Source organism: Vombatus ursinus, unplaced genomic scaffold, assembly GCF_900497805.2.
Source record: "Vombatus ursinus unplaced genomic scaffold, bare-nosed wombat genome assembly UNPS02014772.1, whole genome shotgun sequence".
Taxonomy (NCBI): Eukaryota; Metazoa; Chordata; class Mammalia; order Diprotodontia; family Vombatidae; genus Vombatus; species Vombatus ursinus.
Genome location: NW_020954550.1, coordinates 13,016,918 through 13,305,275, shown reverse-complemented (window position 1 = coordinate 13,305,275; position 288,358 = coordinate 13,016,918).

Sequence of the window (288,358 nt, the reverse complement as noted above, 5' to 3'; positions counted from 1 at the left end):
ATCATTTCTTGTAACACAATAGTATTCTATTGCATTCATATATTACAACTTGTTCAGTCATTGCCCAGTTGATGGGCATCCCCTCAATTTCCAATTCTTGGCCACCACAAAAAGAGCTGCTACAAATATTTTTGTACATGTGGGTGCTTTTCCCATTTTTATGATCTCTTTGGGATACAGACCTAGAACTGGTATTGCTGGGTCAAAGGGTATTATTCACAATTTTATAACCCTTTGGGCATAGTTCCAAATTGCTCTCCAGAATGGTTGGATGAGTTCACAACTCCACCAACAATGCATTAGTGTTCCAATTTCCCCACATCTTCTCCAACATTTATCATTTTCCTGTTTTGTCATGTCAGTCAATCTGATAGGTGTGATGTGGTACCTCAGAGTCATTTTGATTTGCATTTCTCTAATCAATAGTGATTTAGAACATTTTTTCATATGACTATAGATGGCTTTAGTTTCTTCCTCTGAAAACTGCTTGTTCATATCCTTTGACCATTTATCAATTGGGGAATGACTTGTATTCTTATAAATTTGACTCAGTTCTCTCTATATTTTAGAAATGAGGCCTTTATCAGAGACACTGGTTATAAAAATTCTTTCCCAATTTTCTGCTTCCCTCCTAATCTTGGATGCATTGGCTTTCTGCAAAAATTTTTCAATGTGATGTAATCAGCATTAACTCTTAATCATGAAACATTTACTAAGCAGAATGTAAAGCAAGAATAATCATAACATAATAGGATATAAACAAACCATTGATGCACACTGTGTCTGTGGGGAAGAGTGAGCACAAATTTGTATATTTAGCAGGGAAGCCCATGCGTAGGGAAATCCAGGTGCCCATGGTAATTTACAACTGTGAACGGCATGCCTTGATGTTCTTGTTTTTTAGGGAACAGTCTGCAATACTAGTTCCATGCTGGGTGGAGTTGCTTCTCTATTGACTACTGCACTGAACCTTTCCTTTGTAGGGCTCTAACAGTGTTACACTCTTTTAGCAAAAGTCTGGATTCTACAGAGCTACTCTAGTTGGTTCCCTTGGTCAAAGCCCTAGGTAGCAGCAAAGAAGAAGGCAGATAGAGCTCTCCTTTTCCCTACCAACTCCATTAGGCAACAGAGGATTCTTCCAATCAGCTCCCAGCAGCATCACTTTTCCTCCAATCAGCTCAGTTCCTGGGGCGGATGAAAAAAATCTGTCTTCCTCTAGTCAGCTCAGCAGGAGTGAAAAGAAATACTTTAAGCTCTTCTCTCAGTTCTCACTTAAATTCTCTCTTTTAAAAAGTGAACCATCTGCTCAGCTGGGCTTGACCGAGCTTGGCTTTCTTCAGACAGCAGGAGGTAATCTTAGCCGCTTCTCCTCTGCTCTACACTCTGTTTTCTGCAGTCTCTGATGGCCTTTTCTCCTTTCTGCTTCTTTCTCTGTTTTGTTACTTTAGTTGCTTACTAACCCCTGCCTCAAAGTTCCTGATCAACTCTTACCTCGAAGCAGACTCTTCTTGTGTGATGTGACTTGCCTCTACTTTACAGTGAGAAACTAAATTTTACATTTGTCATATATGACATAAATAGGCAATATATAATTAATCTATAGTTTTAGTTATCAGGGTTTCCTAGCTATCGTCTCTTCAAAATCCTCCTAGTGCGCGCTCTCTCTCTTACTCTTTCTGTCTCTGTCTCTTTCCTTCTCCTCACTCCCTCCTTTTTTCCCTCCCTCTTCCCTCTGTTCCTCTCTCCCTCTTTCCCCTTTCCTTCTTCTCTCTCTCTTTATCCCTTTTTCCTTCTCCCTCCTTCTTTATCTCTCTCCTTTCCTCTCTCCCTTATTTCTTCTCCCTCTTTCTCTTTTTCTCTCCCTTTCTCCTTCTCCCTCCCTTCCTTTCTCTCCCCTTTCCTCTCCTCTCTCTTCCTCCCTTTCTTTCTCCCCTTCAGTTCCACCTTTCCTCTCTTTCCCCCTTTTCTTTCCCTCACTTCCTCTTTCCTTCTCTCTCTCCCTCCCTTCTTCTCCCTCTCCCCTCTCTCTTTTCTTCTTTCTTCCCCCTCTCTCCCCCTCTCTTTCCATTCTCTCTCTCTCTCTCTCTCTCTCTCTCTCTCTCTCTCTCTCTCTCCTTCCCTCTCCTTATCTCCCTGTTTCTCCTTTTTGTGCTCTCTCTCTCTCCCTGTCCCTCTTCCCCCTCTCCCCTTCCCCCCACATCTCTCCCTCTTTCCATAAGAGGTGAAAAGACAGAAAGGTTCTTAACATTACTATATTGTGGTTGATCAGGCACTTGGTCAAGGACAGAAATATCAACTGGATCTAACCACAAGAGGGCAGCTACAGGGAGGGACCTATATGAAAAGTGGGACCCTGAGAGCCTAGTTATAAACAATTGGAACTTCACTTTAGTGGAAAGCCTTCACATTACGGCTCAGATGGGATAGACCAAGCTGTCAGCTACTTGTCAGAACCCAGTCTGATCTCAGAAGCTTGGTCAAGGACATAAAGGTCTGCTGTGACTGCTGAGCAGCTAACTTAATCAACTTGCTTTTGAAAAGCAATTTTATCTTGTTGAATGTGTTAGGCAATATGTTACTCATAATAATAAGAGCTCTTATCTGAGTTTTATGTGTTCCTTTAAGGTTTGTGAAGCACTTTCCATACATTATGTCATTTGATCCTCACAACAAGCTGGTGAGGTAGGTATTATTCTTAGAAATGATCTTTTTAGTTTTTGTTATTACCTTAATTCACTTTTTTGTAATTCCTCTGACACCGAGATGTATGAGAGCATCTCCTCTTCCTCTTCCTTCTCTCATTCATCCTTCCCCATCTCTTCACCCCTTGCACAGTTTGAAATATATTCTCCCAGTATCTAAGAGGAGATCTAGTTGTAAATGAAAAATAAGGTACAGAAGTCGCTTAATTAATTGACTCTTTCAGGTCATGAAGATCCTGCTTTGCACAATGAAGCAAGTAACTTCCTGAATGGTACCCCGACAGATTGAAACCAGTCAATCAACAAGCATTTATTAAGCATCTACTATGTGCTCGGCACAGTGTTAAGCACAGAACGGGTTAATTCACCATCCGCTGGTAACTTTTATTCTCAAGGAGAAATTCAGACACTGGAAGGCTGAGTCATCTTGCCTAATTCTTCTGTTTTTGAAAGATTGAGTCCTGGGAATGGGGAAAGCTCCAGACATCTCATATCAGCTGCTTTTCTTTGCTTGCTTGTCCCTACAGAGATAATGTGCCCTGCTTCCTACTTAATCATGTACGTACCTTAAACAGGTGGCTGCTGTCTGTCACCCATCAGCCCACGAGCCAGCAGAACCACGACTTTCAAGGAATCCAGGGCTCTCTTTAGAGATAGTGAAAAGTTATGAGAAATTCTGGCCACAGCATTACTTTGCTGGAGGGATAGTGGGAGCTTCCCAGGCTGAGAGTCTATTCTACCATGCTCCTACTCCCCTGGCTAGAACTCTGGGCTCCCTTTATCTCACCACCCAGCTCTTGGTACAAGAGTCTAGGAAACTTAAAGGGAATTTCTCACTTGAGGAAAGTACAAAACAAACTTTCCCCCTTCTGTTTTCTTTCCTTTTATCAAATATGCTTGTTGAAATGTCTGTGTTCATAGTGATAGGTGCCACTGGAATACATGACAGAGAAGCAAGATTTAAAATGAGAATCACCAATACAAGAGAAATTAGAAAGAAAAAGAGGAAGTAGAAATAAGACTCATAGTATTCCTGCCAAAGCACTAGCTGAACCTTGGAAGGTGGGGTGGGGAGGGGAGGGGGGGATGGAAACAGAAATCCATTTGGTAGCCGAATGTATATTTGGGAGGCAATTTTAAAAAGCAAAATTTCACAAGTGAATTGGCAAAAATTACTTTTCCTTAGTGAGGTTTTTTTTTGTTTTTTTTGTTTTTTGCAAAATGAGGCTCATCAACCTCGAGGAAACAAGCATATTAATATAATAAATCAACTTCTGTCAGAAACACATGGGGATGATGAGAATTGTGGTATCAAAACTATGACTTTTGGACTGAGCTCACTCATGATCTGATGATTTGATGGTTCCAGCCTCTTGGTCTGCTACCCTTTCCCTCACATCTCTAAGAATTTATTTCTGTTCCTAAGAACCTGAGTCACCTTTTATCTCAGTGTGTTGGTTTCACGTAGGCTGAGCTATAACATAGATGACTATAGTGAGGATTGAGAGCTCCTTGTAAGCAACTTGGCCTTGTAAGTGTGACTATATCGTCTGCTCTCTTGACTCTTAGAGCTGGTCATCTGATCCATGGGCTTATACACTTGGCTGGCTTTATAAGGGAAGCAGTTAAGGTGGTGCAGTGGACAGTGCCCTGGGCTGGGAGTCAGGAAAACCTAGTTCAAATCTGGTCTTAGACACTTATTAGCTGGGTGACCCTAGGCAAGTCACTTCACCTATCTTTTCCTCAGTTTCCTTGTATATAAAATGGGGATAATCATAGAATCTACCTCACAAGGTTATTGTGAGGATAAAATGAGATAATATTTATGAAACAGCACAGTATCTGGCACATAGTAGGCACTTAATAAATGCTTGCTGTTTTAAAAAGGTACTTAAGTGAGTTACTTTTTCCAATGCCACAAAACCCAGATTATGGAAGAGCAAGACATTGAGTGATCAACTTTTGGTTTTAGAGTTGAATATGGTTTTTAAAAATTGTTGAAGAAACTGAGGAAAAAAGATATCATTATGGATTATGCTAGTGCTGTGAATAGAAGCAGAAGTTTGAGAAATAGATGAATAATGTAAACATTTGTCATTTTTAAGTCAATATAATGAATGAATTTGAAAATTTAATAAATTTAAAATTAAATACAATTTCTAAAAAGTGAGCATTATTGCTGCTTTTTGCTGATGATGACTATGAATTCTGTTTTTTATCTTTGTTTGGGGAAATCACCTAGGCTAATCAGGGCCTGGGACTGGCTGACCATTTTGAAGGCCAATTATTTTCTATCTTCTCTACATTAAGCAGTATTTTAATGGCGCATAACTGATATCCTGCTCCTTATCTGTAAGTGTTCTTCAAGGCTCTGTCCTTGGTCCCTTTCTCTCTACTTTTTATTAGTGATCTCATCAGCAACTATGTGTTTAATTATCATTTCTATGCAAATGATGTGAGATTTATATATTCAAGCCAAATCTATTTCCTGAGCTTCAGTCCTGAATCACTAATTGTCTATTGGACATTTTGAACTAGATGTCCCATAGGTTTTTAATATTGAACGTTTCCAATGTTTAACTCATTACTTTTCCAACCAAAACTCACTGCGCTTCTGAACTTCTTTACTTCTCTGGTGGGCACCACCATCTTTCCAGACACCCAGGTTTGCAATTTGGAATTACCTTTGACTCACTGCTCTCCCTTACCCCACATATTCAATTAAGTGCCTAGTCTTATCAATTCTGCCTCCCCTTGCATCCATCCCCTTCTATCTACTCATCTAGCTAACACCCTAGTTCAGGCATTTTTTTTAGAGATTTATTTTTAATTCAGTTTTACTTTTATTTTCAGTTATAAATTCTCTCTTGCTCACGTTCCCTCCCTCATCCACTGAAAAAGTAAGAGAAATGAAACCTGTTACAAACATGTTTAGTCAGACAAAACAAATTCCTGCATTAGCCAGGTCACAAAATATATGCTTCAATCTGCACTTTGAGTCTATTATCTTTCTGTGTGGAGAACGATAGCATGTTCCAATATTAGTACTAAATTCAGGCCTTTTTTGAGGTTATTGCAATAGTCTTCTAATGAATAACCCTGCCTTGAATTTCTCCCTTCTTCAATCCATCCTTCATATAGTTACCAAAATGATTTTTCTAAACAGGTCTGACCACTTGTCTCCTCTGCTCAATAAACTCCAATGGTTTTTTTTTTTGTCTGTAGAATCAAGTACAGTCTGTTGGACCTTTAAAGCCCTTTGTGATCTATCTCCAACATTGTTTTCTAGCCTTCTTATATATTGGTCCTCTTTATACACTTTATGGCCCAGTTAAACTAGCCTCACCACTGCTCCTCACACATGGCATTCTAGTTCCTATCTCAGGATTTTTGCACTAATTATGTCCTATACCTGCAACTCTCTCTGTCCCTCACTAGAATACTCAGTTTCCTTCACAGCTCAGGTCAAATGCCCTCCCTTCCATGAGGCCTTTTCTGATATCCTCAGCTGCTAGAACTTCCCCTTCAAATGACCATGTCTTCATTTTGTATAGATTTAATGCACTTACATATGTCCATGTTATCTCACCTAATAGAATACAAGCTCTTTGAGTCCGGAACTGTTTTCTGATTGTCTTTGTAGCTCCATTGCCTGGTGCATAGTAAGTGTTTAATAAATGCTTGATGATTGATTCAGTTTTTAATATATTCACCTCAAAATAGGACTGTGACTGTGACTAGCTAATGTACTAATAATATAGCATGGACTTTGCCTTCTAGAATAGTGTTTGGAAATACTGGGTATGTCTGCTAGAGGTTGGCATATGAAGTCAGCCCTCCTGGGATGTGGTTGTCACCTTGGGAATACCATATGTTTGCTTTCATTTTTATTGCTTTTAGTCCCTAATATGAATGCTCCATGACAAGTCTCATCTGTGCCTGATAGGGATTCAATCTGGTGGGCATTTCTCAGATGTGATTTCTATTTTTGTTGGGACCTTGCAGAGAGAGTGAAAGTACATTGTTGGGATAATGAGAGGAGAGGTGGAATTTAGAATGTTTCTTGTTTAAATGACTATTTTAATCCCTTCTCCTGCTTGAAAAATATAACAGTGTTGGATTCCCTTTCCATCTCACATGCCATATGGATCTCCTGACCTTCTGCTCACCCTTGCCTAAATTGTACTCTTTTCCTTTTCAAGAGGAAGTGGATAGAAATGGTATTCAAGAAAGGAAAGGGTACTAGAATTGGAGTCAGGAGATCTGGGTTCTTACCCATGGTCAAGTTGTTTAATTTCTCTGAGTCTCATTTTCCCCATCTGTAAAATAAGGTTGGGTTAGTATGACTCTCAAGGAACAAGAGTACAACCTAATCCATCTCTCATCTAACTACAGAGTTTATTAATAGGTTATAGAACACCTTTGGAACACATTCACAAGAAAAGGACACAAGAAAAAAGTATTTTTGCTTGGTCACCACCCTTGAGTCCTAGTCTGTTCTGGTTCTGGGAAATTAAATTGCAGGTGTAGCCATGATTCAACAAATTGACTCCATCTAGAACAATTAAACAATTTGGAGTAGCTTGAAGCCTTAGCCTGTCCAGTATTATACTGAGATAGATGAAGAGATCTGGAGCCATTTAAAAATGCACTAATTCCAGGTAAGCAGGCCCTTGGTATCTTTGAATCCATCAGTCTTGAGTAGGCTAGATAAGGATAAACAGGGGTTAGTAAATTTCTCTGGTGTCAGGGTCTTACACTTAGGGAGTTTCTCTATTGCCCACCATCTTTTGAATAGCCTGGCTGGTGGCCAATTAGACCAGAGAGGATGCCCAGAAGTGATGAGTTTTAACCCTTTCATTGGCAAAATTTCTACCCTGGGGCTCCAATGACTTATTTGATGACTGTTACTTTGTTCACTATTTCAGTCAGGGTTAAGCCATACTTCAAATCTCTCCTGACTCCCTGACCATCTTCTCTACAATCTGAATCATCTTCCTTCCCAACATTTCTCTCTCCAGTTGGGGAACCATTGACTCTGTCATAGTTCCTTCAACAGATGTGTCAATGTATTCCCTTATGGCCCCATTCACTGTCCCAAGAATTTTCTTCAAAGTATTCCTACCTAGTCACCACTACGTTATTTGGGTCACCTCTCTCTATTAGAATGTAAGCTCCTTGAAAATAGGGACTGTATTTGCTTTTTTTTTTTTTTTTTAGTAACCTTAGGATTTAGTCCAGTGCTTGGCAAATAATAAATACTTAATAGATGCATTTTCATTCATTCATTCATTCACTCGTTCACTCACTCATTCATTCATTCATTCCTCAGTCACTTTAGCTGTTTCTGTCTCCTCTTTTCCATAGAGGGAGGGAGAGAAGGGGCCCAACCTATAATAAGAGAAGCTGTATGGGCAGTGTAAAAAATACTGAATTTGGAGTTATAAGACCTCCATTTTCATCTCAGTTTTGCTACTTAACACCTGAATGAATTTAACTAGGCCTCAGTTTTCTTCATCTGTAAAATGAGGAGATTGACTAGATAATCTCTAAGGTCTCTTCCAGCTTTATCTCTATGATCCTAAGGGATGATAACACTTGAGCTACTTAACTTTCAGGGATGTTGTGTGGAAAGTACAAAATAAACATGTTATTGCATGGTTCAGGTGTACAAATTTTATTAGTTTTGGTGAATACTATGGGCATTTGTAATTTCTAGGGCAAAGGTGTGTGTTGTTTATGGAAAATGAATATATTCACATGAGGCAACTAAATGTATAGACAATTGACTTGAAGGGAGGGAGGAATGGAAAGATATCTCTAGAATCTTGCTCATCCCTCTCCAAGGGGGACTATTATGATTCTACCTTGAGGGGAGTAGGAAAAGAAACCACAAGGCTGGCCACACAGAAAGACAGAGAGTGAGAGACAGAGAGACAAGGAGGGAGAAAGACAGAGACAGAGAGGGAGAGAGACAGAGACAGAAAGAGAGAGAGACATACACACATACATACAGAAAGACAAAGAGAGAGAGAGAGAGAGAGAGAGAGAGAGAGAGAGAGAGAGAGAGAGAGGAAGAGAGACAGAGACAGAGACACACATAGAGAGATACCAAATTAGAATTATATTTATTTGATCCTCTAAATATTTTTGATTGAGTGGCACAATTTTTAGGTTCAAAATGTTGCTTTCCTGGCCACTATCTTTTCAAAGGGGAAGGTATTCCAAGCTAATAGCTGCCATCTTGATTGGTCCATTCTCACCAAATGCTAGTTACTCAAAAGAGTATGATGAAAGTAAATATATTTTTCCAAGCAGAAAAAACTCTTTCCTTCCTGGAGATGAATGGTGACCTTTTCTAGCCTAGGTTGAACTCTTTGTTTCCTTTTCCTCTCTTTCCCTATTGGTTCCTCTTTGTCTTTTTCCAGATTCAGTCTTTACTTGATTGGATTTTAAATCAGCAGAAGAGAAAAACAACAACCATGCTATATTCTTACCCTGTCCCACTGCACTGTCAGCAATCTCTTAGGCTCTTTGTGTTGACAGTGTGGCTAAGCAGTGTGTGTGGGCACTACTGGTAGGCTGTAGGCATGGGCCAGAGTGAACATAGATAGGGTCCTGGAGAAGTGAGAGAGAGAAAGAGGGAAAACAGTATACAGGCATACCTTGGAGATATTGGGAGTTCAATCCCAGATCACTGCAATAAAGTGAGTCACACAAATTTTTTGGTTTCCTATTGTATATAAAAAGTTATGTTTACTATTAAATGTGCAATAGTATTGTGTGTAAAAGACCAATGTACATACCTTGACTAAAAATTCTTTATTGCTAAAAAAAATGCTAACCATTATCTGAGCCTTCAATGAGTTGTAATCTTTTTGCTAGTGGAGGGTCTTGCCTCGATATTGATGACTGCTGACTGATTAGGGTGGTGGTTACTGAAGGCTGGGATGGTTGTAGTAATCTCTTAAAATAAGAAAGCAGTGAAGTTTGTTGCATCAATTAACTCTTCCTTTCACTTGAACACTTAGAGGTCATTGTAGAGTTGTTCATTGGCTTAATTTCAATATTATGTCTCAGGGAATAGGAGAGGAGGCCTGAGGAGAGGGAGAGAGGGGAAAACTGGCGGGTGGATCAGTCAGAACACACACATTTCCCATTTTAGTTCTCTCTTTTATATGGTTGTGGTTTGTGGTCTCTCAAAACAATTATAATAGCAACATCAAAGATCATTGATCACAGATCACCACAACAGACATAATAATAATGAAAAAATTTGAAACATTGCAAGAATTATGAAAATGTGACAAAGAGACACAATGTGAGCAAATGTTGTTAGAAAAATGGCACTGATAGTCTTACTTGATGCAGGGCTCCCACAAACCTTCAATTTGTAAAAAAAAAATGTAGCATCTGTTAAGCACAATAAAGTGAAGTGTCATAAAATGAGGTATGACTCGTTTGAGTATTAGAGGATTGCTTATCTGTCTATTGCCCTACCTCAAAGGTTCCTCACTTTTTATGTGTCATGGACCCCTCTGGTAGTCTGATGCAGCCTATGGACCCCTTCTGAGAACTGTGTTTTTAAATGTACAAAATAAAATATATAGGATTGCAAAAGAAACCAACTACATTGAAATAGAGTTTATATATATACATATATGTTATACACATGCAGTATATATATATGTTATACACACACTATATATATACATACACATATGTGTGTATCTATCTATATGTATGTATGTGTGTGTATGCAAGTTCACAAACTCTAGCTAAAGAATCCCTTTGGCCTACATCAACTACATTCTCCTAGAGCCTATGGGAAAAAGGTCAGAAATGCCCCTTCCCTCAAAGTTAGCTGTACTTATCACTAATTATCTTCTCTACCTGTAAAGCCGGCTGAAAGGAGCCCCTTAAAAGGACTATACTTTGAGATTGCAGACAGGGCTCCTCTGATCCTATGTTTTAGGTCTGAGTGGGCTGAGCATTATTACCTTTCTAGAAAAAGATGAGTTTTCCCCTTGAGTAAAATTTGACATTTGAAAGCCAAGGTTTGGATGAAGTGGAAAAAATAAAGGGAGAGCTGTTGTGAAAGGCAATAACAACAATACAAACATTTCTTCTCCTTTTTGAGAAGGCAGCCTGCCCTTGCTCTGTCCCCTAGAACTTTCTGCTAAAATCCACTTACAGCTGTGAGCCAGTCCTTTAGAAGCCCTAAGGGCCAAACACTACCACAAAAAGGCACTATATATATACCTGGACCCTCAGATAATTTCCCCCTAATCTCCCTTTGCCCCACTCCCCTAGGACATGCTACTAGTGTTAGACGTAAGATTATGCCAAGGAATCGGAAGTGCTAAACTATCAGAAGCCCTGAAACACACATGATCCAAGCTATGGAAACGCCCGACTCTGTGTCTTGTCTGCTAATGCTCCTATTTATTCTGCCAACAAAATATTCTTGGAAAGCGTACTCCAGGATTGGTGCATATGTAGCCATCTGGGAAATGGGGGAGAGGAATGTCAGAATGTGTCTCTGCATCTTGCTATAGGATCAGCTTTCTGTCTTATATAGTGAGGTAAAAGGTAGGAGAGACAGGGGAAATTTTAGTTAAAAGATCATAAATATAGTGATGGAAGGTAGCATAAATGTAATTTTATTTGACCCCCCCAATCTCACAGATAAACATCTGAAGCCTAGAGCAGTAAAGTAATTGCCCAAGGTCACACAGGTAATAAATAAATGCCACAGCCAGGATTTGAACTCAGGTTCTTTGATCCTGAATTCCGTTTGACTGTATTCGATCAAAGACCCAGGTTTGTTTGTACTTTCGGGTCAGCTCTGTAGGTGGGAAACCCTTAAATTGTTGGAGCTGGAAGAGACCTTATTCCAATTCCTTCATTTTATAAGGAAGTCAACGGAGGAACAGAGAGGTCATACCGCTAGTTTAAAGCTGAGTTAGCACCATGACCTAGGCCTCCTGACTTGGGTCCTGTTCTAGGACTCTTGGACTTGCACCATGTTTCATTATATGTGGAGTACAAAAAAAATGGAGGGTAGAGTCTGATGAAAAAAATATGCTTATTTTTAATATGAATAATAAAAAGGGTGTCCTTTAAGAAGTCAGCATCATAAATTGCTATTTCTAAATTGTAGCAGGAGGTATATAGTTATTTGGCAAGTGTGGTGTAGAAGAACCCAGAACTGGAACTCAGTGGCAGAACCAGGTCTAGAACCTGGGTCTCCTAAGTGGCTGTGTAATTTGGGGCAAGTCAGGTCACTTCTGGGCTTCATGTTCCTCTCTGTCCACCTTGTAGCCCTTTCTGGAGAATCAAATAAGATCAAAGAGGTAGGAACCCCTTGTAAAAGCACCAAATGGTGAATTATCAAACTCAGCTAGTCCTGCTTGCTGTGAGACTGGGAACTTGGCTGACTAAATTGTAGGCTGAAAAGTGTTGGGCTTCAATGGAGGTTTTTGGTTTTTTTTTGTTTTTTTTTTTTAAAGACAAGTAAACCAGGCAATGGCTGTGGAGCACTACTCTATCCTAGAGATTAAAAAAAAAAAAAAGAAGTATAAACTGTTCCCTGCCTTCAAAAAGCTTGCAGTTTAGTGGGGGAAGAATGGTGGTCTCATGTGCTGCCTTATGTTGCTATGCGCCTTTGCATATGTGTACTTGCAAAGTGAGTTGTACAATAATATAGTGCTTACTATATGCCAGGCACTGTGCTAAGAATTTTACAGTTATTATCTTATTTGATATTAACAACAACCCTGAGAGGTAGGTGCTATTATTATCCCCAGTTTACAGATGGAGAAATTGAGGCAAACAGAAGTTAAATGACTTGCCCAGGTCACACAGCTAGTACATTTCAAGTTGGATTTGAAGTCAGTTCTTGATTTCCCAGCTGGTACTCTGTCTAGTGAACCACCCATCTGCCTGGATGTTATAGATAGAAAGTGCTGGGGAAATTTAGAATGAGGCTGGGCCATGAAGGGTGGGGAAGAAGTTGATAGTATTGTCATTCTATTTTGGAAGGACAGAATGAACAAAATCATGGAAGCCAGCTTAGCCTGTTGTTTTTTTCAGCAAACTGGGTAGGGGATGGATTGTCACCCAACATTGCTAACTTTGTAAGAACCAACTGATGCCATCTGCTTGGAGGTGAGGAGAACTTCAAGGAGAGTGACAGAGGAGAGGTGATGGGTGGCCACAGCCCTATCTGCCATCTTCTGGGAGTTGTGGAGAAGTTCGTGCCAGTGGACAACCAATGTTGCACTGGTGCCAGAAGAACCAAAGGGCACAACACCAATGAGGAGGTGCCTTGAGAAAGAACCTCAGGAAGTCAGTAGGTACTGGTAAGCTTACTCAGGGTATAATATAAGTGACTGGGACTCCTAGAGTGCTTCTGGGAAAGGTGTACCCATGAGCTCAGCATTAAACCTGGCTATTTTTGTTTACCTCTAAACAAATCCATTTGTTCTTCCTGCCTTAATGGAGGCAATGTTCCTTAATGGAAAGACTGTTGGGTTTGGTACCACAAGATCTGGGTTTAAATCCCTCTTTAGATTCCTTCAGTAAGTCACTTGATTTGACTTCAATCTCCTCATTGGTAAAATGAGGGGAGTTTGAACTAGTTGGTACCAAAGTATCCTCAAGCTCTGAAGCTCTGATCCTATGACATGTATGACAACTAGTTTCTGGTGGTAGAGATTTTGCTCACCACTAATTTCCTTCTTTTTGATAGCAGCCATGGTTTTTTTGGTAAGAAGACAAAAGAAGACAACTTTGATATTTCCAGGGCCACTCCTGGTTTCCTGGGGAATGCATCCAAACACATTCTTTAATGTTTGTTTTAGGGAACACTCACTTCTGTGCACTGATATTTACCATCTTCCCTCCTTTATTAACTTCTTGAAGTTAATAAACTGATGCATTGTCTTGCCAGAGAAGTTGTGAATGCCATTGTAATGGGAGCTTTAATGGAAGGGCTGCCAGTGCTCCTGAGGAGTGATTCTCAATTAGCATACAATCCAAGTTCCCTCCAAATGGTTCTTGATGTGGGGGAAAAATTAATATTTTAGTGGCCCAATAATATGAGTAAACATACTTGCAAAACTTTAGGACATTTGTTTTCAAATCATTGTATTCACTCTTGATTACTTCTTGAGGAAAAATTTCTTGATGCTAGAGGTGCCTAGTTCCTAAGTATGTACTTACTGTGATTTAGACAAGTTTCAAGCAGAGATAATTGTCTGTTTTTTCCCTCTCACAAATTGTTAAAATTGTATCAAAAAGAATACTCAGTGAATGTGAAATATTGTCTGTGTTCAATTCAGGGACTTGAACCAGATCCAAAATTGAATTTTGAAAAATGGAACAAATAACATTAATTGGTCAAAACTTGAACAGGATCCAAATAATGTTTTTTTTTAAACTTTGTCATGAAATAAACCAAACCTAGTGAATCATCTCAAACATATCTGAATCTAGGGTTTAGAGGGTTTTAGAAAAAAATTGAGAAGTTTTCTAAAGCTATTGAGCAGAATGAAACCAGAATGTTAAAATACTCTTTGAAAAGAATTTACATTTCAGTTGGTGGGGGGGCAGGTTGTGGGAACCTCTGATCGATTGAGTCCCTCTTCTCCTGTTTTTGGGTAAGAATTAGGGAGTGGAAAGTTGGTGATCAGAGTGTTAAGTATCTGGTTTGGTGAATGGGAAGAGGAAATATGTTGCCCACTTCCCTTCAGAAGATGCAGGAGTGGTGCAGAAAGAAGTGTATCCTTCAAGATTCAGAGTATCATTAGTGGACCTGGCAGGTTATATGGCTTGTGATGAACTTTGACTATTAGGAGTGAACCAACAGCAGTGACTTTTAACTCTGGAAAAGTTTTACTAAAAAAAAAGAAAATGGATCAGAATCCTTGGCCTCAGCAAAGTGAAATTGCTTTTAGAATGGACAATGCGGGGCAGCTAAGTGGCATTGTGGATAGAGCACCCTGAAGTCAGGAGGACCTGAGTTCAAATCCGACCTCAGACATTTGCCACTAGCTGTGTGACCCTGGGAAAGTTAGTTAACCCTGACTGCCTATAAATGAATAAACAAACAAACAAGTAAATAAATAAATTAAATGGACAATGCATCAAAACAACATAGATCTTAATCTTTGAAAGATAAGTGATGTTTACCTCTGGGTATATATATGGCTATCATCAGGGTAGCAAGAACCAAGCTAACCTTTTCAATCCTCATCCCCCTTACAATCAAATGTCTTGTTGAATTAGTTTAGGCAAAATAAGTGACTCAATTTTTGTGGGTGTGGTTCATTTGATTGCTTAGCAGGGCTGACCTTTAGAAACACTATGGCCTGGGGGAAGTTTTTCTTTCCTGTGTTTTTCCCCTCTTCCCCTCTTTTGCCCAAGGTTGCAAAGGCAGTGAGTGGCCGAAGTGCTTTATAAATGTCTCCAATGCACTGGACCTTCACGAGGACACTTGGAGATGGGGAGTGAAACTCTTGCTATCCCTATTTTATAGGGGAGGAAACTGAAGTTTGGAGAATATAGTAATTTGCCTATGGTAACAATGGCTAATAAGTGACAAAGTTAAGGTCCAGGTCTTTCAAATCCTACTCCAGTGTTCTTCTCTTAACACTCTGAGAAGCAGAACCTTTCCCCAGTTTTCTCTAGTGCTTGAAATTCCACCATTGGAGTCACTCCTCTGGGTTAAAGCCTCTGTTAAAGTGCAAGTTTTATATACAAACAAAATATATATGCACACACAGAACACATACACATACACACATGTATTAACATATGTATAATACAAGGCATCTAATGCCATGTATACATTTACACATGTGCAAATGCACACACCTTTAATATACACATGCAAAATATGTCAATATAATATGTAATATACAACATGTGTACATACACACATGCACAATACCATATGTTAAACAATACAATATGTATAGATCCAAATACATTTTGCAGGATGGAAAATATTCACTTAGGACCTAAAAACTGACTCATGCAAAAAGTTATCATCATGAAACCAAAGTTCTGGTTGTGTGATGGGAGTTGCTACTGATAGTTCTTATCTTGAATCAATGAAGACTCAGCCCCATCTTCCATACTTCCAACTTTGGTGCCCAACACAGAAAACATGGATTTCATTTCAAATTTTATGCAATAAATTGACCAAAAAGTGGGCACCCTAAGGTCACGTCCTTAGGACTGAGCCAGAACTAGATGAGTCCATAAGGATGGAGAAAGATAGAAGGAAGTTCAGTTCGAATGTCTGTTTATCTCAATGTACCTTCCCCCAGGGGAGCAACTAGGTGGTGCAGTGGATAGAATGCCAAGCCTAGAATCAAGAAGGCTCATCTTCCTGAGTTCAGATCTGGCTTCAGACACTTACTAGCTGTGTATCCCTTGGCAAATGCTGTTTCCTCATCTATTAAATGAGGTGCCAAAAAAATGGCATACCCTTTCAGTATCTTTGTTAAGAAAATCCCGAATGGTGTTATGAAGAGTTGGATATAACTGAAAAGAGCTGAACAACAACAATCTTCTCCCAAGACATCTTAAACCAATGATTATAGTTATCATAATAAATTATATGAGGTTAGTATATTCTTTTCACTGTACTATAGCCTCATGGTGTCTGGGGGTCTCTTACCATGGGTATGGTGTCCTGTTCTCCATTCTATTGTTGATTTGAATTCACATTCAATACCACTTGTCCAAGTGCCACAATTGCTAGTGACTTTGGTGCCCAAAGATCTACTCAAAAGCCCAAAGGGCTACCAGTGTAAGGACCTTTATATCTTGAATCTTTTGCTCCCTTATCCTTTCACTGATCACACCTTGCAAACCCCTGATTACTCCTATCATCCACCTCCTTTGGGCTTATTCTTATGTGACTGAATGGTACTGGAGGAAATCATGAAACCATGGTGATTAGGTCTACTACAAATTTATGTATACAAATCTTGAGTGGTCTTACTGCACCAAGGCAAACATTCTATTTTTCCCTAATCACTGTGCCTTCGAATTGGCTGTCTCCTAGGCCTGGAATACTTTGTCTCCTCACTTCTGCCTTTGACTTTTCCTGTCTTCTTTTCAGACTTAGCTCAAGTCCCTCCTTCTTCAGGAGGTGTTTCCTGGTCCTCCCAGATCCTTTCTCCTTTCAGATTACCTTCCATTTATCTTGTATATATCTTTTTGTACCTAGTTATTTATTTACATGTTGCTTGCCCCATTAGAATGTAAGTTTCTCTGGGCAGGGACTATTCTTGTCTTTCTAGTTGTATCACTCTGGACAAGTCACTTAACCTTTCTCTGCCTCAGTTTCCTCATCTGTAAAATGAGGATAATAATAGAACCCACCTCTCTGAGCTAACATTTAAAAAGAGCTTTGTAAACCTTAAAGTGTTATATAAATACTAGTTCTTATTATTGTTAATGATTATTATTATTTCTTTGTATCCATAGTGCTTATATAGTGCATGGAACTTAGTGATCATACTTGTTAACTGACCATGCTAATTTATTAATGGATAGTAAGGGGTGAGTATATACTAGTTTTCATGCTGTATTAAATATGTGCATGTCTATACACATAATTTTATACATATATGTATATACACAAATGTGTATACATACACATGTATAGATGCACAAACGTACAGACACATATGTGTACGTGTTTTTTTTTTTCATTTTAACAGAGGCTTAAACCTAGGAGAATAAGTGGTGGCATTTCAGGCATCAGGGAAGACTGGGTATATGTTTTGCATCTCAGAATCTAGAGAGAAGAAGAGCACTGGATAGAAATTTAAAAGACTTAGATCTTGGCTTTGCCACGTGCTAGTCACGGTAAAGTAAATCACTATTTAGCTAAAACTTGAGTTTTCTCCCTGGCAAAATGGGCATAATAAAAGTTTTATTCTTCATCTCCCAGTATTGTTCTGAGATTCAAATACAATAATAAATGTGAAAACACTTGTAAACTATAAAGTGCTAAATAGATGTAAGCTATTGTTGGTGTTATTGATATGGGACGATGGGGCAAGGTGTAATAAGATAAATGATCATTAAAATGAAAGTTCCTCCTCCCTTCCTCCATCCTTGAGAGCTGACTTTGCTCTGGCTCAGCCCCAGGGATGTGATTATCTGGAACCCACTTTTTAGCTTTTTCATTGTGTGAAATTTGAAGAGAAGGCAGGTCTCCTGAAGCAAGCAGGGAGATTGAGATCATGGAGCATCCTCATTGTCCTGAAACAAAAGCTATCATTGCTAAATCCTCTCACACAAATAGAACTTGGTTTAATGACAAGAGTCTTTTATGATTTGTCAGTTTTTTGGGAACTGAGTGAATGAAAAAAATCTAATCACAATTCTTAATTATCCCTTTTTATAATCAAACTCCAAACTGGGACTCTTAAAAAGTCTTATTGACACAAATTAACACACAAATTAACCTTTATTTTTCAGTCCTTTAAGTGTTCATAGCATGACATTTCCTATTAGTCATAGATATTAGAGTGACTCATCATCTAGGTTGCAGTGCATGTTGAAGATGCAAAAAAAGATTTCATACGGGACTCTTGTCTCTCTTTTATCTTCAGTACCCGTCTCTCATAAATCTGATGAATGGGATGAGGGCATGTGTAGTTTTCAAATAGGCAGGCTGAGGAAGAAATTTTATTTTTTAAAGTGGCTTTAAAAACAGTACCATTGGGAAGATTTGTATGAACTCATGCAGAATGAAATAAGCAAAAAAAAAAAGAAAATTATACATAGTAGTTACAATAATGTAAATAAGAACATTAAAAAAAGCAGAACCCATTATTTGAAAAAATTAAGAACTGGTCCCTAAAAAAAGACAATGAAGCAAATATATCTCCTTTTTCCTAGGACACAGGTGGGGGACCACAGGTGCAAAACATTGTAAGTATCACCATAGTTATTTTATTGGTTGATTTTTACTGAACTATTTTTCTTTGTTACAAACGTAGGTTTAGTTTGAGACAGCTAGGTGGTGCAGTGAATAGAGCACTGAGCTGGGAATCAAGAAGACTTATCTTCCTGAATTCAGATCTGGCCTCAGACATTTACTAGCTGTGTGACCCTGGGTAAGTCACTTAGCCCTGTTTGCCTCAGTTTCCTGATCTGTCAAATGAGCTGGAGAAGGAAATGGCAAACCACTCCAGTATCTTTCCCAAGAAAACCCCAAATAGGGTTACAAAGAGTTAGACATGCCTGAAACAACTGAACAATAAGGTTTAGTTCAATTCTACTGATGGCAGGACAGGGTGGTGGTGGTGAGAAGTGATACCTATAAAAACAAAAGGAATAATACATGTGGCAAAGGAGTTACAACTCCTCATACTCTATGACTTGAAAGTCCTTTTTTGAGTCTCTAGCTTGTATTCTTCTCTGGTATGAGGCAGTGGCTTGGGTGATGACTTTTGGGTGACTAACTTTCTGTTTGTCCTTCGTAAATCACTACTGCTCTTTAGATGTATTGTCACCTATTGGTCCCAGTCCCTCTGATCCCAGCTGGACATGCTCTCTGCCACTGTTCCTGTCTCTCTGGTCACATGGGTAATGGGGGACTGGAGAAGAGGGAGATAGAGAAAAAGAAATAGAGACAGAGACAGAGAGACAGAGAAAGACAGATACAGAGAGAGACAAATACAGAATGCTCCTCTTTCTTCACCCTAAGATTTACTTTTTTCTCCTGGGCCCGACTCCAATTCTGGAATCCTCAACCTCTGAACACAGGCCTAATGGTGTGTCTCATTCTTTCAGCTAATCTCAAGATGTTTCCTATGAGGGATCATCTGCATTTATTTAATGGCCCAAACCCTACAATGTGGTGGGTTTGAAAGGAAATTCCTTAACACCTAGTTTATTATTGATTGATTATTTCAATTGAGTTACCTGGATCTTTTGTTAGTACATTAATTGAAGTGAGGTATAACTCCTACCCTTGCAGAAGTCATATTGTTTTTTAAAAATCTGCAGGGCAAGAGTTTACAGTTTCCCTGAAAAATTCAATTACCTGTTTAAGAAATTTCTAAGCTAAATTCTTATTGTCATTTCTTCTTCTTTTGATTTTATTTCAGGGCTTCTATAAATCAAGTCTTAGTTGCTGGGATCTGAATGACTGTTTTTTTAATCTGATGGAGAATTTGTAATAATGTAAGGTGAAACCTCATCTTCTGCATTCTTCTCTATATACTCTATCTTTCCAAGTTTATTGAGATGAGGAATATTAAAGAAAAAGCGTTTAGAAATCATGATGTACTCTGCTGATATTATCTCTGCCATATATATTTACCCTTAGGGTCTTTGCTTAGATTTTATGAAAACAAAAATGAGAAGGCACTAACTGTATTAGTATCTTACTAGAGCCAGGCAAGTACCTATATAAAGGCAGAGATGGAAAACTTTTGGTTATGATGATATTCTGCTCAAAGCTTTATTTGCTTCTTAATTTTTTATAATCATGAGAGCCCTAATGCTTTATATGAAAAATAGCATTTGGTCTCATAAAAGCACCTTTCTGCTAGTTAACTTATTGACTCCCTGGCACTCACATAATTCTGTAAAACTCAAAACTACCTTTTCCTCTAGAAGCAAAAGTTCTTCTAGCTTTCAGGGTATCTCATGGACCATAGGGGTTCTTGCATCTTTTTAGTTTTTTTGACCCAAATCACTCTGAAAGATGCATGGAATTTGAGCTTTAATGAAGAAGGTTAGTAAAAAATTATTTAGTATAAAGAGCTATAGGAGTACACAAGAATAGTAAAATACAGGGCCCTTGCTCTCAAGGAACTTAGAATCTTGGGAGAATAAAATGTAGAGAAATGAGAAGACATGAGTAATTCTAAACAGGACTGTCTGCAAAAATTGTATGTTAGATGATGTTTTGTCTTTTGTACCACATTTCCCACAAGCACCCACTGACTCTAACTTTCCTTGTCTCTTGTTCAAGCTGCCAGAACTCCACAGAACGGCACTTCCTCTGTGTGAGCAATGATTCATGCCTTGGCTCTTCCCTCCACAGCCATCACAATTTTACCTGGTAGGTAGAGTTTGTCCTGTTTCCTCATGGGTTCTGCACTCTGCAAGTGAAGTTAAGCTATAAATGACTAATAATGATTTAATGTGTTACTTCTCATAGATAATATCTCTACTGTGATAGCTTCCTCCAATCCTATCACCCAAAGAAAAATGGTAATTTCAGATCTTTTGTAATGGCTTGTATGATAGACTTTTCTGAAAAGGAACATTTCCTGGCATCCCTCAAATCACATCAAGTGGGAGGCTTCCTATTCCAACAATTTATAAGACCAACTTTGATCATAGAAAAAGAACTAGCAAATGGCAACAGACAAATTGGAAAACCTAAGCAACAATTTTGCAAAAAAAGAAAAAAAGATTGTTTTTACCCTATATGAAGTTGGGAAGGAGAAGAAAGTGGGATAACCAGGATGATGATGGAACAGTAGCTAGCTGAAATTAGCAGCACTGAAAGGGAAGAATTTGTGCTAAGAAGCCATAGTGAACTGGAGGTCCAAGATGACCTCAGATTTTCAGCTCCCTTGAAGACTGTGATCCTTAGTTTGGGAACCAAAAAGAGTATCAGATTCTTTGCAATGCACTATTATCCATGTACTGAGGACTCTGGAAGAATGTTTGTGATACCTAGGGATTTTCTAATATATGAGTCTCATCTCTTACTGACAGGGTATGATGAAGCCAGAGAAGTTAAATGATTTACATGAGGCAATACAATGAACCAGGAGAAAAAACAAAAACACAAACCTGGATCCACAGAGATGTAATTCTATTTCCTCCTTTCTCAATACTCCTCTCTCTGCCTCCCGAGCCAAGATAACCCATTTCAAAACTTAGTGAATTTTAAATGCAGCCTCTTAAATGAATGACTCTCCACCTGAAATACAAACACAAATGTGCTGAAGAATAAATCTCTGGAATTTAATGAATTTTAGGATAAGGCACTTTGCTTTGTTTCTCCATTGGTAGTTAATCCAAAGGTCTAAAATTAAGATCCTTTGTGCTGTACCAGACCCCAAAAATCTGGCTTAAACTGAGTTTATCCAAGTCAGGTTATAATTAGGAATTCTTGGAATTTGGGACAAATTTGGTTGGGGTAGGGGAGGGGGCTGTGATAGCACAGAGGATAATATAATGACAGATGAATTTCCAGTGGGAGAGGGATTGTCCACCTTGAGTCTATCCTTACCTCTTTGGTGATTTTGAGGGAAAGGTGGCCTAGAAGAGGGTTGTCATGGTGACAGGACCATGGGGGTAGTGACCTGCTGGTGGTTGTGCCACATAGTGGCCCAAGTTAGCAGAAATGAGGCATGGAAATGGCCATGAGGAAGAAATGCATCCTCTGTCATCCATCCCAGGATGGTAGCGCCCTGGGGCAAAGCCCTATTCACCTATGGCTAAAATTGACGCTGCTCTAAATATATCTTGCTGAATTCAGTATGCCTATTTTGTGAAGCTTCCTCTTGGAGTAACTGCTAATTAAGTATCTGTTTTTTTCTGACCCTGATGATCACTTATGGAAAGCCTTTAAAAAAAGATTTGAATGTTCCTTTCTTAAAACAAAAAATAATTAGGTTTGTTGGCCAAGTCATTTATAGAAGAGTTGACAGCCGGTGTTGAAGGGTTCATTCTGCAAGCATTAGGGTAATGGGAGGTATGTTGTTCCTGTTCTTCTGAGTCCACTTGCTTCTCTTGACTCCCACTCAGATATGAGATGCATCAAATGGGGCCCACAGTTGCCACATTATAGATATTCCCTAACACAGCCTTATCAGATCCATCCAGTCTAGTCTCATTAATTACATCACTCATTTTTATTTATGCCTCCCACTTCCAGCAGGTGATAATCCTTTGCAAGAAATCAGAGCTAGTTAATGAGACAACCTGGGCAGGGAAATAATACTTTCTCCAATCTAGCACAGTCAAAATCTCTAACATTCACTAATTAAACTTTGCAGCCAATCAGTTATATGTGGGATGGTGCAATGCATTAGGTACCAATAAGGGTTCAAAATATAGGAGCTCTCATGCAGAAGCTTCTGCTTTTTACAAAATCCAACCCCTACCCTCATCTCAAATTCCCAGAAGGTAAAAAAGGTTCAGAAGAAGACCTGGAAGCAAACAGAATATTCCTGTTATTATCTTGTTAAAATTAATATACATCTTTCTCGACAAACAATAAATAATGGTGCTTCTGGTTTTGTGTAGTTGGATGTTTTTGTGGGTTAATAAGTTTGGAATAAATTAAAACATTTTTGTAAAAATCTTTGAGTCCTTGTTTTTCTTGGACGTAAAAAAATAGTAGGAACATCCAAGATGATCTGTTATAATCTCCTCTGGGGAACATTGGCAACACTTGGGCAGAGATCTGGAGGGGACAAAGTGAGACAGTTGACAATGTGAGCTCATATTTAATGGATTATTGGGGTCAGGGTTGATTCTAGGCAAGGTACTGAAAAAAATCTTCATGGAAGGGGAAGGGAACAGGTATTTATTAAGTGCCTCCTATGTGCCAGGCACTGTGTACTAAGTGCTTTACCAATGTCTCATTTGATCCTTACAACAACCATGGGAGGTAGGTGATATTACTATCCACATTTTATAGTTGAGGAAACTAAGGCAGACAGATGTTAAGTGATTTGCCCAGGGTCACACAGCTAGAAAGTATGCAACTCTGGATTTGACCTCAGGTCTCTTTGACTCCAGGACTAGTGCTCTGTCTGCTGTACTGCTAAAGTTCCATCAAGTAACTACTTTCATCTACAGTCCTTGGGCAGGTAGTACATACCCTTGATCTTTAAGCAATTTGTTTTTCTCATGAAATCTTATCTTTCCTGTACACATTCTCTCAGGCCCCTGTTTCCACACTCTAACTAGGGTGAGGTAACCAGGGTTTTGCCCTAAGGAACTTATGGAGAGTGCTGAAAAGGACTTGAAATCCTTTTTGAGTGGTAGGGAATGTTTAACTGTGATCTTTGTGCCTAGTTCAATGCCTGGCAAATATTAGGCCCTTAGTAAATGACTGTTGGTTTGTTTTATTGATTGATTCTTCTGCATAGTAACATCTAGTTAACATCTAGTTTAGTTAGTAAGGATGATTAATTAAAATAAGAAGGAACCAGTTGGCAGTCTGGGGTCAGCCCAGCCCCCCCAACCTTGCTCCTGACTTGGTAACATTCCTAGCAATGAGTAACTTCACTGGTGTGGCAAGGTCGCTCGTCTTTCCTTCATGAGGCATCTTCCCTCCAACTTTGGTCACCTGAAGTGAGCTTCATTCTGCTTGACCTAGGTACAGTCTGTAGTAGTTATTCTGAGATATAAAAAGTATAAAAGCTAGTTCTAACTCTACCCTCACAAGCTGCTTAATGAGGTAAACAAATGTATTTATGTGCTAGTGAGTAAAAGCATTAACTCTTCCAAGTAAAATGTTTATAGCTTCACAGAGATCTTCTGAAGACAACAACTTAAACTAGGAGAATAACTGGAATTTCAGGCCAACAGAGGAGGTATTTGGAGGCAAGTGTGCCTTTTGATATTTCTTGGATCATTCCACTTTGGTTATAGCAGATGAATATGACTAGACTTAGTTTGGATGGTCTGGCCCATATCTTAGCATCATTGACCCCAACAGGAATTGATGAAGCCTTCACCCAAGCTCAGATATTCACAAGGATGTGGTTAGTGGTTAGTGGCCATACATCCATCAGCCCTCCTTCTATAGATGAATTGTGTGTTTATTCCCCTGGAAATTGGAAAACCTACCAAGTAATGTTTGATTAATGAAGCCTTAGTGGCATAGTTGGCTTTCACCTTGATTGTATTGATGAATATTTCCATTAGCTGCTTTTTTTCTTTGGAACTATTATAGTCTTTAGGTAATGAAAAAGGTCTAACAATGAAATTAGGATCAAATTTTTATATGGGAAGCAGGGACAGGAAAATAAAATCACTTGCCATTCCTTCATTCCAGCGACATCACAGAAAGCTTAAAACAGTCAATGCTCATGTTTAAACTCACAGTTTCAGCTTTCAGGCCTGTCAAAACCCCCCCCCCCCCCATTCAGAGACTTCATTGCCTATAGTGACTCAGCACTAGCCGTCCTCCTTCTTGGCAGCTTTAAATATAACCCTGGGATTACTTATTCTTCGTGTTTCTCCTGAAATTCAGTTCTGCATTATCAGCTTCATCTGTTGGGCATCTCTGACTGGATGTCTCATTGGCATCTCAAACTCTGTACTAAAGGCAGAATGGCAAGAATGCTGGGCTTAGAGTTGCAGGACCCAAATTACAGAGCTAGATCTTTTCCTTACTATCCGAAATCTTGAGCAAGTCACTCAGCCACTCTGAACCTCAGTTTCTTCATCTATAAAATTAGGAGACTGAAATAGACGATCTTAAAGGTACCTCCCGGCTCTCAGACTATGACCCTATTATCCTATGTCCAAAATGAAACTCATTATTTTGTCTCCTAAATAATGCCCTTCTTCCAAGCTTACCTGTCTCTGTCAGGGAATCCCCATTCTTCCAGTTATCTAGCTTCAAAACCTCACAGTCATCACGTCACAGTTATCCTCAACCCTATCCTCTCTCTTCCCTTCTACCCAATCCAATCAGTTGCTTAGTGATGTAGATTCAACTTCCACTATAGAACTGGCATCCATTTCTTTTCTCCACTCACACAGCCACCACCCTAATTCAGACCCTCATCTTCTATTGTCTGGATTATTGCAACAGCGTCCTAATTGGTTTCCCTGATTCTAATCTTTTACTTCTCCAATTCACCCTCTGGACATTTGACAAATTTTCCTAAAATAGAAGTCTGACTATATTACATTATATATTGCTGCTCAGTCTCCTGACTACATCTAGGATTAAATACATACTCATCAGAGACCCTCTACCATCTGGCTCCAGCCTATCTTTCCAGGCTCATTTCACACAGCTCCCTTTCATGGACTCTAAATTCCAGCCAAATTGTAAGTGTTGTACCCCTGAATCAGCATTCCATTTCTTACCTGTGTCTTTGCACAGGCTGTGTCCCCCACTCCCAGAATGTACTCTCTCCTCACCTCTACCTCTTAGAATCAATCTCTACCAAATCCCAAACTCCAGTTTATATTCTATCTCCAATGAGAAATCTTTGCTGATATCACTAGTTGTTAGCTCTCCTTCCCTCCTCCCCAAATTATTGTGTACATGTTTACTTGTTCACATGTGGGAATTCACCAGTAGAATATGATCTCATTTTCATTCTGTCTTTGTATCTCCAGTGCTTACTACTGTGCCTTACACATATTAGGCATTTGCATACTTGTTGAATTAGATTGGATGCACTTTATATGAGGTTTCAGCTACAGTTAAAGAACAGGTGGAAGGAAAAACCTCTGTTTGGTCTTTAAAGGGCTTTATAATCTGTCCTTTCCTACTTTTCCAGTATTCCTACACTTTACTGTCCTTTACATACACTACAATTCAGCAACAATGGCCACTAGCTGCTCCTCCTGCATAAGACTATGCCTTTGTACTGGCTGTCCCCCATGCCAGGAAAGCTCTCCCTCCTCACCTTCACCCCTGGCCTCCCTGATTCCCTTCATGACTCAACTCAGATCCTACCTTCTGCAAGAGGGCTTTTTCACCCCCCTGACCTCCCCCACTAAGCACCACTCAAAGGTATCTGTAGGACCGATGACTCAAAGTTGTTGTTCATTTGATTCAGTCCTGTCCAACTCTTCATGACCCCTTTTGGGGTTTTCTTGGCAAAGACACTGGAGTGCTTTCCCATTTTCTTCTCCAGCTCATTTTATAGATGAGGAAACTGAGACAAACAGGGTTAAGTGAAACAGATTAATTATAGCACAGTGGAAAGAATTCTGAATTTAAAGTCAGAAAACTTGGGTTTGAACTGAGGCATTCTGACCACAAGAGTTTATCTAATCCATTGATGGCACTTTAAGCAGCAGTGTGTTGAGGTCAGTAGATACCTAGGCTCACCTGAATGAAGAGGTTAAAGAGCCAGCACAAAGAAGAGTCTTGGAAAGATTTATTGTGTGAGGAACTTGTGACATTTTCCACCCTTTTTTTTCCTGCCCTCCATGGTTCTTTCCTGACTTTACTCTTTGCAGATCTTTCTCTCTCTCTTCCTCACCCTCACTTTGCTCTTAGACTCATGTCATGTCAAACCTCTTGGATTAGTGGTTCCTGTGGATTCTTGGCTTTTGACTTTAATCAGGTTTTCTATTCTACCTAAGCTTGGACCTGGGATTAGACTATTTGCTTCTCTCTTGTACCTCCCATCTCCTTCTAGTGTTCCTTGGCTCCAATAGTGGTCTATGGCTCATCCCCACTACCTTGCTTCCCTCATTCTCCCTTTCTGCCACACACTACATCTGAAACATCTCAGCAGGATGAGATGGCAATCCATTTTTTCCTTAAATGTCTCCAAGGGAGGAGATTCCGCAACATTTCTCTTAGCTATATATTTATGCTATAAGAATGTGAGCTCCTTGAGGGCAGGAACTGACTCATTTTTGTATTTGCATGACAATTGTGAGAGGCATAATGGATAGGAGAGCTGACCTAGAGCCAGGAAGACTTGGTTTCGAGTTTTGCATGTGAAACATGGCTGTGACCCTGGGTAAATCACTTAACTCCTCTATGTTTTGGGCAGTTTTCTAAATCTATAAGTTGCAGAGAAGGTGCTGACTTGCATTAGTAGAGGAAATTTCTTCATTTGGGAGTCACCGCTATCAATGACATTATAGGTCTAATCCTTATCCAGTACTTAGCGTAGGGCCTGGCACATAAGAGATGCTTAATAAATACTTGTTGACTGATTATCTTCGGTGCTTAGCACAATGCTCAGCAAATTGCACTTGGTAAATGTTTTTTCATTCATTGACTTATTATTTCAAAACTCTTCTAGCCTAAATAAAATCCAAGAAGTTCAGTTTTATAATTAAAATTTGTTTCAGTCATGTCAGACTCACAGGTTGTAAAGTGAAAGCGAAGCAGATGGAATGCCAGCTATTTACATCCCTAGCACAGCCAGTGTGAGGCTGATGGTGTGGTCAGTTTGGGAAATTTGCTGTTGGCTCTTTCAATTATGGAGACGGAGAAGAGAGAGGATGAAACTTAGGAACACCTTTAAGCTTTATATCTGAAGTTAACAAGGGTTGTCTTCCAGTAAACACTGAGGCATTACCTAATATTTGATGTTTATCTCCCCTCACTCCGTAGTACCCTCTTTTACTGATGCCCCTAGTATTAAAATAGCATCTTTTTTCCTGGTGAACCTTCCTCAGTTCCAGAAACTTGAAATTCCTATGAAGTCATTATAATTTGGTCTCTTGGCAGATCATAATAATTTCCATAGCAACTGGTTGTTATATCAAAAATGGAGATGATGATTTCAGGTAAAGAATAAACAGCAAGAGAAGATGCTCTCTCAGGGACCAGAAGCCTGAGCATAATGCAAATATTTGTGGCAATGAAATCTGCCATGAAATCTCAGTGTTCTAACAGAGCAGAACTGAGACTAACTAAAATATTTCCATTTGTTTTCATAAGTGATCAATGGATTTTAAAATAAAGTCTCTGATTTTGGGCATAAATGCTGCTGAAATTGACATAGTTTCTTTGACAAAAATGTAATAGAAATAGTTCATGGCAAGAACTATTTACCAATTTATGATATTTTTCATAAGTGTTAGAGACAGGTGACCAATGCAATATCTTGATAACATCTAGTTATTTCCTGGTCATTCTGGTAAAATAGATGAATGTCAGTTTGGAGAAATGTTGAGTCTCTGTTTCCCTCTATTCTGCTACACACCTCTCAAATACCACTTAGAATCAGAGTAGTCAATTTGAAGTGTTTGAATCCATATCTTGCATAATACCAACTGGAGGCAGTTTGCTATAGCAGAAAGAACATTAAATTTGAGTCAGGAACTCTGGGTTTTAGTTTTTGCTCTTCCACTAACTGTGTAACCTTGGATTAGTCAATATCAAAAGGTCTCAGTTTCCCTTTCTTCAAAAGGAAGAGGCTGAGTCTTCCAGCAAGATGGCTGAGTGAGAGATTTTGTGTAAGTACATCTGTTCCTCATCACCTCAAGACAGATAAAACTACATCAAATAATGTACATAAAGAACAATAACAACTGAGAGGGAAGAAAATGAGAAAAAAATTCTCATTAGTAAATTACCACAAAAAAACCAGAAGGGAAATTGAGGTAATAAGCAAGTAAAGAACTAAGAATAATGAAAAGTTTCTGTGGGATGAAAGAATGCTGGGAGAAATTTCTAGAACAGAACAATTTTGGCAATAACTAGAATCTCATAAAACAGAATATGATGGTTGCAAGAACACCAAGAAGGATAGGCAGAGCTAATTAAAGAATTTAAAGAAGAGATAGGGAATAAAATGAAATCTCTACATGAAAAACTTGAAAGATGAATTAATGGATTAGAACAAAAACTGGAAAATCTTAACCAAGCTGTTGATGCACTGGAAAAAGAATGGAAGAGAAAGGACTAAAAAAAAATCTAATGATTCCATTAGAAATATAAGAAAAAATTCTTAAGAGCAAAATTTAAAGAAAATGTGAGAACTTTACAAAAAAAAATTTTTTTGGCAATAACCAGAATGCTTGAAAACAGAAAGATGGCTGCAAGAATACCAACGGGGAGGTAGGGGTTGGGGAGGGGCAGCTAGGTGGCGTGGTGGACTCTGACCTTGGAGTCAGGAGGACTGAGTTCAAAATTGGCCTCAGCCACTTCACACTTACTGGCTGTGTGACCTTGGGCAAGTCATTTAACCCCTATTGCTTCACCAAAAAAAAAAAAAAGAAAAGAAAAGAAAAGAAAAAAAAAAGAATACTAACAGGGATGGGCAGAACTAACTAAATAATTTAAAGAAGAGATAGAGAGTGAAGTGAAACCTCTACATGAAAAACTTGATAAGAGATAGGTTAGGATAGGATAGGATACAACAAAAACTAGAAAATCAGTTGACTTGAAAGACAAGGCATGAAGAGTTCATCTAAGAATCACTAGCCTTGTAGAAAAACAAAGTCCCATGGATCTAAGCAAAGAGGAATCCTAGCTTTAACTAAATGAGAAATATAGGTTGCTCAGTTTCAGAATTCCAAGATCAAGGAAAAAGTATTCAGTGGTAATTTCAATTCAACACACATTTATCAGGGAAAAATACCCCAAACAACCAAACATTAATGTGTGACAGAACATTTTTCAAGGAATTCCAGTCAGAATCCCTCAAGATGAGAAAAGAAAGGAAAAAAGATATTGGAGTATGATATATGGCAAATCAAAGGAAACAAGGTTGTACCCAAGGATAATTTATCAGGAAAAGATGAACATGATCCTGGAAGTGGGGTTTGGGGAATAGCCTTTTAACCAAAGTGATTACTTACAAGCATTCTTTTTGAGAAAATAAGAATTGGGCAGTCTTGTAAATGGACCAAAAAGCAGATAAAACAAATTTAAGAAAGGTAAACAACTTTAATAATTTGAAAAGATTCAATGTTGCCTTATTTACACACTGAAAAAGAAATGACTGTTGTCCCTTGGGAGTCTAATTTTGTGTGAAGGTAATTGAAGAAACCAAAAAGGCAAGTGTTCAAAAACAAGTACTCTAAAGGAGAGAATAAGGTCTCCTTTCCAGTCTGCTGGCTATCCACCATCCTGGTAACATTTTGCCTCCTCACTTTAGCCTCCTGGAAATTCCTTCTAGTCTTTGAAATTCCTCTCAAGTGATACTTGCTACATGCCACCTTTCTTGATCCCCACCAGCTGTTAGTGCCCTCCCTCCCCAAACTTCTACTTCTTGTTGTTCAGTTGTTTAGTTGTGTCCAACTCTTTGTGAACCCATTTGGGGTTTTCTTGGCGAAGATGCTGGAATGGTTTGCCATTTCCTTCTCCAGCACATTTTACAAATGAGGAAACTGAGGCAAACAGGGTTGAGTGACTTGCCCAAAGTCACAAAGCTAGTCTTTGTGACTAGATTTGAACTCAGATTTTCCTGATTCCAGTCTTGGTACTCTATCTGCTGTGTCACCTAGTGCCCACTTATTTTGTATAGATTTCATATTTACTTATGCATGTGCATGCTGCCTCCCCTTTTAGAATATAAGTCCCTTGAGAGGAAGGACTTTTTCACTTTTGTCTTTGTGGCCCTGGTACTTAGCACAGTCCCTGACACATAGTAAGCACTTATTAAATGTGTGTGGATGGATTAATTAATTTAGTATTTTTGAAATTGGTGTGCTACAGGTGAATGCCATTCAAATGTAGGAGTTGGGGTGGGTAGGAGAGAAAGAAAACATCATGAACCACACTTTTAACCTGGCCATCCTTTCCAAAACTGACTGTACCTTTACTCATTCCCCTTGGCTCACTGGTTGAGGTAAGGAAGTTAGAATATACCTTGCTCTTCATTGTCACTTCCAGGTTTTTCCCCTTCCTTCACCACTCAGTACTTCACTTCCTTTGAGGTTCATACTATTCATATCTACCACCCAATCAAAATCTTGGTAGCTATTATCTACAGACCCCCTCCTCCTTGCCCCAGATCACTCCCCTTCCTTCCTCAATGAGTTCAATACCTGGCCTACAATTTTTCTCTCCTCTCCAACTCTTGTTCTCATACTAGGGGACTTCAACATATATATTGATTCTTCCTCAAATAACCTAGGCACTCTTTTCCTCAATCTATACACCTTCCATGAGCTACTCTTCCACTTTACCCTAGCCACACACAAAGATGGTCATACCCTTCATCTTGCCATCACACCCAAATGTACCCATGTTTAAGAATTCTGAAATCCCCTTATCTACCATTGTCTATTGACTTTTCACCTGTCCCTCTGCCTTCCCTGACATCACCTTACTCTTCATCTGTACCATGACCTTCAGTCCTTTGACCCCTCAATTCTATTCCAGGTCATCTCCCCTGCACTAGTCACCCTCTTCTCTCCATCTTGACTCTTTGGTGAACCAATTCAATTCTACACTGTTATCTCTTGAATCTTTAACTCCCTTATCATATTGCCAATTATGCCAAGCCTCAGCCTTGGATCATTACCACCATTTGTTGCCTTCCTGCCTCCACACATCCTACAGAATGAAGAAAGAAAAAAAAATTATGCAACTGTTCTGATTGTGTCCGCTATAAATTTATGATACATAACCGCACCTGGGTCCTCACTGCTGCTAGGCAATCCTACTATATCTCCCTCTTCTCTTCCCCTCTCTTTACTACTTCTCCCTCTATACTTGGTGATCTTATCAGCCCCCATAGATTTAATTACTATTTCTATGCTGATGATTCTCAAATCTACCTTACCTGCCCCAGTCTCTCTGCTGACTTCCAATCTCACATCTCTGACTGCCTTTCTGACATCGCAAATTGGAAGTCCAGTAGACATCTTAAACTCATTATGTCAAATAGAGAACTCATTGTATTTTCTCCTAAATGCTTCCCCTCTACCTTCCCTATTATTGTAGAGGGTAACACCATCCTCTCATTCCCTCAGACTTGAAATCTAGGAGTCATACTGGACTTTTCATTATCTCTCACTCCCCACCTGCCCCACCCCCCACCCCATATCCAAGCTATTGCCAAGACTTGTGAATTTCACATTTGCAGCATCTCTAGAATATCCCCCCTTTTCTTCTCTGACACTGCTACTACTCCAGGTCAGACCCTCATTGCCTCATGCTTTGATTACTGCAATAGCCTGCTGATGGGTTTGCCTAGTCTCTCCCTAGTCCAATTCAATCTCCATTCAGCCACTGAAATTATTTTTCTAGAACATAGGTCTGATCACCCTTCTCCCCCATCTTCCCTCATCAATAAACTCCAGTGATTTTCTATTGCCTCCAGGAGCAAATACAAAATGCTCTGCTTGTGCTTCAAAACCCTTCATAACCTAACCCTCTCCTACCTTTCCAGTCATTGTATATCTCATGCCCCAATATGTACTCTTCGATTGAGTGACATTGGCCTCCTGGCTGTTCCACAAATAAGATACTTTATCTCTTGACTCCTGGCATTTTTTTCTGGCTGTTCTCCATGCTTGAAATGCTCATCCTCCTCCATTCCAACTACTGACCTCCCTGGCATTCTTTAATTCCCAAGTAAAAATCCCACCTTCTACTGGAAGCCTTCCCTAACCTCTCTTAATTCCAGTGCTTTCCCTCTTTTAATTATTTTCTATTTATCCTGTATATAACTTGCTTAGCATATATTTGTTTGTGTGTTGTTTTCCCAATTAGGTTGTATGCTTCTTGAAGGCAGGGACTCTTTTTGTATCCCAGTGTTTAGCACAGTGCCTTGCACATAGTAGATGCTTAATAAATGTTTATTGATCAATTGGTTAATTTCACTTATGCTCTCTTCATTCTGCATCAGTTGATAAAGATCTTCTTTTGTTTCTTCACTAAAATCAGGTTAGGTTTCTCCTATGAATTTCAATTAGACTTAATCTAATTACATGTATATTTATTAAACACTTACCATGTAATGAATGTGAGACAGATAAAGAGTGGGTCTTGGGGTATGGAAATCCTGGGTAGAGGATGGAATGAAGTGGAGAGAGACTTGAGTCAGAGACCAATTATGGAAATTGTCCAAACCAGGTAAGCAACAATGAATACCTAAAGTAGGTTGTTGGTGGTGTCAGTGGAGAGAAAGGGACTGATGTGAGATGTACTGTGGAGAGAGAATTGGCAATACTTGGCAACTGATTGGCTATAAAGATTAGAGATTAAAAATAGCCCAGAATGACTTCATTCAACATCAGGAATAATACATATACAAATAATTATATTAATAATAAAAATAATAAAAAATTTGAGTCTATCAATAAATGCAGAAAAAAGCTTTTGACAAATTCAGTACATAACTTATTTACATTAAAATGCTATAAAACATAGGACTAAAAACAAAGGTATGCATAACTATACTTTATTCATATCTCTTACTAAAAGTATCTCATTTACAAATATCTCATTTGATGGGAGGTAGCTGCTATTTTTATCCCCATTTCACAGTTGCAGAAAGTGAGGTTAAGTGATCTGCCCAGGGTTACATGGCTAGTAAATGTCTGAGGCCATATTTGAGCTCAGGTCATCATGACTCTAGGCCTACTGTTTTATCTACTTGTGCCATCAGCTACCTCTAAAAGTACCTTTCCTTAAGATGATCAAAAGCATTTATTTAAAACCAAGAACTAGCTCCATTATTTGTAATGGAGAAATACTGGAAACTTTCTGAATATATTGTTTACACCATTCTTTGACATTGTACTAGAAATGCTAGCTATAGCAATAAAGACAAAGAAAAGAAATTGAGAGAATAAGCATAGGCAAAGAAGAGACATAATTATTTCTGCAGATTACATGATAGTTTTCTTGGAGAATCCACAAAATAATCAATATAGATGATAGTTTTATTAAAGTGGTAGGATAAAAAAAATAAACCCACAAGAGTTATTAGCTTTTTTATATGTTACTAATAAAACTAAGGGAGAAGAGATAGGAAATGAAATTTCATTTAAGATAATAATGTGTTAACTATCTGGGAATTAATCTATCAAGCTGTGTGAAGGGTTTATACAAATAATTTAGAGCTGCATTGAGCTATGAATTGATTCAGCCATTCTGAAAAGCAATATTTTGATTATTTCTTTTACCTTTAGTTGAACAAATTTTATTCACATTCCTGTTGCCATCATATTTTGAGTAAAGGTTACGATTATTCATGCTTCTGCCTTATATTATTTAAAGATCATAATAATTCTGGCTTTGAATAAGTAAATTAATTTCAGTAGAACTGCCATTTTTATTATATTGGCTCAGCCTATCCAAGAGCAATTAATATTTTGGAGAAAGGAGAAAATGTTATACTTTTTCAGTGACATGAACTTGCCCTAAGCCAGAGAACCACTAAGCTCCTAAGGTCTGTACTAGTGTTCTGAGGAATTTCTCTTTCTTGTGCTGCAGATAACAATAGGACTACATACCTTTTTGCCAGCCAGATTTTCAAGTAGCAAGGGATTGTTTTGTCCAATCAGATCTCGGTAGCCAAGCTTCTTACAGCAAAGCAGAGGTCAGCCCTATCTTTCCTTCTTTGTTTCACCCTCTGCAACCAGAGACGACAACACAGGTACTCCTGAATAGTTTAACTTCTCTCAGTCTATAGATGGTGCTAGGGAGCAAGAGCTCAGATAGCTCTTCACAACAGCAGGATTTAGCTTTCTTCTAATGAACTTCCAGCAGCTGCAAAGCCTATTTAGAGTCACTTAGGTCTTTCTCTGCAAGTTTGTTATATTCTGTCTTCTGTAAGAAACTTTCATAGGGTAAGCTAGGTGATGTAGAAGATAGAGCTCCTGCCTTGGAATCAAGAGGACCTGAGCTCAAATCCAGCCTCAGACACTTGACACTTACTAGCTGTGTTGCCCTGGGCAAGTCATTTAACCCCAATTGCCTCACAATAAACAAACAAAAAAAGTTTCTAGTCCCCTCCTGTTCCTTCTGTCTCTGACACCACATGTGTTCACCTCCCTTTTCTTCTGCTCTTCTTCTTCTTCTGCCTTCCTTCTATAGCTTCCTCTCTGGAGTCTAATGCCTCAAATTAATGTCTCCTCCTTAGCAGTGACCCATCTCTAACTTATGATGCAAAACTCAACAAATCCACCTTTCTTTCAGGCATGGCCCCAATGGTCCTTTTATAATTTCCCCATAATTTCCAAACAGTTACTTAAATTGCTATTTCTCAGTTATAATCTTTAAAACTCAGAAAATATTACTATGCAAATGAGGTGATAGGCTACAATGTCCTGAAGTCATCATTACCGGAGTGATTGCTTTGCCTTTAAACAGGTCCTTTCAGTACATTCATCCAAGGGGTCATTCTCTATCTGATCTTTAGGACAGTTTATTTCTTTCCTCAAAATTTTTTCCAAGAGACATCTTCTCACATTTATTTGATAAATTTTCCTTGTGTAAATGTTATTTTTCTTTCCCTTTCAACAACTAAAATGCTTCTGCATAAAAGGGGCTGCATATTACGTGAAGATGTAACAAATATTAGTCAAATAAACCAGTCAACCTTAGTATCATGCCACCATTGTGAAAAGGCATACCACTTCCTGTTAATAACTGAGAAATTATATGTTCTGTAGAAGAAAATACTTTGAAGGATTTGGGGGTTATTTCTATGCTTGCCCTTTTTAGTGTTAATTTCTAAGGTTCATATCATATAGTCAATCCTAGATTCTGTTGGGAATAAATACTATCCAAATTAATTAGTCTCTAATTTCTCTCCCTTCTTAATTCTCCCCATCTTGGGTCATTGGTTCTGTAGAAAGACTTATCAGCAAGCCTCTGACCACCTCAAATGAGCCTTTGACTGATCCCATGGGCTGTAATATACTTTTATTTCCTTGACAATTGCAGATATTTTACTTGTAGTAGTCCATTAGGTCCCCAAACTGGAATTATTATTGGTAATATTTGCTTATAGGCAGATAGATGGCTCAATGAATACAGCACTGGGCCTGGAATCAGGAAAACCTGAGTTTAGATTTGGGTTCAGACACTTACTAGCTGTGTGACCATGCACAAGTCACTTCACCTCTGTTCGCCTTAATCCACTGGAGAAGGGAATGGCAAACCACTTCAGCATCTTTGCCAAGAAAACTCCAAGAACAGTGTGGCCCTTGGACTCAGTAAGAGTCTTGTTTAGAAGCTCCAACTTTCTAGAGAATTGTTCTCTGTAGCCCCTTATTGGCAAGGAGGTTGGTGGGAAGTGTAGTAGTTTTTCCCAACTGGAAGAAGGGATTGAAGAATTGTGGGAGGAAGAAGTCACATGAGACAGGGGAAGCCTGGGAACTTTTGAAGTCCATTAAGAGGAAAAGGAATGGGGGAAATCGTGGGTATGTAGCAGCAGAGAGCTGACTGCAGATGAAGGTTGCTGCTACTCTGAACTGAACTGAATATGCCTGATTTGACTCAATGACCAGATGAAGGTCACTATCTCACTGGGGGATTGTTTCTCAACTTAGTTACCTCCTTTTATTGTGCTGGGTTGAGAGAGCAGGACTGGAGGGTAAGGGATAAAGAATAGTGCCTGTGCATGGAAGCAATGTTAGAAGTGAGAATGGGGAACTGGAGGTGGGAATATGTTAAGAAGACAGAGTTCGCAAAAGTAGAAGCTATGGAGCTTCCCTTTGGTACCTCAGGTCTTGTGTTTGCCCTTCTGTTTTCTGTGCTGTGCCTGGGGAACTTCAACAGTATTACCTGCCTCTGATCAGTGAACATCTGTCTCTCTGTATCTGAGATGGCATAAAATGGATCAGTGAGATTGTGATTTCTCATAGCTGTCCCATCCTAATAATGAATATAATTGTGGCTGGTTCCCCACTCCTGGTTTAACTTCATTTCCCCTTGCAACCTAGAACTTTTAGGATCATCTTCCATCACCCTCCTTCTTGGAGAGGTATACTTAGGAATGCAAATACAACTTGATAACAGTCTAAACAAAACAGAATTAGAAAGAGAAATTTGCCACTGGGGCTGTCAAAACCCCAAATCATAGAATGCCCTCTAAAGCTACTCTTTGGATTATTCATCTCACTTCTCCCATTAGCATGAATAATCAAGAGCCGATTGTATATACAAACTGACAGGCACATTAAAAGTGCCTGCATGGTTTGAGTTTTAAATAAGTTGATTGCCTTGACTATAAGTGGTGACAGACAGGCCCATCAGGATTCATCGGTTCAGCTCTGCTTTAGCCTTTGATGTGACCTTGGATGGGTTTGGCTCTGCTTCTGACTTTCTAGACCTTGCCACCATGCTTCCACTGCTGTCTCACCCTGGAACTTCCTTCAGTGGAGGTTCCTTCAGTGAGGACCTCCTCACCTTGGAACGTTCATCTAATCCTGTAGCCTGACACATCTCTCTACCATGTTGTCCCCCTTGTCCCATTAGTGAATCCTTTTTAGGGCTTCCATTTTTGGGAGGTGCCCAGGCTAGCTGACCTTCATCCCCCTTCTGGCTCTGCTTTTGACTTTGTAGACTTTGACACCAAGACCCCAGAAGGTACCTTCCCTTTTTCATCTTTCTTTTGCATGTGGTCTTCCCCCATTAGAATGTAAACTCGTTGAGGGCAAGGACTATTCTTCTTTTCCTTGTAGCTGTTTACCCAGCCCTTAGTACAGTACCTTGTTCCTTTGCATTGGATCTGTTGTCCATCTCTCAAGGCTAGCCACTTCTCTCTTTGGGGGAAACTGGAAGCTGTACAAAAATGAGATTGAGATGGGAAGGTAAAGAGAAGGAAAACAAGCTAGTATGAGCCTTATAATAATAAATAATAGTAACAACGATAGTGATAACTGATATTTGTAGAGGACTCGAAGTTTTACAAAGCTCATTAAGTATGTCACCTCATCTGATCTTGTAGAGCAAGGGTTCTTAACTTTGTTTCTTGGTCCACTTTGGCCATCTGGTGAAGCCTATGGACCTTTTCTCAGAATCATATTCTTAAATGCATAAAATATAAAAGAAATCAATTATAATGGATACAGTTATCAGAAAACCAAATCAAACCAAAGTAAATTCATGGACCTCAGATTAAAAACCTCTGCTGTAGAGATATGCTCACGTGTCTGAAGTCATGGTTTCCCATGAAAATAGAAGTTTGGTACTGGGATTGGCAATGATTGATGCTGATAGCCTCAATATAGCCTCCCCCTTTTCACATAGATTACCCCTCAAGACCCAAGAAAGCCACTGCATCGGCACATTCATTCATAAGGTAGTTTTTGAAGGGCTCTATTGTGGCCTTATAAACAGTTACTAACCACAAGTTCTGCCTACGGTGATCTTACTTTCCTGTGACCTTCCCAGGGATTTGGTTTTGGAAAAGGATTTTAAATTGCAATTTAAAAATTGCAAGGCAATTATAATTGAATTATAAGACTATTCTCTCTTTCTATGGCAAATTCAATCAATTCTTCTTTACCTTTAAGATCATTACTGCTTTTTGAGTGATAGTGATTGCTATAATTAGCTTGTAGGTGGGCCCAGGTTGGCCAATTAGGAGACATTATTAAATGTGAAACAGGTGGTCTGGATTGTACCCTTTTACCTAGATATCCACAGGCCTCCCACAAACTCTCGGCTGCTCTACTAGGGAAGAAGGGATAAATTATAGCCCAGGTGACAGGTTATTACATTCAGAGATCACAGCTAACTTAAGTATGTGAAGTAATATCCTTCTATAGGAGATATCAGGTAAAGACAGAAATATTTGTGTCAAATAGAATACCCATTGCCACCCACACAGCATATATATGTATATATATACTTATACATATATTTTGACATTTTTGCTTCCTTGTTAAATGGTTTTAAATAACATATGTATGTAGAAGCAAAAGTGTCACTATGCATATATAATTTAATATAAATATTTAACAAGCAAGAAAAAGTGTTAAACTATTAGCATACATTATATATATAAAATTTGTGGGGGTGTGGGTAACTTAGCACAAACATTATCTTTACTTGAGATTTCTTACATAAGAATATTGCTCTTACAGTTACTTCACATATGTAAGTCAGCTGTGAGTTCTGAACATCATAGCCAATCAGTCATCTAGGTTCTAACTGGCAGCCATAAGGTCATGGAAGGGTTCTGGATACCTGGGCTGAAAGGGGACAATCCAGATAACCTATTTGACATTTAATGATAACTCCTATCTGACCAATGAGCACCCATTAGAATGATCACCATCACCAAAATAACAATAATAGTCATGAAGAAAGATAGCAATTGCTCGATCTTTTGCCTTTGATATACAAATATACATGCGCAGTTCAGTGCAGAGTTTGGCAGAGGCCCAAATTTCTACATCCTGTTTTTGTACAGCTTGCCTGAACAAAGAATGGTTTTAAATTTTTAAATAAAGTTTTATTGTAATTAAAAATATAAAAACCATTCTTGGCTCTAGGTTGGCCCTCAGGCCCTGGTATGTGGTGGACGAGCAGCTGTCCTCCACCTCAGGAAGACTTCGTTTCAAATCCTGCTTCTATCATATATTGGCTTTGTGACCAACCTCTCAATGCCCAAGGCAAATTCTAAACGTACAAGCTGCAGAGAAGGTACATTAATAGAGGAAGGCCTTCAATAGACATTCCCTTTACTAATGAAATCAATCAATAAACACTTATTTAGTAACTACTATGTGCTAGTTGGTACAGTGGATCAAGTGCTAGGACTGGAGTCAGTAAGACTCATCTTCCTGAGTTCAAATCTGGCATCAGACATTTACTAGCTGTGTGACTCTGGGCAATTCACTTAACCCACTTTGCTTCAGCTACACATAGGGATGGTCACATTTTTGATCTTACCTATAAGTGTTCCACTTCCATGGTCAAGAACTCTAAAATTCCTTCCTCTGACCACAATCTCCCATCATCCCACAAATCCTTATGCCTTACTCTTTCTAAACCCATTTTTAGCCTTGCTTTGACTTCCAGTTCTTCCACCCCTTAGTACTTACCTAGGTCATCACCCCTCCTCTGGCTACCCTCTTCTCCCTTTATTATCTCTACCCCTTAGTGATCTAGTCCAATCCTGTACTTTCCTTTCTTTTTGTACATCTTATGTATGTCCATGCCTTTCCAAACTCCATCCTTGGATTGCTCTCTCCATCTGCCTCCTATGCTTTTATCTATGTATAGAGCTTCAGGAAGTCATAATGCCTTGCTGACTAGGTTTATTACAAATTTGTTATTTAAATTCAACTTGGCTCTCCCCTCACCAAGACAATTCTTTTGTTTTTCTCAAATTGATTATCTACTTCACCCACCATAGAGGCTGCTCTAAACCTTTTCTCTTCAAGCCTTCCACAGTACACAGGTCACCACCTCCCCATACCCAATTGAGAATCTTACCTCATTCTTAATGTAGAAAATCAAGGCCACTAACCGTAACTTCCTTATTCTTCATCCTCTCCCTCCTTTATCTCAAAATCCTTCATTTCTATGTGCTTCATCCTTTATTCCATAGCTGATTAAGAACTGAATTTTCTCACCAAGGCTAATCCAATAAACATGTATCCCCTTCTCTCCCATCTTCTCCATCATATTTTCCCCAATATCATCCCTCTCACTCTCTAATCTTCATTTTCTCTTTACTGATTACTTCCCTGAAGCTTATGAATGTGCCCAAGTTTCTGCCATACTTAAATGATCCCCACCAGATCCTTCCACCCCCTCTACCTTCTTTCTATATCTGTCCACATTTTCTCAGCCAAACTCTTTGCAAAAGCTGTCAACTCATTGCCTCTATCACCTCTCCTGTTATTTTCTTCTAAACCTGCTACAATATGACTTCTAACTTCACTGCCAAAATGAAACTTCACTCTCTACTGTTACAAATGGTCTATTAATGGCTAAATCAAATAACCTTTTCTCAATCTTCATACTTTTTTATCTTTCTTCAACACATGACATTGTTGATCACATTCTCCTCCCTGTGTGTTTTGTGTGTGTGTGTGTGTGTGTGTGTGTGTATGTGTGTGTTTATGTGGTGACATTGCTCTCTCTTGGTTTTCTTCTTACCCGTCTGACTATTCTTTCTCAATCTCCCTTGCTAGATTCATATCACACCCACTAACTTTGGGCATACTTCTGACACCTCTTTCTCTATTCTCTCACTTGTTACCATATCATCTCCTATGGTTTCAGTTATTGAAGATGACTGGATATGGATATGGATTCAGTTATTTCATGTCCAGTCCTAGTCTCTATATAAAAGGAGGGTGTAGAACTATATGATCTCTTAGTTTCCTTAGGACCTCACCCCCAATTTCTGTTGTATATTTTGAAGTATCTTAAAGGTAGGCACATTAGAAGTTGTGAACTGGTCCAACCATTCTGGAGAGCAATTTAGAACTATGCCCAAAAGGCTATAAAGCTGTGCATACCCTTTGACCTAGCAATAGCACTTCTAGGGCTATATCCCAAAGAGATCATACAAATGGGAAAAGGACCCACATGTACAAAAATATTTATAGCAGCTCTTTCTGTGGTGGCCAAGAATTGGAAATTGAGGGGATGCCCATCAACTGGGCAATGACTGAACAAGTTGTGATATATGAATGCAATAGAATACTATTGTGTTATAAGAAATGATGAGCAGGCTGACTTCAGAAAAACCTGGAAAGACTTTTATGAACTGATTCTGAGTGAAGTGAGCAGAACCAGGAGAACGTTGTACACAGTAACAGTCACAATGTGCTATGATTAGCTTTGATAGATGTATCTCTTCTTAGCAATGCAAGGATCCAAGAGAGCTCCAAAAGACTCATGATGGAAAATGCTGTCCACATCCAAAAAAAACTATGGAGTCTGAATGCAGATTGAAGCATATTATTTGTTCTCTCTCTTTTTCTTTCTTTCTTTCTTTTTTTTTGTTTCTTCTTTCTGGTGGTTTCACCCATTGGTTCTAATTCTTCTTTACAACATAACTAATGGAAATATAGGTTCAATATGTATGTATATATATGTATTTATACATATATACATACATACATACATACATATATATATATATATGTATAGAGCCTGTATCAAATTGCAAACTGTCTTGGGGTGGGGTGAGGGGAGTGATGGGAAGAAAATTTGGAACTCAAAATCTTATGGAAATAAATGTTGAAAACTAAAAATAAATTAATTAATTAAAAAAGGTAGGCATCTTAAACTCAATCTGTATAAAACAGAACTCATTATTTTCCTCCTCCTCCCCCACAAAAAACTCACTCATTTTCTGAACTTCCCTATTACTATTGAATGTACCACCATCTTCAAGTCGCAACCTCGGTGTCATCCTTGATTTCCCACTCTCACCACTCCATATATTCAATCGGTTGCCAAATCTTGTCATTTCTTTCTCCACATCTCTTGCAACCCTCCCTTTCTTTTCACTTACATGGCTACTACTCTAGTTCAGGCCCTTGTCACCTCTTGCCTGGGCTATTGCAACAACTTCCTCGTTGGTTTTCCCCTTTCAGGTTTCTTCTCCTCTCCAGTCCATCCTCTACACAGCCACCAATGTAATTAAGTTTGAGCCTGACCAAGTAACTCCACTCCTCAATCAATTCCATAATTCTCTATTCCTTCAAGCATCAGATGTAAACTTCTTTGTTTTGCATTTAAAGCTACTCACAAACCTGTCCCCAACTTATCTTTTCAACTTTCTTATACAGCATTCCCCTCCATGACCTCCCAAATTCAGCCCACTTTGCTATTCTCCATACATGACATTTTGTCTCCTGTCTCCTTCCCTGGGTCTTCTTGGCTTTGTACTGTCTTTCCCCCATGCCTGGAAGTACTCCCTTCTAATTCTCAGAGTCCCTGATTTCTTTCAAGACTCATCAATCCCGCCAATGGCTAATGCCTTCTCCTCTAAAGTTACCTTGTACTGCATTTAACTGTAGCTTTTTGGAGTGGGAGTGAGTAGAGGAAGGAGTAAAAAAAGAACAAAGTAAAAAGTACACAGCAGAGAACAAAAGAAAACTTACAAGGTAGCAAAGAAAAGATGTATGTTGACCATGGAACAAAGGGTCCCTTACCTTCCAACACAAACTCAAATACATAAATGCCACATTCTCTCAACATAACATGTAGGCAGCTAGGTGGCGCAGTGGATAGAGTACCGGCCCTGAAGTCAGCAGGACCTGAGTTCAAATTCGGCCTCAGACCAAACATTTGACACTTACTAGCTGTGTGACCCTGGGCAAGTCACTTAACCCCAATTGCCTAAAGAAAAAAAAAACAAAAAAACATAACATGTAGTAGTTATCATACAGGCTTTCTTGAAGTGAAAATTTATCGCTACATATTTTGAATCCTCTTATGTTCTGTTATACACATGGCATGCTTTTTTCTCTCTTTTTTAACTTTGTATTTAAGGTTCAATATTTAAATTTATGATATTTTCCCCTCTTTTCTCTATTATGTATTTGTGCTCTGGTGTTTGAGTCTAAAATAAAAAATAGTTACCTTGTATCTGCTTTGTATGTGTTTTGTATAACCTACATAGGCGCCTGTACCCTATTAGAACGTAAGCTCCTTAAGGGCAGGGATTGTCTGGATTTTTCTTTGTATCCCTAGTGTCTAGCACAGAGTACATGCTTAATAAATGATTGTTATTTCTTGATTAAATCTATTAATATTTGTTGCTCACAGATAGTAAGTTTAAAAAGGGAATATTTGTTTATTGTCTAGAAAAAAAGGTGAAGACATTTAGCATTTCAAAAAGTGAAGGTTCTGGGGGTAGCTAGTGGCAGAGTAGATAGAGCACCGGCCCTGGAGTCAGGAGGACCTGAATTCAGCTCTGGCCTATTAGTCGCACATTGGCTGTGCGACTCTGGGCAAGTCACTTAAAAGAAGGTTCTAAACTCAGTTTTAGAAGAGCCCTAGCCTGTAGCCCCTAGAATGAGATATGCAAGTATTCTTTGAGGGTTATGTTAATTTAAATAAATTCTTGGCAAGTGAAATTTGGCCTGTCTCTTCCTCTACTCCTTTTCTCCCTTTTTGCCACCTTCCTCCCTTCATACAGATGAGTTTAAGTATTTGCATCCATTTATGACAAACACATGTACCAATCTATCTTAATAATTAATACAGGGGAGGAAACTCTACAGATATAGGAGAGATTAAGTCGGGTCTTATCATATTCACTGAAACCACTCCTCAGGTCTTTTGGATTTTTTGCTCATTTTAAGGATCAAGTTATTTCCTGCAGTGAGAAACAAAAGGAAAACAAATTTGGGAGGTAAAATTCCAAATGTATGAATTCAAGCTCCAAGCAACCTACTGAATTTCTTGTAAATTTTGAAGCTATTTGTTGCTTGGAACTTTTTTTAGAGAAGTTGATATGAAATAACAATGTCCACTCTATCCAGATTGCAAGACCCAGGCTCTGAATTTTTCAGAGGAATCTATAAAGACCTGACATCTTTTTCTCACCTGTTTTTCGGGTGGAAACACACACAAAAATGTTTGGAAACACTAAAAAATTTTCTCTAGGAAATAAGAGAATGTGGCATTTATGTATTTGAGTTTGTGTTGGAAGGTAAGGGACCCTTTGTTCCATGGTCAAGATTCTCAAGGGTGTGTATTTTAAAGGGTTATAAGAAGAGTCCATTGCTTCGCCAATGGAGTGAGGTTAGACTAAGGAAGCTCAAATATATGTTTTATTTTTGCTTCACTATACAGTTGCTAAGTTATGTTGTACACACCTTTTATTTTCCCCAAACTTTTTTTTCACTCTTTTCTCAGTGGCTCAGAACTGTGAAGACCATAATTGTATGTTTTAAAAAAATCTCCAGGTGAAAGTTGTAACTGGAAGTATTTTTCTGAAAACCCAGACATACCTTTCAGAATGACAGGATTAAAATGAAGCATTTTATGATGTTGGTTTTTCTTTCCTATGACCACTGCATGGAAATATACTTAGTGAAGATTGTAACTAGAAAAAGTTGTTTGTCAGATATTTATGGCCAGGCTTTTTTCTTGTACATTGGCTTCTATGGTCTGAAGTGATTTTGTATTTATGCTTACAACTGGTTACTTAATGTTTGTTGAGCTGATTTTCCCTTTCTGTTTTCTAAATATTGATAAATATCATTAAGTACCTGTTTTCAACTGGCAAATATTAATATTTGTACTGAATATGAAATTATGTTAATGGAAATTGTGACAGACCATGCATTTATAGTGCCTTTATATTGAACTTTTGCAAGGACTGACATTGACCCTGGATCTGAGGGCATTTGCTAGTTCTTGTCCCGTGAGTATTCACCTGCTGAGAACTTGTATGAGGGGCATGTGGCCTAGCAGAAAGAGTGCTAGATGTGTCTCTGATATTTACAGTCTGTAGGACCCTAGACAATGAAACTTCTGAGTCTCAGGCTTTTGTCTCGAATGAGGGTGAAGAATCTGTGGATTTGAGGCCACATGTGGCCCTCTAGGTCCTCAAGTGCAGCTCTTTGACTGAATCCAAACTTCACAGAACAAATCCCCTTATAAAAGGATTTGTTCTGTAAAACTTGAACTTGGTCAAAAAGCCACACTCAAGGATGTAGAAGGCCACGGATTCTTCACCCCTGGTCTAGGACTACTGAGCCTGTTTCTTTCCTTTTAGCACAATACTTCAATGATAAAAGCCATTTGAGAGAACATGGGGGTTGAGACAAGATGGCAGAGTGAAGAGTCACAACTGACAAACTTCCCCCAAAACCTCTCCTACAAAATGCCACAGAAAATACCATATTAAATCCTCATGGTAAAGCCAACAAAGAGTTCCAGCGAGTTATTTTCCCCCCTGCAACAGGGCAGTTTAGGAAGACAGAAAGACAGGTTTGTGGACCCTGGGATGGGGCCAGGAGTGCTATAAGCAGCAGGACTGGCTTTGGGTCTTGGAGGTGGCAGCTGCAGTAGCAACAATATCATAGGGATAGGAAGGCGACTGAATATTTGGTCAGAAAGAGATTCCAACGGACCCCTGTGCTAGCTCTGGATGCAGGATTGGGCATCGTTTGGCACCTCAGTTCCTGGTCACAGTTATAGGGCAGAGAAGAGTGACTGAGGTCAGGAGGGAACAGGGGCCCTAGCTGGGTGAGGACCAGATTTCAGACCAGGATGGCAGTAATGAGAGCTGTATAATACCACCTTGGAAGCAATGAAAATCTATAGGCCTCCTGTTGAGCTATAGAAGCTCAGGGCAGGCATCCCTCCCAGAGGCCAAATCTAACATAAAGTCCAAGGTCAAGAAATAGGTTAGTAAAATTAACAAACAACACAAAAAAGAGTCTGACCATAAAAAAATCTTCTTTGGTGACAAAAAAGCTCAAACATAAACTCAGAAGACTAGAAAACATCTACAAGCAAAGCCTCAAAGGGAAAAAAAATACAGATAGACACAAGCCCAACAAGAATGAATAGAACTAAAGGAAGGGGTAACAAAGAGCAAAAAAAAAGATTTAAAAAATTCAATTAGAATTTTAAAGGAAAAATTGGAAAGGAAATGAGAACTATGCAAGAAAATTATGAAAAAAAAGCATTAGCAGCTCAGTAAGAGAGGCACAAAAAATACTGAAGAAAATAACTCCTTGAAATTCAGAATTGGCCAAATGATAAAAGAGGTATAGGAAAATTCTCTCTTTTTTTCTTTTTTGTAGGCAATGGGGTTAAGTGACTTGCCCAAGGTCACACAGTAAGTGTCAAGTGTCTGAGGCCAGATTTGAACTCAGATCCGCCTGACTCCAGGGTTGGTGCTCTATCCACTGCACCACCTAGTATAGGAAAATTCTAAGCAAAATAAAAGCCATTTGATGTCATCTCCCTCTTCTTCCCTACTTTATCTCTTAAAATCCTGTGGCATCTTCTCCGTGTCCTTTACTGTAGTCTCTAATGAAGTAGCCTTTCTTCCCAAAGCAGCCCCTGGACACGTACCCTGGAATCTGTCTTTTCCTATCTTTTCCATTAGTTGGCTCCTCACACTTATTTTCTCTTTCTTTATTATACTCAATCTCTCTCTATCTACTTGCTTTCCCCTTTTGTCCATAAACAAATCAGGTTTTCCCCAGGCTTAATAAATCCTCACTTGAATTTAGCATTTCCTCAAACTCTATTGTCCTATATTTCTCCTCCCTTTTGCATTCAGAACCTAGACAACTCAGTGATCTGGAGTGGTTGCTGCTGTTTCTCCTCTCACTCAATTTTCCACCCCTTGTGATCTGACTTCCAACCTTATCACTCAACTGAAAACACTTTAGTTACCAGTAATCTCTAAATGGCCAAATCTGATAGCTTGTTCTTAGTTTTCATCCTTCTTGATCTGTCTGCTTCTTTTGACACTGTTAACTACCCTATCCTCCTACATACACTTTCTTCTCTGGGTTTTTATGACGCTGGTTAGTTTTCATTCTCTTCCTCCTATCTTTCTGACCTCTCCTTTCAAGTCTCCTTTGTTGCATCATCATCATCCATATCTTATCCCCTAATGTGTTCTGCAAAGTTCTGTCTTGGGTCATCTTCTTTATATTTTCTCAGTTGATGACCTCATTAGCTTTTGTAGGATCAAGTCAACAAGCATTTATTAGGCACCTACTGTGTATCAGGTAAAATGATACATGCTGGGAATACAAATACAAACTAAAAGAAAGACAGTCCTTTGTTGGAGAAAGTCCAGAGAGTCTAGGATGGATACTAGAGAAGAATGAAGACATGGCTGGCCTGGGTACTTTTCTTAAAATGGAGGTCCTGGGAGGAAATGTCCAATCAGGAGAAGGGTCTATAAGGGATAATTGAACTTCCAGGATGAGAAGGTCAAAGATGATGTGAACATTCAGGGTGAGGAAGTAGCTGTGGCATGATGGAGAAAGTACAGAGAGTCAGGAGTGAAATGACTCATAATAATAATAGCTAAAATTTATACAGGACTTTAAGATTTGCAAATCACTTTAATCATTTTATGTATTTGATCTTCACAACAACTCTGTGTGATGGGCACTCATTAGCTTCTTTTTACAATGAGGATACTGAGACTGAGAGAGATTAAATCAGCTCCCAGGGTCACATAATTAGTGTCTGAGGTGGCATTTGAATGAAAGGCTTCCAGGCTCCAAAGTCAGCGTTCTATTTACTGCTCCATAATGCCTCCCAATCATCAAGCTACAGCTTGAAGGAACCTCAGAGAACACATAGGAGATTTCCCTCATGTTACAGATGATGAAAGTGAGGCCCAGGGAGATTGGTTTTGCTCAAAATCACACAGGTAGCAAGTGCCAGGACTCCCATGAGTTCAGTGATTATAACTATTCATACGGCTTTCAGATCTAGTTATAGTCTTACTTCTGAACTCCAGGCCCACGACCTTATCTATCGGACATTTCTGCTTTAGAATTTGTTTAGAGTCATTTTTTTTACAGGTATTTGAAGGAGTTTGGGGGAGAGCTCAAGCAAGTCACTGCTTTTACTATCGGGCATTTCTAACTGGGTGTCTTGTAGGACTCTCAACTTCAGCATGTTCAAAACAGAACTCATTTTATTTTCTCCTCCTGCCCCCAGATGGTTTTTTTTCTTAACTTTCCTAATTTTTTCCTAAGAGGCTCAGTCTTCTTTTCATCTCCCAGGTTTGCAGCCTCAGAGTCATCCTTGATTTTTCATTCTACTTCACTGTACATATACAAGTACTTAATTAATCAATCAACCAACATTTATTAAGTACCTACTATGAGCTATGGGTTGCAAAAAGAGGCAAAATACAGTCCCTACCCTCAAGAGTATGCAGTATAGTTGCAAATAAATATATGCAAAGCAAACTATTTACAAGATAAACAAGAAATAATTAAAAGGGAAAGCAATGGAATTAAGAGTGGTTAGGAAAGACTTCCTGTAGAAGGTGAGATTTTGGTTGGGACTCAAAGGAAGCCAGGGATGTCAGTAGTTGGAATGGAAGAGGGAGATCATCCCAGGCATGGAGTACAGCCAGAAAAATACAGGGAACCAAAAGATAGAGCATCTTATTTGTGGAACAGCCAGGAGGCCAATGTCACTGGATCAAAGAGTCCATGTTGGGACATGAGATGGAAGAACACTGGAAAGGTAATGCAGGATGACAAACAAAGCATTTTGTATTTGCTCCTAGAGGCAATAGGAAGCCACTGGAGTTTATTGAATGGTGTGTGTGTGTGTGTATATGTGTGTGTGTGTGTGTGTGTGTGTGTGTATGAGTGACATGATCAGATCTGTGTTTTAGAAAAATCATTTTTGGGGTTGAATGGAGAATGAATTGGAGTGGAAAGAGACTAGAGGCAGGCAGACCCACCAGCAGCCTATTTTAATAATCAAGGCCTGCACTAGAGAGGTGGCAGTATCAGAAAAGAGAAGGGAGTATATTTAAGAGATATTGCAAAGATGAAATCAGCAGGCCTTGGCCACAGTTTGCATATGGTGGGTGAGAGATAGTGAAGAATCCAGGATGACTCCTAGGTTGAGCCAGAGGGATGGGAGGATGATGTTGCCCTCTGTATTAATAGGGAAGGAAGGGGTGGAGAGAGGTTTAGAGGAAAAGATAATGCATTCTCTTTTTGACATGTTGAATTTAAGATGTCTACTGGACATCCATTTTGAGATGTCTGAAATGCACTTGGAGATATGAGATTGGAAATCAGTAGATAGATTGGGGAAGGAAAGGTTGATTTGAGAATCATCAGCACAGAGATGGTAATTAAATCCAAAAGAGCTGCTGAGATCACCAAGTGAAATGGTATAAAGGGAGAAGAGGGCCCAGGAAAGAAATCTGAAGGAGGCCTTTGGTTAGAGGAGGGTGATCTGGAGGAGGATCCAGCAAAGGATGAAGTGGTCAGGTAGGTAGGAGGGACAGAGATAGGAGAGAATGGTGTCCTGAAAACCTAGACAGAAGAGTGTATAAGGACAAGAGAGTGATCAACAGTGTCAAAGGCTGCCGGGGGCTCAAGGAGATTGAGAATATAGAAAAGGCCATTGGATTTGGCAACTAAGACATCATTAGTAACTTTGGAGAGATCAGTTTTGGTGGAATGATAAAGTAGAATGATAAAGAAGCCAGATTGTAAAAGGTTAAGAAGAGAGTGGGAGGAGAGAAAGTGGAGGCACCTATTGTAAACGGCCTTTTTGAGGAATTTAGTTTCAAAGGGCAGAAGAGATGTAGGAGGGAAAAAAGGATCAAATGAAGTTTTTCTTCAGGATGAGGGAGACATGGGCATATTTGTCAGGGGTAGGAAATGAGTCAGTAGACAGACTGAAAATAGGTGAGAGTGGAGGGGCAATGTGTTGGAGGAGACAGGATGGAATGGGATCATCTGAACAATTAGCAGAGGGATTGGCCTTGTTAACCTGTGCCTCATGGAATCAACATCTTACTTCAAAGCCCATCTCATGTGGCTCTTCCTCCAGAGGCCTTTCTTGATTCCTGCTCTTCTGTTTGCATTACTAGTGACTCCTCCCTTGAAACTATCTGTTATTGGCTTTATATATTCTGTATTAGTGATATGTATATTTTCCCAGAAGAATATGTTTCTTTAGAGTAGGGAGCGTTTGTAAACCAAAGCGCTTGACACATTGCAGATGTTTAATGAATATTTGTGGATTGGTTGATTAAAATGAGGATTAATAATCCCTCTGGAGAGACAGCATGGATTAGTAAATAGAGAGTCAGACTGGGATGGAGGAAGATTTGGGTTCAAGTCCTGACTCTGATGCATACTGGCTGTGTGATCATGGGCAAGTCACTTAACCTGTCTGTGCTCTAGGTAACTCACTAAGACAATAAATTGCAGATACTATACTGACCTGCTTTGGTAAAGAAGGAGGGGAGGGATAAAGCATTTATTAAGCACCTCCTATGTGTAGAAGGGCAGCTAGGTAGTGCAGTGGATAGAGGGCTATGCCTGGAGTCAGGAAGACCTGAGTTCAAATATGACCTCAGATACTTACTAGCTGTGTGACTCTAGGCAAGTCACTTAACCCTGTTTGCTTCAGTTTCCTCATCTGTAAAATGAACTGGAGAAGGAAATGGCAAACCACTCCAGTATCTTTTTGAGAAGAAAACCATTCAACAAAAAGGGTCATGAAGAGTTGGACATGACTGAAACAGCTGAACAACAACTACAATGTGTTAGGCATTGCGCTAAGTATTTTCTAAATATATCATTTGATCCTCACAACAACACTGGGTGCTATTAGCCTCATTTTATAGTTGAGGAAACTGAAGCAGACAGAGGTTAAAAGACTTGCCCACAGAGCTAATAAGTGTCTGAGGCTAGTTTTGAACCCAGGTAGAGAGTTTTCTCCTCTAGGGTCTCCTCTACCAGTTAAATCACAGATCCATCCCCATTGCTAATGACCCCTATTACACTTTTCTTACTGGAATCTCCAGTGAGACAATGTATGTCAAATATTTTGTATATCTTAAAGAGCTATATAAATGTCAGCTATTAGCATTATGTGGTTGTATTTCCCCCTCATTGTAGCAATATAATCCATTTTGTTTTCAGCAAGGCTTAGATTCATCCATCTCTTCCCTCTAATCCACCAAACTTGTCACCCTGTCTTAAGAGAAAATCAGATTAATTTGACAGAATATATTCTTAATGGAGTCATGTTGGTTATTACCCAGTACCTTGTTTTCTTCAAGGTGATGGAAATTGGATTTTTCTTAGTCTAGCCCTCCTGTATATCTTATATTTCTCCTTTCTCTATCTCTGGTGGAGGGAGTTTCAAGTCCATTATAGGAAATGAGATTCTTCTCCGAGGAGGGTGTTATGTGGGTTTGGCAGTGACAGAGCCCTCAGCTCACTGCATTGTGAAGGCAGGGAATTCATTCACTTCTGTTCTTATACTTAGATCAGACATAACAATAACAAAAATCTCCTCCTCCCTTGACTCCTCATTATTTAAAAGATGCTGACTCTAAGTATGATGCAACAGGTTTTGGTATATGGGTAAAAAAACCCAGGCAAGATAATTTTAACAGTCCCTCGTGGAAGGAACACTTTTAAACACATCCTACCAAAATCCGTCTTTTACATGTTGACTTAAAAATGTGTCTTGGAACTTAATCACTAATACTGTTCACAGACTATGCGGCAGAGATCTTGGCAGTCAAAAAAAATGTTTGTTACTGTTAAATGTTAAGAATAGGGATGGGAAGACTTCATTTTGAACTGGTTGGAACAGATATGAATTGGGTAAGTTTGTAGACTTCTAAAAACCTGGAAATTGGTTACACTTCAAATCTATCCCTTTGAAGCAGAGCTGGGATGAAGGGTAGGTGAGGTGGCTGTTCACTTAGAATGCCACAACCAGAGGGAAAAAAAACTGCTTATGATCATAGATTTAGAGATAAAAGGGACGGAAAAGGCCAGCTAGAGCAACTCCTTCATTTTGCCTAAGAAATCTCAGGCTTGGTGAAGGGAGAGGAAGGGAATAAATATTTATAAAGCACCTACTAAGTGCCAGCCACTGCACTAAGCATTTAACAAACATTCTTTCATTTGATTCCTCACAACTCTAAAAAGTAGGTGCTAATATCAGTTCCATTTTATAGCTGAGGACACTGAGTTAGTTATCTGCCTCAATCCAGTGACTTGCCCAGGGTCACACAACTAGTAATGCCTGAGGCTGGATTAGAAACCAGGTCTTTCTGACTCTAGGCCCAGTGTTCTATCCATTGCCCCACATACTCCTTGTAGTAAGGAGTAAGGTGTGAATTTAATTCAAGCCTCTGACTCTTAAGTCCAATGTTCTTTCCACTGTACCATCACTTAAATTTTAACTTCAAAAAATGCCGTTTTCAATGACAGAAAAAGTCAAAGGAATTCCCGAATGGGATATAAGTAAAAATCATAAAAATATAAGCAGCAATCTCTTAGTCTCTGTGATAACAGGAGGGAAGGGACTGCATTAGAAAAGATTAGCTACCGGGCTAAAAAGATCATGTCATTCAATAGACCTTAGAAGGAGTGATTTTGCCCTCTTGGGTGCTTTCTCCCTGTCTGCTGAGCATGTCAGTACTCTTAGGGTGGCTTTTTTGTAGACTTTCCAGGATAGAGGACTGGCCCTTCTCCCTCCTTCATCCTGCACTCCTCCTTCTCTTCACCCCCAGCTTGGTAATTGCTGATAGCACCAAGATAGGAGTGCTACCTCGATGAGCCTGACTCTGCACCTTAGGCCACTGAATGTCTCTTCTGTTTGTGTTTCTTTTCCTGAGCATAGGGAAATAAACAGCACCCCTAAGGTGGTTGCTTCTGGCTTTGGAAGAAAACGGGTGAGTTTGACAGGTCAGGATGTCTTGGGTCCCTCAGTGGGAAGTGGCTGGTAGTGAGAGAAGTTTTCTGCAACTATACCCTTCTTGGAGAAGATAACCACTGACGGGAGAATGAACCCAAGCCATGCCTTGACTTGTCAGAAAATTTAAGCTTTGACTGAGTTGTGGAAACAGTGCACAACTGAGCTGGAGGTGAAATGATCTTTCAGCAGTCTTACAAAAACGTTTTGTATTTTGATGTTTTAAATATTAACCTCCTAAGAGGGTATAATAGGAAATATGGGTTGTTATATGCCCTAATTATTTATCAAGGTGTGATTATGAGTTTTTGGTATATTAAGCATTTTTTGGTATGTTTTTCATATGTTTGTGAGCCCTCCAAGACTGAACCCAGTTTGACAGAGAGTCAAGAGCTGGGCATCTTCAGCTTCCTGGGCCAGCACAATGTGTTTCTTCTCCTGTAAGCCTCATTTATTAACTTTACTTCATAGAACAGCTTCAAATCTCTACTCGTGTTGCTGTCTACATTTGGCTCTTCCTGCTCCCCCAAGTTACTCCTGCCCTACTCCCTGAAATTACTTTGCATATATTTCATATATGCTCACACTGAGGTCAGAAGATGTGGTACAAGAATCCTCTCAAGGTCTCTCTGAAGAACTTTAGTATCAAATTGTAAGACTTGGGAGATGCTGGCACAGGACCACCCAGCAATGGCATGCCTGCATCAAAGAAGGCGCTGTGCTCTGTGAGCAAAGCAGAGTCGCAGTAGCATGAAGGAAATGTGAGATGTGCAAATTCAGACACCTCTCCATCCCAAAATGGACTATTGGTGCCCAACCTGGGAGAGAGTCTTCTGAGCTTGTATTGGACTGATCAGCCACAGTAGAACACACTGTACCCTGACCCCAATATCATGATGTCATTCATCTTCTTTGAGTACAAAGGATAAACAATTAGAAATCAAGTACTTACTTGTCTATACGTGTTTCCTTTGATTAGAGTGTAAGTTGTTTGAGGGCAGGGACTATTTTAGCTTTGCTTTTTTATCCCCAGTGCCTACCACAGTGCCTGGCATATAGTAGATGCTTAATAAAATTTTGTCGAATGAATGAATGCATGTGAATACTTCTTATTAATTTCCATATCTATGAAACAGAGATTATGACATCTATTCTCTGTCTCAGAAAGATAGGCAATATTTCAAATTTGTTGTAAAAAGAACATTAAGGGCACCACCATCTTCCCAGGCTCTCAGACTTAAAAACTAGTTGTTAACCTCAACTCCTCGATCACTCTCAACCATCCCCCACCATGTTCATTCAGTTGCCAATTCTATTGATTAATTCTGCCTTTGTAACATCTCTTGTATATCCTTCTCCCCTCTTCTATCTGCTGATACTGCCATTTCCCTGGTGGGGGCCCTAATCATCTCATGCCTAGACTATTTCACTAGCCTGCTGGTTGGTTTTCCTCCCCCTAGTCACCTCACTCCAGTCTACCCTCTACTCAGCTTCAAAGTGGTCTTCCTAAAGTGAAGGACTGACCATGTCACACTGTCACACCTTTTCCTCTCCAACTCCATTCAATAAACTCCAATGGATTCCTATTACCACCAGCATTAAGTATAAAATCCTTTGGTTTTAAAAATCTGGTCCCTTCTCATCATTGCAATCTTCTTACATCTTAGTATTCTCCATGTATTCTACAATCCAGTGACATTGGCTTCCTTGCTGCTTCTCAAACAAGACAATCTATCTCGACCTCCTGACTTGCCTGGCTTTTTCAAATCTTAGCTAAAACCCTACCCTCTACAAGAAATCTTTCTTGGTCCCACTTACTGATAGTGCCTTTCCTCTGAGATTATTTCTTATTTACACCAAACACACACACACACAGTTGTTTGCATGTTTTCTTCCCTATTAAACTGTGAGCTCCTTGAGAGCAGGGATTGTTTTTGCCTTTCTTTATATCCATTGTACTTATCCCAGCACCCAGCACTGTTACAGGCTGTACTCCTTTGGACTTTTTCATCAGCCCCAGGAACATCTTCTTTCTGTAAGATCACGTGAATCTTGGTACTCACACCTCATTAGTACCCTCTGCTCCTGGGACCCCTCAGTATAGAAATTGGAATGGAGAACTCTTCCTAAAACCCACATTTAAATAGGGTGCCCAGGCCAGCCATTTCTTTATTCTTTTCCATCTCTCCGTACTCCTTTGTCCCCAAGCCAGGTACCTTCTCTTTCAACCCTTTCCTTTTCAACTTCCTTTTGCGTGTTGTCTCCTCCTATTAGATTATAAACTTCTTGAGGGCAGGGACTGTCTTTTGTTTTTTTCTTTTTGTATTTGTATCCCCAGTACTTAGCATGGTATCTAGTATGTTGTAGGCACTCAATAAGTGTTTATTGACTGGCTGATTATTGACTTGATTTGACTAAGTGTATATGAAACACACAGAATAATTACAAAGTGATTTGGGGGGTAGGGCCCATATACAATTGAGATTAGGAAAAGTCACCTTTTGGTGGTGTTACCTGAGCTGTCCTTTGAAGGAAATTAGAGATTCCAAGAGACAGAGCCCATTCTAATTCTTTGATTTTCTGCCTCTATGACTATATCTAGGGAAGATGGTTAGAAGCATGTGTGGAGGAGGCAGGATTGCCAGAACATGAGTTGGGGAGTAGTTGGCAAGAGCTCTTCAGATAGAGCCATATTTTGAAGGCTCATGGCAGAGTTTGAAAGCTGTGAACTTTTACCATGATAGTCTTTGAATTTTCTTCACTACCATTAGTTCCTGAGTCCCATAATGCTAGAGCAGAACCTTCATTCAAGATGCCATTCAAATCATTCTCTCTATGCTTTCTCTTTTGGTGTTTTCATCAGTTTCTATGGGCTCAGTTATCATTTCTATGCAGAACAACCTAGCAATCAATCAACCAGTATCTATCGAGTACTTACTCTGTGCCACACGCTGGCATGCCAAGAAAAATGAATATAGTCCCTGCCTCAAGGAATTTGCTCTCTAATGGAGGACATGTATACAACTGGGTACAAACAGGATACTTATAGAGTAGATGCTTGGTAAACTTAGAAAGCAAGGCAAAAATAGTTGGCAGGACCAGAAAGAGTTTCCTTCTGTAGTTGGTATTTGAGCTGAAGCTTGAAGAAGCCAGTGACTTGAAGAGGCAGAGGTGAGGAGGGACAGCATTCCTGACATGTGGTATAGCCAGTGCAAAGGCAGGAAAAGGGAACACGGTATGTTGTGTGTAAGGAACCAAAATTAGGTTCATAATTCTGGACGGAACAATGTGTGAAGAGAATAACAGTTAAAATGCCAGGTACCCCCGGTGTCCTATTCCATCCCTTTCCTGCCTCCTTTTGTGTGTTGTCACCCCTTTTAAAGTCTAGGTTCCCTGAGGGCAGGAACTGTCTTTCTTTCTATTAATGGCATTTCCAGTGTTTAGCACAGTACTCCATAAATGTTTATTGGATTGGATTATGGTGTAATAGAGTAGGGCTTGTAGGTGTTGATTTCTAGTCCAAACTCTGTCCTTTATTTGGAACATAGTGCTTAAAAAATGTCTCTCCTTCATTCATTTACCATGTAGCCTTGAGCAACTCACTTAATTTCTCTGAACCTCAGTTTTTTCATCTGTAAAAAGGAGATGAGAATACTTGTACTGCCTAACATATAGGATTGTTTTGAGGAAAGTCCTTTGTAGACCATCATATGCTATAGATATATAAGATATTATTGTTCCTGCTTATTCTTGAGTAACAGAGCAGTGTGTTAGAGTGAGTACAGAGCCAGTCTTGGCCTCAAGAAGACTTGGGTTCAAGTCCTATCCCGAATACTGGCTGTGTGACACTGACTGACCCAGACCCTAATCTCTTAGTGTCCCATGCAATTCCATAAGACTATAATTTTTTTATTAATTTATTTTGATTTATCAACAATCACTTCCATAAGCTTTTGAGTTTTAAATTTTTCTCCACCTCTCTCTCGCCCTCCCTCCCCAAGAAAGTTCACAATCTGATATAGGCTCTACATATACATTCTTATTAAATATATTTTCACATTAGTGATGTTGTAAGGAAGCATTAGAACCAATAGGAGGAACCACAAGAAAGAGAAAACAAAACAATACAGAAGAAAAAAATAGCAAATAGTATGCTTCAATCTGCATTCAAACTCCATAGTTCTTTCTTTGGATGTGGACAGCATTTTCCATCATGAGACCTTTGGAGATGTCTTAGATCCTTGCATTGTTGAGAAGGGCTAAGTCTATCAACGTTAGTCATCGAGCAACCGTGTACAAAGTTTTCTTGGTTCTGCTCACTTCACAAGGTATCAGTCCATACAAGCATAAGATTATAATTTACAGAAGAGTTGCCAATCTGCATTAGTGGAGAGAATTTTTACACAGGTAGGTTACTGAACCAATGATATCACAGGTCTGGACCCAAAATGAAATTTTAAAAAAAATTAAGCAAAGAAGTACCCACTCAGTCTACAGTACAATGGACTAACTTTTATTTCCAAATTTGCTAAAAGTTTTCTATGCCATCCAGGAACTAAAGGGTTGAATGGTTTATTAGGGCACTTGGTAAACCTGACCTTATTATGGGAATAAGGCATCCCGAGGGGAGTGCAAAATGGGACGAGTCTTCAGGACCGTCACATTAGAGAGTTCTCTAGCTGCAGGTGGAAGGAGCTGCTAGGATACACAAGGCAAAAGAGACAGATGTGGCTGTCCCAACTACTGTCTTTACAAAAAGGCAGAGGGGCTGATATATAATCAGCATATAAAGTCCATTTCCCCTGTTTGCTTCTCTACCCACCTCTCAGAGATAGCATGGAAAGCAGCTCCTTCCTTTTTCACTTTAAATGTTTGCTTTTGATATTCATTTTTAGTAGATTTCATTTCTATAAAAGAAAGAAACCAAAAGTAGGAATTTTTTGCACAGCTATATGCAGGGAATAGAGGTAGCTATGGTACAGCAGAATGGCAGGCACAATCATGGTGGAAGGGGTGGGTTGTCAGACAACCCCAGCTCTTTCAGCTCTTTCCCCCAAAGAAGTTGGTGGGGAGGAGGGGCCCAGGAGGGAGGTGCCATGCTCAGAGTCCTGTTGCTGTAGTGTCTGTCTCTCAGAGCCTCCATATCTTTTCTGGGGACAGAGCTTGATTGCCCCTTCTTCTGGTGTGACAGCACCCACGTTTAGCCTTGGGAGCAATTAGAACACTCAGTAATCTGGGCAGATGGAGGACTTTGGGGGCAAGTTGAAAGTCAGGGATAATAATTGCTATTAGAAGGAAGAATCTCCTTCCATATTGGCATCCTAGAGCAAAGGTCTGGTCATTGCATACTAGTGATTTTAAAAAAGTGTGTTAGGTATGGACAGAACTGATCAAGTATTATTTACCTTGGGTTCTACAGGTCCCTCTAGGGATGAGACTGAGCACTGGGCAAGAAATAGGATGCAAGGGATGTACTGAAACCCACATTCCAAGTAGGACACCCATTTCCCCCATCTTCCATTATCCAAACTTCCAGGTCAAAATTTATCAACAGGGGCAGCTAGGTGTGGTGCAGTGCATAGAGCACCAGTGTTGAAGTTAGGAAGACCTGAATTCAAATCAGGTCTCAGACACTTGACTCTTACTAGCTGTGTGACCCTTAACCCCATTGCCTAAGAAAAGAAAAGAAAACAAAACAAACTCATAATGATCAACATAGTTTAAAAAATACTTCTGCCTTTTTATTGGAGGGTTTCACAGTAACCATTTATTACCTTTTAGTAAGACATTCAATAATTAATTTCTACTTTTCTATGCAATTTCCAAAGCAAGTTCTTCCATCTTGATCAATATATTGGGTGCTGCTGCCTTACAGGGGCAATTAATTATTTCGATTAATTTCTTTGCTGATTCTCTGGGGCTAAGTAAACCATCATGTCATCTATAAACAGGGATCATTTTGTCTCCTCTTTGCTAGTATTTATGGCTTTAATTTCATCCTTCTTTTTTATTGGTATCACTGGTATTTTTAGAACTATGTCTAAGAGTAGAGGGGAGAGGGGGTATCTTTGCTTTATTCTTGTGTAACTGGGCTTTGCCTTGCTTTGCACATGCCCAGACCACACAAAATGAAAACACCCTGCTTCTGGGAGAAGGCATTTTGAATTACCAGCATGGTAACATACTGGTGGGAGTAACCTCTTTCTATTGGTGGCATAGCCAGAGTAAGCTATATCTTTAAAAACTACTGGAGTGGGGCACTCTTTTTTTATTTCCCCATGTCCAGAAAGGGTGAAAGTCATGTTCACTCACAGAATACAGCATGAACTGACTGGGGAGCCAAGGGTGGTATGGAGCCACTTTTGCATCCTACTTCCTTTTAACCTCTAGCCCCAAGAAATGGTCTTGGGGTTGGAGTTTTGTCTTTGGTTTGTTCTGTTCATTTGTCCTTTTCAAATCTAGATGAAGGTGGTGGAATGTCTACTGGAACCAGGACCTCGAGCCACGAGACCTTGGAGGCAGGATTCTAGTCAGGATGTGTAGCCAGACAACCCTAGGAGGGAAGCCCTGAGGAGCTAGGTACCCTAGATTTGAGCCTAAGGGAGTCTTTGGCCATGGAACTTGGGACTGTGTTTTATAGGAAACAAGCTAAGATATGAATCTAACTCTCTTGCCCTATTTAGAGTATGAGTGATGGGGAAGGGAAAGGGAAGCAGGGATTATGCCCCCAGGTATTAGTAGGAATGTTTGTATGGTAGTTTCTACATCTTTGAAGTAAATATTCCTTTATAAAAATTAATCTGTTAAATATTAAATGGAACCGGGGTGAAGGGGACCCCTATAATTGGACAACACCATTGATAGGACCTAGAGCCAATGGCAGGAAGACTAGACATTTCCCCACTTTCCTTAAGGATACCGGAGAACTCTGGGGAAAGGGTAAAATGTAACCCATCTGGCCTTCAGGCAGTGGGTCCAGGTTAGTCACTGTTATACTTGCATTTATTAGAGGGAGAACTTTGTCTTTCTAAATAATGGTAGCTTTTGGAGAAAGTGGAGGATGTGTTGTGGCAGTGCCCACCTCAGACCAAATTTGGAAGTTGGTGACGTTCATCTTTGGTGACTTGGCAATCATTCCTCTTCTTCCTCCCATTGGCACAGCCTCCTTGAGGTACACATTGTCTGCAGGCTATTCATAAAAAAGAAAAAAAAGTCTAAATTGGGCTTGGCCTTCCAGGGTGGCACCATTAAACTAATGTATGCCCCTTATACCCTGTGGGTCTTCTATGAAATAGCAAGCCAGTTCAGACCTGGAATGTTTGGCAGTTTAGAGGAGAGAATAGTGCAAGTCAAGCCCCTGAGAGGAAATTGTTTGGGAGGGAGAAGAGAGAACTCTTGTCTCCCTTCTTCCAACATTGACCAGAATAGGACCTTGTGAATTTCAGAAAGTTGGAAGATTGAAACTTCTCATTATTCTTCGAAACATCTGTTGGGATACTGTTCTCCTCAGGACAGTGATGGCTGGCAAGGATGTCTCTGTCTAGAGCTGAGAACAAGCTAAACACTGAGGAAACGTAGCCTTAAGACTATACAAGGAGCCAGGCAGAAAGCTATACCATAACTAAGGAGAATACTTTGAGGACTCCAGCAACTAAACTTCTAATAGTTGTAAGTCACTCCCTTCACCACAGGTGCCCTGTGCTTGAGCCAACTTTCCCTGGATCCCATATACACTTGTGGGACAGTATGCCACAGACTTATAGGGGAATGTTTTGTACCAACTATCCTTAGTAAATACCCTTTCTAAAAACTAATTAAATCTTCTTGACTAATTGATATCTACTAACAATTAATGGGGGAGCATACTAGTGGGGGCTTTGTGAGTTATAGTACTAGAAATCCATTCCTAAATTCTTAGGGTCCCCCATAATTCTGAGAGCTGCTCTCTGGGGAACCAAACCTGCCAAGGCAAGTGGGAATGAAGATATTTTATTCTACACTGTCATGACATTTTAGGTATCCCACATCCATACACCCCTTTCCACATCTTGCCCCATGGTCAGTAATCAGATCAATACTACCATTTCTGGAAAGGGCATGTCAATTGATTGCATAATAACTCTACATATCTGTGACTTCTCAGATCAAAACACTCCCTCCCTCATTTATGTTATCTTCTCTTATTAGAATGTAAGTTTCTTGAGGGTTGAGACAGTGTTGCCCTTTATATTTGTATCCCTAGTGCTTAGTAGGATGCTTGGTACTGTTAAGAAAAGACCCCCAGACTCATAAAAGGACCTGAAATGAATCAGAGTCTGATACACCAATTAAAAGCATTTAAAGACTTGTAGGTGACAGAAGATCCTACAAGGGAAGAGAAAGAGAGAGAGAGAGCTCTCAGCTGCTCAAAGAGGGGTTGAAAAAGGGTAAGATATTATAGTTTCTAGAGTCTTTCAGGTGGGGATCAAGGGTTAAGGAAGAGGACATCTGTAAACATAATAAGTCAGGCAGCAGGATATTTAGAAAGGTCTGAGCAGGGTCTTGAGTCCGTAACTTCTGCTCAAGGTTGCCTTTGAGCTGATCAAGGCTGGTCCTGTAGTTTCTGGCAGCTCCAGGCATCTCCAGATTCAGATAGAGTTCACTCACAAAGGATTACTGGTATGTCAAGCAGCTCGGAGCCTCAGACATCCTTCTAATTGGCTGGTTGTTATGTAACTCCATTGTCCTGCTCCCCTGTGAAGAAGGAAAGTTCTAACATACACTTCAGTCATTACAGAGTCCATGTTAACAGTACATAGTAAGAACTTAATAAATACTTCAAATTAACTAATTAATGAGTTACCTATATTGATGAAATCATAGGTCTTGACCAAAAAATCCCTACCCAAGACAAATTTGTATAGCACCTTATAGTTACAAAGCGCTTTCACACATGTTTTTATTTGATCCTCATGAAAAAATCTTGAGAGTTAGGTATAGTGGATATTGTTGTTCCCATTGTATAGATGATAAAACTGAAGGGCAGACAGTTTATGACTTGTCTGGGATTACACTGGTGATCACAGTTCATCACTAAATTTCATCTTCTTCCCTCCTTTCCTCAGGTCCTATGAAACTTAGTTTTGGCCCCATCTTTCCCAGCCAGCTATCCTATTGAAAGGCAATGTGTTAAACTAATTTCTTATAGCAATGCATAATGGCTTAGTAGAACAATCCACCAATTTTGCTTACATTTTAGAAGAATTTTCTAGAGATTCAAAGCTTTAATACCAAGATCATAAAATGAGGAAATGTAGTCATCAGGAAGGCTTGTGTGGGGGCCACGACTGCTCCTTGATGCCCCTGTCTACTGCATCCATCCATATCTAAGACTAGCCCTAGGTGGTTCACATCTTGTCTAGGGAGGCAATCTGAGGTGATAATTAAGAAAAATAAGGGACATGTGAATGCCTTACTTAATTCAAAATGTGACTCATCATTGAGTCACATTATAGTCATTATATTAACTTGTGAGGTACAAATCTGCAGAGATTTTTTTTTCATGAGAATTTAATAGCTCTTAAGCAGTGAATATACTGTGTACATAAGGCTTGATTTGTAGCATACTGGAAATCCAAATCTCTGTTCTTGGATGAGCAATATCCTCTCATTCGTTGGCTTTGCAAGGAAGGAGAATTTCATGTCATTATAACTTGAAAGCCAACCAAGTTCACTGAAAACCATTTCTGGGGAAGTCAGGCCTAGGTAAGAATAGTTGAAACATCAAGAATCTTGTGGGCTTATTTTTTCCTACTTAAGAAACAAAAATGTTTAGCTACTCGGCCATGCCTACTTGACTGCTTCAATGCAATCTTTTCCATCTAAGGTCCCATCTAAAATCCCACTCTGGATTTGAGCACAAGGGCTATCCTGATGAAGAAACAGATGGACTCTGGAGTTTGAACATTTACTGTTGTCAGTTAATATTGTCAGGCTTAAATCTTTGTGTTGACAATAATCTCTTCATTATGCCAGTATGTTCCCTGTCAAAAGAGCCAGCCTGGCATATAGATGGCTGAAGTTCTGGAAAGCCTCTGAATGAGTGTTTATCTGTCTTACAAGATGCTTTGTGACCTTCAAGAATTCACAGTCAGATATCAGAATCTGTTGAAAATTGTAGACAGTTTCGCAAATAATGGCATCTTTTTTTTTAAATGTCAGAACAAAGCCTCTCTTTTTCTGAAATTTGTTTACCCTTATTTACCACTCAGCCCTTCAATGAAGACATTCAAGAAGCATTCATTAAGTACTTATTCAAAGGGCACAAGTTTAAGCATTGGGGATTTAACTTAATTGGCTTAATTTAGGCAGGTAGGTGGTGCAGTGGATAGAGTGCCAGGCCTCTATCAGGAAGACTCATCTTCCTGGGTTCAAATTTGGTTTTGGATACTTACTAACTGTGTGACCCTGGTTAAGTCACTTAACCCTGTTTGTTTTAATCCAATGGAGAAGGAAATGGCAAACCACTCCAGTATCTTTGTCAAGAAAATTCCATAGACAGTTTTGGCATGCTATAGTGCATAGGGTCATGAAGAGTCAGACACAACAGAATAACAAAAATGTACTTTAAGGCAGGGACCTTGTAAAGTCTGACAATGGATTGGTCCTTGAGATGAAATCAAAGGAAGAGAATATTTTGTGTTCAATTAGTCACTGGGCAATCTTGTGTCATCATTGATCCCAGGGACCATCATCCTTTTCCTAATTTGTCTTCTGTCTACAAAATAACATGTTCAAACCAAGTGACCTAGGAGGAGCTATTTGCTTTATAATGAAAATTGCCTCATCATCTGCTTCCGTGTCACACACAATGAGGGGAGAGCTGCTGAGCCTCTGTGCAGACGCTTCCTGGCTGTGCTTGATCATCTGTTGTTTCCCAAGCATTTGCATGTGGTGAAGCTGGGGAGGGCTCTTTGAGGACTCACTGCATTTTAAGACCTGTGTGGCTCTTAAAGGGTCCATACACTGTAGCAGTGAAGAACATCGTCCCAATGGTGGCCACTTTGCTGCTTTCTGAGCCACCCTGACAGAGCTATTCTGCAGTTAAGCTGCTTCTCACCCCAGCGTCAGAACAATCAATGAGCATTAGTAAGCACCTACCACATTCTAAGTACTCTGCTAGGTTCTGGGGCTTACAAAGACTACAGTGAAACAACTTTTGCTCTCAGGGAGTTTACATTCAGAGTTGAGGGGAGAGGAGACAACATATACACAAAGAAGTATATGTTAAGTTAGAAAAGATAATTTTGGGGAGGAAGGCACTAATAGCTGGAGTGTTAGGAGCATATTCCTGTGGAACAGAGATTCTTAGTCTGGAGTCTGTGAGTCTGTTTTAAAAAAATATGTATTTTTATTACTGTACTTCAATGTAGTTGGTTTCCTTTGCAATCCTATGTATTTTATTCTATGCAATTAAAAATATTATCCTAAGAAGGGGTCCACAGGCTTCATCGGACTGCCCAAGGGGGCCATGACGCACAAAAAGATTAAGAAATCCTGATTTAGAAGATTGCACTTGGATTAAGCCCTGAAGGAAACTAGGGATTTCAAGAGGCAGGAGTGAGGGGGAAGTACATTACAGGATTTGGGGAAAGCCGATGCAGAGGTACAGGGATGAGATATTGAATGGTATGTGTAAGGAACAGCCAAAAGGCCAGTCTGGCTGGATTGTAGCATCCAACAAAGGGAGGAATGTATAATAAGTTTGGAAAGGTTGGTCAATCTCAGATTGTGACAAGTTTTAAAAGCCACATGGAGGATTTTCTATTTGATCCTAGAGGTAATAGGAAGCCAATGAGTTTCTTGAGCAGGGAAGTGATAGGTCAGGCTGGTGCTTTAGGAAAATCACTGAGGTAGTTGGGTGGAGAATGGACAGGGGAGATGAGAGATTTAGAAGCTTCCTGCAATACTCCAGATGAGAGATGATGAGGGACAGATTTGAGAGATGCTGCAGAGACAGAAATGACAAAGTTTGGCAACTCACTAGATATATGAAAAGATTGGGCTTCTTGGACTCCCAAACAAATTGGGAGCCTCTAGGGTCTCTAGCATCCTCTGAGAATGATCAATGCACTAGGTGGATCTGGGGAGAACTCAGGAGGCCCCAGTTTTTGATTAAACTCGAAGGGATTCCCATTCAAGTTTACATACTCCCAGACTGTTCCAGTGCCTACCAGAATCCTGGATCTCACTTATCATCTAGAAAGCTCCCCATACTTGTTGGAATTATTTTCTAGAATTCAAGTGAAATGTTTAGAGTACCTGAGGGCCTTTCTTCTAAGACAGAGAGCCTGAAAGCAGTCAGCACATTGTCACAAGAAATCTGGGAAGGTTTAATATTACTTGTTAAACTCTAATTTGCATATACTCTCATCTGTTTCCCTTGGAGGTCCTCTTCAAGTTTTGCTCTCCTGTGTCCTGGGAAGATGGTGGCTGCCAGCAGCTCACTTCTTTCTCTCTGGTAAGGAACTGAGACCTTTGTAATTAAGAAGATAATTATTTGGGGGTTGAAAGCCTTTATTTAATGATGCTAAGCTCACACTGTTATTTCACTTAAGATGCCAGCAATGTCTTTTCACAGGGTTCCTTATTTCTTCAGGTGGTAATCATTTGCAAAAAAACTTTTCTTTAGTGGAGGAAATATTTCAGAGGTAATTGAGCTATGAACTTCTAGGTAAGTTATTGGCAAGGTAAACATATTATGTTTCTTCTGACAGTTTTAAATATATACAGGGGAAACATAGTAAGTCATTGTGTTTTGTATAGGCAGATTTGACAGTCTTTTTTATATTTACTTGGCTTGGGAGATAAGAGCATTATTGGAAAATGAGTTTCTATTATAGCTTTGACATAGATAAGGCATTTCTATTATAACAGATGTGGATAAGACTCTTTTATTAAACTTATTCTTGTTTCTCAGTGTTCCAAACTGCTTTAAGTTTAACTTCTTATTTTAGAGAGTGGGGTGAGGAGACAGCTTGAGAACTAGAGAAGAGGGTTTTATGTGTGTAATCTTCATTGCTATTAGCTGAGTTATTAAACTTTCCCAAAATAACTATGGAATCTCTTTGGCACAGATACCTGATGTCATAATGGAACCAAGATGAATATCAACCATAAATAAAAGGTTATTTGGCCATGGAATAGACTGACAGCAGAGGTAAGCAGATTGACTTCTGTAGAAGGGAGAAAGGAACAAGCATTTATTAAATGCCTGCTGTGTGCCAGGTGCTGTATTAAGCACTTTACAAATATTATCTTATTTGGTCCTCACAACAACCCTGGGAGTTGTGATAATACCTCTAATTTTATCTCATTTTATAGATAAGAAAACTGAGACAAACAGAAGTTAAGTAACTTGTCCAGGATCAAACATCAAACAGTGTCTGAGGCCCAATTTGAACTCAGGTCTTCTTGATTCTAGGTCTAGCTTGCTATCCATTATGCCATCTAGCTGCCTCTAGAAAAGACTATCCTGTGACCTCTGACATATACAGGCCCAAAAGAACAGGGAGGAGCTGAAAATTAACAGTAGTTAGTTGTCCGTCTCACCACCACCACCACCAACCCCCGCACCCCCGGCGCAGACACACTTGTTTTCACTCAGTAGAATGTAAGTTGCTTGAGAGCAGGGACTGTTTCATTTTTTTGTATTCAGAGTTCAATCCCTAGTACATAATTGATTGGTTGGTGTCCTTCAGTCTCCAAGAGGACCCAAACTACATCACTATGTTGGGGTTAAGGTACAGTGTGTCTGACTGTGGCTGATTAGAGCAATATGAGCTCAGAAGGCTTTACCACAGGTTGGGCACAAATAGTCCCTATGAACATTCAGAGTGGAGATGTCTATAAATTTGTGCATCTCATATTTCTTTTGAGCTTCTGCAATTCTTCTCTGCTCAAACAGCACAGCACCTTTTTTGATTCAGGTATGCCATTCTGGGCAATACTGTGCTGGTGCCCCCCATGTTTCACAATCAATTTTAAAGTTCTTCAGCGAGACCTTGAGAGTGTCCTTGTATTGCTTTTTCTGACCTCCATGTGAGTGCCTGCCTTGTGTGAGTTCTCCATAAAATAGTTTTTTAGGCAAACCTACATTTGGCATTCTAACAACACGGCCAGCCTATCAGAGTTTCATTCTCTGCAGTAGTGTTTGAATGCTTGGCAGTTTAGCTCAAGAAAGGACCTCGGTGTCCAATACCTTATCGTGCCAGGTGATCTTCAGAATCTTCCTAAGACAATTCAAATGGAAGTGATTCAGTTTTCTGGTATGGCACTGGTAGACTGTCCAGGTTTCATAATCACGTCAGCACAATGGCCTAGTACATGATAGGCACTTAATAAAGGTTTATTAAGTTGAATTGAAGTCATCAAGAACACAAGCTATAACTGACCTTGTAACATTGTCACAGTTGCCTCAATTTTCTGTGCCCAAGGCCTCAGGCCATGGTTATAACAAGTACAGGGTAAATAGATTTTGCCCCAGGACACTCACATGAGGGCATACTTCCTTATATACTACCGTCTCCAGGGCCCTCTACCAGTCCCAGAGTTCCATTGCTTGAGCCACTACACAGAATGGTTACCATCCCCAGAGCTCCATCACTGTGGTACTCCTCTCCAAGGACTCTCTCTCCCTTAATTCACCAAGAGGACAAGGGCCAGATTGCCCCTTCTTCCGGTCCTATTGATCAGTCTTCTGTGCCTCAACTGCTTTTGGCCCAGTTGAAAACAAATCTCATTGTCTTTCTGTCTTTGGTATCTTCCAAAACAAAACTTCCCTAAAGCCACATACAGGGAAACATAAACACAGACCCATAGGAAAAAACCACCCAGTAACACCATACTGCCAAAAACAACACTGCTTTCCCATAACAAGCTTTCCCCAGAATCTTACTCTTTCTTCTGTTGCGGTAGTTAGCTCTGTTGAGGAATTATAAGAGCTAGTTTGGGAACACCCATTCAGAGAGTTGGGCTATATTTGCTTTTATATGTTGTTTTTAGGCAACTTCAACATAAAAGAGAGACTGATGCCCTTGGTAAGGTCATTAGAAACAGCTACTGCCCTCTTGTTCCCATAGGTTAACTGCCTTGCCTCTCTGATTATAGGAAGTACTACTTAGATACAAGTATTTGGCAATGGTTTAAAGGTGGTACTATTTAGAGGCAGGGGACTGGATTATTTCTGTGATTCTATAATCTTGCCATAAATGAATTTTTAACTGAAGTACAAACTCAACATGTGCATGAAAAGATCTTGATGTGTGACGACTATAACTGAAAAAAGGATATGAGATACTGCATCTCTGCTAAGTGGCACAAGAGATAAAAAAGCACTGGAACTGGAGTCAGGTAGACCTGAGTTTAAATACAGCCTCAGATGCTTAATACTTATGTGACTCCAGGCAAGGCACTATCTGCCTCATTTCTTCATCTTTAAAATGGGGATAATACAGGTACCTACCTTTCAGGGTTGTTGCAAGGATCAAATGAGATAATATTTGTAAAGAGTTTTTGTAAATTATAAAGCACTATAAAAAATTCTAGCTAAAAAATCCAAAAACCAAAAGAAGAAAAATAAATATGACTCAAGGGCAGTTGGATGGTACAGTGGATAGAGTGCTGGGCCTGGAGTCAGGAAGACTCATCTTCTTGAGTTCAAAGCTGGCCTCAGACATTTGCTAACTGTGTGGCCCTGGGGAAGTCACTTAACCCCATTTGCCTCAGTTTCTCAGCTGTAAGATGAGCTGGAGAAAGAAATGGCAAACCACTCCAGTATCCTTGGCAAGAAAACCCCAAATAGGGTCACAGAGTTGGACACAACTGAAACCACTAAACAAAACAAAATATGATCCAAACTGAATAGGATCTCATAAGCTATGGACTACGATTCTAGTTTCAAAGGAACTAGAAGGCACTAATAAATTTAAATCAGAGTACTTAGATGACAGTTTAGCCTAATTCAATCAATTTCTTTAAATTCAACAAATATTTATTAAATGCTGACTATATCTAAGGTGTTTCACTGAAGTCCTACTGGGATGCTCAACAATCATCATAGTGTGGAGGTGGTACCCAAAGGCTCTGCTGAGCTCTGGTTGGTTCTATCAAAGGGCAAAAGGTCTTTGACTTTGTTCCCAGTGAGTCAATCAATCAATCAATCAATCAATAAACATTTATTAAAATCATACTATATGCCAGGTGCTGTGCTGAAGATACAAAGGCAAAATGGAGCAGTTCCTGCCTTGAAGGAGTTTGCAATCTCTTGGAAAGACATATATTCATATAAGATATAAAAGAATAAAAGGCAATTAACTTTTTGGGAGGGAAGGTACTAGCAGCTGGAGAGAAACATGAAAGGCTTCATGTAGAAGGTAGCACTTGAGTAGGATTTTGAAGGAAAGCAGGGATTCTCAGAAGTGGAGGTGAGGATGCCATTATGCCAGTGCAAAGGCCTAGAGCCAGACATGGAATGTTCTCTTTAGGGAACAGCAAGGACAATTTGGATGAATTACAAAGCATGTGGAGGGGAGAAATGTCTGAGGCTGTAAAGGTAGGTTGGGAATAGGTGAAGAGTCTTAAATGCCAAGCAGAGGAGTTTATAGTCGATCTTCAGAGGAAGAAGGCATTTCTGGAGCATACAAATGAAATGACTGGACCCATGCTTTAGGAAAATAACTTCAGTGGTTGTGTTGAGGATGGAATGGAGAGAGGACAGACTTGAGGAAAGAAGTCTAGCACTGCTGCAATAGTCTTGGTGAGAGGTGGTAAGGGCCTGAACCAAGGTGGTGGCAATTTGAGTACACAGAGGTGACAGATACAGAAGATGCTGTGAAGGGATAAATGGCAAGATTTAACAACTTGATGTATTGGGTGAATGGGAGTGAGTAGTTGAGGATGACACTGAAGGTATGCATCTGGGTGGCCGAAAGAATGGTGGTAGCCTCGAAAGAAACTTGGAAGTTCTGAGGAGGGAGTGTTTGGGGAAAGATAATGGCTTCTGTCTGGATATGTGCAGTTGAAATGTGCATGAGATGTGCAGTTTGCATTGTCTAAAAGGTAGTTAGTGATGGGAGGCTGGAGCTCTAGAGCTAGCTAATAGCTAACATTTATAATCCTTACTATGTACCAGACACTGTGCTAAGTGCTTTACAAATTATTATCTCATTTGATCCTCACAACAACCCTGGGAAGTGGGTGCTGTTATCCCCATTTTACAGATGAGGAAACTGAAACAAACAGAAGTCAATTGACTTGCCCAGAGTCATACAGCCTAAGGTCGCATTTGAACTCAGGTTTTTCTGATTCCAGGCCCAGAGCTCTATCTACTGTGACCTCTAGTTATTTCTGACTAGGGCTCCCTATATTGATCTGAGAATCATTTATGTAGAGATGATAATTAAATTTATGATAGCCGATGAGGTTACCAAGTGAGAGAATATAGAGAAAAGAAGACAAGAGGATCCTGGAAGGAGTCTTTGGGTACCCCTAGAGTTAGGGGATTTGATATGGTTAATGAGCTGGCAAAGTCTGAGGGCAAACCTAGCCATGTTTGGAGAAGCTCATTACAAGGATGGCCGGAGGTAGAGTAGGGTGGAGTGAATTTTTTAGCTATAATAACTCTTGAAGACAATCTACGAAATTGCGGAGGGGCTGGAACGTGTGTGCATCTAAACCATACCCAGATCATGGAACCAGTGAAGGTAGTGGAGAATGTGTAAGGCCCAGGGCTCACTCGATACAAAGATAGAGAATGACACAGCTCCTGCCTTTGAACAAGTGATGAATTTTAGAGTTTCAACTCAGAAAGGTACATCTAGTCCAACTCTTTCAATTTACAAACTGGGACCTAAAAAGGTGAAATGATTTACCCTAGGCCATTACTTAACAAGTAATAAGTAAAGAGCAGAGCTGGAATTTGGAAACATCTTTGGAATCCAAGTTCATCTCTTTTTCCACTACTCCAGATTTTATAATCTAAATATGGTCCTAGAGAAGCAAAGAGCTATTTCCATATATCAGAGGAATTCCAGAGTTTCTATTGAATGTTTTATAAACACCCTATCCATTCAATGCATATCGAGCACCTACTGTGTACCCAGTGCCAAACCAGATAAAAAAAGTTGCATAGTACGGCAAGTTTAAAAATTATTTCACTCACAACCACTTTCATAGCATTTAATGTCTCTTATTTTTCTCTTCTTGCAGGTAAACACCCTTCCCTGATCAGGATGTATATGGGAATGCAATCAAGGATGAAAATCAGCTTCAGTAACTTGAAGGAGTATTTCCAGATCACACCCTGAAATCTTAGAGTTTTCTATAGTAATTACAGGCTTTAAAAATGGTTATTAAGAAAAAGAACCTATATGTTCTAAAATGTTTATAGTTTGTGGTGGCAAAGAACTGGAAATTGCAAGGATGCCCATCAATTGGGGAATGGTTGAACAAGTTGTGGTATATGATTGTGATGGACCACCACTGTACTGTAAGAAATGATGAGCTCAATGATCTTAAAAAAATGGAAAGACTTGCATGAAATAATGAAGAGTTAAATGAGCAGAACTAAGAGAACATTGTATATGGTAACAGCAATATTGTTTTAAAAATGACTTTGAGTTAAAAAATTATTTTGACTATTATAAATACCCAAATTAACTACAAAGGACATATGAAGAAAGGTGCTATCTGTATACAGAGAAAGAACTTATAAATAGAAGTACATAAAGAATAATTTTATATATACCTATTTGTATATAATATTAGTTATCTCTAGGGTGTGGGAGGGAGGGAAGAAAAAAGAAAAAAAGAAATTTATTATATATAAATTTATAATATATGTAAATGGAATAGTAAGTTTTACATAATAGGTTTTCAGTTTCACATGTAATCTTTTTTATTATACTATGTTATAGAAATTCTTGTTTTATGCCATAAATTAAAAATAAAATAAAATAATGGTTATTCAGTTTTTGGAATAATACATTAGTGGAACTAATGAAATGTCCATTAGTTGAATCACTTACAAGTGCTTTCAGTTTAAATGGAAATGTTAGTAAATGCAATGATTTAGTGCCTAGCTTGTGGTTTTCTGGTTATCAGTGGCTGTAGACTTTATTATGCTTTTCCTTCCTTTTCTGTCCTTTCCATCCCACCCCAAATATGAGTAGTTGAGTTTTTCCCTCTCACTAGTTCTTTTTTCCCTCTTCTACTTTTTTTAATAGTCCCATTTTGCAATAATGTCATTTGCTATCTGTTCTGTATTTTTTTCATCTTTTCCCCATTTATCCTTATGTTTCTAGCCTTGCTTAAAGTGTTAATGATTTGCTTCAGAACATCTAGTATTTAGTACTATGGGAAGGGTAGATATCCTGAAGACTGAGGCCAGGACAGTTCTTGGCAGGCAGGAGAATGGTTGAATGCTTACCTCTAGGTCATACTATGAAATGTCAATTAATCTCTAAGTCTGTGTTGAGTTCCCAAGAATTAATGTTATACTAGAAGATCATGGTAGTGACCACTTGTAAAAGAATGTTTTGTTTGGCCTCTAAAAGCCAGCTTCATTCTTTAAAATCAATAATTATAGACAGATCATTAAATCTTATGAGCTATGAATATGTTATTAGCACAATATAATAATAATAATAAACCCATGGAGTCTTACTTTTAACCAAGGTTATGCATACATTTCTTTTTTTAAAATTCCATTTAATAGTATTTTATTTTTTTCCAATTATATGTAAAGATAGTTTCCAACATTCACTTTTATAAGATTTTGAATTTAAGTTTTTTTTTCTCCCTTCCTCCCTCACCTCCCCTCTCTCCAAGATGGCATGCAATTTGATATAGGATACAATCATATTAAACATATTTCCCCATTGGTCATATTGTGAAAGAAGACTCAGAACAAAAGGGAAAAGCCATGAGAAAGAAAAAAAACCCAAAAAGAGAAAAATAGTATGCTTTGATCTGCATTCAGACTTCATAGTTATTTCTCTGGATGTGGATAACATTTTCCATCATTAGTCTGTTGGAATTGTCTTTGATCATTGTATTGCTGAGAAGAGCTAAGTCTATCAAAGTTGGTCATTGCACAATATTGCTGTTACTGTGTAAATGTTCTCCTAGTTCTGCTCACTTCACTGAGCGTTAGTTTATGGAAGTCTTTCCAGGTTTTTATGAAATCTGCCTGCTCATCATTTCTTATTGCACAATAGTATTTCATCACACTCATATAGCACAACTTGTTTAGCCATTTCCCAATCGATAGGCATCCCCTCGATTTACAGTTCTTTGCCACTACAAAAGAGCTGCTTGTACATGTGGGTCTTTTCCCCTTTTTTATATATCTTTGGGATTCAGACCTAACAGTGGTATTTAAGCATGCATTTCTAACAGAGCTAGCTGTGTGAAAGATGGTTATTTTAACAAAATGATTGGTCCAACAGTTCTTTTATGAGTTTCAGATGATATTTGACTGCCCACATTGAAAAAAAAATATTTTGAGCTAAGAACCTGACCCAAATCACCTACTTTATAGGACAAGGGCTATGAAAAAAATGGTAGTAACCAATTTTTACTTTAGTGAATAACTTAAAAATAAACAAGCAAAACATCTGTATTGTGTCTATAGTATTTTTCAAAGAGAGTCTATAAAATCCACTTACCCCCATGATTCTCATGTTTCATGTACTCTACCACTAAAATGCTGGCGCTGTATTTAGAATAGGAAATTTTCAGAGTTGTATAAAATGCAAAGGATCATGGGATCATAGATCTAGAACTAGAAGGAATCTCAGAAGCCATGTAACATAACCCTCTCTTTTTACAGATGAGGAGACTGAGGCCAAAGGAGATTGAATAGTTTATTCAAGGTCACAGAGTTAGTAATCATCAGAGATGGGATTTGAACCCAGATTCTCTTACTCCAAAGCCAGTGCTCTTCCCATTATATACCATACTGTAACTGTTATTTTATTTTTTCTTGAAGCAGTTCCCTTTAGTTTTATTGATTTTTAAAAAAAATCACAGCCAATTCTTCATAGAATAATAATTTCTAACTTTTATCTAGCTCTTTAGGGTTTGCAAAGTGTTTTAGAATATTATCTCCTTGTCAGGTAGGAGGTCCTTTTAACTCCATTTACAGAAGAGAAAACTGAGGTTCAGAGAGGTGAAGGGACTTATTGAGGGTTGTTATTCAGTTGTTTCAGTTATGTCTGACTCTTCATGACCCCATTTGGGGTTTTCTTGAAAAGATACTGGAGTGGTTTGTCATTTTCTTCTCCAGCTCATTTTACGATGAGGAAACTAAAGCAACAGGGTTAAGTGACTTACCCAGGGCCACATAGCTACTAACTATCTGAGGTGGGATTTGCACTCAAAATCCCTTAGAGTCTTCCTGACTCTAAGTCAAACATACTAGCTGTCTCCCTTATAACTAAGAAAGACAGTTAAGCGAATCTAGCTGACAGGGCAACCATGTCTGATTCATTCTAAATAGATAATCCATCACTGTTATAATGATTTTCATTGACAAATATTTAGCACCCCAGTGTGTGTGTGTGTGTGTGTGTGTGTGTGTGTGTGTGTGTGTGTGTATGAGAAAGAGAGAGAGAGAGAGAGAGAGAGAGAGAGAGAGAGAGAGAGAGAGAGGATGAGTATGCCTAGGTACTAGACAAGTTAGTATTTAACATCTATATAACAAATCTAATAAAATACTTCAGCAGCTTTCATGAGAAAGACAAGGTCTGGGCCCGAAAACCCTCATGAAGATTAATATCACTGAGGAGAAGACACCCTGAGGCTTTTCAAAGAAGTGGTCCTCTTTTCCTCTAGTTCAGGGGTGGGGAACCTGAGGCCTCAAGTTTTCCACCCCTGCTCTAGCTCCTTGCTCTTCTCTTTCAGAGGCGCTCCCTCCTACCCCCTATCATGCTTGGAAAGATTCAGAATGTCCAAATAAAGGTAAACACTTTCTTAGTAACTTTGGAGCGATTAACAATCTATTTACTTCATGGGAAATGCCTTCTTGGGCAAATGAATTGTTTGAGTGAACTTGGGGCCCTGAAGAGTCTCACAGTCCTCACAGTCTCCTTGTCTGCCTTTTCCTTTGCATTTCTTGACTGAAGAAGCAGTTCAGCTACACATCCTCAAAAACTTCACTTGGCCTGAAAAGTGTTTTTTTTGGCTGAGTAAATCCTGGATCTCTTTTCTCCAGGCTTGGGGAACCTATTCAGAACTTAGAGGATGTGCTGAAACAAATATTTGATGCTTGATTGATCTTTGTGGTTTGAAAAATGCTATCAGATAGCCAGGTGTAGCTGTCATTTTAAAATGGGGAGGGGAATATGGCGAGGGGGGGGGGAATGAAAACAAGTCTTGATTCCCAGAGCTTTGAAAGCTTAATTTGAATGTTCGGTTCTCACCAAATCCCAAATTTGGTTATTTGCTACAAAAGTGACAGTTTTAACAGAGTATGAAATCCTGCTTCCATAATAGTCTGTAACCACTTCAGTAACAAGTCTTAACTTCATATTAGCATCCATCTGACAGTGGGAGACCATTACTGGATTGTGGGCTCACCTTCCATCTAAGTTATCTCCTAATTAGCTTGACAGATTCTTTACCAGGGGCCTGCTGCTGCTTACATGGTACACCGAAGGACCATAGTGTTCCTTACTCAGGTGGAATAATGAACTGATTTGTTATTTCCAAATGTAAACTGTGTTTCTGTCTATATGAAGCCAAAACCAAATATCACTATATTTGATGATAGACTGGGGGAAAAAGTAGCTCCATTGAAAACAGTAGTTTGTTAGAATCCATTTATTTAAAAAACAGTAACAAATGGAAGTTAGGCAAACCAGTATATTGATATACACTGGTGCATTAATATATAGTCCAAGAGCAGTACACATGTACCTTGCTTCATTATGAGTTATGGTTTTGAAAAATTGAGTATAAATTGATTCCCATCTTATGTTGTAGGAGTTTTTTTATTTTAAAGGAATCAATTTAATTCAATTTAATAAGCACTGAGTAAGTTCCTATTATGTGCAAAGTACTGTGCTAGGTGGTAAATATGCAAAGAGAAGAATGAAGAACCAATGGTGCATCTTTTGTGATATGAATCTTTTTGTGAGATGCATAATCTCTCTCTAATTTATCTTGTATACAAGTCTTGATGCTGACTTCTCAAACAACATGGTGACGAAATACAAAGGTACTCATGACTTCTCTGATGTTTTCTATTTACCAGAAAGTAAACACATATGAACCAGTTTGGGACTTGAGGCAATTATAAGGTTAATTAAGGGTCCCAGAACTTTTTTATTTGAAATATGTTGATTTGTAGTGAAAACACTGTCTCCTTTCTCTAATTTAGGGAGGCAGTATGTTACAGAGGAATGAGTGCCAGATCTGAAAGTCAAATTACAGCTCTGCTACCTGCTGTCAGTGTGACCTTGGGCAAGGCAATCAGTCTCACTGGTTTCCTCAGCTGTAAACTGAGGGGTGTGCACTAGATGACCTTTAAATCTAGGATCCCAGAATTCTTTTGTTTCAATTTTTCTCCCTTCACCACAACTATACCTAAGACTCTTTTGTGGTCTGGACTATGTTTTTCGATTTTTTTTGCATTGTCTGACACCTTTAAGAAATACTGTCTGAATACTCACAGTAACATTTTTAATATGATTTGAAAATATTCTTACCACTAATAGTACTAAACGACATGTTTTAAGACTTCATTACTTTAAGGAATCGTGATTTCATCTATGTGGTAGTCCTTCTGCAGATGCAAATTGCAACCTCCTCCATATCTTAGTGCACATTCTTTTTTTTAAAAAAAATATATATTTTTCTTCAATTCACAGCATTTATCTCCTCTTCCTCCCTCCTTAATGCACATCCTCAATGAATTATTATGTGCCCCCTAAAATCATCAATTGACAGTCAACCAGATGATGAGCCTCTTCACACTTAACCAAACTGGTCTTTGGAAAATAGATGCGCAATTTGTTTCTTGGTTCATACTTGAAACTTATCCAGCTTTTAGGGACTGCCAGACTGTGTACTCTGCCAGCACAGCCTTCAAGAGCCTTTACTCTATCTGGAGGGGTGTGGGGTAGGTAATACTAGAGATGCAAAAATAAATGTCAATAAAGAAAAAGCACAGAGAAAACAAAAACAAATAAAAAGGGGAAAACAAATAGATTGGTTTAGTTACTGGTTTGTTAAATTATCTATTATCTATCTATCATCTACCTACCTACCTACCTACCTATCTATCTATCTATCCTATTTCTTAAAAAGCAAACTCTATAACCAAAACTCATATTTTCTTATGTAGTCCTCTCTTGTTCTTTTTATATTGAAATGCTTGTTGATGATTGTTAAATTCAAAATAAAAAAATATTAAAAAATATATCATTCATAGCATGATGAGGCATCAAAAGGAGACTTTGGGGAGAGACCAGAGATGATTGCTATTCAGTACAATTTGTTTTAATTTAAGTGAATTCAATAATCACTTATTAAGTGGCTACTATGTAGCTTGGGCTAAGCTGGGCACTCAGCGGGGACAAAGGACTTACATATGTTGTTGTTTTTGTTGTTGTTGAGTCATTTCAGTCGTGATCAACTCTTCGTAACCCCATTTTGGATTTTCTTGGCGAAGATACTGGAGTGATTTGCCATTTACTTCTCTAGCTTATTTTACAGATGAGGAAACTGAGGCAAATGGGGTTAAGTGACTCGCCTAGAATCACACAGCTAACAACTGTCTGAGGCTGGATCCTTGGTGCTCTATCCACTGTACCACTTAGCTGCCACATATATTAGTAAATGCAAAACATATATAAGCATATACAAAATAATTTCAGGATGTTGGCATGGTAGAGAGCTAACATTTAGGTAGATTAGTAAAGACTCTGAAGGAGGGGGCAAACTAAACCCAGGGGAGCTGATGAAGTCACTGAGAGAGAGAATATATAGGAAAAAAGAGGGAGCCTTGGGGGAGAGGGTGACACTCATGTATATGGTTGGTATGAAGATGGTGATTAGCCAGCAAAGGAGAGTGAGGAGGAATAGTCAGACCGTGGTGTAGTCTGACAGAGCAATGTCACAAAAGCCCAGGGAGGATAACGAAGCGATGGGAAGTGAGTAGGATGAGAAAAAATAGATTCAATGAATGTAGAGAGCTTTTTTCTTGGAATTCAGCTGTCAACAAAACAATTCTAGACCATGTTAAGTATAAGAGATGCTTTGACCAGCTTGTGAAAAAGGACAAGCATCAGAGGGATGAAAGTTCTTCATTATTTTCAAATTTTTGCTTTTCATTTAAAAACCGTTGAGTAGACCCTGAAAAAAATGTTTCCATTTCCACTCAGACACTTACATGGGGCCAGTGAAGAGAAGGCCAGGGATGCAGAGTGAAATGTGACATTTTCCCCCTATGTCAGTGTGGAATCAAAAGGGAGAAGAAACCAATTCATTTACCTTTCTGGTCCACTGTAAGAGGAGACTGACAGCAACTAAAAATACACATAGGAGGGTCCAGAGACTTCCTTCCAGATTCCCTTAAACAGACCCAGTGGTCTGTGATCATATTTTCCAAACCTCCAAGCAGCTTGGATGGTCCCAATTTCTAATCGCTGGTTCCATTTACAAATCAGAAAGGAAAAAAAAATTAGATAATTGGTCTGTATTTGAGGTTCTGGTGTGATTACCCTTCCCTAATCCATTCAATCAAAGATAGAACTAACCTTGGCAAATAGGATGCTGGGTGATCTGGAGAAAGAAGGGGAATTGTAAAGGCTAGATATTTAATTCTTAACATCGTCACATTTGCAAAGGCTTCGTGATTGATGCTTAAAGGGAGTGACAAATCACCTTGCATTGGTCCTGGTTCTAAACACATTTTGTGGGGATTACACTATCCTTTTAGTCATAGAGAATGTAGGTGATTTGCCCTTTGGGCAAAATTTAACCATGGTCCTAATTTCAATAGATCTGAATTAAGCACAAGGGTAGCATTTACAATATTCAATGTTACTAGCTTTAATGTAGATCTAGTAACTAGCTCCCCTAGTAGGGGAGAAATTAATCAACTCTTAACTTATGAATAGAATACTACTAAATACAGAGAATTCAAAACAGTTAGCTATGGTAAATACTTCAAGGAAAATCGTCTGTATTTAAATATAACAAAACAATGTTCAAATGAAACACATAATTCAATAACCTATTTGCTGTTCTCTGAGCTCAGCATCCTATTTCTTTTCTTTCTTTCTTTCTTTCTTTTCTATCCCTTGGTACAGGTTGGTGATACTTATACCTGGAATGCAATCCCTCTTCACCTCTGTCTCATTAAAAAACAATTTCAGTGTGAATCCTTTTATTTTTTAGCTGAACAAAGGAAGGATATAGAGGCAATTTTTTTAAAAAGCAGTTTCTATGTTATGTTGTATTTTATATATTTTGTTAAACATTTTCCAGTTACATTAATTTTTTTATCTTCCATTCCAAATTCTCTTCCTTTCTCGGTCTCTTCCTTACCTCTTGAGAAAGCAAGAGATGTGATACGTGTGAACTCATACAAAACATATTTCTATATTACTCATGTTGCAAAAAAGCAAGAAAAATAAAGAGAAAAAGATGCTTTATTCTGCATTCTGAGTCCACTAATCTCTATCTAGGGGTGGATAGTATTTTTCATCATGAATCCATGGGAATTGTCAAGAATCATTTGATTATCAGAGTTGCTAACTCTTTCACAGCTTATTGTCATTACAATATTGTGGTTACTGTGTAAATGTTTCTGGTTTTGCTCTCTTCACTTTGCATCAGTTCATGTAAGTCTTCCCAGGTTTTGTTGAAACCATCCCCTTCATCATTTCTTACACAATAGCATTCCATCATATTCATATACCATAACTTACACAGTCATTTCTCACTTGGAGGGCATTCTCTCAGTCTCTTTGTTTTTGCCACCACAAAACTGCTGCTATAAACATTTTTGTACATATGGATTCTTTTTCTCCTTGTTTATAGACCTAATAGCAGTAATGCTGGATCAGAGCATTTGTATAGTTTTACAACTCACCTCTGCCTCTTAGGATTCCTAGATCAAGCTCAGCTTATGTGTTATCTCCTACAGAAAACCCTTCTTGATTACCCTAGTTGATAATGGTTTCTCTCTCCCTTTCTTCACATTATTATATATATATATATATATATATATATACACACACACACACACACACACATATATATGCATACATACACACACATGCACACACACACACACACACACACACACATATATATGATAATGTGAGGGAAAATATGTATCGATCCACATGGATATACTTGTAAATGTTTAAAAATTAGCTCTTGGAGGGGGATGTATGCAAGACACACTTTTAAAATTATTTATTTTTAATTTATGAAATAAAACAAACATTTCCATAACATAGTAGAATAAAAAATAGATGATTGCACATGAAACTACAAACTTATTATGTGCAATTTGCTATTTCTTTTAAATGTATAATAAAGTTATCTAACTTTTTTCCCTTTTTTTTCTTCCTTCATCCCACCCTAGAGATGGCTACCATTCGACACAAATATGTGTGTATGTAAAATCATTCTATGCACAAATTTATCAGTTCTTTATCTGGATGCAGATAGGATCTTCTTTCATAGGTCCTTTGTAGTTAATTTGGGTTTTTATAATAGTCAAAATGACCTAAATGCTTAAAGTTGTTCTTAAAAAATACTGCTGTTACTGTATACAATGTTCTCTTGGTCCTGCTCATTTCACTCTTCATTATTTCATGCAAGTCTATCCACGTTTTTCTAAAACAATGAGCTCATCATTTCTTATAGCATACTAGTATTCCATCACAATTATATACCACAACTTGTTCAGCCATTTCCCAATTGACGGGCATCCAAGCAATTTTCAGTTCTTTGCCACCACAAAGTGAGCTGCTATAAATATTTTATGACATATAGATTCTTTTTCTTTTTCCCTAATCATCTTTATAAATAGATCTAGTAAAGGCATTACTAGGTCAAAGGGTATAGGCAATTTAATAACTCTTTGGGCATAATTCCAGATTGCCTTCAAAATGGTTAGATCAGTTTGCAGTTCTACCAACAATGAATTAGTGTTCCAATTTTTCCACATTCCCTCCAACATTTGTCACTTTCTCCTTCAATCATTTTAGCTAATCTGATAGATGTAAAATGATATCTCAAGGTTGTTTTAATTTGCATTTCTCTGATCAATAATGATTTAGAGTGTTTTTTCATATGACTATAAATTGTTTTGATTTCTTCATCAGAAAACTGCCTGTTCATATCCTTTGACCATTTATCAATTGGGGAATGATTTGTACCCTTATAGATTTGACAAAGTTCTTTGAGACCTTTACCTAAGAAAGTATCTATAAAAAATTTCCCCCAGTTTTCTACTTTCCTTCTAATCTTGGATATGTTTGTTATATTTGTGTGAAACCTTTTTAATTTAATGTAATTGTGATTATCCATTTTATACCTCACACTGCTATCTCATTTGTTCATAAATTATTCACCTATCCATAAATCTGAAAGATAATATGTCCCATGTTCTTCAAATTTGCTTGTAATGTCTCTCTTTATATCTAGGTGATGTATCCACTTTGATCTTATCCAGTAAATGGTGTGAGATATGGATTGATGCCCAATTTTTGCCATACTACTTTCCAGTTTTCCCAACAATTTATGAGTTCCCAACAAATAATGAATCCTTATCCCAAAAACTTAAGTCTTTACACTTATCAAATACAAGGTTACTATATTTATTTGCTGCTGTAAATTGTATATCTCCTCTATTCCATTGATCTACTTTTCTATTTCTTAGCCAGTACCAGATAGTTTTGATAATCACTGCCTTATAATGTAGTTTAAGATCTGGTACTGCTAACCCTCCTTCCGTTTTTTTTGCCATTGATTTCCTTTGATATTCTTGACTTTTTGTTCTTCCAAATGAATTTTGTTATCATTTGTGTAATTCAGCAAAATAATTTTGGTAATTAATTGGGGTGTCATCAGCTATATAAATTAGTTTAGGCAAATTTTTCATTTTTATTTTATTTTATTTTATTTTTATTTTAGCAAGATATACTTTTAAACTTAACCTGCATTATTAACATTTTCTCCACCACTTTCTTAAGCCTTGATAATCAATAAAACAATGCCAAGCACTGATTTTTAACATTTACTGGTTTCTGAGGTGTAAACATTCACACTGAAAATTTAACCATCATCTTTCTTGATTGTATCTCTGTAACTGTAAGTTACTTGAGGGCAAGAGTTGCTTTTCCTTTTGCATTTCTATTGCCAGTACTCAGCACACAGTAGGCATGCAAGAAAACTTTATTTGGGTTAGATTGGGTTGATGTAAATCATCTATTGGAACAGGATTCAACACATATACTGACATGGGCCAGTTGTACAAAATGACTTGGTCTGTATGATACAAAGATTTCTTTTTGGTCTGGATCTGTGATTTTATTGGTGTAGAGAATTCAGATCAGTCAATGCTCTACAATTTAGAGTCTTGGAAAAGTACATGGGGCATTGATAAATAGGTAGTTTAACTCAAGGTTAAATAAAGCACAGGCAGCAAATCAAGAGAATGGACTTGAATCTAGGGCTGGATTCCTGATTCTAGGGCTGGATGTCTCTGTGTCCACCATATTAAACTGCCTCTCATACAAAGATATAATTGAGATTATTTATGATAGACACTGGATATATGTTCATTATATTACCTTATCCAATCCAATAAATATTTATGAAGCAGTTGCTCTGTGCAAAGAGGGAGTCATGAAGCTATCTATAGCCATATGAAAAAAAAATGTTCTGAATCACTATTGATTGGAGAAATGCACATTAAAACACTTCTGAGGCACAACCTCACACCTGTTAGATTGGCTAATAGGACAGAAAGGGAAAATGACAAATTTTGGAGGGGATATTGGAAAACTGAGACACTAATGCACTGTTGGTGGAGTTGTGAACTGATTCAACCATTATATAGAACAATTTAGAACTATGCCCAAAGGACCATAAAACTACATATACTCTTTGGCCAATCAATACCACTATTAGGTCTGTATCCCAAAGACATAAAAAACAAAAAGGAAAATGACCTATATATAAAAAAATATTTATAGCAGCTCTTTTCTGGTGGCAAAAAATTAGAAATTGAGGGGGTACTCACCAGTTGGAGAATGGCTGAACAAGTTGTGGTATATGATTGTGATGAAATACTTTTGTGTTATAAAAAATGATGAGGAAATTGCTCTCAGAAAAACCTGGAAAGATTTACAGGAACTGATGCAAAATGAACTGAGCAGAACCAGGAGAGCATTGTAACAGTAACAGCAATATTATACGATAATCAACTGTGAATGACTTACCTATTCTCAGCAATACAATGATCCAAGACAACTCGGAAGCACTTATAATGAAAAATGCTCTTCATCTCCAGAAATGATAGAGTCTGAATATAGACCAAAGCATACTTTTTTAAACTTCCTTTATTTTTTTTTTTTGGTCTGTGTTTTCTTTTACAAATGACTAATACAGAAATACGTTTTGCATCAAATTGCTTGCCTTCTCAAGGAAGGGAGTGGGGAGGAAGGGAGAGAATTTGGAATTCAAAATTTTAAAAATGAATGTTGACAATTTTTTAAAAATGTAATTGGGGGAAAATAAAATACTAAATAAATAATGGTAACTCCTAAAAAAAGGAATGGATCATGGATTTAGTGGTGGCAGCAACCTTATAGAACAACAATTACTGCCTTTTCATATTTGAGGGTAAGTGGCTTACCTAAGATTGCACAAAGTAGTAAGTAGGAGAGCCTGGCATGTGACCCCAGGTCCTCTGACAAAAATAATTTGCTACAACTTGTCTTCCTCTGCTTTTAAAGTACATGAGTATCCTTTTCACAGATAATGGCTACAAGAGCAATATTAGGTCCGTTCTTGATGGTTTGCACATACTCAGGAGGCCATCAGGCAGCATTCATGGCTTACCCGGTTAAAGTAGACACAACAGGACTAAGGCATCTTTTGCTGGCTCTAGTATTAGTATCTAGTATTTCAGGTTCTCTCTCCCTCTCTCTCTCCCTCTCTCTCTCCCTCTCTCTCTCCCTATGTCCTTCTCTCTCTCTGTCTCTGTCTCTGTCTCTCTCTCTCTTTGTCTCTCTGTCCTCTCATTCCTTGGCTCCCCCTCCCCCTTCCATCCCCTTGCCAATGCCTGATGGCATTTGTATTTCAGGCTTTGAAATCATGTTTTATTAAGGTAGTCAGATATGAGGCACTTTGTCAATGTCACCTCACTTTTGTATTCTGGCTTGTGGCTCCAGGAGGAATAGGTCTAATTGGCTCCCTTTCCCTTTGGAAAGCTTTCCTGGAAATTCATTTGTGTGCATATATTTTATGGGTGCAATCAGATACACACAGCGCTTAATGTAGTTTTAGATGAGATGCCACTCTTATTGGTTATTTATCTATTCTCCAAAACCTTTGCTAACCCTCTTCAGTATACCAGTATGTTCGATAAAGCTATGGGGAAGAAAGAAAAGGATCATTGGGTTAAACTGGAAGCTCTTTAAGGGCAGATATTGTTTATCTTTCTGTCTTCCCCAGTACTTTGTACATAGCAGTGCTTAATTAACGTTTGTTGAATGAATAATTGAAAGTATTTTAACAAACATTTTTCTTTTCCTAACGTCATAGTCATGGCTGTGACAGTCCTTTGTTTGGATCCATACAGTCTCATCCTCACATTATACTGCCAGCATGGCATTAAAATGCATCCTTACTTGATGCTTGAATTTTGTTTTCAGACCTGTTTTAGTTACCCTTAGGTCCTGGTCATGTGGTTTGTACTTATTTGATAGATAGATAAAGCATTTATTAAAACTTACTATGGGTCTAGTACTATGCTACATGCTGGAGATACAAATACAAACAAACAAGGCAGAAATTACACTCAGAGAGCTTACATTCTAATGGAGGAAGACAACACATAAAGGAAAGGTGGAAATTGGGGTGGGACAGGTGGAGAAAGGCAAGGCCTCCCTATAGGGGTGACATGGCAGGTAAGGATGACATACATTCTAGAGAGAGTACAGGCAATATTGAAGTGAAGCTTGACCTGGGTCCTTCCTTAAATGGTGATCAGGTCAAGGCAACAAACATTTATTAATGAGCCAGGCACTGTGCTAAGCCCTAGGGTGGCCATCACCGATTAGGAAAGGAGGGCAACAGGGTGTATATATCTCAGATACTTTTTGAATAAATGGTTCAGGGGTAGGGAACCTGTGGCCTCCAGGTCTCTAAGCCTCTAGGACCTGTAGGTCATCAGGTGCAGCCCTTTGACTGAATCCAAACTTCACAGAATGAGGGGATTTGTTCTGTGAAGTTTGGATTCAGTCAAAGGGCCCTGCTTGAGGACCTAAAGGACCATACATACCTCGAGGCTACAAGTTCCTTACCCCTGAATTGGCTTTGTTTAGAAAGGGAAGACAAAATAGGATAAGGTAATTTTTTTTCCCTGTAAATTTCTTTTCTTAACCTCATTCTGGTGTGGGGTTGCCTTGGGTTCTCAATGGCTATAGCAATGGAACATTAATTCTGGCTAACTCTACTCAGCTGGAAAGGCTGGTACTGTGCCTTTTGCTGCTTATTCCAACCTACCCTTATTATTATTATATACTACCGTCTTTCACAAATTATAGTCCAGTCAAATGGACCTTGCTATTACTTAAACTCTATTCTTCATTCCCCATTTCCATGCTTTTGCATTGGGTATACTCCATGCCTGCAATGTACTCTATCACCTTTCCCTCTGTGATGGGTGAACTCTTAAATAACTGAGGAAACAAAGGTTCAAGCTTCTGAGCATATCAATTTATTATGTAATGCATTCCCATTGGAGCATAATACATGCATAACAAATTGGAACCAGGCCTCTTCAGCTTGGCACTGGACCCTGAATACAGGGGGAGATAGACTTTTATGCATTAAAGGAAAATAATTAACAGAACATAAACAGGATATAAGATTAAATAATCTCATTTCTAATTGGAGGAAAGGTGATGGATTTTCCAAGGGGGGGGTGGAGAGTGAGTTTCTTTCAAGTTGGGAGGGGGCAAGTGGGTTTTAAGGTCTTCCTTTCTCAGAATTGGGCAATGCTGATTAATTCAATTCACCTGCATTTTATAAAACAATAGGTGGCTTATGCCATCTATTTTCCCAGGAATGATTTGCAGAAAAACAACTGATTAGTTTAAGATTGGAAAAGGAGTACTACAAAGCTGTATGTTTTCACTTTATTTATTTAACTTACATGCAGAATACATCATGCAAAATGCCAGAGTAGATGGATCAAAAGCTGGAATTAAGGTTGCCAGGAGAAATATCAGCAATTTCAGATATGCAGCTGATACCACTCTGATGACAGAAAGTGAAGAAGAATTAAGAAACCTCTTGATGAGGGTGAAAGAGGAGAGTGTAAAAGCTGGCTTGAAACTTAACATAAAAAAATTAAGATCCTGGGCAACTGGAAGGAGAAATGGAAGCATTGTTAGATTTTATGTTCTTGGGCTCAAAGATCTCTAAAGATGGCAACTACAGCCATGAAATTAAAAGACACTTGCTCCTTGGAAGGAAAGCTATGGTAAATCTGGATAGGGTACTAAAAAAGCAGAGATATCATAAAGGTCCAGATAGTCAAAGCTATGATTTTTCTAGTAGCAATGTATGTCTGGGAGAGTTGGACTATAAAGAAAGCTGAGAACTGCTGCATCAATGCTTTCAAATTGGAGTGCTGGAGAAGAGTTTTGAGATTCCCTTGGACAGCAAGGAGATAAAATCAAATTAAAGAAATTTAATTCAAGTTATTCACTGGAAGGTCAAATACTGAAGCTGAAGTTTAAATACTCTGGCCATATAATAAGAAGATGGAAAAGATCATTGCATAGCCCTTTGGAAAAGACCCTAATGTTGGGAAAGATTAAAGGCAAAAGGAAAGGGGGATAGCAGAGGATGAGATGGATAAACAGTGTCATGTAAACAATGAACATGAACTTGGACAGACTTCAGGAGATAGTGGAGGAAAAAAGGGTCTGGCATGCTATGGTCAATGGAGTCATGAAGATTCAGATACAACTGAACAACAACAACAAAACAAGATAGAGGAGAATACATATGGCAGCATAAGATGGAGTCAGTGTTCATGAGATGGAATCTGATTGTTTCTCTCAATTCTCACACTAAATCAACTCAATTTTATGCATTTAAAATGTCATTCTGCAAAGAGGTCCATAGGTGCCACCAAACTGCCAAAGGGGACCATGATACAAAAGAGGTTAAGCACTCCTCCTCTGGTTGATGAATTTTTCATTTTCTGAAGCTCACAAAATCATCTACTAAGAAATAAATGGAGGGTTGTGCTCCACACCAGTGGAGCTAGCTCTCACAGCAATATGTTGTCTTCTGGAGGCATGTTACAGGACCTTCTGAAATTTGTCAAGCCTGATGACCACCACCCACTTTTGGTGATTCATATTGGGATATATGATGCCACCAGAAGAAATCTGGGAAGCGTTATTAGGATTTGCAAAGTCTTGAGAAAGGAAGTAAAGTCCTTATGAGTGCAGGTGGCCTTTTCATCATTGCTGCCAATTGAAGAAAGGGGCTTCAGAAGACAGTAGAATCTGGGAAGTGAACAGCTGATTGAGAAGGTACTGTCTGAGAAGAGGATTTAGACTTTTGGATCATGACTGAAAATTTAGGAATGATGGCTGTTTAAAATTGTGAACTAATTGTGAGCTAAACAACCATAAACAGATACAAACATTTCAAGACACAAAGAACAGGATAGAGGATAGTATAAGAAACTGTGAACTTTGGCAATGTAAGAAATTTCTTAAAAAAGATAACAGGATGGGGCAGTTAAGTGCAGTGGATAGAGCACCAGCCCAGGAGTCAGGAGGACCTGAGTTCAAGTCTGTCTCAGACATTTGACACTTAGGGGCAAGTCACTCTACCCTGATTGCCTCACACACACACAAAAAAGACAACAAGATAAGAAAATTTTCCTATTTGTACCTCCTCTTTTTACTTTTTTGTTTTAAATGTTTAATGTGTGCCCTCTCAATCTCTCTCTCTGTCTCTCTCTCCCTCACTATCTCTCTTTTGAAGAGAAGTTATTCCCTCCCTTGCAACAAATAATGTATAGTCAAGCAAACCAAAGCAACACAGAGGCTGTGCCTGAGAATGCATATCTGATTTTGCACTTTGAGTACACCACTTGTCTGCCAATAGGTGGGAGGGATGTTTCATCATCAGTTTTTTGGAAGCGACATGGGTGTTACTTTTGTCAGAGCATTGAGGTCTTTTGAAGTTGTTTTCTCTCACTTTATTATAGGGGTCATCATGTAGATAGCTTCTTTTGTTTTACTCCTTTAACTTTATCAGTTTATATAAATCTTTCAATGTTTCTCTGAATCTATACTCGCTGTTTTTAAATGTACAATGAAATTCTTTTGCATCCATATATCGTAATTTGTGGACACACATTTCTTAATTGATGAGCACTTGTTTTTAACATTTTAAAGAATGGTCCATTTATTATTATGCATTCTAGTATTTTTAACAGAAATGAAGGACCATTGCCAGTCACCCTGACCTCTATCTTGCCACTGGACTCTGATGACTCTGGAGGAGAGAGAGAGGCTGATGATTTGGCAGAGCTCTGCCTCACCTAAGTCCAATTCACTTGAAAGTCAAGACATCACCCTTGTGATGTCATTGGTCCTCTTCAAAATTAAAGGATGAACAACAATCTGTGCATGTCCCCTGGGGACCTAACTGGCCAGTTTCAGCTGGGCAACAATGCTATTTCTCTTCCTCTTCCTCGTCCTCTTCCTTCTCCTTGTGCTCTGTCCAAAGGAATATAATTTTTGATCACTTATATGTCTTAAGGTTTGGAGTCTAGATTTTCTCCCCATTTATTTTATCATTAAGTTTTTTTTTTTTTCAAAAAGCTGGGACAATTAACTCTTTGCCTCATGTAGTTTTCATTTATGATTTCTTGAAATACAGCTCTGAAAAAAAAAACCAGGTTTTGAAAAAGCCCATTGTGATTCAAATGGAGCTACCTAACTATCTCTTTAAACTCAAATCACTCTGGCTTACATTGATTGGCCAATAAAAGGTCTCAGCTAAGCCTCATTGTTTGGGTTTTGATGGCCCAGAGTGAGTGTAAGTAGCAATTGTTTTCTGCTCTGGCCAGAAACTGAGGGTCTTCCCTTCCCAGATTGATTCTTTTGTGAAGGCAACCTGAGGTCCTCTTTCGTGTCAATTCTTACCTAGCCCCTACTTAATGAAAGGACGTTGCCTCAGACAAACTGAGATCTGGGAAAAACCTTAACTTAAAAAGGTCAAGGTTTCCCATAACATCCTGGGCCACCCCCAGTCTTCTTGACTTATGTGTTGCTACTGGACTCCAATGACTCTAGAAGAGACAGTGAGGCTGATGACTGTTCAGCTTTGCCTCACTTATATCTAATTTACTTTGCAAGTCAGGACATCACCCATGTGAAGTCATTGGTCCTGTTGAGAATGAGGGATGAACAACAACAATAGAAATGAGTATTATATTTTGTCATAAACTATTTCTGCATCTGTTGATGTAGACATTTTTTGAGAGGGGTTAAATATTAAAAAAGTAAACTTTTATTCATGTCCTTTGTTCTCACATTGCCTAAATTTCCCCCTGTGTCCCTCCCACTCACAGAGAACCATCCTTTATAACAAAAAAAATTTTAAAAATGAAAAAAAATCAGCAAAACAATCTGTTATTATATAAAATATTTCTTATTTGTGGACTGCAAACATTGTGAAGGAGCATGGGAGTGGAGGTCAGGACTGATTTTTCATATCTCTTATTAGAGGTCAACCTTGTTCTTTATAATTTCACAACATTCTTTTCAATTGTTTTGTGGTGATTATTCTGTCCATTTACATTATTGTAGTCGTTGTGTATATATTTTTTGGCTCTGCATACTACATTTTGCGTCAGATCACATTTTCCATCTCTTACATCATACTTTAGTTATTCTATTATATTAATGTACCACAATTTGTTTAGGCATTCCCTAATGGATGTGCTTCTATTTTCCCCCCAGTTATTTGCAACCACAAAAAATGTTGCTTAAAATATTTTAGTATAAATGAAGCCTTTCTTTAAGTTAATGGTTTCTTTGGAGAAGGAGGATATGCCTGCCTAGCAGTGGAATCTCTGGGTAAAGGAATGTGAACATTTTGGTAATTTTATTTGCTTAATTCCAAATTGCTTTTAAGAATTATACTATTTCACAGCTCTGCCAACAATGCATTAGAATGCTTATCTTATCACAATTCCTTTAACACTTGCTGTTCCTGTCTTCTGTCATCTTTGCTAATTCGCTAGGTGTGAGTTGAAATCTCAGGATTGTTTTGATTTGTTTTTCTCTTCCTAGTGATTTAGAAATATTTTTTCATAAGGTTGTTAATAGTTTGCAATTTCTCTTTTGAGAACCATTGGTTCATATCTTTTGACTGCTTATCTACTAGGGAACGTATTTTGGTCTTAAATATTTTTCCTAGTTGTTTATATATTTCAGATATCAAACTCTTATTATGGATCTTCAATACAAAAATTCTTTTTCCTATTAGGCCATTTCCTCTTTTGTACTAAATGCATTATTTTTTTTGTGTGGGAAAAAGCTTTTCAATTTCATGTGATCAAAATTATGTATTTTGTCTTTTATAATTACCTTTTCCTTTGCTTGGTTAAGATTTCATCTCTTATTCATAACCTCGAAAAGTATGTAGTTTCTTTTTTATGGTATGATTTAATGTTCTGGTCATACATCCATTTGAATTTATCATGGAATGTGGTGTAACATGCTAATCTGAGCTTAATTTTTGCTAGACAGTGATACATACACATATTGCTTTTGCTTTTACTATGACCTATTGTGTTCATAAATTTCTTAATGCTGAACTAGCCCTGAATTCGTGGTATAAATCCAACCTGATCAAAGTGCATAATCTTTTGACAACATTGCTATAGCCACTTTCCTATTATTTTATTCAAACATTTTGTATCAATTTTCATTAGATAGCTTGATCTAGATTTCTTTCTCTGTTTTACCTCTCCCCAGTTTATGTATCAGGACCATATTTGTTTCTTAGAGGGAATTTGGTAGGATGCTTTATTTTCCTATTTTTGTAATTTTTTTTTTAGTAGTGGAGATTTTTACTCTTTGAATGTTTGATAGAATTTCATGTCTAAGTCCATTTGAGTAGGGTTTTCCTCCTTTGGGTGTCCATTTATGGTTGATTTCTTTTTTCTAAGATTAGAGTATTCATACTATTTCTTGTTATGTTAAATTGGGAATTTTGTAGTTTTATAAATATTCATCTATTTCTTTTACAGCTTTTTTGGCATGTAAATAGTTTCCAAAATAGTTTCCAAGAATTTCTTTTCTCTATTTCCTCTTTATATCTTGTGATTTCTCCTTTTTTTTATTTTGGTCATTTGTATTTTCTATTAAAAACTATCAAATCAGGAAATGGTTCATCTATTTCAGTAGTCTTTGAAAAAAGACAAAAAACAAAAAAACCCCAAAAACCAAAAAACAAAAAAATGACCCATGTTCACATAGATAGTATAAGGCTAAGGTAGGATTTGAACCCAGGTTCTCTGATTCAAAGTCAAATGCTCTTTTCAGAAGGTCACAATACCTTGCTAAGAATAGGTGTACAAGTCTACAAACAAATATAGATATTTCCTAGTACACCATGAACCTGGCTGTTTCAGAGGTACTTTTTACTTTAGTATTTAATATTTGGCAGTTTGAGTGTGAAATTCTCCTCTCTGAAGTTTAATATGGAGTCTTTAAAGAACCTGTCAGCATGAACTACCTTTGATTTTGCTTCTTTAACAATCACAGCTGGGTAATTGTATCATGTCAATCAAACTTTTTTTAAAGCTCATTTTCATGCTGATAAACTAGAAACCCATCAGTGGAATGTGGTATGAAAGCACTGGGAGAGGCAGCTTGGCATAGCAAGGTCTCTGAAGTCAGAAAGATCTGGGCTGAATCCCCATTTCTAACACAACCCTGGACAGTTCATGAGTTGTAGGAATCAAATAGGTTAAGGAATGAAAAGTGCTTTGCAAACCTTAAAGCTGTCATAAATGTCAGGTATGATTATTTATTGTTAAGTACCTATACCTATGCTTAAATAAATGTTTTGTGTGAGACATTGGGGAAGACACAACATTTAGACTAGATATGACACTGTCCCCTGCCCTCATGAATTTATAGTCTGGTAGGGGTGCAAATAGGGGCAACTAGGTGGTGCAGTAGATAGACAGCTGAGCCTGGAGTCAAGAAGACTTCCTGGCCTCAGACACTTACAAGCTGTGTGATCTTGGGCAAGTCACTTAACCCTGTTTGCTTCAGTTTCCTCATCTGTAAAATGAGCTAGAGAAGGAAATGGCAAACCACTCTAGTATCTTTGCCAAGAAAACCCAAACCCCAAATGAAGTCATGAAGAGTCAGACGCAAATGAAGAAGGACTGAACAACAACAAAAGGGATATAAGTAGAAAAAAAGGGAGGTACTTTTGGAGAGGAGTGGGGATTGGGATTTGGAGATTCTTGGAGGGGTGGGTGAAGTGAGGGGTGGGAGGGCTAGAGGAGAAGATAAGGTAACAGGGATAGGGTAAAAAGAAAGGCTGAGAAAGAAGAGAGTGAATAAAAATAAGATAGAGGGAAATTCACAAATAGCAATTATCACTTCAAATGTGAATGATATATTTATAACAGTTCTCTTTGTGGTGGCAAAGAACTGGAAATTGCAGAGATCTCCATCAATTGGGGAATGTCTGAACAGGGGGTGGTGTATGGTTGTGATGAAATACTACTGTGCTATAAGAAATGATGAGCTCAGTGATCTCAGAAGGACACAGAAAGACTTACATGAAATGATGAAGAGCGAAATTAGCAGAACCAGGAGAACATTGTATGCAGTAATAGCAATGTTGTTTTAAGAATGACTTTGAGGGACTAAGTCATTTTCACTATTATAAATACACAAACTAAAAATAAAGGACATACAAAGAGATGCTATCTGCATGCAAATAGAAATATGTATAGAATAGTTTTACACACACACATATGTATACACATACCTATTTGTGTCTAATGGTAGCCAACTCTAAGGGCTGAGGGGAGGGAAGAAAAAAAAGGAAAGAAAAAGAAATTTACATGAAAACTTTGTTGTATATTTGGAGGGAATAGCAAGTTACACATGGTAGATTTGCAGTTTAATGTGCAATCATCTTTTTTATTGTACTATGTCATGGAAATGCTTTTTTTGTTCCATAAATTCAAAATACAATAAATCTTTTAAAAAGAAAAAGAAAAAAATCCTTGATAATTATAATATATGAGACTCTGTAAGTTCATTAGTGAGTTGTTAAAGGAAGAACTCCATGTGGCTCCAGAGGTACTATTATTACCTACTAGGAAATCAAAGAAGATTTCATGGAGAAGTGGCATTTGATTTGGTCTTTAAAAGACAGGTAAGAATTCAACAGGTGAAAAAGGAAAAGGACTCCATTCCAGGCCTGGGGCAGGAGGGCATATGACTCATTTGAAGGACAAAGAGTAGACTAGTGGTGATGGAACTTGGGGTTTGTAAAACGGTAGTTATATGAAATAAACTTGGAAAGGTATGGTTGGAGCCAGGCTGTGGAGGTTCTAGAATGTCAGACTAAAGGTTTATTAAGGGAGTCTCTGAAGATTTTTGGGGAAAAGAATGACATTCATTAATTCATTTATTCAATCAGCCAAGACCAGATCTAGGAATAAGAATAATTATTCTAGTAGCATCACAATTCATAGAAATGCATAGCATCTCTGAGAGGGAGAACACCAGCCTTAAAGGGATGATGGTCTCCTGTGACAGCATTCCCTAATATGAGGCATAAGGGAAAGTGTTATTCTCCACTGGGGTGGGGAAGAGGCTTTTCTCAGAACAGAGTGCATGGAGATTGTGGTTTTGGGTACTGATTAACCAGAACTCAGCATTTCCTGCTTAACTGAGAAGTTTCCACCCATTGCCACCTCTGTTTCTTCTGTCCTTGTGTGGTTTTTCTTCCCTGTTCTTAAGTGAATGGTTCTGGAGACAGAACAGATCAATACAGACCAGATTAAAAACTCTGTGAACTTTAAATTGTTGGAGGAACTACCAGAGGTCAGCAACAAGTCCATAGCAGAGCTGACTGATAGATGCTGCAGTCCTGCTTTGTAAGGAGACAGTCCTAAGGAGAAAATTGCTGCACCTAGCCTAGCAATGAATTGATCTTTCTTCAGAGACACTATGTCCTGCAAACCAGGGAACAACTTGCCCAAAAATTATATGTCTCCTGGAAGTGAGCTCAGTGAGGCTATGTTTTGTATCAAACCACTTTAAATTTGAACTTACTCTCCCTAAGCACCCAGGGGATGTGTAGAGAAGAGAGCGTGCCTCAGTTTGGGGGTGGGGATTTAAAAAATTGTTCTTTCCTTGTTATAATTTCTTAGCAAATATCCCTTTGTACAGGCTAATTAGTGCTAACTGGTTAATTAATATTGGTGAGATATTGACAGGTTAACTGGTATCGGGGAGATTGCTAGTAAGGAAATACAGTACTAATGGAGTCTCACAAGCTATAGTTCTAGAGAAAACTGCCCCTCCCTCCTGACCCAGCCTTGCTCTGGGGACCTGCCAGTACAAGTATGGTTTGGAAGAGTAAGTCCAGAAACTATCTATGTGCTGCATGTGTAAGCAAGGGTAATAACTTAATGTCTCAGCACTCTAGGCAACTCACCTAGACTATAATTGACAGATAAGTTGCTGAATGCTTAAAGCTTCCATACCATGAGTTCCAGACACTGAAGACAGTAGTCAAACTTTTTCCTCTTTTTTTAAAAATCAAATAGTTTCACTCACTTTTTCATTCAGGTTGCCCAAACTTTTCAAAATAATAACAAGCAAAAAAGTTGGAAGGGGAAATTTATCCAGAGGGAAGGATATCTCTCTCTCTCTCTCTCTATCTACATATTTATTATGTATCTATCATCTATCATTTATCCATCTACCAATTCATATACCTATATGCTTATCTATCTGTCTCATTTTTTTCCAGGGGAGAAAAATATATAAGTAAAATTAGTATTTATCTACTTTATATGCTATAAATGTCATTTTAGCTGCTAGTCCTTTTTGTTTTTTCAAACATGTAAGGAATTCACATAAACACAATGTTCTTTTCCATCTGCAAATGGAATGTTTCATTTTGCTATCAAATACAGCTTTTGTTTTATACTCCAGTAATTGAAAAATGGGATCATGGGCAGTAATTTTAATTATATTTAGGCCTAACATTACATAGACATTTTAAAATGAATTTTTTCCAGAAAGTTCAATAAAAGTTAATTACTTTCCTCTTTCATTTTGCAAAGAAAAAAATAACGTCATATGTGAGGTCTTGGCTAAGTTAAAGATTTAATTTTTTTTATAGCTGTTAGTGCTTTTAAAATATGGATTCAATTCAGTTCAACAAATATTTATTAAGCCCTTCAAAGCAAACATTTATGACAGGCAGAAAGATAGAAAGGCAAAAATAAAATACCCCTTGTCCTCAAGAAACTTCTATTCTATGTGACTGCTACCAGGGGTAGAGGGGAATAGGGAGAGGAATAGGAGTGGTGAGGATCCTAGAAGCATTGGATCTAGCATTGGGAAGTACCTTAGAAATTACTTGGTTCCATATGCCCATTTTTTTTTTCAGGCAAAAAAACTATGGCCCAGAGGAAAATGGTGACTCATCCTAAGTACTTAAATATGAATAGGAAATTTTATATACACACACACATACAGACATATACATATGTATATATGTGTATATGTACATGTGTATATATGTATGCATGTACATACATACACACATACATACTTATATATGTAACCATATTACATGAATACTGGTTCCACTGTCAGGCATAGGCCTGTTACTTCTCTACCTTTTCAGCTACCCTGAGTTGTTTGGGGGAGGTGTCTCTTTCCTTTGCTACTGGCCATGTTTTCTTATTTTAGAGGTCCAGGGAGTAACACTTCAGTTCCATTTAACCACACAACATTGGATTAGCTTTTACAAAGAAATATTTATTGCAAAGAGATAGACAGAACAAAGCACAAGCATTTGCCTTCAACATTTTAGGGGCATAATCTCCTCTTTATACTTTAGACTCTTTGAGGGGTATGGTAGGGTAGAGAATAAGCTCACAATTCAACTTAGTTCCTGTGTAGCAATGGTCCCTCCAGATTCATGTCCAAAGCCAGAATATTCTGGGCTGGAATCCTGGATTCTTCCCTCTCAGGGAATTGGGATGAGTTGATTGCCAATGCCCAGTCTGAATTCTTAGGTTCCTAGATCCTTGAATCCAGACAGGAGACTCTATTCTCTGCACCTAAAAAGGGAAAGAAAAAAACAAACAAAAACAAAACAAAACAAAACAAAAGACCTAGGCTGGCTTGAGAGTTGGAAGGGACTTCGGCAACCCTTTAGTCCAATCCATAAATGAAAAAGGACCCTTCCCCACCATATCCTCAATAAATGATTATTCAGCTTTTGCTTGAAGACCTACAATGAAGAGGTAACCAGGTACCTCTTGAGACAGTCCATTCCTCTTTTGGACAGGTCTAATTGTTAGGAAGTATTTGCTAGCATAAAGGAATTTGCCTCCTTGAGGCTTCCACTCATCACTTCTAATTCTACACTCTGGAATTAACAAGAACAAGCTGAATCTTACTTCCCTAGTCATAGTTCTTAAAATACTTGAAGATGGCTATTATATCCCCCGCCAAACTCCTATTAGAAGAATCTCTTCTTTTCATGAAATATCCTTTGTCCCCTCAAGTGATCCTCATGTGGTGGAGGTCCTTCACCATACATATTACCTTTGGACTTTTTCAACTTGTCAATGGCCTTCCTAGAATTTGGTGCCCAGAACTGACTATGGTAGAGTACAGTGGAAGTCTCATTTCTTGGAAAATGTGTCTCTCTTAATGCACCTCAAGAATGGATTAACATTTCTGACTCTCTGAGATTTCCATCCATTTTCTTTGTATATATATTGTATGTACAAAATTTGCATGTTGTCTCCTACATTAGAGCATGAACAGGGACAGTTTTTGCCATTCTTTGTCCCTCTAGTGCTTAGACTATTATGCTTGACACATAATAAGTTAATAAATGTATATTGACTAACTGGTTTCCATGTTCTGTTATTGACTTATATTAAGCTTAGAGTTTACTAAAACCCCTAAATCTTTTCCAGATGTGCTAATTCACATCTAGCTACACCAACCCCAATGTTATACTTGTGAAGTCGCTTTTGAACCCAAACTTTTTTTTTAAACAATTCTTCCCTTCCCTTCCATTTTGCTCTTTTCAATTCCAGGCCCCTCCTAAATGGCCAGTCATTGAGCAAATGTCTGAGTTGATAAAATAGTGGAAAGTTAGCTTTGTCTTCTTATTGTGCTTTTTAAATCATGCTCTTCTCAGCACGATGGCCTTAACTATCTATAAATATAGACACCCCAGTGGCATAATGCCACTGTAGAGCACTGGACTTGGAGTCTGGAGGACCTGATTTCACAACTGGCCTCAGACGCTTACTCTGCAACTATGGGAAAGTCATTTAATATCTGTCTGCTGCAGTTTCCTCATCTGTAAAATGAGAATAATAATAGCATCTATCTCCTAAGGAAATTGTAAGGATAAAATGAGATAATATCTATAAATTGGTTTGTAAACCTTAAAGTGTGATATAAATATTTATTATTTTTATTGTTGTTATTATCATTATCTTTGTCCTCTTACTCCAAAGAGACATAATATCATTCTGAAAATAAAGGAGAGACTGGTGCAATGACAAACTGATGTGGGGGAGGTATTTTTGGCCTGTGAGAACTTGCGGTATTTCTTGAATATCTTTCTGTAAGAGACCTTCTATTTTGCTTACTGGTAATTTGGTGTAGTAGGGTGAGCTCTCAAGTAAGCATCAGAAAGCTAGGGTTTTAGGTCCTAATTTTGGAGTTTATTAGCAGTGTGACTGTGGCCAAATCACTCAATCTCTCTAAGCCTTACGTTCCAAATTTATGCAACAACACAATAATACTGATATGGTACCCACTTCATGGGGTTGTTATGGGAATCAAATGAGTTTATAAACATGAGCTATTATTATTATAATTATTTCACTTGCCTCATGGAATATTAACAGAACAAACTTGATCTCACTAGTGAGTAAAATGTTTGCTGACTGAAAAGTTCATAACTCAGTCAGGCCAATAGAATATCCCTTAGAAACCTAGGATGAATTGATGAAGTCAGGTTGGCTCTTTGTCATTATCATTTGCCTTTCTAGATGTTCACTGACTATCTCTTTAAAGATACATTCTACAATTTTCCCCAGGAATTGAGTTTGACTTCAATACACTGGAAAATTCTAAATGGATAGAAGTTGCAAAGGAGGCAAATTTAAGCTTGAGGTCAGGAAACATTTCCTAATAATTAGGGCTGTCCCAAAGTGGAATGGGCTGCTTGAGAGGGGAAGGGTTCCTCCTCCTTAGTGGCTGGCTGCCCATATATCAGATAGGTTTTAGTGAGGATTCCTTTGCTGTATGGGTTGGACTAGATGGTTGCTGAGAGCCTCTCTAACTCTAAAATTTGATGATTATATAAATAATGTGTTAAATGAACACTTAAAAGAAGTAATTTTTCCTTTCCAGAAAGCTATATGGTCCCTATTCAGTCAGGCCAATATTTCCCCCATGTTCTAAATTCTTTGTAGAAGAGGAGCTATATAAATAAAAATCTAATTCTGAAGCAAAATTCTGACCATGTCTCTTCCCTGCTCATCAACTTTCAATGACTTCTTCTGGCCTCTAGGAGAAAATGCAATCTCCTTCTTTTAGCATTTAAAGACCTTCACCATCTGGCTCCAGCTAACCTTCCCAGTATTATTTCACCTTGTTCCACTTCTCCCACTCTTCATTCTTGGCAAAATGGCCTGCATGCTGTTCCCTAAACTCTACATTCTATTACCCTCTAAAGCCTCTAGATGGCCCCATGCTTAGATTGCTTTCACACCCCATCTCTGCCTCTTAGAAACTCTGACTTCCCTCCAGGCTCAACTCATGTACCATCTCCTACAGAAAACCTGGTCTTAATATTTCTGGTTGTTAGCATTCTCGCCCTTCTCAAATTACTGTGCATTTGCTTATGTGTAGCCAAACCCTCATCACATGTGAAATTGCCATAGTCCTCAGTAGGATGAAAGCTCCTTATGGGCAGAGACTTTTTCTCCTTTTATCTTTGTATCCGCATTGCCCAGAATAGCACCTTATACATATTAGACTCTGAACAAAAGCTTGTTAGATGAAATAATTACTTGACCGCTTTTTTTATTTTGAAATCATAAGACCTACAAAAGTAACTTATTCCTACTGACTGCTGGCAAGCATGGAGAAGGCTCCACCAAGCCAAGAGCATTGCAGAGATGAATACAAAAGATCACAAATGACATGCAGTGTGTTGGGAGACCAGCAGAATTTGCATAGACTCTTGTATGGTATGAGGCAGATTTGCTCTTTTTTACAATCGAGAGAGAGACTCATCTGCAAAGGAAAATTTTGATCAAGTTTGGTGGAAGGCTCTGTAATTATCCCTGTGTTGGCAGAGTGTCATTTCAAAGGTAAGTGATAAAAATTCCTGCCATCTGGAGAACTGATTCACACTACTGTGTGTGTGCACCACATGTGCACATGTGTATGTCGTGTATGTGAGTGGGTAGATATGCACATGTGTATGTGTGTATGTAGCCATATATGTATGCATGTATATGTGTGCTTATGGTGAGAGAGGCATCTTCTGCTATCATGAACATGAGGGAATATAGTATATACAAGGAATCATCATACCCAATTCAGTGCAGAGTGGTTTATGAAGACGCATCTGGGCACATCAAAGGCAGAAAGAGAAATATTCTAGAAAATGGAGATGTCAGGTAAGAGAAGGAAGGATGTTTCCTTGGAACTGACTTCCCTCGCTGGTTGTGGCCTTCTCACCTTGGAGCATCTTTCTGCCCCTGCAGCCCCCTTCTCCTATTGGTAAGTCCCTCCCCAGTCTTCCATTTTGGGGAGAGGCCTTGATTCCTTTCTTGGCTTTCTGCTTCTGACTTTCCTGCCCTCACCACCAAGGGGAACTTCCACCAAAGATATAAAAAAGAGGCAAAAGACAGTCCCTAATCTCAAGGAGTTTATAGTCTAATGGAGGAGATAACATGTAAACACTTATACACAAACCAAGCTATTTACAGGATAAATAGGAAGTAATTAACAGAGGGAAGACATTGGAATTAAGAGTTTTGGGGGAAGGCTTTCTGTAGAAGGTGGGGTTTCAGTTAGGACTTAAAGGAAACTAGGGAGGTTAATAGTTGGAGTAGAGGAGATCAATCAAGATCAGGTTCAATCAAGAAATGGTGGACAACCAGAAAAAATGATTGGAGCTGAGAGATGGAGTGTCGTGTTTGTAGAACAGCCAGGAGGCTGGTGTCACTGGATTGAAGAGTATGTGATTGGGGGGTAAAGTATAAGAAGACTGGAAAAGTGGGAGGGGGTGGGTTATAGAGGGCTTTGAATGCCAAACAGGGCATTTCATATTTGATCCTGGAGGTGACAGGGAACTGCTGGAGTTTATTTTCTAGGTCAGTTTCCTTAACTGTAGAATGAGAGGTATGGACAAAATGGCAACTGTGTTCCCTTCTGGCTCTAAATCCAGAATTTATGATTTAGTCTACACACAGTTTTCTGCATGAAGCAGACACTTAATGTCTTTGGATTTGGATTGGATTGAATGGAAAGGATAGGACAGGTGAGGAAATTGAAGCCCAGAGAGATTAAATGATTCATCTAAGGTCAGCTGGGTTAATAAGCAGAAAAATCAGGATTTAAACTTAGATCCTCTGACTTCAAATCTACTGCTTTTTCCTCTATATCTTTCTGCTTTCCACACTAGGTTCTTTTTCATAACTCATCACTCAGGTATTCTCAGAAATTTTTTTTTGTTTTTTGTCTAGAGTCCTATTATTATAGTTTCGTAATATTAAAACTGTTCCAGACATTCAGTAATAATAACCGAGTGTTTCTACCAACAGTAAGAGAAGGGTCATCCTGTCACACCCAATTAAACTTCAAACCCAGGTTTTCATCAACAGGTGACACAACAGGAACAACAACAGCATGGTGGGTAGAGCCCCCGGCCTGGAATCAGGAAGACTCCTCTTCCTGAGTTCAAATCTGGCCTCAGACACTTATGAGCTATGTGACCCTGGCCAAGTCATTTAACCTTGTTTGCCTCAGTTTCCTCATCTACAAAGGAAGAGAAGAAAATGGCAAACCACTCCAGTATCTTTGCCAAGAAAATCCCAAATGGGATCTTGAAGAGTCAGACATGACTGAAAAGTGACTGAACAACAACAACAACAACAAATATTGATCTTAGAGGAAGGAAAACCATTAAGAGTATGGACATTTTGGGGAGTGAGGGAGAGAAGGCAGGAGAAGTGTAAGAGTGTTGAGGTGAGTAGTCAACATGAGGCAGAGGCAAGAGGGGTGACATAAAAATCAGGAGGAGGAAGTCTGTTTTATAATTCAGCCAATAGCCGGGATGGTCATCGTCTCTTTAGGGGCAGGCCTCTTTTTGTGGTCAGACACTATCCTGTTTGGAGGTGGTGAGGCATTTGACAGATTAAACATAGCCATTCATGATGCTTACAGCAAGGTACTTTTCCTCCAATCCTCTGAAGAAGGGCTAGATGGCCCTGTTACTGCTAATCAATGGATTACCATGCTCTTGCACACACTGAGGACTCTCTTCCTTGAGCCAATTAAAGTAAAAAACAGACAGAGCTGTGAGTTTAGTTCTGCCCCAGATTGAGTAATCAACCCTTTTCTCCAACCCTATACATCTTTACATCTTGGAAGTGTGCCTGTGACTAACTTGGGCTAAAAGGCCTCAAAATAGAAAGAAAATCACTTGGGCTCAAAAAGGAGTTACTGGAAAATTCCTATGGGTGCAAGGAACAGAAACCTTAACTGAGACTGCCTAAGGAGGGCATGAATCAATGTAACCCAGCAGGGTCAAACCCATACTGCTTTGCTAGTGCAAGGTGGAAAGTGTCACTTTCTGTTGATGGAGGTTAGAGATAGCATAGCATGGTGGAGAAAGTGTTTGAGTTGGAGTTGGAAAGACCTTGGTTCAAATCCTACCTTGGACTGTGTGACCCAGAGGAAGTCACTTAACTTCTCTGTGCCTTAGTTTCCTCTTCCGAAATTGAAGTTGTCTGCTTTGATGAACTTTTAATCTCTTCCAGCTTTAAATGTACGACCCTAGGAAATCATGGAGGGTAGTTGTGATGTACATAAAGAGAAGAGGATAGATGGGAGCGATGTTGAGGAGGGGGAATTAATACAACTTGGCAACTGTTTGGATATGTGGGGTGACGGAGAATGAAGAGTTGAAGATGACTTCTAGCTTACAAATCTTACTGGTACCTTTGACAGAAAAAGAAGTTAGGAGGATATCTGGGTTTGGGAGAAAAAATAATGGACTTTGTTGGGTTTCAAATGCCTGTGGCAGATCCAAGTAGGTGATGTAGGACTGGAGGTAAGGAGAAGGGGCCTGGATGTGCACGTCTATGTCAAAGAAGAGAGCATAGAGGGAATGAAAAAGGCCAGAGACACTGAGCAATGCCTATATTAAGAACGTGAGAAGAGGAAGAGGAAAAAATCAGTGAAGTAAAAAGAGGAGTAATATCTATAATCCTATCCTAATGTCAACAACAATAATAATACCCAACATTTATATAGTGCCTACTATGTGCCAAGCATTGTGCTAAGCACTTTACAAATATTCTTTCATTTCATCTTTACAATAATCCTGGGAAGTAGGTACTATTATTATAACTACTTAACAGTCAAGGAAACTGAGGCAAACAGATTAACTGACTTGTCCAAGGTCAAATAGTGTCTGAAGCTGGATTTGAACTCAGGTCTTTCTGACCCTAGGACTAGTGCTGTACCCATTGTGCCACCTAGCTGCCTATTTTCTAGTATATAAATGGTTTTTACAAGAAAAGATAAACCAAGCTAGAGAATTCACTTAGTGCTAAAAGCAACAGGCCCTTTTATTTGGCACATTTAACACACAAGGGAAAATTATCTAGCTTACATGGAGATAATCCAAGTGTGTGAGGCTGGGGGAAGAGAAACAACCAGAATCCAGGGTTTGGTCATAGTCATCAGCGGGTCAGAGATACCAAAGGGGCAGATGCAAACTAGGTAAGCTGGGTGGCACAGTGGATAGAGCAAGAGGCCTGGAATTAGGAAGACCTGAGTCCAGATCTGTCCTCTGACACTTACTAGCTATGTGATCCTGGGCAAGTCACTTAACCTATCTTTGCCTCAGTTTCTTTAACTGTAAAATGGGGATAATAATAGCACGTACCTACCTATCAGGGTTCCTGTGAGGATCAAATCAGATAATATTTGTAAAATGCTTAGCATATAACAGTGCCTGGCATATAATAATGATAAGGACTATTTTCATTGTTATCATTAATCATATGTAATATACAATGATTAGCTCAACAATAACAATTGTTATTGTTGTTGTTATTATTGTTACTAGTATCATTAACCAGACACAGATATAGTTGCTGGTGGGACAAAGTTACCACCAGAATTGGAAAAGGTCTTCATGCCCAGACAAGAAGATGAAGTCTGTGATACTCTTGTGAGAGGCTATCCCTAGACTTACATCTAACTAATTTGCATCAGATATTTGTAATCCCGGAGTACAATTTTTTTTAAGAGTTCAGAATAAAAGCTACTTTCTTTGGTTGCTCTAAAGGGAAGAGTAACAGCTTACCCATGTCCAGCTTACCTCTCTCCCACCAAACCTTGGTTTCATGCAAAAGGCAATCTTGGGTAGCATGCAATCATATTTGTCAGAGCAAGCAGTGAGATAGAAATTGGAGGAGTTATGCAGATTAGTGTAGAAAATAGAATCCAGAATAAGTTGGCTCTTCAACTCAAGAACCAAGTTAAATCTCAGTTCATGCATGGAGACAACTATTTCACCAGGGAAGTCCCCTCTTATCTGTCTCTGGAGTTGCAGGTATTGAGAGTCATGGGAGATCCTTGGGGTGACCTCTTTTACATGACTGGGGTTCTGGGAAAAATCTCCCGTATGACATTCTAAAGTTTACATCTTTTCTCTTGTTCCTCTATTTCAAACTCTGCTTGTTTCTCTCCTTCCTGGAAGTCTCTTTACCAATATGAAGTCATATTTCATTCATGTACACATAGCTTCACATGGCTGTCCTTTAGTGAACCACCCAAACTGACTGGGGTGGGAAGAAGGTTACATAAAGATGAGAAAACTGCAGTCCATTGCTTTGTGACTTGCTGCTGGACTTCCAGGTAGTAAGCATCTAAGCCAGGACTTAAGCCCAGGCCCTCTGACTCTGATCCAGCACCCTTTCCAAGGCATCACATTGCCCCCTCAATATCTTTAACCTAGTTAAGATAAATGATGATTAATTAGGTTTAAGAGAGTCATTGCATTTCCATCAAAGACATTGCAGGTCTGTCAGATTCCCATCAAGGAAAAAGAGAGAGGAAATCATCGATGGAATCGTGACTAGTGGCAGATTTAAGGATAATTCTGAAGGGCACTTTAATATAAGCACGGGAAGAATAAAATACTAAGATGCCTGTTGTTGTTGTGTGCATTGTCTTGTCTCGTGGCAAAATGTGCTCCAGAAAATATTTCTTTTTGACCAGAATGTATGTTTTATCAGTTCACTTTTAATTTATTTAGTATTGCTCGTTTTTATACGTGGCTGAGGCTTTGGAAATAGATAGATTTCTGTTTACAAACTAAAAGCAGCCGGTGACTGATTTTAATTCTAATTCTATTATCTTAGGAAATGGATTTAATTCAAATTTCCCCAGTGTCTGAGCTGCTCTGTCACAGATGGTAAGACTCCTGGCCTTGCAATCACCTGGTAGCAGCCTGATGAAATAATTATCCCAAGTGGGGACTGAACTGAGATTTCAAATCAGTGATTTCAGAGGAGATCTATGCTTTATTGATACTAAAATCCAACTGCAAAGTCCAACTCAACCACACTAAAAGCACTGAGAAGTAAAGTTTCTTCTGTCAAAAAAATATAGTGTCCATGTGGACAAAGAATGGTTTAAAGAACTAGAGCAATCTAATCTGAACAAGAAAAATTTGTTGGAGGTAGGTCTTTTAAATCATATTCAAGTATTTGAAAGGCACTAACTTGGAAAAGAAAGTCAGTGTTCCCTGTGCCTCCAAAGAGGAGGGATAGTTCCAATGGGAGGAAAAAGATATCAGGAATTAGATTTTGCTCAACTTAATGTAGAATATCCTAATGATGACACCCATCCAAAAATTTAATAAGAGGTTTTTTTGATGCAGTGAGCTCCTTGTCACTGGCAGCTCAAGCACAGTCTAGTTCATTATTTGTTAGTAATATTATAGAGGTGTATTCCACCGAAACATGAAGTTGGTATTGATGACTTTCGTGATTGCTCTGCCAATTTTTATGATTTGAGGATTTGAAATGTTCCACACCTTGTGGTTTGGAGGTTATTCTATGTTCTTGAAAGCTGTGCTAACTCTTCAAAAGAATTAAAGGAAGAAATAAGAATAGGAATTAGAACAGGAACTAGAGCTCTCAGAGAAGAATTTAAAAAGACAAACAAGAAGGACTATTTTAGAACAAATAGTGAGAAACCTCTGTAAAGGAGCAGGTTATTAAAAGGGAATAGAAGATTCAGAACTCAAAAATATAGTGATGAGAGAAGGAATATTAGAGAAAAATGAAAAATTACTTAAGATTTCTAAAAGATAAATTAATTAAATATGAAGACAGCATTTGTTGTCACCCAGAAGAAAAATAACGAAAAAGCCTGAAAATCGTATCTCAGGATATTATGTAAAAAATTTCCTGGAAGTAGTAGAAAAGAAGGCAAAGTACAAATCAGCATTCTATAGAATACTGGCATATTGGTTACCCAATATAAATCTACCAAGAAATGTAGTCACCAAACACTAGAGCTACAACATAAAACAAAGGATCTTGCAAGTAGTCAAAAGTGGGTCACTCATATATAAAAGGAAAATAGTCTGAATCATATGAGAATAGTCCTTGACTATGGGAAGTGAAAAGGTACAATTTTATAATTACCAAAAGCAAGGGAAACTGGTTTGCATCATAAGATAACATATCCTATAAAGCTTTACTTAACCATAAATAAAAATATGATTTTTTCAGCAAAAGAGGGAAATTTAAATAGTTGCTATAGAATAAATTAGAGATAAGCAGGGTATTTTATATGTAAACTTATTAAAATGAATTTAAGAAAAGTAAACACGTCAATTAATGTGAAAAGAACAATCAGATAAAGTAATTTCAAATATTACAAGAGAGCCAAAGCTAATATCTTTTGGACATCTTGCCCCATCTGACAGTCATTGAATATTTGAGAAAAGAATCAAATTAATATTTATTCAAATGGAACAGCACACATGAAGGTCATAGGATGACAGATTTAGAGCTAGGAGAGAACTTAGAGGCCATTGTCTCTCATTGCACAGGGGAAAATGAGACCAGAGAAATTAAGTCACTTGCCAAGGTCATATAAATAGTTAAGTAGCAGAGCCTCATTTTGAATCCAGGTCCTCTTACTTTAAATACAGCACTTTTCCCACCATGTCATACTACTTCCAGGTTATTCAGACAATAAGTTGGGGAGATGAGTAGGGATAAGATGACCTTAAACTTCACTCGTATTTGGGCTGGGCAAAAGATTAGACAAAGATAATGTTTTTTTTAGTAACCACACCTCATCAGAGTCATTAAAGAAAAGAATATTTGTGGTTGAAGCCCATGAAGGAAGATTATGGAATGTTCTAAAATGAGAAAAAATGAACAAGATAATAGATGTGGAGAGGAGAGGGAAATTAGTATCCTTGCACCAATTCCTCTTATTTTGTGGGTATATATTAAATAGAATTGTATGTATGTACTTAGAGAAAAAGCTAATTGAAATGAAAAAAAATGGCTTCATAGTAAGATAATCATAATAGGTGGCTAACATTCCTCTTTCAGAATGTGATATATCAAACAGGAAAATTATAAGCAGAAAATTATAAATTTGAACAGAATATTAGGAAAAAATATTTACGAGACCTATCACAATAACTGAATGGGAATATTTATAAGTATGCATATTTTTCAGCTTCACTCAGTGCCTCTAAAATTTATCTTATGCAAGGACATAAGAAATGTGAATAAATGTAGAGAGATAGAAATATTAAACACAACTTTTATACATCATAATTCAATAAAGATAGCAGTCAGTATAGGAAACATAAACAAAAGATGTGGATCTCAAAGGAATGATATCCTAAATTATGAGTGGGGCAAAGAACTAATCATAGAAACAATAAATGATTGTGCCAAAGAAAGTGATAATAGTGAGACAAACTAGAATAGATGGTACATAGCTAAAACATTTTTCCCCCATCCACAAAACATTTTATTTACAAAATATATATACACACACACTGTATAATATAAACAAAGCCTTCCCTACTGACAGGATTCTGCTATAAATACCTCCCTAGGAAACCATAACCCAGCACCTGACAATAGCAAGGGCAAAGTTGAGAATGCTGGGACATCCCTGGGGAGGGGTGAAAGGGGAGGAGTGCAACACATGTCCAGGTGATTCCTACCCCCTTCCATCCGTTTTAGGATTTACTAAAAGATGCTTAGGGCAAGTGCCCAGAGGAAGAAAAAAGCAAGATATAGACGGGGTTCTAGACCCTTGGGGGTGGGGGAACCCCTGTCAAGATGGAAAAAGACAGCTGTCCCAACCAGCAGGTCAATTAAGGAATGACTATTTTGTGTCCTATTTCTGGGCAAGGTTGGGGACAGGGAGGCTCCTCAGTGGGAGACAGCAGAAATGAGCAATTCTGGGCTCTTGTAACAGGTAAAAAGGTCTCCCTTCCAGTGGGACCAGGGCTTGGTGAGGGTCTGATTCCTTAGTTTATGTATTCACATCCATAAGGGTCACCAGTTGGTTACCTGGGATCCCCCACCTCATATAGAAACTTCTGCTCAGCTTCATGCAGCTCTTCTATTGAGTCATAGCTGTACAAGGACAGTAGGTGGTGCAAGAGCCTGTCCACCCATTTCTTCTCCTGGATGTACTTCATCACAGCCACCCCCAGCCCTATGGAGGTGATGAGGAAGAAGGGGCCAAGCACATAGCCCACCATGGAGTTGCTGGCAGCTGTGGGGGCACTGGGTGCTATTGTGTTACTCATCATACCAGCAGCCAGGGAAGGGACAGGAATAGCAGAGAGGGCTTGGGGCCATCAGCATGGAGCACTTTGGGAGGGATACCTCCACTTGGGTCCCTCCTGTGGTTGTGGCTCCAGCTTACATGACCTCCGCAAGACTACATTTTTTTTGGGGGGGGGAGGCAGTTGGTGTTAAGTAACTTGTCCAGGGTCACATGGCTCATAGGTATCCGAGGCCACATCTGAACTCAGGTCCTCCTGATTCCAGGGCTGGTGCTCTATCCACCATGCCACCTACCTGCATCTAAAATACACTTAAAGGATTTTTTTTAATCACTGAAAACATGTGTAATGTGGTAGGGGATGTTGAATAGAACACCTTCAATTAATTATTTCTCTCTTGGCACAAATGAATAAAATCACAAAAGATAAGAGCAGGCATAGAAAATGAAGGGTTAAGGTCTTAAATGAAGTGTAAGGAAGGGTTTACTCCTGTTTTACAAAGTGTGAAGAAACACTATAAAACTGATGGAATTAGAAGGAGGTCAATCATTGGCTGACCAAGGTAGGCCGCATCCCTCCTTTAGTAAGACACACTCATGGATTCAGAGATGAAAAAGGCAACTATGAAGAATGAACTTTCTGCTACAGAAAAGAAAAAGAGCTATCGAAGAACTTAGCCTTTGAAAAGGAAAAGTTCATCATTAATTTCCTGGGTGGTGGTGGTGGTGGTGATGGGAAAATTTCTTTCTCCTTTACCTCCCTCTCATCCCCATCTTGCAGTGGAGCTACTTAACTTGTAAGAGATAATTAATAAAGTGAAGAGCAGGCCCAGGGAGCTCAGAAGAGGATCATGCTTAGAAGAGATGCTACATTAAGAGGGGAGGATCATAACTATCCTACAAGAAGAGAAAAGACAATGAGGTCTTATAGTACCAAATGTGTGAGTTACTTTGGTTCTGTGTATTCCCTAGCTAGATGCCTCTTTGTTAGTGTACTCTAATTGTATTTCTACTCTTCCTAGGGATTGTGTATAGTTGTGGGAAAGTGAGTATTAGGTTTATGGGGGCAGTGATTTGTTACTATTATTTGTTAAGTTTTTTTTAAAGTTCTGAACAAATACCACATAGAATAAACATTTTATAGACAAAGTAAATTATATGTGTATAAATATATGAAGCTGCAAATCTCTTCCAGAGTTTCCTTTTGTGTATATAATAAATTCAATATGTAACTTTCAAAATTGTCTTGATTGCCTTTGTTTCCTTTTGCTTTTCCATCTGTTCTCCTCATTATTATTGGTCTTAAGATGCCATCTCTTTAAACTCTTTCATTTTGAACTAATTGTGTCCTCTGATTGACTCTTAGAGGTAAAGGCACAGTGGAGCATTGTGAGCTATAGCTTTAATGGTCTAGATTCATAGACTATTGTGAAGCTAGGGATGAAGTTGCCCTCCTGAGGACTGACTTATGAGTTTGAGTTGAGTGGGTAGGCAAGCAAAAGAGCCACGTTATTAATCAACAAAAGAGAAAAAGAAGCAAATAATAGATTGAACATAAGATTGAAAAAACTAGAAACAAATTGACAATCCCAAAATAAGTATTAAAAAAAGACATTTTGAAAATCAAAGGAAAAATTAATAAAATTGATGACACCATTGAACTGAGAAACAGATCACAATTATTAAATACTAACAACATTGATAAGCTATCAGCTAATTTGGTTAAAGAAAAGAATAGCCAAATTGCTAAAATAAAAAAAAGTGAGAATGATGAATTCACAGTAAATAGAGAGATAAAGACAATTAACTAGAAAAACTAGTATCCTATTATATATCAGCCAAACTAAAACATGAAGAAACTAGTTGAGATCTTAATACAAAAGAGAAATTGACTAAGTTATAAATGGACTCCCAAAGATAAAAAAATCCTGGACCAGATTTACAAATGAATTCTATTAAACTTTTCAAAAGCAATAAACACCTTTATTTAATCAATTATTCTAAAATTATAAGAAAAATAATACTACTAGACTCATTTTATGAGGCAAGTGTTATCCTGATAACCCACCTGGGAGGGATAAGATGGAGAAAGAGAACTATAGTCTAATATAACTAATAGGTATTGATGCAAAATTTCATATCATTAGATTGGAGCTTCTGAGCATAGAAACCATATCTTTGCATACAGTAGATCTTTAATAATTTTTGTTGAATGAATAATTTTCTAACTACATCTTTTTAATTGGCTTGTGAATATGAAGGTTTTATTTTTTTGTATAGTTTATTAGTTAGGAGTGTGCGTGTGTGTGTGTGGACTTTAAAATTGGGATTCCTTCCAGTGAATAGTACTGACAAATAGTATATCATCACAGAGGTGTATCAATGATGAATTCTTAGGCAAGTGCTGGCAGGGACATGTCTGAAACTCAAGTCTTATTAAAATACATTTAATCTTTTATAAAAAGATAACTTTTCAAGGGAAGAGAGCTATCTTAGAAGGCACAGTATGTTTCAGATAATAATTCAGATTTTTGAGATGCTTTAGGGTTTATAAAGTATTTTTCTTTCCCACTACCACCTTGTGAAGTAGCTAGATAGTTTAAGCATTATTACTCCCATTTTCAGAAAAACAAAACAGAATTCTAAAGAAGAGAGAGGCATCTAAAAGGGTTAAGTGGTTTTTCACATGATTATGCAGCTAAAAAGTTTCTACCTGAATGCAGGTCTTTTGACCCCAAATCTAATGTATTTCCACTCTGTCAGTGGTACTCAAACTTTTTGATCTCAGAATCCCTTTACATTTAAAAAAATTATTGAGGATCCCCCAAAAGCACTTTTATTTATATAGGTTATATCAAACAATATTTACCATGCTAGAAATTAAAATGCCTTAGTATTATTATGAAAATATTTTTGTCATCATGGACTTCCTGAGCACCTCCCCTCCCCTCCTCCTACACTTTGAGAACCAACTGTACTATATTATTTCTCTCTCTCCCACTTATGTCTGAGGGAATTATTCATTTCAATTTATAAACGTTTATTACACTTATTACTAGGTGTAAGGCACTGAAAATTTTTATTTTTTGGGGGGAGAGAAGGAATGCAGACTTATGGTTTCCCTGGTTTAGGGGACTCTCCTCACCAATGCCTATTGGCACCTGTTCTACAATGTATAGTCTTGGAGAGTTGTCTGGGCATCAAGGGGTTTATTGACTTTCCCATGGTCAAACAGCCTATTTGTGTCAGAGACCTGACTTGAGCCTAGGACTTCCTGACCCCTAGGTCAGCTGTCTATCTATCACTCCATGATATCTTTCTCTCGGTATGCAAATACAAAAGTGATACAGCCCTTGTTGAGGGGCACAACATGTATTCTTTCTCCATTATTGGCCTTTGATTCCTATCCTACATATTTTTTCTCATAATCTATGTTGGTCAATGAGTCCTCATGTATCCACAGCAATCTCTTTAGACAATGCCCCCTATTTTTCCTCAGCTGAATCATTTGTATTTATGTGTCAGAATTTTTCTCTTGAAATCTTCCTATCCTTTCTGCTATTGATTTCTCCATGGAATTTTCAGGCTGTGTCATCCTTCCTATCTGTTCTCTTAACTTTTTGAAATATAGTATCCCAGAATCTTGAGTGTATAGGAGACTAGAGTTTGCTTTCTATGACGAATGTTAAGATAGAGCACTCACTTATTTTACTTTACTTTACTTTAGTAACCAGATGTTCCTCGTTGGTCAGGATAAGCTCTGAAATAGCATTTCTTCTTGATGATTCCTCCACCTTTGGAATATAAGTCAAGAATTTATTGGCTGCTCTGCTTTTGACAAAATGGAACTCTGATGGGTGCCTGGATAGTTAAAGTCTTTGATCTTTATTTCATGCCTCAATGCCAGATTTGTGCTCTGTTTCCCAAACTCTTCGTCTATTTCTTCCTTCTGACTGTTTGGTCTGTTGTAGCTCTCCTAGGTTATTATTACTAAAAGGTTGTACATTAGTTAATAGACACGTCTATGTCTGGCCAGTCCTTCTTAAAAATTACTAATAGTTTTTTCAAGGACCCCAAATTGATTTTCTCTCATTCCTATCACCCCTCCCATTAAAAATAAAAGAAAAAACCCTTGTTAACAAATATTATTGCTGCTATTCTCCACTAATATTCTTCTTCCCATTTTATCCCTGCAACTTTCTATTCTATTGTATTGCTAGATAAGGGTGAGCAATTCTTCTCCCCCCTGACCACATCTCCTCCATTTTCAATTTGAAGTTCTTTTATTTTTTTTATTGTAATTGTTTATTTATTTTTTTGTTTTCAACATTTACTTCCACAAGATTCTGAGTTCCAAATTTTCACCCCATCTCACCCCTCCCCCACCCCAAGATGGCATGCATTCTAAATACCCCTTCCCCTAGTCTGCCTTCCCTTCTATCTCTCCCCCTCCCTTCTCTTATCCCCTTCCCCTTCAATTTTCCTGTAGGGCAGGATGGATTTCTGTACCCCATTTCCTGTATTTCTTATTTCCCAGTTGCATGTGAAAACATTTTTTTTAAACGTGTTTTTAAAACTTTGGGTTCCAAATTTTCTCCTTTCCTCCCTCCCCACCCACCCTCATTGATAAGGCAAGCAACTAAATATAGGTTATATATGTGCAGTTATGCAAAACACTTCCATAGTAGACATGCTGTGAAAAACTAACTCTATTTCCCTTAATCCTATCCCACCCACCCATTTATTCTATTCTTTCTTTTGACCCTGTCCCTCCTCAGAAGTATTTGCTTCTGATTACTCCCCTTCCCAATCTGCCCTCCTCTCTATCATTCCCCTACTCTGTTGTCCCCTTCCCCCTCTATTTTCTTGTAGGGTAAGACAGATTTCCACACCCAATTGAGTGTGTATGTTATTCCCTCCTTAAGTCAAATCCTATGAGAGTAAGATTCACTCATTCCCTCTCACCTTCCCCCTTTTGCCCTCCACTGTAAGAGCCTTTTCTTTTCTGTTTTTTTTTTGTAGGATAATTTACCCCATTCTACCTCTCCCTTTCTCCTTCTCCTAGTATATTCCTCTTTCACCCCTTAATTTTATTCTCCGGACATGACCCTTTCATCTTCAACTCACCCTGTGCCCTTGATCTATCTATCTATATATACATATAATTCTTTCCCTCCAACTACCCTAATACTGACAGAGGTCTCATGAGTTACAAATGTCATCTTTCCATGCAGAAATGTAAACAGTTCAACCTTAATAAGTCTCTTATAATTTTCTCTTTCCTGTTTACCTCTTCATGTTCCACTCGAGTTTTGTATTTGAAAATCAAATTTTCTATTCAACTCTGGTCTTTTCATCAAGAATGCTTGAAAGTCCTCTATTTCACTGAATGACCATTTCTTCCTCTACAGGATTATACTCAGTTTTGCTGGGTAGGTGATTCTTGGTTGTAATCCTATCTCCTTTGCTCTCTGGAATATTATATTCCAGGCCCTGCAGTCCCTTAATGTAGCAGCAGCTAAATCTTGTGTTATCCTGATTGTGTTTCCACAATACTTGAATTGTTTCTTTCTGGCTGCTTGTAATATTTTCTCCTTGACCTGGGAACTCTGGAATTTGACTACAATATTCCTAGGAGTTTTCCTTTGTGGATCTCTTTCAGGAGGAGATCGGTGGATTCTTTCAATTTCTATTCTGCCCTCTGGTTCTAAAATATCAGGACAGTTTTTCTTGATAATTTTCTTGAAAGATGATGTCTAGGCTCTTTTTTTGATCATGGCTTTCAGATAGTCCAATAATTTTTAAATTCTCTCTCCTGGATCTATTTTCCAGGTCAGTTGTTTTTCCAATGAGATATTTCACATTGTTTTCTAATTTTTCATTCTTTTGGATTTGTTTTACAGTGTCTTGATTTCTCATAAAGTTACTAGCTTCCAATTGCTCTATTCTAATTTTTAAGGAAGTATTTTCTTCAGTAATCTTTTGGACTTCCTTTTCCATTTGGCCAATTTTGCTTTTTAGGACATTCTTCTCCTCATTGGCTTTTTGGATCTCTTTTGCCATTTGGGTTAGGCTATTTTTTAAGGTAGTATTTTCTTCAGTATTTTTTTGGGTCTCCTTTAGCAAACTGTTGACTTGGTTTTCATGATTTTCTTGCATCACTCTCAGTTTTTCCTCTACTTCTCTTACTTGCTTCTCAAAATCCCTTTTGAGCTCTTCCAAGGCCTGGGACTGATTCATATTTTTCTTGGAGGCTTGGGATGTAGGAGCTTTGACTTTGTTGTCTTCTTCTGGTTGTATGTTTTGATCTTCTTTGTCACCAAAGTAAGATAAAATAGTCTGACTCTTTTTGTCAGACTGCTTACTCATGATCCTGGCTAATTACTTGAGTTTTAAACTCTTTGTTAAGGCAAAAGTCTGCTTCCAATGTGAAGATTGTACTGTCCCAAGCTTTGGGGGTTTGTACAGCTGTTTTCAGAGGTACTTCTAGGGACCTGTAAATTTTCAGTTCTTCCAAGGTGCTATGATAAGGGGCGAGGTGTTTCCTCTCCACAGCCACAACAATCTCCACCTCACCAGTGTTCCTCCTAGCCCTAGGACCACCCCTCAGAACTGTGACCCAGATCCAAGCACTTGTAAAGCAAGAGATTCCTGCCTCAGCACTGGCAAAGAGATCCCTGCAATCCCCCTCTGATCAGCCACTGGATTCCCTCTCAGTCTGTGGGCGGGAAACAGTCGCTGCCCGGAGGGCACGCTCAGGACTTGCGGCTGAGACCTAGCTCCTCTCTTATCGCTGGCATAGACTTTTCCCACTGACCTTCCATGTTGTCTTTGGCGTTCCTGGGTTGAGAAGTTTGGAAACCGCCACAGCTGCCCATGATTCAGCCCTCTGAGGCCTGCTCCAGGGTTGCTGCGGCCTGCTCACCTACGCCCTATGCCGCACTGCGCTCCTCTCCCAGCCTGGCGCGATATACCTTTCCGATCAACCATTCAGGCTGTCTTTGGCTGGAAATTTGTTTCACTCTGCCTTTTTGTGGGTTCTGCTGCTTTAGAATTTGTTTAGAGCCGATTTTTTAGGTATTTGGAGGGGTTTGGGAGAGAGCTCAAGACAGTCACTGCTTTCCCTCCACCATCTTGGCTCTGCCCCTCTGCTCCGAAGTTCTTTTATTTTTAAAATTTATTTTAAACTTAAATATAAAATAAGAAAAGAAAAAAATTGCCAAAAGAGAGGATTCAATATAAAGCAATAAATTTCCATTTCAAGTAAATCTATATAATAAATGCTACACATTAATTTCAAAGCTGTCCATCTTTTCTTTGCTTTCTTGTAGATTTTCTTTTGTCCTCTGCTGTGCTACAGTTAAGTGAGGATACACACACACACACACACACACACACACACACACACACACAGATATCCACAAACATACACATATATACCCAAATGCCTATATGTAAGACCATATTATGCTTATTTACTCTTGTTATCTGTTTCTCTGAAGGTGGATAGCATCTTTCTTCATAAATTCAAGTCTTTCCATATTTTTTTAAATCTACCAGCTCTTCATTTCCTACACTACAACAATATTCCAATCCAATCAATTCTATCTGAGAGATTGTCTATGAGAGTTTTCCCCCGCCATTTTTTGCATTCCCTCAATTCTTGGCTACATAAGTTTTATTTATACAGGAAAATTTTAATTTAAAATAATCAAAATTATTCATTTTTACATTTCAACACTGCTCTTACCTTATAATGTAGTTTAAGGTCCAATACTACTAAATCTAGTTCCTTTACATCTTTTCCCCCTAGTTTTTTTTTTTTTTGGGTGAGGCAATTGGGGTTAAGTGACTTGCTCAGAGTCACATAGCTAGTGAGCGTTATGTGTCTGAGGCCTGATTTGAACTCAGGTCCTCCTGACTTTAAGGCTGGTGCTCTATTCATTGTGCCACCTAACTGCCCCTCCCTAGTTATTTTAAAGTTCCTGACCCTCTGCTCTTCCAAACGAACCCTGTTATTATTTTTTTCTGGCTCAGTAAGATAATTTTTAGTAATTTGATAGGGATAGTGTTACATAAATAGATTAGTTAGGCAAAATTGTCATTTTTAATATTATTATCTTTACCTACCCATGCGCAGTAAATACTACTTCAATTATTTAGATCTAATTTTGTATAAAATGTGTTTTGTGTTTATATTCATATAGTTCCTGTGCCTGTTTTGGCAGATATTTTCTCATTCTTTTTATACTGTCTAATTTTTTATATGGTCTCAAACTATTGATTAATATGGCTGACATATAGTATAGTTTCCCTATTTTTCTCTTTTGATCAAATCTATTTTAGCTTTAACTTTGTCTGAGATCATGATTACTATTTCTGCTTTTTTACATAATAAATTCTGCTCCTGACTTTTATTTTATATTTGTGTATATCTCTCATTTTATAGCATTTCCTGAAAATAACATAGTGTTGAATTCAAATTTGTAATCTGTTTTCAGTTTCCATTTTATGGGTAAATTCATCCCATTCACATTCTAATTGCTCGTATATTTTCCTCTTTCCTATTTTCCTCACTATCCTTCTTATCCTATTCCTTTCCCTCCTCGCTCCCCTACTTTACTTCTACCTACTACCTTGCCCTCCTTGCCCTCCTCCCCCAAGAATCCCTCTCTTTTTCTCTCCCTTCATCCTATTCCCTTACCATCTTATTTCTTTCTGAATTTAGAAGACTTTTATAACCTTCTAGATATGTTTGTATTGTTCCTTCTTTAACCTATTCCTGATGAGAGTAGGGTTCCAGAACTACCAGCTATCCTCCCCATCTAATTCCTCTGTATCAATTCTTCCTCTTGCACCTCCTTTGTATGAGATAATTACTCTTCTTACCTTTTCCTATGTCATTTTGCTTTTTAGAATCACATGATACTCCAATACACTCCACTCTTTCTTTATTATTAATTATAATTTTAGACATATACTTTACATTTCCATAAAAAAGTATAAAAAGTAAACAATTTGTCTTTATTGAATCCCTTGTAATTAGTCTTTGAGTTTACCTTAAATTTCTCTTAGATCTTTTATGTCAAATTTTCTATTAAGTTCTGGTGTTTTTGCAACAAAAACCTGAAAGTCTGCCAATTCATTGAATGTCAATTTTTTTTCTTTCAGGATCATAATTAACTTTGTTGGGTATGATATTTTTGACCATAACCCCAGTTCTTTTGCTCTTCAAATATAGTGCTCCAAGACTTGTGGTTTTTTATTGTTGCCACTGCTAGGTCTTGTGGCTCTGCCATATTTGAATTTTTTTTCCTTGTTGCTTGTAATATTTTCTCTTTAACCTGGGGGTTTCAGAATTTGGCTATAACATTCCTGTAGGTTTTCCTCCAAGTATCTCTTTCAGGCAGTGATCAGTGGATTTTTTTTTATTTCTACTTTCTCCTCTTGTTCTAACACTTCAGGACAATTTTCTTTAATTATTTTTTGTATTATTGTATCAAGATTCTTTTTTTGATAGTAGCTTTCAGGTAGTCTGATTATTCTTGTTTTCTCTTGATCTGTTATCTAGATCAGTTGTTTTCTTATAAGAGGTTTCACATTCTCTTCCATTTTTTTATTCTTTATCTTGTTTTATTATTTCTTGGTCTATTATAATTTTGCTGGTTTCCCCTTGCCCAATTCTAATCTGCAAAGAGTCATTTTCTTCCTTAAGATTCTGAATCTCCTTTTCCAGTTGGTTCACTTTCTTTTTATAATTTTCTTGTTTTTCTTGTATTTTCTCACTTTTTTTTTTAGTTTTTCCTCAATCTCTTTTATTTGATTTTTGAAGTCTTTTTTGAGTTCTTCTATGAATTCTTTTTGGGCAAGTGACAATTTGACATTACTCTTTGGGGTAGGAGAGGCTTTTTTTTTTGTTTCAATATCCTCCTCTGAAGATGGACCTTGGGCCTCTCTATGGTTGAGTTCTTGCTCCTTTGCCTGCTAATTAAAAAAATAATAGCAGCTTGTTATTATAATCACCTCTAATCTTGGGCTGTGGGGGATAGTGCCTCTGACCATAGGTCCTTCTTACTGTTGTTTTTTGAACTTTGCCCAGGGCCCAACCTCTGCACTCCTTTCCCTCTCCAGGCACAATTAGGATTCCCTGGCATACTATGCTGGAAGTGCTCTTGCTTCCTGAGAGCCCTCCAGTGTTTATGACCTTTAGTTCTCTCCTCTGGCCTGAAAGCGGGACCAAGAACTCAGCTCTCCTGTGAGTGCTCACAGCCAGTAACGTCACTAGGCATGTGCTGGTTCCTTCTTGCCCAGGGCCATGTGTCAGCAGCACAGCTGGGCCTGGCATACCTTGTCAGCAGAGGCTCCCTTAATCTTCCCCTACTCAGATGCCCAATTACCCACACTTGTCTAGGAGGTGAAAAATCCTGTGTGAGGTCCAGGCTACCTCCCAACCCAGCTGCCCCCAGGGCTCATGGCTTGCAGGGTCAGCAGAGCTAAGCTGGAGGTGTTTACACTTCACCTAGGCCAAACATCCATCCTAGGATCTTTGTTCAGATCCTCTTTGATTGTCCCAGGAGGATCACTGTTCTGCCCCAACTCTTGTTTATTTTTGCCACTCTATGTTCACCCTGAGATACTATTTCATCTTGTTTGTGGAGAAAATCTGGAAAGCTTGGAATTTTCTGACCTGCTCTGAAATCTTCCCAGAATCTTCCTTTAAAGTTCTTTTAAACATTTTTGCAAGTTTCTAGGTAAATATAATTTTCCTGGTTCTATTAAATCCATTACATCTCTGTACAATAGCTAATCATTTGTAGATTTTAAATTGTGGTTGTTGTTCAGTTGTTTTTTGATTGTGTCTGACTCTTTGTGACCCCATTTGGGGCTTTCTTGGAAAGGACATGGGAGTTGTTTGCCATTTCCTTCTCCAGCTTATTTTACAGATGAGAACACTGAGGCAAACTGTGAAGTGACTTACCCAGGGTCACACAGCTAGCAAATGTCTGAGGCCAGATTTGAACTCAAGAAGACTCATCTTCCTGACTCCAGGCCTGACACTCTATTTACTATGCCACCTAGCTGCCCTAAACTGTGGTTACATAATTCCAAATATTCTTACACATTTCTAATCAGCTATTTGCTTTTAAAAATGCTTAAAAAGATGATATAAACACTGTGTCTTGTTGAACATCACAAACTGTGTATGAATGCTTTATTTAAGGGTTTACCAGTTTTGTCACTGGGTTCTTAAAACAATACCCTGATTAGGGATAGGTTTTTTTCCTTACTGTGTGAAAATCTTATTATTCCTACATTGCTAGCCTATTTTTCCGTGCTCTGAATTGGCTTTCTGTTTTGTGCTCCTGCCTTATTGATATTTTGGAGGGCATTCTATCAATTAACCATTTGCTCTGTAAAATCTACCTCTTGCTTTGGGTCCACCATGTTATCACTGCAAACTTATCCCCTGCAATGAAATTGGCCCATTGGCACAGCAGCCAATACCTTGGAAAGCTCTTTAATTCAGACTCTGGCAGATCTGACTCTGGACCTGCCTCTGGGACTAGAAGGAAATAGTGTACTTAAGGACATAAGAATCTCCATAGTGAATTAATCAATTAATCAATAGGCGTTTATTAAGCACCTACTATATGTTAAGTACTATGCCTGGCATTTAGGGGACACAAAGACCAAAATCAAAGAATTTCTGCCCTTAAGGAGCTTACATTCTAAAAGAGGCCTATATATGTGTATACATATATTGTGTATGTATGTATATATATGTGTATGCATGTGTTGTTATGTTTATGCAAAACACATGCAAAATAAACTCAAAGTAGTTTTGGAAGGGAGGACACTTGCAAATGGGGATGGAAAGGAGAATAAGGAAAATGTTTCATATAGGTATCTGTTGAGCCAAGCCTTGAAGGAAACACAGGATCCCAAGAGGTGGAGGTGGAGAAAGAATGATGGACAGAGAAATGAAGTGTTATGTGTGAGGAGTAGCAAGTAAGCCAGTATGGCTGAACTGTAGTATGTAGAGGAGGGTACTGTGCAAGAAGACTGGAAAGGTAGGAAGGAGATATATTGTGAAGGACTTTAAATGCCAAACAGGAAAATTTATATTTATTCCTAGAGGTGTTGAAGAGCTGTTGTAGTTAACTGAATAGAGCAAGGAGTGGGGTGGCATGATCAGACCTAAGCTTTAGGAAATTAACTTTGCATGAGACTTTAGGAGGGGAGACCAAATAAAAGGCTGTAGAACAGGAAAGAGGTGATGAGGGCCTGAACTGGGGTGGTGGCTGTGGGAGTGGAGAGAAGAGATGTCATGGAGATAGGAATGACAAGATTTGGAAACTGATTGGATATGTTGAGTGAATAAAAGTAAGGAGTCAAGGATGACATTGAGGCTCCAAACCTGAGTGCGTGGAATGATTGTGGAACAGTAATAGGAGGTTTGGAAAAGGTGTGAGGTTTGGGGGCAAGACTATGATAATAAAACAGAATGACTTCTGTTTTGGATGTTGAATCTTAGATTTGAAGTTGGAAGGGACTTTTGAGGTCAACACCCTTATTTTACAGATGAGGTAATTGAAGCAGAGAGAGATTATATGACTTGCCCAGGTCACATAGCTAGTAAGTGACTGAGGTGGGATTTCAACTCAGGTTTTCCTAATTCCAAGTCGAATGGCCCAACCACCACACCATGCTGCCTCTTATGTTGAGTCTGATACCTATGCGCTATCCATTTTTTCTTTTTGTGAGTCAATTGAGATAAAGTGATTTGCCCAGGGTCACACAGCTAGTAAGTGTCAAGTGTCTGAGGCTTGATTTGAACTCAGGTACTCCTAACTCCAGGGCTAGTGCTCTATCCATTGCGTCACTTAGCTGCCTCATGATATCCATTTCAAAATGTGATATGAACCTGGAGATCAACAGAGAGAATGGTCCCCATAGTCACGTCTTTCCACTTTGATAGTGTGATCAAATGACGTAACTATCCCTCTTGACATCAACTTACATACCCCCAAAAATCCCAGTCCTCCTTAGTCCATTACAGAGCCATTTATGAATTTATCTAAACATTTTTAAAGTAGAGTATTTCCATCACTATGGGTCCCAGATTCAATGTGCTTAATTTTCTTTTTTTTGCCTGTCACAATCATTGGATACATTTTGAGAGGCCACAAGCTCACAAATTCAGAGCTGAAAAAGATGTTAGGATTCACCTGGTTCAACCCCTTCATTTTACAAATGAAGAAATTTAGCCTTCTAATTCATCTTCAGGCAGAGCAGCACATGCTTAACAACTGACCTTCGGAAAATGATTCACAGTTGTCTTTGAAAACTGATTCCAGGAGCAGCTAAGTGGCACAGTGGATAGAGTACCAGCCCTGAAGCCAGGAGGACCTGAGTTCAAATCTGGCCTCAGACCAAACACTTGACACTTACTAGCTGTGTGACCCTGGGCAAGTCACTTAACCCCAATTGCCTAAAGAAAAACAAACAAAAAACTGATTCCAGTGTTTTACAACCTTCATTCTAGTGATGTCTGTCCTAATATTCCTTTATAATTTTCAATTTAATACTATACTGTGACAATTATAACATTCATTATAAATTAGTTATCATTATACTGCTATAATAGTATAGTTATAATAGGATTATACCATAACAGTTATGTATTCTAATGTAACTATCATATCTTTAGGTGTCATTCAGCTTTTATTATATCAAACGTAGATATTACCTAACTTTCAACACCATCCTTGATCTAGTGAATCCCACCTTCCTAAATGTATTCTCTACCACTTCCATCATTCATTTTTTTCTCTGGCAAATACTGGTCTCCCTATGATCTCACTGACAGATGTCCCAAAAATCTTAGTGTGGTTTAAAGCTTTAATACTTTAATACTTTAACTACACTAAGACTTGTTAGGACATTCTGTATCTATATTCATATAGTATATGTATATACATACATACATTTATAAAATAATCATGTATGTATGTATGTATCCACTCACATATATTATATATTTAATATAGTTAGTATTTATATAGCACTTTGCATATATTATCTTTTTAAAAAATAATTAATTTTTAGTTTTCGACACTCACTTTTATTAGATTTTGTGTTCTAAATTTACCTCCTCCCTTCTCTCCCCCATCCCCAAGATGGCATGCAATCTGATATAGGCTATACATGTATGATCACATTAAACATATTTCCACATTAGTTATCTCTGTGATAAGAGGGAAAAATGTCATTTTTGAAGTTTATCCATATGGAGCTATCCAGCAACCGTCTAACAAACCTGATTAGGGGCAGACTAAGACTAAGACTTCTACCTTAAGGAGAACCAGCCATTGTGAGGGAAACCTTGGAACATTTTAGCTAAGGTCAGATATATGCTTTACACATTGCTTTACTCAAAGCAGAAGATGAATACAAAACCAATATTTCCTCTTTTTCCTCTCCATTTTACACCCTTGCTTTCTTCATGCTTCATTGTCATGCCAGAGCATGGGTGGCAGCAGGTCTTGAATGCAGGGCAAGCAACTGGGACCAAAGAAATTGAAGTGAGATTTGAAGGATGAGGAGCAGGTGTTAAAACAATTTTTAAGTCAGAATAAAAAACAATCAGAAACAAAGTCAGAGCAAATGCATGTGGGTAAGATCAGAACAAAGAGAGGGTCAGAAGTCAGGAGGTCAACAGAGGGAAGAGCAATGCAGAAGAGCTAAAGTCTGGACAAAGCTGAAGGAGTTGTGGCTCTTGGACCCTCAGGATTAAATCTAGCTCTTCTAGGTTGCTAAGAACCGCACAATTTCACTGTGTCCAGCAGAGGGTAGCCTTGGGCTGGATGCACTGCATAAGGAGCTACCTATTCAGTGCTGAGAAGCTCCAGACAATTCATGAATACAAGTGATGTATTGAGGGACTTGTAAAAAAAATGGGAGTGTGGACACTGAAGAACTGGATAAATATCATGGATGAGAATTAGCTGGGACAAAAGTTGGGAGTTAAAGAACTGGGTAGGGTAAATACAGAATTAACAAAGGCCACTGGGTAATTTTTAGGGTTTTAGATAAATCTTACTGAAATATTTTGTTTTTAAAGCAGTTTCATTTCTAAATCTATCCCTCTTCCTGCCATTCAGAGAGTCAAACTTCATAATAAAAAATGATAAATAAAGAGAGTAAAAAAGCAGTTTTGTAAATAAGCCAACACATAGAATCTGACAGAATATTCAATATTCCACACCCATGGTCCCCCATCTCTACAAAGAAGATGTGTGTGGGGGGGAGGGGGTGGAAAGAGGTATTTTCTCATCTCCATTCTGGGGCCAAGATTGGTCAGTATAATTAGACAACATTCAGTTCCTGCTTTTTTTTCTCTTTGTTTCTGTTTTTCCCATTTCCATTGCTATAATCATTGTGTATATTGTTTTCTTGGTTCTGTTTATTTCACTTTTCATCAGTTTATAGCAGTCTTACCATGCTTTTCTATATTCTTCATAGTCATTGTTTCTTATGGTGTAATTATATCCCATTCCATTTATGTGCCCAATTTGTTTAGCCATTCCCCAGTTGATGGAAATTGACTTTGTTTCTAGGCCTTTACTTTTACAATTAATGTTGCTATAAATATTTTGGAGTGTACGGGAGCTTTTTTTAAAAAATCATTGACTGTTTAGAGTATATGCATAGCAGTGGGATCTCTGTGTCAAAGGACATGGACATTTTAGTCACTTTTCTTATCATACTTCCTAATTTCTTGCCAGAATGCTTAGATCATTTCAAAGTGTCATATGCCTGCCTTTTCACAACCTTTTCAATATTGTGTATCCTTATCTTTTGTCATCTCTGACAATTTGCTGTGTGTAAAGCAAAACATCAAAGTTGTTTTGATTTGCATTTCTCCTATTAATCCTTAGGTTCTTAAAGAGTCAAACTCCCATTGGCCTTAGGATGTCGTAGGTGGGGTAGGGCACAGCAAGTAGGTATGCCAATTCTGGACTGTAGTAACAAAATGGACCCTAACGTCCAGGCAACATTTTACTTTAGCTTGGGAACTTTTATATGCTTCCTCTTTGGACAGTCCCCAGATGTGGTTATCTGGAATCTTTAAGGTGGCACTAAGGGAAAACAGCTAATTAAAGTGGTAATGAGGAGGTGGAGACTAGGGCAGTTGTCCATAGCAGACGCTGTCACTCATTGCTTCTTTTTGCCTTTCTTTTCCCTTCATGCCCCTTCTTGCATCTTCCTACCCCTTTTAAGTCTAAGACCCTTACACCAGCACTGGCTTGCCACGGCCACACAGTTGGAAAGGGATGTTTGCTATACCAAGTTGCGCAGAGGTAAAGGGACATGGCAATGGGATGTCTTTGTACCTTAGCCTTTTAAAGAAAACTTTCTAGGGCATTGTGTCCCATTATACACTTGAAATTATTGCATGGAACCAGTCATCACTTTTGTGTAGCCCAGATGGATGAGGAGTCAGACAGAACAGGAAAAATCTGCTGCAGACTGGAGTTGGTACATTTCATTAATCCATACCATTTATTAATTCTGGTTTTAGGAATGGCTACTGACTTTTGCTTCTCTTAAATCATAGATCATAGAATGTTACAGCTGAAAGGACCTTAAAGATCATTGCATCTACACCTTTATTTTGCAAACTCAGTAGATTTAATAAATCACATTCTTTCTACCTCAGCAGAGTCTTCATTAATTTCTCATTTTTAAAATACACTGGTATACTGTTGATGGAGCTATAAAGTAGTCTAACCATTTTAGATTTCAATTTGAAATTATGCAAGAATAGTAACTAAACTATTCATTCCTATTGTCCAGGCGTCCCCCTTGGGGCATATAACTCAAAGAAGTCGAAGAAAGAAGCAAAGGTTCAATAAATACCCAATTCATAGGAGTCCTTTGTGGCAACAAGGAGCTAGGAATAAAGTAGGTGTTCATCTTTTGGCAAATGGCTGGAAAAACTAGTGCATGAAAATAATGGAATATTATTGTATTATTGTGCAGTGAGAAATGAAGACTAGGAGGAATTCAGAGTGACAGGGAAGCTTTGTATGAATTGATGCAAGTTGATGTACACAGAACCAAGAGAACAATGTATAGAGACTATTACCATGTAAATGTAAAGATTACTCAAAGGAGGTCAAACTCCTTGTAAATGAAAAAACAACAAAGCTTCCAAAGAACAGATAACATAACTTATCTTCTTGATCATGGCAGAGAAATGGAGGACTATCAGGAAAGAATATTTTATACATTGTCTAATGGAAGCATGGTACCCTTCCTTCTTCTTTCTAGATCTTTTTCTCTGTGCCATGGCTCACTCACCTCAACCTGTATTTGCATATGGGAAGTTTGGGAAGAGGTCTAAAAGGGGAATTATATTGATACTATCTTAGGGTTCTAGTAGTAATCCTTGTGGAGGGGCATATACTCCTATTATACCGTACAATGTAGTCTCTGAACCTCTCCTGGAGTGCTATTCATTTAACAAATGAGTTAATATGAACTCCATTAACTCTCAGTCAGAAACATTTACTAAATACAAGCCAAAGCAATAATAATAATAGTATTACATTCCATCTACAACCTGGAGACACACTCTCACCAGTGCACACAGCGTGGCACAAACTTACAGAGCTATACAGAGTGGCATACACATAAGGAGCACATATGCAACTTGGAACTCTGGACTACACACCTTGATGTCCTTTGTCTCCCTCAAATAGTCTGAACATCAGTTCACTGATGGATGGGGTTGCTTGCCCATTGGCTACTCTGCTTGAATTGCTCTTCTGGTCTACTGAAGTAGTGTTATACCTCTTCAGTGAAAACAGAAACCTTAAACAAGGGATCTGTGGGGCTTCTCCATGTTGGCTCCCTTGGTTTGGCTCTGAGAGGATTCCATTTAGCTGACAATAGATGGCCGTACAGAGGAAAACAGAGCCAAAATGTTTTCTTCATCTAGCTAGCTCCTCTAAGCAGCAAATGCAAAGCCTAGCTTCCTCTAGTCAACTCTTTCAAGCAGGAAATTGTGGCGCAAGCTTGAAGTCTCCTGACGAGACTGGACAAGAAGTCTCTACTTCCCGCCAAGTTCTATAACTGGTTTCTTCAGCAATGAACCATCCTTTTGGTTGTGTAAAACTATTCAACAATAGTGTCCCCCTCCTCTAAACTCCTGGTAAATGGAAATTCTGTCCTGTAGATAGACAATTGATTCTTCCTGATTTTTAAGCAGTGAATCTTTAGTCTGAATGTCAAGTCCTGCCCTCAAATACTTCTTATGAACTGTATGAGAACCAGGAGAGCTTACATGTCCACAGTTTACCATGGAGGAAATAGCATTAGCATAACACTTAACTCAGCACGTGTCAGTTCATTTTGTGGCATTTTTATAATTGTAGGAGATAAGAGCTCCTGCCGGTTAAGATTTGGATTGGACATTTCTTCCAGGGATTTTAATTGCTTTAGCAAAATCAGAAATACAGTTTACTTATCAGTGTTTCTCAGCTACCTTCAGGAGTAATTTTTAGAGGTGGTTATCTGCCTTGGAGTGTTTAACCACCCAGAAGAAAGCTAAATAGTCCAAGTTCAATTAGGTTAATCTTTTAAACAAACAGAACAGAGACCACAGGCTTGAAGCAATCTATTTTTTGGACAAGGACATTCATTCACATCACAATGAAAATGAATTTTGATTTCCTGGCTCAAGAACTTTTGCCAGGTAGGAGACTGCGTTCCCATAGCACAGTTAAGGCAGATGCAGGCCCTAATGGTGGGAATTTGTCATCTATGCTTCAGTGCTAAAAAAAGAAGTTGATTTAGATTAGTGGCTTGTTGGTATGATCTGGGGAATTAGCCACTTCTTCTAAATATAGAAGTCTAATGATGTTTAGTTCCCCTACTCAGAAATCTTGGTTGGTTCTATAACTTCACTAGAATATAATACAAACTCCTTTCTATTTTAGGCATTTAAAGCCCTTTACAGTCTGGCTACCTTTTAAGGCTTGCTTCACAAAAACTCCCCCATCATATACTCTCCATTCTAGTCAAACTGGCCTTTTTGCTGTTCTCAAGACACAACATTCCATTTCTTACCTTTGCACAGTCTGTTGTCCAAGTCTGGAATTATCTTCCCCCTTACTTCCATCCCTCACTGTAGAATTCCTAGCTACTTCTAAAGTTTAGCTCAGCTGTTGTCTCCTATCCAAGGCCCTTCTTAATTTCTTCCAATTTTTAGGCCCTTCGGCCAGTTACTTTGATTTACTTAATAATAATAGCTAATGTTTATACAGCACTTAGTATATGCCAGGAACCCTGCTAAGTACTTTACAATTATTATCTCATTTGATCCTCACAACATCCCTGGGAGGTAGACATTATTATTATCCCTATTTTACAAATAAGGAAACTGAGGCAAACAGAGGTTAAGTGACTTGTCCCATGTCACACAACTAGGAAATCTCTGAGGTCAGATTTGAACTCAGGTCTTCATATCTCTAGGCCTGGTGCTCTCCTCGCTGCACTACCTAGCTGCCTCTACTTGTATATGCTTCATATTTACTTATCTTTGTACATATATATTTTGTCTCCTAGGTAGAAGGTAAACACTTTGAGGGCAGGGTCTGTTTCATTTTTGTTTTTGAGTCCCTACTCATAGCATAGTGCCTGCCTTAATCAATATTTGTCGTACTTAATGGAATGGTAACTTAAAAGAAAACAATAAGATCCATCTTTTCGTTGGGCTGAAAATTTAAACAGTATAGAAAAAATTCTCAGTTTCAGCTAGATCTTGTCTACTGGGCCACAGAGAATATTATTGTCAAGAGTGAGCATTCTCAGTCAGTATGTGACTGGATTCCATAGTGACTGCAGAGTATTGTGGACAAATTCACTACTGCTTTAGGTAAAGTAAGAACAGTTTCTTTGTTTGTTGCAGTTTAGTTTGGGTTTTTAAAGCATTCTACACAAAATGGATAGGATATAATTCCAGCTGTTGGCAAATGAGTGGGGATTAGGGTGAGAGAGACAGAGACCACCATTGCGTTTTGTAAGAGGTCAAATGTGATCTGTCCCCTCCCCCCAACTAAGTTGATGTAGTGAAAGGATTTCATCAGAGATGATGAGATTTTAATGTGGTAATAAAGTTTTAAACTAACATAAATTGTGGCCATACTCAGTGATCTCTTTATGAAGTATGAAGCCCTTTCCATGACAGAATTAAAAGGAGAAACCTTCTCGGACTAGCAAAAATCTCAGATTTGTAGGATTTTAAATAGGTAAACCCTGGATGCATTTGGAAGTTTTGGAAGAAATGCAGTGAGGAGCTGCCTGTGAAAGATATCCTTGGTAAGGGTGGAGAGGAGGGAATTTCTCTTTCCCTCCCCATCTTTTATGAACTGTGAAATTCTGATGAAATTAAAGGGAACTATCTCAATAGAAGGAAAATTTGGAAGACGTTTTACAGAGCTTTAGATCGCTCAGCCCTGGCTGGGTTTTGAGGGAAGCACAAGTCAAGAGCAACCTGTAGAAGAGACACCTGTGGGAGAAGAATGGAAGAGGGAACTTCTCCTCTCCCCTCCCCTTTGGCCATAGAGATAAAAAGGAACCACTTGTTCTGTAGGAGACCCTGCAGAAGGGAGCAGAGACACTCCAGATAGACACTAATACAGTGTCACCTAAAGGTCAGTCACCTAAAGGAGTACTTGAAGGAGCAGGATCTTTGTCAGCAAAAAAGCTGCTTCTTCTCTGAAATGAGCATTTCTCGGTTTCAAGTCTGTCTGGAGTGAGTGTCTCTGCTCCCTTCTGTATATAATGTCTCCTGCTGGGTGAGCAGCTTCCTTTTCTAGTGACATAGTCAACAATCCCTTTTATAATCCCTGTGAGGAAAGTTGGAGGGGGGTGGAAATCCTCTCTCCTCCCTTCTCTCTATAGGCAGCTCTTGTCTTTTTGTATTGTTTTCCTCCAAAACTCCAGAGCTCTTCCAGAGCTTACCTACTTAAAGCCCTTCCAGCATAGATCCATTTTTATCTGTCCAGTGAGAGAGTTCACCTTAATATTATCAGAGCAAGGGCTTCACACTTTATAAAGAGATCACTGGGTGTGGTTATACTTTTAAGAGTTAGTTCATCCCACATTAAAACTTCATCATCAACTGTGACTAAATCCTGTTGAGTATATCAACTGAATTGGGGAAGGCATGGGGATTACATTCACTCTCCCTTAGAATATACAGGATTGTTGGGTAATTCTCTTGACTTCTCGTGAGATTCATGGGCTGTCTCTCTCTCTCTCTCTCCCTCTCTTCCTTTCTCTGTCTGTCTGTCTCTCTCTTGATTTCTTGATTTTGGATCAAAGATTGTGGGTCAAATTGAAAGTAAAGAGATTTACTAACATACTAAGAAATCTTGTCAATAGGAAATTCCCATTCCTGGGGTACAGATATGGTTTTTATAACCTTCCATTCCCACTTAGAGCACACTGCCAATCAGCAGAATTCTGTGACAACTTAGGATAAAAAAGCAAAATATTTCACAGGAGCAGAAGAAAAAGGGGGATTAGTCAAAGGAGAAAAGGAAAGTATTTAGAATGCAAATGGCAAGAATTATTATCAGAATAAGAAAATATTCCCTGTATAAGGAGACAAGGGAAAGCAGTCCTTTTAGATGAAATTGCAGAGTCTCTTATCCAAGGACAGCAAGTAGTTGTTGAAACAACAGAGGATGAGACCAACCACTTTACAGTTGTCCTTACATGGGGCTTAGACTTTCTGACATTGAGTCATGTGGTGGTCTGGGGAATTCTATGTTGTTAGTCCATCAAGATATGGAAAAATAATTATGGTTCCTAATTCTCTTTCACAGGATCAGTCAGTCAGTCCCTCCCTCCCTCCTTCATTCCTTCTTTCCCCTCTCTCTCCTCCTCCAACCTTCCATCTTTCCCTTCTCTCTTCTTCCTTCTACCTTTTTCTCCCTCTCCTCTCTCTTCCTCCCTTTCTTTCTCTTCACCCTTCATCCTTCCTTTTTCCCTTTCTTCATCCCTTTCTCCCTCCTCTCCCTTTTTTCCTCCATCCCTTCCTTTCCCCTTCCCTCTTTCTTCCTCCCTCCTCTTTATTCCTCCTTTCTTTCCTCCCTCCCTCCCTTCTTTCTCTCTTTCATTCCTTCATTGCCTCCTTCCTTCCTTTCTTCCTTCCCATAAAGAGGAACAAAACCCAGCATTTTGCTCTCCATTTTTATTTTGCATTCCTAGGACAATGTGGGTTTGATCAGAAGAGAGTTACTTCTCTAGCAATACTAAATTAATTTCTTTCTAAGAGGATTACATGCCTTTAGAGTTGTCATCAGGTTGGAGGCCTGCATAGGTCTTTGAGGTATAGATGAGACTCATCAGAATGTCAGGGGCTCCCTTTGGTAGGAAACTCAAACTCATTTTCCTTCTGAAGGGAGTCTAAACCACAGGGTAATGCTATAGGTGTGGAGGACTGTATAGCTTTTTATATAAAAAAAACACTACCATACCTGATATGCATTGTTACCTTGAGTATGTGCCTGATCATAATGTAGGAAAAACTGAGGCAGCTAGGGTGATACAGTGGAAAGAACACTGGGCCTGGAATCAAGAAGTCCTGAGTTTAAATCCAGCCTTAGACTAGCTGTGCGAGCTTGGGCAAGTCACTTAACCCTGTTTGCCTTAAGTTTCCTCATATGTAAAATGAGCTGGAGAAGGAAAAGGCAAACCACCCCAGTATCTTTGTCAAGAAAATCCCCAAAGGGATCACAAAGTCAGACATGACTATATGATTAAAAACAAGCAGCACTACATGCTAAGTTCTGTGGATACAAATACAAAAGTGAGACAGTGCCTGGTCTCAAGGAACTTTCATTATATTTGGAGAAGAACATTAATTCAGAGACAAAACCATTCTATTCATTAAGTTTGCCATGAAACCTTCCAAAAAAGAAGTCATGAAGAGTCAGACATTACCGAAAGCAACTAAATAACAATAATGTAGGAAAAACAAAACCACATTCTGAGGCTTCCCACAAGAGACATTAAGTGAAGGTACAAAACAAATCAAAGACATGTGTTTTGGGGTGAAGACCCCCTAAGACTGAACCAATTTTATGTAAGCCCAGAGTTTTTGGTGCTGTATGCCAGGTTATACAAGGAAATACCAGACACTATATTTAACCTGAGTTTTGTTGCCATTTCATGTGGTCTTCATTTAGAGTTGTAGTTAGTGTGCATATTCTTTCAGTTCTCTTTTCTTTATTCTATAACACTAAGTTTTCCCATATTTCTTTGATTTGACATAGTATCACAAATATACTTATAATTCCTTCCACTGCAATGATATTCCTTTGGACTCATATAGCATAATTTATTCTGCCATTCCCTGATCATTGAGTACAGAATTTGCATCCAACTTTTTGCTATTGCAGATAATGCTGCTATAAATATTTGTAATAATATCTGTATAAATTATATATATACAATATCTATATAAATAAAATCTATATAAATACAGATAAGTCCCTTTTCCCTTTCCATAATCTCTCCTGGGCACAAAGTTAATAGTGAGATTGTTGGATCAAAGCGTTATGAACAATTTTGTGACTTTTATTTCATATAGCTTTCCAAAAAGGTCAAAATAATTCATAGCTCCACTAGTAGTGAATTGCAATGTCTACATTTCCATAACCCTGTCAACATGAACAATTTTCACCTTTCACATTTTTTTTCGTCAATTTAATGGGAATAAGGAGATACTTCAGAATATTTTAATTTGCATTTCTCTTATGAGCAACTTTGAACACTTTCCCCAGATGGCTGTTGGTACTGTTTCTTCATTTGAAACTGTCTATTCATGTTCCTTGGTCATATATTTATTGGGGAATTGCTATTAATCTTACATATTTTTGTCAGTTGCTTATAGATTTTGGATGTCAGACTTCTATCAGATGTTTAATGTGAATCTTTCCTCCCCTGATCTGTATCTTTTCTTCTTATTCTAGCAGTATTTTCTTTGTACCAAACCTTTTATTTTTATATGATCAATATAATTTATTTTGTCTTTTATGATTTTTTCTATATTATGGTAGTTCAGACTTCCTCCTCTTTACAAATTGTGAAAAATACAGTCTTTATCCTCTAATTCTATGACAATTTTTATATTTACATTATTTATCTATGTGATATAAGATTCTGGTCTAATTCTGGTTTATTATGACATTGCCCTCTGGTTTTTCTAGACCTTTTTCTGAAAAATTATTCCTCACCTAGAAATTTGAGTTCCTTATTTTATAGAACACAAGACTTCTGTGTGCATTAATTCTAAGTTTTCATTTTTGAGTCTTTCCACTGAACTATTTTTTCTATTTTTTATCTACTACCAGATAGCTTTGATAATGAGTGCTTTAATTTGAGATTCTTCTTCCTTACTTTTTTCTTTGATTAACTTGATATTTTTAGTTCTTCTATATGAATTTTGTTACTTTTTGTTCAATTTATCCCAGCAATATAGAGTTAAATCTACATATTCACTTGGGTAGGATGGCTATCCTTATTATACTAACATTGCTTAGCCATGAACAATGAATACTTATGTAATTGTTTAGATATTCCTTTATTTCCATAAAAAAGGTTTCATATTTTTACTTACATAAATCAGTTCAGTGTCTTGGTGGGTGGACTGCTAGATATATAACATTTCTTGTTATTTTAAGGGCTTTTTCATTTGCTATTCATTTTTTTCCTTGTTTGCATTACGTAGAAATGTTATTGATTTTATGGGTATATTTTGAATCCTGCTACTTTGGCAATGTCATATAGTATACCAATTACATTTCAAAATAATTCTGAATTTTCTAAGACTTAAAAATCGGAAGATTTAAGTTCAAATCATGCCTCTGTAACTATGGTTAAATCACTTCCCCCGTTCTCCCGGGCCTCAATTTCCTCATCTGCAAAATAAGGAAATTGGACTATAAGTCCCCTAAGATTCTTCCCACCTCTAAACCTCTGATCCTAAGAGCCTCCAATCCCAAACAATCATATTATCTGATTTATCTTCAAACTTAATAAAACTCCATGAGGAGAAACTCATTACCTCCTAAGGCAGCCCATTCTACTCTGGGATAACTCTAATTGTTAGAAAGTTTTTCCTCATATTCGGCTGAAATCTGCTTCTGAGACCCTTTCACCAATTGCTCCTAGTTATGCCCTCTGTGACCAAATAGAGTAAGTCTAATTCCTTTTCCGTGTGATAGGTCTTCAGATTCCTGAAGATAGCTATCACAGTCCTCCTAAGTCTTTTATTAATCAGCATAAACATCTCCAAGTTTTTCAACCTATCCTCATAAGACCTTCTCCTACTCTTCCTGCCTTTGTACTTGTCCTGTCATCATGTTCTTGACCAGGCATCTAAAACTGACATATATGAACTTGTTTCTTTTAAAACAATTTTGGTAATTGTATCTCAGTGTATTTAGTTTGTTTTTTTAATCCTATGTATTTTATTATATACATTTAAAAGTGTTATTCTTAGAAGCTTATTATTCACCAGATTGCACAAAAAGACTAAGAATTCCAGCTCTCAATTGTTTATGTCCTTCCCAATATGTAGTACTCAGAACTGAACTCAGCATTCCAGATACAGTTTGACTAGGGCAGAGTATGGTGGAACAATTACCTTCTCATTCTAGAAACTGTGTAGTCTATAAAAAGACTAGCTTTTCTGGCTGCCTTGACAAACTGTTGGCTCATGTGGAGCTTTCAATCCTATGCTATCTAAAGGCTGCTTGATGGGACAATAGGTAGCATGTAGGACCTGGAGTCAGAAGGAACTAATTTCAAATCCAGACTAGGACACTTACTAGCTGTGTGCTTCTGGGCAAGACACTTGATCTCTGCTTGCCTCAATATCCTCATACTTTAAATTGGGGATATTAATAGTACCTATTTCTCAGGTTTGTTTTGAAGATAAAATGAAAAAATATCCATAAAGTGCTTTGCAAATCTTTAAGTGCTATATAAATGCTAGCTAGATTATGAAATCTTCAGATACATTTCACAGGAACTATTTTTCTGATTAGGTCTACCTAACCTATCATGCATTTGTAAAGCTAATTTTTGGAATCCAAATGTAGAACTTGGTATCTATTCTCTATTACATTTTATTTTCTTAGATTTGGCCCAAAGTCTTACCTATCTTTTAGAATCCTGACACTGTCATACAGTGTGTTAGCTATCCCTCCAAGCTTTGTGTCATATGCAAATTTGATAAGCATGCCATTTATTCCCTTTAAGGCCTGAAAAAAAAGTGAACAATTCAGGACCAAGGACAGACACCTGGAGGCACTTTCCTGAAGATCTTCCAAGGTGATAACAACTCAGTAATGACTATTCTTTGAGTCTGGTAATTAAACGAATTCCAAATTCACCTAACTCAATTATCTAACCCATATTTGCCTATCATATTCACAATCATAGCATGAGAAAGTTTGTCAAATGTGTTGTTGAAATCTGGGCATGATTATTTTCCTTTTTCTTTTCTTTCTTTTCTTTTTCTTTTCCTTTTTTTTTTTTTGTCTAGGCAATGGGGTTAAGTGACTTGCCCAGGTCACACAGTCAATAAGTGTTATGTGTCTGAGGTCAGATTTGAACTCAGGTCCTCCTAAATCCAGGGCTGGTGCTCTATCCGCTGTATCACTAGCTGCCCCCAGCGTGCTTATTTTCATCATTCACCTGATCTACTAGTGAGAAGGTGGGGCACAAGGATCAGAATTAGGGACTGAAAAAAGTGAGGTGACTTATTTTTTATTTTCTTTGCTACTCTAGGTACTCTCTAGGTCACTGCTCTCCAAAGCCTCTCTCTCTCTCTCTCACACACACACACACACACACACACACATACACACACACACACACAAAACTGAACTATGGGATATGGGAAGAGCCTGAGACAAATAGTGACCATAAAAATACAAGGGTGAAGTGATAGAAAGCCTTTTTTGTCCATCTTGGGACCCTATTAATATTAATGTGTCTTATTTTTTGTCTCTGTTTTTCTAGCACCTTGTAGAGTGCTTGGTGTATAGAAAGATATATGTTTGTTCATTGAATGAATGAATGAAGAGATGAAAAGAAATTTACATTACTTTATTATCTATTTAAAAGGAATAGCAAGTTGTACATAATAAATTTGAAGTTTCATGTGCAATCATTGTTTTTATTATACTATATTATGTAAATGCTTGTTTTTTCCCCTTAAATTAAAAATCAAATAAATTTTAAAAAATAAATAAATACAAAGAAATTTCCTGGGGTGGGGGAAGAGGAGGTGAAAGAGAAGGTGAATGCTTTGTTTTCCTTCCCTGTCTAATTTTTGGAGTTTGAGACCAGACCCTGGGAAAAGAAAGTCAGTGCAATATCAGCAGATGGCTCAGTCCAAAGTAACATTACATTCTAGTTGAGCTTCAGTCTGATGGTGGGCTGGGGCTAATAATCATCTTACAAAAAAGAAAAATGAGCTTCACCAGAGCTAATCTTGCCCCACTAGTGAATTCATAAATGAATTTTACAATTACAACTGAGAGAGAGGGACCCCATAAAGGCCATGTTTATATATGCATATGTATATTTGGCAAAGCCTGAAAGGCTCAGAATGTCTCTAGCTTGGATCAGCCCATTTAAAAATTGTGCCTATGAAAACACAGGGATAATGGAACAACACTTGATCTATATTTGAAGAGAACTGAAGTCTTTTCAAATTTTCACACAAGACTTGACTTCATGAATAGGCCCTTGGCATGTGATTAGTTCCTTTCTTAGCCATTAATTCTAAACCATTGATTACAGAATTATTTGTTCTCAACTCCAAGAAATCCATGCTAAGGTACACGTTGTACCCATTCCTGACGTAGGTAGGAATGAGGGAGTGACCAGAATTAAAAACTTTGGCTTCATATGGAACTCCAAAAATGAGTCATTTGTTTTAAAAGTTTTTTTTCTGCCTTCATACACATGAGAGAATTAAACCCTCTCTGAATCATGGTGTTTGTTTGTGACAGCAAGAATAAAAAGGGTTTTGAGAGGAAAAAAAATCCTTACACTTAAGACTGACACTATTGAGGAAACCCAAATGGAAATTAGGTCAGATATTGAAGGCTAGTTACATCTAGTCTCAGGCAGCCTCAATTGTTTATAGTCAGTGTGACTGCCTTGGGGACAAGTAATCGAATGCTAGGCACCTATGAATAAATGATGAAATGATGAAATACTTCTTCTGTCCCCAAGTCCGGCCAAGGTGGATGAACTGATTCTTCCACAATATTCTTAGACACTGATTCCATACCTACACCATACCTATACTTATTCTTTGAGGTCCATGTAATAATAGTAATAGCTCATAATAACAATAATGTCTCCTGACAATAACCCTGTGAGGTTAAAATAGAAATTTAAGAGAAGAACTCATTCTTGATAAAATGTCCTAGGACACATTGTTTCATGGGCAAGAAGTCAGAAGGATGATTATGAATTAACTGTATGGGAGGAGGTAAAGGGTGGAGGAGAGGGAATTGGGTTAGCAGTCCTTTGATCATGGCTATAGTTCCATATTTTGAAAATGACAAAATTGGCTCCTTCCCCCCTTTGAAAATAGTTGTTATTATTTTACTTAACATTTTCTTATTCATATTTCCATATTTTTATGTAGGCCATATACTTGTTATTTTTTAAAATACCTATAGATTCTTCTATCACATTAATATGCCACCCTCAATATACCATTGTAGAGTTGTTCCAGCATTGTAGGGTACTTTGGTTGCTTCCAATTTTTTGTTTTTGTAAATTGTACTTCTTTAATGAACATCTTTGGTCAATAAACCTTTTCTCTTTTTAGGGGATAATTTTCTTATTATATGTTTCCTAAAATGAATCTAATGGGTTAAAGATTGAAAAGTAGTTTTTTACTTTGTGTTCTATGTGAATACATTGTTTTAAGAAACACTGAACCAATTTGCGAGACCACTATCAGTATACTTTCTTTATCCACAGTCCCTCCAATATTGCTGGGCTCTTTAGTTTAAATACTTTGGGAGTGAAGTGTGTCAGTGTGTGGTGTAATGGAAAAATGGCTGTCCAGTCAGGAGAACACTATCCTCTCACTATTAGCTGTGTGACCACAGGCTGGCCACTCAGCCATCGGCATCTCACAAGGCCATCATGAGAAAAGTGCCCAACAAACCCCACTACACTACCTAAACAAGTGTTATTAAGAGTATTATTCCCTTACTATAGATCTACTAGTATCTAGCCAAGCAAGATTTTGGCCTTAACTATCAGGAACAAATAGATATCCAAATATGTACCACTTCCAAGAAGGTATAATTAGGGGATTGGCACATTTGAGATTGAACGTGGGGATGGAGAAAAAAACAAAAAACAAACAAAAAACTTCCACCTTTAAAGAAGCATCATTCAAGGCTTGAGTTCTACTAAGTATCTCTTCTTTCTAGGGTGAAAAATAGCATAGAAATCACCTCTTGAATGAAAGTACAAGAGATGCTTTCCTTTATTCTGGGGTACCAGAAGTCAATATCTCAAAAACTGTGATGCTCTAGGTTTCTTAAGCATTATCTTTCATAGATTCTCAGACTGCCTTTGGTTTATATTTCATTCAGCAATTTAAAAAATAATTTTTGCAGTATTTTTTCACCTTTTTTTTGGATGTCTAGAATGGCAAGAAGATGTAGGATCTCTTGTCAACAGCGACAATGAAAGTTAACAGGGAAACACAATTTGCTTTGCAGCAAACACATCTGTTCTTTAAAGCAAGAGATACTTGTAGAACTTGCAAAGTGTATGTGGTTGCAAAACTAACTGACTCATTCTCCTCTTCCTTGCTATCATCATATTATTGAATACGGCTGTGGACAATGAGGTAAAATCAGCAACGATGAGCATCTTGTACATAGAACTGATTCAATGCCATCTGGATTTGATGATTTGTTAGGCAATTATTTGAGTTGCTCAAGTACAAAATTGCCAGAGTATTGAAGTTGAGAAGCGTTCCATGTTTGTTTTTTTTTTTAAGTGAAAAAGGGACTAATGAAGAAATGAAAGACAAATTTGAGACTCTAAGCAATGACTATAGGATAAGCAGTTGAATAAAATGAAGTTCTCCTCAGAAACAAACATTTCACTCCTTTACTTCTACACAGCACTACCTCACAAATCCTTTTCCTGCAGCTAATTTAAAAGGGACTTTATCTACACTAATACTTTAAAAATCCAATTAATTTAGGATGATCACACAGTAACCCCCAATACATAGCTTCTATGTATTTTGAACATTGTACTTTCTTGCACAGGTGATTTCAAAACATTAGCTCCTTCTGAATTTGTACTCCCCCCCCCTCCTTTTTTCTCTCTCAGTACCTAATACTATAGTATTGAAGCTTTTCTGTGTGTCTGGAGGATAGTTTTATAATTATGTCAAATAAAACAAACTGGGAAGAATGAAGAGAATCATCACAACACAACTGCATTTTCCAACATCTGCCTGGTACCAGACTTCTGTAAGTAAACAAATGATAATGATGATAATAATGATGATAGCAACAACTATTATTATTATTATTATTATTTCCCCTCCTAGCTCTGCTCCTGAATTTCTGGGCATCAAAATCATGACTCATCTGCTGTCCCATCCTGGAACTTCCCTCAGAGATGAGAGCCTCTTTGCCCTGGAATATCCAACTACTCTGCAATATTATTATTTTTAGTACACAATGATTTTATTTCCACCCCTTTACATACTCAACTATATAATACATAAGAATTCTCAACGACAGAATAAGTATAAAAATGGTACTTCAAGATAACATGATTCTGGATAATGTGCATAAGTCAACACTTCAGTTAAGATTTTATTATATCTAGTAATATACACTCCAAGCACCTTTTTGAATTAAAAAATAACAGAGTTTTATTTGACATGTTACACCTTAACTTTTTAAAAAAATCATGCTCAAATTCATCTGGAAGAACAAAAGCTCAAAAATATTTACAGAATCCATGAAAAAAAAGTGAAAGAAGGTGGTCTAGCCTTACCAGATCTCAAACCATATTATAAAGCAGTAATTATCAAAACAGTCTGGTACTGGCTAAGAAATAGAGTGGTGGATCAATGGAATAGATTAGGTACATAATACATTATAGTAAATGACCATAGTAATTTTATATATGATAAACCCAAAGATTCAAGCTTTTGGAACAAAACCTCATCATTTGATGAAACTCCTAGGAAAACTGGAAAACAATATGGTAGAAATTAGTAATAAGCCCAACATCTCACACTGTATACCAAGATAAGGTCAAAATGGGTAAATGATTTATGCATAAAGGGGATTACCATAAGAAAATTAGGAGAACATGGAATAGTTTACCTGTCAGATTTATGGGTAAAGGAAGAATTTAGGACCAAACAAGACATAGAGAGCATTACAAAATGTAAAACAGATTATTTTGATTACATAAAATTAAAAAAAGTTTTTAAACAAACAAAACCAATGCAACCAAAATTAGAAGGAAAGCAGAAAACTGGAATTTTTTTTTTTGCAACAAGTATCTCTAATAAAGGCCTTATTTCTCAAATATATGGAGAACTGAGACAAGTTTATAAGCATCCAAATCCTTCCCCAATTGACAAGTGTTCAAAGGATATGAACAGGCAGTTTTCTGATAAATCAAAGCTATCTATAGTCATATGAAAAAATACTCTCAATCACTATTGATTACACAAATGCAAATTAAAATAACTTTGAGCTATTCTCTCACATCTCATACTTGTCACATTGGCTGATATGACAAAAAAGGAAAATGATGGGAAATGGGAAAACTGAGACACTGATGCATTGTTGATGATCACAACTAATGATCAGTTGTGAACTGATCCAACCATTCTGGACAGAAACTTGGAATTATGCCCAAAGGGCTAGAAAACTGTGTATACCCTTTGATCCAGCAATACCATGCTATGTCTGTAACCCAAAAAGATCACAAAAAGGGAAAAGAACCCACGTGTACAAAAATATTTATGACAACTTTTTGTGGTGGCTAAGAATTAGAAATCTAGGGGATGCCCACCATTTGGGGAATGACTGAACAAGTTGTGGTATATGATTGTAATGGAATATTATTGTGCTGTAAGAAATGACAAGCAGGATAATTTCAGAAAAACCTGGAAAGACTTACATGAATTGATGCAAAATGAAGTGAGCAGAACCAGGAGAACATTAAACACAGCAACAGCAAAATTGTATGATGAAGAATTGTGAATGACTTAGCTATTCTCAGTGATACAATTATCCAAGACAATCTCAAAGGACTCACAATGAAACATGCTATCCATATCCAGAAAAAGAACTGAGTTGTCTGAATACAGACTGAAGCATACTATTTTCACTTTTTTTTTGTTTAAGTCTTCTTTTACAAAATGAATAATATGCAAATGTTTTACATGATTGCTCATGTATAACCTATATCAGATTGCATACCATCTCAGGGAGGGAGGAGGAGAAAGAAGGAGTGGGAGAAATAGAATTTGCATCTCAAGACTTTTAAAAAATATTAAAATTGTTCTAATGCAATTGAAGAAAAAATAAAATATTATCTTAACTAAAAAATAAAAATATCATGGTCTAGTTAAATATTTGAAGGACAACACTATATACAAATAAAATATTACACAAAATATATTTAAGAAAATGTTTTGGTCAATTTGAACAACAAACAAAAACACAGACATTTCTACATGTAGACACAGGAATCAGTTACTAATCGGAATAATTATTTTATACAAGAAATGTAGAAAATGTGGCAAGAAAAGAATTCCAGAGTTCATTCATGAAATGGTCACCACCTTCAAGTTGTTACCTGAAGTATCAAGAATTACCCTCAAGGCCCACAGGACCATTTAGTAGTTCGAATCAAACAGTCTTAAGTAGGGACAGATTCAATCATTCAATCACAACTACCCATTAGCAGATCATAATTATCCCTTGCCAATATGAGAGTGGGGACTACTTTTTAAATGTGATCAGTAAGAGACAACTTTTCATGTCCAGCTAAGATATAAAACTAATATGTAGTATCCTGATAATGCTGCCTACCATCCTCAAACTAAGAAAATTTGTGACCCCCACCTCACTGCTATGATGGGTTACTCTGCAATATTCTTACCCTGAAAAATCCCTTTGTGAGGCCAGCTCCTTTTTCTCAATGGTGAATTCCTCCTGGAGCCTCCATTTTGGAAAGGGGACCAGGATAGCCAATCTTCATTTCCCTCATGGCTCTGCTTCTGACTTTTCAGACTTCAAATCCATGTCTCCAGGCAGGTATCTTCATTTTCCCCTCCTCCAACTCCTTTTTGATCCCTTTTTTGCATTGTCTTCCCTCATTACAATATGAGCTCCTTCAGGGCAGGGACTGTCTTTTTGCTTGTGTTTGTGTCCTGGATGCTTAGCACAGTGCAAAATAAGCAATTCATAAATGCTTGCCTAATTAATAACAACTTGCCTAATAGTAACTCTTTTATAGTTGAATTTATATTTAGAATTTGTGAGACACTTTCCTCATAACAATGCTGTAAGAAATATAGTAAAAGTATTATGATCTCCATTTCACAGAGGAGAAAACTGAGGTTCAAATGGGTAACATGGTTTGCCCTTGGTCACACCACCATGAGTGTCAGAACAAATGTTCATATCCAAGTTTTCTGATTCAGGAAATATTACTGTTTCACTGGCCTATGCCCTCTCTTAGTTTCTCCTTAAAAATGATTTATATAGTTCTTTTTGTCACAAAGATAGGTTCCCAATCATCATGTCCTCCATTGTACTTTCTCTTTTACAAAAAGTTAAGCAAAATCATCAGTATAGTGATTGTGTTTGACGGAGTAGTTTGCCGTTTCTTAGTAGAAAGAAAAAAAAGCATGTTTGAACATGGGCCATCTGGAAACAACTTCAGCAACTGTCATGCACCCCTTGTAATCTTGCTTCATAATTATGAAATAATTATACTTATTGTTGCTAAAAGAATGGGGAGGAAATGTGGTCTCAGTCAGTCAAAACAATCAATTAACAAATATTTATCAAGTACTTACTATATGATGAGGTGGTACAGGGGATAGATTGCCAAAACCGGAATCCGGAAGACTTGAGTTCAAATCAGGCCTCAGACACTTGCTAGCTGTGTGAACCTGGGCAAGTCACTTAACCCTGTTTGCTTCAGTTTCCTCATCTGTCAAATGACTGGAAGAGGACATGGCAAACCTATCCAGTATCTTTGCCAAGAAAATCCCAAAAGGGGTCACAAAGAGTCAGACATGACTGAAAATGACTAAAAATAAACAACACTATGTGCTAAGTGTTGTGGATACAAATGCAGAATTGAGATAGTCCATGGTCTCAAAGACCTTTCATTCTGTTTGGGGAAGAACACTGACATGGAGCCAAAAGACATAGCTTTTAGCCCTGGCTATGCCACTTACTCACTTTATGAACCTAAATTTAATCTTTCTGAGCCTCAGTTTCTCCACCTATGAAATGGAGTAAATACTATTTGCACTACCTACATTATAGAATTATTATAGGAAAAATACTCTTTAAACCTTAAAGAACTATAGAAATGTGTTGCTATACCCAAATGGCTAGAAAACTGTGCAAACCCTTTGATCCAGCAATACCAATGCTAGGTCTGTATCCCAAAGAGATCATAAAAAAGGGAAAAGGACCCACATGTACAAAAATATTTATAGCAGCTCTATATGTGGTGGCAAAGAATTGGAAATGGAGGGGATGCCCATCATTTGGGGAATGGCTGAACAATCTGTGGTATATGAGTGTGATGGAATACCATTGTGCTATAAGAAATGACAAGCAGGATGATTTCAGAAAAACCTGGAAAGACTTACATGAATTGATGCATTTCTGTCATGTCTGACTCTCTGTGACCCCATTTGGGGTTTTCTTGGCAAAGATACTGGATTGGTTTGCCATTATCTTTTCCAACTCATTTTACAGATGAGTAAACTTAGTCAAATAGGGTTATGTCATTTGCTCAGGGTCACACAGCTACTAAGTGTTTGAGGCCAGATTTGAACTCAGGTCTTCCTGATTCTAGGCCTGTCATTCTATTCACTGCACCACCTAGTTGCCATAGAATGTGAGTTATTATTAAATACCAACTCCATTTGAAAAAGGCAATGAAGAGTAGCAGCTTTAATATTTATTTTGTTATTTAAGTTTATCCCTCAAAATAATGAACAACACTGATCTGACTAGGTTAGATAAGTGAGAATTTATTCCTGTGTTTGGATCCTAGCCAGAAATTGCTGAGGATATATTTTTTATCTTCAAAAGAGCTCAAGAAATTCTTTACTCTAGATTAGTCACTTATTTTATGCTGACAAGGGGGAACACCGGGTACAGTGGAGAGTGATAATTTGGAGATGGAGGACCTGAGTTCCAATCTTAGTTTGGAAACTTATTAGTTGTGTAGCCTTGGACAAGTAACAACCTTTCTTAGCTTCAGTTTCCTCATCTGTGAAATGAGGGGTTGAATTAGATTTTCTTTAATGTTATTTCCAGCTCTAAATCTATGATCCTAAGATACATTAAACCTCTGTTCACATGCCAGCACAAGACTGATTGACCAACCTTGAAAGTCCTGGTGCTGCTGCAAATCGAAATACATTGTAGTAGTGCATCCTGCTCAGATCACTTCTCTCCTTCCACAAGGAAGGAAAATAAAAGGAAATCAGTTGCGTTATTCTATCTCTTAGTCTTACCTGTCCTACTTTATGCTTTTCAAACGAAAAGTTCCCACAGAGCCACCAAACCTATTTACGCCATAACAAATTACACGTTGTACTTCAAAATCATTATGTTAATATTTTGGGAAGCCAGCAGGATTTTTTTTTTAGTATATATAGAAGAGGTTGGAAATCTAAATTCCAAATTCTATTATTGGCATCAAGAATAGTGAACTCTTCAAGACCGATCTCAGAATCATAGAATTTTGGAGACTGAAGGGACTTTAACAGTCATCTACTTCAAATCATATCCTAAAAAAGAATCTCCACTAAGCCTTAGGGGTTTGTCTGAGATATATAGAGTTTTAGTGACCTTCCCAGAACCATATAGTTAGTAAGTGGCAGAAACTAGACTTGAACCCATGTTTTCTTGACTTCATGACCAAAACTCAATATTATGGTATACCATCTCTACCTACACAGTAGAGTAAGGAAAACAATAGAATATTTGGAGAAAATGCTAATATGTCAAATCTGACCAGTGATTATATGGGGAATACAAGATTTTACTGTGCTTATTATTTGTTGATTATCAAAGCATTTGCTTTGGTAGGGCAAAGCACTGCCTTAAAAATTTTCTTCCAACAGAATTCCGCCATCTACACATCCAAAGCATTAAAGATTCCTTGAAAGACACGACAAAACAAATATGACTCAGGTGAGACAGGCTGCATCAGACTCCAAAGCACTGCAGACCTTATAGCAAGAGATCTGTAACCACTTGAAAGAGTTTAGCCTGACCCTCTATATAGGAATGACGAAGTGAACAAAGAATTTCTATTGCTCAAATTAGGGCTGACAGTGGGATGGACTATGTATAGAGCCTGTCCATCAGTGTGCATGTCTGGGACAGGCAGTGAGTTAAGCTGAGAACTAAAAAGGAAGAAGAGAACAGGGAATAGGCTGGATTGCGTTAAAAAATTGCTGTGCTTCTCTAATGATTTGAAACTTTTTCTATAAAGAAAGTACCATAGTTTTAATAGCAATCTTCTACCAGCATTGTATGGCTGTGAAATGTAGAATAAATCAATCTCTGAAGCATTGAAAGTAGATATCATCCAAAAAACAATAGAGAGATATATGATTGATGCGAGTATCCTATAACATACGACAAGTGGGGAACATCAAGAAAGAGCAGGAATAAAAGATGTCACGGGGGAAATATATGAACAGAAAAGAAAATAGCCTGGTCATGTGGTAAATGCAGGGGATTACAGGTAGAAAGGCCAAGCTGTTCATTGCTATTCTCTCAATTTTGGGAATGAGGAAGTTCTTCAGCATGTTGGGTGGACTCCCTATGGTGAATTTCTAGATAAGAGTTACACAAAATGGGCAGGCATGGATGGGTTACAACCTGCATTGTTGGAGGAAATATAAAATTTAATGGTCTCATAGGTCCACCTGCATATTTTAGATTTTAGATTAAAAGGAGTTACTTTACAATAAGCTGAAAAATCTGTCAGCAGACAAAAAATTTATGAGCATTAAATTACTTTCAACAGGAAATTTTAAAAAATAAAATAAAAAATAAAATAAAAATGTGCATAATAAATGATTTTCATTCATGTATCTATATGCTAGATTAGATCATGACTTAAATATGGGTGCTCTGGATTTGATTACCTTTCTTGTGGATAAAAATTTTAAATGTATGTATATCACTTAAGGATAGACTTATTTCAGACTTGCATCGTATCAATAGTGAAGAAAAGTCTAGAAAATTGCTAAAGGAAATATACAGTGTCAGCCCTTTCCAGTGTTCCCCAGGACCATTGGTTTACCCCTTCCCTATGCCCCCACACTTCAGTGATGCTTTCTGTGAGAGTTTACAGAAGTTATCAGACAACTCTCTAAGCCTGGATAAATACAAAATTCCATTTGCTTAGCTCTGTCATTCATTTACTTTTCATAATAAATCATTCAGTTACTGGCTGAAAGTGAGAAAGCAAGATCCTACTCTGACAATCAGGAAAATGAAAATAGTGACTCAGAAAACTAAAAATAGTTACTTAGGTTGGGCAAAGACAGGGGATCATTCAGAAATGGTGAGGGCAATCCTGAGTTCATAGAAAAGGTTGAGAGTGTGAGAAAGCTCCTTTCCAACAATGCTATTTGTGATATTCTTTCCTTTGTCTGCTGGGGGTAGAAGCTACTTTGAATAGCATCCAAACCAGATTTTGACTTTTCCTAACTTAGGTTAGGGCAATATTAAAGAACCAAATTTCATGCTTTATTAGCATGAAAAACTTGAAGTATATACTTCCTGTGACTAGAATAGATATTTAGAGGCTATCAAGAGTATGTCTTGGCACCAAGTAGGATTTCACCAATTTTATGCCATAGACACAGTGGGGTATCCTTTTCTTAGATAATCGAGCAAATTTGGGATTTCCAGTGTGTCTCCATAGGTTCCATTGTTGCTCAATATTTATAGTCAATAAGTTACTGCTAATAACCATTTTAAAGGCTTATCTACTTGAGCAGTAGAATAGGGCAGAATTAATATTCCAGTTGTTAATTTAGATTGTTGGGTTATGTGATGGGACCCTGAATACTGGGTTTCTCTTTAGCCATTTAGGATAACCTGGAGTGTTCTGGAGAGTTATGATGAAATACTTTAACCAATTCTGTAGAAACCTGCCCTAATCTTACCTAGCTGAAACATTAGTCCACTTCCTCCTTTCCTTAGTTTTTTCTTTTTCTTTTTGGCTAGGCAATGGGGTTAAATGATTTGCCCAGAGTCACATGGCTAGTAAGTGTCAAGTGTCTGAGGCCAGGGTTGAACTCAGGTCCTCCTGACTCCAGGGCTAGTGCTCTATTCACTGACCCACCTAGATGCCCCCTTTCCTTGGTTTCATTGGGAAGAGTTTACTATCACATATACAGCACTCCAGAGTGGGTCACACATTTGCATACCCATTTCAAAAAAGACAAAGATGAATGAGTCAATATCTAGAAAGTGCAAGGTCCATTTGAAAACAGTTAATATATTTGTTGCTTCATCTGTAAAATATATATAATAATACTGACATCTCTCAGAGGATCATTGTGATCAATGACTGCTAACATGATGATTGGAAAGCAGGACATCTGTGTTCTGTCATTAGTGCTGAGATTCCAACTTCAGTATTGTTTTCTGAAAAAATGAAGGGCTGAGAGCTAGTGTTGTAGTGAATAGAGGGCTGGCCTTGGAGACAGGAAATTCTGGGTTCAAATCCTAACTGACACAGGTCAGTTTTGGGCACACAGCTGCACCACTTAATTCTCAGTGCATGAGGCAAGTCACTAAAGCAAGAAATTTCAGATGAGTAGTTGATTTGTACTGGGGGAAAGAGTTTCCATAACAAGGGCTTGTCACTGACAAAATCACAGGTCAGAACCAAAATCAAAAAGCAAAGTAAAGCAAAACAAACAAACAAAAAGTATCACACTAGATAATCTCTAACATTCATTTCAGGTAAGGAAATTCTATGATTCTATAATAATAAAACAACAAGGCATAATTCAAAATGTGAAAAAAAATTCATGCTAAAGAAATGAAAAAAAAAGAATAAAGCATTAGAAACTGTTGCTAAGTGATGATTTCCAAATGGATGAATGAGTCTTGTTTTCTTAAATTATAATAATTGGAATAATTATCAGAGAAATGTCAGTGTTTCTTTTTTCTTCCCCCACTCCCTGCATGTTATAAAGGTTGACTGGACTCAGAATTGAACAGGAGAAGGGAGGAGGTGCAGATTGCTTTTGGGAAATTGGGAAGTGCATATAATGACTTCAAACTTCTCTCTGAAACAATGTTCAACAAAGATGAACCAAGGTTCATCTTTTTAACCTTAATATTCTTCTGTTGATGCTATAAGGTTGCAAATCATGAAACACCAAAATCTCTAAAGAATTACCATCATGGGTCAGCCAAGGGTCATTGGAGAAGTACATCGTGTGAATAGGCTGCAATATCTTAGCAAGGAAGAATTGTGCTGAAGAGACAGAAAGGATGCCACTGGAGATGCAGAACTGGAAAATAAAGTGGTTCAGTTATGTAGTATGAGTTAGAGATGTCTGATAATCCATATGTATCTTTGCAATGTCCAGAGATCTATAGAAGGTCCCCAACACTTTGAGTTGACCCCCATGGGGGATTTATGGAAGGAATGGACATGTTGCTCTGGATGGTCAGGCAGAGATGGGTTTCAATCTGCAACATTGCAGGGAGTACCCACCTTAATGAGATCACAGATCACAGAGCATTGAAGTATAAAGAATAGATAATTTGATGTAGTGTGAATTAACCTTATTATAATAAACTGTCAGTCACAGTTTGCTCATAAAAAGGGGATAACAAAAATGTATAATTAGAGAGGGGATAGTATTTTCATGAAGGTTTTTATGAGGATAAAACAATATTTATAAAGTACTTTATAAACAAATGTTAGCTATGAGAATAAAATTTAAAAAAAAACTTGATGGTTAATTGACATGCTGTGAAAATAATAAGTAAAATTTCTGGCATACAAATTTAAAGTAACCTCAGATTGCCAAAACTTCATTGCTGGAAGGCAACTCACAGACAATATAGTTCTACATGTTCCTTTGTCTAACAAGACTGCCTTCTATAATATAACTGACAAGTGGTCTTCAAGCTTTTGTTTGAAGGCTTCTGGTGAGAGGGAACTCATTATCTCCTGAGGTGGCCCATTCCACTTTTGGCTTGCTCTATTCATTACAGAGTTTTTCCTTACACTGAGGAAAAATTGCCTTCCCTGCACTTTTCATCCCTTGCTGCTAGTTCTGTTTCCTGGGGACAAAAAGAATGATCTAATCATTCTTCTTCATCACTCCTATTTTGAATTTAAAGACAATTATAAGGTCTCTCTTCCCCTCCCTGACCTCTTCCTGCCCATTTTTTTCATAATTGTTGGTTTTTCCAATGTTGATGTTGTAATATAAATTACATTGTCTCTTGTATAGGGACTCCAGTGACTATCTTATTCTACCCATACACAAAAAGAATTTCCACCATGATATACTGGACAAATGGCAGTCAAGCATCTGTGTGAAAATCTCCAGTAAAGGGACATCTGACATCTCCAGAGGCAGCCCCTTCCACTTTTGGATAGCTCTGATGATTAAAATGTTTTTTTCAGAGATTAAACCCAAATTGGCCTCTTTGACTCTTCCACCTATATCTTTTGGTTCTTCCCACTGGGGCCAAATAGAAGTCTAGTGTTTCATTCATATTACAGCTCTCCAGATACTGGGAGATAGCTATCATATTGCCCTGGAATTTTTTTTGTTCTCCAGGCTTTGTTCAGTCCTTCAAGCATGTTATCAATGCCCTTTACCATCCTGGTTACATTCTGCAGGGTGCTATCTAAATTGTCAATGTCCTGAAATGGTAGTACTCATAACTGCCTACAAATATGTCACACATAGTTCGGAGTCATAGTAGAACTACTGATCTCCAAATCCAGGACACTCCCTCTCATTGCAGTCTGGGGCTGCATTAGTTTTCTTGGTGCCAGGCCATACTTGTGATTTACGTTGACCTTATGGTTTTGTAATTTCTCTGATTTTATGTCTAGTAATATGCCCAGGTCTCTCCCTTCTTTAAAAAAAACCTTTTCATTTCACTGTACAATTCCCTCAAGATATGATCTTCTATCTTTTCTTTCTTACATAAACTCTAATATAAGAATACCAATACTCATTGCCTCCATTCCCTTACCTTTCCTCATTTCTCATTCTTTTGCAACTTTGCTTTTGAGTCCAATACTCAATTGAAATTGTTTTTTTCCAAAGTTACCAACAATCTCTTAAATGCTAGTCTTCATTCTTCTAGAGAAGAAATCGAGAGAGAGAGAGAGAGAGAGAGACAGAGACAGAGAAAGAGACAGAGATGGAGAGATAGAGACAGCTGAATGGCCAAAATTAAAAATGAGAAAAGAGAATTCACAAGTAGAGAGAAAATAAGAGAAACGGTCAGAAATGACAACCTCTAACTTTTTGCAAACAAAAATGGAAATTTAAATGAAATGGGTGAATATTTATAAAAATATAAATATAAAATACTGACAACAACAGTAGTATCAAATTCAAGTAGAAATGGGGCCACTAAGAGGTACATAAGGATTTGTGCAGGTGACATATTGACTTAGAAAACTACCTATTAATGTATTTTTATTTATTTTGTTAAACATTTCCCAATTACACTTTAATCTGTTTTCAGCAGCAGTGAGGAGTGGGAGCCATGTGTTTGACACATATGCTATAGAGGGTATAAACAACCCAACCTGAAAAAGATAAATTGAGTAAGCCGTAAATTAACTATGAAAGAAATATGAAAACAAACCTTGAGTCCAGATGGATTTGTAAGTGGATTTCATCAGATATTTAAATGACAATTAGCCCCTATCCTACATTAACTTTTCACAAAATTAAAGAAAGCACTTTACTAATTTTTTAATGAAACTGTTATGGTCCCAACATCTAAACCAGGGAGATATAAAACAGAGAAAGAAAAATATAGATCACTATCATTAATTTATGTTAATGCAAAATAATGAGTAGAGACATTATTAAAGAAGCTTCTAAAATATATTTTTAAAATTATTAACATTGACCAGGTTGGATTTATGATGGGAATGAAGGAACGATTCAACATTAGAAAACTAATAACACAATAAATTATATTAATAACAAAATGATAAAACCCACATGATTATATCAACAGTATATACAGAAAAAAGCTTTTGACTAAACCCAACATTCCTTCATTTTAAAAGATAATGAACAGAATAGTAATAAAAACATGCCTACTTAATATGATAAATAGTAGGAATCTAAAATCAAGAACCAGAATTATTTGTAATGGAGAAACATTGGAAGTCTTTTGAATAAGAAGATGATTATTATCTCCAATATTGTTTGATATAGAGTAACTATACAAATATATTAGATATATTAAATTACCAGTATTCAATATATTGAAATACTAGCTATGGAAATAAGTAAAAATAGTAGTTACAGAAATCAGCAAAAAAAAGTATAGGCAGAGAGGAGACAAAATTAGGTCTAAAGACAGTACAATGGTTTCCTTAGAAAAGACCAGAGGTCAATGAAATTAATTGAAATAATTTGTAACTTCAATAAAAATTTTAGGAAAAAAAACTCATGAAATTATTTGATCCTTATCTTTAGTGCTAACAATACACTATAGAGGGATATAGAAAAAAATTCACTCCAAATAACAAGAAAATAAATAAAATATGTGTGTGTTAACTTACCAAATGTATTTAAGACTTGCATAAATATGACCTCAAAACTCTATATAAATAGAGGAAAAACTTGTGTATTTAAAAATAACTTCTGTGAGTACTGGAAAGCAGTTGGGTTTAGGTTTAGATCAACATTGTACGCTAGGAGTAGGGAACTTGTGGCCTTGAGGCCACATGTGGCCCTCTAGGTCCTCAACTGTGGCCCTTTGATAGAATCCAATTGAGGGCCGCATGTGGCCTCGAGGCTGCAGGTTACCCACCCCTGCTGTACACTATATATCAAAATAAGCTGAAAATGAATAAGTGAGCCCAATATTTATTTACTTAAGTTTAGGAAAAATAAGCACAAAATAAACTGAGGCACCATAAGCTGAGGGACACACAGAGTGGTGTGCTGGAGCTAAGTCCTAACGGCTCACGGTATAAGCATTTATATCTCAGAAATTGGCAGATACTATGAACCAGGCCTTGATTTATTGTTTTATTGATTGTCTAGATTTAAGAAAGTGATAAATAAAATGTTAATAATGCAATAAAGCATATTATGTGCACATTTTTCCTCCCACAGAGGCCTGATCAAACCTTTACCAGCATACCCCTTGACACATGCTGGCTGGATAATTGTCAAAGGGGACAACTTTCTTTTCCCACCGAGTACCTCATTTCAGGCCTCTTCATTCACTGGCTTGTGGCACAGTTGGCCTGGAGTCATAAAGATGCAAGTTCAAATCCAGCTTTAGATAGTTACTAGCTGTGTGACCCTAGGCAAGTTGCCTAACTTTGATCTCAGTTTCCTCAACTGTAAGATGGGGATAATAATAATACCTACTTCATAAAGTTTTTATGAGCATCAAAATGAGATAATGTTTGTTAAGTGCTTAGCACATAATAGGTGCCATATAAGTGCTTATATTCTTTCCCCCCTTCTCTGCCCCCAAAAAACAGCTTTGAGGAAAGAAGGTGATTGATTGTCTGCTTGAACCTTTTTATATGCATGCTATGTCCTGGCTCAGACCCTACTGAATCACCAGTCTTTCCACCTCTGAAGCCAAACAGAAGGCTTTCATCATCATACAGAACTAACTTTAAATCATCATATTTGAAGTTCCATGTCTTGGAATGGCAGCAGGCAGAGAATATCGTGTATGGTCTGTAGAACTTACTAGGAAGGGCAAATCCATGTATGCTTTAATGGCTGGCCTTCATTTGCCAATTCTCCTTACGTTTTTCATCAAGGTTTGATATGAAAGATGTTTATGGAAATGTTTTCCTAGTTTACTGAGGTAGGAATGAGAGCAATCCACTGGGCACACCTGTGGTGTAATGCAAAGGGGCTATTGAGTGGGTTATTTAATGCACATCGGAGCTGAATCCTGGGGAGTGGTTTCTAAAAGCATGAAACTAATAGACAGTGGGGAATCTTGCAGCAAGGAAGGGTTTGAAATGGATCAATCATTACATGTGGATCTTGTTAATGATTCCATGTTATGTACCTGGGGCCTGGCTTTTAGGATCTGCCTGAAAGAGACAACTCTTGCCTATGATGCTAATTAGACAGGTTATAAACTCTGTGCCAATCCCATGGGGTGAGAGAGCAATTTAGAGAACTATATGGCATATAATAATATTTAATAACAAATAATTATATAGTATTTTAAGTTTTTCAAAACACTTTACAAATGTCATTTCATTTGATATTCACAACAACCCTGGGAGGCAGGTGCTATTGTTTTTCCCATTCTATAGTTGAGGGAAACAGAGGTTAAGTGACTTGCTCAGGGTCATAAACTAGGCAGAATCTGAGGCCAGGTTTGACCTCAGTTCTTTCTGATTCCAGGTCCAGTTCTATGCCCTGTGTCACCAGTTGCCTCTAAACATTTAGCTGAAGCCCAAGAGTCTCTGCATGATAAAAGATAGTGGTTGGGGGAAACCAATGGACCCAAACTCTGACCCAAACATGGGAAGTTTTTTCGAGTACATATGTGTTTGGGTCTATTATGTAGAGGACAGTGAGGTGGAGTGGAAAGAGCATTGGATTTGGAGTCAGGAGAGCTACATTTAAAACCCAGTCCTTCTATTTCCAACTTTTGTGACCTGCAACATCTCTTCCAGTTCTGAATCCTGGGACCAATGTAGATGGTAATTTCTTCCTGCTTTATTAAGTAGTCTTCATGTGTAAGTAAAATAAGTAAAAAGATCAATAACTTAGTGGTCATTCAGAGCGTTAGGAGCCTTGAGAATAGCAGCACCTCAGAGATCTAGTCCAAATCCCTTACCTTATTAAAAAAAACCCTATTGTTCAGCTCCCCCTCCTGTATCCACAAACAGTGAAGAAAGATCTATTTAAGGTAGTGACAGAGTTCCTGTTGACACTGGTAATTTTGAGAATGGACATCTTTGGTTCTTGGGAAAGCAAAGTGAGTACCACTGATGTGATTTAACTATGCAGACAAGTGAGAGAGGATCATGTATCCTGGAGAACTACTGTGCTTATAATGATCTTGGACATCTTCCCCTGCTTATAATTATAACTTTTGGAACTTACTGGAGGTTCTCTCTGAAAGGTCTGGAATTGCTAGTCAACCAATTAAATACCTACTATGTATCAGTTACCGTATTAGCTACTGAAGATGCAAAGAAAGGCAAAAAAAAAATCTCCCCAAATCTCTCCCAAAAGCCAGTCCCTCTTCTCAAGAAGCTTAGTCTAATAGGGGAGAGAACATACAAACAACTATGTACAAACTAGCTATATATAGGATAAATTGGAGATAATCAACAGTGGGGAAGGCACTAGAATTAAAGGGGATCAAGAAAGCATTCTTACAAAAGGTGGAATTTTAGTTGGGAGTTGAAGGCAACCGGAGAAGCCAGGATCTTTCTATGCTTAAGCAGTTTCTTGAAAAATGAACACACTGTCCATCACCAGGGCCATATTTTAAGCCTTTATACCTTGGTAGAACCTCCAAAAGATTGACCCAAGATACTCTTATGTATTATGAATCTTTAGAGTCGGGCTTTAGTACAGGTATGAAATACAAGTATACCATAACTTTCTAGGTAATAATGAGCAAAATGTAGAAGTGACATACAGTTAAAATAACTGGGTAGGACTATCAAATAAAATAAAAGACTTTTAACTAATACTTTAATTATAGCACAAAGACAATAACCCATTGATTTAATCAATAGTATTAATTTAATTGTACTTTAATTGATGGATTGATTAATAGTAATGTCTTTTTTAGTCACTTCCCTTTCAATTTCAGCATAGCTTCTAGCAAGCATTTGCCTCTTTTTAACTGGTGTTCAAGAGTTTGGGGCTAAGTGCATGCCATTTAGGTCTCTTCAGTCTCCATCATGTCAGCCTATTTACATAGTCTCCCTATGAACCTTCAGCATGATCAAAATCTGGCTGCCATTTCCTCCCCTCTTTCTTCTTCTCAAAACAGACAACATCTGCTTTTCATAATACTTGCAGGACTCTTGTAGTCTTTTTTGAAAATGGCCAGGTTGAAAGTATTCCTATCTAATCAGAATCTATTCTAGGAGATATTGCTGTTGCAGATTCATGCATGGGTTTCTAGTTCAGATAATTTCCCCCAATAAACAAGGCCTTTTCTAGGGCAAAACACTAGTCATATAGGGTTTGTCTACAGACCCAGTCCTTTATGTTAATGGATCTATTATTTCATTAATATGGATATTTCCCTATTGGTGTGTACAACAATCCAGTCATTCCTTCTCAATCTATGCACTTGTTGCTCATGTTCTTTCTTAGATTTTCATCAGAGGACTAGTCCAACATATTTTTTACATTTTGGTGGTATCAATGGAACCTTAGGGCTGTGAATCTGTATGCTTTGCTTAGGTTATATCCTTGCTGTTCCTCTTTATTTTTTATCATAAACTTCCTCAATGATATTCATTACACTTCTTGAGTGTAGGTCATCATTGGAAATGTACTGCAGCTTATTTGAATATATTACACATCTCTCCATTTTTCTTTGAGTCCTACTTGAAACTTTAATTTCTTGGAAATCGTGTTGTTCCAATGTTTGCATCTATGGCATCTTGGAAAACATATTTGTGGTTTTTTTCTTTTTTCTTGGAGGACCTTAAGATCACTAAAAGTACTATACCTCTTCCTAAAGACAATCTAGCCCGTTTTCTTTTAATCGCTTTAGTTATTAAATTCTGGGCCCAGCTTATTGTCTAGCTAAAGGGCTTGTCCTATGGATATGCAGTAATGTACTATCTTGATTGACTGGCTACACAATTGTGTCTCATATGGTAGGCAGTATGAATTCTTCATTCACTATAGTTTTCCTGTGTGGATTGCTAATTAATCTGAGCCATACTAACTGTGGACCTTATCCTTGAAGCTCTGTAGTACCTGAAGCTTGTGCTCTTGTTTCTTCTGTTTTGGAAAAAAGTTCTCTAAACTCTTTGGAACAGATAAGATTTTTTACAGCTTTGCATTCTCAAGTTATTCATCCTCGCTTTAAATATATAAGCAAAAAAGTGATTAAAGACTTGCCCGAAAAAGGAAACTGGAAAAATTTACAGCAAGTTTCTTTGATAAAGGCCTCATTTCTTAAATATATAGAGAACTAAACCAAATTTATAAAAATAAGATCTATTCCTTAGTTGATTAGTGGTCAAAGGATATGAACAGAAGGTTTTCAGAAGAAATAATCGAAGCTATCAATAATTACATGTAAAATGTTGTAAATCACTTCTGATTAGAGAAATGCAAATTAAAACAACTCTGAGATACCACCTCACACCTATCAGATTGGCTAACATGACAGAAAAGGAAAATAACAAATGCTGGAGGGGATGTGGAGTTGGGACACTAATGCACTATTGGAGAGTTGTGAACTAGTTCAATCATTCTGGAAAACAATTTGGAACTACACCCAAAGCAATACCACTACTAGGTCGTATCTCAAAGAGATAAAAAAAACAAAAAAGAAAAGGACCCACGTACAAAAATAGTTTTAGCAGTTCTTTTAGTGGTAGCAAAGAATCAGAAACTGAGGGGATGCCCATTAGTTGGAAAATGGCTGAACAAGTCGTGGCATATGATTGTGATGGAATATATGATGGAATATTGTGATGAGAAAATGATGAGCAGGATGGTTTCAGAAAAACCTGGAAAGACATATAAATTCATGCCAAGTAAAGTGAACAGAACTAGGAGAACTTTATACACAGTAACAACAATATTGTATGATGAACAACTGTGAATGACTTAGCTTCTTTGATCAGAACAATAAGCCAAGGAAATTCCAAAGAACTTAAGATGAAAAATACTATCTACTTCCAGAGAGAGAACTAATGAACTCTGAATATAAATTGAAGCATTTTTAAACTTTATTTTTATAGTTTTAATTTGCAACATGGCTAACATGGAATATGTTTTGCATAACTTCACATGTATAATTGATATTAAATTGTTTTCTCAAGGAGGGGAGAGGGACAGGATGGAGGAAGATAATTTGGAATTCAAAATTTAAAAAAAAAATTGTTAAAATTCTCTTATATGGGGGCAGCTAGGTAGTGCAAGTAGATAGAGTACCAGCCCTGGAGTCAGGAGGACCTGAGTTCAAATCTGGCCTCAAGACACATACCACTAACTGTGTGACTTTGGGCAAGTCACTTAACCCCAACTGCCTCACCAAAAAAAAAATTCTCTTACATGTAATTGGGAAACATTTAACCAAATAAATTAAAATAATTTAAAAATTGCCTGAGAAATTATAATCGAACCTATTGTTTTACCATCTGGTCTTTTCTATTTGTGACAAAACTCATGGGCTGCTAATCAGGTTGGTACTTTGAAAGTTTTAGGCTGCATCTCTATTGCTGTAAATGAGTAGTTATAGGTGGGGAAATGATTTGTTTGGTTCAATATGTGAACTATTACTAAAACCCATTTGATTTCGACTTGGTAATGACATGGTGCCATTTAACCAAGACAAATTAGCTTCCATTCAAAGAAGGCAGTGGTGCTCTTTTGCTGCTCCTACTGTTTATCACAAAGTATAATAATAATAAAAAAGCACCGACTCTGGAGTCCAAAGACCTGGACTCAAATTTGAGTTCTGATGATTGCTACCTATTCCACCTTGGCCAAGTCGCTTCATATTCTTGGCTCTCAGTTTCTTCTTTGCTAAAATTAGTGTGTTGGACTAAATGACTTTGATGTTCCCTTCCCTCTCTAGATCTATGATTAATCAGCTCACCCTCTGCGATCATTCATATTATTAGCCAGCGACCTTTGCTTTTTTATTACTTAATTGGTTGAGCCTTGGGTGAATAGGTTGAAGGTAAGGCTGACTTTATTTACTCTGCCTTATATGCTCCTTGACCCTTATATTTCCTATTTTATTTGACCTTATTGAGGAGGTAGGAACTTTTGGACTCTCTCACTAGCTATTTTGAGGGGCATGATACTATATATTTATTTTTTGCTGATCAGGCAGTTTGTGTGTGTGTGTGTGTGTGTGTGTGTGTGTGTGTGTGTGTGTGTGTGTGTGTATTTCTTTAATTCATTCTGAATACAATAAATAAATCTTGCCTTACTATCACATTGCTGATTTCCAAAAGAATTCCTAGGTACTTTATAACTCTAGGATTCTATGATTTGTTCATTAAGTTGTCCGCTGAATCTGAGACTAGCCAGATATTGTTCAAAGAGGGAAAATAAATGTCAACCTTGCCCTCTGGGACTTTATAAATTCCAAAAGACCAGTTTTATCTTGGATAAACACACATGGTTATGTTGGTAGCACAAGCAGATGGAGTGATTTCTATGGTTATGACTGAAGAAGCTGGAAAATAGTATGATCTCTCTGGGAATCATGGGAAGGATCTGGGAAAACTATTTAAAGCCTTAGGCAATAATCAGAACATTCCATTGACCATTGTCAGATAATGATGGCTCTCATTTTTATTCTCAGTAATTGTTTTGTCATTAATAATTTTGCTCCTATGGGTCCCTTATGTCTAAATGATCAGAGGATGACTATATTTTCTTTTTATACAAGACATAAAAGTGAAGAAAACCCTTCATCCATCCATTTCCAATATTCTTCTCAGAAATCTTCATAGCAGAAGAACTTTCTTACCTCATTTCTGAGTGAAAATACTCCTATTCCTCAGTAGACGAGAACTATATATGTATCAGGGACACCATTTATTTATGGTCACTGATTCTTTCTCGCATATCCCACAACCATTCTGTTTCTCTCCCTTTCAGGGCTCTGTGGCTTTATAAGAACCTTACTCACTCTTCCTAGACCAGAGTGGTGGAGTTACCTAGGCTGGGAGAATTAGGATGAAGAGTTGCACTTAGTAAAAGATTCTAGCAGCCAGGTGGTGCAGTAGATAGAGCTCTGGGCCTGGATTTAGAAGACCTGAGTTCAAATATGGTTTCAGTCATTTACAAGTTATGTTACTCTTGGCAAGTCACTGAACCTGTTATCCTGAGTATCCTCATCTGCAAAATGGGGATAATAATAGCACCTTTCTCCCAGGTTGTTGTGAGGATCAAATGAGAAAATAATCTAAAGTGCTTAGCATGGTGCCTGACAAATGCCTCTTCTCTTTTATTCCTTTTAGGAAATTGGGATTCGTTGAAATACAATAGCACTTTTCAACTCTTTCAGTGAACTATTAAGAAATGGGATCTAAATTTAAGGTGAGATTTGTTGAGCTGTATGAAATACTGGGAAGTTTGTGGTTGATTTCTGGGGATTAGATGTAGAAGAAAAAAACAAATCACTTTTCTAAGGGAAGCATGGACTGAATGTATGAGTCAGAGACAGCTCTTTATTTTGAAAGAGAAATTCTTTCAAAGTAATGACAATGACATTTTAGAAGTGTTTTAATTAATTCAGTGATTATGATAGACACCACATGGATTATTAGGGAAAACCTGCATCCCTAAGAAAAGGAACTAGATAAAGCTACCATTTCTACCTTGTTAAAAAGTCCTTTTTCACCACATAATATCCATCTGACCTCCATATATGTTATATCTGGATGAAAAAGAAACAATGCAGGCACCAGTATTATCCTTACATCTAAAGAATAACATTGTATATGCTGCTAAAGATAGCAACTAGAAGTTTTACTGGCTACAATATGCCAAAATGCAAACTCTGATGGTTGAGAGGATTCAGCTACAGAAATGCGGTTTTTTTAATTGCTTAGATTGTAGGGTTGGGGTCCACCATTGCTTAGTGATCATTATGTAGGCATCCACAAAGAGTAGTGACCTGGAATTCTTGGGATTAGACTCTATGGTCTCTTTGGAGTGGACTCAGCTAGGTGTATTATGCACATACTTTCAAAATTTCTACATCCAAAAAGAGACCTGTCCTCTGGGCTCAAAAAATACCACCATTTTTATTCCCTGCACTTGTAATTACAGCTGAATAGACTGCTATGCTAGTCTGTGCCAAGAGGAGGTCTTTGTATGTGTACCTTCAACAAAATACAAATGCCATTATGACATCATACTGGTGGGGCCAGTACTTATGGAAGTTAAGTCAGACTTTAGGAGAGTGGAGAATCAGGAATAATGGGGATTAATGCATGGCTCCCAAACCTACTCCTCTTCTGAACTTCCTTATTTCTTTTGGAGGGCACCACCATCATTTCCATTCCTCAAGTTCACAACCTCAGTGTCATTCTTAGCTTCTTACTTTTATTCACCTCGAATATCTAATCACTTGCCAGTCTTATTGTTTCTGCTCCCTCACCATCTTTTGTGCACATGATCCCCTCTCTGCCCTCACACAAAGCTGCCACCTTAATATAGGCCCTCATCACTTCTTATCTGGCATTTCACTGTAGCCTCTTAATTTGCCTCCTTGACTCAAGTCTGCCTTCCACTCCAATTCACTCTCCACTCAGCCACAAAAGTGATTTTCATCAAGTAATATAAAAAAGGACAGGCATGATTTGAGCTTAATGAATCTGTTCTAAGTAATCTCGACTTCTATGATCATGTCACCCTCCTCTGCCCTTCCCCTATTAAGCCTCAGTGACTTCCTATTACTCCCAGGATCAAATATCGAGTCCCTTGCTTGACATTTTCAGACCTGCAGATGTCTACAGCTTGTCTCACTTTATTTTTCCTGCCTTAACTGTACAATATTCCCCAGATGAAGGAGGGAATCAAAGTATGTTGGAGATGCTCAGATAATTCATAGGTGGCATTAAAAAAGAAACTGGGAAGCCTTTCTGGGTAAAGAAACCAAACTATATTAAAAGAAACAAAGGTGGTGGTCTCTGGTCTGCCCAGTATGGTCTGAGAACCTGAGCTACAGAATTCAAAATTATTTATAGTTTTCTTGATTCACATATGACTTAAGCAGGTCAATCCATGGTACAAATGGTTAATCTATGACTCAAGCAGGTCTTTACTCAAGCAGAAGCCTAGGTCAGCTTACTACATTTGCAGGTCTATCTTTTATGTCATAGGTCAGGTCCACCTTTCACCCAGTATATTTTAATATAAAGATGATTATAGTTATACTCCTAAGATTAGTTAACACAGATATTTACCTGGGGCTCCATCATAGTTTGAGTTACACAGATTTTCACCTAGGACTATATTCTTACTATAAATCACATAGTTATTTCTTATCCTATCAAAATGATTATAGTTGATAGATGATTAGCAAAGTAATGTAAGGCAAGGTACTCAAGGCATTGATTATTGATTTTTCCCATTACAGTGGAGAGAGTTAACCATTTGGGAGGAGAGCAAGATCACAATGTCCCCCTTTAAAGATCTCAGAGAATAATTTGTTGAGTAGTTCAAAAGGCCGAAGCCATTTATCTTGCAAACTAACAGATCCAAGTGGATCAGCAAATGAGCGTGGTGTGAGGCCAGGGGCAACATTTACCAAGCCAGGGCTGGGACTAACTGGTCTCTGAAGTGCCAGGCCAGGAAGCATGGGGAGCATAAATTGACTGCTGATAATTTGTCTAACTCAGAGACTCAGCCTGAGTGAATAGTCTTTCATGGCAAACTTTTGCTGGACACTCTTCCTACACGTTGAGTTGGGGATAACTGAATTGTGGGCTGAGACACAAAGAAATGATAAAAAAAAAATCAGGGCCAAGCACAAATCCCTGTATTATGCCACTAGAGATGTCTCTTCTTGGTGACATTGATCCATTAATTAACACTTTCTGAGTGTAGCCTTTCAACCAGTGATTAAGCCCACACTTTTCTATGTTGTCCTCAAGGATGCTATAAGAGACTGTGCCAAATATTTTATTAAAATATTAATATACTTTGTCCAGAGAAGAGGTTCTTCCCCTTTGGTGTGTCAGGGGATCCTTTATTAGTTTGGTGGACTCTCAAGGACCCCTCCCTCCTCCCTTTTTTTTTAATAATAATGTTTTTGATTGCATAAAACAAAATGTATAGGCTTTCAAAGGAAACCAGTTATATAGAAATAAAAATGTACTTTTTTCTCATTCAAGTTCAACGATCCCCTGAAATCTATTCATGAACTTTTTCAGAGCTCATGGATGACAGGTTAAGAATTCCTGGTCTAGAACATTCTCCTGATTTGTAAGCCTGTCAAAAAAGGACAGGCATGATTTGAGTTTAATGAATCTTTCCTAAGTAATCTCTACCTCTCTTACAATGAAGCAGGATAATCAAAAGGGAAAGTTGATTTCACTAATGAATAATTTCAGGAAAATCTCATATGCATCAAAAATATTGTTAGCAGCATTTTTTTCTGATAGCAAATAACTTGAAACAAAGTAGGTACCAATTGATTGGGGAATGGCTAAACCAACCATGGTCTATGAATAATTGAATATTGCTGTCCTATGGAAAATAATGAATATAAAGCTTTTAGAGAAATGTGGAAATACTTTATATAAACTTTACATATGAAGAGTGAAGTTAGCAGAACCAGTAAGAAGTACATGCCATGACTACAGTGATATAAACAGAATGAACACTGAAACTGAGCACTGTGTATTTATAATACGTAGCCTGGCCCCTATAAAAAGTTGAAGTGGGGAACTATGGATGTTGAATGTTACACACACCATCAAACATGACTGGTTGATATGTTGTTAGTTTTGCTGAACTGGTTTTTTTCCTCTTTCTTTTAAAAATTTTGTTTGAAAAGATGGCTCACTAGGTAGAGGAGGGATACAGATAGCTAGAGATGAAAGTGATTCAAAAGTAAAAGATCACAATAAAATGAGATAAACTAGAAAAGAAACTCAACAAAATCCTTTTAGGATATTAGGATTAATTGAAATATTAAGGGTCTCTGTGGCCTACTTCATTCTACTAGGAACATATAGATACAGCACACCTTCACGGCCCCCCCAGTTTTAAAGAACAGGCTTCAAGGGAACCAGAGTGCTTCACACAAGTAGATTAAAAGAAGTACAACGGGAGAAGCTTCCTAGCTCCGAAGCCTAGCAGGCCTCCTAACTGTGGAGCCCACCAGATCTGATGCACTGATAACCTGCTATGTGGCAGTAGAGAAAAGGGGTCAGTTCTCACCATAAGCCCTAGGACTTGCTTATAACTGGGATTTCTTGGTTGTCTGCCATTAAGAAGAGAAAGCCAGCTGATGAATCACTCATTGAGCAGGCTCCAGCTGTTTCCCCTTTCCCAATCAGCACCCACATTCTTCATCTGTCTCAGTGTTTTGATAGTTTCCTCTACTGATCATCCTTATATAAGGGGTTTTCCCTGAATACGGTCTTATTTCTCACTTGCTCCACACCCTTATGGCTACACTGAGGTGCGTGCTTCTATTTTCTTGGTGGAGGAACTTTCATATCTGAGTTTGCTGGTCAGCAATGAGTATTAATCGGTCTCTTTAGGTATCTCCTTTGTTTTTCTTTCTCGTTGGAATCCTTTGTGATTATTCTTGAGTCTCCCTCCTCTCTTGAGCCACCTTCTGTTTTAGGATCTTTAGTCATGAACTCATACTTGGTTTTTTTTTTCTCTGACCAGATTAATGTCTGTTTTCCTAAAGTCTGAGACCTGACTGTGTCCGGTGCTCTCCTTTTCTGGGCTGATATAGTGCTAGATCAACACAATCTCTTTATTCCGAGGCTTCCATTACTGCTACTTAAGGAATTACAGAGAATTATAGAATTTCAGAGTTGGAAGAGACCTCAGTGGCCATCTAGTCTGAACTCTATCAAAAATGAATCCTGTTACAACATAGCTTTAAAAAACAAAGAAATATGTATTCAGTACCTACTATGTGCCAGGCACTGTGCTAAGTACTTTTACAAATATTATCTTATTTGTTCCTCAATCACAACAGCTGATGGATATAGGTATTATATTGATCTCATTTCATAGCTGAGGAAATTGGGGCAGAGGTTGAATGACTTGGTCAAGGTCACACAGCTAGGCAGCATCTGCATCAACTCTGCTTTTTCTTTTTGACCTTTTCCATAACTAAAAGTTCTAATTTCCATCTGCCACAAATATCCCAGAATAAAGCCAAATATGTAAGGAAATGTTCAGACAAATGACCCCCTAACTAGCTTTGATTATTGCAGGTTCCCAGGGCCTTATTTTCTACATCTTTGAAATAAAACTTATCTCAAAAATCTCTTCCTAAATAAAGGACACCAAAAACTTTTTAATAATTATTCAATTAAATTCAGGAGGTATTTGTTAAGCACTTACTATGGGTCAAGAACTGTGTTAGGTGCTGGGGATACAAACACACGCACAAAGTAGTCCATGCCCTCACGGAACTTAGTTTCTACTGTGAGAAAAAAAGAATAGACACAGACAAGTAAATGAAAATACAGGAGATGGAGCCTAGGATTTTATTAATGGGAGAAATTTCTAGCTGTGGAAACTTCCCCTACCAATGTATCTTCTCTGAAGCTTATAGTTCGAAAGTGCTCCTTATAGTACTAAGAAGTGAAGTGACTTACCTAGGGGCACACAGTCAGAATGTGGGAGAACTGTATCTTGAATCTAGATCTTTGTGGCCTTGAGATTAGTTTTCTATCCCCATTGCCTAAATCAATCAATAAACATATCTACATCCATGTATATGTACGTGTTACATGTACAGCATGTGTGTACTGACCATGTAATTTATGTATTTCCATACGGTCTATTTAGATGTAGCTCTCAGGGAGAAGTAAAGCAGACATCATTAGTCTCCTCTACCCACTTCCTCTCCAAGGAAGATTTTGATTCCTTCCAGAAGGGAGTGAGAGATTGGGGTCATGAGGCTAGCCATTCTGCTCCCCTAAGAGAGGGGGTACCAGGCCAGAAATATAGCTATTTCTCTCCCTAAATATCATAATTGTAGGGGAAATACTTTTTAGTTTCAAATTGTGCTCCTTATTGCCATATCTTAACAGGGAAGGTTTGCCTCAAGCTATATATCCAAAGTCCTTTCTTTCCTTCCCAAATGCCAGTTACACAGACACATAGTGAACAGCAAACAAACTTATTTCTTCAGATGATAGCAAACATAAATCAGAGAAGTTATAGACATTAGACTATAGCTTTTATGTTGACTACTTCCTGAATCATTCTCTCCCTTTAAGGTTGTCTTCCTGAAGAGAATCTGAACAATTGTCTTCTCTCTAGACGCTTCAAGCCAGAACAACAAGGCCCTCCTTTCCCAAGCTCTTGCCAACTCCATCCCTCACACAGGTATAGATCATTGAGTAATTATTCTCCAACAATGAGGAGAGAGTTATGCAAAAGAGGCTTGAGCCCTGGGTAGCACAGGCAATGTGATTTTTAGGTGGAATTCCCTAACAATAGGGGACCAGGAAAAGCCTTATGTAGAAGGTGGCACTTGAGCTCAGCTTTAAATGGAGGCAAAGATACCAAAGATGGGAATGCCATGAAAGTCTTATTAACCTTGGTGGGGATAAGAGATTCAGGTGACTCAAGTCTCTTTGTCCTTGTATATTTCTAATTTACATTGTTCTTATTTTTCTACCAAAGGATTTTGTCACATCAATAAATCTTACCAGATTCAATGCTTCTTGGGGCTTTGAATCCAGTATTAAATGACTAAACATCCATGACCCTTTGTCCATTACAGAGCTAATATGAATTTTTATCTACATAACTTTCTCTAGTCTTGTCACCACTCTCTCTGTAGTGGCATTCCTTGGTTACTATGGCCTTTCAGCTTTGGCATATTTTTAAAAATGCTAGTCATACACTTCTTGCCAGCTTTTGCCATCCTCACCAACACCCAAGAACTAGCATTTGATTCTATTTGCATCAATAGCTGAAAGAAATGTAATCAAAATGCTGTAGGGTAGTATTCCCAATTTTAATTAAATTTTCTTTTTTAAAAAATTAATTAAAATTTGCATAAAAATGAATGTATAAGAATGTATCTAAAGCCCTACAATGATGGACAACTCAATGTGCATAGCTGGACAGTGTGCATTCACAGAAGGGGATGAATGTAATTGGAATACACACAGAATACAATCTTTCTGCTGTCTTAACCATATGGAACACCATGCCAACAATGTCTGTCAATGCTGATTCTGTATCAGAAGCAAAAAAGCAAAATGCTATAAATAGTTTCAGATATAAACCTAGTGGAGAGAATGCTAGACATGGAGTTACCTGGGTTTGAATCCCTGTGTAATCCTGCTCAAGTTAGTGAACCTTTCTTAGTCTCAGTTCCTTCATCTGCAAAATGGGATAGTAATAATGCCTATTTCATGGGCTTATCCTTAGGATCAAAAAAGGAAATATACATAAAATACTTTGCAAACCATAAATTATTATTTTTTACTGTATCACTTTGTATTTAATATGAAGTCAATTACCAACACTCCATAGTCTTTTGTTTTCCGATAAAATCAAATGATGTCAAATTTCAATTTGGCAAAACTGTGTGCCAAGACTGACAGTTTCTGTACTGGCAAAATGAGTCAATATGTGATTACTCACTGTGTCATATTAAAAGCAAAAGACATAATTCACTGCCCTTAAGGAACTTATACTCTAATGGTCTGAAAAAGTGACAACTTCAGAGATCATGTCATTACTTTTCAAAATGTCAATGAATACATAAGAAAGTATGTCAGACTTTTTCCTAAGTTTCATTTTTCAAGTATGGAGTCAGAACTTAAGCATTTGCTAAACCATGATAAAATTTCCAAAAGATCATTATTCTCCCTAATACCCGTTTATTAGTATCACTAAAAATATCCATTTGATCTTTTAGTCAGTTACCTGTTTATTAAGATGTATTTTTAAAAACTGTTTTGCCTTACCTACCTAAAAAATTTAAAAAAAGTCCTCCCACTTTACAGAACTCTAGTTCTATATATCTATATTTATATATGTATGTATACAAATAAACATATACATATGCATATGTATGTATACACACCATATATGGAGCTCACTTTTTCTGTTCTTTCAGTTGTTGTGTTTGTTAATTACTATAAAATCAGCAGAAGGAACCCAATATTAATATATAGCACTTTGAACAAAATTCACCAGAAGATGGGGTGCCTGTACTGATGGAAGAAACAAACCTTATATTATTAACTAAATATTTTATCTAATATTTGTATATTTTGTATATATTTGTATATTTTATATATATACGTATTACATATTTTTCCATTTTTCCATTTTTTTCCATTTTTTTTCATTTCAAAGTGAACACCATCTGATATCCCATGAAGTACCGTGTAGCTGTAGTTCAAACCAGAGAGGATAAGGGCAAACAAACTTAAGAACATAATGAAAGCCAGCATCCAGCTCATAAATTCTTTAACAATCCCTTTGTGGTGAGTAAAGAAGTATCCCACAGCTTTTGTTATCTTTTCTGGAAACTATGAGACATCTGAATTTCAAGGACTAGAATCTAGGAAAAGGATACTCATGACCCAGAAATGCATGATTTGCAGTCTGCATTGAAATCCTATCTCTACTGCTCACTGGTTGTGTGACCTAGGATAAGTCACTTAACTTTTTGGGGCCTTATTTTCTTCATCTGTAAAGTATAGAGGAGTAGACTGGACCAGATGATCTCTACGGTCCCCCGAGTTCTAAAGTCTATGACTGTAGTTGAATGTCTTTGGTAAGAGTGTTATGGCATTTTATGTGTTGGCAGCCTTGGGAGAGTGTGGTATGAAGTGTTTCCTTAGGGACCACCTTGGTACCAGCTCTATTTCTTACATTTATTATCTTGTATAGTGGAATAGAGGACAGACATCTTCAATTTGCAGATGAGCCAATATTAGGTAGATTGGGCAATGCCCAGGAAGCTGACTAGAATTCAGTGATCTGTAGAATAAGTGAGCAAAAATGGACTGAAGGACATAAGGAAAAGTACAGGGTAATATGCTTACAAATGAATGTCTGAAGAAATTCAATGTAGGACATGATAGCAAAAAAAGAATTGGAAACTAGAGAATGGTAAGTTGCTTGAAGGGTTTTTTCTTTTTCTTTTTTTTGTTTTGTTTTGTTTGCTTGTTTTTTTCTTTTTTCTTTTTCCTTTTTCTTTTTTCTTTTTTTTTTGTTTTGCTTTCATGAAAGCTTACTTGGCATAGTGCATAGAGGCTGGTCTTGGAGTCAGGACCTGGGGTCTGTCTAGTCATTCTTCTGACTCATACTGACTATGTAAACCTGGGCAAATAACTTAATCCCTCAGTTGCCTCAGGCAACTATCCAAGACTTCAAATTGCAGAACACTTTTCATTGGTAGAAGATGTTTCCTTACTAGGAATTCCTTATATCAATGAAGTCACAAATTCAGACAAAAAAAGGTGATGTTATGTTACCTAATGAACTTTTATTCAATAAACTTTTATCATGCATCTGTTGGACAAGATGCACTCTGCTAAACACTGGAGGAAATCCAAGAGATGGTATTTGAGCTAGACTCTAGACTCTGTAGGATGTCAGCAATAAGGGTGGTGTGGAGATGGAATTTAAGTATTAAGTGGGAATTACGCATAACTGGGTAATTCAAGGTATAGTAAGCTCTGTTGTTCTTGCTTTCTGAATAAGAGTTTTCCTTAAAAAAGGAGAAATTTTGGGGAAAATAGGTGCAGGGAACTGTTAACAATGGTGGGGAAGTATAGGGTAGGGACGGTGAATCCTCCAGTTTGGCCAAAGCAGAGTAGATGATGGGGGTCAGTGTAAAACAAGGTTGGGAAGGTGTTTGGAGCCAGAAGGCAGAAGTTTTTTATTGGAATTTTTAAAATTCCTCTTCCTCTCTAAAGAAAGTATTATTTTTATCTCCTTTAAGGCAAATCTATTCCCACAGGCTCTTTTCTCCTCACCTTCAAACCCTGCCCCATCTTGTTTATCACTCCTTTCCTTGTGTATTCTTTTCATTGGCACTTTTTCTGTGTTCAGGCAGTCAATAAACTGTTTATTAAGTACCTACTATGTGCCAGACACTGTGCTAAGTAATGGGGATACAAAGGAAGGTAAAAGACAGTCCTTGCTCTCAAGAAGCTAATAAGCATAATCTAATGAGGAGGATAGCATGTAAATAACCATGTACAATATGCAGGATAAATTGGGAATAATCAACAGAGGATAGGTTCTAGAATTAAAAGTCAGCCAGTCAGTAAACATTTCTTAAGTGCCATATTATGCGCCTGGCATTAGTGCTAACCTGTGGGAATACAAAGAGAGGCAAAAGACAGTCCCTTCTCTCAAAGAGCTTCCATTCGAATGGCAGAATACAACATCTAACAGGATGTTTAAGAGAGAAGGGTAGCAGCATGATGAAGAATTCCAAAGGAATACAGCCTAGTGGGAATAGAAGACATGGCTGGTCAGGTCTCCCTCTTTAAGTGGATGTTCTAGGAGGAGCTCTCTGTCCTCCAATTAGAGGGAAGTGCCTTAGGGTCAGAAAGTTCTGATGAGGTATGAGTACTAGGGCTGAAGTGATCGTCTACGATTAAGAGGTTTCTGAGGAATGCAGCTAGGTAGGAAATGAAGAGAATGAAGAAAGGCTTTCTACAGAAGGTGAATATCCAGATCAAGATGTCCAATAGACAGCTGAAGAGCCTGAGCATCTTTATTGTATGATTTCTTGCATTACAGTGCTCAGATTTGACTTGTCATGTTCTTCTGGGAGACTTAAAATCCTTAAGTGGTTTTTGAGATCAATTTGTTTTGCTTGTATAGGAATCTTATTTTCTTTTAACATTATTGCATTTTGCTTTTCTTTTTCCAGATTGTCCTTCAGATATGTGTATTTACATTCCCAATTGGCTTTCCTCTTTTTTGTTTCTTTGGGGAGATTTACCTCTATGGATTCAAGTTTTTCTATTCTGTCTATTATTTCTGCCATGAAGGCCAGCAGCTCTGCTTTGATGACTCATTTATCTATCAAACCACTCTAGAACATCATGCTGTGGTTTCATACGAGACAGCTGGTGGTGCAGTGGATACAGCACTGGGCTTGGAGTCAGGAAGACCTAAGTTTAAATCAGGCCTTAGATACTTATTAGCTATGTGACCCTGCGAAAGTCAGTTGACCTCTGTTTGCTTCAGTTTTGTCAATTGTAAAATGGGGATAATAATAGCACTTACCCTCAGGGTTATTGTGAGGACCAAATGAGATAATGTTTGTAAAAACACTTAGGACAGTGCCTGGCACATAGTAGATTCTATGAAAATACTTATTCCTTTCCCATATTCTCTTGGAAATCTTCAGAATCTTCTGATTCATGTGTTGATTGACCTTCCTTTGTTGATTTCAATGTTTATTCAGAGATATTTTAACTCATTTATGTGATCTAGAGGCCATATTCCTTTCTATTATGGAAGTCTTCCCTGCTGGTTAATCTGTTTGGGTTCAAAATTTTAAATGGAGTTTTCTTTCTCCTTGGTAAGTTCAGTTTATCTTCCCTATGTTCTCCTACTGTTCATTTTCTGACTCGTTCCCTTTTATTGGTGGATCCCCTAAATGCTGGACCTCAAAGCTGTCTCAGCCTTCTCTCGTACAGGGAATTCACTTATTACCAGCATATTTTCTGCTCCAAGAGAGTTTTGTGTGTGTGGGGTGGGGTGGGATGGGATAGGGTGGGGCAGAATTGGTTTTAGCTGGATGCTAGTTCTTTTTCATTCAGATCTGGTGAAGCCCCACACCTATACAGGTGCCCTGCATCAGTTCTCTCTGTTCTATGGGTTTCTGTATGAGCGCTGGTATATATAGCACTATAATGGGCTCTTATCTCAGGCAGAACAAGCTTCTTGCTTTCCTGTGTCTCCAGTTTTTCCACATGGGTGTGTGTGTGTGTGTGTGTGTGTGTGTGTGTGTGTGTGTGTGTGTGTGTGTAAGTAAGTGTAAAAGAGTTGAGTTATATTGTTTGTTGCCTTGGAATGACAGAGAGAGAGTAGGAATGGAAGTAGCTGGCAGAGACTTCTGTAGCAGCAAAGGAATTTCTGAGTATAACTCAGAGCACAAGTACTAGGGTTAGGTTGTGCTACCCAGTCATAATGTGCAACTTGTAGGGGAGGGAATGCTGAGTTAGTATGTTAGGAATTAGAATTTAACATTCTTGGCTTTTATCAATTTTTTACATTGTTAGGAGTCTTAGTGTCTCAGAGCATGGGGACACCTGCAATCGTTTTATCTCTTGTGCATAACTAATGTCTTGGAGAGGATTGAGAGACTGTAAGGACTGGAGGAAATGTCTGATCATCCATTCTGTTCAATTCATGTTTCATGTGATTTGGTCACAATTCTGTGGAAGGTTTTAAATGTCAGACTAAGGAGCTTGGCCTTTATTTAGTAGGGAATGTGGAGTTAAAGATTGTTTTTGAGCAGTGGCATGATATATACCAGGTAGAACAATATTGTGGATTAAAGATGTAAATGATCCTACTTTTTACATTTAAATTACTAGTTTATTTGTAGGAATATAACTGGCTTTCATCTGACAAAAATACTTTTTTTTTTTGGTGGGAGAGACAGAGTGAGGATGGTAGGTCACAAATCAAGGAGTTGGCTATTTGTCACGACTCTAAAAAAAATTCAAAATCGCTAATATAAAGAAAACTAAATGTTACTTTCCTGGCTAGCTAAGGAATCAAACATTGTTGCTATACATGGCTCTGAATAAACTCTGAAGTCCTTGGTTATCTTCTGTGCCTGCCAGACGTGATTTTTTTTACCAGCACCAGTTGCTAACAAAGCCCATAGACCAATAAAGAAACAAATGCCAGTTTTCTTTTCACTTCACTCCTTTTATTTCCTTTTTTTCTTATCCTGCAGATGCAGCTGGTGCCCTTAGAGATGCTGATATGACTTTTAATTTAGATTTGGGTATTGATAGTACCAGCCCTGGCTCATATTTATTGTAAAAACAGGAAAACAGTGACTCCTTTTAGGTATTTTGGGTCTTTCATTCTCTTTCATCTCCTACCATAGGTACTTTTGGAATAGATGGGGTCATTTAAATAATTGATATCCCAAATACTGAGGGGAGAAATGTGGGGTGAACCACAATTAACTGTCAGGAGAAGACAGATTTCAAGTGTGGGTCACCCTATCTAAAGTGACCCTTAACAGAAGTCCAGATGCAGTAATTCTGTTTGAAAGTGTTGTTTCCCTCTCTATCAGCAGTCCTTCTCAAATTTTTTTGATAGTCTTAATTTTAAGGTTGATTAATTATGATAATGAAATGATGACAATGGTGAATTTTTTTTACACATCATGTGTAGATTTCTGGTTCAGAAAACATGGGCATCATCTTATTAGTATAGTACAAATTACACAGTGTGTACACATATGTCCATATGGTCCTTTTCTTCATAACAGATGACCAGAAAATAAAAGATACCGATCATGTATTAAGAGGATAATCTGAATGCTAAATTAGCATGGATGAGAAACTGACAGAATTAGGGGAAGCCTTCCCACATGTTGGGCAAATACCCTCTGAAAGATTTATGGGGAAATAGGCACCAGAATTATAAAGGATGAGAAAGTAATGGCAAGACCAGCATAAAAGGATGGAGCAGTGATTTTGATAAATTTATTTGTCTGCCAAAATTTCATAGCATTTGAATAGATTCATATTGGTTTCTTTTGAGTCTCCACCACTCCCTATACAGATTAGTTACTCCTGTCTTCTTCTGTTCTATCTACTCCTATTTCTCTTCTTTCTTTCCCGCTCATCTTTTCTTCTTTTGTTTTTTTTTTTCATGTTTTCCCACAGCTTTAAGCACATCCATGCTTGAGAAGTTACCTGAAGGGTTCCAGCTCACTTTCCAGGTGAGATGTCTCAGCTTATTGCCTTTCATCATTACCTTCAGCAACTATGGTAAACAGAAAGGAAAATGAAATATAGCAAGAAACTCATTATTAACCCTGAGTAGACCTGGCACATTTAAACTGGAGCTTCTCTCTTTTTTATTTTCAGATATTTTTGGACAATAAAGGTTTACTTTGAGCTCTGAAGCCCTTTATTTTCACAAGGAATGCATGGTCATGCATTCATGGTCATGCATTCATTTAGTTAGAAAGTCTCAGAACAGGGATTCCCAACTCTTTTCAATCCCAATATCCCTTGGTTTTCAGCAAATCTTCCTATCCTTCTATTAAATATGGAAGGAAATAAGTTCCAGAGTTTGCCATGTACATAAGAAATGAAATCAATTCATTTCAACAGGACAACATATTTGTTCACCAAACATTTTTGGTATTGACGGACAAATATCTCATACCTCAGGTTGAGAACCCCTACCTTAGATTTTGGGGTCAGGTCCAGAATCTGTCATCATCTTAGATAGCCTTAGACAACATAAAATTATTTTGTGGCCATGTCATTGCTTTTAGCAATTGCACATTTCCCTTTACTGTCAATATCAATACACATTCAAGGCAACTAGTCAGTCAGCAAACATTCATTAAGTGATTACCATATGCCATGAATTGCGTTCATGGCTGAAGATACAAAAAGGCAAAAATATGGTCCCTGCTCTCAAGGTGCTCACATTTTAATGAGGTAGACAACCTACAAATAACCATATATAGAAGAGATACACAGTGTAAATGGGGGGAACCTCAGAGGGAAACATTAGCAGTGGTGGTAGTGAGGGTAGAAGTGGGAGTGAGAATGGGAAGTTGGGAAAGGCCTTCTGCAGAATGTGAGATCTGAGCTGAGTCTTGAAAGAAGCCAGGATGACCAGGAGGCAAAAGGGAGGAGGGAGTTCCAAGTGAAAAGTCAGGGGTTAGAGTGTTATGGTCAAGGAACAGCAAGACAACCAATGTTGCTAGATCACAGAGTTCAACACCAAATGTAAATGAGAATGAATGCAAGGTTTTTAGGCTACAGAGTAGGTAAGATAAGGTAAGCTCTCTAGTTACAATTAAGTAAAACATGATGGTAAAAATAGCTGTATATAAAGTTGAATGCAGAATATGATTTGAGGACTATAAAAAGAGCATCTACTCAAAAATATGTCTATTCTATTGAGCCTGAAATTCCAATGGTTAGTCATACTAAAGGATGTAAAGTGCCCCTTTGAAACTCAAACATGTTCCCTGGGATCATGTTACATCAAGCTATTATTATACCACCTTCTCCTTCTCCTCACTTCTCTCCCAGGATTCCTCAGTTTAAATTAGTTTATTGGATTAGTTAACTACCTAACAGACAGCAGGATCCTAGAAAACAGGATGAAGTAAGTCAACTAGTCAATCAACAAGTGGTTATTAAATGCTTACCATTTGCAAGACACTACTCTAAGTCCTGGGGATTCAACAAAATGCAAAAACATGGTCCCTACTCTCAAAGAGCTTACATTCCAAAGACAGTGCTTTGCAAATTATTATAATAAAAATCTCATTCATAGTGTGTCTCCAATTCAATAAGCATTTACTAAGTACATGCTATATTCCAGGAACTGTATTAGGCCTTTGGGAAACAAAGAAAAAAATGAAAATGAAACAACCCCTGCCCTTGAAGAGCTTATATTCATGTGTGTGTATATGTGTGCATGTGTATGTAGGGGGCTATGGGTGGTGGTGGTGATAAATACATACAATTTTTTTTCAGAAAGAAATCTAGCAATTAGGGGAATTAGGAAAGGCTTCTCATCAGAGGTGGCATTTGAGTTGAACTGTGAAGAGTGATAAGGCTCTAAGAAGTAGAGATGAGATGGAAGAACATCTTAGGCATGGAGGGAAGCCTTAATAGGAGTTGATTATTAAATGAGTTTTGATTGATAGGAGGAAAGAAGGAAATGTTTGGAGTATGTGGAGATTAGGCTTGGGTGGGACTGGGCATAAAGAAAGACTTGTATATGAAGTTGCTCTAGAGGGAGGAAATGAGTGAAAACAGGAAGGGAAAGAGGACCCTGAGCAAGTTTCACTTGCTTTACAGGTGTAACTTGAAGCCTAGGCTTGGAAGTCCAGTTACACATAGATTTGTTAGTTCATTATGTAGAAAGTGTAAAATTCTAATTTGATGATATGTAAAGTTGTTCATTGATGAAAAAGGAACAACAGTGCTATTCCCCAGGTCTTTCTCAGACTGAGTTGTATTCCAATAAACCTGATTCTTTCATTTTTCTTCCAGGGTAGATCTTAAGCTAAGTGAAGCATCACTTTACCAATTTTGGAATAACATTTTCCATGAAACTGGTAAACTTAAAACTCATTTTCATTTATGTAGGACAAGTGTTACAATGAAAATAAAAACAAGATTCCTTGTTTCCATGGCTATAAAACCCTATTGCAACACCTTTTCTGGACCTGAAATTACTGCAAGCAATTTAGAATGTTCAGTTAAATGTTCTTGTCAGACCCTCCAGTCATTTTGAAACATCACACACTAAACGAAAAACCTTCCCTTCCCTCTTTAATTTCTTCCATTCCTGTAATGGATACAAATAAATTAATGCAAAACCCTAAAGCAATTATACAAAAGCGAATGTGGAGTAGAGCTGATTTTTAAAAGTCCCTGGACAGGCTTCTTACCATTTATTCTTGTTAGACACTGACTTTAATTTATTAATGAAAGTTAAGAAAAGTAGTTCAGATGATGGGGAACCAGTTTGATAATGTTTCAATGTATTTTCACTAATCAATCTTCCAAACAGAATATAAATCTGTTCTTTAAGCTAGCCTTACAATGAACTTCCAATCAGTTACTGGCACAACAGCTACTGACTATATGTGGAGTTAGAGTTGGGATCTTTTAATTTCCAACCTTCTAGTTTCATGTGCCTAATGGGAATCAGTGATCAGCAGTAATCAGTTCAATAGCTCTCCTCCTTTCTGGTGGCTTTACCAATAACAGTCCCTAGAGTCTCGAGAATGGCTAACTTTAGTAATGAATTCATAGGATAGAGACTGGACATGGGATTTCATTGGTATAGGCAACTACCAGGTGAGGAAACTCCCTCTACCAACACAGATCAGCACCTTGTCTGCAGTTTATAGCCTTGGAAGGTTGCCTGTGACACCAACAGGGTAAGGGGCTTGTCCAGAATCTCATAGCTAGTATGTCGCAGAGGCAGGACTTGAAAACCCGGGCCTTCCCAACTTGAAGACTTGTTCTCTATCCACTATGTCAAGTTGTCTCTCATTAACACATACATTCATTAATTTACTCTTCATTCAACAATGGAGATGCAAAGATACAATACATATAAATATGTGTATTTGTGACATATTTATTACATACACGTACATGTCTATCTATATGATAAAAACCTGGATCTCAAGGTGGGACTATTAGAATCTAACAGAAGGGAGAAAAAATGCAGAAATAGTTTCCTATAATGAATGTACAGATCAGAGACAAGGGACCTTTCATTTATAGCTCACTAATTACTAGCTATATCTGATCTGTTATTTCTTCAGATGGATGAAGCTCTTCAGGATAGCTTCTATCTATCTATCTATCTATCTATCTATCTATATGTATATGTAGTGAAACAACCAGTGTATCACTGACTATCCTTTCCAGGGTGAGGACAAGTGAAACTGGTGACTCTGTGAATCATGGAATTCCAATTGTCTGTAATTGTTGTAGTCTCTTTGGCTCTTCCCAGTCAGTCTTGACTGGTGGTCATTCTAACCCCTCAGAACTGACACCAGAGGCAGCCATTGTGCTCTGTCAAAGTCATGCCACTTTGCGTGAGACTGTGGTACAATGGATTCTGACTAGATATCTTGTTACCTTCCTCCCTCATGTTTGCCATGCACGGCAACTTTCTGCCATGAGAAGTTCAGGAGAAGGATCTCTATCAACCTTGCTTCAGTGTGGGTAGAATTATATGCCAGAGCTTTGATGGTCATGATTTTTCTAACCACTTGACCTTTTCAAACCTCACCTTGGTGAAATTGCTCAAGAAGGGCAATGGAGATGTGACATCCATGTTACATTCAGGAGCTACAATAGCCCGGGTGCCTAACCAGTGCCCTAACCTTTACAATGTCCAAAAGAATCTGTGTAAGTCCTTAGCAACTTAATTTGGTAGATCTGACCCACGCATCTACAAACACAAAACTCAAACAAACAAACACTTACTAGTGATGTGACCCTGGGCAAGTCACTTAACTTTATTTACTTCAGTTTTCTCATTTGTAAAATGAGCTGGAGAAGGAAATGGCCAATTGTTCCAGTATCTTTTGCCCAGGAAAACCCAAATGAGGTCACAAAGAGTCGAACAACTGAACAAAAGTGTTCTATAGAGAATTATGGGAGGACATGGATGAGTGTTATAAAGGATTACAGGTTATGGCTGAGATTAAATCTTCACTAATGAATGCAATCAGCATCAGAACTGATGAAATCACAGATCCATTGAAGAAGTAAAGTATAAGTAACTCTTCCATAAACCTGTTCCAATCACAGGTCCCATTACATCAGGGCTCAATGATACTTGGGAAGTCAATTTTTTGTCTTAGTGTTAAGATCTTCAGTTGAACTTACTCATCACACATCCCATGTTAAGTTGTGTATAGACACATGAAAGCCTCATTGTTATTGCTGCTTCTCTTCTTCTTCTTCCTCTTTTTCAAGCAGATGTTAAACAACCTCTTGTTGGGTATGGTGTAGTGGGGCTTTTTTCATATATGAGTTGGACTCAACGGCCACTATGGTCCCTTCTAGCTCTTAAATTATTTGATTCTTGGATATTGTCTCCTGTAAATTACTGATTATTTCTACTATTACTCTTATTCCTTTGTTTTATCTGCCACTCCTTCCAATATGTGGTTCTTTGATATAGATGGATAGTATTGCGCTTTCCCCTCTATTTTCAGTTTAAAGACCTTGAAACCAGATTTACAAGTGTCTCAATCCAGCTATTTGCTGCCCCAATTTACCTTTCTTTTCTGAAAGACAACCCTGCAGGCTGCATTCCTCAATCATCCCTGCAGAACTTTGTCAACCATTCCATAGAAACCTTTTCACCCTGGAAACTCATTCCACCCTGGACTGCACCACTAGAAGTATTCTCCATCCTGGAGGCCCCTCCTTCTGATTGCCTGATTCCTCCCAGAACTTTTATTTTTAAAGGGAGTCCCAAGCCAATCAGGTCTTCATTCCTCTCTAGGCTACACTCTCGATTCATCTTTACAGGGATTTGGCTACTGTGTCACCTTCATCTCTCTCTTATATGTTGTCTTGCTCCATTAGAATGTAAGCTCCTTGGGGGAAGGGATTGTCTTTCTGCTTCTATTTGTATTCTCAGTGTTCAGCATTGTGCCATGCACATAGTGAGCACTTTTAATAAATTGTTGATCAATTGATTGATCGAACGTTATACCTTCCATCAGTGATATTGTACTATTAAAATTATACCACTGAAGTATTCAGTTTTTTTCCAGGTCTTCGCATTCCCTAGCACATGTTATCTAGATTATTTCTGGTGATATTGTTTATCTACCAGAATCACTTATGGCAAGGTTAACAGCTTCATGAAGGATAAGCTTTGAGTTGGAATTAGAAGAACAAGTTAGAATTTTGTTGGGCAGAAAGGGGAAGATAAGACACTGGAGGATGACAGAGCTCAGTGATAGTATATACTAGCTCCTCCCAAAACTGTGGAATGATAAGTAAGCCAAAGTTAATGACTTTTCCTCTTGCTTTGAGTAATCATGGATTCCAATTGTGCGAAACATAATTAGAAGAGATAACTGAATATAGGTGATTCTCAGGAGTTTGATGGGAGTCTGACATTGCCTCCCATTGTTTGACCTCATTTTTGTTTAAGTCATATTTTTTTTTGTACTAATCCCATTTTCATGCTGTTTACCAATCATTTAAACTTGATAGCATACCTTCAGTAACTACAGCTCTCCAAAGCAGTTCCCAAGGAACTATGCAAAGTAAATATATTAATATGCAAAGACAGATAAGGCCAATTAGGATTTTTTTTTTTTGCCCCATAAGTACAACAGAGGAGATTGGAGGCCACCTATGTTTGCTTGGATACCTGGGTGAATCCATGGTTTTATTCCTGTGAATACTTCCACCAGTGCATATGGCAGCCTCACTATATCTTCTCATTCTTCACAATGCCCACATGTATCTGTCCTTTAAATGAAAAAAGAGACATCTTCTGTTTCTATATCACTTTTATTCCTGATGTCCCTTTCCCCTCTAATATACAGGGGAACATCCCATATAATAAAGGACAAAAAAAGAAAGAAAAAGAGCAGTTAATTAAAGTCAGTGAATACATCAGCTTCATCTGACAGTATATGCAATATTTAACACTTGTCATCCTCTACCTCTTCAGTCTATCCCCCAAGCTTCAGTGCTCCATCATCACCTATTTATTGGATATTTCAAACTGGATGTGCCAGAGACATCATAAACTTAACATACACTAAACAAAATTCATTATCTTTATCCACAAAAGATAATGTGGATTTTCTTTCTAGGACTTCATATTCCTTAGCAATGCTATCTAGGTTCTTTCTGTTGAAATTTGTCCCTCTCGAGTCACTTCAGGCTGAGGTTAATAGACAAGTCTAATCATTTCCAAACTTCCTTATTTCTGTTTCAGGCATCACTCAGGCTCATATCCTTGGCAGCAATCTTGACTCCTCACTCTTCCTCACCCCATACATCCAGTCAGCTACCAAATCTTGCCATTTCTACTTCTATCACATCTCTTGAATAATCTCTTCTCTTTACTCACATAGCTATCACCTCAGTTCAGGCTCTCACAACCTTTTGTGTAGATGATTTTGACAGCCTCCTAACTGGTTTCCTTGCCTCAAGTCTCTCCTCACTCTAGTCCATTCTACATGCTGCTACCTAAGCGGGTTTTCCATAAGTGCTGATCTGACCAATGTCACTCTTATTGGTTCCCAATTCTTTTCCAGTTTAAAACACAAAGTCTGCTTAGTTTTTAAATCCCTTCACAATCTGGTCCCAATCTACCCTTCCTGGCCAAACTGGCCTTATTTTTGTTCCTCAAAGATGACTATCTTATCTCCTGTTTGTGTCTTTGAACTGGCCCCATGCCTCCCTCATAGAATTCTCTTCCTTCAAGATGCAATTCAAGCCACATCTTCTACAGCTTTTCTCTGTCTCTCAATTATTAGTGCCTTCCTTCCCAAACTACTGTGTAATTTACTACTTTGCATTTATTCTCTTTACTTAGTATACACTTCCTTATGGACTTGTCTTCCCCACCTGAATATAAGTAAGCTCCTTGTGAATAGGTATTGTTCCATTCTTTGTATTTTTATCTTTAGCACCTAGCATAGTGCCTGGCACATTGTAGGTGATTAATAAATGCCTTCTGATGCCTGCTTAAAGGAGGGAAATATATTTTCTCAGCTCTTTTCCAGGGTCAAACATTTAGTAATTGCAAAACAACAATTTTTTTTCTTTTTATTTCCATTTCCATTTTTGTAGTCATTGTATTTCTTGTTTCTCTGGTTCTGATTATTTCTTCCTGTATCAGTTCAGGTAAATCTTCCCATACTTTCTTATATACTTCATATTCACTATTTCTTACAATGTAATAATTAATATTCCAGTATATTAATGTTCCACAATTTTTTCATCTCTTCTTCAATGGAAAATCTTCTACTTCATTTTCAGTTTTTTTTTGCTTCCACAAGAAGTGCTACAATGAATAATAAATATCTTTCCATAAACTGTCCATTAAGGATCTAGAAGGAACAATGAAAAGTATTGTGCAGTGGGTTTCTATCAGACAACTTTCTATAACTGTAATATCTAAGGGGTATTAGATTACTCTTGGGTAAGTCATCTGTTGTCTCTCATATTTCTGGCTTGAGTGTAAGAAGGTTGTGTGAGAGAAGGGGAAGGCAAAGGAATTGAGAAGGAGATTTGGAAGGTTCAGAAATCATGAAGAAAGACAGAGATTGAATTTTGGGAGGGGAAATGTGGGAAGAGCTTATGAGATGTTAAAGAGAGAGAAGGACCTGAGTTGAAGAGGAAGACCTGTAACTGAAGAGATAAAAGGATTTACCCTGAAGCAGTGATAAGGAATCAAGCTGAAGGATCTTAGGAGAAAGCAGATAGAAGGATTGGAGAAGGAGAAGAAGAAGGACTTGAGGAAGAAGATGAAGAGACACAGAAAGAGGAGAAAAATTCAAGGAGAAGGAAAAGCAAGTTGGTAAGATTAGTAAGATAAGGAAAGAAAGTAAGCTGGGCTGTAAAGATACTCATCAGGTGAGAGGGAAAATTGGAGTTGAAATGCTTCACAAACCTCTTGCCACAACAGTTTTTTAGGAGAGCTACTATTCAAAATGACAAGGAACTGATGATCTCACTTTTAGTAAGCAGACAGAATAGGGGAATTTTTTAGTGACGTGCATAAAATGTGATATATCTGTATGTCTGCCACAGTTAAGCAATTGTTCTTTGTGTTCAAACATAAGACTCATCTACCCCCCTAGAAGAGAAGGCAAAGGAACTCAAGAAATATCTCTTTATTCTGCAGGTTATCAGGGAAAATGATGTGACCCTTAAAATAATGGAAGGATAGCTTCAGTCCATATCTAAGGTACTGTACTATTCAGTATGTATCCATAACATGACATGGAATTTGCTGCCAGTTGTCAAATGGGATGGCAACTAATCTAATCTGGTGATCCATACGAACACAAATGATATTGCTATACAGATTCTAGAAAGCATTTTATTTATTTTTATTTGGTTTTTTTTTTAGATTTTTTTTTCGGCAATTGAGGTTAACTGACTTGCTCAGGGTCACACAGCTAGGAAGTGTCAAGTGTTTGGTCTGAGGCTGGATTTGAAGTCAGGTCCTTCTGACTTCAGGGCCGGCGCTCTATCCACTGTGCCACCTAGCTGCACCGCCCCCCTCCCCCAAAAGCATTTTGAAGACTTGGAAGTAACCTAGGGGTATGTGTGGTATTTTCATCACTGCTGTTTATTGAAGGCAAGGGATTTAGAGGAGAAAGACTGATATGGGAAGTGGACATCTGGGTAAAAAATGTTCTATGGGAATGAAATTTGAATTTCTGGACCCTGGCTTAAAATATAAGACCTATATCTTCCTGGCTAGAGAAAGAGTGCATGTAATAAGACCAAAGAATATATTTTAATAAAATATGGGAAAATCAAATCAAAGAGGCTTTAAGTTAAAAAGGAAGTGGGAGGGAAAAAGCTGTTGACCAAGCCAATGAACTGGATACTACAGAGAGGAGCTATAACGTATAAAGAATAGAAATTACAACACATAGAAACCATCAGGAGGCAAAAGTCTAAGAAAAGAGCCTAAGAAAAATAAAAATTACAGCTTCAGAAGTCTGTTTAATAATGCACAAAAAAGGTAAGAAGGAAGGTGAACCAGATATTCAACTGCAAGTTCATCAATGGAACTTAGTGGCATGAGACCCTTGACTAGAATATGGTTCTAGAAGGGTATGATGACTTTGCACAGCCCTGCCTTACTTAAATCCAATTCACTTGGAAGTCAAGACATCACCCTCCTCATGTCACTGGTCCTTTTTGAGAATGGAAGACAAACAACAATCTATGAGTAGTAGTAGCTGCCCTACTGGGGACTCAATTGGCCAATTCCAGTTGGGAAATCCATCCTTCCTTCCTCCCTCCATTGCTTCATCCCTTCCTCCCTCCCTCTCTCCCTCCCTCCTCTCCCTCTGTCCACATGAGAAATAATACCCTTATTACATGTGGATGCTCTGCCCAAAGGAATATAAGTTTTGATTGCTGAAACCTCTCAAAATATCTTGGGGTTTGGGTGCTAGATTTTTTCCTCTTCCCTACTTCTTTATGCTACCATTTTAAAAACTGGGAAAATTAATTCTTTAGTCTCATATAGTTTCATTTATGATTTCTTGAAATAGAGATCTGAAAAACCAGGCTCTGATAAAGCTCATTGGGATTCAAATAGACCTACTAAACCATGCCTTAAACTTAAATCATTGTGGCTCTTGCTGATTGGCTAACAATAGGTCCCAGCCCAACCCTCACTTTGTCAGTGTTTGGGTTAGATGGCTTAGAGTGAGTATAAATAGCAATTGTTTCTATTCTAGCCAGAAACCCTGAGGGTTTTCTCCTCCCAGGTTGATTTTTTTTTTTTTTTGAGTAGGCAAACTAGGCCATCTTTTGCCTTATTTCTTACCTAGCCTTATATCACTGAATGGGTGTTGCCTTAGACAAACTGAGACCTGGGAAAGACCTTAACTTACAAAGGCCAAGGTCTCCTACTACATCTGGGGTCATCTCCAGTCCTCCAGAATGAGTCTGTAAGTTCCAGGATAAGGTACTCCTGTACCACTTGCGATTTAATTGGCTGTATTTGTTAGTCTTTTCTCAAGAGTTTATTGCAGAACAGATACTCTGTGCAATGGAGGATTCCTCCTGCTCTCTACTGGTCACATGTCATTTTGTTTGCCCTCTTTTGGGACAGTCCACTTGCAACTGGTAAAGGGGAAATGGGCTCCATCATCCTCATCTCCTTGGAATAACATGAACTTTAGGGTAGGAAGCTCCATCAATCAGTGGGAAATAAGGAAGTTATACTGAGATGATTAGGTTGTGGGGATGGTCAACTGGTGAGAACCATTCTCAGATTGGGCTAACTAGGCTTTTATTATAGCTTTGGAATGCCTTTTATTTCTGCTGTTAAGTCATAGCACTCGGGGAGAAGACAATACCCTGGCAGCAACTATACAATGAACTGGAACCACTGCAGTGGTAATAGAAGTACTTGAATCTTTTCCTCCTTTTGAAAAGGAGATAAAAATTAAGAAAGAGATCATAAGAAGGGGTCAAAGGGATGGCTTCTATTGGTGGATCCTAATTAGTCATTAAGTTCTGCTGCATCTAACCCACAGTGATGATTAGGACCATTTGGGAACGGTTCTGCCACTAAGTGTGTGAACACCACTTGGCTTCCACACTGGTATTTCACTTGACCTGGGAAAATATTTTGTCAGGGTCTCATGGTCTAAGTTTCTTTGTGGCATAGTTTGCAATGTGAATTTCACTGTTGACAATTTCAGGGCTTGGGTAAAACATTTAACTTTGAAAATCAGTAGCTCAACAAATGTGGTTTTACATAAAATCAACAAGGGAATAAAATATAACCTGCAGTTAAATGGAGCAAAATGGCTGTTATCCTTTAGCACCGCTGAAATACAATCAGTTTCTCACTTGCCATTGCTTGCATCCATCCAGCAAGGTGCAAATCAGTCATCGCACATCTATGTACCATGGGAACTGGGGCTGTCTCTGTGTGATGAAAATCATATTGCAAGTAAAACTTAGCCAGCTGCTTTACTGATGCTAGAAATCTCTTAGGGATGGGGAAAGGGAAAAAAATAGCTTTTAAAGGAGAGCCAACAAAAGGAAATAGGCATGTTATGATTTGATAAGAATCATAGATTTTAGAATCAGAAGGGAAAAATCCAATTCAAATTAAGTTCCTACTGTGTGTAAGACATAGCTCTAGGTGCTAGGAACTATCTCATAGGAAATGCATATATAGTCTGGTCCAATGCCTTTAATTCACAAATGAGGAACCTGAGGCACAGAGAAGTGAAGTTATTTGTCCAAGAGGGATAGGGAATAAGCATTTATTATGTGTCTACTGTGTGCCAGACACCATGCTAAGTATTTTACAAATATCTCGTTTGATCCTCACAACAACAAGAGGTAAGTGCTCTTATTATAGCTATTTTACAATTTAGGAAACTAAGACAGATAAAGATTGAGTGCCTTACCCAGGTCACACAGCTAGGAAGTGTCTGAGATTGGACTTGAATTCAGATCTTTCTTACTATAGGCTCAGCATTTGATGCCCTGTGGCACCTAGCTGACTCCACAAGATATATTTGCACAATATATTAGAGACCTAGCTCCTTACCAACACGATTCTTTATCTTCTTCCTCTGTGGAGTAGTGGACCTAACAAGACTCATTTCCCCCTTCCCTTCCAGGTCAGTTCCAACTAGAAGAATATGTCTTGGGAAAGTAGGCAGGAGAAGTGCCAAGAGGCATGTTGGTTCAGTGGAAAGAACATGGAGGTTCTAGATTCAAATCTCGCCTCTATTGCTTTCTACCTGTGTGACTTTAGGCAAGTCACATGACCTCTTTAGGATTCTGTTTCTTCATCTGTAAAATGAGGGTTTTGGATTGGATGGAATCTTCGATCCTTCTTCACCTACATCCTAAGTTCTGTGCTTAAACTAAAGACAGAGTTTTCTATTAACACAGCACAATCTATTTAATTAAAAACTGGTGTCTGCTTTGAAAAGTATGTGGGTTGGAAGCACCTCCACTCACCTCTAGATCTGGCATAGGGCTTGCAGTGTGGATGGGATGTTGTTGCCACTAAAACTCAAGTTTCTAAGGGGGCTAACCCAAGCAAGAAGAAGAATAAACAATCAGACCCATTCTGACTGGACCAGAAGTAGTGAGTAGAGTCGGAAAAGAAACATCACCCAAGGAGGGCTCTCTTTCTCTTTCTTTGTTCATTTTCTTGCTTCTCTTGTTTTTTTCTTAGTGGGTACTCTGGAAAGCAGCAGCTCTGCTCTTTTCTCTCTGTGCTATTCTTGGCCTAGAGGAGAGAAAACTGCAGTCTTTGTCTGCCCCCAGCGTCTCTTTCCCTGTCCCTCTCTTTCCTCTCTCCTCTTTCTGTCTCTTGATCTCTCTCTTCCTCTCTGTATTTATCTCTGTGCCACCCCCAACCCTTCCACCTCCACCCCCACCCAACTTCCCCTTTGAATATTGTTTCCTGTGAATTCTTATCCTCATGTGGCCATTCTTCTTTCTTATGCTGAATCTGCTAATCTTTAGGCTATCTGGTTTAATAGATTATCTATCTGTCTGTCTATCTATCCATCTAAAAATCATGAGAGTTTTCTCTTTCTCCATTTCAACTCAAAGTCTTTTTGATGAGATTCACAAGTCTAATCAGCTATATTTTTAGGTGCATTCTATCCCTGGTCAAGAGCCCATCTATAATTCAAGAGGCAGTTAGGTGGCATAGTAGATAACCTATTGATCTTGAAGTCAGGAGACATCGAGTTCAAATCTTGCTTCAGACACTGAGCAGCTATGGGCAAGTCACGTAAGCTTTTTTAGTCTTTGCTTATTCATCTGTAAAATTGAGATAATATTGTTTCGATTTTATAGGCTTGTCGAGGGGATCAAATGAGAATATATATGCAGAGTGCTTTGCAAAATTCTATATAAATGTTAGATGTTATTATTACTCCTGCATTTTAAGCTTCAATCTAGATAATGTTATTGCTATGGTTATTTCATCAATAAATAGCTACTTTTATACTTTGGGATAGAAATCTCCACCAATGCAAATCACAAATCACATTTCATTTACAACTTAGCTGATGAATCTTAGGCACTGCCTGAGGCTCAGACACTTACCTGTGGTCCCATAACTAGCAAGTACCCAAGGTAGAATTTGAACTAAAGTATTCTTAACTCAGGTGCTGGACCCTATACCACATGACCCCTTGTCTTTCTATTTGTTATATTTGTAATATAATACTATTATATATACAGTGACAGAATAGTACTAATTGACATTACTTTTGGCATATTGCAATACCATGGGGCAAAATCAATGTTTTGTATTTGTTGGTTGCAGGTAAATAGACAAGGAAAGCAACTCATAACTCATAACTTTCTCATAAAGGAGAAATTGACTCTATTCCTCTCTGTCCCCCATTCCTCCATCTGGGCTTTGTTTAGTAGAGTTGTATTATTTATTAAAAATAGTCTCATTGCACTTCACTCTCCTTTCCTGTCTATCACAAAACAAAGGAAATTATGAGGGGGTAACAGGCTTATGAGGGGGTAACAGGCTTATGAGTGGGTAAGAAAGAGTTTCTCTGCATCTCCCCTCCCTCTTTGCTTTGTTAATGCCTTTGAGCTCTTTTCTCTACCGCTCCATGCATTGTTTTTTTAGACTCTCTCATCCTTCCATGTTAGCTTGGGAAAGCACAAACTACATTACTGTCCTTGATTCAACCTATCTCTAAATTTATCGTTATAAATGTTTTTGTCAAATTCCTTCCCCCTTTGCCCATGCCCTAACTCTGAGGTATCACCTATTAAATTTAAGCAGTTAAATTATTGCTAACAGTCTCTTAATACAACCTGTACTCATTGAAAAAAGAACTATTATTACTTTATTTGAGAAACTCGTTTGCTGTTTAAAAAAATCTTGTCTGATTAATTTCCCTAGAAGTGAAACAGGGACCATGTTTAAGTCAATGCACCACATAGTATTCATGTAGCATTATCAGCTTTTGAGCCAGGTTCTTTCCTGTCACATGGGCCTGTCTTTCTCTTCTCTACTTCCTGACTAGAATTGGGCTGGGGTAAAGGAGTGGAGTATCCTTGCACTCTTATCCTGCAGGGAGGCAGCTAGCCTTGTCATTCTGTGAGGCCACTCACATAGCCCCACGAGATCCTCTGGTGCCTATGTGCCAGCCATTCTGTGTTACTGTGGGTGGGCAGGGAGCCAGGGACTAGCTAGTCACACACTGAAGCAGCAGCTTACAGGAGGCTATGGACTTTTAAAAAAAATTATTTTATTTTTCCACTAACAAGGATGTATTTATTCTCTCTCTCTCTCTCCCTTTCTCTTTCCCTCCCTCTCCCTTTCTCTCTTTCTCTCTCTTTCCCCCTCTCTCCCTCTCTCATTTAAAAGAAAAAAAGAAAAAACAAATCCCTCATAACAAATATTCAAGTCTACCAAAACAAATTCCTGCACTGACCATGTCCCAAAATGTATGCTTCATTCTGCACCCTGAGTTCATCATCTCTCTGTAATGAGGAGGATAAAAATAATCGTCATCAGTGCTTTGGAATCATGGTTGGTCATTGAATCAATCAGAAAGAGATCCTAAGTCTTTCAAAGTTATTTGTTTTTACAATGTTGTTGATATTGTGTACATTGTTCTCCTGTTTCTTCACCTCACCCTGCCTCAGTTTGTACAAATCTTACTGGTTTTCTTTGAACCCATTCCTTTTATCATTTCTTATGGCACAGTAGTGTTCCATCATATTCAATTGATGGGCACCATGTTAGCGTCCAGTATATTGCCACTACAAAAACAGTTGCTATAAATATTTTTGTATATATGAGTCCCTTTCCTTTGATATCTTTGACCTCTTTGGGGTATAGGCCTAGTCAGGTAACATCCAGGAATAAATTTTATGGATAGGAGCTGCTTTGCTGGCAGCTTGTTTGCTACTGCAACAAGGACTCCATTCCAGCTGGTGCCCTATTCTGGAGGTTTGGAGAGGCCTTGGGAATGGAAGCCTCAGATGGGGTAAAAAAGTCTAAAAAAGGCGGCACACCAGTCAGGGTCTTTGGAATTGGAAAGATGCCCTTTAGTGTGGAAAAGGGCAAGCACTTTCTGATATTGACTGATCTTGGTGTAGTATACCCCAATGATCACAGAATGTGGGGCAATGTTATATACACATGTACTAGGGAGGGGTTGTAGAGTAGATTGCCTGGGCCACCGGTCATAGAGAAGGGAAGTAAAATAATAATGTAGAGGGTGTGGCCACCTTGCCTATCTTTCCCCTGTGGAGGGGCTGTTTGGCTCATGGATGTGATGTGCCAAAAAATATGTACAGTTTTGGGAACCAAAAGTGATGAGTTGAAGTATTTTTCATGTGGCCTCTTAGGACACTCAGAGATGTTCTTGGTATTTATTTTGTGTGTGTGACTATGTGTTCTATGAAGGGTGCAAAATAATTGGATGGTCATTCAATAAAGATATACCACCATGTGACAAGAATGGTGGGGAGAGGAAGGTTGTGAATTTGGATGCATAGATATCTACTTATGGCTCTTTTTGACCAGGCTGAAAGGAAAAGCAAAAATAATGATGAAAGTAAAAATGACAATAATAGCAACAGCAATAACAAAACCAAACTTTTACTAAGCACAGTGAAGCCAGTAGAACTGACCTCATGACTTGGGACCTCTAGGCCTTGGCGTCTGGCATCTCAGCACTGAGACAAGGAATGGTCTCATCCCTGGTCATCCTCTCCTTGTGTGTAAGCTTATAGGACAGACTAGTTGAATTTCAAATTATAATCAAATTTCCCACACATAGAAATTATTTTCATAAATTCTTTGTATTGGTTTCTAAGCTAAAATTTCCCCAAAAGAGTCAATGTGTATTTTAGCTTTTTGTATGTATACTGCATGTACTACCCTCAAGATAAAGACTATAAGGGGCCACAGTTACAGATGCACATTCTAGTCATAGACTCTGGCCTTGTTCAGCATAGGACCAGACTGATTGCTCTTGCACAGATATTCTTCCATTCTGGATCTCAGTTCTTTCTTAGTTGAGATCCTCCACTCCCTAGCTCTCTGAAAGTCTGTATTCTCTGCTGACAGTTTTCCAATCCCAACACAAGTTTGTTCATATCCCTTGATATCACAGAGCAGCTTGGTGGCTCAATGGATAGAGCTCTGGGCCAGGAGTCAGGAAGACCTGAGTTCTAATCTAGCCATAGACACTTACTAGCCATGTGACCCTAAACAAGTCATTTAAAAAATCTGTTTGCCTCAGTTTCCTTATCTGTAAAATGAGGATAATAATAACCCCTACTTCCCATGGTTGTTGTGAGGATCAAATGAAATAATAATTGTAGAAAGCAATTAGCATAATTATTATTACTAGCTATGTGACCCTGACAAGTTACTTAATCTTTGCCTCAATTTGCTTACTGTAAAATGGGGATAATAATAGCACCTACCTCCCAGGGTTGTTGTGAGGATAAAATGAGTTAACAACTGCAAAAAGCACTTAGCACAGTGCTTGGCACATAGTAAGTGAGATATAAATATTATTATTTATATATATAAATTATACATATTATAAAATATACATTATATAAAATATATATTATATAAATTAAATAACTATTATTATTATTATAGAGACAGTATTTTCTCTCTTTGATATTATATTATAGTTACATTGCATATATTTTGTATTTACTTATCTGTGTACATATTTTTTTCCACTTTTTAATAGAATGTAAGCTTTTGGAATGTAAGACTTGCCATATTTTTGTGTTTATATCTACAATGCCTAGCACAGGGCATGACACATAGTAACTACTTAATAACTGCTGGTTAGTGAATGAATAAATTAAATGAATGAATGTACTCTATTTCCAAAGAGAACTATGTGTGCATCACATGTTCTGGGATTATAGTTTAGGAAGAGGCACTATTTTCCCTGCCAAGTTCTTTGGTTTGAGTAGACTTATTCTGCAGGAAAATTGGGGAGGAGATTTATATGGAGGATTTGGGGGGACTACATAAAGACCAGAGCAGGCTTCATTAACATATCTTCTCCCTTTGATGATCTAGTTTCATATCATTTAATATTGGGAGAAACCTTAAAGAACAGTGGTTCCACCTTCTCTCTCTCCTACCTACCCTCTTTTAAAAATTCTTTTTAGGTTGCTCAAGGTCACATAGGCAGTATGTGAGTGTAATCAATTTAGGGGATCCTAGGCAGATAATTGGTGTAGTGGATAGAGTGCTGGGTGGGCCTGGAGTCAGGAAGATCTGAGTTCAAATCCAATCTCAGACACTTAACTAGCTCTATTTGACCCTGGGCAAGTCATTTTACCTTTGTTTGCCTCTCTTTCCCCAACTGTAAAATGGGGATAAGAAATGCACTTACCTTGAAGGGTTGCAGTGAGGATCAGATGAGATATTATTTATAAAGCACTTAGCACAGTGCTTGGCACCTAGCTCATGTTATTTAAATGCTTAAGTTCTTTCCCTCTTCCTTTCTCCCCCTGCCTCTCCCATGTCCTTGGCCTACAAATCCAACATTCTTTCCACTGCACTAGGCTGAATGGAGAGAATACAGATGAGAAAGTCATAGAATCAAAGACCTGAAAGGGGTCATGAGAGATCATAATGCTCAGGTCCCCCTACCTTTGAACAGGTGTCTGTCAAAGCTCCTAGTCATTTAGTCTTTTTCATACAGATCTTCAGGAGCTCTTTTGAGTGAAGCCCCAAACTTTCCACAGCAGTCACACTCAAAGTGCTGTTGTCTTAATGGTCATAATGTTCTTCCATAGGTCTAATCAACACCTACACTTTTCACACCCAAGTCCATCTCCTCTTGTTTCAGTTTTTGTGGAAGATGTTCAATCATTGCATCCTGTTCATATAACTCATGAAGGCACCAGGAAGCTTCATGATGTGGAGGGAAGATTGTTGTTCTTTAGGTCAGGAGAGATGTGGGGCTTCTGAGGACCCCTCTAGTCCTAAATCTATGATCCTATGATTCTATGATCCCTATCTCTCCTCTGACATTTATGCATATATAACCAGTGGGCAAGTCATTTAACCTCTTAGACCTTTGGTTGACTTATCTGTAAAGGGGAGATCGTGATACTCCTAGTACTCTTTACTTCATGGATTGTTGTGAGAACCAGAAACATTCAAGTTGTGTATGAAGTGCTTTGGAAACCATTGAGCCCTATCTATATAAATGCAACTCATTACTGAAGACAGTCACTAAATCTGCCCTTTTCCTGATCTTCTCCAGACTGAACATCTGCCTTTCCCTCAGCCTTTTTTTGGAGGACACACTTCCATACCTCAGATTTCCATTGTGTTCTTCATTGATCTCTCTTTAGCATTTTATTGAAATTTGTGTCTATTTCAATTCAATAAGCATTTATTTAATGAATGTCTATTACATATCAGGCACTATACTGCTTCTGAGGGATACAAAACAAAAAGGAAACAGTCCGCACTCTCAAGCTTTTATTTTACTTCACAATTTCATCTTCCCAAATATTTCCTCCACTTTCAGCAGTGTACCACAATGCACTTTTAGGAATGGTAGAGGAGTGGGGGGGAAGAGACAGAAATGCTCCCTTTGTTTCCTCATGTGTGTCTAAGACAGAATTATATTCCAAAGTATCATAACCACCTCTTTTGCCCCAGGATCTAGGCAGTGGGACTTTTAAGGGACAGGGAGCTACATAAAATGATAGGAGACTGAATATAATTCTCAACTAAAAAATATGCCTGAATTCTGCCTTGTTCATTGCCTTGAAGTAATCTGCCTGTCACCATAAAAGGGCATCTATTGATAGAATTTAATAGATTACAATAAAGGCTATAGTTTTTTTATGTAATGTCTCTCATACTCAGTATTTCAGAGCTGAGATGACAGTTGGATGACCATATTGCTGCATTTAAAAAGTTCTATAGAAGTTAAATATTTTATAGCATTTCCACCCAGAAGTATAATAGTCCATAAAAGTACCATTCTTTTTGAATCTTTATGGAATAGATGAATTATTACTCTGAGAGTGAATGAAGTCTAGATACCATATATACAAATATTACTTTTTCCTTTGGTCTCTGGCAATTTTTAAACTTCAGAGTTTTTTTTCCCCCAAGACAGATTTGTCCTCCACTTCACCTACTAAATATACTTCGTGACCTTCTTGCCTTCCTTTTCTACTAAACTGATTTCATTTTAGTTTTTGCTGTAGGATGGGTGAGGTGGTTCTAATCAACTTCCCTTTGCCCACAAGATCCTTAATGTTTCAAAGATATTGCCTCCGTATTTTCTTTCCCATGTCCAAAGAACATTTGGGGACAGAATTCTATAGAGCTATCAGTTGTGAAATACTCACATAAAAAGTTTGCATAAGTATTAATTATAATGAAAAGAATAATAACCAGTGCTTAGGATATCTTTTATGGACTGCCAGTTCATTTGGAAATTTTATGGGTCACTTCCATAAAAAGTTCACTGAATACTTCTCCACCCCTAGGCTTTCTGTGGTACTATTCTATTGACTTGTCAATTAAGACTGTGTTTAATAAAGATCATGTCACCATTGGGCTCACTCTTGACACTCTTTTAATCTTCCCTTTTTGGAAATGACATGCATGACAGAAAATAATAAAAGATTATCTTGTTCCAGGCCTGGTGAACATAGCATTATAGCCCCATGAAAAATGTTTTCATCTTGTTTTTAGGGTCAAAAGATGATTCTCCTTACTGGATGCTATTTATGTACATAGCTTGAGAGCAGGGACCATGGTGTTTTTGCCTTTCTTTGTATCCACGGTGCTTAGCACAGTGCCTGAAACATAATAAGTGCTTAGTAAATGCCTTTTGGCTTGACTTTGCCTGCTGACACAATCAGAGCGGAACTGAGCAGATCTTTCTCCCGCTCTCTGTCTATACACAAACTGCTCTGTAACCCTGCATAAAGTTGGGGATGGAGACTATACTATTTGTAGCACTAATTGCTATTTCTAAGTCTGCCTCTTAGATTTGTGATATTCCCAAAGAAGAAAGGCTGAGTAATTCCATGCAGTGGAACCATCTAGGGGTATTCCTCATCTTTATCCTCATTCCTATTCCAGTTCCTTCTTCAACTGTGTTCTGAGATAGAGTACCGATTGATTGATCCTTCTTTCCTAATACCAAAAACATATATATGTATATGTGCATATATAGATATATATACATATGTGTGTGTGTGTGTATGACATTAGAGTTTACATAAGGCTTTCCTTATAAATATTCTGTAAGGTATATAGGGTAAATAAATTCTGATTCTATTAAGAAAGGAAATTTCAGGTACAATTTTAAAATTCAGAAAATTAAGAAGTTTCCACATATATGACCATGTATGGAAATATACTGTTAATAAAATTGCAAAAAGTCTCCTAACCCTTTTTGTTTTTGGAAGTATTAAAGTGAAAGAAGCAATTTTGATATATTGTAGTAACATCCACTCTGGTTCACTTTCTCCTTATTCCACAAATTCTCCTTTCTTCTTAAAAGGCAGCAATAAGAATGCTTTCTAAATGGGATTTTTTCCCAGTCTTATAATGCTTTTTTAATATAGAAAAAGGTTAAATTGTATAAATAGTGTCTTTACATATATCAAGGATATATCCAAAAGGGAGAGGCAGCATGGTACAATGGGCTTCACTGGTGCTGCAGTCAGAGAACTTGTATTCAAATCCTACCTCTGATGGTTATAAATGCTGTAACCTCTGGCAAATCATAACTAACTTGGGTTTTAGTATCCTCATCTGAAGGATGGCAGTGGTGTTGAACTAGATGGCTTTTAAGGTTCTTTCCAGTCTTAACTCTATGATCTTTATGCTACAGATGAGGAAACTGAGGTTCAGAGAGGTTTGATGGCTTACCTCTGCACACACAGCTAGTAAGTGGCAGATATATGACTAGAGCACACCAAGTTCAATGCCCTTTCTTTCCATTGCTTCATACTATCTTCCTTGACTCAAGAAGGGTGCATTCTCGTATTTGCCCAGAGTACTTAGCTGAGGAGTGGCATTGTGTAGTCATTGTACAGTTCTGGCAGTGCCTGAACTCAAGTATGTGGAAGACTTAGGGATATTGCCAACCCTTTATTTATATGGTATAATGGGCAGAATGCTGATCCTGAAACAGGAGAGATCTGATTTTGAATCCTCCCTTTAACACTTACTGTCTATGTGACTTTGGGGAAGTTACTTAACCTTTCTGATCTTCAGTTTCATCATCTGGAAAAAGGAAGTGATAATACTTACATTACCGACCTTATAGGATTGTTATGAGGCAAATGCTAGATAAACGGAAGGGCTTTCATTTTTTGTTTTTGCATCTCCAGTGACTACCATGGTGCCAGGGACATTGTATACATGATTCAGTAAATACTTTTTGATTGATTATTTATTCTTTCTGTTTGGCTGCACTGAAAGCTTGCAGGGTCCCCAGCATGAGCTATCCAAGATATTCTTTTTTTTAATATGAGGCAATTGGAGTTAAGTGACTTGCCCAGAGTCACACAGCTAGTGAGTGTTATATGTCTGAGGCTGGATTTGAACTCAGGTCCTCCTGACTCCAGAGCTTGTGCTCTATCCACTGCGCCACCTAGTTGCCCCTATCCAAGATAATCTTTAAGAATATGTAACTCAACAGAGAAAGCAGCAGTAGGACCCCAAAAGTACAAAACAGGACCAAGCAAGGCTCAACTATTCTCTACAGAATACATGAAGCATATACCTAACTCAAAATTTCGATTTGGGAAGTAAAACTGGAAGACTGAGTAAACAAAAAAGAATCCTACCATACAAAGTTATTATGATTATAGGGACACTCAAAACATAAACCCACAAGAAAAGAAGTAGAAGAGCTCCAGTTCTCTAGAGGATTTAGGGGAAACCATGAACAAGAATTGTACTGGAAAGAGGGCCTGGAGGTGTGATTTGTGTTGACAGAGTAAGTATCCACATTGATGGAAGTACAGATCCTTTAGTTTGTAAAAATGCAAAGTTGGAAGTATGGGGACAGGAGAGAATTCTATGGGAAGACTATTAAAGGGAGGCATAGGCAGATAAAGTCTCCATGTCCCTGCAGTAATCAGAGTATTCTTCTTGAAGAGGTTGAATTGGAGATGAGAAATGGAAATTGATAATAATTTCACTATGGTAGAACCATAGATTTGGATCTGGATGGGACTGTAGAAGTGATCAAGTCTAATTCCTTCATTTTAGAGAGGAAGAAATTGAGACTGAGAGAAGCGGGAAGTATTTGGTCCATAGCTACACACCACCAAGAGGCACAGCTGGGTGTTGAACCTAGGTTCTTTGACTCGGAAACCCATGCTCTATTCACTGCACCATCATTGTTAGTTATAGCTCTTTCTTTTTCACTTCAGAGACCAAATGATGCCCCTTCTCAAAAAGTTTCTCCTCTTTCTAATTGATGCATCCTAACTTGGCTGGCCCATGGCTTGCGATTCTATCTCAACTGTGTGGTTTGGCCTTATTCATTACATGGCTTACGCAGTATGTTCTTCTGTCCACCATACTTGTAGCCTTCTCATTTCAGCCCTTCTGTTCTTACTATTGTTATTTTTCACATGCCCTGCTTTGGATGTTTAAAGGGGGCACATTTGGCTAATTTAAAAATCATATTTTAAGGTCAGAATTCAGTAGGTTTTTGACTTGCACAGAATGAAAGTGTGAGAGCAGGCATCAAATTATTTAGGAATCACAATTCAAATGAGCTCTTTGAAGAACTGCAGAGCAAACAATTAACTCATTGTCCTTTATCAAGACCATGTTGATTAGGATCTGGTGCTTCCATGAGAGTTGAGGCTTTAAACTTAAGGAGAGAAAAACACACTATATGATACTCAGTCCCCCACATTAGTGATGAAAATTAAAATCACCTTGGCAGGATCTCAAAGAACTAAAAATTGGGAAAGTCATATTAAAATCTTTCTGGGGCCCTCAAAAAAGTCATCTGTGTAACATTTAAGCAATTTAGTGGAAAATTTTCTAGAGCTGAAATATTTTTCCTCTTGTGAGAAATATGCATTTTCTTCCTCTTCTTTATATTCTCTTGAAAGGCAACATAACATAGTAGATAGACAATAGGCCTTGGAGTCAGGAAGACCTGGGTTCATGTTCTGTCTCTGACAAATATTGGCTTTGTTAATGGGCAAATTGCTTCAATTGTCAGTGTGACAAGCAACTCTCTGAATCTATAAATTTCAGAGTAGGTGTTGATCTGCATTAGTTATAGAAAAGTTTTTATCTTGAAGGAAGAGGGGTAGGGAGTACTTCCCTACTGTTAAATTTGAATGCACATCACAAAATGTTGTCAAGTTTTGTCAGGAGTGCCCTACACCATTGAAATCAAGAGTCTGAGGGAAAAATACTTTTAGAGGCAGTGGGCATAGCAGATTAAATTCTGGGCTTGCAGTCAGGAAGACTTGGGTTCAAATCTTACACCTAACACTGTGACCTTGGAAAGTCACTCTGAGCCTCAGACAAACTCTCTAGGCCTAGTTATTAAGTGATAGAAGAGTTGGGATCTGAATGATGAAAGGGATTCCTGTATTATTAAAATCATTGATGCTTAATGCAGGAATATAAATAGAAATAACTTGAGAAATAGGTATATTATAGAATATCTATAATATCTCCTTCTCTTCAAAGAAGTCAAAACCTGACCTATTGCAGATGGCAAAGACACTAGACTATCATGAAAGGGAGTTCAGAACTACCTTAAGTTAGCCCCATTCTGATAATTAACAATCTCCCTCATCAAAAAAATTCTACCCTAAAATCTAACCCCAAATTCTTCTAAAACATTTCTGCTTGTTACATCTTTCTGGAAAGGGAAACCAGCTTAAAATTATCTTTTATATAATGATCCTTTATCTATTTGAAGATCAATCCATAAAAGATCCAGAAAGACTATGGTAGGGGATCTGGGGCTCTCAAATTTAGAAGGAATAACAATTTAGCTCACATACTCCTTTAGAATCTCAAAATTACTTTAGTGGTGGCTGATTCCCACTCAAATGAATTTGTCTCCATAACTTCTTGTATTATTTTCACACTAGTGTTTACAGAGTTGACCTAAGGTCATGTGCTGCCCGCCACGGTGTATTTTATTTTGCTTGTTTCTGGAGTGTTTGAGACTGTGTTTCAGATTGCACACCCCGGACCCTCAGATCACTAGTTACAGTTCTGCTCCATAACTTCTTTTTATATAGTTTGAATAATATAGTTCTGCTTTATTTCAGAACTCTTGGGAGGCTGGTTAAAATGGCAAGCTTTATAATCTAATAAACCTTGAGAAAGATGGGGGAATGTGGTTTTTGGCTCCCTCTAAGGCTATATTCTACTTAGACTTCAACATCTTGTCTTCCTTTAGCTGAATAAGTACTTATAATTCTTAGTGACAAGGCAGTCACTGGAGGGATCTTGCCGATGCTTCTCACCATCCAGATGCACATTTCCTTAAAGTCTTACATCCTTCCACATATGGCAGGAACTTCTGTCAAGCTTTTGAAGAGTTTGAGTTATTTCAATGAGAGGAAACTCTGATTCACTGCTAGTGAAATGTCATTTCAACACTTTGCTCCCTATCTTAGAGAATATTCGCAGAAATGACTTCTCAGCATGGAAGGTGAGGTGGCAAAGAAAAAGTGACTGAATGGAGAAGGTAGTTTATTACCAGGCATCTTTGGCAGAACTGGAAAAAAAAAAGGCTGTGCTCCTTGTTGGCCCACGCACCACAGTCGCAGAACAAAGGTCTAATGAGGCAGCTAATCTAGTCCTTTGAAGTAGTTTGTGAGACAGAAAGTATGTGGGAGTGACTTCATATGTACATTTGCTTGATAACTGCATTTAATTAACGCCAGTGGTCCAGATTCTTCCCGAGGAAACTATGAAACAATTCTCTTAAATGAATCAATGAAAATAATGTTAACTAATAATAGCTAGCATTGATATAGCTTTTGAAGGTTTGCAAAGCACTTTGAATTTGTTTCTAATGTGATCTTCACAGCAACTCTATGCTTTAGGTGGTATTATTATCCTCATTTTATAGATGAGGAAACTGAGACTGAGAGAAGTTAAGTGACTTGCCTAGGGTCACACAGCTAATAAAAACATCTGAGGCAGGATTTGAATTCTGGTCTTCCTAACTCCAAGTTCTACCTACTGTAACCACCTACCTGAAAAACACTTATTAAATACTACTGTATGCCAAGCACTGGTGTTCTGAATTTATACAATATAAAAGTAAGCCAGGCTCCCTTCAAGGAACTTACCTTCTTATTGGAGAGAGATAGTTTATAGAGGATAGTAGCCAGGGAAGGGTGTTTTATTCTAGAAAGTCACAAGTATGGTGAATAGTGCAATAGAAAGAGAAGTAAGTGGAAAGGAGAGATCTAAGAAGGGGTTGGGACTGATGACCTAGACGGTCTGGCCTGGGACCAGCTAGATATAATGGACTATGTGATTTTTGTCCCCATTTATTCACCAATCAGGCAAGCTCAGTCCCAGGAGTGAGATTTCCAAAACTGAGTGGGTTAAGTCTTCTGGGACATTGAAGGTCAAATGGCCAGAGGATGCAGTGACAAAGCTGGTGGCAGAGAGTGAGCAAATGAACTACCTGAGACTCTGATTCTCGATCTGTAAATCTCTCTCAAATTCAAATTTTAATATAACATAAAATAGAGATTAATTCCCTAGTGAGTCAGACTAGCTCTCCTTTTTTCTGGTGCAGAGTGTTTGTGATAGCTTGAACAGACCCTTTGCAATGAGTAATTCGTCTGTAAAGTCAATGGACTCTTCCTCTTCAGGCATCCTATGTGAACTCTCTACCCTTCTTTCTTGGTTTTCTTGAGGTGCTCTATATATTTGCACTTTTTCTCCTTTTCCAGTCCGATCCAATCCAACCAAACATAATTCAATCTGCCAATCATTAATTAAGCATCAACTACATGCAATGCTGTCTGGGTACAAATGAAAAAAAAAAACAAAAATCTTCACTTACATTCTACTGGGAGATGCAATACATATATAGAAAAAGCATACACAAGGTAATTTGAGGAAAGAGGGCTCACTAATAATTAAAAGGCTCAGGAATGTCTTCCAGAACTAGGTGGCATGTGATCTGAACCTTGAATTCTAGTATTCTAAGTATTCTAAGAATTCTAGTATTCTAAGTAATGGAAGTGAGGATAGAGTGCAGTCTAGGCATGGAGGACAGGCTGTGTAAAGGGAAAGAAGGGGACAGTTAGTGCCAAGTTTGAAGAAATGCAAATAGGTCAGTTTGGCTGGAAAGTCAATCTAGTAGAAGGGAGTAAGATGCAATTAGCCTAGAAAGGTAGGCTGCAGCCAGGTGGTGAGATGAGGACTTTGCATTTCATCCTAGATGATAGGGAATCATTGAAGATTCTTAAGCAGATAAATGACACAGTTGGACTTAAGTTTTAGGAAGATTATTTTCTTTCATTTTGGAGGATAAATTGTAGAGGGAAAAGACTAGAAGCTGGAAATCTAATTAGGAAGTCATTGCAATAAAATAGTTCCCATGGGAGAAGCATAGGATTTTTTCCAGCAAGGAAGTTTGCACTCTAAGTCATTTCATTGTGTGTGTATGTTTTTAAATTGTAATTTAAATTGTAATTTAATGTCTCTTATCCTAACTAGCCAGTATGTGCTCAATAAAAATTAAGGAATAAATCAAAAGCTACTCTGTAGAAATCTTATCTGATATCATCATTCAGATTTTAGTGTGAATAAGTTTACTAGCTCAGTTGTCTTTTTCAGGATTACCTGCATTTAAATGAATTTCCCTCAGTAGTAAATTGGTGCAACAAATAGTTTTTGGTATGGAGGGACTAACCTCAATTATAAAATAACACCAAAATGCTCCTTCTTCCTTTATCTAGAGGTAAAGCCAGCACTGATAAAAGCCTATGTCAATTCTTCATTTCCTGTAGTTCTCAGTTTTCCACTATCTGGGTTTCCATGTTCTGTTTCCCTATTTCACTCTTCCTCTCTCAGTTAGGTCCCCCTTCTTTCTTGATTACTTTCAACCTGGAAAAATGATAAAAGTAGAGAAAACCAGCCTTCTATCCTTGATGTAAAGAAAACGACTTCTAACAGTGAGTACATATAATCCAAAAATGTAATTGGTTGCGTTGGGAGAGAAATGCTTCCTTCCACAATTAGAAATAAGACTTAAAATGCATATACCACTGAGAAAGGTGACAGAATGTCCTAAATTGATTCACACTAAAGTTCTCTCTTCACAGGAAGTCTCTGAGTGGAGGATGGATGCCCCCACTTGGTGGAGATATTGTAAAGGATACTTCCTATAGAGTTTGAATTTGATAGCCTTGGAAGTCCTTTCCAGTCTTGAGGTTCTGTGACTTCCTGATATGCAGAGGTAATCTTTTACATTGGGATGGGGGAAAGGGATATAAGGAGAAGATGAATTACCCTGCAGAAATAAGGAAAACTTCATTTAACTCAAATACCCTATCCCAGCATCCATAGTGAATATACATATACTTTCCAGCCTTTTTAAAGGTTTCTGTTGAAAGAATTCAGATTTTAGGTTCCCATTAAGGGATCTACATTCTTTTTCCTGCTGCTCTGAGTAACTGGTTCTTTGAAAAACATTTAAAGTAGATATTTACTCTATATAAATCAAACACTACAAATGATGATTATTTGTTTAGCCTCCAGGATCTACAGCAGGCTTTGATGTTTCTCTTATGAAGGAATTGTTATCTTACTGACTCATTTATCATACTTTATATGTATTCTTATTTCTACCACTAGAATATATGGTAGGTAATGATGCAGCTCAAGTGTTTTTTTTTTTTTTGAATGGTCTAATCTTTTCAATTGATCAGCAAATTGGGCCAAATTGTGTTCCTGAGTTCTTTCCAGTGACAACTTCATGGTGACACTATCTGTTCCCAGTTCTTTGTAACTCATGCTTTGTGTGCTGAATGATGGGCATTGTGCAAATGAGTACAATCATATGTTTTTGTAACCTTAAAAATAATGATGTTGAGAACATGATGGTTCCTTTAGTGGTGAAGACAAAGGAAAGATTTTCATAAAGTTGCTACCCCTACATGATTAGTGGTATAAGGCAATCAGTGCTTGTCCTGGTCATTTTATTCAGTTAATATTCTTGAGTGTTTATTCTGGTTTCTTGAAAATATTAGGACTATTAAAAATGGTAAAGGAATTACAATTTAAAAACATACACACACAATGAAATGACTTAGAGTGCAAACTTCCTTGCTGGAAAAAAGAACCACATTTTAAGGCAACATTAATATTTTTGATGGTCCTTTGTCAAAATGATAAAAAAGAAACATTTCTACTATTTTCCTTTGTACAAAAATATTTTGGAGGTATTGAGTAGAATAACTGCATCATATATAAAGAAAAATTTCAATTGTAATACCTGCTTATCAGGCTTACCTTCTAAAAGCATGCCTTATTTAATGCCAGTTAATGCCCCTTCCCCCTCATTAGCCCTGCTGTCCTGACCACAAGGCATTGTCTTCTGCTCTATAGTTGCAACTTTCCATTGTCCCTTTCTATTAGAATATTAGCTCTTTGGTGGTAGGGAGTCTGTATTTTTATCCTCATTGCTTAGCACAGTGCCTGGCACATAGCACTTAATAAATGCTTTTTTCATCCATCCATCCATATGATTGAAATTCTGCCATGATTGCCAGTAGAACATTTAAAGATAAGAAGTATTGTGCAGTCAAGCTATTTCAGAATGATGGGAGTAGGGAAGGGGAAAGACCATTCTCTTTTGGTGAGAAATTTCTTCAGTAGAGTCACTGTGGTGTACTGGAAAGATTCCTGGACTTGTAGTCAGAGAAACTGAGTTTGTGTTTTGATTCTGCCACTTAGAAACTGTGACCTTGGGTAACCCACTTGATCTCTTTGAGCTATAGGTGGTTGGTTGATTAGTTGTTGTCCTTCGTTCTCAAAGAGGACCAAAATGTCATCACTAGGTTAGAGTTAAGTTTCAGTGTGTCTGACTGTGGTTGATGTGACCAATACGAGCTTGGAATGCTCTACCACAGGTCGGGCACGAGTAGTCTGTGTGAACATTTAGAGTGGTTTCTCTAAATTTGCATACCATGGATTTCCTTTGAGCTGTTTCAATTCTGCTCTGCTCATAGAGGACAGCACCTTCTCTGATGTGGGCACACCACGCTGAGCGGTTCTGTGCCAGTGTCTCCCATGTCACACAATCAATTCCAAAGTTATTAAGAGAGACCTTGAGAGTGTCCTTGTATTGCTTCTTCTGAACACCATGTGAGTGCTTGCCCTGTGTGAGTTCTCCATAACATAGTCTTTTTGGGAAGCATATGTTTTGCATTTGAACCTCTTGGCCAGCCCATTGGAGTTGTGCTCTCTGAAGCAGAGTTTGAATGCTCGGCAGTTTAGTTTGAGAAAGGACCTCAGTGTCTGGTTTCTTATCCTGCCAGGTGATCTTCAGAATCTTCCCAAGACAATTTAAACGGAAGTGATCCAGTTTCCTGGCATGGTGCTAGTATACTGTCCAGGTTTCACAGGCATACAATACAATACAGCACAACCACTGTGTAGACCTTCAGTCTGGTAGTCGGTCTAATACCTCTTCCCCACACTTTCCTTCAGAGTCTCTTTGGAAAACCCACTTGATCTCTCTGAGCTGTAGGTATCTCATTTGTAAAAGAGACATTTTTCTTACTTCATTTGATTTTTGGAGGGATCATGTGAACATTTCATAATTCCAAAGTGTTATATAAATTAAGGTAGTTATTATCATTAAAAGAAATTTGAGTCCTTGGTTTGAAAACTGGTTTTTAGACTAAATTCTCACCTTTTCTGAGTTTGATTCCGCAAATTTACAGAGGAAAAAATTAATCCAAATTTAATAGGAATCATAGATAGTCTATTTAAATGTTCACAAGTTCTCAATCAGTACAATCCATGATATCTTATTAATTTATTAAATACACTTTTATTAAGCACCAATATGTAAAAAGTTTTGTGCTAGGCACTTGGTGAAGAGGTAGTACAGAACAGTGGAAAGAGAACAATGGACTCCTAGAAACTGGGTTGCAATCTTGGCCAACTTCTCTTCTCTGTACCTCAGTTTCCATTAGAACCAAGGGTCTCTCCCTCCCCTGCAACACTGCCCAGGCCATCCAAATCCAGCAAATAGGAGCAGGCATCAAACTTTGCCAATGACCTTCACGCCACAACACCATGGAGACTGAGTAGGAGGTTCATCTCCTACCTACTACTACCTCCATGGCTAGTAAACTGCTACTCCTTGTTACTATCCCTGTCTATATTACTAAGTCAGCAAGTTCTTAGGATAAAATTATCCTCAACCCCTCCATATTCCCAATCTCTCATTCTCATCCTCCTCAACCCTACTTCAATGATATTCCAATTCTGCTTACATTTTCTACTATGCCACATGGAGTTCCCATTCTGTAATAAACAAGCTTCTTTTTATCCTGAATGTCTCTTTCTCACACACTTACAATCTACTTGTCTTACCTGAAAGATACCTGGTTTTTCCAGATGGCATCTGCAATTCTTGCCTTCTGCTCTGGTACTGACTGTACTTTCCCTTATGCCCCCTAAGGCCACTGGTTCTGAAGGGCAAGTTGGAATACTCTTATTCCTCACTGTCACTTCTAGACTCCCTTTACCCCTGCACCCAATTGTTCAGCAGCCTTTTTTCATTTGAGCTTCACTCTGTTAATTTTTTTAATCTCCAAAATTATGATTGTTGTAGATGTTGTCTACCAGTCCCCAGGTCACTCTTCCTCTTTTCTCAAGGAGTTCACCCCCTGACTCACTGTTTTCCTCTTCTCCTTATCTTTTGCCTTATATTAGGGGATGTCAGGGTGCATGTTGATGCTTCCTCAAATACCCTAACATCTCAGTTCTTCAATCTCTTCAAATGCCATGACTTATTCCTTCATTCAGTCTCAGTTATGCATAGCGATGATCACCCCCTGGATCTCACTATAATCTACAAATATCCCATTTCTTTGATCAGAAACTGTAACATTCTTCTTTCTAATCATATTTAAGCTTCTATCTTTTCATCTCTCACTTTACCTTATCCTTCCTAAACCTAGTTTTCACCCTCATTTGATCTCCATAGGAGATAATCAATGTAAAGGACTGTGTAAATTTTAAACCGCTATATAAATGTTATTATTTTTTTGTTCTTTGTCTTATCATCGTCCAACCCCTCTACTCCCCAGTACATTCTCAGGCCTCTCCTTTGACTTCATTTTTTTTTCTCTTCTGAATTGTAACCCTATAGTTAACCAACTCAACTCTAAACTTTCTTACTCTTGAGTAAGCTATGCTTTCCTGTCTTGTGTCCCTCATCCCTTGCCACAGACCAGTCCTAGATTACTGTCACTCTCCTCTCCTCTGCTTTTACTCATATACTGTTGGATGGAGCTGAAGCAAGTCACGACTATACAGATGGGGTACACTACAGATTTGTTTTCTAACCTTATCTGAGCCCTCATTGCATCAAGCAATAATTTTATTCTTTCCTAACTGATTCTCTCTCTTACTCTGCTCTCCTTCCCTATAGAAAGTATTCTAAACCATCCTTTCTCAAAAGAAATCTCCTACCCTCTACAATCTCGGGGGGGACTTTCCCTCTAATTTTACTGGGAAAATTGAGGCCTTTGGCCATGAAATTTTTTTCCTTTGTTCTTCTCAAAACCCCTTGAAATCATTGCTTCTCTCTTCCTTTCCTTTAGTCTCTGATAAGAATGAGGTCTTTCTCCTAGCAAAGGATAACTCCTTTATCTTTACCCTCAATCTCATCCCTTCTTGTCTTTTTCAGCAGATTGTATTCCCACTCTCACTTCCAACCCTAACCTTCAGTCTCTTCCTACCTCCCTAACTACTATCTTTAAATATGCCCAAATCTCCCCTTTCTTTTTAAAATAGTATTTTATTTTTTCCCAATTACATGTAAAGACAGTATTTAACATTCATTTTAAAAACATTTTGAGCTCCAAATTATCTCCCTCTCTCCCTAAGATGGTAAGATTTGGTATAGAGTATGTATGTGCGATCATGTAAAACATATTTACATATTAGTCATGTTGTGAAGGAAGGAACAGGCCAAAAGAAAAGAACCACAAAAAGTAAAGTGAAAATAGTATGCTTTGATCTGCATCCAGATTCCACCAGTTGTTTCTCTGGATGTGGATACCATTTTCCATCATAAGTCCTTTGGAACTGTCTTGGATCACTGTACTGCTGCGAAGAGGTTAATCATTCATAGCTGATCATTGCACATTATTGCTGTTATTGTGTACGATGTTCTCCTGCTTACTTCATTTTGCATCAGTTCATGTAAGCCTTTCTAGTTTTTTTTCTGAAATCTGCCTGCTCATCATTTCTTATAGCCAAGTCTTCCTTTTCCTTCACCCATATACTACCATCATCTCAAGCTTGCACCTTATATCTCTCTTCCCTTTGTATTCAAAGTCCTTGAAAATGCTGTTTATACTTGCAGATTTCCTTTCGTCTCACCTATTTCAATAACATCACTCAACTGAAATTGCTTTCCAAAGTTACCAATGATCTTTTAATTTCAAGTATAATGCATTTTTTTTAGTCTTCTTTGTTGACTACTCCTTCCTCCTGACTATCAGAAGGCACCAGAGGACACATTTAGTGGAAGGGACTGAATGTAAAATGCCTTTAGGAAGGGTTTGATGAGGAGGTCACTGACAAAAAGAAAAGCCCCATTTACCCCATAATATTTACAGCAGCAGTTTTTTGTAGTAACAAAGAATTGTAAACAAAGTGGATGCCCATCAATTTGAAATGGGTAATCATTGTGGTACATTACTCTAATGGAATATTACTGTGCTATAATCAATGATGAACATTATGAATACAGAGAAGAGATTTTCATGTGTTGTTCACTGTTACTGATTTTTTTTTTCTCTTCTTACTTTTCTCGCATTTAAAAATGTGTTTTCAAAAAGGATACCTCTGTGGAAGAGATTGAGTGGGGATTTTATATGATATAAAACAAAAGATGTTAATAAAAATCTGTTTTTAAAAATGTTTGGTGAATCAAATAGAAGTAAATATTTTCATGCATGAGAGATTTCTGACCAAATTCAGTTCCTCTTTGGAGTCACCATGAACACCAAGCTCTGTTTGCCTTCAGATGAGCCTGAAGAAAATTTGAAGTTTGGGAAAGCAAAGGGTGGCATGGGGTACATCAGAAAACAGAGGCTGTATTTATATAAATACATCAATGTACATATTGTACAAGGCAGATGGGCTGTAGCTAATGAATGTGGCTGTAGGTTTCAGGCAGAAGAGTTCTGAAATGGTTAGTTCACCATCAATCAATCAACCAACCAGCATTTATTAAGTGTTTACTATGAGTGAAGCACTATGATAAGCACTGGGGATACATACAAAAGTGAACAGAACCTGTGCTTAAGGAGCTTACATTCTTTCAGGGGAGACAACATTTACATATACAGAGATTAGGACTGGACCTGTGATTTTATTGGTAAAGTGAATTCACGGATGAAGAAACTCCCTCTACTAGTGCAGGTCAGCATCTCTTCTGCAAAGTATCATTTTTTTGTTGTTGCCTAGAATATTGAGAGATTAAATGATTTGCCAGAGCCATACATGTCAGAAGCAAGACTTGAACCCAGGTCTTTTTAGTTTTAAGGCTATCTATTATTCCACATGATTTCTTAGTTACACACACACACACACATGCATACACACAAAATGAATACAAAGCAACTTTAGGGAGAGGCATTAGTAGCTAGGAGTGTGGGTCAAGAAAAAGTTTCTTGTAAGAGGTAGGGTCTGGGATAAGCTTTGAAGGAAGCTAGAGATAGACAATTCATTGGGAAGAGTTGAACAATGGAATTCTTGAGATCCACCTTTTCCTTAGTTAGACTTCGATGTTCAGACAGAATCTGTCCCTGAATTCCTTTCATTTTACACACTTTTCTTAATTTGACTACATTTCCATTGTGCTACAGAGAAGGCTCTTTCTTCTAGCTTAAGGTAAATAGTACTGTAACAATGACAAAGTCGCGTTGTCCCTGGGCTATCTCTATTCACTGTGATTTAAAAGTTGCAGCAGTAACAAGAAAAGTCTTTTCTCTCCTCAAATGATTCTTAGGAATGAAGTGTAAAGCCAAATTCCATCAAGTCATTTTGTATCAAGGGTGATATGGTGAGGTTGAAAAAAAAAGCAAGGCATTTTGGGATCTCTATGTTGAGTAAATATGAGAGACAAAGAGCAAATACATTTATGTGCCTCCTGGTGCCATTTGCACAAATGATGCCACATAGAGGAGAGATAAACACAGAGCATGTTTGCATAGGTCTAATTCTAGGCGTAATAAGTAACGAAGCTGATGAATATCTTTTAATTTTAAGGACTTTCTTGTATTTACTCTATGTGGGCATGAAGGACTTTCTACTCATTGTTCCTGCTTCCTTTTCAAACCCAGCCCCAGTAAAGGGACAGGAACAGGGCAAGCATTAATATACTGCAGGAGAAACAATAACCAAAACAACCACTGGGAAATGGGAAGGCTTTTACTCATCTAATTGGAAGACTCTGATATATAAATAAGAAGCAAAGGGATTTTATCAAGCAGAAGGTATAGGGAGATAGAACTTTTTGTATTAAATGATGCTTCAGGAAGCAAACATTACCCTGCCACAAAATAATAGTGAGGTGAAAATGCTGAACTTGTGCCAAAATTCATGGAGCAATTGAAAATTGCTTAGAATTGGTCCTTTTCATGAGTGGGTACAAATTAATCAAAGCAACACTGTGCAAAGCTGTAGGGATGGTTTGGAGGGAAAAAGAGAGATCATTATAACTAGAAGGGGGTAGGTATTAATAAGAATAATGATAGTTTACATACTGCTCAAGGATAACAAAGAGCTTTTCTGTACCGCATAGAAATTCACTTGATCCTGAAACAGGTCTATGAAGCAGGCAGGGCCAGTATTATTATTGCCATTTTAAAGATAAGAAAGCCAATGTTTAGGGAAGTTAGGTTACTTGCCCAATAGTGGGCAGCTCATAAGTAGTAGAGCAAGTGAATTGAACCCCAGTCTTTTGACTTTTAGGTCAGTGTTCTTTCTACTGTATCACCTTATCTCACTTAGACTTTTGGAAGTTAAAAGCCATTTACAATATTATATATATATATGTGAAATTACATCAATGTTGGAGAGAAATGCAGAAGTAGAGGTTGAGAGAGATGGAACCAAGAAAAGTAGGACTTTGAATGGTGGACAGGAGACCTTCCCCACAGGCATGTTGGGGAAGCCAGAACTCCACCATGTCCTTTGATTAATAGCACCCGCAGTCCCTTCAGAGATTGTTAAGAGAAAACTGCTTGGGTGAAATTCTCTCCTTGTTTCCACTAAGATTGCATATTGTTTCCAGGTTGCATAGCCTCTTGACTCTTATGTATTCTGTTGTCTAATCTAATGTGTATAACTTTCCCATTACTGTTTTATTGCTTGTTTTAGTAAATATGTTTGCTAGCCAAAAAAATTGGATCGGTGTTGTTGTCATTATCCATATATGTATGGGGTGTCCTTTAATGGTTCATTACCACTAATGGAAATGTCATTGGAAAGTAGAAAGAAAAAGCATTAGGTTCACTGTTGCATTTATACAAATGAGAAATAGTGTTGTGAAGTAGGTATCTGAGTTCTGTGATTAGAGATGACTGTTAGAATGAAAATGGAAGAGTTTGCCAGTATTTCCAAACCATATCTTGAGAATTCATTGTCGTTCAGTGTTTTCTCCTATTGTGGGACCACTTCAGGCTCCAGGACTTTCTTGCCATCTGTTTTCCAGCATTGATATTTTATTATTGGAGCCCCTGGACTCAGGAACATATCTAGGGCCAGAGACTTACCTGGTCCCTCCCCCTCCTGCCTCAGTTTGAGGAGTGAGGTTTGGGTTCCAGTCTAATCACCATTGGAGCAAGGATCCAGGGTAGAGTTGTCCTTATTGGCTACAGAAGGTAAGTGAATCACTTTCCCTGTAATCAGAGAAGGCTCAGACATCAGGCCTCTTCCTATCAGGTTTCCTGACCACCAGGGCATCTCTGGTCTAGATTTCAAATTCCACCCATTCTCCCTCCAGGAGGGGTGACGTAGTCAAATCTGTGCTTTAGGAAAATAAATCTGACAGCTAAGTGGAGAATAGATTGGAGTGGGAAAGACTAGAGGAAGGTAGATAAGGCTATTATAAAAGTCTAAGCCTGAGGTGATAAGGGCTTGCACCAGGGTGGTGGCAGGGTCAAAGGAACGAATGGGATGTATGTGAGAGATGACAGGCCTTGGTGACAGATTGGATCTGAAGGATGAGAGTGAGCAGTCAAGGATGACACTTAGTTTGCAAGTGTGGGCAACTGGGAGGATGGTGGTCCCCTCAACAAGGGAAGTTAGGATGAGGGAGAGGGTTTGGGGCAAAGATAATTAGTTCAGTTTTGGATATGTTGAATTTTTTTAAATAGCATCTACCAAATACTTAGCAAGCTATGACCAGGTAGTTAGGATTGTATAGCAGGAGCTCATGATCTTTTAGGGGCTCACATGACAAATTTCCATATCACAAATATAGACTTTGAAAAATCCTTGAGAATTCAGTCAGTAGACCATACTGTAACTAGACCATTATCACAGGCTAAACTGTTGCCCACGGACACCTGGATATAAAAAAATTGAGAGCAGAACTGTTGTCCACGATCTTTTAAAAATCAAGGAGAATAGGAAAAGTGCCTCAGGTCTAGACATATGCAAATATTGTCCCAATTTCAACAACTGGGAGAAAGTATATTCTTCACTTCAGGTCATAGGAACCATAGGATTTAGAGCTGAACAAGGCCTTTAACTTAATCTAGCCAAACCCACTTACTTTACATATCCAAGACCTAGCATGATAGCTGGCACATAGTAGGTGCTAAATAAATGCTTACTGATTGTTTGATTGATGAGGAAACTGAAGCTGAGTGAGGATAAATGATTTATCTAGGATCTTAGAGATAGTAGTAGCAGAGTCCATTTCCAAGGGGTTAATGCTCTCAGTGAAAATTGAATAATTCAGTCTTGTGAGCCAATATGAGCTACCTCCAGCACACCCATTATCCTCAGTTGGTTATCCTTACTTCCAATTTCTTTCTGTGGACTTAAAAAATCTGAGCTCTCTATATTTGGAGCCATATAGGTCCCTTTAGATAACTTCCCCCTTTTCTAAACAGAATCACTTGTTTGTATCATTAGAATTTAATTTTTGAAAGTTCCCTCAAAACTGCTTGAACTGACTTTCCTTTTAGAATCTCAAATGGAAGGATCCCATCCATTTTCTGAATTCCTTGAAATATATTCCTTTGAAAGTGTATGATGTGGGACAGACAATTCCTCTTCGTCTATTTAACATGTACTCTAAGATGTTTGCTGACTCCCAATGTTTCCATCATTTTCACTTTAAATAACAAACTTTTTCTTTTTGGTCACATCCAGAAAAACAGTTCTCTTCATTACCTGCCCCAACTTATGAAAGATGAAATTATCAGAAGGCAAGTCAAGAATTTATCAGATATGCCAGTGGAAATTTTCCATAATGACCATATGCTGTCTTTGTGTTTAATTTGTTTTCTTCCTCATATCTTTGTCATTCCTTTTGTCTTTCTGGCAGAGATATCTCTTGCATACTCCCGCCATAATTTTTCTATCCATTGATCCTCATCCTAATGTTATCCATTATGTTCCTTCCAACCCCCATCTCTATGTTTGTGTATTTCCATATACTTTTATAGCTTCTTGGTATATAATGCTAGGTGAATACTACTTTAATCTGTTCCTTTGGAATAAGAGATTTATTTCCTTTCTCAGTTACTATGTCATACCTACTACTCATTATGACAAAGTGGCTTAATTATGCATGCAGGAGTTTTACACTCCATTTTCTGTTTAAAGCCTCTACATTACATCAGTAAGTATTTAGAAAAAATATTATTTCTAGACCTTTTTAGATGTAAGAATAAATAGCTCCTATATATTAAGCTCTGGCCCAGAAATCAAAATTCTACCACCATATTCAAAAATCTACCACCATATTCTTTTTTCTTTCTTTCTTTTTTTTTACATTTGACATCTTTTAATTTTATACCACCTTCATTTCTAAATGTATGTCTCCCTTCTCTCCTACCCAGTAACCTATCCCTTGTAACAAAGAAAAGAAGAAGAAAGCAGCAATTCAGCAAAATTAACCAGTCCATCAACAAAGTCAAACAATACATGCAATGTTACACACCCACAATCCCCCACCTCTAAAATTAAGGGAAGGACCTGCATTTTCTCATCACTTTTCTGGGGGGCAAAGCTTAATCTTTATAATGATGCAGCATTCAGACTTTTTGTTGTTGTTATTCTTTCCACTTACATCATCGTAAATGCTGTTTTTTTGGTTCTACTTATTTCATTCTGCATCTGTTAACATGTCTTCCCATGCTTCTCTGAGTTCTTCATATCATAATTTTTTCAATGAAATATTATTGTTATATTTACATATTCTACACACACACTTACGTGGACACACACATGCATATATATGTGTACATATATACACACACATATATGTGTATATCTATATCTATAAACAATTGTTTAGCCACTCCCCAATCAATGGGTATCTAATTTGTTTCCAGTTTTTTGTGACCGCAAAAAACTGACACCAAATTTTTAACATGCTGATCACTTCTCCTACTTTCCCTTTTCTTCTAAAGTACCTGATGATAGCAGAGATGAAAATGCTTCCTGTGCCATTAAGATAGTCAGCTTTTTTCTCAAGACTTCATGACTCCCTTTCCATGCTTCTTCTATTAACATCAGTCATTTTAATGTGAATAATTAGAAGTGTTTGTTGTCATTAGATATGAACAGCCTTGTCATATTTTAGCATAATATTGTACTTCTCACTGTTGTGAAGTGTTTAAATATCTATCTTGCAATATTTTAGGAAGGAATGTGACTGGTTATCTGATAAATCTCCCTATTCAGCACACAATAATCAAGGTGGCAAGATTACTTGAGAAGGAAAGAGACTAAATCACTTGGGGACATTTTCTTTAACTCTGCTAGTGAGCAGGTCTTTGAGACCCTTTGAAACCACATACTCATTGTACAAGGGCACATAGATTATTAGAGCCATTCTTCACCCCAACAGGATTAAAGTTTAATAAACTGAGTTACGGAAGAGGTAGCATTTTTCTTTGTATGTTTGTTTCTTGATCACAAGGTCACTTTGGCTCTTGGGTCTCTATTTTCCATGTGTAAAATGTGGTCAGATTCTTTCTAAGTTCCCTTCCAATGCTAATATTTTATAATTCTAAGATAATGGCATGGAGAAAAGAGACAGTACCTTTTGTGAAGAAAATTCTTATTGATGTGACAATCTAAACTCAAGTTTCTAAACTCTGTTTAGGATTAAAAATTTTTTTTTTTATAACATTGAGTCCTCTGGTCTTTAATGCTGCCCCCACAATTTATTTTACCTTTATAATCAGATCATAAATTTAGAGGTAGAAGGAAGTGTAGGGAGTCATCTAGGCTAACACTATCATTTTGCAGATGAAGAAATTAAGGTCTGGAGAAGTCAAGTGAGTTGGCCATGATCAACCAGGCTGTAAGTGGCAGAGACTCTATTCAAACCTAGATCCCCTGACTCTGAATTCAACCTTTTCCCCACTTTACCATAGGGCCTCTGCATTTGATATTTCCCCTCAGTGGAACATAAACTCCTTAAGGCCAGGGACTACTTCACTTTTATCTTCTTATCCTCCAAGGCCCACATAGCAAGTGCTTATTAAATACTTGTTAAATTGGATTGTATTAGAATATTTGGGGTTATTTCCTTCCATGATGGAGAGAACACACTAAGAAAAAATAACCTCAGTAATTTTATCCCTGAACTTTGTAGAATCAGCATTTTTGTTATGCTGGGACTTTACTTTGTATCTTTTTAGCCTAAGATGAAATTTTATAAAAGATGAGATAATTCTTCCATTTAAACATATTTAATTATCTCTTTCAATTTTTAATTTCACCTGGTATGAGGTATGGCCATATTGAATGACAACCACAACCCCCATTAGCAGATGTAAAATGCACATTTGAATCAGTGTTTGTTTTTTTTTTTTTTTAATTTGGGCCAGCTGAACTTCTGTAAAAAATGCAAGTAGGATTGCTGACCATGCCCTCAGACTTGGGCCCTTCCACTCGGCTTCTCATTTCCTCATTGTGTATGCCATTATTTCTCAAACCTTGCAATCTCAAATTACCGGGAGTGAAGAATCAGGAATGAAAGCATCTGAAAATACAGAAATCTTTACAGAGATTTTAAAGACTTACTCTTGCTTTCTACGTAATCCTTCCTAGACTAATAGGCTGTTCTCTCAGGCACACTAATGACAGGCCTTGCCAGTGCCTGAGCATGTTGTCTGAAATTTTAATTAGCTGGCTTCCTGGATTTGTCTAAGAGAGAGGCAGAGGGTCCTTTCCAGCTTCCAGTCAAGGTGTTGAATATATTTTCCTTTGCAATGTCTAATACTACAAATTTATGACACACACACACACACACATATATATATATATATATATATTCAATTCAATTCAAATAAATAAGTATTTATTAGGTGCCTATTTTGTGTCAGCCTCTCTTCTAAGCACAGGGGATCCAGAGACAAAAAATGAAAGAGGGGATCAGCATGCCCATAGAATGATAAAAACAAAATCTAAATCAGGTAAGTTCTGAAAGCAGTGCACAGATCTAATATGAAGGAGAGTTTGATAATAGTAGTCAGAGTTCGAGAGCGATCAATGGATGTATAGGAGAGAATGGGATAAGAGAAAAGACAGGGACGACATGGATTGGTATGAGAGATCAGGGAATGGTGTCTAGGAAAGGGAACTTTGACCTTGGCAGCCTACAAATGTTGCCTATGAAATCTAAATAGAGCCACAGGGAAATAGATTGTCACACTCTTCTTAGCAGTAATGGTAATGTTGACTTGATTATCAATCCCTGAGCAAGAGGTGAGAAGGGTGATGGTCGTGCATGAGAGGAGGGGCTGATGGAGAATCCTTGATCCTATATGATGATCAGGGCAGAATTTGGTGGAGTCCTGGGACCTAGCCAAAGAAGGGTGAGGTACGTCAGAGATATTCACCCTTCAAACCTTAGCCAGGTGAGCTGGGCTTCATGATTTATACCATTGTGGAGTATAGTACCTCTCCTGGAGGGGAGAAGTTCAGGAGGGTCTTCTTGACAGGAGGTAGATACAAAGTGGAAAGGCAGAAGAGCAGATAAAATGTTCTTGTTTTTGCCCAATGGATTAAAATAAATATGCATGGCCACCAAGTACTCTTTGGCTCACTTTCTCAGATGCAGCTCTAAGGAAGGGAATAAGCATTTATATATTGCCTGTTATATACCAGGCACTATGCTAGGTACTTCACAAATATCTCATTTGATGCTTGCAATAACCCTGTGAAGTAGATACTATCATTATCCCCGCTTTACAGATGAGGAAACTGAGCCAGACAGAGGTTAAATATGTTGGCCAGGGTCACCCAGTTAGTAAGTGTCAAGTCAGATTTGAATTCGGGTGTTCCTGACTCTAGACCCAGCACTTTATCCACTATGCTACCTCGCTGTTCCAGTTAAATGCAATCTTTGTTTTGGTGGGATGGTATGTTGCTTTGTTCTGTTTTTGTATTTGTTGTCTATCCCCAGACTCTCACCTATAATTCACACTTCCACACATGTCTGCCTATTTTCCCACCTTTACAAAATCTTTGAGAACAATCACTATACATATTGATGATATTCTTGATAAAATAATAAGAAGGCAACAGGCAGGTAGGTCTTCACCAATGATTTTTCATTGCAGACCAGAACTTTACAGCTGTAGAAATGACTGAAGCATAGAGAAGACACAATCCTGCTGTGCTTATTGTTTTCTAACTATGAAAAAGCATTAAATTTGTTTGTACCAAATGCCACCTTCAAGGATCCCTTCTAACAAGGCATCTCTTAGGTATATGTTAAAATTATACAAGATTCCTTAAAAGGTTTAACAGCAGAGATAACTGTGTTAGATAAGTAAGACACAAAAACATATGTATGTATATGTATATGTATATATATATATTATATATATATATATTTACCACTCCTTCTTCTCCTTATACTAGGTTACACATTAGAACATTTTTTTTCATTCCTTGTTTTGTTTGCCTTTTTAATGAAACACAATTTATACCATGCTAATATTCACTCAAGCATACCTTGGTGATTAATTTTTTTCCCATGACAGCTTCTCAAGGCTGTTATTTTTTGTATACTGTTCTTTTTTATTTTGAGAACATGAATACAGAATATAGAAAAGTACGATCTTTACACTTGTCTCCGTCCACAGTGAGAAAGCTACAGAGGAGGCTGCCTTCTGTGACAAACTGTCACTTGCTAATGCTTTGTACCTCCTCCTGTGTGGCGCTTTTCTGACCTTATTATTGGCAGACCCAAAGTCTTCAACCCCAGCTTTAGACTTGCTGCTCCAGGCTTCATTTTGTGACTCTCCATCTCATCATCTAGATTGGTTACCTCTGAACACTTTCATTTTGACCTGGTTCAGAATTATGTTTATTTATTTCAATCATAGCTTGAACCTTACCCTTTTGCCCAAGGGGTGGTGGTGCCTTTTTTTCTCCCTCTTTCACCCTGTTAGCTAGCTTCCCCTAATATGCTTAGATAGTTATAATATAATGTGTGGGTGGAATGACTCCAGCAGACAGTACATATTGACTTTTAGTGCTTAGTCTAAGTGTGGAACAACAGTACATGTTGAATGTTTACTACTATGTTCTTAGTGCTGTTCTTGGTTCTGAGAGCCTACAATCTAATAAAGCAATAGCAAGCAATAAAAGGCAGTACATAATTAAACATTAGTTCTGTTGTATAGGTGCTGAAAGAGTTCAGAAGAAAGGTGGGTGGCACAGTGGATAGAGTGATGGACTTCTGTTATGAAACCCCTGAGTTTAAATCCAGACCCCGACATTAATTAGCTATTTGCCCTAGACAAGTCACTTAACCTCTGGCAGCCTTAGTTTCCTCAGCTGCAAGGTGTGTGCAATGAGTATGGGTTTTGATTTGATGGCTTCTAGATTCCCTTCCATCTCTAAATACATAAACCTTTGAGAAGGAGATAGAATCACGAAGGCAGAGACACAGGAGACCAAATTCTGTTCATCTTTTTAAACTGAAGACCATTTTATCTTGCTATTTTTTTAAAAAACTCTCTCATATTGTGGAATAATATGATGAATCATTAGAGCAGTAAATGAGAAGCTTGACAGGTAACAGATTTAATAAAAAAAGAACTCTACTTGATATAAATGGGAACTTTCCAATAATTTGCTGCAGACAAATGTATTTCTATCACTCCAGTTTTACCTTTATGGAATTATTTTTCTAGTTTGCTGTACTTAAATGACATAATCTCTGGGATTTGATAGCACTTCAGATTTCATTTCAGATAGGAAAAAAAGATCATTCTTCTGTAAGAATTTCATCATTGAATTCCTTGGAGGCCTGGGATTTAGTTATGGGTCTTTATAATAAACTTCATCTTCTCAAGCCCTTAATTTATTTTAATAAGCATCTATATAAAAGCACTTTCTTTTTGATCCACACGTGTGGGTTCATCAGTGTGGAAACTCTCCATCACTATATACTGGCAAAGTTGCCTAGAGCAATCAGAGGTTGAGTGGCTCTTATTCAGGGCCAAATAACTGGTCAAAGGCAGGACCTGAACTCACATGTTTCTTGTTTTAAGATAAGCCCCTCTATTCACTTTGCCGTATTGCTTCTCATATCTGTCAACAGTGTCCACAAAAGCTAAACAAGTCTAAAGTTCTATGCTTAACCTGGATCTCTATTAACATGTAGTAATTTTTTTTCCTTGAAAAAATGGGAGCAGTTCAACCAATACTCTATTCATCATTTCAACGCTACTGTGAAATATTTTAATTTTTCAATTGTCATGCATAAAGGACATATGTAGGCAGTCAAGTGGCATACTACACACACATATATGTATATACACATATGTTGGGGCACTGCTTCCCTGTTAAAGGGATAATGATCAGGAGCTTTGAGCCTAAAAATTATTTCCTCTAATTATATTTTTGGGAGCATATAAAATTCTAGCCTCAAATCTTCTCTGTAAGAAGTATCCAACTATATAGCACCAATAGATGACTCCCCTTCTGGCAGAAATAAAATTCTACCTCAGAAAAGGGTGGGCAGAGAAGACTCTAAAGATTGTTATTGACATTTCTATGCAAACTACATCTAGATAAACAATTATTTGTAGCCCTTATTTTTAAGGCCAGATATTATTACCTCACACCTGGACTAATTGTATAGTACAATAGTATAGTATAGTATAGTATAGTATAGTATAGTATAGTATAGTATAGTATAGCATAGTATAGTGCAGTAAAGTATAGTATAGTAGCCATTAGCTTCCTTTAAGTCCCAACTAAAATCTCATTCTTTATAGTCTTTCTCTTTTTTTTTTTTTAAGGCAATTGGGGTCAAGTGACTTGCCCAGGGTCACACAGCTAGTAAGTGTCAAGTGTTTGGTCTGAGGCCAGACTTGAACTCAGGTCCTCCTGAATCCCATCTTTTATAAGAAGCCTTTCCCAACCCCTCTTAATGTTAGTGCCTTCCCTTTGTTGATTATTTCCTATTCATCATATATATAAAATTTGCTTTGCATATATTTGTTTGCATATATTTTTCCCATTAGATCATAAACTTTTTGAGGGCAGAGACTGTATTTTGTCTCTTTCTATATCCTCAGTTCTTAGCATAGTGTCTGGCATATAATAGACACAATAAATGTTTATTGATTAATTGACCAATACCTAGCCACTTTATTTTATTATCATTATCATTATCATTATCATTATTATTATTATTATCATCATTATTTTTAGGCAATTGGGGTTAAGTAACTTGCCCAGGGTCACACAGCCAGTAAGTGTAAAGTGTTTGGTCTGAGGCTGGATTTGAACTCAGGTCCTCCTGACTTCAGGGTTGGTGCTCTATCCACTGCGCCACCTAGCTGCCCCACCTGGCCACTTTAGTCAAGTCTAGTTGGTGGGATACAGCCAAAAGAAATAGCATATTGAAATTTTCACTTTTTAGATTCATGTTCTGGCTTGAAGCAGAAATAGCTTCAGGCCTGGGGGGCCTCTTGAGACTTTGTTGAAGGAGAATTCTGTAATTATTGCTTGCTTGGTGTATTTTATTATACAATACACAGCTGTATGTGTAGCAATGGTGGAGGTGAAGGAGTGGGAAAGGGGCATCCAACCCAATTTTCCAACTGAATTGGTAAATACCAGGTTCTTTTCAAAATGGAAGCGCATGGATTAAAGCTAAGGACTGTGATTTCTTGAATCATAGACTTCTAGAATTGCCAAGTAGAAAGGCCCTTTGGAGGTCATCTTTTCTCCAAACATGAATTCCAATTATAAGATCCTTGTCAAATAGTCTTCCTGCCCTTGATCAAAGAGCTCTGGTAGTGGGGAGCTCATTATGTCCAAAAGAGCTCATTTCACTTTGGATAGCTCTAGCTGTTCAGAAGGTTTTCCCTCTGTTGAGGCAAAATATGTCTTTTTGCAGCTTCTTCCAACCTTGTTCTGATTCTTTTACCTTCCTCAAAGGGCAACAACTTAAGGTAATATTGTGAAGTAGTTGAAATGTGCCTTTGTTGTCTCTCTTCACCCAATCCCTTTTATTCCACTCTCTTCCACTTCTGGGCACCTGTTCTTTCCCACTCTGCCCTCTTTCATCCAGGCCTCTAGTGCTCTCATGAGAAGCAAGGTGTCTTACTCATAAAACCTCAAGCCAAAGTGTACTATACTGCCTTATAGCTTTTCCTTTCTTATCTTAGGTCACCTCAGTACTGTTAATAACTCAATATGGCTAATATCTGTCAGATGTAAGGAAAAGTGATTAAACTATTCCATAATGTTAGAAATTATCTATTTACATTTAAATGAGAAGGCTTTTTAACACTATTGAATCTCTAATTGTGGAATCTCTAACTTTAGATAGTATAACAAAGTGAAAAAGAAGAATTCCAGGCAGTATGGGGAACATTTCTTAGAATAGGGAGGCTTCCTATCACTCCTTAAATCATACCAGTGGAAGTGATTTTAACTTTCGCAAATATGTCATGTCTTCTGTGACATCTTTTTTTTTCTTTTTTAAGGCTGCATTTGATGTTCATCTGAAGCTAGAAAGCTTACTGTTGTTCTCAAAAGCTAATTATTTTTAAGTTTACTTAGACTCTTGTGATATATTTGAAACAGACTTCACTGAGAACATTAGGATCAATTTAATTGGTTATTTGCTCCACAACACTAAAAGATACCTTCATGCCATGAAAATGAGCACTAGCCACATGTCTAAGTCCTATGAATAACTAGAGCATGTACTCCACTGCTGACCCTTCAAGTTACTACAATCTTCCAATCCCTGCTGTGCCCAGAGCATAAAGATCACAATTCGTTCATAGCCACACATTTAAGCAGTGATAGGAAAGTGCTTCCTTTCCCTGCTCCCTCTTTTACCCTAGCTCCAAGAACTGGGCCCAGGGGTGCTGCTGTTCATTCTAAATTGCTTGTCCTCAGTGCCAGTGGGGATTCGAGCCAAATCCAGGCCTGGGAGTTTGAGTTACAGCGACCTTCTAGCCAGCATTCTAGCCAGGATATTGCAGCCAGCCAGATTGGCAGGGAAGTTAGAAGCCAGGAAGCCTTGGACTTAAGCCTGAGGGGGTTTTGGACTGGAACTGGGACCATTTTATAAGAACTGAGCTAAACTATGATATGAATCCCCTTCTCACCCCAGAGACTGAGGTGGTACAAAGCTGGGGGGGGGAGATGATGCTCCTCACTTGTTAGGGAAATATGTTTGCAGATTTGTAATTTTACCATTTGAAGTAAATATTTCTTTGTAAAAGCTAAAACAAACAAACAAAAATGGTTCTACAGTCTTTATCCCTGCTTCCAAATTGAATCAATCTCCTGAGGAAACAAGGAAGCAGAAATCTGGTAAACAAATGGACAAACAAAATGCCCCTACCTCATTATAAAACCTCACTGGTTAAGTAAAACAAAGTATTTGATTAATCCAGAATGTGGTAAAAGGCACAATCATTAAATCTGCTATTGTTAATGGATGCTAGCTATGACATATAAATGACTGATGCTTCAGGGCCTTTTCTGCAAAATTTGTAACAATAATAGAATTTATGGTTTGTATTTTTTTAAATAAAGAATCTGTGTGAAAGAAGTTCAGTTTAACTATTTCAGGAATAGCCATATAAGCAAAGTCTTCAGAAATGAGGACTACATTTGGGAACCAAGCACCTGGCTCTAAACTTCACACATGGGAGACAGGCTATTCACGGAAATCAAAAGATGAAACATTTCTCAACTATAAGATGTCTTTCTTTGAGGATTATTCTATTTTCTTTGGATGAAACAAGTATCAAAATTTCATAGCTGGAATAGAGCATTGTGAAAAGCAGTGAATCAACAACCCTCAAACAAACCCTGTTTTAGTGAAGGGATTAATCCCTACTTGATAAAGAATTGCCTACATTTCTTTCAAAGTTTAGCTTTCCTGTGCAGTTTAAAAAGAAATAGCATGCATTGGAGAGCTTAAGATCTCATTGGTTCATTCATGTGGTTAATTCTTTCCTGGAAAAAAATGTGGGTTCAAGTATCCAAATGATTCTGTTTTGTAATAATTTATTCCCAGGATCAATATGTTAGAGGACTTGAGGGTTTTTTTCTTTCCTATAGCCTTTGAATGTATCTAGATGTCTCTTGTCCCTCTTTTGTTAAAGAGGAAAAGATTTTGTGTTTTAGAAATTGATGTGTGTGCACAAATGTCACAGTCAGATATGGAATGAATGACTCAGAAGGGAAAAGGACAGAAAGCACTAGACAAAGAAAATGACAAAGAAAAAAAGGGATGGTATATGGTTGTATTCAGATTTTCCAGAAAATATCACATAAAAACCACTGAATGCAATTGCTCTTGTACCCCTCTTCAGGTTAATTTTTAACTTTCATTTTGTTAAAATTATCTTCCTTTGAGAAGGCAATATTGAATTGAGAGCTGATCTTCGAGTCAAGAAGCTATGGGTTCAAATTCTGCTTCCGAGCCATATTAGCTGCATCATCATGGACAAATCTCAATCTCTTGGTAAGCTCAGACTACTATCTAAGATTATATTTTACGGAGGAGTCGAGTTGTGCCACGACGGAGTGAGTTTCTACACTAAGAGTTCATTATGCCAATGGATGACTGTGTGTGTGTGTGTGTGTGTGTGTGTGTGTGTTTTGGTGGGAGTTGGGGAGAAGGAAGGTGATGGGAGAAGTCTCACCTTGAAGCCTATTTAATATATTTCTGAAATACTTAGATTGGGTATAATGTCTGAAAACTTTTTGAACACACAATTTCTTTCATCTTATTTGGGAGAAGAGTATGATGTCATTTCAATTTACAGGGAATAAACTAGGTAAGATTAACATAAAATTGATTGCTTTGGACTAGACAGAATATATTGACAGACATTTCAGATCAGGGGCAGTTTCTATGTGGAGCCAAATGGTATAAAATGTGTTTGTGATTTTGTCCATCTCTTCCATATCCTCAAAGTTCTCTGGATACCAAATGTTGCAATGGACCCAATAGGGAGGCAGTGTAGCATAATTGAGAATGCATTGGATTGTTAATCAGGATTTCTGGGTTCTAGTCTCTGCTCTATCATTGTGTTGTGTGACAATGAGCTAGTCCCGTAACCTCTCTAGTCCTTAGTGTTTTCATTGGTTAAAATATAGCAGTTTGACCAGGATTCTGTGACTTTACCCAATGACAACTTTATTTGATTTCAGAGACACAGATGGTGCCATACAACAGATGACAGTGGCTTTCATTCATGGACATATTACAACAGAGTCTCCTTGGAATCCTAGAATCTTAGACCTGGAAGGTGTCTCAGAGCTCATCAGTAACCAATAGTATTGCTAGATAAGTATTTGTTGAAATGATCAAACTAGTCTATTCCTCACTCACTACAGAAGAATTTGAGGTCTAGAGGAATTAAGTGACCTTCCCAAAGTAACACAACTATTTAATGGCAGAATTGAGAGAACTCAGGTCTTCTGATTCTGTTGAATGCCTTCTCACTATTATTGCACTAATTCATTTTTGCCTCTTAAATTTAACATTTTAAAGTCTTCTTCATTTTTTACTATTTCTTCCATTCTTTCTTACCCAGAAAGACATACCTCTTAACAGTGAAGAAAAAAAATGGAAAAAAAAGCACTACAGCAAACTAACCAACAAATCAACGCAAAGTTCTATGCTCATATTGCCCCAGTTCTTCAAAGAAAGGATGGAAATGCATTTTCTTATCTCTCCTCTGGGGCCAAGTTTGTATTAAAGTGTTTCTTATAATAATAGTAACTCTGGGCTCTACTGGGTACCCTTTAACTTTATCTTACCTAGATCCAGGATATTATGATACTTCTAAGCCACTTCTCCCAACCAAGTTGCAGCATGCACATTCTCATTGCTTGGCATCCCTTTCTTGTCCTCTTTCCTCTCTAGTTTTCCAGCTCTTTTTTGTCCTTCTATATGTAGTCTTCTCTTATTAGTATGTAAGTTCCTTAAACTTGGAGACTGGCTTGCTTCTATATTTATCCACTGGGCTTAGCACAGAGCCTGGCATATGATAAGAACTTAATAAATACTTTTCCTACACTTATAAATAGTTACTTTCTACATGACAACACTTCAAGATGGGCAGTGTAAATATTATTTATTCTCATTTTAGAGATGAAAAAGAAATTGAAGATCAGAGAAGTTGTGACTTGCCCAAGGTCACACAGCTAATAAGGATCAGATACTGACCTCAAACTGAAATCCATTCACTCCTGTTCTTGTACTCTTTCTTCTGCATCTAGTTTCCTTTCCAAAATTCTGCATAATAGAGAAAAGAAATGGACTGCCCACATGATACAAATTCATGAAATTGAGATGCTATGATGATTTCCAGACTTTTACAAATTGGATACAGTGAGATACACTTGCTAATGCTAATATGATTCTCTTTTATGAGGTCATTGTAATCTAAGTAATAAGAATTGGAGACTGCCTCTCTACTGTGTACTTTGTATGCAAATATTGAAGAAATATATAAATATTTGAGGCACAACTGAGAATTTTTTAATGGCAACTACTGGAGAAAATTAGCGCATACAGGAAAATGCACAGGTGTCTCAGTGGTAACGTTATGCTGGAGCCTCTACTATGTCTCAGGTATTGGGACCGAGATTTCATGATAAATTTTCTGAACTTTATGTTCAATGAAAAAGGCAGAATGAGAAATTCTCACATGGAAGAAAATATGGTAACCCTAGAGGAATAAGCTGTGGCCAGCAGGCAGTCATTCAATGGTTATTTATTAAGCCCTACTATGTCAGGCACTGTATTAAGGGCTGGAAGTTCAAAGAAAGGCAAAAAAAATAGTCCCTACTGTCAAGGAGCTCACAGATTAATGGAAGAGATGACATGAAAACATCTATGTACAAATAAGAGATATACTAATATGCTGAGGATAATCTCACTAAGATTAAGGAAAACTGAGAAAAGCTTCTGCAGAGAGTGGAATTTGAGATGAGACTTGAAAGAAGGTAGGGAAGCCAGGATGCAGAGAGTTCCAGGAGTCAGGGACAATCACTGCAAATGTCTAGAGTCAGGAGAGGACATGTTCAAGGAATAGCAAAGAGGCCAGTATCATTGGATCATAGATTATGTGTAGGGGAATGGGGTGTATGAATACTGGAAAGGAGGGAGGTCAGATTATGAAGGGCTTTAAAAGCCAAGGAGAGGATTTTATATTTTATTCTGGTGGTGATCCAGAGATCACCTGGAGTTTATTGGACAGAGAGGGTGAGGTGGCGCTTTAGGAAGAAAAATGTCAAAGCTGTGAGTGGAGTTTGGGACCTAGTGGGGAGAGACTTGAGGTAGGCAGAACAATCAGGAGGCTATTGTAACAGTCTGGCCATGAGGTGATAAATGGCTGCTCCAAAGTGGTAGCAATATCAGAGGATAAAAGGGGGCATATATGAGTTATATTATGAAGGTAGAAACAACAGTATTTGACCATGAATTGAATATGGGATGTGAGAATGAAGAGTCAAGGATGACACCCAACTTTTGAACCAGAGTGAGAGGATGGTGGTATGCTTGTCTGATGATGGGAGGATTTGAGAGAAACAAAATAAATGCAGTTCTGAACATGTTGAATCTAAGATGGTCACAGGACATCTATTCTGAGTGTCCAAAAGGCAGTGGGAGATATGAGTCTAGGAGAAAGTTTAGGACAGGACAAATAGATCTGAGAACCACCCACATAGAGATGATGTTTGAATCCATAGGAGCTGATGAGCTCAGATCACCATGTAAAATAGTATAGAGGGCTCAGGACAGTGCCTTAGGGGACACCCATTGTTAGCAGGTGTGACGTGGATGAAGATCTATCAGATGAATGATCAGACAAGTAGGAGAACAGTGTCATGAGAAATTAGAGAGTAAGAAGAAGCAGATTCACAGTTTCAAAGGATGTAGAGTGGTCAGGTAGGATGAGGATTGAGAAAAGACCATTAGATTTATTGGTAACTTTGGAGGGAACAGTTTCAGTTGAATGGGGAGGGCATAAGTCAGACTGTCGAGAGTTAAGAAAAGAATGAGAGGATAGGAAGTGGAAGTGTTGATTACAGACATAATTCTCAAGGACTTTAGCCATCAAAGAGAGGAGAGATATAGGATGATAGCTAGGGGGTTTTAAAGAATCAAGTGAAGGTTTTTTGAGCATGGCAAGATATGGTATTTTTTAAAATTCAATTCAATTTTATTTTCAGTTCCAAATTCTCTCCCTTCCTGAGCCCCTCCACTATCAATTGAGAAGGCAAGAAATACAAAACCTAGTACAAATATGAAGTCATGCAAAACAAATTTGTATATTAGTCATGGTTTGGGATAAAAAGAAAGAGAAAAAACATAGTTCAATTTGCTCAATCAGTTTTTTATCTGGAGGTGGCTAGAATTTTTCATCATGAGTACTTTGGAATTTTTCAGCTAGATGGTGCGGTGGATAGAGTGCCAGGCCTGGAGTCTGGAAGACCCGAGTTCAAATCCGACCTCAGATGCTTACCAGCTGTGTGATCCTAGGCAAGTCACTTAACCCTGTTTGCCTCAGTTTCCTCATCTGTAAAATGAACTGGAAAAGGAAACGGCAATCTACTCCAGTATCTTTGCCAAGAAAACCTCAAGAAAGGGTCACAAAGAGTCAGACATCACTGACAAATGACAAAACAAAACTTTAGAATTATGATACGTCATTATGTTGATCAGAATCACTGTCTTTCACAGTGATTTCACAACTTGCTGTTAATGTATAAATCATTCTCCTGATTTTTCTCACTTCACTTTGCATCAGCTTCCCAGGTTTTTCTGAAACCACCCCTTTCGTTATTTCTTTCAGCAAACAGTATTCCATCACATTCATATACTGTAACTTGTTCAGTTGCTCAATTGATGAGCATCCCTTCAGTTTCCAATTCTTTGCCACCAGAAAAAGAGCTGCTTTAAATAGATTTATACACAAGTCACTTTTCCATTTTCTTTGACCTCTTTGCAGTGGAGATCATGTAACAGTACTGTTGGATCAAAGGGTATGTATAGTTTAATAGTTTTTTGGGAATAATTCTAAATTGCTCACCAGAATTATTGGATGAGTTCATAGCTCTACTAACAATTCATCAGTGTACCTAAATTTTCACATCTCCTCCAGCATTTACCACTTTCCTTTTCTAACATGTTAGCCAATCCGATGCATGTGAAATAGTAGCTCAGAGTTCTTTTAATATCCATTTCTCTAATTATTGGTGATTTAGAGCATTCTTATATGATTGTTGATGGTTTTGATTTCTTCCTATAAAAACTGTCTGTTCATATCCCCTGACAATTTATCAATTGAGGAATGGCCCTTTATCTTGTAAAATTGACTCATTTACCTATATATTTTAGAAATAAGACCTTTATCAGAGAAACTTGTTGCAAAGATTTTTTTCTCCTAGTTCCCTGCTCTTCTTCCAATTTTAGATGCCTTGGTTTTGTTTGTGCAAAACCCTTTTAATTTTACATAATTAAAATTATCCATTTTATCTCCCATGAATCTCTCTATTTCTTATTTGATCACAAACTCTTGCCCTATCTCTAGACCTGGCAGGTTATTTCTTCCATGCCAAATCAAGTGCCCATTCTGAGCACATCATGTTATAGAGTATAAGATGGTGGTCCATGACTAGTTTCTACCAGACTCCTTTCCAGTTTTCCCAGCAGTTTTTGTCAAATAGTGAGTTATTGCTTTAATAGCTGGGATTTTGGGATTTATCAAACACAAGATTGTGTTTATTTACCTGTGCACATTATAAGCCTTATCTATTTCATTGATCGACCACTCTATTTTTTATGCAGTTCCAAATTGATTTGATGATTACAGCTTTGTAGTACAGTTTGAAATTTGGTATACTTAGCCCCCTTTCTTCACATTTTTTTCATCGATTCCCTTAATATCCTTGAACTATTGTTCTTGAATTTTGTTATTATTTTTTCTGATTCCATAAAGTAATTCTTTAGTGCTTTGATTGGCATGATACTAAATAAATAAATTAATGTAGATAGTATTATCATTTTTATTATATTTGCTTGACCTACCTGTGAGTAATTAATATTTCTCTAAGACCTGTATTTGTGTGGAGTGTTTTTAATTGTGTTCATATAGTTCCTTTGTGTGTCTTAGCAGGTAGACTTCCAAGTATTTCATACTGTCTATAATTATTTTAAAGGAAATTTTTCTTTTATCTCTTCCTGTTGAGTTTTGTTGGTAATATATAGAAATACTGATGATTATGGGGGTTTATTTCATACCCTGCACTTTTGCTGAAGTTGTCAATTGTTTTGACTAGTTTTCTAGTCTCTAGAGTTCTCTAAATAAACCATTATATTATCTGCAAAAAGTGACAGTTTTGTTTCCTCATCTATTCTTATTCCTTCAATTCCTTTTCCTTTCCTTATTGCTATAGCTAGCATTTCTTTTGCAATGTTGAATAGCAATGGCGATGACGAACATCCTCACTTCACCACTAATATTATTAGGAAGACATCTAGTTTATCCTCATTAGAGAAAATACTTGCTCTTGGTTTTAGATAGATACTACTTATTTTAAGAAAAGCTCCATTTATTCCTTTGCTTTTTAATATTTTTAGTTGTTGTTAAAACAATTATTTTATTTTATCAAAAGCTTTTCCTGCATCTATTGAAATAATCATATGATTTCTATTGGTTTTGTTATTGATATCGTCAATTATGCTTACAGTTTCCCTAATATTGAACCAATCCTGCATCTCTAGCACAATTTCAGTCTAGTCATAGTGTATGATTTTTGTGATATATTATTGTAATCTCCTTGTATTTTGTTTAAAATTTTTGCATCAATATTCCTTAGGTAAATTTCTATCACCATCTAATATTATTTTCTAAAATTCTATTAATCTTTCCTAGAAATCTATTAATCTCCTTAGTTTCAAGCTTGTTTACTTTTTGGTTATAGTTATCTAGATCTGAGATGGATAAATTGAGACCTCTCACTATTATAGTTTTACTATCCATTTCCTCCTGTAACTCATGTAACTTTTCTTTCAAGAATTTGGATGCTATGCCATTTGGTACATATAAATTCAGGATTGTCATAAATTCATTTTTTATGGTTACTGTCTGTTTCTGACTTTATGTGACTCCATGGACATTATTCCATGGTATTTTCTTGGTAAATATACTGGAGTGGTTTGCCATTTCCTTCTCTGGTGTGTCCTCATTTTACAGATGAGGAACTAAGGCAAATAAGGATTGAATGACTTGCCCAGAGACTACAGCTAGACAGTGTCTGGGGGCAGACTTGAATTTAGATCTTCTTCATTCCAGACCCAGTGTTCTATCCACTGTATCACTTAGCTGCCCTATTGTCTATGGCACCTTTAAGCAAAATGTTGTTTCCCTGATTATCTCTTTTAATTATGTCTATTTTTTTTCTGCCTTGTCTGAGATCATAATTGCCACCCCCATCTTTTTAATTTCAACTGAAGCATAATGGATTCTGCTCCAGCCCCTTATTTTAACTATGTGTATATCTTTCTGTTTCAAATGTGTTTGTTACAAATAATATATTGTTGGATTCTGGTAATCCATAGGCTGTCCTCTTCTATTTTATGGATGAATTCATCTCATTTACATTCACGGTTATGACTGCTAACTGTGTACTTCTCCTCTGCTCCATACTCATAGCTATTCTCTTTTTTTAACCCTCATTCCTCATTAAGAATCTGTTTTGCTTCTGACTACTGCCTCCCTTAATCTAGCCTTCCTCACCCCTCAATCTCTTTGTCTTAGTCCCTTTCCCTCCTACTTCCCTGTCAGATAAGATGAATCTGTGTGTATGTATATTCTTTCCTCCTTGAACCAACTCAGATGAAAATGAGGTTCAAGTATTGCCTGTTCCCTCTCCGATTTCTACCTCCATTGTATCATCTCTTCCTTGTATTTATGTGAGATAATTCTCCCCCATTCTTCTTCATCTTTCCCCTGCTTCCTAGTGCATCTCTGTTTCTTACCCTTGCATTCTTCTTTTGAGTTCATCCCAATATAATAGACTTATATTCATGCTCTCTATCTCAGTAGACTCCCTTTAACTGCCTTAATAATGATAAAGTTCTGAGGGGGTACACACACACACACACAGACACACACATATATTCATATATACAAATACATATTTATGTATAGATATATATATACATACATACATATGTGCATACACACACATATATCTTCCTATATAGGAATGTGAGAAGTTGACTGGTAAAGTCTTTTATTTTCTACTTTGAATCTGATTCTGTGATATCTGAATAGTTTTCCTCTATAATTTCTTAAAATAATTTATCTAGCTACTTTTTTGGGGGGGGGGTTCATGGCTTTTGAGCAATCCATTAATTTTTAATTACCTTTCTTTCATCTATTTTCCAGGTCAGTTGTCTTTCTTATGAAATATTTCACTTTTTTTTCTATTTTTTTCAGTATTTTGACTATATTTTATTATTTCTTGATGTCTCATGGAGTCATTAATTTCCACTTAGATTAATTCTAATTTTTAAAAAGTTATTTTCTTCAGTGAGGTTTTGTATCTCTTTTAGCATTTGGCCAATTATGATTTATAAGGAGTTACTTTCTCCAGTATTTTTGTTTGTCCTCTTTACTAAGCTTTTACTGAAAAATTTTTTTTTGTGATTTTCTTGCATTTCTCTCATTTCTTTTCCCAATTTTCCTTTACCATTCTTATTTGATTTTTCAAAAAAATAATGATTTTGCTTTTTAAAATTTCATTCATTAACTAATCTGCATTTTTTCTTTAAGGATTGCTGGTAGATGTTTTCAAGTCATTATATTTTATGTTTGTGTCTTGACCTTCCCTGTCACTAAGTGTGGTTAAGGTTCTTTTTGTGTTTACTTACTTTTTCCACTCCACTTGACTTGGACTTTATGGTAGTGTCAGGCTCTCCTCACTTTTGAAGGGGTAGGGAAGTTGTCTGGCCTGTGCATCTGTCTTTTATGTCCTTCTGCTGCTTTCACATGTCAGTTTGGGGCCTGTACATTTTTGATGCTTCCAATGTGGTATGACCCAAGAAGAGGCCTGTTCGCTGCCTTTCTGGTCTGCCTTTTGCAAATTCCTGAACTGGTTTGGTTCTATTGAGTTATATATGACTGACTTGCCACGGATGCCGACTGAACTCAGTTACAGACATTGGAATGTTCTGTAGGTTCAGAATAGTTTACTGCTGGTTCTCCCCTTCGTTTTGGTCTCCTGCCCTGGTCTATTCCACTTCAGGCTTATGTGCAGGACTAAAGGATAAAACTGAGTCCCCCACCTCTGCTCTTGGACTCAGGTCCACACAGCAATATTTCTGAGACTTGTTCCTTGCTCCTTACACAAGAAGGGGTTTGGTTCCTTTGTGACTATGACTGCTCCTCTCCCCACTGGAAGTATGACCTGGAACTGGGTAATGAGAGACAAAGCTGCTGGATGTCATCCATTCTGCCTTCCAGTGCAGAGAGTGGGATTTTAGCTGAGACTTCAAGAAAGGCAGGGAAGCCAAGATGCTGAGAGCTCCAGGCATGAGGCACAGCCAGTTCAAATGTCTAAAGTGAGGAGAGGCTATGTCAAGTTTGTGGAAGAGTAAAGAGGCCAGTATCATTGGATCATAGATCATGTGGAGGGGAGTCAAGCATCTTCATGAAAAGCTTTAAAAGACAAATAGAGGCTGTTTTTTCTTTCTGAGGGTCTCATTTCTTTGCTTCTTATTCCCTTTGCCTACTGCCTGTCTATAACTCCTCTATTATTAATCCTCTCTTGCTGCAATCCTGTTGTTTTCTGTTTTTGTTTTGTTTCCAGCTTTATGTAACGGGCTTTTACATGCTGTTCCAGTATTATATTAATGCTTTAAAATGAAACTTTTTCAAAATACTTGCCTTATAGCTACTTTACCAGAGAGCCATGTGTATTATAATAGTATGGAAATCGTCCTTTGTGGGCACAGATGGTGCTGCCACACTAATAATAATGAAAATAATAACAATTCTTTGGATATATGTTGTATTTTCTCTCTGAGGGCCTCAAAGCACACATTATTTCAAGCTAGTAAAATGCCTTGGTCTCTTAAGAGGAACAGCCCTACAAATTTGCTTTCAAAATGCGCATTGTTTAGGATGGTTTTAGCATTGCAAGGCTGCATTATACTTTCAGAACTATTGTATTCCAACGCATTTTTCTTGGGAAAACTAAAGGTTGAGAATTTTTCTCCCTCTTGTCCTCATTGCCTCATCCTCCCTGAGAAATTTTTTGCAAGAGCCAAAAGCTGGTTTTGACATCTGAAAACAAGCATTCAAATCAATAAATAAAACATTCAAAAACATTTAGTAAGTGCTTATAAAGCACTGAAGATACCAAGAAAAGGCAAAACTTCTGCCTTTGAAGAACTCTTAAAGGGGAGACAAGTCATTCAGCTCTGTTGCTTACTAAAAACTCACAGAATGCCAGAACTGGAAGGGACGTTAGAAATCTGATTTCATTTAATGCCCTCATTTTGCAGATGAGGAAGTTCAAGCCAAAGTGTCAAATAGGTCACGTAACACAGTTATTGGATGGAAGAACCAGGATTCTAATTTGGGTCTTCTGACTACCGTTTCAGTGCTCTTTCCACTAAGTCACACAGCCCCTTTACCATCATGTGCTTGGGCAAGTTATTCCACTTTTTTAGTCAACAAGTCCATAAGCATATATTCTGTGCCAGGCACTGTGTTAAGTGCTGGGGATACAAAGGGAGGCAAAAGACAAGTCCCTGCTCTCAAGGAGCTCACAGTCTAATGGAGACAATATGCAACCAACTATGAATGAACAAGATATTTACAGGATAAATAGAAAATAATCAACAAAGGGAAGGAACTAGAATTCAGTGGGGTTGGAAAAAGTTTCCTGCAGAAAATAAGATTTTAGCTGGGACTTGAAGGAAGCCAGAAAAGCCAAGAGTTAGAGATGAGGAGGGGGAGCATTCTAAGCAAGAGAGAGACAGCCTGAGGAAATGCTTGGAATCAGGAGGTGGAGTGTTAAGCTCAAGGATGAGAAAGGGAGCCTTGGTTCTCTTATTTGTCAAATTAGAGGTTGAACTAGATTATTTCTAAGGTTCCTTATGTGGTGGTCTAGGGGTGCTGTGAATCCTGAAATTCAAGGGCAAAATGGCACAGGTCTGCCTCAAAAGAATTCTACCATTCAAGACTTCTTTCAGGCAGAGACAAGGTTTATTGTGTTGCCAATAGAAGTGGGAAATTTTAAGAATCTGGGCATTTGGTAGGGACAAAACTGATTTTTTCTTACAGGGAAAAGACTGTGGGAAGATTTGGATGGGATCAAAGAGTGGCAAATAGCCTGGGGTGATCTAGTGGTAACTGAGAAGTGATCTGGGTGGGAAGTAGCTTGGGGTGGTCCGGAGGTAACAGACAAGGAAGGGCTGGGCTGGGTCAGAGGCTACAATGAAAGGACAGTTGAAAGGATTATTGGGATGGGCAATGCCTCAGGTGAATGTCAGGGATTTGGCTTGTGTGGGAAAGTCCAGGGGTTTTTCCTTTTTGGGGTCCAGATCCCATCCTCATTACTCCCAGCTTTAGATGTTAGCAATTGGTTACTGATTTATTTATAAGCCTATATTGTAAAAGAATGTTGAACCTGGAGTCAAGAGAAATCTGGGTTTGAATATTACCATATTACTAGATGACCCTGGGCAAGTCACATGACCTCTCTGAGCCTCAGTCTACAAAATGGAGGGGATAATACCTACCTCAAAGGGTTGTTATGAGGAGCATATGTGTGCAAAACACTTTACAAATATAAGAAATATAAGATATAACAATAACAATCTATAATCATATGTTCAATACTATTATTATTGTACCAAACTTCAGCAGCAATGTCATTATTTATAACAATGACACCTTAATAATTCATATTTATATAAAACTAATACTATACTATAATGTAATATAGTATGACTTAATCTTATTCTTACTGTCATTACTATATTAAACCACAAAGGAATAAAGATATAAGGTTGATCAATTAATGATTGTAACTCACCTGTAAGTCTGAGTATGTCCTAGCTTCCACTCTTAGCACTCATCCTCATGGACCTTCCTTCTTGACAAATGCTGCTGCTGAGAGTTCATTCTTGTTCATTTGTTTCAGTTGTGTTTGACTCTTCGTGACCCCATTTGGGGTTTTCTTGGCAAAGATACTGGAGTGGTTTGCCATTTCCATTCTACAACTCACTTTACAAACGAGGAAATCAAAGCAAACAGATTTAAGTGACTTCCCCAGGGTCAAACAGCTAGTAAATGTCTGAGGCTAGATTTGAACTCAGGTCCTCCTGACTCTAGAGCTGGTGCTCTATCCACTGTGCCATCTAGCTATCTGCTGTTCACTGAGGATTCAGTTAAAGGTAATGCAGTTTCCCAGCCATGCAATCTAACTTATACATTGATCGGAAGTTCTTTAAAGACACCAGTGGAAACATCCAAGTACCAATTTTTCTGCAGCTCTTCATGAATACTCATGTTACTCAGGTTAAAACATCTCATGAGTATTTAGAAAGGATAAAAGGAGTGGGTATAGGGCTCTATATTCTAATAAGGACAGCAGTCCCCAAAAACAAGTTGTGTAGATGGGGGAAGCAAGATGTCAGCACAGTTACTTTGTAGAAGAAATATATCAGTTGAGGGTTGCAGAAAAGTACATCTTGGCAAAACTACTTCAACATTTGTACATTTGAATGAAACTTGGACATAGGAACGATGCAAATAAATGGCCAGGTGGCACAGTGGATAAAGCACTGCACTTAGAAACAGGAAGACCAGAGTTCAAATCCTGCTTCAGACACTAGTTGTGTGACCCTGGGCAAATCACTTAATTTCTCTGTGTTTCTATTTCCTGATCTATAATAGCATCTATCTTCCAGGGTTGTGAACATTGAATGAGTATGTAGAGAGTTATATTTCTGCTGTCAGATCAAGGCCTAAGAGAGAACAAAGTTAAAGTAGTTTGAGCACAAATTTTGAAATATCACTGTCAGTGTTATAGATTAGTGAGCTCATTAGTTCTTAACAGTGATAACTCACATTCCCATGCCACTTGGAGGTTTACAAAGTGTTTTTATTTTTTTTCACATTAATTTTGCCAGGTAGGTAATGCAAGTGTTATTATCTCCATTTTTCAGATAAAGAAACCGGAACAGAGAGGGAAGTGAGATCAGAGGAGTGTGAACTGCAAGGGTCACTGGAGGTCATCTAGTTCAGACTGACTTCTTTAGTGAAACTCCCTACGGCTGCCCAACTAGATAAAAATGTAATTGGGAAATTTTAGCAATATAAATAAAAATACAATACAGCAGAAATAATGTTAATTTGTGAGTTTCTAAGTTAATATGTGGCCTTCAGGGATCTGCTTCTATTTGAGTTTGAAACCACTGAGAAAGTCCAGATGATTCACTTTACAGATGAGGGATCTGAAACTTGGAGAGTATCATGTGGATCCCAAATAACTGATCATGATGCCACAGGATTACAGATTTAGAGCAGAGAACATTAGACACCATCTAGTCTAAACCTCCCATTTTACAAATGAACAAATTGAATCCCAAGGAGGGTAAGCGACTTACCCCAGTCAATTGCACAGCTTAGATTCCAGCTGGGGTCCTGTTACTCTGAATTCAACACATCTACTGCTCACAATGATTTGGCTAAGGCCACACAGACAGTAAGTGTCAAAGCTAGGAGGCAAAAACCCAGGGCTCTGAATTCTGAGCCCAGGATTCATTCCACTCCACAATATTGTCTCTTGACCAGATAATATTATCATTGTCATCTGTGTTTCCTGAATGACATCCTAGGCACAGTTGGGGAAGTTCTAAATGAAAAAGGAGACATGAACTTTGCCCTTGGGAAGAATATGATTTAACTTAATGCCTCATGAGTCATGACAATAGGGATGGCCAACAAATAATTGGGTCATTGGGTACCTTCAACAGTGGAAATGGTAATAGCAGTGAAAAAAAAGACTGATAGATTTTGGTCTGTCTTCTGAAGACTATGACTGTGTCAAGAGACATGAAGCATATTAAAGGCATTTTCTATGATCCTTGTATTCAAGCTTTAATAAAGCATGGTGTTCTACAATCATGGAGACTGAAGAAGTTTCCCCAATTCTCCATTTATCCTCACTGATTCTAAAAGCCCAAAAAGAGTTTTCTAGGCACACATTTCACTTTGCCAGTGCAAAAATGGTTACTTTCTTTTAAATTATTGGTTAAAATAGTAGTGAATCAAGCGCTGTTGAAAGAAATGAATAATGCCATCCTAGATAGCTGAGGAAACTCAGCCTGGACCCTGGCTTGTTGGATGTTTACATCTGAATTTCCTGCCATCATTGATTGCATCATGCCATGTTGCAACCTTTTCCCCTTAACAAAAACAGACCAAAAATATTGCCAGTGGTTCCCTATTGCTTATAGGGTGAAATCCAAATTTCTTACCCAGGCATTGAAAGTTTTAGGATTTTCTCCTGAACTCCTTGTGAAACCTTATCTTCTCATTCTTCCATCTCTACCCTTCCTTCACTTCAAAACAGACTAGTTATTAATTTTATTGTCTCATGGAAAGGTCATGCTTATTATTAAGGCTAAGGCTTTAGTCTTATTATTTCCAGTTCTTTCTTCTTGTTTTCTGAATTGATACCCTTAGAAACCTCTACCATGGTGCCCTCCTCTCCTTATTGATGTCTCCCTCCTTGGGACCAACATTTGAGGAAAGATTCCAGTCATGTTTCACTTCACTCATGCTGGACACTCCTCAGAACCACATTGCCCCTCAACAGGTAGATCTCCTTCATCTCCATTCTTCTTCTTCTATTTCACTTTTATTTATTGTCTTCTCCCATTAGAATGTTAGCTCTTTGAGGGTAGACAAAGTCTTGTTTGATTGTATCTGTTGGCACAGTGTATGACATATTAAGTGCTTCATGAATGCTTTCTTATCTATATCTACCTGTCTGTCTTTCTGTGTCTCCCTTTATCTATCTATTGCCCATTGGAAATAGCTTTGTGTCTGCTTTTTACCTATTTTACCTTCTTCTTCTTCAAGGCCTAACTCAAGATATACCTCCTTCTTTTGTATAGATGAATGAATGAATGAATGAATGAATGAATGAAGAAATTACTAGGGTCTGGAGACCAGAAGGGAAGATTTATTTGGGAAGGCAGGAGCATAGGGTTTGATCATGATGAAGCAGAAAACAAGGTTGAGACTATCAAGGGAATATAAACCTATTGGGAATCTGCTATGGTCTCTGGATCAAAAATAGGCTAGACTAAGGTGTCTTCATTTATACCGGGAATGGTTTTCTGTCCTTTCTTTCTCTGTTGATTCTTTCCTATCCAACTCATATGCCCACTGTTTCAGGAAGCCACTACTTCCCTCACTGCTGATGACCTTCCTTTTCAGAGCTTATCTATGACTACATGTAATTTTAGAGATTTATCCCTTGGAGGAAGGGGGTACGAGGGATGAGAAGAGGAAACAGATTTGCTATTTTATTGTAATTGGGAGCTCCCAGTGAAGAAACTCTCCTTACAGATGTCGATTGTTACCTACTCTTCCACTTAGTCTTAGAGTTGCCTGGGACATTGAGAGTAAAGTGACTTTCCCAGGTTCATGAAGCCAATAAGTGTTAATGGTAGGACCTCATGTCCTTCCTCCTCGAAGACCTGCTTTCTTACCACTGCTCCACACTTCCTTTACTGTGATAGTCAAGTTCCCTCTGCTTCTTAATCAGAATCCTTAGGGCAGCTGGTTGCCAGCCACTGGCTAATGCCCTTTCATTCATCTAACTGAGGTTCTGATTCAGGTCTAGAAGTATTTGTGTGTTCACCAATGAAATCATGTGGCTTACAACTTCATTCACTAGCAAGCCCTTCTTTCTCTTTAAGCTGTCAAAAAACGGGCGTGCAAAACATCATTGTCTTAGTAAACAGTTTAATCAGATTAGATAAAACTGTAAAAAGGAGGCATAGCTACATCTATCTGAAATAGTAAACATCTCTTCCCCAATCTTTTTCGAGGAGGTGCAATTTCACTCTCAATAGTTCCTATTGCTCATAAGGAAATAAAAACAAAGTTTTGGTGCTGAAACAAACTTCCTTCCCCATTCTGGGTGCAAATGTTGAATCACTTGCAGGCCATACTACTAGGAGGCAAAATTCTCACTTGTCTAATGACAATATGAACTTGGATTGTACCTTGTTTTCTCTCCTTGATTTTCCTCATCTTGGCCCTCATTCACTTTGTGGTTCCTGCCTGCTGTCTTCTCTGCTCACAGAATGGGTAGTTTCTAGTTTTGGATTTTTTGTTTTGTTTTGTTTTGCCAGGTCTGGAGACAGGCCAAAACACAGAGAGATCAGGGTTGTCCCTCCTTTGTCCTTCACCTGGAGAATCCCACTACTAAAGAAGACTATTGTATTCAGGCCCCTGGGAAAATTTTCAGACCTACTAAGACCTGCCTAAATAGCCCCAGTAGCCTTCAGGAAGATGTAGTGGGTGAGGGGGTGGGGGTAGGGAAGAGCGTGCAAGAGCCTCTCACCAAGTCTGTTACAATTATCTGTGTTTGTGTCACATTCCCCTACTGAGGGCAGAGGTTACTTTTTATCTAAATTAAGCATCTCTCGCAGTGCCTAGCATGATTTCCTGCAAACCATGGCTGCTTAAAACATTGTGTTGTTTATTGTTGAACAAAGGAGTTCCAGCCTGGGGGTAATAAACAGTTTGTTGCCTAAACTCCCCTTTCTCTATTTTGCATTGATGTTTGCCTTCTCTATGTAGTTTATGTCCTCATATATCCCTGTGATTGCATTCAAAGAGCCTGGCCTCAGAGTGCATCAGTGTCATGACAAGAGGTGATAAAGAGGGATAGAGGAAAGAAGAAGGGTGATGTTCTTAAGACCATGGCTACAAGGGAGATCCTCAAACTCTTTGAAAGGTGTCCTGAAGGCAGAGAACTTGGTGATGAAGGCTCATTTTTCTCCTTGATCCCTAATCCCAGTACCCAGTGCTCCATGATGTAAATCACCTAGCACACCAGCCAACTTGCCTGGGACCTTTAGTGTGAAGCAGAGATTAGGACTTTAAGAAAATATTTTCCATCAATTTCAGATTGGATACAAATGAAAGCTTATTTTGACAAGGAAAATAATAAAAAAAAAATGAAAACATCTAACAAGTTTCAAGTTGTCCCTGGGGAAGTTGTAGGAGCATTTTGCTGAAAATCAAATAATGGGATATTGTGAAAAAGAAAACACAATAATCATATCTGATATGCATTCTAATGGTGCAAGTCTTAGGAGCATATTCTTTAATGAATAAACATGAATGGAATCCTCTCAATTTCCTTTTCAGAGTTGCCTAGTGGATATATCATAATGATAAGTCCTTTTTGTTGTCTGTATTAAAGAATCTGCTTTTCCTCTGATAAGGGTGATTGAACTTTCTTGAACTTCTACCTGCTAAAATCTCTTTGGGCTCCTTTTGATTGCACTTTTTCAGCTACTTCTGAAACAAATCACTTTCAGCCAGGCACCCAGCCCGGCCCCACTAACTCCCACCCCCACCTCCCTCCATCCCATACCCATTTGTTTTTCAGGAGCACTGTTGCATTGAGATTACCATACTTTTTAATTTACCAATTTCCCTGATAGCAGCAATTAGCAGCAGGATCAGATTAATGTGAAATTACCTGGAATTAGTTCACAGGATGATTTTAAACAAAACATGAAATTTCAGCAAAACACAATTAGGTTTGGAATTCTTTTGAACTGGATCTCTAGGAGCTTCAAACTCAATAATGATGATGATAGCTAATCTTCAATTTTATATGTGTGTGTATGCATACATTTATGAATATGTAACTTTGCCTCTCTTTGTGTATATGTGTGTACAAAACCTCATTAGATCCTCACAGTATATTATACTGTATATATGTATACAAACACATATTTTACAGATGAAGAAGCAGAGGCTGAGAAAGAGTGAAAGGCTTATCTAGGGTCACACCACTAGTAAGTAAGTGACTGAGGCAAGATTTGTACTCAGGTCTTCCCTGACATCAAGTTCAAACCTCTCCCTTCTCCTCTCCCTCCCAATGGCAATGAATGCCAAAGGCAAAAAAAAAAAAACCAAAACCTGTTTTTTTGTTTGTTTGTTTTTTAGTTATGATGGGGCCAATAGGCAGACCAAAGAAGGGATAGTACTGCTGTTTAGTCTGGATAGGATGATAATAATGGATGATGGAGAGAAAGCTGGCTACTCCATTCACACATTGCTTTTATTTTCTCAAACAAAAAGAACACTTTAACAGGTAATTGAAACCAAAGCTAAATGAAGGCTTGATAAGAAAGATTCTAGGCATTCTCATCATGTTTTACTGAAAATACTTGAGGATATAATCTTTGAAAAATTATGTGGAATTTGAAGAGTACCATAGATAAAAGAGTGTTTCCCAATCTTCTGACAAAAAAAAAAGAAAGGAAGTGTCTTTTATTCAAGTAAGAGTATGGCATGTTACCTTGATTTCCATTCCTGGCAAAATTTTAATATTACTAAAATGATTACTTATAAAAAATATTGAGTAAAATACACTATGGATTATCAATAGCTGAGCATGCCAGACTAACTTCATTTTCTTTTTGGAGCCCCTTTATGTTGCAGGTAGATTGGAAGAAAATGCCATAGGTACTCTATACCTGGATTTGAACATTACATTAGAAACTTTGTTAAATGTTATCCTTGTTGACCAGAGGGAAAAAAGTGGGCTAGATGAGAACATGGTCAAGTAGAATGCTTAAACTCAAAGAGAACCACGGGCACATGTTCTTGGTTCTTTTCTTCTCATTATTTTTATCAGTGACATAGATAAAAGCAAAGATGATATGGTTGTTAACTTAGCGGTATCCACTAATCTTGGATGGATAATTAACATATTTGATGACAAAGCAAGGATTGAAAAATGTCTTGCTTAGTTAGAAGAAATTAGTCAATCCCTAGGAAATGAAATAAGAAAAAAAAAGTTCTGTATTTGGTTTTGAAAAATCAACTGCACAAGTACAGGATAGAGTAAGAGTAGACAAAAGTTTATATATAAAAGACTGAGAGATTTTTGCATTCAAAGCATTTATAACTTGTCAGTGTGACCTGTTAACCAAAAACCTAATGTGAATTTATACCATGGAAATAGAAGCACAGTGTCCAGAATTAGGGCTGAGTGTCATGGTGGCATTGTACGCTGGACTGATCAGGCCCCAGCTGTGTTCACTTCCGCTTGCTGTGTTTTAGTAAAGACATTGACAAACTGGAGAATATCCACAGGTGGGTGTCTAGTGTGGTGAAGGACCCAAAGAAATACCGTATGTGACTAGTTGAAACACCTTATCTGACTAGTGAACTGGAGATATTTGTTCTGGAGAAGAGAAGACTTAGATGTGGGTGTGTGGGGAAATAATTGATTTCCTCAAAAATTTGAAGCGCTAATGTAGAAGAGAGGAAAGACATAGGAATAATGGGTGAAAATTGCAGAAAGAGAGGGTTAGGCTTGATATAAGGAAACACTTCCTAATAATTAGAAGTCAGAGAAAGGATTGATAAATAGAAGTATGTATATAATGATTTTACCCATATATATGTGCATATATATGCTAAAGACAAAAATAACTCTTCTTTTTTTTTTTTCTTTTTGTTATGATGGGGCCAATAGGCAGACCAAAGAAGGAATAGTAGTGCTGTTTAGTCTGGATAGGATGATAATAATGGATGATAGAGAGAAAGGTAATTGAATATCTATCTATCTATCTATCTATCTATCTATCTATCTGTCTATACACAGATACATATATTTGTGTTTAATGGTAGCCATCTCCAGGGTGAGGGAGGAGAGAAAAGAAAAAATAAAAGAAGGAAAAAAGTTACATGATAATTTTATTATATATTTAAAAGGAATAGCAAATTGTACATAATGGATTTGCAATTTCATGCACAATTATCTTTTTAAAAATTGTACTATGTTATGGAAATGCTTGTGTTACTTCATAAATTGCAAATAATTTTTTAAAGAAGTACATGAGCTGCCTCTGGAGGTAATGGATTCTCCTCACTGGACATCTTTAAACAGAGGCAGGATGTCTATTTGTCAGGGATGTCGTAGGAATCCTTATTCAGGCGCAGTGTGGATTTGATGACTTTTGATATTAGTTCTACCTCTGTGATTCTGCTCTTCTATGATTGTATAGGTGAATGTTGTTTTTTTTTATGTTGGCCCATTCATTACAATATCATGGAAAATATTTCCAAATATTGTCTTAAGAAGGCATTAAGTATCACAAAAAGGAGACATAAATTAACTCCAGTGTTTACATACAAAAATATGTATTAAACTATCTTCTTGAGGAAACCTTCACGTCCAGTCTCTCAAATCTGTTCTCTTTTTTTTTTTAATTTGGCTGGAAGCCATGGCCCACTTAACATTTGAAGACTGAAGCATTGTATTAATTTTCTAAATGATATTCCTGCCTACAATCTCTTTTCCAATCCATGCTGCAAATATCTGAAAAATCCATTGCCCTAAAACATTGTTTCCACCAGCTTGATGTAATGGGAAGGGAATAAGATTTGGGAGAAGTGGCTCTCAAATACTGGGTCTGCCACTAACTGGCAGAGTGCATTTGGTGAGTCATAATTTTAAGACTCTGTCATCTTCTGTAAAATGTGAGTTTTGAGGCTGGACTAGATGGCCTCTAAGGACCCAAAGCTGCCAGTTACAAAATAAAATTATATGAGAGGCAGTGTGGCATACTGGATCAGACTCAGAGTCATAATGACTTTAAATGGGTTAATTAATGACAAAATGGGTTTAGTCTCACCTCTTATGTGATGACTGTATATCCCTGGGCAAGTAATTTAACTTCTCTATCTTCACCTGGAAAATGAAGATAATAATAGGACTGACATCAAAGGTTATAAAGATCAAATGTGATAACACATGTAAAGTGCTTTGCATACCTTAAAACACTCTGTAAGTGCTAGCAATTGCAACTCCCCCATTAAATTATAAGCTCCTTGAGGGCAAGGATTGCTTCATTTTTGCACTTATATTCCCAGTATGTAGCATAGTAATTGGCACTTGGTAGGTACTTAATAAATGATGGTTGATTGATTGAAATTATCTCTTGTGTGAAAAACTTCCTAAGTACCTGACTGACTTCTGAAAGAACATTTTATTCTTGTTACTTTATTTAGTCAAATGTTGTTATATTTCTTCTTATGTGATCATTGTTAGCTGCGTTGAATTTATTTTCAGAAGTTCAGGTTTCTTCATGGTAGAGTGTTGAACCTGGGTGGTATCTTTCAACTAAACTATATGCTCTTCGACTTTGTGTGTGATTGTGTCTAATATGATTCACAGCTCCTGGTACCATCCCTTGAATTTAGTAGGTTCTCACAAAGTGTTCCTTGATTGATTAATTGAACGCATCACTTCATATATTAATCACCATTAATATATGAAAGAATCAACACTTTTACCTGCTTTGTCTAATTAAAAATGGGCTCTAATGGTCCTTGTAATTTTATCCCCAAAATTCTTCCTTCTAGATATGGATGTAAATATTGATGATAAATTAGTGAGCTTGGCACTCACTAAATTGTGGAAGGAGGGACCATAAATCTTTATTATGTATGTCCAGCTGAGTTTCCCATTCTTCTGAAAAGAAGTTAAGAACATCTATATAAGAATACCCTATAATAGATCTCCCCTATACACATCAATAGCTCCTCTGCCAGCTTCCTTCAGAAGAAAAGAAATCCACATAACATCCCTGCTATCCCCCAGGATGGAAGTGTTGTTGTTAAGTCATCTCTGACTTTTGGTTACCCCATCTGGGGTATTTTTTGGCAAAGATACTGGAGTGGTTTTCCATTTCCTTCCCTAGCTCATTTTTACGGATGAGGAGACTGAGTAAAGTGACTTGCCCAGTGTCACAAAGCTAGCAAGCGTCTGAGGCCAGATTTGAACTCAGATCTTCCTGACTCCAGGTCCAGCGCTCTATCCACTGTGCCACCTAGTTGCCTAAGACTGAAGTAGGAAGTTCCTATCACAAAGAAATGAAATGAGTGTCACCATGGTGGAAAAGGAAGCCTAATCTCTCCTCTATACCACAAATTTTCTAGTAACCAGTGTACTGTTGGTGCTGAATAATCACTACAGAATAATTATGTAAAAATTAACCAAGTAGAATAGGATATTAGAGTCAGAAGTAGCCTTAGAGGTCATTATGTCCAATCCTCTTATTTTACAGGTGAGGATACTGAGCACTACTAAAGAGGTCAAGTGCTTTACTGAAGGTCATTCTTCTTAGACCCATAAAATGTTAATGTTGGAAGGGCCCTTACAATCTGTGTCAGACACTTTCTCTTCCATCAAGCCTCCCGTAGTACCTCCCCATTGCTTTCTCTTTCATATAATCTTTTAACTTTTTTAAAGTATTCTTTGAAATTACTGTATTCTAATTTGTATTAAACTTATTTATATAATTGTTTCCTTCCTTCCCCAAGTGGACTTATGAAGGGTAATGGATGATTTATTATTTATCTTCTCTCTTCCCCCCTAACCCAGGCAGGTATGAACAAATAATAAATATTGGAGGTGGATGAAGGAATAAAGGAAGAAAAGAAAGAAGGGAGAAAGGAAGGGAGAAAAAAAGAAAGAAAGAAAAGGAATGAGGAAAAGAAAAAAGGAGGAAAGGAGGAAGGAAGCAGTTTATACTCCCAACTGTCTCTAAATTGAGAAAAGGAAGAAAACTTTTCATATTATACTGTACAATAAAAACTGGAGTTTCTCCAAGGGGGAGGGTGTTCATACATTGCAGATGAATTTGACTCAGAGTTTTTCATATGATTGGACAGGTGAGGTTGGCATCTTTCCTCAAGTATGGCTTCTAGGAGAGACAGAGTAACTTATGAGTCTGGGAAGAAATGTGTAAGAGAAAGGACAATCTAGGAGCAAGGAAAGCAGTCTACTAAAGGAAATTATTTGAGTGGGGCAAGGTTTTTAAAGTGGGCCCTATGGTAAAGAGCAGCAATGGAGAGTCATTCCAAAGAATGGAACTGTAGAGCTCAAAGAGGGTCAAGGATTTTTTTTTTTGTCTCAGGCAACTAGATTTTTGAAGCCAGTATGTGCTAGGTTAAATATGACTAAAAAGCTGGTACTAATTACAGTAAATGATATATTTGCAGTTTAAGTCTAAGGTTGGCTGTCTTAAGTACTAACAATATCAAACAAGTGTTTACTTAAATGGACTTCCTTCAAATCTATTCATCTGCACCCTCACTTTTAGCCTTCTTACCTTTTTTTTAAAAAGCATGACAATAGCTGTTTTCATTAGGATTGTGCACTTAATATTCCAGAGTTTTGGCATTAATTTTTTTTAATAAAGATAAAACCCAGAATGCCAATTCCTTGTTCATAGAATTGTGAATTGTTTTAATCATTCTGGAAAGCAATTTGAAATTATGCTCAGAAATTCCAAGGCTAGGCATATACACCAAAATGCAGAATGAAAGGTGTCACGTACACCAAAATATTCCTAGAAGTACTTTTTGTAGTAGTAAAGAGGTAGGAACAAAGTAGATATCTATCAGCTGGGGAATGGCTAAATAAATTGTGGTATGTGAATATAATAGAAGAGTGTTGCAAAAGGATCCGGCAAAGGAGACTGAGAAAGAGCAGTCAGACAGGTAGAAGGAAAACTGGGAGAGAATGCTGTCCTAAAAACCTACAGAGAAGAGAGTTTCAAGCAGAAGAGAGCGACCTACATTGTCAAAAGCTGCAGAGAGGTCATGGAAAATAAGGATGGAGATCACTCAAAGTTTTGTCAGCTGATACGCTTTGAAAATTGATTCCCTGTGTTCCCTCCTCCCCTCCACGTCTTGTAATCTTTCATTTCCTTAAAGTATAGTTAAGGGTCCACTTCCCACATAAGGCTTTTCCTTAACCTGTTCGCCACCCTCTCAATCTTCATACTGAAATTACTTGGCTATTCTTGATCTGTGAGCATGCTGTGCTCCTGTCCCTTCAGAAGAATTTTTCTGTATTTGTATTTGCATAATTTTTTTGCATCTGACACAGTGTTTTGCATATAGTAGGTATTAAACAAGCATTTATTGAATTGAAAACAAAAAGAAAAGAAAACTGATTGCCCCTACCTCTTTTTCTGATTCCCAAGAAGTGTATATTTTTAAAACAAGTATGATTTCTCCACATCCAGAGGTTCATTATCTTAGTCCATAACTTGATAAAGCCAGTTAATTTTCTTAATTAGTGACAGGGCCCTTCAAGAATGTGGCTCTGTATAAAACCAATGTAATGAAAATTTCATTACTCTGAAAGGAAAACGATTTCTTCTTTCTGTGTTTAAAATAGAGCATAAGCTAAATGCTCCCCAAGGAACTCTGCATTTGTAAAAATCCCTTCTTATCTCAAACAAGAACAGTATGTTTGTTTTGTTGTGGCCAGTTCTGTTCACAATTCAATAATCCAATACTTCAGCCTCCACTGCAGCAAGGGGAAGGATTTGTGATGCACAAGGCATTCCAAGACACTATTGTTAAAAATAAAAGGCAAAAATTTTACCTTTATTTCCCCCCTCCAAGGTTTTTTTTGGGGGGGAGGGGGCTTTGTGTAATCTTACAGAGGATAAACCAAGTGTAAAAAGATGATACCTAAATTAAGAGATTTAATTATACACAATCTCAGTGGCTCAAATAAGCTCATTTATCAGATATGGAAAAATAAATTACATTTCAAATCTTGAAAGCTGGGAGAATTTAGATGTGCCTTTTGATTTAAAATGATCTGGTTTCTCACTTTCTTTTTGTGTGTGTGCAAAGGATACAACTGTGATCTCGATAGCACATTAAATGACTCAGAAATTAACTTCGTGCCTGTGAAAGGTGTCATTTTAGAAAATGAGTTTTAATTAACTGTTTGATCTTTTCATTCTACTTGGATTAATCTCTCTTTTGCAACTGTTACTCTGGGGCTGGGTATCAAACATAGTGCTTGAAAAGCTACAGTCCCCGTCGCTTCTCTGTGGGATCTTTTTTTTGGGGACACACTAAATAGAGTCTTCTGTCTTTTTAGCACTAGAGAAGTAACTAGCAGAGACATCTTCACCCTTAAAGCAATAAAAAGCCTGGGAAACTTATAAGCTTTGCCCTTGAATTGGTCACTTCTAATGGAAACTCTTGTATACCAGCAGCTTGGCAGTTTTCCTCCTGGTTCATCAATGAAATGAGGATGCTAGTAGATTCTCTGCTTTTCATTAAAAAATCCTAGAAGTAAATTCAATAGTGGAGATTGTGAATGATTAAATCCCAGTGGATTTTTCCCCAAGGCAACTCTTGGATATGAATTATAAAGTAATTGAATCTTAGTACTATAAAGGACCACAGAGGTCATCCAATTGAAGTCCCCCAGTAGAAATTCTCCTTTACAAAACCACTAAGCAGCCATCTAGCATCAGCCTGAAGATTTCAATGACAGGGAACTCATTCCCTTCTGAGATAGCTCATCCCATGTTGAAGAGCAATAATTGTTAGGAAATTTTTCCTTGTGTGCTGGTCTTTGTCTATAGAGTGATTTTATTAGAGCAGGGAAACAATGGATGTTAAAACTCCGTCCAATGATGACAGCTGTTGCAACTTGTAGTCTCAGAGAGTTGTCTAGGATTGTGAGAGTTTAAGTCACATTGCTGGTATATGTGAGAGACATGCTTTGGACCCAGGTCTTCCTACCTCTAAGGTGGTCTTATTCACTGCACCATGTTGCATCACATCATTCCTCTTAAAACTTCCTTTCTGAAAGTTTACCAATTGTGCCTCATTCTACCATTTGGGATTATATAGAACAACTCCAGTGTCTTCTTGTACTGGTTCACTAAAATACTTGATGTCTACTAGCCTGTCCATACCACTATCACATCCATCCAGTTATTTTTTTTTTCTTTCAGGCAGAATATCTCCAGTTTCTTCAGCTGATCCTCCTATGACACAGCTTTAGTCTCTTCACTGTTTTAGTGCTCTTTATTAGATGTAAGCCAACTTGCCAATATCTGTCCTAAAACATGGCACCTGAGACTGAATATACTCTCTCAATGTCCAATTCTTTGCTACCACAAAAAGGGCTGCATAAACATTTTTGTATGTTTCCTTTTCCTTTTCCTTTGATCTCACTGGGATGCAGACCCAGTAACTATATTACTAGGTCAAAGGGTATGCACAGCTTTATAGTCCTTTGGCCATAGTCGTCCAAGAACGTTTGAACCAGTTCACAACTCTACCAACAATGCATTAATGAATCTATTTTTTTCCATATTCTCTTCGGCATTTGCCATTTTCCTTTTCTGTCTGTCATGTTAGCCAATCTGATGGTTGTGAGGGCACCTCAGATTTGTTTGAATTTATATTTCTCTAATTATTAGTGCTTTAGAGCATTTTTTGGTATGCCTATTGTTAGCCTTGACTTCTTCTGAAAATTGCCTATTCAAGTCCCTTGACCATTTGTCATTTGAGGGAATGGCTCTTATTATTCTAAATTTGGCTCATTTCCCAATATATTTGAGAAATGTGACTTATCAGAGGAACTCGCTATAAAATTTCCTCTCTTCCTTACTTTTCTGCTTTCTTTTGAATTCTGGTTGCATTGTTTTTGTTTATGCAAAATCTTTTTAAATTTAATGTAATCAAGATTATCCATTTTACCTCCTGTAATCCTTTCTGGGAACTTTTTTTTTAGCTTATATGAAGGAACTGCCTTTGATTGCTGAACCTAGAGAAATGTGGTTTTGACAAAAATATTGTTGGCCCTTGGCAAGGATTTTTAAATGTTCAGGTTTTTTAAAAGGCTTTGACTTCTTCACACTGTCAATGGAACTGGACATCACAGTGGAGGTCAAATGGTTACCAGGGGTGAAAGAGGTTTTCCTTGAAAAACCTTATGGATTTTTTTAAAAACCAAATATCCTGTTGTGCTCCAGATTAATGAGGTACCAGAAAGTGTGTGGGAAAAGGTACTAGGTAGTGTAGGTTCCAGCTCCAGCCCTATTCACCACTAATTTGCTCTGTGACTTGGGGTAAGTCACTTCTCTCTGGTTCTTATTTTTTCTCATTTGTAAAGTCATTTAAGCTTTTGGAACTTCAATTTCCTCATCTATAAAATGGAAGTCGCGGGAGATCTAGGTTCAAATCTTGTTTCCGTTACTTAGTAGTTGAGTTATTTTCCTAATCTGTAATGTGGGAATTAGGAGTGGTCGGGTTTGAATCTTGACTCTCTCGCTTCCCATCTGGGTGTCATAGGCAAAACTTTCTGAATCTCAGTTTTCTTAGCTGTGAGATGGGGATAATGATACTGGGAATGATGCCAAGTGCTTTGCAAACCTGAAAGTGTTCTTTAAATGTCGACTACTGCATAGGGCTCTTGTGAATATCAAGAGAAAATAATGCATGTTGAAAGGAATTTGAAAACTTTCAAGTGCTAAAAATGGAAGGTAGTATTACTGTATGCCTAGATAGCATCCCAGCCTAGTGGCATGAATAAAAACATCATGCTATTTCTCTTTTGGTTCTTCTAAGGGGCCTGTACTGACTTTGTGGAATTGCTTGGTAGAAGATCATAAATGATGCATCAGAAAAAAAAAATCCAATAACAAACCCACCACCAAACATCTTGGTTTGATGCTGTTCTGTTCACTGCTACAGAAGTTCAGAGACAACCAGAGAATTCTGCACAGTTCAGAAGTCCAAGATGAAATAAAAAAGGATTCCCTTTCCCTCCACATTCTAAAACATTGAACTACTTTCTGTTCTCCTGATGTTTCGAAAGACTAGATTAGTTTCAGTGTGAGGGCTCTCGCCCTCAGCTCTTCAATGACTTGGGAAGTTGCCCCCGGAGTTTTTCTGCATATCATACTTGCACAGTGATCTTTGAAGAAATGATCAGTGCACCAAATGGGGCAAGCCAGAATAATTTCATTTAAAGCAGCTCAATAACGAGGTCCTGCAAGGATTTGGATTATCTAATATAAAGATGTTAAAATGTAGTTTTAGAAAAGAAATCCAGAATACTGTGTTATTTTACTTTTTAAATCTCTATTGCCTCAATTCCAGTTTTATGTATTTTATCATAGCTATGTTATTCACAGCTCTAGATGCAATTTTTTGAAAGTTTTGAATTTTTTTTCTTAACTGGTTCCTGTATGGATACTAGGGCACGTAGATGGTGCAGTGGATAGAGCACTGTGCCTGGAGTCAGGAGGACATGAGTTCAAATACAGCCTCAGACAGTTACTAGTTGTGTGATTTTGGGTAAGTCACTTAACCCTGTTTTCCCTCAGTTTCTTCATCTGTAAAATGAACTAGAGAAGGAAATGGCAAACCACTCTAGTATCTTTGCTAAGAAAACCCCAAATTGGGTCACAAAGAATCAGACATGACTAAAAATGACCAAAGAACAACAAAACTATGGATACTGCCATGTTTATTTATTCTTCTTTAGGTTTCTTTGTCTCTGTCTGCCTGTTCTCTTTCTCTTTTTTCTCTTATTTTCTTCTATCAACTTCCCTTTCTGGTCATTCCCATTTTTCTTTATCAGAACTTCCTTATGTTGCAATTAAGTTGGAATTCCTCTTGTTCAGCTTTGGATTCAACCTCATATTGAAGTTTAAATGTCTCTATATCATCTTAACCAGGGATGAGAAACCTCTTGACTGTGTCTGGAGATGAATTTTAACTCTGGGTTTAATTTCATCTGCTCCTCAAACCAAGGTGAAAGAAGCATGTCCTTTTGGGTGGAAAAAAAAGATAACATGCCTTTAAGAGTCACTCTTATCATATTCTTTCTCTCTATATGTCTCTCTGTGTCCCCCTCCCCCCAACATGTCTGTTTCTGTAGGTATTCTCTTTTTTGTTTGTCTTCTGTTTCTCTTTCATATGTGTCTCTCTCTATTTATAATATATAGTGAATTTCCTTTTCCATTACTCTTTATGAAACCTAATCCTCTGCTTGCCTTCATTTTTCCTTCTTTCTTTCATTTCCTGGTTCCATGCCCCTTGATTGGTTAAAGTTAAATAATGATAGTGAGTATTTGCATAGCACTTTAGGTTTGCAAAGCACTAAATGCAAAGCACAATCTCATTGGATTCTACAACAACCCTGTGAGATGGGTGCTATTATTATCTCACCCATTTTCCAGAAGAGCAAATTGAAATTGAAGCCCAGGAAAGTGAAAAGATTTGTCTGAGGTCACAAAGGTAGTAATTGTCTGAGGTAGGATTTTAACCACATCTTTCTGATTCCTGATTCAGGTTCTCTATCCATTGTTTCATTTAAATATTTATATGTAAATAGAGATACACTGTAGATATAGTGACAGTTATAGAAATAAATATATATATCATATGTGTATTATATGTAATAATATGTCCAGACATATTATATATATATACACACACACATATATGTATTTGATGTATTTGTTGAATACTATTATTCTTTTCAATTTAAAAGTTTCAGTAGCTTTCTAACAGGTTTTCCCACCTTCATCCTCATCTTCCTCCAATTCAGGGAGAAAAGTTTAAGGTAAAAAAACCCTTTTAGGAAGCTGTTATAATTTTTAAATTGCTGCCAGAATTATTCTTCTGTCCCATTCATTTGATCATTCCACTTTGCTCAGAAATCTTTGGTGTCTTGTTAAAGCCTCCCAGGGAAATGCCAAGCTCCTTTGCCTGGCATTTGATGTCATCTTTTTAGCCTAATATTATACCACCCCCACACATGTACTCTGTGCTCCACACTGGACTCTGTCTTGTACACATGTGCTGTGCTCAGCTCCTCCCATGTCTTTTGTTCACATTGTTCCCTTTGCTGGAAATGTCCTCATTTCCCTACTTGTCTGCTGAATTCCTAGCCATCCTTCAAAGTCTGACTCAATTTCATTTTTAATCCAAATGCCATCGAAAACTTTGAAAAAGTCTTGTCTTCTCTACATGTTTATCCCAGGTCTCAGTTCTGGACTGCCTGCTTTTTTCTCAACACTACTGTATACAGAATTTAGAACACATTAAACACTCAATAAAAGCTTATTGCCTACCTGCTTACGCAAATGCCCCCTCTCTCAGGAAGTATTGCCTGATACCTAAGTCAGGGAGAATGCCATACTGATACTGAGGTATCAGTCAGTAATGACATTCCCCCTACTCCTCATGGAGCTCTTTGCTTTAGCTAAACTAGAAAGCATTCTTCATATAATATTGACTATTATAAGAAGCCTGTGTTTGTATTTTTCCTCCCCTGAGGAAAAATATTCTCTGAGATATACTAAGGATATGTCAGGGCACTGTGCTAAGTACTTGGGATGCAAAGAAAGGCAAAAAAGTATCTGCTTTCTCGGAGTTCACAGTCTAATGGGGGAGACAACCTGGAAATTACTATGCACAAAAAAAGATATAGGCAACATAAATTGAGGATAGTCTTAGAGGGAAAGTATTATTAAGATTGAGGAGAACAGGGTTATGCTTCTTGCAGAAGATGGAATTTTAGCTGATATTTGAAGGAATCTAAGGAAGGCCAGGAAGTGGAGATAAGGTGGGAATTAGTTCCAGGCATGGGAGATCGGCCAGTGAAATGACCAGAGCTGGGAAATGAAATATTGTGTGGGAGGAACAGCAAGGACATTGGATTACAAAGCACATTGAAGGAAATAAGATGTAAGAAGACAGGAAAGGAGGAAAGGCCAGGTTATGATGGGCTTTAAAAACCACACAGAGGATTTAGTGTTTGAAAATGGAAGCAACAGGGAGCTACTAGTACCAACCGGCATTGATAGAAAATATTCCCAGCAAAGAGAACAGCATGAACAAAAGACTTGGGAGCTCTCTCTGTACATGTTCATATTTAAATACATAATGCGTACGTGTTAGTATTGAATTTTTAGAGTTGCTTTCAAGGAAACCCCTTGAACTCTTTGTTATTCCAGTAAGTACCTTCTCCTCGTAGCATCCTGTGGGGTTCTGTCATTGAACCCCTTCTAATTAGATCTGTATTGTCCATGTAACTTTGCTTTGCTCGTTAAGTAGGATGTTCTGTCAAATGAAAATGAATTTATTAAGTACTTACTAAGGGCCAGATGCTGTGCTAAGTGCTGAAGATACAAACCCAAGGAAAAAGAAAGCCAGTCTCTGCTCTCATGGAGCTTTCATTCTAGCAGAGGAAGACAGCACAGAAAAGGAAGTTGAAAAGCTGGGGGAAGGAGGGGGGCAAAAGCAGGGATGTGCCTGTGTAGGGGCATGGAGGTGAAATTTCTAAAATAAAGGATGGCTGGTCTGGACCTTTCCTCAAAATATAAAATGTGCGCTTTGCTTTTTTTTCTTCATCTAGTATGCTGTCTTAGAAAACCTTCTCTCTAGAGGCAACACTGGGCTTGGAGTCAGGAAGACCCAAGTTCATACCCAAGCTCGGACATTTATTGTGTGACCAGAACTGTATGACCTTGGGCAAGTTACTTAACCTCTGTTTGCCTCAGTTTCCTCTCCTGTAAAATGGGGATAATAATAACACCTACTCCTCAGGGTTGAAGTTAAGATTAAATGAGATAATACTTATAAAGTGCCCAGCACAGGATCTGACACGTAGTAGGTGCTATATAAATGTTTGTTCTCTTCACCTTCCCCTTTCTAGAATGTCTGGTGGACTTTTGAACTCATGAACTTTGTGCGATGGAGGGGGATGGGTATTCATGCAGCAATAAATCAGATACAGGAAAGAGGGAACAAGGGCAAAAGAGCATTTTGGGTTAACCTTCTTATGTGATCACAAACAGCTAGAGCTGTCACCTTCCCCGGCTCTATTTCTTCAAAGGGCTGGAATGTGAAGGGATGACAGGGATGCTAGGACTGGGGCTGTAATTATTATAAAAGAGCCAGTATTGTTCATAGGGTCAGAGCTCTAGATTTCAAAGAGATCATCAAGTCCAACCTCGTCATTTTACAGTTATGAATACTGAGGCCCTGGGAAGTTAAGTGACTTTCTTGAGGTTGTACAGGTGGTAAGTATCAAAGATGGGATTTGAATCCAAGTCTTCTGACTAGCACCAGGGCTCTTTCTATAGTGTCATGCTGCCTGTAGCTGCTTATCCTGGAGGTTCTATTTTGAGCTTTTAGACAAAGGAGAAAGAAAATATTAAAAATTAATTATTAAAGGGGGTAGGGGAGGATCAGAGTACAGTGCTTGAGATGTGTTTTTTTTTTTACTAAAATTTTGACTTGTTTTTATTAAGTTTTTAGTGTTTCTTTAAAAAAAAGTGCAGCACAGAAAGGAACCAGCATTTAATTTTGGCTTGGGCCAATGGTTTGGCTTGAATAGTCAGTATTTATCTATTTGCTTTTATAGCGGAAAACCCCAATAAGAATAACTGAAATAATATTGATACTTAGCATTTATAAAACCTTTAAAAGTTTTTTTAAATTGAAAAGTGTCTTCCTCCTGCTTTCCCTCTTCTTCCCCCTCTTCATCATCCTCTAAAATGAACTCTTTATATTCAGCCCTCAATTATCCTGTGGGTCTTTTCTGGAGGGATGCTCATCTTAGCGGCCCCAGATTGCCCGGCATGTGGCCTACAGAATCCTCTCTGTGAATGTTAGCAGATGCTTATCGGAGCATGTCAACAAATTTGCTTAGACATTTGCAAATGGCCAGGCTGTTCTTCCTCCTCAAGTTTCCCTCGTGCACTGATGGGATGAAGGAGACAGAGGAAGAAGTGGAACAGCAACAAAGGCAAACCCCCGTAGTCTCATCATTACCTTTCCATTGGCCCCCTGGGAGTGTTTTAGCGGTCTCAAATCCATTACCAAGCTGGAATCCTTCCAAGGCTGCTAACAGCTGGAGCCACTGGCAATATTCTACATGGTGAGGTGGCAGAAGCAGGGGTGTGAGAGAAATGGAAACAACATTTATTCATGCAGGGTGTTTGGGTTGTCTTTTATTTTCTCCCCTAGTTTCTTCGCTCCTTCCATCCCTCTAGTGGTAGAAGGGACTCAGCGTATGGGGAGAGAGCGCTAGATTTAGATTCGGAGAAGCTGGATTCAAATTCCAGTTCTGCCGGTTACTCCCTGTGTAATCTCGAGCAAGTCTCTTCATTTCTCAATGCTTCAATTCTGTCGTCTCTAAGGGAAAAGTAACAACGTTTATTGATCATCTACCATGTACCAGGCACTGCTCTAAGCGCTTTACAATTATTTTTTCATTTGATTCTCACAACGAACCTGAGAGGTAGGTGCTATTATAATCCTCATTTCGCATTTAAGGGTACTGAGGCAAACATGCTTAATGCATGAAAGTTACTGGGCTGAATGTGGTCCTGGATCATAATATTGTAGGATCACAAAGTCGTTGTTTTAGAACTGGAAAGGATCTTAGAGGCTATTGAGTCCACTCTATTTTGAGATGAGGAAACTGAGATCCAGAGGGGTTAAGCAACTTGTTCAAGGTCACAAAGTTAGAGGTAGGATGTGAACCAAGTTCTTCTGACTCCAAATCCAGCCCATTTTCCATTTCAACATGTTGCCTCTCTATTATTTCTAAACATGGAGCTCAAGAGCCATTCCATTGACCCTAGAAGAACCTGCAATTTCTGGGCTGGGCTTCAGCCATCTCTGCCATTTAAATTTAATTCTTGGGAACTGATCGACCAGGAAATAGGTTTAGAAGCAAATGAAGGGAAATGTGTTGGACTCTTGGCTGGCATTTCCACCTGAGAATGGTAGCGATTTATTAGATAACTGAGCCTTGAATGAGCATGTCACCACTATTTTTTTTTTTTTTTGCTGTTGTACTCACTTTCTTATATCTCATCATCTTAGACATTGAGCTGGTAACTGAATAAAATTCACCTTCAATTCGGCTCCCAGTTTACTTGTTCCTTTGGTCAATAGAGGGATAAATTCCTTGGAAGATATTATCTTGCTGGTACAGTTAAGGACCATAATAGGACTCCAATAATTTAAAGATAGATAGATCTGCAACAGCTGAGTTGTTTGGGGTCATAATTTAGATGCAATGGCAGAGCTCTGGGAAAACATCCGTAGCATATTTTTACCCTTATGGCCTGTCTCTGAGAGTCAGTGTTAACCAGCTTTCTCTTCTGGAGAAAAATTCATCCCCATCTTTGAATTGAAAAAAAAAAACAAACAAACCACCAAACCAACCAACCATACAAAAACCCAATAAATTTTACTTGAAAATAACTCTTTTACTGGTTGCCTTAATGATAATATTTAGATATTTTAGGATATTTTAAAATTTATACTACAACAAGCTATGTGTACTTCACAGATAAGACCCCACTAATATTCATCATTTTTTTGGGGGAAGCCACAGAGTATAATAGAAAAGGGGCAGAAGGCTTGGGATCAGGCTCAAGCTTCTCAGCTGACAAGCTATGGCCAAGGTCTCCATTTTCTCCATGTGTAAAATGGGAGTGATAATGGCTGCCCTCACTATCATATAGAATTCCTGTGGAGACAAACTATAACATCAGATAAAAAATCATATTGAAAACCAGAAAATATATGAATTAAAGTTATTATAAAACCATTTTCTAGAAGAGAAAACAAAAGCTGGTCAAATGATTTGCTATGAATTGAGATTAAAATTTAAATTCAAGACTAAGTCTTTGCCCAAGAAGCTCAAGATGGTCGAGTTTGACCATACTGATGGTCCAGTTGACAACTTCTGCTACCATAGTCAATGCTTACGCTGACATCTCCTCCTCATATTCACCTATAGTCATAGGCATGTTTAGATGACTTCTCTTTTGGAGAAGAGGAGTCTTCCTATTGCCTTTAGAATCAAATGTAAACTTTTCTCTTTAGCTTTTAAAGTCCCACATGACCTCTATTTCCAGTTTCTTTGGACATTTCTTTCCTTCCTGTCCTCTGAGATATAGCCAAAATGGCCTTCTCTTTGTTCGTTAGACATGATGCTTCATTTCCTAATTCTTTGCCTTTGTTATTGCTGTCGTCCTATGGTTGGGATGTTCTCCCTACTGACCTAAGCCTCATAGAATCCCTTTCTCCCTTCAAGACATAGCTTAAGCACTATTTTCTGAAGCCTTTCCTGATCCCCTCTAATGCTAGTGTCTTCCCCCCTAAACTATACTATATTCAACTACTTTGTATATATTTACATTTATTTTCTTTATATTTTTATGGTATATGTTTAGATATATCTTTATTGCTCTCCATTAGAATTCATTCACTCTATTTGTATACCCCATAGGGCAGCTAGGTGGCACAGTGGATAAAGTACCAGGCCTGGAGTCAGGAAAACTCAACTTCTTGAGTTCAAATCTGGCCTTAGACACTTATTACCAGCTGTGTGACCCTAGGCAAGTCACTTGACTCTGATTACCTCAGTTTCCTCTTCTTCAAAATGAGCTGGAGAAGGAAATGGCAAACCACTTCAGTATCTTTGCCAAGAAAACCCCAAATGGGATCATGAAGAATTGGAGATGATAGAACAACAAAATTTGTATGCCCAGCACCAATGCCCATGTATTGCTTGGCCCTATTAGTACGTGCTTAATTAACGCATGTTGGTCAATTGACAAATGGTAATGCATGCTGTTCTAGCACATCCTTCAGCCATAACTACGTCTACAGTGCTAGGAGATTTGCATTTGACTCAGGGGACTTGGATACATGAAGTGTTTAATCAGCCTGACTAGGAACTTGGGTTTTCAATTACCCCATGTGGCCTAGTGGCATAGACTCATTAGGATATCTTGTATAGGTTGATTTTTAAGTTGATTAGGTAAGGATCTCACTAAAAGCCTCCTCTCATGCCTCACCATGACATTTGTGTTCTTAAAAACTCTACCAGGAGAGGAAAAGCTCTGACTATTTCTACCAAGCTAGAAGGTCTTTGAATATTGTTTCAGTATTGGATGGTCTCTCTATTGTTTGAGGACTAGCTTAGTTAAATTTAGAATAGCTTGTCACCAGGTTAGTCATAGGATGATGAATTTTTGGATGCCATGAAGAATGCTTTCTGAGGCCTACAGGGGCCGTGATCAGTACCAGTGAAGGCAGTAAACACATCAATGAATAGTTAGTTTGATTCCTTTGATATTTCAAAGATCAATATTCCAGTTGACCTAATACTGAGGGGTTTGGACAAACCTATTCTAATGAGATATTTTGGATTTATCTGCATTAGTTGTGCCTGCTGGAGCAGACTGGGTCTCTTAAGTAATGAAGGTGCTAAGATCAGGCCTTAGTTATCAGAAATATGTGGCTTGGGAAGATAAAGGCAGTAGGCAAAAGAAAAAGGAATTCAAGGAAGGCAGGTGGGCAGTCGGTCTTAGGGAGATCCAGCAGTAGGCAACAGTTAGATGTCTCAGCAGGCGGCAGAATATGGTGGCAAGGGGTATGGAAGTTTATAATAAATCTAACTTTAGGCATAATACAGGACTGACATTAGGTACCCAGGACTCAATGGTGGCTACTAGATTTCAGGGACAAGACTAGAGTAGAATGTGAACTCCAGAGGCTGGCACCATGCCTGGTACATAGTTCCGTCATTAGCTAGAATAAGAAAATCATAGCTCTGGAGTTAGAAGGGACATTAGGTCACCTAGGACAGCTCATTCATTTTACAGGTAAGGAAACTGAGGTACAGAGAAAAGTGACTTGCCCGAGTTCATAAGCTCATATGTCAGAGCTGGTATCCAACCCAAGTGCCGCATTATTCTTTTAAGTATAGTCAGTCATTAAACATTTATTAGTCACATACTATGTGCCAGGCACTGTGTACTCTATCTTACTCTATACTGTCTCTTCAGTAGGCACTTAATTAATGCTTGTGGAACTAAATTGAAATAGAATAGGAAAGATGGGGATGTGACACTATAGGAGGAATTAATGGAAAAGCAAAGAACCCGGCAGGGACTTAGCCATGAAGGGAAAGGAAGACAAATCAGGAAACTTACTGGAACTGGTGATAAGGTAGAGGCTTGGCAACCAGGAAAAAGGCAAGTGCCCAGTCACTGAAAATGAGATGTAAGCTTAGAACCTGATGCTGAGATCAGTTTACCAAACTCAATGTCAGGCGTGTGCTGGAGCCAACTCAAATTGACCCCAGAGAATCAATAGTTCAATTTTCAGTGTGAATATTTATACCTCTGAAATCAGCAAATACTACAAATTAGAGCTGGATTTATGAATTTATTTATATATACTCCATATATGTTAATAATGCAAATTCAGCTTTCAAGTGTGTCTTGCATTCATTTTCTACCCCTCCACTGCTCACCTGAAAGTCAGTTGTTAAATATTTATAGGCATATCCCTGCTCAATATCTCCTTCTGTTGGGATGGGAGGTTGAACACATAGGTGAGGTTAAATGTAAAGGTTAGCAATTAACTAAGCAGACATTCTTTTGGAAAGCAAAAGGGCATGTTGATCTGGGGTGAGAGGTGATCCACATTGACCTTTGGGAGTGGAGGAGCGGTAGGGAAAGGAAAAAAACAAAACAATGGTTCCAGAATCTCTCCTACAGGTTGCAATGTCTTTTAGTTATCTGAAGTCCTCAGCTCAGTTGTGGTATTAAGACTTATTTCATTGTCCTAGTAATGTGTGAAGTTGGACATGTTAATACATTCAGTCCTTTTGATGCTCTTAGATGTCACCTGCCAAAGAGGGGGAAAGCCAAGAGGAGGGGAGAGCAGTGGACTAAGAAATCCAATGAAGCTGAATGAGCCTTAAATGAACATGATGGAACAAAAATATGTGAGAAGTAGTGATATGTTTATATGCCTGGGAGGCAACCACTACCATTTTAGTCAGAATAACAACTTCTTTACATCAGCCTTTTCTCTTGTCAGTTGATCTTTATCAGCCCTTTCTTTATTCTTCTCCTCTGTCCCTACTCCCCATGGATAGTGCATTTTTCATGCCCACTCACATTCAAATTATCTCATGTATCCATTTGGTAAACTTTTTATATTGACATACATGTATACATATTATCTCCCTTGACCAAATTTAAATTTCCTGAGGGCAGGGCTGTTTCATTTTTGTCTCTGTGTCCGCAGTGCCTACCACAGTGCCTGTTGTATAGTAGGTACTTAATAAATACTTACTGATTGATTGAATATCCATCATTGTAGAAGCAAATTTCCATCCAGCAAATCTTTCATCCAGGGATTGTTCAAGTGTTCTTAGCATTCCGTAAAAGACAATTTGCCTTTTTTTTTTTTGCTCTGCTGAGCTATTGCAAAGTCCCTCTAATCTCCAAAGCTCTGAAGCTTTATTTGTTTTCAGAACCTCATATTTATGAATTTAATACCTATATTTGGTGAAGCCTTATGTTTTATAGACCCTTGTAATTATCGAAAAAATTCTATCAAAGAACTTAACTGCACTCATGCTAGAAGCAAAAAAAAAATTGCTATACTAAATTAATGACTAATCCCAAGCTCTTCAATTTTAAACAGAAATTGTATTATCTTTTTGTTATTAAACTGGCTCATCCATGCAGCATCTTTTAAAAATTTGCATTGCAAAGTATCACAAATCTACTTTTTATTAATATTATAACAGAAGTCATAGCAGTGGAATCTAAGCACTTAGACAACTGCTGTGGAAGCATGTTTTAAAATATCTTTCTTACTTGAGGGACTAAAACAAAGAAATTGCAAGGAATGACTCTAAAACATTTGTGCACAGGAGGAAATATTATCACTAATCAATATGTTTTTGTTGCGCCCTGACTACATGCCCAGCTCTGTGCTAGGCACTCTAGTGGTGGTGGTGGTGGTGGGGAAATATACAAAAAATTCAAAACCCAATTCTTACTCACAAAGAAACAACAATCTAGCTAAAAGAAATGAAATGATGACTTGTATGGTTATAAGTGCACAAGGAGTTCAGAGTAAGGGAGAGGAGAGAGTTAGATTTAATAGCTACCATTTATGCAGTGCTTTAAGGTTTGCAAAATATTTGGGCTATTTTATCTCATTCTATCCTCACAACAATTCTGTAGGTGCTATCATTACTCCCATTTTACAGATGAAGAAGGTGATGCTGAGAGAGGGTAAGAGACTGACCCATGGCCACATAGCTGGAAAATTCTCTAGGCAGGATTAGAACTCAGCACTTTCTGACTTCAAATATAGCTCACTGTGACTCTATCTTGCTGTCTCATGGAGACCCTTGAACTGTACCTTCAGGGATAGGTAGAATTTGGAGAGGTGGAGGGAAGGTGACAGAACCCATAGGAAGCAACTGGCATGAGGAAGAGCAGATGTGAGCATTATATGTTTGTTTAATTTTTACAAATTTAAAGCTTTAATAAAATGGGAATATGACCCAATGATTTTCTTTATGTCCATTGGTTCTTCCTCTGTCTAGGCTAACATATCTTTGGCAGTAAGGCCTTGAGCATGAGGGTCAGTTGAACTAGACTACAATACCAGGGCCAGGTATTGACAAAAAAAAACTATGATCCAGCCTTTGAGAACCCAAATGTCGCTGCTTTGACACAATGAGGCATCAGAAGAGGCCTTTAGTGGAGAAGCTTAATTAATCAACTGAAAAATTAAGCTATGCAGGAGACCCTGAAGAGTCTATGCTACTGGGCCAGCTGCATGTGCCAGGCACTTTGCTAAGCACTGGAGTAATTGGAGGACCAAGTTCACTCCAGGTCTTTGGTGAAGTTGATGCAACACTTCATGGATGCCAGCTCTCTTGAATCAGTTACATGTCTCCCAATACTATAGATGTAGTCATGATTAGAGGGTGAGCTGGGTGTATAGGCCCACCTCACAGCATGCATTATCATGGGTCTTTCACCTCTCCTCTAGGAATTCCTATGTGCTTAATAAATGCTAGTCGACTGACTGACAGCTGAATGTAGATGAGTATGATGACCTAATTTGCCAGGTTTGTTGGACATTACTCTTTTCATACTCTACATGTCTGATAAACTGGCTTAGTTGCTACTCTGCACGTGTGACATACCAACTCCACACCTTTGAACAGTTTGTTTTTCATGCCCTGGAGAATTCTTCCTCCTTACTTCCACCTCACAGAATTCCTAGCTTTTGTCAAGGCTCAGGTTTTGTCACTTTTTTCAGCTGTCACCTTCTGCAGGAAGTCTATCTTGAGCTCTCAGTTCTTAGTGACCTCTCCACCAGAAATTAGTTTTACATCAACTCCATAGGTTTTGCATCTGTTTTTCTGTGTTCATATTGTTTCCCTTCAAATAGAATGTAGATTCCATGGGACAAAGATTGTTTCATCTTTGTCTTTGAATCCGACCACCTAGCACAATGTCTGGTACAAAAGAAATACTTAATAAAGACTTATTGAATGTATGAATGTAATCTCTTCTACTATATTAAAAGCTTTTGGGGGATAGGAGCCAAGTCTTATTTACTTAGCACCTAGCATGTTTGTAAAGAGTTAGTGCTAAGTAAGTGGTTACTGAATGAATAAATCATACAGTTAGATGGATTATAGGAGGCTGATAGGGTAGTGCCATAGGAAGAAGAGTTGGAGTACCTGAGTTTGATTCTCACCTCGTTCATTTCCTTACCTTCATGACTTTAGCAAAGTCACTTAACCTTTCTAGGTTTTCCCTGGTTTCTTCTTCTGTAAAATAAAAGAGTTGGATTAATGAGTCCCCAGTTACCTTCCTGCCCTTCATGATCCAAAGTATTTATGACTTGTAATTATTTTGTGGCATAGAGGATAGAAAGCTGCAAAATCAAGAACACTAGAGTTGAGTCCTGCCTCTGAACCATACTAGCTCTGTGACCCTTGGCAAATTTCTTAATACCTTAGTTCCCCAGGCAACTATCTAAGACTGTTAGTTGTAGAATAATTGCAAATCTGCATTGGTAGAAAGAGTTTCTTATACCAGTAAAATCACAGGTCCCATAGAAAGTGACTTTTACCTCCCCTAAGCATCATATTGGCTGCCATTAGGATTATTTCACTGCCCCTCATTGCATATTGGGCAGCTGCCTTGTACCCTTGGGTGCACTCTATTCCTGGAATTTTGGGGTATGAAGCCAGTCTAATTAAGGCATGGTGAGATGCTTCATTAACTTTCTGAAGACAGTAGGCTAGTGGCTGCACTGGAATATAAATTTGCTAGTTAGTCAATAAAATAACTGGGTGACATGTCCAGGGAGAAGCTGGATCATCGGAAGAAAATAGGTTCTGTGAATGTCAGCAAAAGAAGTAATGTGATAACATTTTGAATAAAAAAAGAAGCTGGGACACTAACTTTCAACCACGAATCTTGAAGAAATCTGTTTCAATTTATTTATTTTTAATATTTATATTAAAAAATTGAGTACCAAATTCTCTTCCATCAATTGAGAAGGCAAGTAAAATGACATCAATTATACATGTGAAATCAAGCAAAACGTATTTCCGTATTAGCCAGGTTGTCAAAAAACCTCAATAAAAAGCAAGAAAAATAAAGTAAAAAAATATGCTTCAATCTGCAGAGTCAATCAGTTCTTTCTCTGAAGGTGGATAGCATTTTTTTTTGCCATAGGTCCCTTTGGATCATTGTATTGATCAGAGCACCTAAGTTTTTCACATTTGATCATTGTTATAACATTGCTCTTACTTTGTACAATGTTCTCCTGGTTCTGCTCACTTCATTTTACATCAGTTCATATATGTCTTCCCAGATTTTTCTGAAACCATCCTACTCATCATTTCTTATAGCACAATAATATTCCATCACAATAATATCCCATTTCCCAGTTGATTGGCATCCCCTCAGTTTTCAATTCTTTGCCACCACAAAAAGAACTGCTGTAAATATTTTTGTACCTAGATGTCCTTTTCCCTTTTCTTTGATCTCTTCAGGATATAGACCTAGTAGTAGTATTGCTGGGTCAAAGGGTATGCACATTTTTATAGCCCTTTGGGTATAGTTCCAAATTGTTCTCCAGAATTGTTGGTCTAGTTCACAACTCTACCAACAGTGCATTAGTGTTACAATTTTTCCACATTTCCTCCAGCATTTGTGATTTTCCATTTCTGTCATGTTAAACAGCCTGGTAGATGTGAAGTGGTATTTCAGAATGGTTTTAATTTGCATTTCTCTAATCAATAGTGATTTAGAGAATTTTTTCATGTGACTTGATAGTTTTGATTTCTTTGTTTGAAAGCTGCCTGTTCATGTCCTTTGACCATTTATCAATTGGTGAATGACTCTTATTTTTATAAGCCTGGTTTAGTTCCTTATGTATTTGGTAAATGAGGCCTTTATCTCCCCCATCAGCATCCACTTCCACATTCATCATTTTCCCTTTTTTCTCATATTAGTCAATCTGATATGCCAACATTCTAATTTACAGATGAGGAAATTGAGGCTTAGGGAAGTTAAGTGACTTGTCCAAGTTCACACAGATAATATCTTGCTGTATCCCCCCTCCCCCCAAGTTTCCTGCTTTCCTTCTAATTTTGGCTGCATTGGTTTTATTTGTGCAAAATCTTTTTAATTTCATATAATCCAAATTATCAAGTTTATTTCGTATGTTCCTCTCTATCTCTTGCTTGATCATAAACTCTTCTCTTATCCATAGTTCTGACAGGTAAAATTTTCCATGGTCTCTTAATTTACTTATGATATCATCTTTGTAGCTAAATATTTTATCCATTTTGACCTTGTCTTGGCATAGTATGTGAGATGTTATTCTATGCCAGTTTCTTCCAAACTGCTTTCCAGTTGTCCCAGCAGTTTTTGTCAAATGGTAAATTTTTGCCCCCAAAGTTTGGCTCTTGGGGTTTATCAAACACTAAGCTACCATAGTCATTTACTACTGTGTATTGTATACATAATATATTCCACTGATCCACCATTCTGTTTCTTATATTGTTTTAATGATTACCACTTTTTAATATAGTTTGAAATCTGGTACTGCTAGGCCTCCTTCCTTAATAATTTTTTTCTTTATTCTCTTGATATTCCTGACCTTTTGTTCTTCCGGATGGATTTTATTATTATTTTTTTAACTCTATAAAATACTTCTTTGATAATTTCATTAGTATGACACTGAATATGTAAATTAACTTGAGTAAAATTGTCATTTTTATTATATTGGCTTGACTTGTTCATGAGCAATTAACATTTCTCCATTTTTTTTACATCTGTCTTTATTTGTATGAAAAATGTTTTGTAATTGTATTCATATAGTCTCTTAGTTTGTCCTAGTAGAGAGACTATCAAGTATTTTATGAAGTCTGCTTTTAAATAGAATTTCTCTTTCTATCTCTTCCTGCTGGGTTTTGTTGGTAATATATAGAGACACTGACAATTTTTTTTTTTTTGGTGAGGTGATTGGGCTTTAAGTGACTTGCCCAGAGTCACACAACTAGTGAGTATTATGAGTCTGAGGTCAGATTTGAACTTGGGTCCTCCTGAATCCAGGGCTGGTGCTCTATACACTGCACCACCTACCTGCCTGGAGACACTTGCAACTTTGCTAAAGTTGCTAATTGAGTCAATTAGTTTTTTAGTTGATTCTCTAGGGTTCTCTAAATATATGATATAATTTGCAAAGAGTAATAATTTTATTTCCTCATTGCTTATTTTTATTCCTTCAATTTCTTTTCTTATCATATTGCTATAGCTAGCATTTCTAATTCAATATTTAATAATATTAGTGATAATGAACACCCTTAATTTACTACTGATCTTATTGGGAAGACTTCTAGTTTATCCCCATTGAAGATTGTTCTTGGTTTTAGATAGATAATACATATAATTTTAAGAAAGGCTCTATTTATTCCTATGCCTTGTAATATTTTTTAATAGCAATGGTTCTATTTTGTCAAGTTTTTTCTACATTGATCAATATAATCATATGACTTGTGTTGTTTTTCTTATTTTCTATGATTTAATTTTTGTTTTCCCAATTACATGTAAAAATAATTTTAACATTCTTTCCTCCCCTAATTTTGACTTCCAAATTATCTCCCTCTTTTCCTTCCTCTGCTCATTAAGAAAGCAAGCAATTTGACACAGGTTACACATGTGTTGTCATGCAAAACACATTTCCATGTAAATCATGCTATAAAAGAAAACAGATTTTTAAAAAATCAAGAAAAATAAAGACAATAAATAAAAAGTATTTGTGACCTTCATTCAAACTCTGCCGACTCTTTCTCTGGAGAGGGACAGTACCTTTCATCATATGTCCTTCAGAACTGTCTTGGATCATTGTATTGCTGAGAATAGCTAAGTCATTCAGTTCTACATCAAACAATATTGCTGTTACTGTGTACTATGTTTTTCTGGTTCTGCTTATTTCACATTGCATCAGTTCACATAAGTCTTTCCAGGTTTTCCTGAGAGCATCCTCCTTGTGATTTCTTATAGCACAATAGTATTACATCACATTCCATCACTTGTTTAGCCATTCTTCAGTTGGTGGATGTCTCCTCAATTTCCAGTTCTTTGACACCACTACAAGAGCTGCTATAAATACTTTTGTACATGTAGGTCCTTTTCCTTTTTTTGTTTTTTATCTCTTTGGGATGCAGACTTAGTACTGGTATTGCTTGGTTAAAGGGTGTGTATGGTTTTATAGCCCTTTGGCATAGTTCCACATTTCTTTCCAGAATGGTAGAATCAAAATACAACTTCACCAACATTGCATTAGTGTTTTAATTTTCTCACATCTCCTCCAACATTTGTCATTTTCCTTTTCTTTCCTATCAGCAAATCTGAGAGATATGTGGTGGTAGCTCAGAGTTGTTTTAATTTTAATTTCTCGAATCAATAGTGATTTAGAGCATTTTTTCATATGACTATAGATAGCTTGGATTACTTTGCCTGAAAACTGCCTGTTCATTTCCTTTGACCATTTACCAATTGAGGAATGGCTCTTATTTCTGTAAGTTGGACTCAGTTTTCTATACATTAAGATATGAAGTCTTTCTCAGAGAAACTTGCTGTAAATTTTTTCCCACAGTAATAATTACCAACTATGTATTTCCCTCCATCCTATTTCCTCCTTGTTTATCCTACTCTTTCTCTCCTTTCACCCTATTAATTCTCAAAAAAAATGTTTTGCCTCTGATTTTTACCTCCCCCAACCTGCCTTCTATCATCCCCCTTTCTTTTATCCTCTTTCCTACTTTTCTGTGTGATAGATTTCTACACACAACTGAGTGTGTATGTTATTCCCTCTTTGAGCCAATTCAGATGAGAGTAAGGTTCACATTCTCCCCTATCCCCCATCAGCATCCCCTCCAACATCCATCATTTTCCTTTTTTTGTAATATTAGCCAATCTGATATGCCAACTCTCTAATTTACACTTGAGGAAATTGAGGCTTAGGGAAGTTAAGTGACTTGTCCAAGTTCACACAGATAGTAAATGTTTAGCATTAATTCTTTTGGTAATCTGGTAAAGCCTATGAATCCTTCTGTTTTTAAATGTAAAAATAAAGTACATAGGATTACAAAAGAAATCAATTCTATTGAAATACAGTTATATATTTTTTAAAGTTCATAGACTTCAGGTCAAGAATTTGGGTTTATAAGCCTCTTTTTTTTGAGTGATAATCTTTTCCCTTTCAAAATATTAAACCTCATAACTATCTAATGCTTTATATTTTTCCAATGTCATTTTCATGTGTTCTCTTACTTCAGCTTTATTTTTTAATTATAAAAGATCTTAACTTATACAAATTTCAATTCTCTGACACTAGACAAAGCAAATGGATTGTTCAGACACTTTGTATCAATTTTTTGGAAGTTTACTCTCAAATTCTCATTGATTTCCCTTCACTGGCTTTATCCTCTTTAGGAAGAGATGAGGAGAAGGAAGACATATTTCGAGAACTGATGCTGGAAAAAGAAAGAGAATATGGTAGCTAGCACCAACCAAGAGGAAAAAGGAAGTCATGGTATCATTGACCAAGGGTTTTAACATCCACTACCTTTGGGTTTTACTTTGAAGAAGGCAGAAAATGACATTTGGAGTAGAGAAGTGGATCTTCAAATTCCAATTGCCCATGTTGAAAGAGTGAATAAGGGGTGGCTCTGCAGTTGAGAAATTATTTCTTGAAAATTGGAAAAGGAATCCTATGAAAAAGATGTACTGTACTAGACTATACAGGGAGGATAAAGACTTAGGACAGCCTAGGGACCTAAAGAGAAAAAATTATAAACCCTGAAGAGCATCAAAGGAGCTCTATACTTATGAAACAGACATTGATGGACTTAGGACATTAAAAATATTGTCAAGAGATGTGGAAAATGGAGCTAGAACAAGCAGACATGTTGTATGGAATGAATCATATAATATACTACTGTTCAATATCAAGTTCTAGGGAAAAGGTCCTTAAGCGTGTGTGTGTATGTGTGTGTGTGTGTGTGTGTGTGTGTGTGTGTGTGTGTGTGATGTTCCCCTTTCTCAGTCTGGTGAAACCTATGGACTCCTTAGAATAATATATTTAAAGGCTTAAAATAAAATACATAGGCTTACAAAATAAACTTCTTACAAAAGAGATTTTTGAAGTCAGGTTGGCTATGATTCTGAGGGAAGCATGGCATAATGGAAGGAGAACCAGATTTGAAGTCAGGAAGCCCCAGGAAGACCCAGATTCAAGTCTCTCCTCTAATACATTGCTGACTTTATGACCCCGAGTAAATGGCTTAACCTCTCAGTATCTTAGACAATTCTCTAAGACTATATGTTGCAGAGAAGATCCCAATCTTCATTGGTATATAGAATCCCTCATATGGGAGTTCCCTATATCAGTGAGTCCAGTCCCTTTCTCTAACTCTCTGGAAGAATCAAAGTGAATAAGCTCCAGTTAAAAAACTCCCTCTGGGATCATGCTAAAAGGGAGAGGGGAAGAGGCAAAACAAAGAGTCATGATCCTGGGGAGTTAATTCTGCAAATATTTATCAGGCACCTGGGTGTAGAGTACTATGTTGGCAGAGATGGAAGGTTTTGATGAGACATCATCCCTACCTTCTAATATACAACTATAACAAATGTTAAGTGCACAAAAGGGATACAAGCAAAGTACCATATAAAATCCAAAAATTATGATCCACTAGGGAAATCAGGGAAGGTTTTGTGGAGTAGCCACCACTTAAGCTGGTCTTTAAAGGATGGCCAGTACTTTGTAAAACTTTAACACCCAAAGTAGTCAGAGAGGGATCAAAAATTCTTGGCATAAATTGTTGAGATGTTGAGTTGTTTTTTTTTCCAGTGGTGCGGAGAGCATCCGAAATAAGTAAAAGAAACTGGACAGTGCATGATAAGCTGCTTTTAAATTGTTCAACTATTCTATGTAAAAAAAAAACAATTTGGCATTAGGAAGACCCAATTCTGAAGAGTTAACTTCACTTACTTTATGTATTATGTTGACTTTCTTTAGTGCAGGAAAAATTGTTTACTTACTGTATGCAATGCAGTACTGTAATCTCTCTGTTCCATTGCACAGTTATTATATTTTACAAGGTAATAGTATTAGAATTTCTCCTTGTATATACCCGAAATTTTGCAAAAGGCAGCTTGCTGTTATATCTATGCATCTTTAGGAGTCTGAAGAAAAGATTTCATTCTTTTGATGGTGTAAAGAGAAACCGTTTTTAAAAACCCAAGATTGAAACTCTGTAACTATGTATAAAACTTTTGGGGTTTGTTCTTGGTTTTTAGCAGTAAAGCAGCGTGGGCTGAGAATACACTGAAAAAAATTCTAGACGTAAGAGCACTATCAAAGGCACTAAGAGGGGAAACAATGAGACCGCATGAGAGATGGTAAGTAGTCCATTTTGGCTAAAGCAGAGATGGAATATGTAGAGAGGTGTAGTAATACAAGGCTGGGAAGACAGGATAACATCACATTGTGGAAGGATATGAATAGCAGGCTAACAAATCTGAATTTTACTCAAAAGGCAATGGGATAGCTATTAAAGGATATAAAATAATTGAGAGAGAACAAGAAGGGAGGAAGAATGTACAGTAGAAAAACTGACACTCCAGTAAGAAAACAGGAGTTTAGATCCTATCTCTGCTACTTATTACTAATGTGACTTTAAGTAAATCATTGAATGTCCTTTGAATAAGTCATTTACTTTCAGTCTCTGTAAAATGGACTGGAGTTGGACTAGATAGACTTTGAGATTCTGTTCAGCTTTAAGTCTATGATCCAATGATTTAGTGTAATCCTCTACTTTTTCACAGGAGGCAACAGAGGATCAGAAAGTTTAGGAGATTTTGAGGAGAGAAGTGACACGACAGGATGTATGTAATAGTATGATGCTTAAAAACAAGACTTACAAGTATGAAGCAGTAAGTCTTAAACATGAAATAATAACTTATACTTACCATTATAATATCTTTGAAGGTTGACATTCACAACATTAAAACAAGGGTCATTTTGAGGGATTGCTAAAAAGGTATTTCACCTTCATCTTTGTTCTGCCCTATCTGAACAGCTCCCTCCAAGTCCACACTTTCTGTCTGGTGTGTCAGGCCAGGGCTTGGGCTATTCCCTTGATGGTCATCTCTCCTCTGAGGAGCATTGCAGCAGCACCAGAGGAACTCTTTTGAAGAACAGCTTGCACTGACCGAGGAACTCAGGAACTCACAAATTCCTGAGGTGGCCACTTTTCAAAAGTTCATTTTTCGTGATCTATGTTTGGTTACCTTTGCTCAGAGAAAGAAACAAAAATCAGAAAAGGTAGCTAGGGGCCTAACCTTGGCTCAGGAGCACCATTTAAGCCAGGGTACAGGAGGGCTCTTCTCTCTGATGTAGCTATGGTGCAGCCATTCGCCGCTCCCCCAGCCACCCTACTACAATTGTGGAGCTCAAGGAATTATTGTATCACCCCAAAGCATCAAGTCCTTCAGCACAGGGCCAGCACAAGTGGCCTACTGGAAAGGGCCAGGGTAAATGTGTCACCAGAAGGGTCCAGGTCCAAGTACAACATGTGTAACATGACAATGGAGAAAATGTCAGTTGGTGGATGAACACCTCCAGAATCTTCCTAATTGATTCACTGAGGAGCTCCTCCTACTTCACATCTTTATCTTACAAAGAGCATTTCTATCTCACTCTAGAATTTGATCTTGGCCTTTAATAGTCATATATTGTGTGAGTCATTTCACATGACACCTCTGCTTTATTCTAGCTCCTGACCATTTAGCAGATTGGGGCCAGACTGTGAATCATAATCTAGCACCCTCTAATGCCTAAGGAAAGAGAAGAGCAGTAACTACATGGCAGCAGCTTGCACCTGTGATTGTGCGCTTCAGTACTCCAGACAGGAAGAGTGAGTGTGGGCCAAAGAGGGCAAGATGGAGGAATGTTCTTTCACCATGATTATTAGCTGTGACAGGGACTGGCAGTTTCTCAGGAATCATGGAAAAAGAGTACTGCAGGCATGAGACACATGGGACATTGCTAGGCTATAGGACAGGAGCAGTGGGGAAGAGACATGGAGCAGAACATTGGGTCTGCTGAATCTATTCAGACTTCAGAGAATAGATCCAATGAAGGTTCACTCCCTTTTCCCGCTTCTTCTTTCCTCTTCCCTTCCTGAAGAAGTCTATCTATTCTCTGATTCCCTGTTTCTTAAGATTTTGTTTGCTTTCTGCTTATTTTTGTCTCTTCCAGTATGATAACTATGATTAACTATTACATTACATCCTTCCACAAATGCAGCAGAAATACCTAAGGGGGGTGGGTGGGTGGATAACAATTGTTCTTTGAAAGAAGAAGTAGGAGAAGGAGGAGAAAGAGATATTGAAATATTTTTTTCCAATTGTGGTATGAATTTCATTAGAGATTTTATTTTAGTTGGGGGCTCAAGCTGAACAAAAGGATTATTTTTTCCTTAATAGTATTTTATTTTTTACAATTACATGTAAAAATAGTTTTCAATCTTCATTTTTGTAAAATGTTGAGTTCCCAATTTTTCTCCCTTCCTCCCCTCCTCCCTTCCCTTCCCCTCCCCCAGACAACAAGCAATCTGATATTACACGTACAATCATGTTAAACATATTTCCACATTAGTCATGTTGTGCAAGAGGAATCAGAATAAAAGGGAAAAACTACAAGAAAGAAAAACAAAACAAAACAAAACCCCCCAAAATGAAAATAGTATGCTTCCATCTGCATTCAGAATCTATAGTTCTTTCTCTGGATGTGGTTAACTTTTTCCTTCAGGAATCTTTTGGAATTGTCTTGGATCATTGTATTGTTGAGAAGAGCTAAGTCTATCATAGTTGATCATTGCACAATGTTGTTGTTGCTGTGTACAATGTTCTCCTGGTTCTGCTCACTTCACTCAGGATCAGTTCATGTAAGTCTTTCCAGGTCAGAGGAGAATTATTGATTCATTTTTGTAATTTCCCAGGATGGGGAGCAGGAGGGAATTGGATCCAATATTTCTAGGCAACAAGTTAATAGCTTTGGTTGAATGAGGTTGTGATGAGATGGAACTGGAATGGAAGGTAGTCCTGGGACACTTCCTCTTCCCTTTATTTTCCAGTGGTTTGGAAGAAAAAGAAAATCTTCTCACAAAATACCTCTCTTCCTTCAAGATGTGACTCAAGTGCCACCTTCTACACAAAGTCTTTCCTGGTCCCTCAAATGATAGTACCCTCTCTCCCAAACAACTTGGTATTTTAATTACTTTGTATTTATTTGTTTGTATTCTTTTAAGTAGTTACTTAATAAATTCAGATTTATTGTTTGAGTGAAACCATATCTAAGTGACAGACCAAGAGAGTTTCCAGGAAAGTTACCCAATCCACAGGTGGGAGTCAGTTAGAAGCAGTGACTACTAGTCCTTTTCACCAGTATAACAACACATCATCATCATCGTCATCAATCGTCAATCATCATCTCTATCTCTCTCTTTTTTTCTTCTTCTTCTCTCTCTCTCTTCCTCTCTCCTTTCACACACATACACACATACACAAGAAAATATGAAAGTTTAATCTACCAGAGATGTGATAGATAGATCAGAGTATGGAAAGAATGAAGGCAAGAAAACTGGTTAAGAGGCTGTAGCATTGATCTAGGCAAGGGATAATGGAAGTAAGATGGTGATAGTGGAAATAGGAAAGAGATAGATATGAGTGACATGGCTGATGTTGAGTTTCAGAACTGAAATTGGAGGGGAAGCAGGCAGTATTTTTCATCAGGGTTTTGAAATTTTAAGGTCACTGACAACCCCTTCCCTGCCTCCTTTGGCAAGTTGAAAACACTGAACTTAATACTTCCTTGGCAAGAATATCTATTTAAGTAATAATGATAATAGCTAATATTTATGTGGTATCCTAAGGTTTACAAAGCACTTCACATATATTATATCTTTGAGCCTCACAATGACCTTGTGAGGAAGGTGCTATTGTTATCTCTAGGTGACAGAAACAAGGTTGAGTGATTTGTTCAGGGCCATACAGCTGGTAAGTCTGAGGCATTAATCCAACTCATGTCTGACTCTAAGTCCAAGGAAGCTATCAAATAGTGTAGTTCCTATACCCCTTCCCCCACCTTATTCCCTCATGGACTGAATCCCAAATGATGTCCTCCCTGGTCTGCCTCTGCTCTGCTACTTCTCCAGGGGAGATCATGATGGTTCTGCAGATGGTGATATGAGATTGTGATTCAGAGATGAGGGCTAGATTTGTAGATTTGTGAGATGTCTGTATAGGGATGATAGTTGAACTCATAGGACCTGATGAGATGAAGGAGAGAAAGTATAGAGAAAGAAGAGAAGGTTAGAGCTCTGGAACATACATGCATAGGGGGTGGGACATGGATGAGAATCTTCCCAGGAGCTTCTTCATATGTTCTGGAGTCTCTTATATACAGTGTCCCTTCCATGGGGCCCTTGTCCCAAAGTCTCTTGTCTTTTACCCAGCCAATTGGATTTCTTAAAAATATTTGCTTGAAGGTTCTATTTGTGAAACCTGATTTTTTTCCATAGATTTTTCCTTTGTAAATGGAGGTTGCTCAGTTTGAATTTCCAAGAATCAAGACTAACAAGCTTTATGTATTCTCTGTTGTGGTGTACTCAGAAACTGAGAAATTCTGTGTGGCCTCCTATTCCACACCTTTATCTTAAGAAGGTATTTTCTCTTTTGCTCCAGAACTTGATCTTAGACTTTGACTGTAGTACAGAGGTTGACTCATTGCGCATAAAAGCTCTGCTTTGTCCTAGCTCCATTTCCTGCAGTCTCTTAATGGTCCTTTTAATGCCCTCAAATCCATCAATTTCTATTTCATAAGTATAGAGCTCCTTTGATGTTTTTTAAGGAGTCTAATTTTTTTCCTTTTTTGATCCTAGGCCTTTATTCCCCATTCTTCTACCTTGTTTAGCGCATCCTTTGAAAAGAATGCTGGTTCCTGCTTTTAAAAATATTTTGTTTCCAGGAGAACAATCCCTTCCCCACAGTCTTTCAAGACAAGCAGCTGGGATTTGAAGTTTACCATTGAGTTAAAACATAAAGACTGTGAGCTCTGAAACCATTCTACTTTATACCCATCTCTCCTTTCTCTTGTTTTTTTTTTTGCTGCACTTCATCATTTCAAGGTGTTTTGGATCCTTCTTTTCCCTACACCAGAACTTGATCTCAATCTTCTTTATTTTCCTCTTTCTTCTCCTCCTCAGTTCTTTCTAAAGCCCCTTCCTCATGCTTTTTTCTTCTTATAATCATCAGCAAATTCCTTGAATTTATTGTGGAGTATGTTGTGGAGTAGATGGCATCAGGTTCTTAAAATAACCTGATAAGGAAGAATAATTGCATACTATTATTCTCATTTTGGGGCAGGGGGTAGAGAACCAAGACTGTGATTTCATTGATGAAGGGAACTCCCAATAAAGGGAGGAAGTTTCCCAATGCAGATCAATACCATCTCCAATTTATAGACCTTGGAGGCTTCTGAGAGGTTAAATGCCTTGCTCCAAATTACATTGACAGCATGGGGGAGAGGGGAACTTGATCCAAGTCCCCTCAAGGCCCAGATTGGTTTAAAGATCCATGGCTTAGAGTAGCGCCATGACCAGAACATCCCACTAGGCTGATTACCGCCTGACTTTGTGTCAATATAAGCTAAACCCTCAGTATATTTTATTTATTAATAATGGATATAGCATTAGACTTGGAGTCTGGAAGTCCTGTGTTTGAATCATGCCTCAGATACTTACAAGCTACATGATTCTAGGAAAGTCACTTATTAACTTCTCTGTGCCTTATCTGTAAAATGAGAGGGTTGGACTTGATGACATTTAGAGCAAGGCTCCTTCTTGCTCTAAATTTATGATCCTACTATCCTTTGCCCAACTGGACCTTTGAGGAGAGATGAGTCCTAGTGGATGAACCCCACAAGGGCTTTTGGTGACAGCTCAAAGAGGGTGGCAAGAAAATGCTGCACCACAAATACAGCTGAGCTTAGTCATCAGCATATACTTTCTGCTCATTTGCTCCTTTGCCAATGTCCTCTAAGGAGCTATTTCACCTTTCTCTCTCTCTCAGAAGTCTTGCTTGATCCATGTATATTCATTTGAATGTTTGCTTCACTTTTTACTTGTTCCTTTTCCCCATAAGCTTTAGTCATTCCTGAGAAGGTGATCCTCGGCTCATTTTCCTTCCACTCTTACACATTTTCCTTTGAGAAATAAAAAACGCTGTTTAAACTAGAAAGGTTCCACTGAAAAACAGCCCTTCTCATTCAGAGCCTTTTGACTTGGATGTTAGAGAAAAGCTTCACATCAGACCCAGGTAGAGAAGGAAGGGCAGGAGAAGCTTGAATAGAAACTGGAGAAGTGAACAGATACATTTTAAAAAGAGAAATCACATCCTAATTTTATGTGATAATTGAGACTGTTGTCATTGACTGCTTATAAAATTTTCAAACAAAAATGCTTCAGGCATCTGAGCAACTTGGGTGTCCTAGGTCTGCTGAGGGTTAACCTAGTTTATTTAGTTTGCTCTAGAAAGGGAAAAAAAGGAAATCTTTTCCAGTCATTTTGATGGAAGTCATGAAACTAAATCACAACTGAGGATTGTGTTCTTTTCCAAAGAGACAAAAAACAATCTCTTCAAAACAACACAGTTCAGACTCTTTAAGGAAGGAAAATTGTTTTTTGGAAAGAGAATTATAGAGTAATGTTAAAGGGAAAAAAGTGCGATTGGAATTTGGAGGCAGGATGCATGCAGCTCTAGTTTGCAAATGGCTTTGGTGGCATAACTATCAGATACTTTTCAAGGCTCTTCAAATATAAACCAGAAGTGATCCCAGAAGGGCCTTGTTAACATGCAATTTAGGAATAGCGTTAAAAGTGTAATTTGGGACAATGTCTATTCTGACATTCAGAAAAGATAATTTACAGTGATGAATACCCCCCCCCCCAAATCAACAGCTGTTATTGGGTTTATCCAAGACTTTAGGAATTGATTTTTAGGAGTGTTCTATGGAGATAGTGCAGTGCTATGGATGAGGTTGATAAGGATTTAGCAATCGTATCCACTTGATCAATTCTCTCTTGGCAATTTTCCTTTCTTCTCTACTTTCTACTTAGACTCCTATGCTCTTCTCCTTAATCTCTTCTTTGGCCAGACATAAGTCTGGGAGAATAGCCTTCTAGCCTGGGAGAGAGGAATTAGCTCTATCTGCTTTAAGAAAAGACTTAAGTCTATCACTCCAATATAGCTCAGGGTTGGTGGATCTACCCCTTCTAGCCACAGTAATCCCCTTTATCAGTGATTTTCTTTTTCCAACCAGTTGATTTGGAAATGGAAAGAATTATACATTATCTGCTATGGTTTTTCCATGATTTGATGATACTCTCCCGATCCATTTAGACACATTTAAATTTTAAAGTAGAAGTGAGATTGTAATAGTGTTGTTGATTATATATATATATATGTATATGTAAATATATGTATAGTATTTAGATTAAAAGTTTAACTAAAAACTCAATTGTGAATGGAAGGGGAGGTGGTGTGTGTGTGTGTGTGTGTGTGTGTGTGTGTGAGAGAGAGAGAGAGAGAGAGAGAGAGAGAGAGAGAGAGAGAGAGAGATTTATTTGGGTCCTGACAGCCCTGGAACTGTCCAGGGTGGCAGGTCTTGGATCCAGACTAAGAACACTGAGGCAAGGCTAGGAGCACAGAGTAAGGGTTAGACCTGGGAGAGGGATGGGCTAACTGAACAACTGCCAGAAATCTAGGGGCTAAAGCACAGTTGGTAGTTGTAGAGCTAGGTCAATAATCTGCATCAGGTTTGTAGAATTTAGAATCAGGAGAGATCTGAGAGACTGCCTAGTTCACCCTTTTGTTTTAGATGAAGAAATGGGTACCCAGGGAGGCCAAGCAGCTTGTCCCCCAAACCACCTTGTATTTATTTTGTGTTTACTTATATGTATGCATGTTCTGTCCTTGATAGAAGGTAAGCTTCCTGAGGGCAGGGGCTGTTTCATTTTTGGTCTCTGCTTTCCTAGAGCCTAATATAATGCCTGGTTCAGAGTAAGTGATTAACAAATTCTTGCAGAGTGATTGACAGCTCCTGAGGAACACAAAGGTCTGCCTTACATATAAACACTATACATCAGAGTAAGGCAGGGGATCAAAATCCGATAGATTGTTAGGAGTCTGGGGGCACGCTGGAGTTAGAGGCTCCACTTTGCATTTGCTGCCCTGCTTAGGTTCACTTGCTGGAACAAGATGCCCCCTCCAGGATAAGTTCATCACTTCTAATCTCATTGCCAAGCTGCTAACTCAAGCTTTGGTCAACATCACTGCCCTCAGCCTCCTCTCCCCTCTGATTGGAGGGCAATAGGGCAGAGTACCAAACTCCTCCCAATGCCTTCTTTTATGAAGGGCAGAAACTGGACTCGGCTCGCTCCACTTGATGCCCTGCCTGGTTTCAATTCCATAGGACAAGATGCTTTCATGCTGGGTAACCCCTGGTGTCCTCTTCTGCCTCCTGTCACCCCTTTCCTTGCCTCCTTTTTATGTTGTTTACTCTCTTTAGATGGTAAACTTCTTGAGGACAGGGACTGTCTTTCCTGTTATTAATTGTATCCGCAGAACTTAGCACAGTGCCTGGAAAATAGTAGACACTTAACAAATCTTAATTAGATTAGATTGGACTTGAGGCTAAGGCTCAGTAAGGATCAAACTAGCTAGGCAGACAATCAGGAACCAGGAAGAGCAGAGCAAGTCAGTGAGGGCAGCATCCCTGTAAACAATCTGGGTAACTTTGGGTCGGGAACTCTGACTCAGATGTCTAAAAAATAGCCATGGGGCTCCAGCAGCAAAGAGATCTGGATGCTAAGCCAAATTTATGTCCTAGCCAATAAACTGCTTATGTGTTTTCTGCTAGGTTTCATTTTAGGTCCTGATTTTGGCAACATGCCCCATTTTAGATTGACAGTGCTTTTCCTCAATACTTTTTGATTTCCAGTTGTTCAAGTCATTTTAAATCCACCTAACTGTACTAGCAGAGAAGTTTCCAGTGAAATTGCTAAGTCACTGTCAGTGGTCTTTGAAGAATTGCAGAGAATGAGAAAAGAGCAAGAAAACTTCATTTTACGTTTATGGAATCTTTGAGTTGAAAGACCCCATAATACGACAGATAAGAGTGGTGGCCCTAAAGTCAGAAAGACCTGGGTTTGAATCCTATTTCTGACACTGTAGCAGATATGGAATTTAGGGGATTTTGCTGAAGAGTTCGTTTAAATAAAGACAGGTTGAACAAGATGTGCTCTCTTGGTTTCAGGCATATAGTGACTTCTATCTGAACCCAGACACTGGAATTTTCTTATTCGCCCTCATATGTCAATGTGAACCATGGGTTAGTAAGTATTGTGTAAGATGAAATTGCTGAATTGGTTCCCACTCAAGGGACTCAATTCCATATAAAAAGGGCTGCTGTAGCCTACCTTAGTGAGGCTATTACCTATATCAAAAGTGTGATGATGCGAACTTTGCATGTAACTGGACCACTCTGCAGGGTCCTCCCTTAGAAGTATGTACTCCCCATCCCTTAACTTTTCCATTGCTTTAATAAATTTCTTTTTGTAACTACCCTGTGGCTCTTATTGCCACGGTGTTTCTCATGTTCCTCAAACTTAGACCCTCTGTGGTCAACAGGTACTTAGTAACTGTGTGACCCTGGGCAATTCACATAACCTCTCTGAGCCTCAGATTTCTTGTCTGTAAAATGGGGATGATTAAAAGCTCCATACCTATTTAACATGGCTGTTTTGGAAGTTCAAATGAAATAATGTAGAAGAAGCATTTAGCAAACCTTAGAGTACTCTGTTAATGCCAGTTATTTTAATTATGAAGAGGAACCTCAGATGTCACCTAACCCACATCTCTGTTTTGATACCCAAAAGAGATGGTATTGAAATGCCTTGTTGAAATCCAGAGACCCTATGTTCACAGCATTCTTAAAAGTTATCAACTTGTCCAGTGACTATCAAAAAAAGGAGATGAGGCATTTTGGCAGGAGTCATTCTTAGTGTTAATTAAGCTGGTTCTTTGTGATAGCTGTTTCCTAGCTAAGTATTCAGAAACTAATATGCTGTAGAATTTTTCAGGGGATAGATATCAAATTCAAAGTTTTATAATTTCTTGAATCCATCCTTTTCTTTCTTTTTGAAAACTGTGATAGTACTGGCCTATCTCTACTTTTCTCACACCTTTTTCATTCTCTGCAGTTCTTCAAAGGCTGCTGACAGTGGTTCAGCAATTTCATTCGTGACTTCTTTCAGTACTCTGCATATATTTCTCTGAGTGAAGGGTGTGAACTTATTTAAAACTGGGAAGTGTACTGCTTTTCTATGCCCTCCAATATCTTAGGCTTCAGTTACCTCCTTCCCAAATTTGTTCTCCTATTTCCAGTGCAAAGGCCATCTTCCTTAGAGAAAATGGAAGCATAATAGGAGACGAGCAGTTTCATTATTTTACTGTCCTTCTGTTAACTTTCCACCATCCATTCCACGGAATGAATGTATCACAATAACAACAGCAATTTTTTGTTGTCTTTGGCATTTTACATAAACCTCAGTTCATCCTGGGCTTTAGCTGCATGCCCTGGTTCTAATAACTGGGCCTCTGTCTTGTCCTCATAACGTGTCTTTGCCTTGGTTCTCTATCTGGCGTACTAGTTCCTCTTGGACTAGAACCTTACCATGTTCCTGAATCTCATGCCCTGTACCTAGTTCCCTACTGCCTGCTGCTGAACCTGCCAGTCTTGCTTGCCTAGATGATCACTCCACTGCCTGCTACCAGATTGTCCTAACACCAGGACACATCCACTTGTTGGGATGTCTATTTCTGCCATCCCATTGCTCTACCTCCTTGCCTAGACTTGGACATTTTGCCCGCCTCTAGATGCTTCTGATACTGTGCTCTACCTACCCACTAATAGTAGTCCTACTAGTAGGATACCTACCTGTGTCCACTGTTGAACCTATCTGACCCAAAACATACCAATTTGAACCTCTGGGTATTGCCTTCTTGTCGAACTGCAATGAGACCACACCCAATGGCCTACCTAGACATCTGACTGTTTATTGCTGAACTCTTGCTAGGCCTTCCAACACTGATTGTCTTCTTTTCAGAATATCTTTTTACTGCTTGCTGCTCAAAACAGTCTCAGTCAGTCATTCTGTCTTGGTAGGTCTGCCTGGACGTGAGGACCTGGGTCATCTTTATTCTGGTTTCTCCCACTGCAGACTGATGCAAGTATGGCTGTTTTCTGGCGTTATCCAAAGGAGAGTGCGTTGAAAATAAGTGGTGAAATCAATGATATCTTATAGTTGTTCAAATGTTGTCAAATTGTTCCAAATGTTCATTTTCAATTGCTTATGCATTAGATGACAATGGGATCCTTGAGAGCAGAGACTCAGATTTCTTTTCTTTTTTCTTTTTCTTTTTTGCCTTTTTTCTATCTTCAGCATTTAATATAGTGCTTGGCACATAATATGTGCTTAATAAATGTTTATTGATTGACCGATAACAAGGATATGTGGCTAGGATAGCTACCCAGAGTGCTGTATCTGGATGAGCCACCATGTGGCACCATAGTTTGATCTTCAAGCTCCTGCAAATGTGCATGTCAAGCAGGACTTCCCAGTTCTCAGCCTGGAGTCACTAGCTCCGCACATTGTGAATATCCCTGGCCTCTGCATTTCCCTTGCTGCCTCCAATCCAGGGTTAAATTTAAAGTCTAGACTGAGGGTTCTTAACCTGGCATTTGTAAACTTTTTTTAAAAAAACATATTTTGATAACTGTTTTTCAGCCTAATTGGTTTTCTATGTATTTCATTTGATCAAAAACCTTATTCTGTAAAGAGGTCCCTAGATTTCACTAGAAGGTGAAGGGGTCCATGATACCAGGGAGGTTAAGAGCCCCTAATACAGGAAAGGATATTCTCATAATTTGTTTGATTTTTTGCCGCTTTCCATTCAGATCTTTGATCTTTTTCCTCGCCTTAGTGTGACCTTGAAAGTAATTTTGCTTAGTTGGTATTTAAAAGACACTTCCTAAAGTGAAATTGAGAGTAAAAGAGAACAACTTTCGAACCTCTGAAGTGTGGAGTAGTTTCGAACGGACTTGCCTGACCGTCTTTGGCAAACTGTACCATTGCTCTCACGGAAGCTGCTGTGGCCCCCAGACCTTTTGTCTGAGAAGCGCTTTCAAGAGTCCCCTGATATCGAAGTCACAAGAGGAGGAGAGAGAGAAATTGCCTCTCTTCCTAAGCCTTCCTCCACCCCCAAAGCTCCCGGAGCAAGTGCCACCAGAATGATTGTACAGCTGTGGTGTATAGGCAAACATGTGCTAGTGAGTAGGGGTGAATGGCTGCTCAGAGAAGTTGAAATTCCATGCTTTGTATAAGGCAAGATCACAAAACTGATCCTGTTCTTTGACCCGTTGTCCCCATTGTTAGGACTAGTCACTTACTAGTCAAAGCTTACACTCTGTGTCTTCCTGGGCTGCTAGGTTACTTTCTCATCTTTCCTCCATAGCCATGTAGTCCCAGATGGGAAAATAACCTGCTATCAATTTGATTTCTAGAAGAGTGAGAAGTTCCCCACAGAGACAGCCATAAATCATTGCCTCACCCTTTTGAGAAAACTCGCGATGTCAAAACTTCAGCAGCTCAACATTTCAGCCCTCTTTTCTCACAGGATCATGTGATCACAGATCTGAACTTGAACAAGATCTCAGAAGTCATCTAGTCCAGCCCTGTTATTCTACAGATCAGGAAACTGAGGCCCAGAAAGATTGAGTGATTGCCTAAGGTCGCAGAGGTAGTAAATGTCAGAGGTGGGGTAAAATCCTTTGTCTTCAGAGACAGTAATTTTTCAGCTTACTACACTGCCAGCCCTATATTGTAATCCTGAGGTTTTTCCTTCTACCTTTCATTCTCTTTCCTTAGAGATCTGGAAATGCTGGAGAAAACAGATCCTCGAACTCCACAGGGAGAAACTTCAGTATCAAGTGTTCCAATAAAATTCACAATATCCATCATTGTTTCCCAAAATGGTGTTAGTACCTTCTCTTCAAGTGATACTGAAGGCACAGAAGTATTTCCCCTCTGTTAGAAGGCATGGGTGCCTTTCTCCCCCATTGGCCAGCACTTTATCAACACCCTGGTAAATTGGTTCCAGGCCTGAGTGCAGTTTACCTGTTTTGTCTTTTTTTAATTTTTTAATCCCCCTAGTGATTTCATTGGTAGGACATCTTGGTGAGTATACTACACTTACCAATTGCAGACTGGCAACTTCTGTAACTCCTGGTCTTAGAGAGTTGCCTGGGGAAAGAAGAGCTATAAGAAGTTAAGTTATCTGCCCAGGGTCACACTGCCAATTGGTCAGGCTTGAACCCATGTCTTCCTGACTCCTATGCCCATTTCTTTTCCTACTTCATACTACTTCTCTATCTGGTAGTAGCTATCACACGTTGTCATAGTTTTTTGTTATCTGTAGCCATACATTGCCTCTCTTCCCACGCTGTAAATTCTTTGTGCATCTATTTTATCATTGTATCTACTACAACATCTAGCACAGAGCCTTATGTGTATTTGTTACACATTGAATATATGCTGATTTATGTACACGATAATTAATCCAGCTAAAGTGGCACAGTGGATTGAGTGATGGGTCTAGAATCAGAAAGACCTGAGTTCAATTCCAGTCTTAGACACTTACTAACTGTGTGACCCTGGGCAAATCACTTAATTTTACCTACCTCAGTTTCCTGAACTGCAAAATTGGGATAATAATAGCACTCAATTCCCTGGGTTATTGTAAGGATCAAGTGAGATAATATTTAAGAGTGTTTAGCACCATGCTGGACATATAGTAGTGGTTAATAAATGCTTATTTCTTTCCTTCTAATAGAATATGAGCTCCTTGAGAATAAGAACGGTTTCATTTTTGTCTTTTCATTTCCAGTGCCTATATATAATAGTCCCTTGTTAAATGCTTGTTTATTGATTGATTGAACATAAAAGATCATAAAATCATAGATCCAGAGCCAGAAGTGACCTCAGAAGTCATATAGTCCAATCACCTCATTTTGCAATAAGGAAATTAAAGCCCAGAAAGTTATTTATTCAAGGTTACACAGGTAACAAGCTTTACAGGTAACATATGAAACCAGGTCCTCTGACTCTAGAGCCATTAATTTTTTAAATTTTGATTAAGTGGCATCAACATTGATAATGTTTTTATCAGAGTTTTGTCAAACTAGCCCCTATATCTCTAAGAGTCATGGGGGGAATTTAAGCAATTTTTCCTGACACAGATCCTATTTAAGCTTAAGCAACAATCTCTAAAGAAGGAAAAAGTTGAGAGAAAAATAGGCCAAATAAAAGTAGTTGCAAATGTATACATATTGGGATTGACAATCATTAGATGGTATTATGGCTTAGTGGAAAGAATTCAGGTCTGAGAGTTAATCCTTCTACTACTAAGTGGCTATATGACCACTAAGTGGCTATATGCAACTGTCTTTGGGGTATATTCATTCACTCTCTAGCTGTTCCTTCTCTTTGGCCTTAATTTCTTTCCTTTGTAAAGTGGGTTAGTTGAAGTTGCTTACTGCTAACTGCTTGCTGCTTGTTCTCCCTCTTACCTCAACATTTGAGGATTTCTATGACCAAGAATTGCCTGCTGAACCTGATCTTAAACTTCTTAGTAAATGCTATTTGATACTATGAGGATAGAGTTCGTGGTGGATTCCAGAATGGGGATCTAGGGTCAATCAGCACTCCATTTAGTCTCTTTAGTAAATGGCTAGGCTTCTTTTGTCTACATAGCTTCTCCAACTTAATCTTTACTCCCCTTAATGAAGACAAGAAGGATAAGACTGAGGGGAAAGGAGAGTCATCCCTGTTTTAAGTCAAGAACAGCAGGGAATATAAGCCATGTATCAATATAAATAAAAGATAGTTGAAAGAAAGATGACCTCTGAGCCAAGAAGAAATGGGTCCAAGTTCTGCCATGGAAACATACAAGCTGTGTAATCTTGGGCAAACCACTTAATCATTCAGTAACCAGGCAACTCTTTAAGGCTATAAATTGTGCTAAAGATGCTCACTTGCATTGGCAGAGCTAGTTTCCTCATCTGGGAACCCATTAAGAAATCATCAGTCCAGTCTTTACCCTATCAACATAAAGATAAACAGATACTTAACTATAGCACTTACACCAAGGCATTAGAACTTACCCTAGAACATTGTCAATGGTCTTTGTGTATTTTTCCCCCAAGAAGTGAAAGGAAAGGGTCCTGTGGACTGTATTTTCAAAAACCTTTCTTAGTTGTTTTCAAACTTATCACCAAATAATAAATCCATTGGAGAATTTTCTCTCCTCAGGGAGGGAAAAATTGATCAACAAAAAATTGCAAGTGTTTGCCTTTTTCCTTTAAGCAGCATATCTTTCAGACACGATGGTAAATGACATATGCACCAAGATGAATTTGACTGAGGGGTACTGATACATCTAGGTCAAGCAGCTGTCTTTGGGGTGTATGTATTCATTCCTTCTCTCTAGGCATTTCAAAAGGCAGCAAACATTTTCTTTCTCCAGAGCTAGAGGCAGGATCAGAATTAGCATATGGATAGCCCTTATTCATGAGCCTCACTGAGGCTTTACCAAGCAGGAAAAATGCAAAATTGCTCAAGATGAATAAGCCCTCCCCCAGCCCATTTGTGTTTGACTAACCTTATGCTGCTGCTACAGATGGGAGCTCCATGTAAATGAAGGCATGGATAAAGGATAATTTGTGCAGGTCAGGAGACAGACTAAGAGAAAGCAGATTTCTCAGCTGGACTTTTCTTTAGTATTATCATATCGATGTGTTTTGATGTATGATTGATGGCCATGTTTTAATGCTCCTGTAGGCCTCTTGTTTAGTAAAGAAAAGCAAAGAAACAAACAAATAAGCAGTGCATAGACTTCTAAAAAATAATGGGATATATTACCTTGTTATAGTACTATGCAACAACTCCCCTAATGGAAAAGGATATGGAATTGCAAGTTAGAAGAATTGTGCTCTAACCTTGGCTTTATTATTGACTTGCAGTGTGACCTTGGGCAATTAAATCAACCTTTCTGTGCTTTAGTTTCTTCTTATGTAAAATGGAAATGACAATACCTGTCTTACTTACCTCAGAGTTATTGTGAGGATTAAGAGATGATGGCACTTTGGCTCCAAATTGTAGGGCTTTCCCTTTCATCTATACAAGTGTATCATTACCACACATAGTTAACAGCCATCAATCAACAAGCATTTATTAATAGCCTACTATATTCCAGGTATTGTGTCAGGTGGTAGTGGTGATGATGATAATAACAATAACAATAGCAATAATATCAACTAACATTTTATGCACCTGAAGGTTTGGAAAGTGCTTTAAAAATATTAACTCATTTTATCCTCACAACAACCTTGAGAGGTAAGTGTTATTATTATGACCATTTTACAGATGAGGAAACTGAGGCCAGAAAGAGGTGAAGTGATTTGCCCTGAGTCACACAGGAAATATATAAAGCTGGATTTGAACTCAGATCCCCCAGACTCTAGACCCAACACTTTATCTTTTGCTCTACTTAGCTGCCAAGGCAAAAATGGAATAATCCTTCCTCTTAGGGAGCTCTATTAGAAATGTATTGAAAGCTCTTTTCAAAAAGCCTTCTTATCACAGACTTACTCTTTAGCACATGGGAATCATACTTAGTGGTGCTATAAAAAAACCAAGCATCTGAGGGATGAATTGGAATTTGTCCAGAGGAAACCAACCAGGGGTTTGAGATGACTAGTGACAATATTCCATGTGGATTAGTTGGAGGAACTGAAGATATTTAGTCTAAAAGAAAGAATTCCTGTGAAAGAGCATGGTAGTTGTCTTCAATACTTAAAGGCTATCATGTCAAAGAGAGGGATTAGGTTTATTGTGCTTAGCCCCAGAGGACAGAACTAGGGTCAGTGGGTGAAGGTTGCAGAGAGCAGATTTGGCTTGACAAATGAAAATACCTTCCTAACAAGTGACACTATCTGAAATTGGGATAGATTGCTGTAGGAAGTAGTCATTCTCTCATCACTCAAAAGGAGGTTGTGGAAGAGATTCTTGTCAGGTACAGCTGACCACAGAGATACTCTAATTCTGATATTCTGTAATCCTAGGAGAGAGATGTAAACATATACTTTTTAACCCAACTGTCTCTCTGGTGCTTAGAACACCAGGGGAAAAATACCTATGTCAGAAGAGGTTCTCTACTGTTGCAGAGTAGTATAGTCATTAACTCTGGGGTCAGGGGAATTGGGTTCAAATCTTTTTTGATAACTCATACTTGTATGGCCTCAAATATGTCACCTGGAAAATGGAGGGGTCGCACTAGATGGTGTCTGAAGTCTTCCAGCTTAGGTCTAAGATCCCAGTGTCCTTCTCAAGCCCCATTTGCTGATATGGGTCTTACTCTTACTTTGCTAACAATTCAAATCTCCTAAAAGAACAATAACCTGTCAGTTTAGTTATTCATCTTCTTCATTCCTGCCCCCCACCCCAGTCCTTTTTTCTTTCTTCAATATTCTGAAGTAATTATCATTGCTTGCTTTTGATTCAGTGCTGAGCTGCCAGTTACATTCAGGCTTTGATAGTGCTGGCCATGGTGCTGACTGGTTTTCTGATAAGTGGTAAGACCGGCAAGAAAACAGACTTCTGAAAAGTTCACGTGGAGGGAGAGATATGGGACAAAAACAGGTTGTATGGAGTGGAATGGACTGGGCATAAACATCCATGTCTGAGAACATGTCCCAGATTTACATTCAAGCAAGGCTGCAACTACATTGTGTTCATTTAATTGTTTGGTTGTATATGATTTGGACACCAAGAACCACCATATAACTTTTCAATAAAGTAGTTTGTGCATTTAAAAGAGATGGCTTGAGACTCATCGAGGGGCATGAAAATGATGGGAAAAAGGTTGAGGTCCTAAGGTCCTGAGAGGAGAGTCCTGAGCCTTAGTAGCAATGAAAATGACCAGCAAAGAAAACAAATAGTCATTCACAGGTTTGTTCATTGTCCGTTTCATTATACATTTTTTTTCTTTCAAAAATTTTACAAAGACTGCAACATTTTTCAGAAGCAGGCTTAAAAATTGTGATCCCTTTTGTAGCTATATAGTGCCTTATGCATAGCAAAGAACTATTACATACTTTTTCTGGTTTATCTGCACAACAACCCTAGAGTGAGGTGAGTGGGACAAGTATTATTG